The sequence below is a fragment of the Hoplias malabaricus genome, chromosome 14, assembly GCF_029633855.1.
Source record: "Hoplias malabaricus isolate fHopMal1 chromosome 14, fHopMal1.hap1, whole genome shotgun sequence".
Taxonomy (NCBI): domain Eukaryota; kingdom Metazoa; phylum Chordata; class Actinopteri; order Characiformes; family Erythrinidae; genus Hoplias; species Hoplias malabaricus.
Window position 1 is genome coordinate 7,514,423 of NC_089813.1, and position 215,000 is coordinate 7,729,422.

General features: G+C 43.3%; 5 protein-coding genes and 2 long non-coding RNA genes across 11 annotated transcripts in view; 2 read left to right on the forward strand and 5 right to left on the reverse strand.

Annotated features, from left to right (window-relative positions):
• The window catches only part of bin3 (bridging integrator 3), a 54,362-nt gene extending 23,730 nt beyond the window's left edge, over positions 1 to 30,632 (reverse strand). The window contains exons 1-5 of the mRNA XM_066644854.1: positions 30,489 to 30,632; positions 18,729 to 18,777; positions 15,253 to 15,293; positions 8,930 to 8,991; positions 6,258 to 6,394 (exon numbers count right to left, since the gene is read on the reverse strand). Coding sequence (XP_066500951.1) covers positions 6,258 to 6,394; positions 8,930 to 8,991; positions 15,253 to 15,293; positions 18,729 to 18,777; positions 30,489 to 30,496 — 297 coding nt within the window. The 5' untranslated portion in view covers positions 30,497 to 30,632. The remainder of the gene's footprint in view (positions 1 to 6,257; positions 6,395 to 8,929; positions 8,992 to 15,252; positions 15,294 to 18,728; positions 18,778 to 30,488) is intronic.
• LOC136666579 (uncharacterized) lies at positions 30,557 to 35,037 on the forward strand. Its single transcript, XR_010795389.1, has 4 exons — positions 30,557 to 30,657; positions 31,533 to 31,688; positions 34,480 to 34,571; positions 34,772 to 35,037. It is a non-coding gene; the product is annotated as an uncharacterized lncRNA (long non-coding RNA).
• A 1,786-nt stretch (positions 35,038 to 36,823) lies between these two features.
• Positions 36,824 to 44,762, reverse strand: egr3 (early growth response 3). Of its 3 annotated transcripts, none has more exons than XM_066644799.1 (2): positions 44,356 to 44,762; positions 36,824 to 40,451 (listed from the first exon to the last, which is right to left on the reverse strand). In XM_066644799.1, the coding sequence occupies exons 1-2, from the start codon at positions 44,510 to 44,512 to the stop codon at positions 39,325 to 39,327; spliced, it is 1,284 nt and encodes a 427-aa protein (XP_066500896.1). In that variant the 5' UTR covers positions 44,513 to 44,762; the 3' UTR covers positions 36,824 to 39,324. The 3 variants fall into 3 exon arrangements, with proteins under 3 accessions (XP_066500896.1, XP_066500897.1, XP_066500898.1); XM_066644800.1 differs by lacking the exon at positions 44,356 to 44,762 and adding an exon at positions 43,504 to 43,532 and having other exon boundaries at positions 36,825 to 40,451; XM_066644801.1 differs by lacking the exon at positions 44,356 to 44,762 and adding an exon at positions 42,663 to 42,712 and having other exon boundaries at positions 36,825 to 40,451.
• A 14,413-nt stretch (positions 44,763 to 59,175) lies between these two features.
• On the reverse strand, positions 59,176 to 165,929 carry LOC136666284 (phosphatidylethanolamine-binding protein 4). Of its 2 annotated transcripts, none has more exons than XM_066644383.1 (7): positions 165,895 to 165,929; positions 165,246 to 165,345; positions 163,848 to 163,974; positions 122,406 to 122,504; positions 78,405 to 78,450; positions 77,828 to 77,944; positions 59,176 to 59,716 (listed from the first exon to the last, which is right to left on the reverse strand). In XM_066644383.1, exons 2-7 carry the CDS (start codon positions 165,335 to 165,337, stop codon positions 59,625 to 59,627), a joined length of 573 nt encoding a protein of 190 aa, XP_066500480.1. In that variant the 5' UTR covers positions 165,338 to 165,345; positions 165,895 to 165,929; the 3' UTR covers positions 59,176 to 59,624. The 2 variants fall into 2 exon arrangements, with proteins under 2 accessions (XP_066500480.1, XP_066500479.1); XM_066644382.1 differs by lacking the exon at positions 165,895 to 165,929 and adding an exon at positions 165,623 to 165,738 and having other exon boundaries at positions 59,177 to 59,716.
• A 1,289-nt stretch (positions 165,930 to 167,218) lies between these two features.
• Positions 167,219 to 192,022, reverse strand: LOC136665872 (rho-related BTB domain-containing protein 2-like). 2 transcript variants are annotated; one of them, XM_066643696.1, is made up of 10 exons: positions 191,730 to 192,022; positions 184,300 to 184,501; positions 184,070 to 184,173; positions 181,806 to 181,991; positions 180,620 to 181,563; positions 177,235 to 177,353; positions 175,975 to 176,125; positions 174,304 to 174,392; positions 174,046 to 174,151; positions 167,219 to 173,923 (listed from the first exon to the last, which is right to left on the reverse strand). In XM_066643696.1, exons 1-10 carry the CDS (start codon positions 191,732 to 191,734, stop codon positions 173,715 to 173,717), a joined length of 2,115 nt encoding a protein of 704 aa, XP_066499793.1. In that variant the 5' UTR covers positions 191,735 to 192,022; the 3' UTR covers positions 167,219 to 173,714. The 2 variants fall into 2 exon arrangements, with proteins under 2 accessions (XP_066499793.1, XP_066499794.1); XM_066643697.1 differs by lacking the exon at positions 191,730 to 192,022 and adding an exon at positions 188,204 to 188,670.
• Positions 192,023 to 198,215: 6,193 nt separating this feature from the next.
• On the forward strand, positions 198,216 to 209,537 carry ido1 (indoleamine 2,3-dioxygenase 1). Its single transcript, XM_066644494.1, has 10 exons — positions 198,216 to 198,775; positions 202,032 to 202,127; positions 202,410 to 202,529; positions 202,702 to 202,820; positions 204,100 to 204,114; positions 204,454 to 204,553; positions 204,906 to 205,023; positions 205,156 to 205,207; positions 205,710 to 205,858; positions 208,837 to 209,537. The coding sequence occupies exons 1-10, from the start codon at positions 198,683 to 198,685 to the stop codon at positions 209,229 to 209,231; spliced, it is 1,257 nt and encodes a 418-aa protein (XP_066500591.1). The 5' UTR covers positions 198,216 to 198,682; the 3' UTR covers positions 209,232 to 209,537.
• LOC136666364 (uncharacterized) lies at positions 202,009 to 208,352 on the reverse strand. Its single transcript, XR_010795359.1, has 3 exons — positions 208,225 to 208,352; positions 205,278 to 205,827; positions 202,009 to 202,142 (listed from the first exon to the last, which is right to left on the reverse strand). It is a non-coding gene; the product is annotated as an uncharacterized lncRNA (long non-coding RNA).
• Positions 209,538 to 215,000: the final 5,463 nt, after the last annotated feature.

Below are 215,000 nucleotides of genomic sequence, written 5' to 3' on the forward strand. Positions count from 1 at the left end.
GCGTGGAGAAGTTAGGAAAGCCAGACTCGGGCTGACAGGCCCGTCAGAAGATCGTAAGCGCCAGAACTTAATGGAGGACTCACTTGCTATTGAGATCTCAGTCAGTCAGAGAAGCCAAACAATGCAAAAAATAATAGACATTATCAATGCTTTTCAATCAAAAAATGTAGCATTTCCACGAATCGTAAGCGATATATTTATTATTAACTTGCAACAGTGCAATAATGGTATTTCCCTGATAGCAATGTACAATAAAAATAATCATATTTAATCTCCAGAACAGACAGAAACACTAAGGCCATGGAGAGGCGCTGTTGCGTTTTATCTCCCAACATAAAAACTCAGACATAAATGGCAGGCACGCTGCTGAATATTGGAGCACTATCTAGTCATTTTATTTAACTTTATAGTAAATTTTTGAACTGTGGCCTGTTCATACCAGTTATACATCGCTGTACCCAGCTCCTGGTCTCTTCAGCTGTGCTCACGTTTCATAACGTATTAAACTGCAGCAGCTTCACCAACAAAGAAATAAGTAAGGGCACTGTTTTCACAGGTCTTCTTTTCACAGCTGGTGCTTTGTGTTTTTTAGCTGTTGTTGAAAGAGTAACCCAGTCCAGTTAAGACACCAGGAACACAAATCAAATCTACCCAAAAATATTATCTGGATGATATCAGTACCCACTGATATATCTCCATTAATTATGACGACAAGTTTAATAAATACAGGTAAATCCAGGTACATTTCCGATGTAGTTTTAATAGTCATTCTTACCATTTGCTACACTGCGCACAGGTCATTTTAAAAGTAAATTTGACTTCTCTTTGTTATCATCTAACAGAAAGAGGGTTCATGGAGCATAGATGGCACAAGCTACTGGCTCTAACAACTCCACAGGCCTGAGTTTCAAGCCAAAGTCTAAAATTTATTATGAACGTAAAGTACAGGTTGAGTCAAAGGTCGCAGGACACTCTTTCATTTCTTAGATATGCCACATGACCACCTTCCTGTTGGAAAAACTTGCCCTTGGTCCAATATGGTGGCTTTCAAAATGGCGGCCATGTTCCGTACATAGCCTAAAAGATATTGTCCGCTCACCCATTATTTGCTGGGGTTTTCAGATAAACACTCTATGGCCTTCAAGATCTAAACAGCTACTGCTGCTGACGCTGCTGCAGTCCACTACGGCATTGAAATGTCAGGGTTTGTGGTATATTTATGACCTATATGATCACATCAGGAAGTAGTAGGAGCCATCAGAAGCTGGGAAGACTCCTATTATCAAAATGTGGAAACTATAACGTGAGAATGTTCTCTGAGAAAACGAGAGGGAACACAAAGAGTAGTCCTGAGGACAAGACAACAAGATGACATCCAAGACATGGTCCAGTCACTCGAACTGAGCACCATGCCCGTGGACTGTTCACTCTGGAGACACTGGGTCTGAGCTGGACTTGCTTGTTTTGGCACCAACTCCAACATTTTTCTCCAATGTACGTAGTTAATACAACACTTGCTGGGAGTTAAAGATTGCTTAAACAATATGGAATACTTCGACTTGTAACGGAAAACCTTGGCATGCTATTAAGCCCTATTCAGACGGGATTAGTTTTACCAGTGGACAAGGTCTAATGTAATTATTACCTGAGGACCTCAGTAATTTTAATCCTGTCTGAATACACCATTTCAGTCATTTCTCCGGAGTGCACGCTCCCGATTTAGGAAAGATTCCTGAGCCTTTTACCTACTGTAAGATGAGCAGTAAAAATAACCCCAGGTTATATTAATCCAGTGTGAATTGACATGTGGGGGAATATTCTGTCACATCCCGTGGAGATTTTGCAGGTTGTCTCAAGAACGGAGGCGCTGGAGGAGGCATTTAGAGATGTACGGCACAAATCAGAGGCGGTTGAGTATGAGGCTGCTCAGGTGTTGAATGACACCTGGCTTGCTCTTTGCTGCTCCTTAGGAACTTAAGTTCTCTCAGTTTGAATGTGTACGCTACTCGTCAAGCTACTACCGTTAAACATCCATCACAAACATGACCTACGACCTGTGGTGAAATGAACGACCCCATCTCCCCACGGAAAACTAATAAGGCTTTATTTACTAAAAGGACCAAGGGTAACGAAATGAATTTGAAATTCCTTTGTCGGCCGCTCCTTCCAGGTCCTATGGCAGCTTGCAACCACACTGACCCCATTGGGCGGCAGGTCTGCTTAACTACAACATCATTTTACTCAATGTATTAACAGTCCACTACAACCTGTATTATTTCCTACTGATGCTAAAAGTAGATACTCTACAGAGGCTCTATATTTAAGACATGGGGCAGGACAAGGCAAGGAGAACAAGTGAATACAGCAAAAAAAAAAAAAAAAAGAGTCAAGTAGAGACGGATGGCAGAGTAGGAGAAAGCTACAGTGGTGGATGTGGAAAGCTGGTGGAGGGGTGTAGCGAGTATTCCATAAGGTAAGAACGAAGCCCGAGGGCGTCGCTGAAGCACTAGCATCCGTGTGAATCAGAGGGCAGAGATCAGCCTGACTCTCTCACTCTCTCTCTCTCTATCCCTCACACACACACAGCCCAAAAAACCCACAAACACACAAACCCTGAAAAATCGATACCCCCTCCCCGCCGTCATGGCCGCTAGTCGTTAACCGCTAACCGCTCAGCTTTGCGGGCCTTAAAGCTTTTTTAAACACTGACTTTAAAATATACACAATGTAGAGCTTGGGTTGGAGCTGCCTTCATTACCATAACACGTTGTCTTCTCCCGCACCCTCTTCCCTCTCTCTTTCAATCTGCCCCTGAGCGATTCATCTTTTCCAGAAACAGAAAGCAGCAGAGGGTTGGGAGGCTTCATTGTCTTTATTTAACGCAAGCATGATTTGGTTTGCCACCGCAGCAGGACTAGATCACGAGCAGAAAAGAAGAGGGGGTAGGTGGTGGTGGTGGTGGTAGTAGTAGTGGTAGTGGTGGTGGTAGAGGGAGGGAGGGGGGTTCGGCGCAGGTTTGGCGTCTGATTCATGGAAGTCTCATTAACCATTCAGGCATCCCGGGGTGGTATTTCACACAGGCACACCGAGGAACGCCGAGCCGGAAAAATCAGCTGTGCTAACATCTCTTTTTCGCCCACGGCTAGCGCAGCGCTCGCCTGCCAAGTGCCCATATACCGGAATAGCAGGCCACAGAGCTCAGCGCGAGAGAGGAAAGCTGTAGAAAGCGTTTGCTTTAGTGAAACTGACAGAGGGGTCAGTGCAGAGAGAGCACATTTGCATCAAATCTGTTGTCGGAGAGATCCGCGACGCAGCAGCCTGCATTAAATCTAGCGGCACTTATAGAACGCTTCGGAGAGGGTGGTGTATGTATGCATGCAGATATTTTCCCGATACAATTCATTCAGCCGCAAAATCAAGGCTGGAACTAACAGGTGGCTGTGTTCTCCCTGGAAATGACGGAAATCCTTTGATGCGCAATGCAGACGAGAAGTTCGCCTCCTACGTGGGCGGCCAGGCATAGGAGCCTCTGCATAGGAGCCTCACGCAAAACGGAAAGGGACGAGTAACAAGGACTCTGGGGTCACGAGGAATAAGGCAAAACATTCATCAATCATTTTATACAGTTTGCACCAAGTTATACAATATTTAAGAAAAGTGGAAGTGTGAAAGTTTCTCCTCCAAAGGGATGACCCCGCGCTGTCCTCCCGATCAGACTTGACCGATTCCGACTGGACGGCGAGAAGCCTCCTAAGAGTACCGCCTCCAGACCGGTCCAGGAGAAGGGGGCACGGGGTCCGAATACCATCGCGTGAAGGTATGGAAGAACCGAGTGCAAAAAAACAGCCTTCCACACCCACACATGACTACGTGAACACCTCACACCTTCAGCGCTGAACCGAGAGAACGAGAAGAACAACTACAATGGCCTTGACCAAGGCAGAGTGTCTGACCTTATGCTTAGATTATTTTTAAGTCATTAAAATTGACGCAAAATGCACCGAACATCGAGTCTGAACAGAGCAATGCTAACGGTCTCGGTACCGCAGCAGGTGGCCTCTTACCCCCTGTCTTTTCCTTTCCGAACGGGCAGGGTTGCCAGGGTGAAAGGGGTTATAAGGTTGTAGGCAACCAACAACAGCAAAGCAGCACCGCTCCACCGAGGCCTCGTCAGTGCTCTACGAATCGCTTCAGGGTTCCGACCAAGTTTACGACTCAAACGAGCATTAAGGAATATAATAACGGTTTTAATCAGCAGCAGTGGGGAACAGATAGAGGACAGAGCCACTGAGGCTGGATTCTTCCAAAACTAAAGAGCGCAGATTTTTTCGGTTAAGACGCCTGAGGAGTGTTGCAGGGTGGAAGGAGGGGGGGGGTTTGTTGTGAGAAAACCTTACTCATACCCAATCTGCTAGAGGGTAACGGAGTTTATTTCAGCCAAAGTGAAAAACAAAATTCATATAAACTGTTTTCCCCTGCCAAAAAAAATGAAGCAAACATGGGTTAGAGGATGTTGAGAGGCAGAGTAGTAGTTTGTCCTCAGCAAGTTTAAACAGGTGAAAAATACTTAGTAAGGAGGCTAGAAGACTAAACGACCTCGCTGATTATGCAACAATCTGGACTGAAATGATGTGTATCTCCTGCTCTTGCAAATCAAGCAAATCTCAATTATTGCTCTCCAAATGGATACATTAATGTTTATATTTCTACAGTTTTTTTAATACGCTGAATTTTACGCTAAATTTTGCTGAATCTCCGAATTTAGCAATTAGCTAAATGGCGCCAGCACTTGGAGAGAGAGGACAAGCACATGTTTCTTCACCACCACTTCTTTTCGCACTGCTGCTGATGCAACATCACTCGACAGCTCAACGCTCCGGAGGAGAGTGCCATCTACCCAGATCCATCACCTCAGCTCAAAGACGACAGTGCCGACTCAAACCACGTTGTGCGATGAGAGGAGGGAAGCATCCACCCGTTCAGAGAGAGTGAGGCCAACTCAGCGCTTCCTGAGGCCACACTCACACACCACACTCCTCACAGACAGTCACCTGGAGGAAACCCACGCAGACACAGGGAGAACACACCACACTCCTCACAGACAGTCACCCGGAGGAAACCCACACAGACACAGGGAGAACACACCACACTCCTCACAGACAGTCACCCGGAGGAAACCCACGCAGACACAGAGAGAACACACCACACTCCTCACAGACAGTCACCCGGAGGAAACCCACGCAGACACTGAGAGAACACACCACACTCCTCACAGACAGTCACCCGGAGGAAACCCATGCAGACACAGAGAGAACACACCACACTCCTCACAGACAGTCGCCTGGAGGAAACCCACACAGACACAGAGAGAACACACCACACTCCTCACAGACAGTCACCCGGAGGAAACCCACGCAGACACTGAGAGAACACACCACACTCCTCACAGACAGTCACCCGGAGGAAACCCATGCAGACACAGGAAGAACACACCACACTCCTCACAGACAGTCACCCGGAGGAAACCCACACAGACACAGAGAACACACCACACTCCTCACAGACAGTCACCCGGAGGAAACCCACGCTGACACAGGGAGAACACACCACACTTCCTGAGGCCTCGCCGGTGATTGAACTCTTGATCTTCTGATAGTAGGGCCAACATTTAGATCACTAGGGTGCGCAAGAGCCCCTCATATGAATATATAATCACAAATAAGCACAAATGCAAGTAAAGTCATGACACTGTAAAGCCCAATGTGAGCTGACCTATGAATAATGTTCTTAACAAGACAATTTATAAGCATTAATGCTTCTTTTACAGTACAGCACATGCACGGGAGGTCTTTCCAAAGTGAAGACAACATGAGTGAAGAGACTACAGTCGGAAGCAAAAATAGAATATCCCAGAGTAGCAGCTCTCGTTCCAGAGTGAGAAACACAATGCCCTGCAGATACTCTCAAAACTCAACGCTAATACAACCATTCCCATAGCAATTACCTTTAGTCATAATTTTAATCAAATACGCCAAGTAAACACTTCAGGAAAAGCAAGAATGTGTGTTTGAGACTATACTTTGAAAAACTATCACTCAAGAAAGAGAAAATATAACATCTGTCATAAAATAAGCACAACCTCACGCCTGAGTAGAACATTCTTCTACTGAATAACGTGAGGGATAAACACACTGTTCTTTGGAAATTTTGCTTAATAGGATGTTGAAATGATAAGGAGCGGTGTTAAACCTTCTCACCTTCTCCTGGTTGAACGCGTCCATTCTCTTCATGGCCGTATCCAGAGCCATCATGGACTCCAGGAAAGCTTGGTCCTGCTCACACAACGGGTTACTCAACAAGTCTCCAGAGATCTTCACTGCTGCTTTAGACATGGCTAATGAGACACAAAGAAAAGAGCAAACAATCGTTAGACCAAGAAATACAGGAGGAGGAGATCAGGGGTGAACTTGGAATGTCATGTTCAGCTTGATTCGTAAGTATCTACTGATAATTTGGACAATTCATTCATCTATCTTCTGTGGGCAAGTTCACACACTCACTCAATCACTCCACTTGTTTTTGGACAGCGGAAGGACAATGAAGCACCCAGAGGAAACCCTCTAAGAAACTGAGAGAACACTCCACACTGTTCACAGTGGTGGAACCCCAGGACCCTGAGACCCTGGAGCACACTGCGGTGAGGAGAGGCTCTGGTTCTCTTTGTTCTTAATCCTGGTTTTCTCTGCACTTGTGTTTGTTTTGCTCCATTTAAACTCATCTTTGCACTCTCACATAAACATGGTTCCAGTGATTGGCTGTGAGACTCAGATGTCTGAAGGTGATGTCACGTTTCTTGTTTGTCCTTGGCATTTTTTTGTGGCTTTTATATTGTTTGCATTGATACTGGGATAATATCATTCATTCATTATCTGTAAGCGCTTATCCAGTTCAGGGTCACGTTGGGTCCGGAGCCTACCCGGAATCATTGGGCGCAAGGCAGGAACACACCCTGGAGAGGGCGCCAGGCACACATAATCACACATTCACTCACACACACACATAACTACGGATGCTTTTGAGTCACCAGTCCACCTACCGACATGTGTTTTTGGACGGTGGGAGGAAACCAGAGCACCCGGAGGAAACCCACGCAGTCAAAGGGAGAACACACCACACTCCTCACAGACAGTCACCCGGAGGAAACCCACGCAGACACGGGCAGAACACACCACGCTCCTCACAGACAGTCACCCAGAGGAAACCCACGCAGACACAGGGAGAACACACCACACTCCTCACAGACAGTCACCCGTAGGAAACCAACGCAGACACAGGGAGAACACACCACACTCCTCACAGACAGTCACCCGGAGGAAACCCACGCAGACACAGGGAGAACACACCACACTCCTCACAGACAGCCACCCGGAGCAGGACTCGAACCCACAACCTGCAGGTCCCTGGAGCTGTGTGAAAGCAACACTACCTGCTGTGCCCGAAATTAAGAAATATATCATGATATAAATTGAGCATATTGTCCAGTCCCATTTTATCCTATGTTTTCTAAATTAGGCAGCCCACAAAAAAATTTATGTGCACATGCACTGAACAAGTTATTTTCTTCATATGTGCCCTTATTTCTTTCTATTTTCGAGAAACCAAGGCCATCAAAGAGCCATGTTCCCGCCATCAAATGACTGCTCACACAAGGCGCCAAAATCAAGAAAGTTTTTCATCTCTCCAAAGTCTGCACCCATTTGCATAATAAAGCAGCATAATAAAATGGGTCTTTACCCCATTCGGGGTGGTGGGTGAGATCAGGCTTCTGATGAGGGTGGATGTTTCATCTGGCTTCCTGCCTCCCCTGAATCTGATTTGGGTTGACGCTGACACTCGCATCTGATCAGCAGCAGGAGTTAAAACAACCGTGGCAGCAAAGTCCATGGACCATAATTGGCCCTGGCACTAAAGAGGCATCAGAGCGCTTTAGTGAATATTCATCGTCTCCATCAACGCTCCTGCTCATGGCTTTCGACAGATGCACCAACTTGTGGAGCTGCCTTATGGCAAATCCTTCTACTTACAGTTTACCAACTAGCGGAGACGGGATAGCATGTACTCTCGACAACTTTGCTTCTCAAGGCTATGGCCACTTAACGCTGAGACACTTCGGCCTGCTTTGCTGGTGGTCGATGTTGTAGTTTTTAACCCTTTCAAGCTTTGACTCATTTCGTTTGGTGTGAACTCTAGGCACATTTCCTGGCTCACGTGTGCTCCAATGCTGTGGAACACAAAAGCTCCCCGCTGTGAGCGCTGTAACTGGTGCGGTTCCATTGAACGATGCCCATAAATCCAAAGAGGAGGAAGGGGAACCTGTTTGGCAGATGGACTCTATTAATTATCATGACACAACTGACAGCACCATCTCTTTAATGGGCTTCCCCTTACTGCACAGCATGAAGTGAGGACGAATATTGGAGGAGAGTAAGGGTGACCCTCACTCTACCCTCTTGCCCTTCGGTCTTTATCACTCAACCCTGTTCTTGCTTCTTTCATTCTTTTATCCCAACACCGAAGGAGTAATTCACAGAGTAAGGTCATGACCCTAAGCAGACTCAACTGCTTCCATTCTGTGTAACTGCGATTGAGAAGACTTATAGGGAACGATTCTCATGATCGGTGACATGTGGGTTCAGGTCTTGAGAAATCAGGAGAGTGACACAAGGTAGCACCAATATGTGTTTCCACTGGACCATGCAGTTTTCACACTGTGTAAATACTGGCTGGTTCCACATGTTTGGTTTTTCATTTTTCAAGTTCATTTTTTTAAACTGATAAATATACTGCTTTAAATGATAAATGGATTTTTTTTTCCAACATAAATCAACAGTGAGGGTTCTAAATGGATCATTTTACACCGTTTACACACCTACGTCCGCCTCTGTGCTTTTCTTCATGTCCTTATGTAGCTTCTTTGTCTGGTCTTCCAACCTGGAACATGGAAAGAGCAACAAAGAAATGATCAGGTTTTCAGGTGGAGGAAGAGGACAAAAATAGGCTTCCTTTGTTACTAGCAAACAAGGGCTAACTAGAAATCATGTATCTAGAACTGGAATCATGTATCACAGTAATAGAGTGGAGAGTTTGCATTAAAAAAAATTAAATAAAGATATTGTCTTATTTATCACAATCTCATTTAGCAACGTTGGTTTATTTTATTTTTATAATAAACTGTGAAAATAGAGGGCGGCACGGTGGTGCAGCAGGTAGGTGTCGCAGTCACACAGCTCCAGGGACCTGGAGGTTGTGGGTTCGATTCCCGCCCCGGGTGACCGTCTGTGAGGAGTTGGTGTGTTCTCTCTGTGTCTGTATGGGTTTCCTCCGGGTGCTCCGGTTTCCTCCCACAGTCCAAAAACACACGTTGGTAGGCGGATTGGCGACTCAAAAGTGTCCGTGTGTGTGAGTGAATGTGTGTGTGTCTGTGTTGCCCTGTGAAGGACTGGCGCCCCCTCCAGGGTGTATTCCCGCCTTGCGCCCAATGATTCCAGGTAGGCTCTGGACCCACCGCGACCCTGAACTGGATAAGGGTTACAGATAATGAATGAATGAATGAATGTGAAAATAGAGCATCATGGGATTGGGACTGACTATGGACCCGTGGATGAGGAACAGGAGCATGTGTATGATTCATACGCACAAAAAGAGTGCAGGCTCCTATCATCGTGGGTTGCTTTTAAAGTATTTTATTTTACAAGAACGTTAATAAAACACAATAAAAGTTAGGCTTTTTACCCTCACGTTTGTGCTCTCACCCAAAATGTGGGTGCAGTGCAGTGGGAGGCGATGGTACAAACGTCTCCACACTTGACATAGGAAGCAGCTTCAAATCCGCACAGTTCATTTTATCTCGTTTTTTTTTTTTTTTTGTCCTGACTTAGGCGGCCCACAAAAAACAAACTGGGTGGTCTTGTTTCACTGTGTGTGGGTTGGCAGGCTCCAGATACATTAACGTGCACATCCACGGAGCAGGTGATTTTTTTTTTTTTTCACAATATATGTCCAAGTAAATATTATTTTCAGTAGTTTTCCATCCCAATTCTTCATGACAGTAACATTTTCTCACACGAGGAAAGGCAGAGGGAGCATTTCACAGGGTTGTTAACTACACTGACCCATTCACACACATGCAGGGCGCTAACATCTGCAATTATGACACTAGCACGTCTGTCTGGTGCGCGTGAGAGAGAGAGAGAGAGAGAGAGAGAGAGAGAGAGAGATGGGGGAGCAGTTCATTATATCAATTAGGAGGGAAATGAGACACAGGTTGGGAAACTCCCATGAGGCACCAATCAGTGTGAGTGAGAAAGCTGTGATTAGGCAGAGTGCAGAAAAGGAGGGGGGGGGGGGTCTACTGTTGGGTTATGTGCATGATGGAGAGAACTAATGAGGTAAACGAAGGAGGAGAGTAAGAGCAGGCTTTAATATATTTCTTCGATTATAAATCCTTAGATTACATCTTCTACACTATGTAAATATGACTGTATTAATAAGCTCTCATCATGTTCACTCCATCACTTTAAAGCATTTGACCCCTTATATATATTCCATGGTTCCAGGATAAAGCCCAATACTGTTTTATTTCTACTCCATTGTGAACATAGCCCTCTCTTTCAAATACAGCTTTTAAATTTGGCACTGAAATAACAAACACAGCAATTTATCCAATTCTTATGTCCCCTTCCACATTCCTCCTCATTTCTGCAGCCAGACAACCCTTCAGTTCAAATCTTGTGACGAGCAGCCGATCGAATCAATCAGACCGGTGCCGTCTTTACCTGCCGTGTGAGACTTAGCCTACGTTACACTGTGAGATCCTACAGATTAAACACAGCCTGATTATAAAGTGATGTTGAATTTTCTTGAATTTTTGTCATATTTCACAGATTGGAACCAATCAGACAAACGCTGTTAAATTACACAAATGTAAATAGCTATTAACTATAATTAAAAACGTTATTCTCATCAATCGACAGTAAGATATTACCACATTCTATGTTTTATTTTGGGAATTATTACATTGTATTTACAGTCAGTTTTAGTTCCTTCTATTACAATGTTTGCACTATTGTTTACACTGCCTTGTATATCCATTGTCCTACCTCCAAATCAGGTTATTGTCTTCAGTCAGTGTCCCATTGTCTCATGTGTGTCTATCAGTGAGCTGCTGGTATCGTACGTCCTGCATGTTCACTTTCATATATTTATATACTTAGCTAAGTTGAATTTAGTCTATTTTTTGTTAAATGTTACTGTATCTCGGAGAGGAGAGTAACGTAATTTCAATCCTTGTATGTCCTGTACATATGCAGAATTGACAATAAAACTCTCTTGACTTAAATATAAATTACGTATTAACTTCTTTATCGGTAGAAATAAAAACGTAAAGCATGATTTTATTTTAGCAAAACAAGAATGTGCACACAACAGAGACACAACAGTCTCTTCAAATCTGAAGTATTAAAACAGCTCGTCCACTTTAAAATGTTTAGAACGGAAACTTTAGACCGAATTTACACTTTCGATTTGCTCAAAAATAAATAAATAAATAAATAAACAAAACGAATATGGCATTACACATTTTATTCTTTTGTGATCATCAGTGAAAATGAAACTGCTTAGTGTTAAAGAAAAAAACACAAAAAAGACGTGACAAGGCGGGGGGCAAAAGACGAGAAGTCGTAAACCTGAAAAATTTCTACGTATAAAATCTGAACCGAGGTGCGATGTGGAGAGGAGCCAGATGAGAAAACGGGACCCTTACACAAGGTGCTAATCGAGCCCCAGCGTGCCAGCTGCTCCATTCTGTGCACTAGCATGCCAACACCAGGCCTTATTCCAACATGTGAATGGCATGTAGTGTTACCACAGGTCACAGACTAGCATATTAGCTTTACATACTCGTATTCTGGGTTTGGAGTGGAAGGCGATCTTCTGATGGCTTGCGCTTCTTATGGGGAGAGGGAGCCGGACACAGATTAGCCAGGTCCTTAGCCTCGTTCTTAAAAAAACCTCTGGAACTGAGCATTATTGACCAAGCACAAAGAACTTTATTCATAAAAATAGGGTGATTACCAGCGGGAGAACAGATGTTTAAAATATATGGCATTGACTTGATTCATTCTCACTTCTCTGCACTTGGCATCGCAGCAGCTACGTTTGGTGATTTTCCTCTTGATAGTATTTGAATTCAGGTTTAACCTGCTAGGGCTGTAACAAAGGTCTTGTGACCATTGTGTACCGTGGTGTCTCGTGTTTAGATATTTATGCTTGATATAAATAAAAGGAAGTGACTTTAGGATTGAACAGGATTATATCCTTCACTTATTCATCTGTGGTGTGTATATCAGTGAAAAACAACGGCGCTGACTCAGAGAATTCTGCAGTTTACACAAATACCCAATCAGGGACTGGACGGCTGAAGCTGGTAATGTTTGTAGGGTTCATGTAAAAGTCAAACTGGCCCCAGGGACTAAACCTCAGACATTTTTAAATACAAAATAAAGGAAATATAATAATTAACATTACGTTAATTTACAGCCAAATTCTTGAATCCTAACAAAATGCCAAAAAAGACTTGTTTTTGTCGACTTGACATTCAGATCAGTATCAGATTCCTGGGTAGAAATTGCAGCTACTCGTTCAGTTTTTACCTGTCCACACCCAACCTGTGTGTGTGTGTGTGTGTGAGAGAGAGAGAGAGAAATCCCTTCCATGAGGGTTCCCCATGCGTCTTACTCATCAGCGATAACAGTTTTTAGCCCTCCTACTCGAAACAACCTGCAGCACTCAGGTGTGGTGCTCTGATGAAAGACCAAAGATGAAACCAAAATCACAGACAATATTTTCCAAAGAAAACGGTTAAATTTTTAGTGTTTTTTTTTTCCAAATCCAGTACATTTTCTTTGGATCCCTGCCACCACCCCCCACCCCTTTCTACAAACTCATGAATTTCAAGAGAAAAACTGTATTTCACCAATCTTTTAACAGACATGCACCTGCAAGTCTACAGCAGCACTTAACACTCACCTGTCAACGTAGGAGTTTAATATAAAAAATAAAAGTCTTTTTTTTTCTTTAAATTTTGTGTCTTAGACACAGTTTTGTGCCTGAAATCATGTATGTTTTTGGTAAGAAACACAGACAAAAAATGTAATGTACCTAATCACTAATAATATGTAATTTACACTGTGGGAGGAAACAGGGGCACCCGGAGGAAACCCACACATACACAGGGAGAACACACCACACTCCTCACAGACAGTCACCCGGAGGAAACCCACACATAGACAGGGAGAACACACCACACTCCTCACAGACAGTCACCCGGAGGAAACCCACGCAGACACAGGGAGAACACACCACACTCCTCACAGACAGTCACCCGGAGGAAACCCACACATACACAGGGAGAACACACCACACTCCTCACAGACAGTCACCCGGAGGAAACCCACACATAGACAGGGAGAACACACCACACTCCTCACAGACAGTCACCCGGAGGAAACCCACGCAGACACAGGGAGAACACATCACACTCCTCACAGACAGTCACCCAGAGGAAACCCACACATACACAGGGAGAACACACCACACTCCTCACAGACAGTCACCCGGAGGAAACCCACGCAGACACAGGGAGAACACACCACACTCCTCACAGACAGTCACCCGGAGGAAACCCACACAGACACAGGGAGAACACACCACACTCCTCACAGACAGTCACCCGGAGGAAACCCACACATAGACAGGGAGAACACACCACACTCCTCACAGACAGTCACCCAGAGGAAACCCACGCAGACACAGGGAGAACACATCACACTCCTCACAGACAGTCACCCAGAGGAAACCCACACATACACAGGGAGAACACACCACACTCCTCACAGACAGTCACCCGGAGGAAACCCACACATACACAGGGAGAACACATCACACTCCTCACAGACAGTCACCCAGAGGAAACCCACACATACACAGGGAGAACACACCACACTCCTCACAGACAGTCACCCGAAGGAAACCCACGCAGACACAGGGAGAACACACCACACTCCTCACAGACAGTCACCCGGAGGAAACCCACACAGACACAGGGAGAACACACCACACTCCTCACAGACAGTAACCCGGAGGAAATCCACGCTCCTCAAAGGTCCCTGGAGCTGTGAGACTGCGACACTAACCTGCTGCACCACTGTGCCACCCATATGTAATTTAAATTATATTAAATTTGTTATTTTTGCCACTCTTCTAAAAACAAATTAATACATGTTTTATGCTTAGTGTTGTATAAGCCGTTTATTTCTAATTTACAACTACATTTTGTAATGCTATATATCAGTGTATTTTGTGTTTCTTCTCCGTTTATTTTATTTACTTATTTATGTTTTTAATTTTAACATGGCGTGTTTATTTGTTTTTTTGGTGATTTTATATTGTATATTTTATTAATAATTTAAGCACATTTTATTGTGTTTTTAGAGTTCATTCGGGCAGATAAGAGAAAAATGTTTCAACTGAATAAGAAAAGTTTATCACAAGGGATGTTTTGTTACTAAATAAGAGCAGAATTTTTCAGACCATATGAGAATAATAAAAATATTTATTACTAAATTTGACCTCTTCGCAACCAAATATTCAGTTGAGTCATTGTTGTTTTAGTATTTGATGAGGTCAGTAATAAATCCCAGAAAAGCAAGCTAACAAGCTACGAGCTATTCATCGTCCAATTTCTTTATTTTTTTTGACAAACTTCCTGCGAATACCACAAACTTAAGGTCTATTTTACCTCAAATGAACCAAGGCCAACTTTTTACATAAAGATGGGCCGCGATACCTTGGATCAGAACTAGTTTTTCGAACATCTTCCCAAACACGGTAGGACTTTGATCAAATATAACAAGATTTGAGACTGGATAAAAGACCTATTTTTGAAATCGCTACCCTTCTATCGTTCTGCTTGTTCCTGTCAAGACAAAAAGGAAAAAAAAAAAAAAAAACAGGAACATGTGGCGGGACTTCTTTTCAAGTGAGATCTTCCAGTGAGCAGTTTCAGGTGAGCTAATGATACGCAAGGACAATAACGCTGAGGGGAAGCAAAGGGAAGCAGCAAAAAAAAAAAAAAGCCAAACAAGCCAAAACACATAGACTTAAAGCACGGCACTGAACCACATGTCAACTTACTTCTGGAGCTTCTCATATTCCCGCTCAAAGTCCCTTTCAACCTGTGGAGAGAAGAGAACAGACACATGTAGAGAGAGAGAGATAAGAGGACAGAGCAAGAGGAATGGAAGAAACCATCTGTATAAAGAGCTGTGTGGGCAAAGCGCTCTAGTTTTTCATGCCGTGTCTTAGACCTGCATTAAAAAAAAAAAAGGTACAGGATCCATAAGGCTGTGCATCAAGGGTAAAATAACAAGGCGAGCTGGGGTTGTTTGTTTGTTTGTTTGTTTGTTTTTTTGGTCAAAAACAGAAGAAGAAAGTCTGAAGTCATAAAAGAGCTTGCGTCATGGGATTTGAGGTTGACCTGAGCATGAGGTGGAGGATAAAAATCTATCCAGAAACCTCCTGGAGATGCACAAAAGTCCCAAACAAATCAGAAGAACAATGACTGCTCTTCCTTCGGTAATGAGCGTGGTCACTGACATTCTTAAGCGCTGTTCTGGCTCTGGTTGCCCGTGCCACCGTGCCAGTGTGAGTGTGTTTGGATTGCCTGTGTGAAGTGGTGATTTTGCTGGAACTGCAGCAGCAGGGGTTCCTGTCCTGTGGTTCTGTGGGCAAGTCCTGTAAGTAAACAGTTTTGGCCGACGGGACGGCGACTGGTACCTTGCGGTAGCGTGCAGACTTCAACAGTTGCGTACCCATCCTCTGAACTGCCCACTCAGAAGGATCCAGTGCGCTGGGATATAACAGGAAGGAGACCAAGGGAGGGAAGGAGGCGGATAGAGGAAGAGGGTGATGAGAGGGGGAAGTGGTTTTCTTTCCCCCCGTGAACAGACGGAGAGAGGAAGGCACCCACTCACAGACGCGGATGCAGCCTTTACCCGTGGCTTTGGCACCGCCGGCACAGAGCTGTGAAGGTCACTGGTAGTTTATTACAAATCAGGATCTGGTTCATTTGGAGAGAAGCTGGTTTAATGATCTTAATAACCAACTGTTCATGGTTTAGTGGTTTTCAGACCACTCTTCTTTACAGAAACGCTACAACGTAACAAACCCTTGAACGACAATCCTGACCTGTAAAAGGGCAAGTTCCTTATGGAGCTACAGCTCTTGACATTACATAAGGGTGATGACTTTTCACGAGACAGACATCTTTCTTAGCATTTTCCTCCTGGAACGACGGCAAGAATGCTCAGACAAACAGTAATTACAGACACTCCTCTTGGCAGACGTCTGTCAAGGATTTGCGAGCGGCGGGACAGCCGCCGTCCAGCCGATTCTGGAAAGGCTTGTGCGGTGGACGCACTGGGTAGCATTTACAAAGCCATCTCCAAGGCCACACAGAGGTCCGCCTGTAGGTCCCGTTTCACTCCAAAAGATGACTGTGGCATAATTCTAGTTATGGCTGTTTTCTGGGCTGACATGACAGGGTTTTTTTTTTAAAGGGGAGTTTCCTTCATGCTGAATATGGTCCTTTAAGTGCAATTTAAATGCACTTCGACTCAAGAAAGGAAAGCAGGTCAGCCCATATCTTCTTCTCCAGAGTCAGCCACAGTAATCAGGGATGTCCCCATCTGGTCTGAAAGACTGGAATTTTGAGTACACAGTGTGAGTACTGGCTCCTCAGGACCCAATACGGTCCATCTGTTTTTTTAATAAAGTATATATTTTTAAATCATTATCTGTAACCCTTATCCAGCTCAGGGTCACGGTGGGTCTGGACCCTACCTGGAATCACTGGGTGCAAGGCGGGAACACACCCTGGAGGGGGCGCCAGTGCTTCACAGGACGACACAAACTCACACATTCACACCTATGGACACTTTTGAGTCGCCAATCCACCTATCAACATGTGTTTTTTCGGACTGTGGGAGGAAACTATGAGCACCCAGAGGAAACCCATGTTGACACAGGGAGAACACACCAAACAGTCACCCAGAGCAGGGCTCAAACCCACAACCCCAGGACCCTGGAGCACCACCGGCTGCACCACTGTGCCGCCCCAAATACAGTTATGAGATGTACAATATATAAATGTAATTCAGAATCCAAACATTGTCCCGCTCTGTTGTCGTTTTATGGCAACTGTTGCATAGTATTTCTCATATATTTAATATGTCATATTTCATTTTCATATCATAATATTCATGCTATGAACAAAATAATAACCTAAAAATTAAGTAGACAATTTTAAAGATGGAGATTTTTAATGTTAGAGATGAATACTTTATTTTTTATTTAGTATTTTTTTTTTTATTAAATGACCATTGTCATTCTTATTACTACTCAACAAACAAAAGAGAATGTTTGAACTATGAATTATATTTATACATATAATTATATTGGCACAACACCACCAGCGTTTTAATATTTTGCCAATAGACCAGTCAACCAGAGTATGGACTTTCCAAAAGTGTAGGTCTCTTAAGTGAGAACCCAGATGAGAGCCGTGACATAGGGGAAAAAAAGGCTGAAGCAAGTAACCAGCTCTGGATATGGTCATTTTCCGGACAAACCCAGTGCTGGGCGAGCGCCTCGGGGCTTTACGTAGAAAAGGAACTCAGTGCCAAGGGGCAGTTGTAGCATGAGTGTATTCTGAGTGAAGTGGCCAGAGCTTGACAGCCTGCCACTACGGAGTCTGAGGAGTTTTAGCGTCTGGCTAGACGCAGCGTAAAATACCAAGTCTGGGTTTCTGAGCTCTGGAATAGCAGCTCGACGGGTGGCTGCGTCTCAGTGTGAACTGGTGCAGACGGGACGCTATCCATTTTTGTCCTTCCACAGATATAGGAGGGACGTGTGGGGGGAAAAAACAAAGGCTTGTTCATGAAGCGGCAGTGTGAGATGCTAACACCATTTCAGGCCAAAGCACAACGTGGAGCGGAAGAGCACTCGCTGACCCCAGAAGAGTTATAACTTTCAGACTTCACAAAGATAACAAAAAAACATAAGAGAAACTGAAGTAACACTTCAGAAACGACTCCAGCTCCACGGTCCCTAAACTGGGCTGAAAATCCAACTCATCACAGAGCCTGAGCCTGTAGCACAAACACACGCCTGGTGTTGGATTTCAATACATTACTGAAGAGGTGTTAGTTTCGGTTGTATGTCGTAATATTCAGTTGGACTGACAGGTTGTCACAATTACAGCTGGAGAACTTCCCAACACCGAGTGGCTATAGACAGGTCCGATATCTTCTTTCCACCAATGAAGCAACACATTGATCTTTCATATGAAAGATGATTCATAAACACAGACCTTTGCTTGAATCGATCCCCAGGACACCCCTGGAATACCGGGGTGACTGAACCGTCCTTGAGCAAGGCACCTAAACCCCAACTGCTACCCCAGGCGCTGAGGTGGCTGCCTACCACTCTGGTTGTGTGTCTAATTACTTAAAGGCTGTGCAATGAGGATTACGGCACGTGTCAACTTTCACATCTGGAACGCACAGAGCCAGTAACATTAACAGCATTCAGCTGTAAATACGAGAACTTACCGTTTTTGAAACAATCTGTTTCTTCGGTTGTCCGATCTTAAAGGGAATCCTGAAAAAAGCAGAGAAAGAGTTTACTAACCCTGAAGAAAACTGCAGAGTCACAGTAGCACTCATACCACACAAAAACACAGTGGCTTTCCCCATCACACTTTCAACACACTGTGGTTCGGCATTGGAAATTAAATCTGGATTTTAGGAGAGATTTACAGAAGCTGTAGATGACAAGGAAATAACAAGTGAAAAACACAGAAATGCAAACAACACAGTGCAGTTTAATTCTTCTCAAATTACATTTTCATATTCATTTCATACTTTTGTACAGTGTTGCTCCTTGACATTAAAGGAGCACTACGTAATTTACCTTAAACTTACAGCTTCAAAATCATTGTGATGCACCACTAATCTGTAATAGGGAGCATAGAGCTTCGGTCACTGTCACTCTGGGCTCAGCACTGCAGAAACTGCACTATGTATGTACCATTCCCTCCACCACAGTACAAGAGCAAAAACCCAAATCTTTTGTAGTGTTCCTTTAATCTGTATATTGCCTGTGAATGAATACCAAACCCAAATTTTGAAAATGGAAACCGCAAACACACCATAAAATAAAATAAAATCAAATATTTCAGACGGTTTCTCTGGAATGGTACACTTCACCCCTAAGCCCCATGATGTGTAAGAGGTAACTGAACATATATGAGTTCCATACATGACAGTCACATCAGTAGATTCCTCACTAACAGAGGTATGATGTAGGTTACTGTCAATGAATTATGTCCAAGAGCTGCAGTAATCACAGTATTACACTCTAGAGCCCTGGATAGAAGTGAGAGTGTTACAACAGCAGCACAGTGTATCATTCTAATAACTTTAATAGAGATATTTTGAATGTGAACGCAGGGAAGTTATATATATAATATATTACCAATACAAATAAATATGATGTAGTCTGATACACTGAACAAGTTAAGCACCGAAAAGACAGACATCTCTAGATCAGCTCTGATTGGCTGATGATTTGCATACCCGTATAAAGCCCCCATTTTTCCCACAGAATAAGAGTGAGATGCCAGTTCCCCTCTCTTATGACTTATGATCCTCAAAGGCATATGCCACAACTGGGACTTCAACCCTGGACACAATATTTGGGGAAAGAAGGAGCCACTAGGGTGTTTTTAGCCTTAACGTTATGTTGCAGCTAGCTGTTTTTGAACTGTGTACCAAGTTTAAACCCAGCTGCACACATTCCAACAGTTCACTTATTACATAACGGTCTGGTCACAGTTATTTAAAATGGACGTATTATGAAAAGATCACTAGTTCGGTGCAATAGCACATTATTTTGGGGATCTAGAGCCTACCAAGCCACACAGTGTGAAATAAAGACCCCCAACTCACCAGGCTATGTATATGTGAACACATGGGATAATACGAACTGTTCAATGCAAACACGCCTTCCTTTACTGAGTCTCTCCGATCGCAAAAAGACGAGGTTAGGCGGCGCAAAACAGACACAGGAAGCGCAAGGTCACTTTGAAAAGAAACAGCTTAAAACAAGGTCAGAAAAGAAAGAGAACCGAGCGAAAACGGCTAAATACCAGAGCTTCTGCTCCTCGCCCCTCACTGCTGTGCGCTCAGGGTCGGGGTGAACAGCGAGCGGCTCATTATCATTTAAAGGAACAGGTGCCAAAGCTGGACATTCTGAACAGGGGCTGTTTACACAGGGGGAGAACACTGCTACAGAGTATGATCCCTGTGGTATTTTGACCAAAGCAGGCCACGGATGTTTCATTAAGATCAAGAACGGTGTTCCCTTGTAGAAAAGAAGTAGAATATGTCCATTTTAAGCATCATTTTCAACAATTATATGTTTACAACACAACAAACTGAATTTGTGAGCCAAATGCAAGTAAACCAACATATTATGACAAATAAAACTTATGACTAGTGCTAACACAACTTTAGAGGGCAGCAGTGAGTAGTGTTTGTTTATTAGAGTTAGTCTTGCATCTGTGGTCAGTTTGAGAAGACGAGGGTAGATCAGAGGATTATAAAAAAAATTCACAATTTTAAAATATATTAAATCTCTTGCTTCAAGAAGAGTCTGACATTAAGATATTTTAAAGAGTGTGATACTTTTCAGTGTATCGTCTGCCACGAGAGGCATACACTTGTGGACAGCGCCATGACAGATCCGTTAGACCTGTGTACCCCAAGGTTTGAACAGCTAAGTACAAAGGATTAGCCCAATATTATTTAGACTCAAGAGGAGCTCTGAGGTTCTGTCATTATCCAGTCAGCTCTAACTGCTCTAACAACGTCCATATGGAGGCCATCAAATATGGACCCTGCAAATTAGAAGCGACTGTCCCCACTGTCACTTCAGCTTCCTGTGGTTTGTATGCACACAAACACACACAAGGCACTTGCGTATACAAACCATCCTCTGCTTTGCTACCATCACACACACACACTCGTACTATTTCGCTAGGCATGGAGCCACACACACAATCAGCAGAATCACCCACATTAGTGCATCTGCACAGTCCACAGCTGCAGATGACTGCTAGCCACAGGTCAACATGAAGAATGAACCGCAGTAATGAGCTCTTGGATCTTATCATCTTGAAACCAGCCCCAGATCAAGCCTTCCTTCTTTAACCTGCACCAACTTCTGTTGGGCCTCAGTCTTCATCTCAAACAACTCCCTGTTCCCTAAACCATCACGGTGTAAGGATGCTTTGATTTTGCAGATATTTTAAACCGATAATTGAAGAAGACTGGGAATTCTTGTTCCAAAAATGTATTTTTTAATTTAAAAGTAAGTTTAAAGCTGGGCCCAGTCTCTGTAAGGACCAGTCTGCTCACTAAATGTGGCTAACCATTTTCTGTACAGTTGAAAGTTAGTGTTGATGCGGGGAAGCTTATCCTTCATTATTTTATGAATGTACATGTATAATATCAGATCTCGGCATTAGCCTGTATTAGTCCCTTATCGGTGTATCTCTAGGTTTCACTTACAGGAGCCTGGTTCACACATGTAAGGGAAACCTGAAATGTTCCGGAGTTTACCCGGAGGAGCGTGTGAAAGGTACTACTACGGGACATCTCCGGAGCTCATATGTGAAAGGTGCTACAAAACACATGAAATGTCCACAATGATTCCATGTTTCCTCCACCACATCCCTCAAAGGTCTTGCAAGTCTTGCCTAGTTGTTATAACTCCCTGTTTTCTCTAGTTTGCAAAACTCTTTGATCCATGTATTGTTCATCGACTCAAAGTGAAACAAAAGAAATTCGGACACTGTCTAAAGCACGAGGTAATTCCAGCACCGTTTTTTTGATGATGTAAACATGTACTCATGCTGTAAATGTAGCTCTAACATCACAGTCGTCTATAAAAAGGTAACAATGAGGAATCCTGGGACTTCTTCACAGAATCAATCCGCAGCAATTCTCACGCCAAGTCGCTTCTTAATTATAGTTCAGGGAGACTGCAAGAAAAACCTTGCGAGACTTTTTTTTTTCTGCTGTTGGATGCTATAAAGTACACATGCGCACACACACACACACACACACAGAGAGAGAGAGAGAGTTCCAGATGTGACAGTAATAATGTCCCTGCGGAATGATGGACGGCTGGTGATGACAGCCACTCAGATCTGGCAGCTGCGTCAAAGCAAAGGTGTGTGAGCTAATGAGATGGAAACAGAGGGGTGTGAGGAGGATGCACAACTGCAAGGGTGTGTGTGCGCATGCCTTTGTGTGGCAGGTATGGTGTGTAGTCATATCGCTGGGGGCTGTGTGTTTGCTCTCTGTGATGGTGGCTCAAAGACTTTGGAATTTTTAATTTAATGTGTGTGTGAGTGTTTAAGTGTAGAATCATGCGCTCATGTTACACCGAGCACTACGAATGTGGGCGTGTCTCTGTGCACGAGTCGTCCTCTAATATTTAACACACTGACGCTGTTTTGCTATTAAAACTATAGTTATTTCAAATCTGTAAATCTCAAATTCTTTAGAAAAATGTTTTAAAAAGTGTAGCCTTTTGACAGAAACGGAAAACAGCACGAAATAAACAACACAAACACAAAAAAACAAAACACTTTACTTGTTCTGACTGGTTTAAGGTCAATTCTTTGGATAAGTGTGAGACTTGAGAACACTTGGACCAATTTAAAGTGTCACAGCCTGGTATGGGTTCCCAAAAGGAAGCTCACTCAGGATCAAACTGATTTGTAGATGTGGAATTTATCGTTTCTGATTTTTAAGACCACCTGTGAAACCCAGCAAATGCCACAATGCTGTGAGGTTTTATTTAATTTTTTAAATCGCCCCAAGAGAAATCAATGTTATTATGTGATAATTTTAGTAGAGTACATCACCCAGCCCAGAAAGATCAAATCAGGAGAACCCGGAGGAAGTCTCCCTTCACCACTGCCACATTGCTGGGGCTCCGATATCATGGAAAAGTTCAGAACATCACCCACTGAAATTCCTCACGTCCAAAGTGACTCACCCTACAAACGTAACGCAACAGCAGATAGCTATAGCCAATATTATCTAAACACCGATCACACCCGTCTCGCACAGACAAACAGAGAGAGACAGACATGAGTGAATGAAAGAGAGTGAGAAAAAGTGAGTAATACAAGAATACAGACAGAGAGAACAAGAAAGGATAAATGAAAGAGTGAGAGCACGAGAGAGCAAGAGAGAGAGAGACAGAGAGAGAGAGAGACACACAATAATGAGATGTAGTCCGTTTTTTTTAAAGTGATGACGTAATAGGTTACATAAACAACGGACAATTTTTCACTCATTTCTTTTTTTTTTTTTTTTGGGAAGGGTGAGTTCATCAGAGTTGAAAAGACACGTTAGGCTATTGCGCAATTTCTCAAATTGCTCAATTGCTCAAATTCTCAAACAAAAGGTAATTAAAGATTACAACACCAACGAAATACCAAACCAGAAAAGGGTCAAGAGTAAAATGTAGTTATCCTGAATTACTCATGAGCGTTTGCGGAAGAAATCTAAATTACAGGTAACAGCCCTAAACTACAGTGGATTGGCAAGCACCAGAGCTAGTAACACAAATAAATACCTAGAGCACATTGACTCTTAATCAACGAAATGGCTTCCTATCAACTGTAAATTCACTCCCTGGCTCCAACAGAACACCAGTCCACGTTAGATTTAAACTGAGGTGAACAGTTTATAACTATTTTTAAGATGTTAAATTAAAAAGGTGCCATGAAGTGTAAGATTGAGAAGGGACCTAATACCTGCAACGAAATACAGCACAGAAACTTTCATAAGTTTTCATAGTTTTCAAAGTTTTCATAACTGTATAATCACCCCAAACCCCGAATAAGCCCTTCATACCAACAAGGACAACCATTGTACACTGTTTCTACCGTAGCCCAGAACACACAAATATTTACCCTTTAAATATAACATAATGACAGCCAATGTTTTCATGTGAGAAGGATTTAAACCAAGGACATACATTACTTTTGCGTTTATTGTTTATCCGTTGTTAAGAGTTAATACGAAGGCTACGCTGAGGAGGAATGTTAAGTCTATTAAAGCACTATAATTAACAAGGCTAAGCTACTCTTAGAGGCTAGCTTTCTATTAATTATGTCTTGAAATAGAAAACCAATAAAAATGTCACACATGGCTAATTTCCATTGCATAAATTACGTTAATTGTAGTAAAATATAATGACATTAACACGAAAGCTGATTGGCATATGAGTCCAGTATGTGACCACACTGCGACATCTTCAGTAATAGCCCGAAGCGCCTCTGTTTAATTTCTTTTTCGACCTGACAGCTTTAGATGGTGTTTCCAGTGTAGACTACATGTTGTCCAAATACTACATCAGTCAGCTCCTATATGGAGACACCACCATATGGAGGATTGTACTGAACAGAACAAGTGGGTTTTATTCTGTGGGAATCGTCCCGGCTGGGGCTTCGCATGGCAGGCCATTTTTACAGACGCCCGCACACATTGGAAGAGCGGTCAGGCCAAAGACCAAGGGCTACTGGTCCCATGCCCTCACAGAGGGGACAGAGAGAAGGAGAGAGATGGGAAAAATGTCAACAGGGTTTTTTAGGTACAGCAGTGAAGGGCTTTACCACAGGAACTGAAGAACTCCCAACACTGACCCTGGTGCCCACTGAACAGGGTACAGACGTCTGTACTGGAACACCATGAGCCGAAGACCGAAGGGATAAGCAAACGGTGGAAGGCAGGGAGAGAGAAAGAGAGGGAGGCAGAGAAATGTCATGAAGAGGTTACCGTCAGGAAACGAATGAACATGGCTACTGAATGAATGGGAAAAAAACGAGAAAAAAAAACTACAGACCAACCAGCCCCCTCAAACCGAAAGGCTGTGAATTACAGCAGATTCAGTCATGGAGCAGAGATGAATGAAACACACAAATCTGTGAACAAAGCATTAAACTCCGTTAACCAGTTCCTAATGCCAAAGGCTGAATCTGACTCATTTTCCTCTATTATCCCCCCAATACGGCCTCAACAAGCCACACAAATTCGTAAAGCAAACAATAGTGGCTCAGTTTCTACTCAGGTCAATCGCTATAGCAACTGATCCTCCACCTAACCTGTATTTAGTCAGGTTAAATATGGCTTTAGTACAAGCAAAATTGAGCATTCCAAGTAGCTATCAAGCTTTTCAATGATGGTTAAGCTGAGGGTGTGGATATGGGTGGATGATGTAGGCTGATACTGTACACTTTAAAAATTAAAAGCCCGGACAATTTTAATTATACGCTTCCAAACTTCACAGCTTTTCCGAGTTAACATAAGCGTCTTAGGATCTGACTTTTATTCTTTTAAAGTGTACGCAGCAGCACTGGCACGACTTAACACATGAACGGACATTCAGAAAAATAACATGAAAGCAGAGGCTGTAATATGGGAACCTTAAAGGAATTATATATCGCCATTTTTCAAAAACAGGGCTCAGTAAACAAGCCTATTTTTGGCAGATCGCCTTCAGCTGCATAGATTTTGTCATATAGGTGTCCTCTGGTATTTCAACTATAGGTTCAGTGTACATACCTTCCATATCAGAGGTTCTTGAGAAGCTGTGGTGCTTCATACCAATGTCTTTGCTTACACACCTTTGCCACTAAAATATAGCTCCTTTAGCCACATGCTACGTTAACAACCCGAGCTTTGGTTCACGGCTCAGACAAGCGCTAATGGTTGGACCTAACGGAGTCTCTGTTTTTGGTCTGTCCCTCAATCAGTCACTCAGTAAGTGAAAATGCCTCTTCTATGAAAATCACTCAGTTCCTGAATGTGGAAATATTTGTTTATTAAAATAGGTGGTTAGTCACAGTTTTACTGTGTTTTACCGCACCTTTTTTCACTTGTTGTACAGAGGTAATAAGACGCGAGTGCTAATTTCGGGTGAAGTCTATTCAGAGGTAACAGGTGCATATGTATGGAAACTAGCCAACCAGGAGCTGCGTGGGCTGAGATTTGCTTTCTATGATATATTACACATAACCGGCTATAGAGGAGAGTGCTACAAATACCTTCGCTTAGCTAAGTATAGCAGCTAAAATACAGTGTTATTCTATCTTGGGCTAAAAAAAACAACAACAAAAAGACACATAGGAAAAAATATCCCAAACACACACATACAAAGACTCAATGTAGCAGTTCAAAGACAAACATAAAAAGTTTCTTCACAACTAAAATAAAACTAATAAAAAAGGTCCTGTGTGTCCTCAAATGAATATTTCTGCTGTTCACATATTGCTGCTGTCTAAAGACAATTATGTATCTCCATTTTTGTTGGATTTTATTTAATACAGACTAACAGAAGTGGACATTAAGTATTCTCCTCCAAGTGTGTTAAACTGTTGAGTGAGCACTGGTGACTCCACGAAAACTTCCTCCTGTATCCAGTCAATTAAAAAAAAAAAAAAATATTACCATCAATCAAGTGGCGTAAAGTTCAGTGACACGGCCTCAGTGACAAAGCGCTCCTTCAGCCTAGTCGTGGTAATTACATAGAGATGAGTTTGACTCACGCTACAGTATTAAGCCGTATCAGTAGGAATGGAGAGGCTGGCGAATGGAGGCACTTGCTCTTGCCCGTGCTCCAGATCTTTATAGTGTAGGGATCTTATCAATGAGCGACACACACAGGCCTGGTTGATGGTGAGTGTTGTTGCGGTGACCCTGGTGTCATTGTTATCACGTCACGCTGTCGAACTAGTTGGCTTGCGTGGAATGCGAGGGTCAGATCAGGCCATAAAGGATCCTTTCACTGCAAGTTTACGCCAGCCAGATCCCCAACACTGGCTGTGTGTGTGTGCCAGGGAAGGGATGCTTCTTCTGCCAGTTACTGATCTTGTCATGACATCAGTTTTTGCTTCCACTTTTGTTTCCATCTACACCCTTACCATGCAAAACTGGTTCTTAAATGCATAATTTAAAAAGCCAGAGTACACTAACACTAAAATTTCCTTTTACTCCTAGCAACGTTTTAGACCTTTACACCCAAAGATGACATCACAATGCCCCTACATCTATGACGCTGATATGCCCAGTTTGTGTCAAGACACATCACCCCAAAGAGCAAAATAGAGGGTCCATTTGTAATGTTTGAGTCCAGCTTGGCCACAGTAACTGACAGTATATTATATGCAGGTTTAATGTAATTTTGTTCCAGAATTGAAGACAATCTTGTCATTACCCCAATCCTGGAAGAAAGTTCTAACTTAACTCCAGTGCATTACCAAAAAACTGTGAAACTACATCTAATGGGATAAACAATGATCAACTTATAATCACAGCAAATCATTGCTTCTGCAGGTAGGGATATCCTCATCTGACCCAAGGTTTTCCATCCATCCATCCATTATCTGTAACCGCTTATCCAATTTAGGGTCGCGGGGGTCCAGAGCCTACCTGGAATCATTGGGCGCAAGGCGGGAATACACCCTGGAGGGGGCGCCAGTCCTTCACAGGGCAACACAGACACACACACACATTCACTCACACCTACGGACACTTTCGAGTCGCCAATCCACCTGCAACGTGTGTTTTTGGACTGTGGGAGGAAACCGGAGCACCCGGAGGAAACTCACGCGGACACGGGGAGAACACACCAACTCCTCACAGACAGTCACCCGGAGCGGGAATCGAACCCACAACCTCCAGGCCCCTGGAGCTGTGTGACTGCGACACTACCTGCTGCGCCACCGTGCCGCCCGACCCAAGGTTTTAACTACGCCCATTCAGAAGCAATTTAATGAACATGGTTTCTGTGATTTTGGTATTAAATTAGTGTTAGCAGAAACCGCTCTTTCAAAAGCAAAAGAAAGGAACAGGCCGCAGCATGCCCATTAGAGACATGTGAAATCCGAGTGTATTTGTAATGTTATTAACTGATGACTTCATATAGCTACAGTATTCTCACAATTCACCAAATCTACCAGTTCATAGTATATGTGACTACACACATATCAAAATTAATTGAGTTTATTGCCGTAAAATAAAGGACCTTGTAGCAATTCATCAGTGTATTCAGTCATAACAAACACTAAAACATTATTCATTTGCAAAAAAAGCACATCCGTCTAAATACTAAATATTTCCCATTAAGATCACATTAAAAATAAATCCATAACTTCTAGCAGGTCCAGTGTTTTAGCTCTAAAACAAACACACAAACACTCTAATGGAATCAGACTGTGCTTGAGGATCTAAATGTGACTTGGGGCAAACAGAACTAAATCAAGATATCGCTATCACAAATGAGTCTTTTTATGGGCATAAATGAAGTTACACTGTTCTAATTTTAAAATCACCAGCACATTAGCTGCCGTTACTGATGTTCTTACTGGTATCTGGGCCTAAAGGCAGATATAAACTAGGCTAAGCCTCTGTGATGTCCTGTCATTACTTTCCCAAGCTTACTTTAGATAATTTGACAGATTGACTTGTACAATAATGCACACAGACTGGTCTTAAGCTATGTAGGATGTAACAAAAGAAGCTGAACCAGTGGGGTTTGGAAGTTGGTTACAGATGAGAAGAAGTGAACAATCTCAACCGATTAAATCACGCTTGAGTAAAATACTAAGAGTAACTGAAAACTAGGTCAAAGAATTTTTGGTATAGGTCACAGAAGAAAGGCTCAAACTGACTAATCTGTACTGAAGATGGAAATGAGACAATTGTAAATTCTTTAAACTGTGACTAGCCCTGGTAAGGGAACAGATTGGATCTGAGTTTTGTGTCTGGGCTACCTTTATGATTATGAAATCGAGAATGAAAGATTTTTAACACCAAAATATGTGGTCAACCTCAGTAACTATTAAGAGTTATTACAGTACTTTATAAATATAATAATGTATTTACATGTTAAATGGCTATTCTGAGTATCATCTATTTAGCAAATTTTAGTCAATTTTAGGCTAATTTAATTTTTACTCCAGAAATGAATATCTTACGGAGACTGAAAATATGTGTAAAATTAAAAACAAACAACCCATGCCCTTTTGAATCTTATAACACAAATATGAAGCAAAGAGAATTCCCAAGAGAATTTTGTAATGGAACTGAACGATGTGTAACTGAATTGAGTAGGCCTCCATAAACATCAAGTTAGTTAATGACACTTTGGCAAAGTAACAGGAAAAAGCTTATACTGAATTTGCCTACAAACAGCCTTAATCCCTGACAAACCATTAACCAATATCTCTCTTTTCTTGTGGAATCAGTAAACGAAGACACTTCAAAACTATAAAGGCTAACAGTGGTAAGAACCAGTGACAGGACTGATCTGAAGAGTTTAATGGCCTTAAAAGCTAGGCCTAGGTCTGAAAAAGTGTTCATATGTAACAGATCTATGTATGCTCTCTGATTCCTGAGACTTGTTTTACAACACTGTTGCCTTTTTCTTTTTAAAGCGATGTGTTCATAAAATGTTTATAACTGTGTTGAAGACATCAGGTCTTCCAGTCACCAAAACTAAATATTGAATTGGTATGTTTCTCTGTATTTAACCGTATTACATTAATCCTCAATCATTTTATATGCCTCTCAACAAGAGAAAAAGACAGAAATTTACAAATATAGGTGGACCTCCCCTTTAACATGAGGACAGCTTTATTTCCGTCTCAATTTTGTTATTTTTCCAAATGTTTGCGACAAAAGTGACGACCAATGGCTTGATCGGACAAGAAAATCGACCAACAGAGAAATAAACTTTAAAATAAAACTTAAACTTAAGTTTTTAGCGACACAGCTAACACTAATCATAACGTTATAGGCGCAAGTCAAATCTATAAACATTTTGAAATACACGAGACAAAATAAGATCAAAATCAAATGTGATGGCTGAGGAAATACTGAAATTTTAGACAAAGTTATAGGGGAAAAAAACCCTGTAATTTACGTGTTGGTCAATAGCTTTAGCTTAGCTCAGAGGTTACAGCTAAGTTAAGTTTAGAGCCGAACTGTCGTTAAAGGGTCGTCTTTTACTAACGCCATTGTCTCCTGGCAATGTAAGAAACGTAAAAACCGTTAAAACCATTTTGGATATTTAAATTTGAAAGCCATAACGGTTTTTTTGCCGAAGCGCGAGCCGGCTAGCATAACTTCGTGTGCTTTCAAGCTCATGTTTTACCCCCCAAAAGAACTCTAAAGCGCTCGAAAAACTCAGTAAAATGGTCGCATATATGGCTTAGTTGCGATACATACCAGCTCATGGTGTCGTGTTTAATCCAGTTTAACCGACAGACAACACTTTATTCTCAAAAACATCGCCCTTTTAAGCTAACGTTAGCTGGCTAACAACAACAACAACTAGGCTAAAACTGTGAGGGTAAACCTGAGGGAGGTTAGAGGTGGAGATACAGAGAGGATTAAAGTAAGAAAAACTACGAGCTGGAGGACCACTTGGTGTTTTCAACTGCTTTTTACAGATGTTCCTCAAAATTTTACTTAGAATATTAAACATTATATAATTATTATTTCACATATAAACATTTATTAACACCGAGTTAGGGGTGAGCGATATGAACTCACATTTATATCACGATATTTTATTTTGCCCGGACCATAACGAGATATAAATAAATAAAACCTATATACGATTTTATTAATAACAGTATTAAAAATAAAAGTAATAACTAATTAAAAGACATGATAATTATTATTGTTGCGATTCAGTTAGCTTAAATAGAAGCATTTACAAGACCATTTACAAAAACATCTTCCGTCTACAAACATTTTAGTTTTGTAGTTTGTCAATTTGTTCTTTCTTACAAAGGAAGATTGTGTGGAAGACCATTTATGTCACATAAAAAATAGCCATTTACTAAACATAACAACAAAAAAAGGTTTTCTTTATTATGACATATATATTATGTCTCATGGTTTGTCATTTCGTAATTATGACTTATTTCATAATGAGAAAGGTAAGTCCCATTATTATGATAAACTGAGTAATGTCTTGTAATTATGATTTTGAATCTTTTAATTATGTAATAGCAAGTCATAATAGAGATTACTAAATCATAATTTTGAGAAACTTTGTCATTGTTATGACAGTAATTATGTCTTGAGAAAGTGTCATGCTGTTGTTCACCATTCATATTCATATACCTCTTGGTTTGCTTGTTCATAGAAAACATGATTTGTAGAAGAGAATCTTAAACTTGAACATCTCTTTTTTGTCATAGGCTTACTCTGACAGATTAGAGGCTTTATTTTCTGAAAGAAACTTTTATCAAACTCTTTCAGACACACCTTTTGGATTTTTTAATAACAAATATGCAACAGTCAAGTGCACATGCCTGTGTTGGGTATGTAGGAGTAGAACCGGTCCCACGAACAAGAACATGGCACATTTCCATAAACAAAAGCATGAAGGGATAAAGAAACTGCAATGGGAGGAGGGTGAGTATAAAAGTATGTGGAGTTTATGAATGCAAATGCATGATTTTCTTTAACTGAGGTCTGTATTCAGTTGGCAGTCATGTATATTACATTACACATAATTATAATGAACTCTGTCACATCACAAAACAGGCAGCGTTTTGTCATTTACATTATAGTGTCCTAGTGAAAAGAATGTTTTCAAGTAGGGAAGCTCATATTTAATGAAAATATTACATTATGACACACATATAAGAATAACTTAATACACATATTTATTAATAAGTCAGTAATGATGCACTTAAATGATTTCACTTACATAGTGCTTTTCTAGACTGCAAAAACATGGAGAACAGTTTGCTTGATCTTGGCTCACAGCAGTCCCAGTACTAGCTGGAACGTCTAAACCTGTAACAATCATGAAATTGTAGCTACTGATTGCTATATAAATCGTTTTCTGCTCAGCCTCGCTGAAGTAAATTTTAAGACCAATGCTTTGTATCGGTAATGCATTTTCTGTTTTCTTTTACTGCGGTTTATTTGCTCTAAGCCACCAGTTAAAAAACATAATTCATCATTCTATCGTTCACATATCGTCCTATCCCTGGCCCCTAGTCACTGCTGACTGTTTGTGTTTGGTTTTTAATGACTGGCCTCAGCGATGGCCTGAGAGGGAGTAAATGAATGAAGTAAACACAGACTCGAGCAGAGAGTAGGTCCCAGTGGGCCACAGACTGGGCCTTCATTTACATTGTGGCGGCGCCCTCAGTGCATATTGTTCTTGAGCAGCTGAGCCTGTGACCCACTTTGGCACAAACGAGGCTTTTCAGTTTGGCAAAGCTCCAGAGACAGACAGAGAACAGTCATGTTGAGACAAAACCGAGAGGGAGCTGCGATCACCATTTCCATTGCCCTCCACCTCTGACGTCACTAATAATAAATAGTCTACTGAACATTGCAGCATAGCTTATTGTATGTGTCTTAAATAAAAGCTTTCACTCTCTTTACATTTCAGCACTGTCTGGATATGACCTTTTATCATCAAAAAAAAAGAGTTTTGAAGATTTAGACAAAAAAAACGTATTCAATTTTAATGTTAATTTTACCAGATAGAATTTTAAGTAAACTCTGGTGATCAATTTGTTTGGAAATATAATCCCAGTGTAAATTAATAAGACAAAATAATTGAAAGTGATAAGACAAAATCCTCAGGAAAAAAACACACCCCCCCACCACACACACACACTCAAGTTAACATAATGTAACTTCAATAAAATAAAGATTCAAGCCCAAGTATAAGTATTCTATCAAGAACGTATGAGTAGGAGTTATAGTGTCAGGTCAACAATCTCCCCAAGTCCCTCTAGAATTGCATAGGAACTTGTTAATACATCCAGCATGTATCAGCATAGGAGATTTAGTGTGTACAGCTCTGGTCTTCTATTTTTGCTTTCTTATGGTCTAAACTAAAATGCAAAAGCATAAAGGTTGAGAGATGGGAGCAACCAGAATGCAGAACAGAAGTTGAACCTACAGTACCTCTGTGTGAATGGCTGCAGTGTCTGGTAGAAAAGAAGATACTATACCAGAATTACATATTTGTCATGTGAAATCATTTTGGAATACAGCATCATTGGTATCGTTACTAATTACTGTAAAAAAATACAAACCCGTTCCCAGAAAAGTTGGTACATTTCCTAAAAAAGCAATACAAACTAAAGGCAATAATTTGTTATAAAAATTTGTTTTACAACCCTAATTTTATTTTGTAAATATAATAAAACAATAAAAAGTGGTGCCTGCAACACCCTCAAATAAAAAAAAGTTGGGACAGAAGCAAAAGACTGAAAAGTTTACACTAGTAACACTGTTCTTGAAGACTCCATCATTAGCAGTTTAAATCATAACAGGTGAGGTAGTTGAGATTGAGTATAAAACAAGCATGTGCCAAAATATCTTTGAAAACAAGGATGATTCATGGTTCATGACTTTGTCCCAAACTTTGTGAGAGAAGTCAGTTCAAACACAGTGTTACTGTGAAAATGAAAAGTGCAAAAACAAGTATTTGTGATGGCACGGGGTGCATCAGTGTCCATGGCATGGGTGATCTGTATATATGTGAGATTACTATTGATGCAAACTGATGCTTATATTGGTATTTTGGAGAGACGTATGCTGCCATCAAACAACATCTTTTCCTAGGACTTCCATGTCTATTTTAGCAGGACTCATTCTGCATGAGTTACAACAGCTTAGCTTTGTAGACACAAAGTCCAGAACTCGGAGCATCATGAAGAGGAGAATCAGACATCAGCGACCACAGACTGTTGAGAACGTCAGGTCTCATATAAAACTGCAACAACTACAAAGATTAGAAATTATTACAAAGTAAAATTAACAGAAAATGTGATGTGATCCTGTGGTAAACACCAGTCTGTCTCAGCTTTTTTCGAGTGTGTCTCATGGATCAGTTAAAAATATATTTGTATTTAAAAAATAGGATTAAGATTCTCATTGAAAACCTGAATTTTTTGGGCCTTTTGTCTGTAACATAAATTTATATTTAATTAATAAATTACATATTTTATTGCAGTTTTAGATGTTAAGACAGATGTTTATATTAGTCTGAGAGTTCAAGTGTCTAATTGATGACTTATTTACTGTACTCCAGAAGAGCAGATTATTCTAAAAATATCTGTTTTTTTTTATTTCACTACAAAATTAAAGCCAATATTTTATTTATATGTAATGCTTTTAATAAAAAAAGGTAAATATTAATTCATTCATTCATTGTCTGTAACCACTTATCCAGTTCAGGGTCGTGGTGGTTCTGGAGCCAACCTGGAATCACTGGGCGCAAGGCAGGAACACAACACAGGAACACACCCTGCAAAAGGCTAAATGGTAAGTATAGAATCATTAAAAAAAGTATCACAGATACAGAGAAGTATTTTTGGCCCCTATCTGTCCACTCATTCTGAAAAAATGTATTTTAGACCAACTGATCTTAAAATAAATATGAGAAAATGGAAATTACAGTTTAAAATTGAAATGTAGTTAGTTAGTTTTGATTTGAGAGCTACTAAATATTTTCTTGCTTTCAGGATTTCAGCTGTTGCTCCACAAGCTCCAAAAGCCTACACACACACACACACACACACACACACACACACACACACACACAAACCCGAAGGGTCTGCTCCTATCTGATCTTTGAGAAGAGCCTATGTTTTGCTCGAATAGTTTGGCCCTGTGTTCTCGTAGATCTTGGCAGTCAAAGAAAGTGAAAAATAAAACATAAATACATTAATATATGTTTGAAAATATAGAAATATTTAAATAATTAACAGTGAAATAAAACAGAAACCTATGCCAGAAGCTATTCTTTGTGTTAACAAAGAAAAAATAAATAAATATATATATATATAATAAATATAAGTGTCAATAGATATAAATAAAGCACTGAGAAACTACGCCTCAGAAATAAAGACATCACTCCACAGCAAGAGAGACTGAGTAGGGAACGGAAAAATGAGGCGAATCGGCAAAAAGATGATAGCAGCGCTAATGCTAGTGCCATTCAGCATTTGCCTCTTCCATCAGCAAGTGTAACCTGTTCACACTGTGATTCTGCTCTGTTTCAGCCAAGGCTTCAGACTACGAGAACACACAAGCACACAGACCAATCTAAGAGCCATACCAGTGTATAAATCTAACAGAGTCGCACCTACTTATACATTCAGAAATGAGCTTTAGCTTCAGACAGTAGCCAGCAGGGATGGAGCTGCTTTCCCAGACACCGTTAGATTGTCCATGTCTCAACAGCAAGGAGACTGACTTCTAAAAGATAAAAGCTGAATTACAATTAAATTCTCAGTTTGTAGGCTATACTTCATTCTGAAAAGCACAATTTAAAGGATAGATTCTGTCATATTTTCATTACATTAACCCTTTACGAGAGCCATTTTTGGCTCCATAAAAATCTCATGATGGACCGAACCCTTTATGTGAAGTTTGTTATGGTTCTGAAATTTTAAAGAGTGTGCACATTCTTCCAAAAAGTGGCACAAAAATGACAGAAATTAATACTAATTTAAAAAAAGAGTACCCACACTCTGATAACCCACAGCTCTCATATTTATTTACGGTTTCAACTTCTATCATCTTCACCAGGCAAACTGCCTAGATGTTTTCAACAGGCAAAATACCTTCAGTTGCCTGACAAAAGCCATAGAAGCTGAAAAAGTGCTGTAAACAAAGAGATCTTTAGTTGAACTGTGTGTGAACATGCTCCTGTATGTTTCATAGCTCCACAGAATATAGTTCTTACACCAATGAGTGTTTTCAAAGAACCATACATCCAAGGCCAGGCCATTTAGCAACCTTTATATTCACGAGAGAACGGTTTACAGATCCACTCCTAGGCGATACTAACTCACGCTGATAAACTCTAAGATTGGCCAAAGCCTGTCTACGTAGGCCAGGCTGATTTTCCGAAACAACTCCTACAGTTTGAGCCACCCATTCATTCAGGAAAACCAACAAAAGACATTCTGGAGCCATCGGGGGCCTTGTTAATTAGAGAACTCTTGGAGGCCTGCCAAGACACACAAGACCTACAGTGGGACAATTTTGTGCAGGATGGCAGCGTGTGGACGAGCCTCAACGTTTAGACTGGCGAGATTATTAGAAACGTGACGTGTAGAGAGGGCATATGGCGAGGTCAAGACTTTCTGACACAGACGAGGCGGATTTTCACTGGGAAAAAAAAAAGGCTGAGCGTATGCAAGCGACAGGAAATGCTAATTATTACTGTGAAAAGCTAATACTGATAAGTCTGGTCTTTTGAGAAATATCTGAAACAATACGTATGGTATTTGATTGCAGTCATAATGGATTAAAAAGCGACAATATTGGAATTATGAGCCAAAGGCAGTGTATGATATTTTTATGCGGACATCTGCTGGTGCCAATTCATAAACATTTATATGAAGTAGAAAAGGGGACCACGTGGATTCGTTTTATAGGAAAAAATCGTGTAAAAATACGGAATAAAATGAAATAAAGCTTAGTCTAAACGCTCTGTGCTTATAGAGTACAATAAATACATTAATATATGGATCCGTTCTTAACAACATTATCACAGACTCTCTCACATTATCAGGATAATCCCGATACATCCATGACCCACGCCTCCTCCTCCTCCAAGTTCGCTCAGTGTAAAAATATCAAGGTAGACAAAGACCTGTTTTTCAAATAACCTTATTGTTTATTTATTTAATAAACACATCATTCAGTGTGTCTCCATCTCATTCTCTGTATATTATGCACAGAAACAAACAACATTTTGAGACTGCAGGAGTGACAAGAGGGAATGCAACGGGGGTTGACACTGGGGACGACTCTTCTCTTTCTTACAGATAGAAAAAAAGGGAAATATTTCTAAACTATATACACAGTCACTTTCTCCAGAAATGTACGTTGGAACACGCCCTCTGCGTCCACATTCAGTCAATGTAAAATCTGAGTGCGCATGCACGTGTTTATGTATTAATGTACACGCGCATGCACACACACACACACACACACACACACATATATACATACACACACACACACAGTAATACTGAAGCACATTGCTTTTTATGTCCTGTACATTCTTAGTAGAAAACATGTAGTAATATGTTTTATATACGCAACTGTACAAAAAAAAGGAAACAACAACAACAAAATAACCACCCCTCTTGATCTTAAGAATCAATCTCTCAGTGTGATCCGAATACGAGTAACCGTGGAGAAAAACCACATTACTGGTGCTGCCCCTCAGAGCTGTAAAAAAAAAAAAATATTCAGAACTGTTTTCATCCAAAAACATTTTGAATGGCATGCATATAGCTGGCAGACTTCAGTCAGTGAAAACACAGAACAATGGCATCCCAGATCAACCGTGCTTGTGCCCAGCGGCAATGCTCTAACGGCAGTTTATTTCCATAATTTTGTCTGGCAAGTACCTTGTGTTGAAAACCGTGCTATGTGTACTCGGAACGTGTGGTGAATATACAGTGTGCATGGAAAAAGGGAAGGAAGAAATCTCAGGAGATTAAAAGGATGGGAGCCACATCAAACGGCCAATAAAATAAAAAAAATGTAAAAAAACGGTGATAAGAAAACAACACAGATAACAGCAAACAATGACGCAAACAGAAATACCGACATCATTTACACGTGAAACATGGTGGCGTCTCATATTTCACATTTCACATCATTTCTTTCCTCAGCTCTCTATATATCAAGGTGTTGAGATGGGACACATATTGCTGTGAGATTCCCAGAAATGACCACTGCAGCCTGTATTTCCGTGCTAACCAAGACATACTACTGATACTAGACGCATGCAGGCATACAGACAACGTAAACAAAAACAGATCTCAATAAAATAATTTTTAAAAAAGAAAGGCGGAGATGCCTTTAATCTCTGATTTTATGTTTTATGGACAAGTTAAGAAAAGGTAGATATTTTATTATTTGTTTGGCCCATCTATACGCCAGATTAAGTGTTTGAGGTAAAGGTTCACTAATCTCTTCTCTTAATTTCACACTAATAAGTGAACTGCACTTAGTGAACCTGGATACCAAAACGCAGGCTGCTTTTTTTTCTTTTTTTTTTTTTCTTTTCTTTTTTTTTCTTTTTTTTTGGTATTGTACAGGCAATCTGTTGCTGTTTACAAAAGGCATCCAGATCCCTTAATTGTACTGAAGGGATTTTGAGATATTAAGATAATGTGGTCTAATTACGCAAGAAACACCCACTTGAAGCATGAACTCACTGAGCCTTTCAGTACTGTTAGATTCTAGGCTTAGAGATTTTCCCTTCAGATCGATGTCTCTGAAACAGATCGTTCCAGTAGCTTCACCAGACTCCCTGATATTCAAGCAAGAAGAAGAAGAAGAAGAAAAACAACAACAACAAAAATTGGCTGTAGTATGTCAACAGATTTGCCACATTCTTAAGAAAAAAATATTGTCAATTAAATATTTAACAAGCAGTATTTTAGAACAAACAACAGCAACCAAAGTGCAGCGCAAACAAGGATTTAACAACATTGAGTAAATTAAATTGCACTTTTAAAAAAAAAAAATATTGGACAAGCCAATGACAAACCAGAATACACTGTTTAAAAAAATATGAAACAAAAGTCAGACGCCAAGTGTATCTCACCTTAAATTTTATATCATACTGTAAAAAAAATTGATTTGGCCCGGACTGAAATATCAGGGGATCATGTAGGTCCCCGGAGCCGGAAGTAGGACTCTCTGAGCCTGTAATGCTTTTCCAAAAGAAGTGCCTCTATTTCGTCCTGGAATGACCTTAACTGTCCTTGTCCCTCCAGCTGCTGCCCCGATGCACCATTCTCCCTGCCATAAAACGCCGGCACGTCTTCCTCACCGAAGATCCGCCGGCTTGACCTAAAGCATAAAGGCGAAGGGGCAACATGACTACACCATCTGACAACAAACATTGAAGACCGTAACAAACGAACTGATACATGGAGAGTGGGGAGACAGTGTGAGAGTCAGTGGCGAGGCCTTTCGTTTGAAAGGAACGAGCTCAGTGTCCTCCTCCCCAGCCCCATTGTATCTAACAGCAAAAAGTCCCCTAGGCGCACGTGGTAACAGTCAGGATGTTGGCATTGCTGGGCCCAGCGGTCCCACAGGAGCTCGGCGGGGAGGTGTGGCTGCCCGCAGCACCGCCAGCCTTGTCTGCTGGCTTTTTGTCCTTCTGCTTGAGGTGCACCTTGGCGTGCCGTTTGCGTTCATCGCTGCGGGCAAACTTGCGTCCGCAGAACTCGCAGGAGAAAGGCTTCTCCCCAGTGTGCGTGCGGATATGCGTGGTCAGGTGGTCGCTGCGGCTGAAGGAGCGCATGCAGATGCGACACTGGAAAGGCTTGTGGCCCGTGTGGATGCGTAGGTGCCGCGTGAGCTCATCGGAGCGTGAAAAACGCCGGTCACAGTTCTCGGCTGGGCAGGCATGAGGTCGCTCATGGACCGGAGTCTTGCTCGGCCTGTTGGGGTACTTGCGAGGACGGATGGGCTTAAGGGCGAGGGTCTGTGGGGGTTGGTGGTGATGATGGTGTTGGGACACGTGTTGCTGCTGACCGCTCAGGAAGCTTGGGTGGATCTGCTGCTTGTCCTTGAAAGCCCGGATGGTCTCCAAGGGCGTTATGGGTGGCGGATTTACCCGGATGGGGTCCATGGCCTGGAAGGGTTTGTGCTCCATCACCCCGACCTCGCCCTGGTGGTGGAAGAGGTTGTAGTCGGGGATCATGGAGAAGAGGCTGCCGTCCATGCTGGGCTTGGAGGAAGAGGTACTGTGGTAGTCAGAGGCCGGGTAGGGCAGGGAGGATGAGGTGGCCGGGCTGTGATGGAAGGACACAGGCTCCTGGTACATTTCGCCGCAGGTAGAGTAGGCGGGAAGGGGCGGGGCATACACTTGCTCAATGTCCGACGATTGGCCGCCCATGGTGCCACCTGACGAGGACGTCTGAGTGGTGATGTTGCCAGGTGATGGCGAGACGCCCAAGATGCCAGCACTCACCAGGCTGATGATGTTGTTGTCAGGGCACCAGCCCGAGCCGCTGATGCCACCCGAAGGAGGAGTGTCAAAGGCAAACTTGCCCAAGTAAGTCACGGTCTGTCCACTCCGACTTGACTGAAAACTATTGGAACCGTACTGGATCTCGCCACTGCTCTTCTCACCTCCCATCCCCAAGTCCATGATATTATCTGCAAAAACAGATTACAAGGGTCAGGAAGGAAGGAAAGTAACACAGAAAAACACTTACACAGTGAATCACCCTCAAAGACACTACTAAGAAAGCAGTTAAACTCTTTGGGTGGAACTACGGATCTGCAAAGAAGCTGCTCTACAGACATTAACTACCCCAGCTATGAGTTCCTTGACTGAAATGTGGCCCATATCTTGGTTAAAGAAGACTCAGCATACCTCTGTGAACTTGCGTTTCCAAAAAAGGGCAGAGAAAAAGTCATATCAGTCCAAATGAGGAAAACTGACAGGAAAATAATTAGATTTTTGACAGAGGGGGAAAAAAAGTTTGTCGAGTGACTCGAGACTGAAGAGAATATCTCCTCCTCCTCTGGCTTTTCCTCTCTCTCTCTCTCTCTCCTCAGGTTGTAAACTATAATGTTTCCCTCAGAATTCAAGCAACTCTTGTTAACTGTGAAGACTCTCTGTGTGCCATCTCCATGTTGTTCGCAAGCATCAGGTTCAGCAGTGGATCTTACATTCCTCCACCAGAGAGTCCTCATAAACTTCACACGTGGAGAACGGTGCAGATATTCTGTCTCGATCGTCAGGTTTATCGTATTTCAACACACAAACCCCATGAACCCTTGATCTTGTGTAATGCTGCAAAGACCATTTACAGGACGTCCGAAAAACAACAACCACATGACGTCCTGCCGGGTTTGTCTTGCTCCTTAAACACGTACTTACAGTAATCACAGCGTATATACCAAATCATGATTTATGGTGGGAACAAACAAAACCAAAATTATAGCCGGTGCTCACATCTATTCAGCACAGTTGCACATACTGTATGTGAGCGTAAAAAAGGACCACTTAAGTGTGCTGTCTCTACAGGGAAAGGAATTCAACTTGGGCAAGCCAAGGAGAAAAGAAAGAGAGGCACAGGAGTTTCTCCTCAGATGTGAAGAAGCAAAAATGTGGTTCCTCTGAATTTTGACATTTTGCTGTTGGTGTGTCATCTGTGTGAATGTGGAGGTCTGGGCCATTTTGAATCAAGAATTGAGCAGGAGCTTCTCCAACACTGTTTAAGAAAGCAACAGAACTGATCTGTGAGATGCATCTGTTTAACAGCATCAGTAAACACAGGGATTGAAACACTAGCAGGAAATGATGCAATATTGTACTTAAATGTTTTGCTTCATTCGTTCATCCACAAGTGATGCACGAGCTGGATGTGATTTGTATGAATTACAGCAGTTCATTTGGAGAATCAGATGCTTTTTTTTTTCTTCTAATGATGGTATTTTGAAATTGTTGTCTGATGCTGTGCTGGTATTTTGAAATTTTGTCTGATATCCCTGGCTTTTTTTTTTTGTTTTAAATATATTTATTTTATTTATTTGTTTATTTATTTATTTATATTTTTGCGTGGGCTTTCTGTGATTCAGCCCAGAAAAGGCTCTCTCTGTGTGTGTGTGTGTGTGTGTGTGTGTGTGTGTGCACGCTTGGTTGAGTGTGTCTGTATGTGCTTGAGCAGAAAACAGCAAGCTCGCGCACATGGACGAAAAGAAAAGTATTAAACCTTTACATCTTTAGCGTAGGATCCATTTCGATGTTGTCACCTGTTGACGCGCTCGTGGGCGATTGTCGTTGGTCAAGATTTGCTACAAATTTCAGTTTGTTTACTTGTTTATATTTGTGTTAAATTTTATTTATTTATTTATTTTTGGCTGTGAATTTAGTCCTTGCTCGAGGAGAATCTGTTGTTGTTTTTTCACCCGCTCCGAGGCTGTGGAGTTGGTTTTCGTTTCTGACAGAATCTCAGACACGGGCTAAAATCAGCAGCTGATGAGGAGCTGATAAAAACTCTCGCGTGACACGGAATTAACCCTGTTTCATTCACTCGCCTATTATTTTTTTTTAAATCCAATTTATTTTATTCTACGACCAATTCATATTGGATCTTTTTTTTCCAACAGAACCGTTAACCGAAATTAACCAATCACCTCTCCGTAAATTCCAAACAATTTAAACAATTATTTGTGCGCGTGAATCAACGGAATTTTCTGGCTTGTATTTTTTTTAAACGTTTAAAAACGTCGTCACTGCGAGGTAAAGGAAAATCATCTGTGACCACACACACACACACACACTTACATAATAAATAAAATCTATAATATCGAGCTGCGCGTGTTTTGTTATTTTTTCTTTAATCCGTTTATTTTTACCTCCACGTGTGAAACGCGTTTAAAGCGCACCGCACAGTCACCTGCTCGACCTCGCGCACAAGACTGAGGAGCCAAGTTGACACTCTCAAAAAAATGTTTGTGCGCGCGCGAGGGGTGTGGTGTGTGTGTGTGGGGGGGTCTCTAGTTCGAAAAGTAATATACCTTTACTAAAAAACATCCTTGAACAGCCGCGTTTTAAAGACGTTTTACAGCCTTCTCGATACGTACAATAATATGCGTAAGGTATATATTTTAATATATTTTTTTACCCATATATACTATTTATTTTGTTCTATTGTATATGTGTATATTACTGTAAATATGTATAGTGTATACAATATGTATATTTACACTGTAGTATAAAACGTAATGTTATTATTTTTGTGTTGTTTACACACACACACGCGCGCGTCTATATATATGTGGATACACATGATACATTTATTTGTTCTACTACTCTTTTCCGTGGCTAACACTAGCCTTAAATACGTGCTTTATCGTTAATTAAATTAAATTTTATTATGACATTATATTAGACGTGGACCAGCGCGCGCTCCTAAACGAGGCTGCGTCACCTGTCCGTCACGTGATCGCAGCACTTCCAGCACCTGAGCGTCAGCGAAGCGCCAAACACTGACCCTTTCAGGACAGGAGTAACGACCCTCACTTTTCTGACAGCACTCCGCCTTGACTGCACCACACACACGGTACAGACAGAGCCGCCAAATAGGGAGACTGACGTGTTTATGACATAAAATAAAGCGTATATATAACAATTTATTAAAACCTAGTGTTGTGTTAGGTATAGAACAGCTGTGTGGATAAGGGTAAGTTCACTTACACCGCTGACATCACTGATTCCCATTACCCCACTCTCTTAAAGCTCAGGTTCATCCAGAACTACAGCTCGTCCCATCAGTGACATAAGACCTTACACAGCGCTGTAACTTCACACGAGTTTACACTCCACACTCTGCGTTAAATCCGTGTTAATCCTGCGCTCTTTCCTATACCAGGGCTTTAGGGCCGGTTTGAGTGTAGTTTCTTTAACCTTATACGCTGCTACGACAAATCAAATGAAGCCTAAAGTAAAAGGCCAGCAGTGACCTGTTGCTTGCCAAATAGTGAGCCCACATTCAGTTCCACGGCTTTCTGACTCTGTCTTCTCCATCTGTCAGCAGCAGCGTGCCTGTCAGGATCATCAGCTCTGACTGAACTCAGCCTTTTTTCCTATTCATTCGTTGAAGGTGTTTATTGCTCTATGGCTGTTGTTTATTACAAATAACAACAAATAGCTCCCCATTGTTTCACATGCCGCTTAGACCCATTTGTTTCGTACGTGTTTTGAAAAGAAGCCTTAAACAGTTGCTACGTCTTATAGACGCTAAGAAGGGCAACAGTTGGTTGTTATGTCTGGTGAGGTCAGAGAGCCTTCGTAAGGGTGGTCTAACTGCACACCGGTGGCTGTTGTTTCAGCAGGTTGTCGGTGGGCTTCTTACTGTACGCTAATCAGCCTTGATTACAGTCTGAACAAAGGCTGGGTGTCGTTACGCACAAAAGACTGGGTTCTGTACCCCGGTCCGTTACCACCGACGACCCCAAACAGACAGCAAAACAACCCCCAAAACGAAGCCCAAACACCCATCACCCCGAAACGCCCCCCCACACTCCCCCGCCTCCCCCCCGCGCTCACCTGTGTTCATGTGTGTGTAGTGCGCCGCGGGCTCCGCGCTGGTGAACACGTTCATAGAGGTGGGGATGGAGTCTTCCTCGGGATAAAGGCTTTCAGGGATGGAGTTCATTAAACTGCTCATGGTAAGCGGGAGCTTCTCGGCCAGTTTGCCGGTCATAGCACACGGCTGCCTTCACTTTCTACAGGCATCCACAGCCCCCCGCGGGCGCGCGACAGGCTTTATCCACGCAGCCTGGGCGAGGAGCGGGCGCGAGCAAGGAGGAACCGTTTGCCAGCACGCGAAGGAAGAAGTGGAGCGCCAACGGCAAAAAACACGTGCAACAAACACAGCGAGAAGATCCTGCGGTATCCAAGCGGACTTCACGCGCTCTGCCGCTCAACGTGAGGCGCCAAGTTCTGCACTGGGCTCCGCGTGCTGACGGTCATGATGATGATGAAGATGATGATGATGACGATGAAGAAGAAGATGATGAAGGTGGTGGTGGTGGTGAAGATGGTTCTGTTGTTGGTGATTGCACAAGTGCAGCGCTGCTGCTTTCTGTCTCTCTCTCGCGCGCGCGTTTGAGTGAGTGAGCGTGTGTGTGAGAGAGAGAGAGAGAATGAGAGAGGGAGGGAGATAGAGAGAGGGAGTGTGTGTGTGTGTGTGTTGTGAGCGTGTGTATGTGTGTATTGCTCTGTTGCTCGAGCGGGAACTCCAACGCGCTTTTGGCCTCGTTAAATACGGGGGCTGGAGCAAAGTGGTGACGCACATGCCCATTTATGGAGAGGCAGCGCGAGACACGGAAAGCTCCTCACACACACACACACACACACACTCACAGAGAGAGAGAAGTAGAAACAGAAATAATGAGAGAGAGAGAGAGATTGTATTGCACAAGTGCACGTGCGTTAAGCCAAGTTTTATTATTATTATTTTACAATTTCTATGTTTAAAAATAAATAAATAAACAACAACAATAATAATAAAAAATAAAATAAAGTTTATTAAAATTGTCCCGCGCGGTGGAGATGAAAGCAGCTCGCGCCACTCACTCACTTCGTTGCTTCACACGTTTTCGCGTTTCCGCTATTTTAGATTTTCCGTGTCGTAATTAATAACAGAAGTGTGGAAAAAAAGCCTTCCCGGAAAATAATATTGCTTATTAATATTAATAATAATAATAACAATGCTCAATTATTAGTGGCACGTGTAAATTCCATTATCCGTCAAAATGATTCAAATAGTTCTATTGGCGCTACACAGTTTCTATAGGCTGTTACCCCCTATTAGAATGACTGTGGGATACAGGCCACTGGGAGACCTGCAGAAACCGACCTCCTCAGTCTATCTGATCCTATAGAAATCTACATGAGGAACCTATGGTGTATAATTACAGTGGCCTCAAACGTCTCAGTAGCTTCACAGTAGGTGTGTGTTCATAAGGCCCCATGACACCTACACAAGCCTTTCATCACCGACTCACACAACTCCACATTAATACACTCCCTCATTCCAAAGTGTCAGCTGCCATTAAACCTGCGGCGGAGCATGAACACAGGCTGGAATAAGCCTTTATAGATGTTTATGTAGGGTTATGTCTATTGTCATACAAAGCTTATGTAGATGTCTTTGTTCACAGTGTGAAACACCTGCTGTAGGTCATTCCTCTTGATTCCCGCATAAGCCTTTGATGACAACTGACGGAAACTTATATTACGCTTTTTAAAAGCTGATTTATTAGTCATTTTCATCCATGAAAACAGGATGAGAACGGCCACTTGCTGGAATGAGGCATTCTGGATGAGCACATCGACCTTTCAGGACACGGCACATAAACCAATACAAACATCTACAGACACTCGTTCCACTAACGTCTGTTTTTGTAAACGTTGATTTATTCATTTCACTCTAGAATGTGTTTAATAAACGTTTGTTGGAATAAGAGTCAGGAGATGTTTATTTGGAATTATGCCCCAAAGGCTTATGAAGGTCGTGTAAAAGGAAGTAAGTATTACCTGTGTCTAAAAGCAAATCTGATATTATTTTAGCGGTCCTTTTTTTTTATACCTACATTAGCAACAGTAATGTACTCTGGAAATGCAGCTGGTGGACGCTGAGTGTGTGGGTTGTTACAGTTTTATTCATTGAGTCTGTAGCAGTGCTTAGGCCTAACAAAGCCCACCTGTTACCCCCCCCCCCTAAAAAAAAAAAACTCCCCTCATAGGTCTCCAGCAGGAGATCCAATTCATTTACACTGCGGCCCAGAGGCTGGGGGGGGGGGGGGGGGGGGGGGGAGAGAAAGAGAGGCAGAGAGAGAGAGAGAGAGAGAGAGAGAGAGAGAGAGAGAGAGAGAGAGAGAGATGAATGCCTGTAAATAGTGTAAGGTCCACAGTCGTTTGGGCTTCTTGCCTTTGGGGCCTTTTTACCTTGGTTGTTTCTCTTGGCTTTTGGCTTTTGCTCTCGCCTTTGGCTCTGAGCGCCGAGTGGAAGCTCCATATAAGGCGCTTTTCCGGCCCCGCCCCTCGCTGCCTTTATTTGGTTCGCAAACTTCCGAGCGAACAAAACTAGTGGAAAAGCCATTAAAGCAACCGCAGAAGGCCAAAACGTCATGGGTTACATTTCATCTGCTCAGAAAGCGGAGAGAAGAGAAAATATCTTATCACTCACTTCTCCTTTTTTCACCAAACTTTGCAACTAATATCCCTCCAAGTCTGAAAGGGCTGCGTTTGATTTCAGTCAACTTTAAAGAGAAGAAAACACACGGAAGAAGAAAACAGACACCAGCAGTTCGCCAAACGCCAGAAGAAGCGCTGGACTAGAGCCAGACTCACCAGCCGACACCGGAGAACTGGGAGGAATGCACAATCACAGATCTATAACTACAATATCATTTAAAAATCGTTTGAACATACACACACTTACATAAGGGAAGGACATTATTATTATTTTTTACTGTTCAGTGTAAGGCATTACTTTCTGAATTTCTCATCCTGATTACATCGAATAAAGTCTGAGATTGACTTTTCAAATGTTTTAAAAAGGAAAAAAATCCATTTAAATTCATTTTCATTTTATTTTTTTTAATTAATTAAAAAATGGCAGTTACATTTTTTGTTGTTTTTTTAATTGAACATGCCAAAATAAAATTAAGAGACCAACAAAAATGGTCCAAATTTACCAAGAAATAACCTTGATTAAAAAAAAAAAGTTAGTTCATTTTCTTCAACTGCTCTAACTTCTGTAACACCCAGTCACTCACACCTGTGGACACTTTGACAGAGTCAATCCACGTACCAGTGTGTTGTTGGTTGTTGTCGTTGAGAACACACCACACTCCTCACAGACAGTCACCCGGAGGAAACCCACGCAGACACAGGGAGAACACACCACATTCCTCACAGACAGTCACCCGGAGGAAACACACGCAGACACAGGGAGAACACACCACAGTCCTCACAGACAGTCACCCGGAGGAAACCCACGCAGACACAGTGAGAACACACCACATTCCTCACAGACAGTCACCCGGAGGAAACCCACGCAGACACAGGGAGAACACACCACATTCCTCACAGACAGTCACCCGGAGGAAACACACGCAGACACAGGGAGAACACACCACAGTCCTCACAGACAGTCACCCGGAGGAAACCCACGCAGACACAGTGAGAACACACCACATTCCTCACAGACAGTCACCCGGAGGAAACCCACGCAGACACAGGGAGAACACACCACATTCCTCACAGACAGTCACCCGGAGGAAACCCACGCAGACACAGGGAGAACACACCACACTCCTCACAGACAGTCACCCGGAGGAAACCCACGCAGACACAGGGAGAACACACCACATTCCTCACAGACAGTCACCCGGAGGAAACCCACGCAGACACAGGGAGAACACACCACATTCCTCACAGACAGTCACCCGGAGGAAACCCACGCAGACACAGGGAGAACACACCACACTCCTCACAGACAGTCACCCGGAGGAAACCCACGCAGACACAGAGGGAACACACCACATTCCTCACAGACAGTCACCCGGAGGAAACCCACGCAGACACAGGGAGAACACACCACATTCCTCACAGACAGTCACCCGGAGGAAACCCACGCAGACACAGGGAGAACACACCACATTCCTCACAGACAGTCACCCGGAGGAAACCCACGCAGACACAGGGAGAACACACCACACTCCTCACAGACAGTCACCCGGAGGAAACCCACGCAGACACAGAGGGAACACACCACATTCCTCACAGACAGTCACCCGGAGGAAACCCACGCAGACACAGGGAGAACACACCACATTCCTCACAGACAGTCACCCGGAGGAAACCCACGCAGACACAGGGAGAACACACCACATTCCTCACAGACAGTCACCCGGAGGAAACCCACGCAGACACAGGGAGAACACACCACACTCCTCACAGACAGTCACCTGGGGTGGGTTTAAAACACACAACACCGGGACCTTGGAGCTGTATGACAACAGCCCTATGTGTAGCACTACTGTGCTGCCCTTTAAATTAAACTGAAATAAAATAATTTTAATTTAAGACTCTGAGGGGGTAATTCCTGCCTCCTGTGAGCGCTGCTGGTACCGCAGTGGCAGGAAAAACCCAGAGCATGAGGGGAAACAAGACTCAGAAGGGAATCCATCCTGATTTGGTCAACACTGGAGCAAAACAACAAAGAGCAGTGTATAAACAAAGAGTATTTTATATAAATACATTTATGTGTGTGTTTGTGTTAATTTATGCCAAAGATTTTGCTGGTTGTCTATAAAAAGCTGTAAATACAGCTGGACACTCCAGATTATAAAGTCCAGGATGAGCAAAGCTCACAACAGTAAAGAGCACAAAAACACACAGGAAAAATACACATTGAAAAAAAATAGGAGGCCAAAAATGCACCTCCTCCCTCCCTCCCCCTAAAAACAAAAAAATAAGTGGTAAAAAAATATGGTAGCCAAAATCAAAAGGCATCATGATGCTAATAATCATTATTATTATATATAACAGTGTGTAGGATGACATACTTGACTGTACACAGTCCAATTAGGAGACCGGAGAGTATCCCCAGAGATTTCTCATGTGTCCAGCTAAAATTCTCCCCTCCTTCTCCAGGCCAATCATGGAGCAGACTCTTATTAGGCTCTGAGTGGAAGTGCAGGCTGCCATGCATGTGCTGATGCAATACAGAGAGAGAGAGAGAGAGAGAGAGAGAGAGAGAGAGTGCAGGAGAAAGAAAGATAAAGTTACAATTTGAGCTGCAAATCAGGTTGACATCTGCATGCTGGCTACAAGCCTGTCAACTCATAGAGCAAAAAGAAAAAAAAGAAAAGGCACAGAAGAATAATAAGTTCCTACTTTTTTGTCCCCTAGAGGCCACCAATATTTCAGCATGGCTTCAACATGCTCTGGTGATGCCACAAACTAGCAGCTAACACTGTAACAGTGGGATAAAACTCAAACTCTCCACCAGTCCCTACAATCCTTGGTGGATCCATGTCAATAAAGTTTAGCTCCCTGACTTTTTACAGACACAACCAATACACATTAATCTGGAAGCTCGCTAACCTAGATAAAGCTAGCAAACTAGCAAAAACTAGCAAACAGGCTTAAACTAGCATTTTTGGGCTTCATTTCATTTCCACCTTAAGTTTGCAGTTTTACAAATGGTGACTCACACAGATCTCGGCTAAACCCCAACACTAAGAAAAGAATAAACGCCATAGAACAACACACAAGCAAAAGTTAAACAAAAAAATACATATTTTGTCAGTTTTCAAACATCCTGGACACCACAGAACATCTTCTAAACCATTCATTCATTCATTATCTGTAACCCCTTATCCAATTCAGGGTCTTGGTGAGTCCAGAGCCTACCTGGAATCATTGGGCGCAAGGTGGGGAATACATCCTTGAGGGGGCGCCAGTCCTTCACAGGGCAACACAAACACATTCACTCACACCTACGGACACTTTGGAGTCACCAATCCACCTACCAACGTGTGTTTTTGGACCGTGGGAGGAAACTGGAGCACCCGGAGGAAACCCACGCAGACACAGGGAGAACACACCACACTCCTCACAGAGAGTCACCCGGAGAAAACCCACGCAGACACAGGGAGAACACACCACAGTCCTCACAGACAGTCACCCGGAGGAAACCCACTCAGACACAGGGAGAACACACCACACTCCTCACAGACAGTCACCCGGAGGAAACCCACGCAGACACAGGGAGAACACACCACACTCCTCAGAGACAGTCACCCGGAGGAAACCCACGCAGACACAGGGAGAACACACCACACTCCTCACAGACAGTCACCCCGACCGGGAATCAAAACCACAACCTCCAGGCCCCTGGAGCTGTGTGACTGCGACGCCTACCTGCTGCACCACCGTGCTGCCCTCTTCTAAACCAGTTTTTATATTTGAATGTTCTCTGTGTCCTTGCAGATTTCACTGTGACTAAGGATTTTGAACAAAAAGTTGGATTTCTTTTACTCCTGTTTCTTCCACTGCCATTTCCACAAGTGGAACACCGCTCTGGGGTCATAAGGAAACATCTGCGAACTGCTTTGGTCAAAACACAACAAAGATCCAGCCCCACAGCAGCGTTCTCCCCCCGTCTAAACAGCCCTGTTCCTTTAAATCACAACGAGCCGCTCACTGTTCACCCCGACCCTGAGCCCACAGCAGAGGAGCAGAAGCTCTGTTTTTTACTCGGTTCTCTTTCTTCTCCATTTTTACCCAGTGCTCTTATTTCTGCGAGCTCTTTGTATCTGTTTAACCTTGTTTTTCGCGCTCTTACGTTAATGCAGCTCCAGCGCTGTGATCGGACAGAATCAGATGAGGGGGCCGCACAAATCATGACGTCAGAAAGTGAGTCAAATCCGACGATTTGTTGAAATCCCATGTTGTCTGATTTCTGATTACAAATAAAAAAAACTGACTTGGTAATACTGCTTCACGGTGTGTGGGTTGGTGGGCTCCACATCCCCAAATGAATAAGCACAAGCATCGAAAATGTGATTCATAATGTTCCCTTTAGTAGAGTTGTTTCATTCAGTGATAAATATATATCAGCGTTTTTCTCCATTTCAGATTCTTCTAAAAAGATCTGTGAAGGAAAAAGAACTTCTATAAAGAGTTTATTGTGATTCTGTACATGTCCAACGCTGCCCACCATTAGCCGAACTTTTGTTGTTGCTGCGGTGGTGGTCTAATTAACCGGCTTCTCCTTTGCCACTGACTGTTTGTATATTTTCGATAGACTATTGTCTCAAAACTCTCCATGTTCCCCATTCCATTCAGTGGTACAGTCCCTACACTCAGACGACCCCGACCTTCATCTGACCCACATAATCCCTGGATGAGGTGTTGCCAAAGCAGCTACAGGGTCTGAACTCTGAAATTAGTGCCTTGGCAGTTGACACTAGAGCGGTGTAGTAGTGTAATAGCTGACAGGCTTGGTCCTAATGAAGCAGAAATAGAGCGAGTGGGAGAGGGGTCTGAATCATGAGTGTATCAGGGGCCGCAGTAAACATAGAGACAAACAGACACACACATACACAAACTGAAACGGGGGAATCCAATGGCTCCCTGCCACAGTATGGGCGGGCTGTAACGTGTGTAGGTGAAGTGATAGTGTGACGCTGTGGGATTTGTCATCAGGGGATTCCTATGGGTTCTCCCTGTCCTCTCGTTTGCAAATATCACACGATCCGATCTGGAAACAGATAGAGGTCACACTCCATGGAGACTGGAATCGTAACGGACCGTTAAAAGAACATTTAAGACTAGTTTTTTTTGACTCATCATGATAAACTATTAGAAAATGTTTAAGTCACAGCTGAGGAACCGTAGCCAGGACTCGCCAAAAAACATAAATACAAACAATAATAATTCCATGACAGTGAGAGGTAAGAGATGGGTAGTATCTAGTTACAGTTCTTCAAGCACACATCCTTCAGTACAATTCTTACTGATCTGTACTTCGTGCTTTCAGACTGTATTCCGTTTACACGTACTCAGGTCTGTCAGTGAGTACAGTGCTTTGCTCGAGGAGAAGCTACATCCACGACAGCATGTGCTCTACTCTGTGATTGGACACACCACGGGAAAAGAGAATAAAATGTCCCAATAAACTCTTCTTCCTGCGCTTAGAGCTGCAGTTGTGGAAGATGGTCAGAACTTAAGTTGTTTTTTGAGCTGTTACTTTTGCATTTCTACTCAAGTCGTTTTTGCGGAAGGTATTTTAACTCACATTTGTCCGGTAATAATAACACTCTTCCTGGAGTGTAGTGGACAATAAAAACCGCCCAGTTACCTGTGTCTCAGCAGACACTTCCAAGGCCATTCATTTGTCTGCAACCCTTATCCAGTTCAGGGTTGCGATGGGTCCACAGCCTTCCTGGAATCAATGGCCGCAATGCGGGGAACACACCCTGGATTGGGCAGACAGTCACCCGGAGGAAACCCACGCAGACACAGAGAGAACACACCACACTCCTCACAGACAGTCACCCGGAGGAAACCCACGCAGACACAGAGAGAACAAACCACACTCCTCACAGTCACCCGGAGGAAACCCACGCAGACACAGGGAGAACACACCAAACTCCTCAGTCACCCAGAACGGGAATCAAACCCACGACCTCCCTGGAGCTGTGTGACTATGACACTACCTGCTGCGCCACAGTGCCACCACTTCCAAGGCAATGCCTTTAATGTTTAATCTCAGGCTTTAATTATAATTCCCATAATAATTTTTGGGAATTACATTTGCTGTAATCCTCCTCTCCAGAGTGGATCAGATGACGTGTGCCCATTCTGAGTCTCCTTTCCCATCGTGTCGTCCATTTAGGGGTTGTAATCTGTTAGTGTTTCTTTTTGTCGATTAATTTTTTTTTTGTGTTTCTATTACCCTTACAGGCCTCGGTACTCTTTCCCCAGTGAGACTTCAGGATCTTGCAACATTTCAGTGGAAAACTTGCTGTGAACTTCTAAAGTAATAAACCGAAACTGAAAAGTTTTTTTGTTGTTGTTGTTGTTGATTTTTATTCCCAAACGCTATGATATCTTCAAACATATTTTCCAGGAAATACTCTGTTAGGAGTTGGGCTTTATCAGGACCAGCTCAAACATGTTTAATAACATTTTATAATGAAATGTTTAAGAGGGAATTATATTGTCTTTTACAGCACTGTCCTTTCTGGGAGAGGGCACTCTTGAGACAAACGTTCTAAACCAAGATTTACACCACAAACATTTCCAAAAAGTCTGGAACATTGCACTGAAGCTCTACTGAGCTATTGTCCCTCAGAGGCTCTGTTTCGTCTGTCTCAGGCAACATTTGTTTACTCTGGAGTTGTCCCTCTTTATTTAAGGGAAGAATCTGATAGCAGGGTTGTAGCTGAGGTCCTATGATCTGCAGGAACCTGTTGTTTACGAAAGTTCACAATGCTTGGCCTGCATGGGCTTGTATACCTCTTTTTTTATTCTGTGAAACAGTCCTGTCATTCAAATTAATGAGGAGGCCCAGGAGCAGCTTTGGCAGGACGGCAGTTAGACCAGCTTGGCAACAAATACTGAAAGCGAGAATGAAGACTCCATTATTTGAATAAAACTTTTTATAGAAAAAAAAAAACAGAGGAAACATAGCTTTTTTTTTTCTTCCACCGCCTGATACTGTGACGTGTGCAGCCGGGTGATCGTGCTGTAATGTTCACTCATGCTCGCTTTACACATGTCCTAAAGGGGGTAGATCCCTTTTATAATGAGTGGGTTATGCACAAAGAGCTTCTACTGCCCAATGACAAGTGTCATCTAGAGGGGTATAAAGCTCCCTAGCATTGGGCTGTGGGACTTTGTTCTCTGAAGTGATGGGCACTGAACCTTTGGGATGGGTTTGAATGGTGTTTATGATCCCGAATTAATCAGCAGGTGACATCATTAACGTCCTTACAGTCAGTGGCAGCAATCACCCAATTAAACTTGCAAAGCTTTCCTAGTAAAATGAGAAGAAACAGCCTCCTGAGCTTTGATTTTAGAAGAAACTTTGGGCAAACAAACGTCTACCTTGTTGTATCTCCAACCTCTTCTCGCAATGCAGCCAAATCTTGGACTTTTTTCAATGACATTTGGTAAAACAACCCAAACCTGTAATTGATTTATTAATTTATTTAACCCTCTTGTGACCGACTGCTGCTCCGGTTTTTCTTATCCTTCTGGAATTGAAATCTTGTTCGTATCTGTGGACATTAGTCGAGTCTGTGATGTTCCTCAGCATTCCTCAAGCGTACATTTTCCCAAGCGATTCAGAAGAGTCAGTCTTGGGCTTGTAGGGGTGATCTGAACACTAGCGCTTACGACCGAGGTTTATTAGGAGTTTGCAGAAGTCGTTGAAAGTGTTAAGGGTTTCTAAGATGAGCTTGTTGCTGAAGGGACAATTCTGAGAAATACAGCACTTACAGTGCAAGTTATTCATTTCCTAGAGGTGTACTTCTGCAGGGACATGTTTCCACATCTCCAAAGTTCAGTCTTAAAAGTTGGTTTGGTTGTATTTTCTGCTTCTTTCAATTCAAGTCAAGGTCACGACCCAAACCAACTCTGTGTGAGCTCTGGGGTGGCCCTCAGTGTCTTTGTATGACATGCGGATGTTGTTTGCTCTATTTTAATTTGCTACTAACAAAGTCTGTACATGCAGCTTCTTGTCTGACTGAATGTTGTGGTTAGAACTGTAATCAACTTCAACAACTGCTCTGACGTGGGCTGACATACGTGTCTGGGACATTAACTTGGGAAATAGTTGTCCACTGCAGAGCTCTGAGTGAATGATTGACGATTTTGGAGGCTGTTTTCTAAACGGCTGCACGTTTCATTTGTTACATCACTGTGCCTATAGGGTTCCCCAGGCTTGCTTTGCATGAAGGGATTCCATGGAAGCACAAGACTGTCACAGATCTAGCGCAGGCTTATTTAACTACATGGCGGAAAAATTCAGAGCCACTGTGGGTATATAATCAAATTAGTTGTGTTTCTTTCCAGGTCCCATTCAGGCCAATTCAAATGACTGTTCCTCGTTCTTCCCTAGGGCGCTGCTTATTCCTAAATGGAAGGTTGATTAACCGCTGGCAAGGGTAATAAAGCGGCTGACCTAGAACACACAACGTCCTGTAACTGATCGTTAATTCATCCCACAAATAAACCCTCCAAAAACAACCTTTATTCACATTACGTTCACAATTATAACATTTGGAAATACAAACGCTATGTTACAAAAGTAGGCGACTGTAGGGTTAGGTGTATTGCCCAAGGACTCTTGGTCCACTCTTGGTGTAGCAGGATATACTTACCAAAGAACAAAGCCTGCAGAGAGGGCTGTACTGTACTATACCCGCCACTGTTGTTGGTCAATCTGCAGTGTTGGATAAAGAGCTAATTGAAAGCTTGGGGAAAAACACAATGGAAATGCTGGCAATTTCAGTAAACAGAAAGTCAAGAAATTCCCTCGTTGTTTCAGTAATAGCTACTGTGCTGAGTACCTTACTGACGCAAGGTGTTCATTTGTGCACACAGCGCACATCCTCTGGACGGATGGAGCCCTTTGAATGAGATTGAGCAGCGTTTGTGAAGCAGATCTAATCATCCATTATCAGTACCTGACTTTCTTAGTATGGAATGCAATCAGATATTCACATCAATGTTTGAGAATCTGGTATAAAGCCTTCTCAGAAGAGCAGAGAATATCTTGGATAAAACGTATGCGAGTCGCCGCTAAGATATATTACATTTCCGTCAGCAAAACAAGCAGTTTTGGAAGCTTTGATAAACGTAATCACAAAAGTGTTACAGAGGCCTTTGGAACGACTGATTTACTAATGACAATAAAAATAAAATCAGGCATGTACACATCACACGTATTAATATCTGTCTATTCTTATCAGAACAGGTCTTCCACTGGAAGAAAATCAAATCAAATGCAAAGTGATCATAGGTCAGTGTTAAGAGATGTCAATGTAGTAAGCCAGTTGGCCTGCAGTTCCACTCATTTGAATAGCCACACACACAAACACACACATGTGTTATTTAACCACGGATCCAACTGTCCACTTTCCATTCCCAAGTTCCTGGTGCCATGATTTCTCCTTTGAGCTTTTCGAGGCACAGTTAATGCAAATGAATCTATAGGATTTTCCAATACCACTGTTCAGATACAAAGACAATGGCAGTTAACAACAATCCACGAGCAGGTAGATCACTTTTAGATAAACAGCATTTTCAAGTTTGGGAATGAAGTGAAAATCAAGTTCCAGTCTTTCTTCAGCACTGGAAAATCTACAAAAGAATAATATATGAAAATCATACTGCCCAGTAAACATTTAGCCGTTGATTCTACGTTGAAATAACGTAATGACTGCCGTCTAATCAACGTTCTCTTAAGGTTGAAAATGAAAGTTGAAAAGACGTCCAAACACAGACATTGAAAAGACGACTATTAGACGTATTTTGGACGTCCATTGACGTTATTAATTGGACCCGAAATAAATTACTTGTATAAAACGCATTTTGGACGTCCACTGACGTAAGACTCTGCTGTTCTCAGAACAACACACAGACCCCTGGTGATCATGAGAGGTGGAAAAAAAACACAAGAAACTTGTACTACCTACCCTTCAGAGGTGTGTAAAACAGCCCCTGCATATATATGAAACCCTGAACCCAAGTCTTTAGAAAAGACTGAGCTGTAATAAACACAGTACACAGTAAGTGCTGAACTCACACTGATAAAACAACGAATTACTGAGGCTTCTGTGTCATTTATACCACTGGAAAAACGAATTAAATAAATGTAGTTTGGTCTCTGATTTTTGCACAGTACTGTGGAGTGTTCGTAGAGCTATCTAACCCATGTTAGATCGTAACGTCCAGTTTCAGAACGGCCTGAGACTCATAAAACATTCTCTTCACTCTGGCGGTAACTCAACTCCTGGATGGTTTGGTGACCCACGGTTGACTCTGAAGTGAGCCAATAGGTCTGATCATAGGATCATTGAGGAGCCTGAGAACAAAGATGGAGAAAGCCAAGTTTGTTTTTGTTGTGTAGCGTTGTTGTGTGAGAGGGAGACGGCTCGAGTCTGAGAACCAAACAAAATGTGAGCCCAGGACAAACTGATCAATTCTCAGAGTTCACAGAGGGGCCACAGAAAGGCTCGCTGAAGACTGGCTTAACCACTAGAGGAACAAAGATCTACTCTACCTTTTCCCCTCTGCTGCGAGAGTGTGGACGGGAGGTGTGTGTGTGATGTATACACCTGTGAGAAATACAGTTTTCTGTAAATATATTTGTGCGTGCATCTGGGGAAGAGGTGGGTCGTGTCTCCAAGACACCGCTCCCATGTCAATCACAAATACTAACCTACATTGATCATAGGCACATCAAAGTTGCTCTTCTGAAGCCAGGCCTGTTTTCAAACATTGTGAGTATTGATACCAAATGCTCCACTGAGACAGAAGAGAAGAATGGAAACCAATAGTTGGTTTCCAACAAAACACTGGCGTGTCCCACTTCCTTAAGTATGGAGAAAAAAACAGGCTTATCTGAGGAGAGAGTGATAACAGAGTTACAGTTCACGAACCCTTCTGATTCTGGTTTCTTTAGTTTTACTATTAAATAAGAATGTTAAAGTACACACTCACTCTGAAAAACAACAGTTCCTTCATCATTAAAGGAAGCTACAAGCACTTTATCTCTAACACAAGTGACTGATTTCTCACACTGAACACTGTAAAGATAAACGGGCCGTTGTTGAAGCATCAGTCTTTGTCTTTTTTGATGTTCTTCACCATTTGGTTTCCTCTCAATGTGGAACATCTGCAAGAACAATGACATAAATGAAAGCGTTTATACAAAATGATGCAATGGCATTTTGTGCTTCATTTCAGTTGTAAAAATAGATGGTCCAGACCCATACCAATCCCTAAACAAAATCTTCCGATATGAAATAGCAGCATACTATCATCTCGCCTGAAAATAGTGCTTCATGCAAATCTGCTGCCTAATAATACACACAGAAGTTGCTGGGGCATGTGAAGACCACAACTGCAGTGGAAACATGGCTGTCACATTCACAAACACAATGCTCCTCTCAGCCATGAAAAACAAAACCCTAGAGTTTAAAAAAAAGTCAAAGCCGTGAACCTGTGCCCCCTCCCCTCCCCCCGAATCGTCACTCGCTCCAGGAGCGTCTGGCCGAAAGTAGCTGTGAGAGTATTTTAGTCGTAGTTCCACTGTGGCTTCCGGCTGTGTTTGTGGTGTTGGTTTCACCCCCTGCTTCCTCTATTGGCCCTGACGTATTTCCTCTCCTGTAAAAACTCTTTCCACACACTCTCTCCATAAGCGTGATAACACACAAGCCACCCTTCATCTTTCTCACCCCCTTTTTTCCCCTCTCCGTCGCTCTGTCCAGCCCGGCTGAAACCCCCAGAACGGACAAAGCCATCTCTTCTGTAGCAGGGTCGACCTCAGGGCAGCAGTGTTTCTGAGTGTGTGCTGCCAGAGGAGCAGGAATGCGATGCTGCAGTGGTAAATGTGAGAGGTGGATTATGTAAGGGCGGCAGAGTAGATTTTAAAACGAGTAGTGGACAGAGCGTGCAATGAATTTAGTCACTGGCAGTGTGTGTGTGTGTGTGTAAGTGTGTGTGCGCATGTGGGACCAGTTTGTAAGCAGGCCAGCCTCAACTACTCACCTCTTACATCATTAATGCATGCAAACAAAACGATAAATATACCACCTCAGACTTCATTATAAATACAGCTTGAGGTTTGGTAGTTTCCTCATTTTATTATTATTTTCCCCAACATGGCTAATAACATTTTAGAGCTGTATTACTCACTCTCAAAGGAAGTGATGAAACCAAAGGCCAAGTTTTGCCAGTGTGCTTTAAATATAGGGCAGGGTAACGTTCTTAAAATCCTTCAACTACACAAATATTTAGTCATAGCCGGAAGCTTGAAATACTCCCTGCTCAAACTGGTGGACAGGATGTACAAGAATATTAACCACTGAGGTAAAACTAATAACATATAACAACGCCAATATACACTTTCGGGCCCTTAGTAGTTCGAAAACACTCTTCTTAATTTAAAGGGTGCAGCATGTAGTTTGAAGTACAGTTACGAAACCAAAACAGAGTCCAGCACTGGAGCAGAAACAAAGGTGGTCAGAGGTGAAAGCTGAAAGCCAGATCGGAGAGGTCATCTAGTCTTTATGGTTTTGAGTAAGGAATTGGAGGGAAGCCACTGGGCCCTCAAGCCCAAACCGCTGCACAAACGCTTGTGGATCCCAGTTCCCTAAAAAGACAAACACAAAGAAATGGGTATTAAATAACTTTAAATAACTGAAATCATTAATGTGAACACCATGGTTTACACAAGGATTAAGATGAAGATATAGAGATATGAAGGGTGTAAAGTGGAGGATTTCAGTACGTCGTAGTGCAGCCTCCACTACAGGACACGAGTATCACACTGATCACCTCTTCATGATTATTTTTTTTAATTATTATTATATTTTCTAATGCTGTCATTTAATTTATTATCATTTTTTTACATATTTGATTAATCTTTGGGCGGCACGGTGGAGCAGCAGGTAGGTGTCGCAGTCACACAGCTCCAGGAGTGTGGTGTGTTCTCTCTGTGTCTGCGTGGGTTTCCTCCGGGTGACTGTCTGTGAGGAGTGTGGTGTGTTCTCCCTGTGTCTGTGTGGGTTTCCTCCGGGTGACTATCTGTGAGGAGTGTGGTGTGTTCTCCCTGTGTCTGTGTGGGTTTCCTCCGGGTGACTGTCTGTGAGGAGTGTGGTGTGTTCTCCTTGTGTCTGCGTGGGATTCCTCCGGGTGCTCTGGTCCAAGCTGTGTGCTGCTCAATTTTCTTTTAAAAGAAAATTCTCATTTAAAGCTGACATTTTAGTCAAAGTTTACACCAGAGACATATTCAAATATCATAAAAATACTCTGAAATGTTATAATAAAGAAAGTTAGTTTTCCTCAAACCTACACATTTATCTCCTTTCCAAAAACCAAGGGAATACTAACATTTTAACTTGTGAGTAATCATCATTAATCACAGAATGTCATTATGATTAATGTTTTTAATCGATTGACTCCACTTGTTCCATTCATTCATCTTTTTTAACCTCTTTATCCTAATTAGTGTTCTGGTTAGTCACAGCCTACTCAGAGTCATTGGGCACAAACCATAGACAGCCACCAAAGAGCAACACACACTCGCCTAGTCCTCAGATCGTTTACTTCATAAAAATAAATGGAAAATTTTAAATATTCCAGTGCAAGTTCTTTAAGTCGACTGATATCTGGATGACAGACGATTAACAGAGTAATACTACATCCAAGTTATTTACATTACCAAAGAGGTGAAGGAGTAGAATACATTTTCATATTTGGGCACAACTGAAAGTGCCATATGTTTTTGAAACCACTCTGACGTCTGTCAGATGGTGTAGATTCCTCAAGAGAGCAGTGATCTACTTCGTATATCATTGACCGGGCCCTGGTCCTTATAGAGAGAAACCACTTGAAGGCTACTGTTATTATGCATACAGTGACCAATACCAAACATTACGAAGATTTCTTTGCATGCTATGGACCATCACAGCCACATTTGAAAACCAGTGTTACCCTATTTATAGTATTAGAAGACCTGTAAGTTTGGACTGGCCTCTAGTCATTGTTGACCATTAAATATTTTATTGTCATTTTCAAAATGTGTTGCTTCCTGATGATGGAATCTTTTGATTTCATGTGTATTGCTGGGCTTCTCTGGACTACAAAACACTGTGATCACATCGTGTCTAAATAAAACACACAGGCTGTTGCAGTGCTGGAGGTGGCAACAGGAGAACGAGGGCTTTTTTGGCAAGACAAGCGGGTAAATACCAGTCACAGCACCGGCTGCTATGACAATATCTGATTCCCATCAACCCGCTCTATTGTGGCTCCCTGCGTTAACACAGAACTACGCTTGGAACCAAGAAGCTCAGTGGCACATACAGGGACATGTAAATAACCCAATATTAACTTCTAGGCGAGTTATGTTTAATGTGACAATCCCCAGCCTTACCCTACATGGCTTTTATTATTCACAGAGAGTTATATTCTGTCCTAAATGTTATCAACAAGTCTGCGTGACCTTCACAAAGCCCTGCATGTGGTTTGAGTGGGCGAAGGGAAGTTCTGGGAAAGTTTTTATGGTAAAGATTTTGGGTTTGTATTGACTTCTAGTGATTGTTAAACCTAGTGGTTTCTAAGAGTACGTCTTCTTCGCTTTAGAAACCAAGCTTTCAACAAACATAAATATTTCTATCAATATCAGACGCACAGTTGGGGGGAAAAACAAGCATCATGTGTTAAAACTATGTAGCGGAAGTGTCACTGTCCTGGAAAAACGATAAAGACGTATTTAAGCTTTTCCATGGTTAGTATTAAATGAATTTTGCCCTTAAAGAAAGCAAAACACATTATTAAGAAGAGGAGTGGTTTAAAAGTGAAATCTCTACTGCCAGTTCACTCACTGTATCTCAAACACACACACACACTCAATTTTAAACATCACATCGGAGACGGAAATGCAACAGTGGTGAAAAGGGAAACCCCGTCAGCTCAAACACAGCACAACCCACCACATCCTGGAATGAACAAGGGTGTCTGTGTGTGTATGTGTGGTTGTCTGTGTATGTTTGCATGCAAATAGGTGTGGGAGAGTGTATAAGTGTGAATTTAAAAGTAGAAATGTCATAGAAACCATTAGTGATAGGCCATTTATGAATAGCACAATTAAGCCACCAGTACAGTTATCACGTCTTTACGAACCTACTACAGAAACACGAGCGGTGAGATACAGAGTGAAGTCCACAGCTGGGGTTTTATGAGAAAAATAAATCAAAAACTAGAGTCTGATTGGTTGAGTTAGAACTCTCTGAATATTACATAAACATGAGTGGACAAAATAATCATGATAAATTACATCAGAACGCGCTCTTCTTATAATAAAAGTACGTAAATACATTACCGAAACTGTACCATTACCGTAAACCACAAAATATATAAATTAAATATAAACTAAAAAAAATAAAAGATATATTAAAGACATTAAATAACGTTATAGTGTTGAGTAACCGAACAGCATCAAGTGACGTAAGTTCATGTCAATATTAGAGATATCCCAGTAAACAAGGAATGTCCCTGGACGTTCAAAATAGGTCTAAAAGTAGTCTGTCTGTCAAGGACATATTTTAAACGTCAATGGACGTCCAAAATCCATCTTAATAAGTTAGTTAAGTGGTGACCAATCGATAACGTCAGTGGACGTCCAAAATGCGTTTTATACAAGTAATTTATTTCGGGACCAATTAATAACGTCAATGGACGTCCAAAATACGTCTAATAGTCGTCTTTTCAATGTCTGTGTTTGGACGTCTTTTCAACTTTCATTTTCAACCTTAAGAGAACGTTGATTAGACGGCAATCATTACCTTATTTCAACGTTGAATCAACGGCTAAATGTTTACTGGGATATCTTTATCTGTAAGGTATTTGAGAAATGTTTTGTAAACTACTGGCAAATGAAAACCAAAGGAACACAAATATTGTAGTTTTGAAACTGACATAAGATTAATTACGTACTCTTTGCAAAACACTGAATATTGCCCCTTAGAGCATTTTTTTTATTAAACTGTGAGTGAATGGGGACCAGTTCTATGTGATGCTCTGCATCTAAAATCTTCACGTACTAAAAATAACGGAAGCAGTACAACTTTAAAAAAATAACACAAAACCCCCGCCCCTCCCCCACAACAAAACAATTAAGAATGTGTCAAAGAGCAAAGAGCCTCTTCAAAAAAAACGAATAAGTACATGTTTTTATTTTTTTAACCAAGCAAGAACAAGCTCTTATTTACAGTGACACTTTACTTGTGCCGTGTTTCAATGGCCGAGCCTTTATCGTCCTCAAATAATTCTAAATTAGAAGTATTTTAACGTGGCGCTAGTGCTTTCCTGGTTCATTTATCTTGTTCCTTTAAGAAAAAGTAACACATTATGATACACATCGCGATGTTATATATTTTGCCTTGTTGCTCACCTTTGTGTGAGAAGTCCTCCAGTGATTAAGTGTGTGAGATGGAGTACAGGGACCTGGCATTACGAGGTCATGTGACCTTTAGGCCTCCAGGGCCGAGAACAGAAGGAGATAATGTCCCGCCTCTGCACATCCCGAACCACACCTGACCCTGCTACAGACAGGGCTCCACACACACACACACCTGGCATATAACTGGTATTCACAATTGCCACCAGATATAAAACAAGCCCAATATATATATATTTCTCTTTGATGCCGAATTTATTAATCAACTACCAGATGAGCTACTATTCAATCCTTTAGCTGTACTTCTGAATCATGATCAATGTGTAAGAACTAAGCTATGCCTCAGTATGTGATGTCAGTTACACACACAGCTAACTCCTTTCAAGCTATTCACATGCCTGATGTTATAGATCTATATTTATAACTCACCCCTGAACTGAATAAAGCGGTTACAGACAATGAACCTGACCTTGGTACTATTTCTTTAAAATGTTAGGAATTAAACCATTTAAACGTGGGCGATATTTAGAGTAATTTGACATTTGTATGTATGTACCAGAGGGTTAAATTTAGCCACTGATGTATGTATAGATGCCTATGAATAAGTACATGAGGACACAGAGGTCAGGAGTCAATGACTGAGGATTCAAAAATGCCCTCGTAGGAAAGCCCCAGTGGTTTGATATGGAAATCATTCATTAGATTTAACCTTGACTCCGGCATCTGATTTGTAGGGGTCTGGTGACACTCACTTGTCACTGACCACAATAACAATTTCATCATGGAGTTTGAGGGGCGGAGTGGCAGCTCACGCCCAGATTTACACACAGCTCTAAAAATAGCGTTGATAGTTTGTGTTTTTGCTAATTTGAGCACGGAGAGACACACTTTCCACTTCCCCGATCTGTCTAGTCATGGAACACAGAGAGATAGGAAGTGGCCAGTGATGTAGCGCTTTCTTCCTCTCTTTGCCACCACTCCGCCCTCCCTTTCTCTCTCTCTTTGTGCAATGCAGGAAATGACATACTTGCCTAGATGACACTATTGCTTTCATGGTACGAGAGGGTTGAGTGAGGTCACAAGCCTCTGAATGTATACGTACATCACAGGGAAAGAGCTTTAATCTAAATGCTTACAATTCAAAGGTCTGATATGTTTTTATTTTTCAAATATAAAAGCAGTTTTGTTAAAGACCACATGCTATTGTGCTTCTTGTGGCCTACAACTTGAAAGCTTCCAATATTCTGTAGAAAACCCAGATTCAATTTCTTTGTTTAGAAATGTCAAAGAACATTTAAGCAGAATAAAACTGAGTGGAGCAGACTTTCTCTTGACTTGCATAAATATTTGAAGTTGAACTGACCATTTCATTTTTTCGTATAGATGTACAACACTATACAACATCAAGGATAATGTTGTGTCATATCAAATCAAATACCTGAATTTATTTTAAACTCCTCCGGGTGACTGTCTGTGAGGAGATTGGTGTGTTCTCCCTGTGTCAGCGTGGGTTTCCTCTGGGTGACTGTCTGTGAGGAGTGTGGTGTGTTCTCCCTGTGTCAGCGTGGGTTTCCTCCGGGTGACTGTCTGTGAGGAGTGTGGTGTGTTCTCCCTGTGTCGGCGTGGGTTTCCTCCGGGTGACTGTCTGTGAGGAGATTGGTGTGTTCTCCCTGTGTCTGCGTGGGTTTCCTCCGGGTGACTGTCTGTGAGGAGTGTGGTGTGTTCTCCCTGTGTCAGCGTGGGTTTCCTCCGGGTGCTCCGGTTTCCTCCCACGGTCCAAAAACACACGTTGGTAGGTGGATTGGTGACTCAAGTGTCCGTAGGTGTGAGTGAATGTGTGTGTGTCGCCCTGTGAAGGACTGGCGCCTCCTCCAGGGTGTATTCCCGCCTTGCGCCCAATGATTCCAGGTAGGCTCTGGACCCACCGGTTACGGTTAATGAATGAATGAATGAATGTAATGATGAAAAAATGAAATACAGATTATTCTGGTTCATTATATTTCAATGTACAATTAAAAATTATTTTAATTCTACATCTAGTGAACAAAACAAATGAATCAATAAAGCAAATGATTTCAAACATTTGATTAAATGTCTGTAAAGGCTGTGTGTGTGTGTGACACTGGAGTGTGGCTCTGTCCACTGTAAATGTGTACATATGCTGTGTAAGTGGGAGTGGGAGTATATGCCAGATCACCTGTTGAATCCTGAAGCACTGCTCTCTCATCCATCTTGTGTGAACATGACCCAGTTTGCACTATCTATGGTAAAGTAACCTTTGTAGGAGGTAGGTGTGTGTGTGTGTGTGTGTTTGTGTGAGAGAAAGCATTCAGGGGTTTTTCAGATGCTAATATAGACCCAGTATGACTCATCAAAACATGGCCGACCAGAGTGGCATGCTGCTCTTGCTGCCTACACTCAGCTCCCATTCACTTCAGTGAACAGCTTCAATGCGATCACAGCTGCCAAAGCAACCAGTGTATATCTACCATATCTATCATATGCATTCATTTAGCAATGATATGGAGAAGAAGTCTGGAGGTAGGCCTTGCATGAGGAGCTTAAAGGGCCAGTATCATTCATTGTCTGTAAGTGCTTATCCAGTTCAGGGTCGCGGTGGGTCCGGCTTTCCCTAGAATCATTGGGCGCAAGGCGGGAACACACCCTGGAGGGGGCTTTTCAACATTCTTTTCAGTCACAAACATATACAGTCCATGTGTGTATACCAGTGGCGGATGCTGGTCTTTCAAGGAGGTGAGGCTCAGTTTCGGCCTACATCATAAAATGTGTCAGTTTATTTATGCGTAAATTCTACCCTCCGTTCCTTTTTAAGAAAATGATCTGTGACCCTGTCGTACCAACAAGGCGTCTTTTCCAGGGACTTGACTAGTGTCCTCTCAATGGCCAGCAGAGCTAGGCTGCTTAAACGGCCTTGGCCCATGTGAAGTGTGTCCGCCTGTGCTCCCACGGATCTTTACACCAAAGGATCGCTGATTGGTTCATTTCGCTGTCAATCAAAAAGGGATTCAGCCTCAGACAGATCATCCAATCATCATGCAGAAGCTGAGCGTCCGGGCCAGCCGAGGCCAGCCCACTGCCCCGTAGACCCCCAGAGACGCTGAGCGTCCGATGGGCGGGACAAAGCCCAGCATTTATCCAATGACTCGTCTCGTTTTGCTGCGCTTCGCTATTGAACTCTGTGGACGCTGTTTAAAGCACCGTGAAGCTGCGGGAACGATTGAGAGGAAAGCCGCGTCTTTACCAGTGATAAGAAGCTGATTCTGAACAAAAGTTGAGCGCGTTGTAGTGCATATTTATTCAATGACATGTACACACAACAGTATATATTTGATCACTTATTTTTTGACATTTTAGGGGAAGCTGAGCTCCCCTTGCAGTCTTAGAGCAATCGCCTCTGGTGTATACTGCTCAAAGCATTATAACTGTAATGTCACAAAAACAAACACATTTGTGTATCATCACAGGTTTAGCCAAAAGACAACTGGGACTGGGGCTGTAGAAAAAAATTGGGAACCACTGCTATGTTGAGTCTGTAGCAGAGTTATTTACTCTGACTATAAGAGGAAAAAGCAAACATATAATTGCAGGCAAAGAATTCATAAAGTGGAAGTAATTTGGCTGAACTTGACTAGTTAATCCCCATTTTATCCCTGACTGCTTTTAGAATGAGTCACATTACAGAGAAGCTAATCAGAACAGAGGACTTTTATGTATGTCAGTCTTAAAGACACAATCATAAAAGCAGCCCATTACATTTCTCAGAGATGCAGAGAGCGTGGGAACCCATCCTGTAAACAGTGTAACTCATTTAGGTACAACAATCTCACACAAACATTAGATGTGGACCCCAAGGAAGCAAAGAAATCCAAGGTCTATGTCGACTCGAACCCTATACATTTCCCACTGCTGATACGCTGTTTTATCCATAGATTTTAAGTAAGTTGAAATGCAACCACAGTTATCTGAACAACAAACAGCCCCAGTAAATCCCCACCTTACGTTCCTCGGCCTCTCACAGAGCTTTCAACCAGGCGGGAGTCTCCGGAACTCTCCCCTTCCCCGACGTACGACAATTAGTCGACAAGAACACAGAAGGAGCGAAGCCACTGAGCACAAGAGCCCCTGGTGGAATATTGGGACGGGGCCGCTGGACCGCGCAGTCGAGCTGGGTTTGGCCCTGGCCAGAGCGCTTTTGATTAATGGCTGAATCAGTGGGTGGGAGGGAGGCTCCGATCTGCCCATTACCACACTGCACTGCTGCTAATGGCTTCAATTACAGCATAGTCCCTGCTGCTGAGCTCGCAGGATCACTTTGCTGTGGATGTGGAGCGGTGCAGGAGTACAAACGGCAAGAACTCAGAGAGAAACTACTGGAACTCGGATGAATTGGAGACAAATTAGCTGCTAGCAAGTTTTTTGGGCAACTGTGTCTTCTAAAGAAGCTGTCCTCAAACTGGGTGGGGGCTTGGGTCTCTTCTAAGAAAACTGTACTGGTTTGAGAAAGATAGATGCTGTACATTTTGAAGTTTGCAGCCATCCAGTGCCTACTCAAGCAGCTGTCTGTAACACCATACAGAGCCGTGCCAGGTCAGCAACAGCTGTGGTAATGCTAGTTTGTTAAGATGATCTAATGGCCTGAGTTTTATTATGACATGATTGAATGTGTTTTGTAAAGACAGGGAGTTTTACGGCTAAATCTTCATGACATACCAACAGAGAAAAGAACCGTGAATCATAAACATTAGCTAAACTGCACTATTCAATATGCTCTATTTCGAGCATTTCATATCCATCTGATATTTGCACAGCTGAAATATCTTTCTCTGTGAATTGCCTTCACTAAGGAATGACTCATTCTGAACTAACAGTAGCTCCCGAACTAATGACGTCTCTGGGTTTGTGTGCTCCTAAAGCGGAAAACTGCTGACTTTGAGATGTGCATGCCTGATTATGGGCTAAACGCGTTCTTTTGAAGTGCTTACACTTCAAAGACCCGCATTATTCCAACACTTGACTCTGACAGCGTCTAACAGCAGCTCAGAGATGCCGTGGGTTCACAAAGTCAATGTACACACTGAGGTATCGCTGCACCCACAGACCAGTATTCTGAATGTGTGTGTTTTAATACGCACAGTTTGTTTTTAACCAAAAACTTTTAGGTGTTTCACTTCCGTCATGAAAGGCATATTCACTTCAGCTCACAGTAGCTTAATTTGAAGGATATCTATGGAGAGAGCACAGACATTTTCATATATATTTTGGATGGATATGATTGATATGGGGCGGCACAGTGGAGCAGCAGGTGGTGTCGCAGTCACACAGCTCCAGTGACCTGGAGGTTGTGGGTTCGATTCCCGCTCCGGGTGACTGTCTGTGAAGAGTGTGGTGTGTTCTCCCTGTGTCTGCATGGGTTTCCTCCGGGTGACTGTCTGTGAGGAGTGTGGTGTGTTCTCCCTGTGTCTGCGTGGGTTTCCTCGGGTGACTGTCTGTGAGGAGTGTGGTGTGTTCTCCCTGTGTCTGCGTGGGTTTCCTCAGGGTGACTGTCTGTGAGGAGTGTGGTGTGTTCTCCCTGTGTCTGCGTGGGTTTCCTCAGGGTGACTGTCTGTGAGGAGTGTGGTGTGTTCTCCCTGTGTCTGCGTGGGTTTCCTCAGGGTGACTGTCTGTGAGGAGTGTGGTGTGTTCTCCCTGTGTCTGCGTGGGTTTCCTCAGGGTGACTGTCTGTGAGGAGTGTGGTGTGTTCTCCCTGTGTCTGCGTGGGTTTCCTCAGGGTGACTGTCTGTGAGGAGTGTGGTGTGTTCTCCCTGTGTCTGTGTGGGTTTCCTCCAGGTGACTGTCTGTGAGGAGTGTGTTGTGTTCTCCCTGTGTCTGCGTGGGTTTCCTCCGGGTGACTGACTGTGAGGAGTGTGGTGTGTTCTTCCTGTGTCTGCGTGGGTTTCCTCCGGGTGACTGACTGTGAGGAGTGTGGTGTGTTCTCCCTGTGTCTGCGTGGGTTTCCTCCGGGTGACTGTCTGTGAGGAGTGTGGTGTGTTCTCCCTGTGTCTGCGTGGGTTTCCTCAGGGTGACTGTCTGTGAGGAGTGTGGTGTGTTCTCCCTGTGTCTGCGTGGGTTTCCTCCGGGTGACTGTCTGTGAGGAGTGTGGTGTGTTCTCCGTGTCTGCGTGGGTTTCCTCCGGGTGACTGTCTGTGAGGAGTGTGGTGTGTTCTCCCTGTGTCTGCGTGGGTTTCCTCAGGGTGACTGTCTGTGAGGAGTGTGGTGTGTTCTCCCTGTGTCTGCGTGGGTTTCCTCCGGGTGCTCTGGTTTCCTCCCACAGTCCAAAAAACACACGTTGGTAGGTGGATTGGCGACTCAAAAGTGTCCGTAGGTGTGTGTGAGTGAATGTGTCTGTGTTGTCCTGTGAAGGACTGGCGCCCCCTCCAGGGTGTATTCCCACATTGCGCCCAATGATTCCAGGTAGGCTCTGGACCCACCGCAACCCTGAACTGGATAAGGGTTACAGATAATGAATGAATGCATGAAATGAATGGCTGTATTCCCATACACCACTACATTACTGGGTGTGAATATACTCAAAGCAACACTAGGCCGTATTTTTTCCTTAAAATTACAGCTAGAAAAATCATTGTGAGGCTCCACTGGGCTGTAATATGGATAATAGGGCCTCCTCTGTAGTTGCTGCTCCAGGCTCAGCACCGCAGAAGCTGCACTATGTAACCTTTGAGGAAAAGTAAATAAACCTTACACCCCCCCCCCACTCCCTGTCGATTTCAGGACAGCACTGTAAAAGTGAATTTTAACTCAAAATACCTAATATTACCTAGTGTTCCTTTAACTATTAAAATGTAAAAACAGTTGGCTCTGGCTGGATTCTATACAGTATATCACCACACCTAGATCATTCTTATACTGAGACGAATCCAGAAACCTTGGTTCTGTGCTTGTAGAGGCCTGTGCAAAACAAAGTAGTTGTGCTCTTGGTTGGCCATGCACATCCGCATGTCAGTTTGCCAAAGTCGAACTTGAATAAATATTATTGCTACCACAATTCTACAGTGTGGAACACTTGATTATGATTTACACTGAAATCTAATTTCACTTGATAAACACATGACTGGGTAATTCTCTGGTCAGTGGGCCATTTCCTCATTCTGTGTATGTATGAATTTTAGCTAAAGGCTTAAATTTGGGGTTTCACATCCTGTGTTTGTTTCTTCTTCAGCCACTAACTGTGTATGGGTGTGTGAGTGTGTACGAGAGAGAGAGAGAGATACAGTGAGAAACAGAGACAGAGGGAGAAAGAGACAAGTTCCAGCTGGCTTTGAAGGGGACGTCAGGACTTCATGCTCATTTCGCCACCTCCGCTCGCCCATGCCCACGGCCTGTGGAACCCCTGGCACTGTGACAGACGCTAACGCACTCGTTATAGAGACAGTATGGAGGAGTGGGGATTCCCCACCAACACGTTCGCTCATGCCCACTGCACACGGCCCGCCTCCATGCCCCCCACTGCCACTTATGTAACCACCAGCTGTCACTGTCCATCCACTGACCCACATTTCACTTCCTACACACACACACACACACACACACACACACACACACTGCCCTGAAGTCTGGGCGCCAGGACTTTACTTCACCTTTCGGCGTCTGTGTGGACGGTGGAAGATCAAAGCTCAGAGAGCGTCAGCGCTGGAGCTGAAATTGAGTTGAGGGGGAAATGAAAATTGACTATTAGGTCCAAACAGACATTATATATACACACGCACACGGACCAGGACATAGACGGAGTGTGTGTTGAACCGAGTGTCAGGGAAGTGGAACATGATCATTAGACGACTCCACACCCACAACTTAGGGCTCCAAACGCTTCAATCAGATCAATTAAACAATTAATGTCAGAGCAACATGAGAGATGCGTGGTTACAGACCACACGCAGATGACACACACCAATCACCATAAATACTCATTATACAGTGACAGGACTTCCACTACTGTGTATGCATTAGCAAAAGCCTGGAAACACTAAACCAATTCTATCATCCTCAATGACAATTCACCTGAAAAAACAAATGCAAGGACGAGGGTGTGCACTTTTACTTGGCGTCCACATAATACTGTACACTCTGTTTATATATATAATATATGTTCTGTATAACACTTACATCAGAAAGTATAAGGCACTCATTCATTCATTATCTGTAACCCTTATCCAGTTCAGGGTCGCGGTGGGTCATGAGTCTACCTGGAATCATTGGGCGCAAGGCGGGAATACACCCTGGAGGGGGCGCCAGTCCTTCACAGGGCAACACACACTCACATATTCACTCACACACTCACACCTACGGACAGTTTTGAGTCGCCAATCCACCTACCAACGTGTGTTTTTGGACTGTGGGAGGAAACCGGAGCACCCGGAGGAAACCCACGCAGACACAGGGAGAACACACCACACTCCTCACAGACAGTCACCCGGAGGAAACCCACACAGACACAGGGAGAACACACCACACTCCTCACAGACAGTCACCGGGAGGAAACTAACGCAGACGCAGGGAGAACACACCACAGTCCTCACAGACAGTCACCCGGAGGAAACCCACGCAGACACAGGGAGAACACACCACACTCCTCAGACAGTCACCCGGAGGAAACCCACACAGACACAGGGAGAACACACCACACTCCTCACAGACAGTCACCCGGAGGAAACCCACACAGACACAGGGAGAACACAGCACACTCCTCACAGACAGTCACCCGGAGGAAACCCACGCAGACAAAGGGAGAACACATCACACTCCTCACAGACAGTCACCCGGAGGAAACCCACGCAGACACAGGGAGAACACATCACACTCCTCACAGACAGTCACCCAGAGGAAACCCACACAGACACAGGGAGAACACACCACAGTCCTCACAGACAGTCACCCGGAGGAAACCCACACAGACACAGGGAGAACACACCACACTCCTCACAGACAGTCACCCGGAGGAAACCCACGCAGACAAAGGGAGAACACACCACACTCCTCACAGACAGTCACCCGGAGGAAACCCACGCAGACAAAGGGAGAACACACCACACTCCTCACAGACAGTCACCTGGAGGAAACCCACACAGACACAGGGAGAACACACCAACTCCTCACAGACAGTCACCCGGAGCAGGAATCGAACCCACAACCTCCAGGTCCCTGGAGACGTGCAACTGCGACACTAACCTGCTGCGAGTATAAGGCACTCTTTTATTGTAAAGATTATCACCTTTTGGACACAGTCTGAAAGGCTTATCTCGTCATATACACTCTATGTAAAATACAAAGAAACAGTGATGTGTCTATATGTGTTTTGGGAATGTCCTACTATGAATAGCTTGTGGTCAAATGTGGCAACTGCAGATTCTACTGCCACGGGCGGTTGACTCGACGCCTCCCCCACCCTGTTCTCCGGAACGATGACTCTCCGCTTTGCTCCACAACATCCCTCTGGCCATGTTTGGAGAAGTAAAGAAAATCAGATACCACATGCCTTCTATATTACTGAACTGACAATCAGTGTTTCCTTCCATTTGTTTAATATCATTTCCAAGGGAACATGGTGCAGCTGACAGTTTCAAAATGTAGGGTACGATGCACATAGACTGTTCAAAAACGATTGTCTTAGTAGTAAACCCTTCTTATGTAGACAGTGGGTATTTTTTTTTTACTTTTTTAAACGATTTAAGAGTGTGTTTTCACATTTATCCAATGATTTATGTCCTTGCTAATTCTTCAGAATAACGTTTTTCAAAGCGTGCGGGAGGCATTCCCTTTCCCGTTTAGTTTGGGATGTGTCTGGTGGGATATCACAGACATCAAATCATTTCCTTCTTTTCAACAATTGAAAAAAATGATCAAATTAAGAATGATTATCTCAGTGGATTAAAAAAAAAGAGTTTAATTGAATTTCCTGGCCAAGTGAGTGAGTGAGGAAGAGGAAGAGTTTGGCATTAGATCTGGGTGTTCACCGTAAAGTCTTAGGTCACCGGTGGGAGGAGGGGGTATTATGGGTTGTTTTTGGAGAAATAAACAAGAAATACATGTTATTTTAGATTTTATAACAATACACAGATTAACCCATTAATGATTACAGAATTAACATATTGTTGTGGACTGAGCTTCATTTTTACAGACGATGGTGGGAATTTTATTTTTGGTGCAAGTGTTCGTATTGGCAATATTTGAACTGGCAAAAATGTTTCAGTGCATGACATGAGAAGCACTTGGAAATCTGCATCTTCACTTTGACAGCACTTTCCCAAAAGGCTCACTAATCTTCAGCTCCCCCTCCCAAAGCAGGAAAACACTAAACAAAAACTTCTGCATCCGCATCTAAAGCCTTCACGATAATTTTGTGGGATTGGCTGCTGACAAATCTGTCAAAACTTCAAACCGAGTGTGAAGTGAGTCTTACTTCAGTGAGTTACAGACTCGACAACATATCTGAACCAGTCACTGGAAGCTGTGCTGAGGAGAGAAGACAGAAGGACACTCCCCTGCCCCGGGCTGAGCCACAGACATCATCCACAAAAGAGGGGGTTTCAGGAGGAGGTAGCGGAGAGCAAATTTAGTCTGGAATCTGCTCTGAGTATACACTATATGATTAGTTTTTATGGGTGGCACGGTGGTGCAGCAGGTTAGTGTCGCAGTCACACAGCTCCAGGGACCTGGAGGTTGTGGGTTTGATTCCCGCTCCGGGTGACTGTCTGTGAAGAGTGTGGTGTGTTCTCCCTGTGTCTGTGTGGGTTTCCTCCGGGTGACTGTCTGTGAGCAGTGTGGTGTGTTCTCCCTGTGTCTGCGTCCCACAGTCCATAAACACACGTTGGTGGGTTGATTGGCGACTCAAAAGTGTCCATAGGTGTGTGTGTTGCCCTGTGTAGCACGGGCGCCCCCTCCAGGGTGTATTCCCGCCTTGCGCCCAATGATTCCAGGTAGGCTCAGGACCCACTGTGACCCTGAATTGGTTTTTACCCCCCACCCCTCCCTCAAATGTAGTCATTGCCAATTTCACCCAGCAGGACTCATACAATCACATGACACTTGGAATGTAAAGGCTACTACAATAGTATGTTAAACCAGCCACTGTTTCTTTTCGAACTGCCATTAACTGGAGCTCAGCAGGACACTAACAGTCTAAATATCTTTTGTGGCAACTAACACATACCTGAATGTCACCTGACACAGAATCAAATCATATTTTTAATATACACCTGTGCAAGTCAGGGAAGAACATGGAAGGTTTTATAAGATGGTTATAATAAAGAAAAGGTTTCATAGGTTTCTCCACAGTGCCGTTTAAATACCATGACTGCGTTAACGCCTCAAAATTTAAATTCTACACTTATTTAATGAAGTATATGTCTTCATTTTGCTCTGAGACTGAAGCACATCAATGTAGTAACTGGTCTAACGCTCATGAGGTAAACCCATTAAAAACAGCAGACAGCGATGTTGCTAAAGTTAATCTTAAAGTAGTTACAACCACTAATAACACTGAATGTCACTAATTCCATTTTTTCATCATCTACTTTTTTCCTGTGGTCCAATACTTTGTGAGTGTTTGTACATATAGTATAACGCACATTAGTCTATCGCTGGAGACTTTTGTTAGATTTCAACTCTGTGTTTATTTCAGTGTGATCAATCAATCAGGTATAAATGCTAAATTATAGTGCAATTATTTATAATAAGTGCTTGGGGGAAATGGCAGTGTCTAGCTCTGTGGTAGTTGGCATTGCATGTTGCATAGTTAATTACATGTTATGTTGAAAAGATATTTTCAGGTCAATTTCAAATAGGTAGCCATGCATGTGTGTGAGCAATGTGCAAATGTGTGACTGTATCATGCTGACGGCAATTTATGTATCTTCAACAGATTAAAATGTCCTCACTCTGTAGGAAAACAAGAGATAAGAGTGCCACCTGATAATATTTGTAGAAGATGTTTTTTTTTTTATTTCAAAACCAGTTCTTCTTGGATATGAGTAGAAGGTTTATTCAGATGTTTTATTTTTAGTAAAACACTAGTTTTAAATGTGTTATTTAGCAATAATATATACGTAAACTTAACATAAACGTACTTTCCATCTATAGTTAAGGTAAGATTTGTATTTGGAATTGTAATATTACATTTTAGTAATTATATTTTTAAAAAATGGGGCGGCACGGTGGTGCAGCAGGTAGGTGTCGCAGTCACACAGCTCAAGGGACCTGGAGGTTGTGGGTTTGATTCCCACTCCGGGTGACTGTCTGTGAGGAGTGTGTTGTGTTCTCCCTGTATCTGCGTGGGTTTCCTCCGAGTGACTGTCTGTGAGGAGTGTGGTATGTTCTCCCTGTGTCCGTGTGGGTTTCCTCCGGGTGAATGTCTGTGAGGAGTGTGGTGTGTTCTCCCTGTGTCTGTGTGGGTTTCCTCTGGGTGACTGTCTGTGAGTAGTGTGGTGTGTTCTCCCTGTGTCCGCATGGGTTTCCTCTGGGTGACTGTCTGCGAGGAGTGTGGTGTGTTCTCTCTGTGTCTGCGTGGGTTTCCTCCAAGTGACTGTCGGTGAGGAGCGTGGTGTGTTCTCCCTGTGTCTGCGTGGGTTTCCTCCGGGTGACTGTCTGTGAGTAGTGTGGTGTATTCTCCCTGTGTCCGCATGGGTTTCCTCTGGGTGACTGTCTGTGAGGAGTGTGGTGTGTTCTCTCTGTGTCTGCGTGGGTTTCCTCCGAGTGACTGTCTGTGAGGAGTGTGGTGTGTTCTCCCTGTGTCTACGTGGGTTTCCTCCGGGTGACTGTCTGTGAGGAGTGTGGTATGTTCTCCCTGTGTCCGCATGGGTTTGCTCCGGGTGACTGTCTGTGAGGAGTGTGGTGTGTTCTCCCTGTGTCTGCGTGGGTTTCCTCCGGGTGACTGTCTGTGAGGAGTGTGTTGTGTTCTCCCTGTATCAGCGTGGGTTTCCTCCGAGTGACTGTCTGTGAGAAGTGTGGTGTGTTCTCACTTTGTCTGTGTGGGTTTCCTCCGGGTGACTGTCTGTGAGGAGTGTGGTATGTTCTCCCTGTGTCCGTGTGGGTTTCCTCCGGGTGAATGTCTGTGAGGAGTGTGGTGTGTTCTCCCTGTGTCTGCGTGGGTTTCCTCTGGGTGACTGTCTGTGAGTAGTGTGGTGTGTTCTCCCTGTGTCCGCATGGGTTTCCTCTGGGTGACTGTCTGCGAGGAGTGTGGTGTGTTCTCTCTGTGTCTGCGTGGGTTTCCTCCGAGTGACTGTCGGTGAGGAGCGTGGTGTGTTCTCCGTGTGTCTGCGTGGGTTTCCTCCGGGTGACTGTCTGTGAGTAGTGTGGTGTGTTCTCCCTGTGTCCGCATGGGTTTCCTCTGGGTGACTGTCTGTGAGGAGTGTGGTGTGTTCTCTCTGTGTCTGCGTGGGTTTCCTCCGAGTGACTGTCGGTGAGGAGTGTGGTGTGTTCTCACTTTGTCTGTGTGGGTTTCCTCCGGGTGACTGTCTGTGAGGAGTGTGGTGTGTTCTTCCTGTGTCCGCGTGGGTTTCCTCCGTGTGAATGTTTGTGAAAAGTGTGGTGTGTTCTACCTGTGTCTGCGTGGGTTTCCTCCGGGTGACTGTCTGTGAGTAGTGTGGTGTGTTCTTCCTGTGTCCGCGTGGGTTTCCTCCGTGTGAATGTTTGTGAAAAGTGTGGTGTGTTCTACCTGTGTCTGCGTGGGTTTCCTCCGGGTGACTGTCTGTGAGTAGTGTGGTGTGTTCTTCCTGTGTCTGTGTGGGTTTCCTCCGGGTGCTCCGGTTTCCTCCCACGGTCCAAAAACACACGTTGGTAGGTGGATTGGCGACTCAAAAAGTGTCCGTAGGTGTGAATGTGTATGTGTCTGTGTTGCTCTGTGAAGGACTGGCGCCCCCTCCAGGGTGTATTCCTGCCTTGCGCCCAGTGATTCCAGGTAGGCTCTGGACCCACTGCGACCCTGAATTGGATAAGCGCTTACAGATAATTAATGAATGAATTTTTAAAAATGTACAATACAAAGTAAATGACAGCATCTCTTTAATTATTTCCAGTTGAATCTGCTGGAGAATACACTAACAACTTTTAAGATTGAATTTCGCAAGTTTGGAAGAATATTCCTCCAGATTTCTATAAATATATGAAAGATACTGTCTCTAAAAGAATGAAAGTTTCAGGGTAATTTTCAGTACAAATGAATCTTATATTATACACTGCTCGTATGAATCTGTATTAAATCAAACCTCTGTGTGTCTGTCTTTTTCTTACCCAGTGAGCTCTTTTCTTGTTCACTAAGTGAGAGGACCTGGTCTGTGGGCTGTTCATACAGAAGGAACTGGTACCGGTGAAACCCAGAGTGCTGAGGCGGCGTGGGACGAACGTACTCTACAAACACGAGAGAAAAAGAAACAGGTTGCTGACTTACAGCTGTGTCACATAACGTTTAGCACAAGAAATGGAAATCTCTTTGTATGGTTTATGCCTCCAAAAATATATAGTGGGATATAGACAACATTAAGCTTATTAAAGGACATTTAAATTTGAATGATCTGTAATAATATAGAACAGATTCTAATATTTCAAACAAACGATACACAGGCGACAGATGTGCTGGGTCTGAGTGCTTCTTTATTTCTTTCTCGCTGTCTATCCATCCGTGCAAAATATTAAGAACAAATAATTACACTCACATCTGTACAAGAGGGATACAGGGATTAAAAATAATATAAAAACAAGTAAATAAACAAATAATAATAATAAAAAAGTTCCAAAGACATGTTCTATAATAAGAGTCCCATGAAACAACCAAGTGAGAAGAGCCTTAACTCCATCCAGTGTCACTCACCAGACAACACAGTGCCTTTAATGTCTCCTGCCCTCAGCTCACTCCCCTGCAGAGAGAGAGAGAGAGAGAGAGAGAGGGAGGGAAAGAGAGCGAGAGAAAGAGAGAGACAGAGAGAGAGAGAGACAGAGAAAGACAGAGAGAGAGAGACAGAGAGAGAAAGAGAAAGAGACAGAGAGAAAGAGACAGAGAGAGAAAGAAAGAGAGACAGAGAGAGAGAAAGAAAGAGAGAGCGACAGAGAGAGAAAGAGCGAGAGAGAGAGAGAAAGAGAGAGCGAGAAAGAGAGAGACAGAGAGCGAGAAAAAGAAACAGAGAGAGACAGACAGACAGAGAGTGAATATTCAGACAGCTATTCTACACAGTTCATTGTGCATAGGGCTCATGTTCTACGGCACTGAATTACAACAATGAGGGCCAGGGGAGCCATTGAAGCGCTCTCTCGCTCTCATTCGTCACTCCAAGGGGCTCAAAAGCTCGGCTTTACAGGAGCTCAGCCTCAGGCTCAAAGTCAGCTCCGTTCTCGCTTCTCCACCAAGCCAGGCTTAAACGTGTCAGCCTGGGCCCGGGCTGGTATCTGCAATATTTAATATCCTGAGACAAAGCCAATTCCCAGGCAAATTAAGTCAGTGATTGGATTTCAGAATGGCAAATTCCCATATTATTAATTGTATATTAACTTCCTGTTGCCTAGGAACAGGGATTTGTGCGGTGCTAAGAGTTGAACATCATTTTTTTTTTACAGTCTCCCCAAAGGGCACTCCTATATTTGTCATGGTTAAACCCATATTCTCTGCAGCTCCTGCACACCAGTGCCTCACTGTAAATAGCCCAGTGGATGTTTGCTTAATGAAACTGATTTCTCAACACGTGGCGTGTAGTAGGCTCAAACCTTTAAGACAAATGCGGTCGGGTGGTTGTTCTCAAAACCCAGTTAAAGCACGAGCTCAAAACCCAGGAACAGAGGGAAGTCCCCTGTGTTAAATACCCTTCGCATGAGTTTTGAAAGTGTCAGTGCTCCATTACGTTCATCAAGCGGGACACTTTCCTGCGGTCCTGGGCTCAGAGCTCAGCAGCACCTCCTACAGGATGAAAGCAACACTGACAACAGATGAGGGGGGGGAAAAGAAAGCATCTGTGGGTGCAGTGTAGCACAACTATCCCTAGCTAAAATCTACCAAAAACATAACAAACAACTGTAAATATTGGGCAACATTGGGCTGTAATTACAATCTATTACCAAACAAAGAATAAAGCTGCCACTTTTCAAAGCACAAGAGCTGATCAATTCACTTGCAAATGTCTCCTAAAAAATCTGATCTTTCAAGAAGAACCACTCTAACGTTCAAATCTGCACTAATTTGATTCACTGAAACAAAAATGACAGCAACTCAGTGTACAGCCTTTTTGTTTTGAAAACACTGCACGTGACTTGCCCTGTGAAGGACTGGCGCCCCCTCCAGGGTGTGTTCCTGCCTTGCGCCCAATGATTCCAGGTAGGCTCTGGACCCACCGCGACCCTGACCTGGATAAGAGTTACAGATAATGAATGAATGAATGAATGAATGCACGTGACTTCAGTGTGATCGGTGTGCACAGTGGACTGCGCTAAAACAATAGCATTGTGATTGCTACTTTAAGGGAAGCTGCAAGTGCAGACAAAAGAGCAGTCGTGTTAAATCCCAGCTGTGGACAGAAGGGAAGGAACAGCTCGCTAAAAAGGGAGTTTAACATCTGGCGAGTGCATAAATATGTATAGACGCCGATGCCTGTCAATGACTTCATTACTTTGCAGGAGTCAGATGTGCTGTAAAGTGGCCTTGAGGCAGACAGCCACGGTGCACAGCCTCTGTCAAAGTTGACGAGCAGCGAAGCATCCGCGCCGCTTCATTTGCAACAATTACACTCCAAAGTACGAGGAAGCTTTATTTAGAAAAGCCGAAGAGTTGCATAGCCTGCGGATTCCGGAGCTGCGTTGCCATGACAACACGTAGTCAACAGTATTTGGAGAGCGAAATGTGCTCTTCGCTTTCCCACTTGGTCTAGCTGCGTTATTCTTACTCACCCCCTTTCACAGAACCATCCGCGCCCTTTTGCACTCGCGTATTTTAACGCTGCACAGCGCAGCAGCGAAAGGGCAGAGCCGAAAGGGTTTGGACAGCGCAGCGCAGGGAAAGAATCACAGTGTAAGGGCAGGAAGCGGTGCAGGTCAGAACGATGGTAATGTGGCTGTGGATACAGGAAAGACGGTAAAAGGTGGTGCATGTCTCGGATGCTGGGTTCTGCTTCTTTAAAGCAGTGGTATGCACAAACATCAAATTACACGACTTTCCCAATCAATTCCTTAAATGTAATTGATCAGGTAAAATGTGAAGTAAAAACAGGAAGACGACTTGAGTAGTCCGCTACATTCATTCATTCATTATCTGTAACCCTTATCCAGTTCAGGGTCGCGGTGGGTCCAGAGCCTACCTGGAATCACTGGGCACAAGGTGGGAATACACCCTGGAGGGGGCGCCAGTCCTTCACAGGGCAACACAGACACACAGAGTCGCCAATCCACCTACCAATGTGTGTTTTTGAATTGTGGGACGAACCCGGAGGAAATCCACGCGGACACAGGGAGAACACACCAAACTCCTCACAGACAGTCACCCGGAGGAAACCCACGCAGACACAGGGAGAACACACCACACTCTTCACAAACAGTCACCCAGAGGAAACCCACACGGACACAGGGAGAACACACCAGCTCCTCACAGACAGTCACCCGGAGGAAACCCACGCAGACACAGGGAGAACACACAGAGGAAACCCACACAGACACAGGGAGAACACACCAAACTCCTCACAGACAGTCACCCGGAGGAAACCCACGCAGACACAGGGAGAACACACCACACTCCTCACAGACAGTCACCCGGAGGAAACCCACACAGACACAGGGAGAACACACCAAACTCCTCACAGACAGTCACCCGGAGGAAACCCACGCAGACACAGGGAGAACACACCACACTCCTCACAGACAGTCATCTGGAGCAGGAATTGACCTACCTGCTGCGCCACCGTGCCGCCCTAGTCCGCAACATTGTTTATCTAAACGTCTATAGACACCTCTTAAAAAGACTTTCTTCCAGGTGCACCCCTAGTGGACACAGCAGTCTGCAGTGCAAAGACAGCTTGTATAATCGCAACAGAAAAGCATGAAATGAAACGGGATTCTGTGGATCAGCCATAAAAGAGCCTAAGCTCAAAGTCAAACTCAAAGCAAACACCAGCTACAGAGTGGAGCTCACTCCAGTCCTGTTCAGAAGAGTTGGAGTGGTGTTTGTGATCCAAATTTAACGTTCCAACATTAGTGCCCGACCTTGCTTATGTTTTTGTGGATAAATGCATGCGCAAGAGCACAGCCATGTTCTGAAATCTTATCTAACGCTAAATCAGAAGAGTCAAGACTGCTGCTGCATAAAAAGGGCGCACACTACCTAATTATACCCTTCTTTTTTTTTCTTACTTCTTACTTGAGCACAACCCTTTGGCCAAACAGGGTACACATGTTGTGAGGGGACATTTTGGGATGAGGTTTTTGACTGTATTAATGCGACAAAGAAGAAAAAAAAAAGATAAAACCTGCTGCTCAGACTAAAGTTTATAAAAAAACCTGGAGGAAAGGTATCCTCCAATCCCTCACCACACAAAACCCATCAGTGATGTGCTTTCAGGTTAACAGATCCTAGGGTGGCCCCCTGGGGAAGAAGTAGCACCTATTTTTCAATGATATTTACACCTAACGGACCGTTGTGATCTGGGGATGGGGGCCTGTGGGTGTCACTCTGAGTGTGAACCAATTGAGTGGCTTAACAGGCCATGGATGAATTCTCCTAAGGATTCATCTAAACTACGCTGTCAACTATTATTTTAAACTCCAACAGTTCAGGCCTATCAACAGATGGGCACTGTGGAATTGAGTCAAGGAAGAGAACACAACTGTTTCTCAAGAGACACTTAGAAGTGGACATGGTGTGCAAAATGATGCATTTGGCATAAGATATGTTTGTCAGAGCACCTGTTACATTATATAGGAACGTGGCATAAGGTCAGGAACACAAATAGAACTGAAATGTCTAGCTTGTTCAAGCTTGTTCATGCCTTGTGTTAGAGACAAACTATTAGACTATAAGAGGGGGGAAAAAAGCATTAGGGATGCACTGATATGGGAGCTGTGGGCCAATCCTGATCTCACATATTCTTCATGTATTTATCTGCAAATGTCAGTACATAAGCATTTGTAAAAACGAGAAACGAGGACGATGTCAACGAGTGAACGAGTTACAATCACATGATTTTATGTTGTAAAATTAACAGTGCAGACTGTTATTGTGATTTTGTTGCTACAAAGTGAGTTTGTGAAATAAAATAAAAAAATACATAAAATATTTTAAAAAATAAATATTAACACAGCTCACCCAAAAAAGTGTAAACTGATTAAAGATTAGCCTAAATTACACTGACCAAAATTATTTTTGAATACCTGGTTTATCAAACACAAATCTGCCAAACTGACCAGCCACGGCGCTTACAGTAAGAAACACTCTTTTCAGCAAATGGCGACGCGGTGGCACAGCAGGGAGTGCGGCTATCACACAGCTCCAGGGTCCAGGGGTTGTGGGTTCGAGACATGCTCTGTGTGACTGTCGGTGAGGAGTTTGATGTGTTCTCCTGGTGTCCATGTGGGTATCCTCCAGGTGGTCTGGTTTCCACTCACGGATCCAAAAACACACGTTGGTAGGTGGACTGGCTGCTCAAATGTCCCTAGTTGTAAGTGTGCGAGTGAATGAGTGAGTGTGTGTCACCAGGTGAAGGACTGGCGCCCCCTACAGGGCGTGTTCCCGACTTGTTCCCAGTGATTCCGGGTAGGCTCTGGGTCCACCGCGACCCTGAATTGGATAAGCGGCTACAGATAATGGATGGATGGGTATTGTAAGGTCCCTAGTTGTAATTATTTCAAAAAAGCGAATACGGTATATTCACAAATTTTGACTAAACTCACTCATTTAGAGCCATTCACATCACGGGCCAAACACAATGACTTAGCAGCTGAATAACAGTGCGGCGTTTCAGAGTTTATTCAGTCCTTTGAGGGTTATTCTGATAAGCCACGTGCTTGTGTTTCGAGTGCTCTTAAAATACTCCACAGTCCACATTGATGCAACACAAAAAAAAAGAAAACAAACAGCTTGGGAAACACATAGCCACCCCCATGCAAACGCTCGCACACACACAAATACACAAATATACACACAAACACCCACACTGAGCGGACTCAGAAATCTTTCAGCTTAAAGTCGTACCCTCTTAAACCTTCATAAAGAGTTTGTCCACGTGGAATAACTGTTATAAGGGCAAATCACTCTGTGTACAGCACGAGAGCACCACGATCCAAAACACTGCCCATGAGCTTGACACCGGATAATTATGGAGCTTCTATTAGCGCTGGTGAAGTTGAAATTCTAGCAGCAGAGCACCTACTCACTTCTCGTGGGCCTCTAACTGTGTTGTGTAAGAGACATGTTTAATCAGAACCCCCTCACTCTCTCTATATGCTAATAAAGCTTTGCCTTGTGTCTGCATGTGGACTGGAATCCTTCAGCAGACCTGAACAGGTGGGCGGACTGGGCTGTGGGAGGCTATCAGGGATGCCGGCGATGCCCACCCACCCCCAGTTCTTCTTTCTCCTTTCTCTTCTCGTGTGGGAGACAGAGAGAGCATCCCTCTCTCAGCCTGCCTTACTCATTCATGCCTCCCTCTTTCATCCTTCTCCTCTTTCCGGTCCTCCACTCATTCCTGCTGTTCTTGCTTGAGCATGTCTTCTTCTGCCTCCTCTTTTCTGTACACGTGTCTCTCGGCTAACTCTCGAGCAGATCTTTCTTTAAAACTCATGCTCCAGGATTTTAGTCTCGTCTTTGTTCTCTTCAAAAGAGAGGGTCCTTGATAATTTCTGATTGTAACTTATGACACTGGGGGGTTTCAATGCTTTAAAGAAGCTGTTAAAACCATTAAACGAAAAAGTGCTTTGTTCCTTACACTGATAACAGTCGCTGTTGGTGTCTTTATTTTAAACAATCTGTCTGCCGTATCTGTACAGTATGGTCAATTACCATGAATCATCTTTGATGCATTTTCCTAAAAGCAGAGGACTCATGTAACAGAAGCCACTGAACATACTGTGTTTCTTCAGTAAATATTTAGCATGTATTTTTTGTTAAAAGCTGGCACAACAGAAACCAATCAGGTTGAATTTAGGGCTGGACGATACGGCCGAAATGTATATCACGATATATTTCTTCATTTTGGTCAATACAATATGATTCACACTCCTCACAGACAGTCACCCGGAGGAAACCCACACAGACACAGGGAGAACACACCACAGTCCTCACAGACAGTCACCCGGAGGAAACCCACACAGACACAGGGAGAACACACCACACTCCTCACAGACAGTCACCCGGAGGAAACCCACGCAAACAGAGAGAACACACCACACTCCTCACAGACAGTCACCCGGAGGAAACCCACACGGACACAGGGAGAACACACCACACTCCTCACAGACAGTCACCCGCAGGAAACCCACGCAGACACAGGGAGAACACGCCACACTCCTCACAGACAGTCACCCGGAGCGGGAATCGAACCCACAACCTCCAGGTCCCTGGAGCTGTGTGACTGCGACACCTACCTGCTGCACCACTGTGCCGCCTGGCTTTGTCAATAGTCATATTTTTAAACTAAGCGCTCTGAACTGACAGTAGTTCCCTGTAATTACCATCAGCCAGTGATGGATATTGTAAATAATGTGAATTGAAATATTGAAAATGTGTTTAAAAATCGTATCACTGCTACTAAAACATTTTATATTGTGATATATATTGACATTGAAGTATTGTCCAGCCGTAGCTGAAGTGTAGAATTATACCAACAGAATGATCCGCCACCCAAGTACCTCCTCAGTGGGGGTCCTGAGCCTTGAAGAGATGAGGTTAATAAAAGGCCAACAATTTACACAGTGAAATAGACGGATTACAATCTGTTACAATAGAACTACAATGTGCACCTCTATGGGAAAGAACCTGATAAATCACACATTGTAGATCATTTCTCATAAATAATTACGTGAAAAAGCACCAAAACCCCAGCCTCTGTTTTAAACCGTACAACACACTCATGTTGAGTATCTCTTTAAGAAACTTCCTCTTGACCAAAATGTTCACACTCTTCTTCATCCCATGACACGACCCTTCCTCTGCTCCTCTCCTCACTGAGGCTGCTGTGTCTTCTCCTCGTTCCTCCAGCAGAGGGAAGAGAGGGGTCCTGCTTGAGCGACACCACAACAGACGGGCAGAGAGAGAGAGCGTGCGAGAGAGAGAGAGAGAGACAGAGAGAGAGATAAAGATAGAGGGGGGGGGGTATGGAGAGAACAAGAACGACAGATGGTGTTCACAGCTCTATTTCTGAGGCTGGACCTACACCATGAGCCCGGTCCACCCCCCCCACCCCTTTTCCTCTCTTACACTTGCTCGCTCCTTCCATCTAAACCCTTCCTCTTCCTAAATGAACTGTTAACTGCTTCCACTCGTGCCCTTTCTCCATCTCTCTTCACATCTCCTCACTCACTCTGTGCTCCAAACATTTTAAATTGTACCACACCATCTCATTCAAAACCCACAGAGCGCTGCTCTTTCCAACTCTCACACGGCTCCCTCTCTAAACTACCCGTTCCAGCGAGCTCTCTGTGTGTGTCGTTCGTCTCCGGATCGCCGCGCGCCTCGCTCGTCTGTGCTACAAAGTTTGTCATGTGATTAAATTACATAACCCAAAGCACATGCCAATTAGAATACCATCATTGGCAAGTCCTTGATTCTCATCTTAATGAGATTAGAAGCAACATGGCACGGCGTTAGCATGCCATCTTCTAACATTTCTTCTGTGATCTCTAATGGGTTTATTTGAGGATTAACTAGCTGGTAGTGCAAGACAACATTCGCAAACTGACACATTTCCAAAACGCGTCAACGCGCTCTAGCAAACAAAATTCTTTCAAATATCATATTCACATTTAAACCGTACAGTGATTTGAATTGCCAACAGGATTAGGTGCCATCTTATAATCTGGCATCAGGTGCAGGGCTGTGTTAAAGTGATTGGGTGAGAAAATTTATTCCTGCTCAAATGTTGCTGACCAGAAAGACAAGTCTTAAGACTTAGGTCTGCTTTATTATCTTTAATAATCACCATTTAGTTTGCATCGTTCTTTCATTGCCTGTAACCGCTTATCAAGTTCAGGGTCGCGGTGGGTCCGGAGCCCACCCGGAATCATGAGCGCAAGGCAGGAACACACTGTGGAAGGGGCACCAGTCCTTCACAGGGCGACACACACTTCTGAGTCGCTAATCCACCTACCAACGACGCCACCGTGCCGCCCAACACTTCGTTTGCGCAAAACTAATTGTTGAAATACAAGCTTCCACAACCTGGCACAGGGAGAACACACCACACTCCTCACAGACAGTCACCCAGAGGAAACCCATGCAGACACAGGAAGAACACACCACACTCCTCACAGACAGTCACCCGGAGGAAACCCACACAGACACAGGGAGAACACACCACACTCCTCACAGACAGTCACCCAGAGGAAACCCATGCAGACACAGGAAGAACACACCACACTCCTCACAGACAGTCACCCAGAGGAAACCCACGCAGACACAGAGAGAACACACCACACTCCTCACAGACAGTCACCCGGAGAAAACCCACACAGACACAGGAAGAACACACCACACTCCTCACAGACAGTCAACCGGAGAAAACCCACACAGACACAGGAAGAACACACCACACTCCTCACAGACAGTCACCCCGAGGAAACCCACGCAGACACAGGAAGAACACACCACACTCACAGACAGTCACCCGGAGGAAACCCACGCAGACACAGGAAGAACACACCACACAGACAGTCACCCGGAGAAAACTCACACAGACACAGGAAGAACACACCACACTCCTCACAGACAGTCACCCGGAGGAAACCCACGCAGACACAGGAAGAACACACCACACAGACAGTCACCCGGAGAAAACCCACACAGACACAGGAAGAACACACCACACTCCTCACAGACAGTCACCCAGAGGAAACCCACGCAGACACAGGAAGAACACACCACACTCCTCACAGACAGTCACCCGGAAAAAACCCACACAGACACAGGAAGAACACACCACACTCCTCACAGACAGTCACCCGGAGGAAACCCATACAGACACAGGAAGAACACACCACACTCCTCACAGACAGTCACCCGGAGAAAACCCACACAGACACAGGAAGAACACACCACACTCCTCACAGACAGTCACCCGGAGAAAACCCACACAGACACAGGAAGAACACACCACACTCCTCACTGACAGTCACCCGGAGGAAACCCATACAGACACAGGAAGAACACACCACACTCCTCACAGACAGTCACCCGGAGGAAACCCACACAGACACAGGAAGAACACACCACACTCCTCACAGACAGTCACCCGGAGAAAACCCACACAGACACAGGAAGAACACACCACACTCCTCACAGACAGTCACCCGGAGCGGGAATCGAACCCACAACCTCCAGGTCCCTGGAGCTGTGTGACTGCGACACTAACCTGCTGCACCAATATTTGTCAATATTAATATTTTCAAACTAAATTTTAAACTAAGCGCTCTATAGTAGTTCCCTGTAATTACTGTCAGTCAGTGATAGATAATTGTTGAAATACAAGCTTCCACAACCTGGCCTTTGGAAAATCTGGACATCAGACAGGTCTTGGCTGAGGGCCTACGTTTGTTGTAAAGGGGGAAAAATGTAAAAGGTGTAAATTTGATTTTTTTTTATTCCTTTAAGCGCTCAGAATGACCTTTAGTTCCAATACAGCTGTGACTCTTTAAATAACTCACAGCAAGACAAACAACCGACTATTAATCTGACCGTGTAACCTCGAGAACCGATACGCAGACACTGCAACAGTTGCCATAGAGATCTTCATTTCCACAATTACCTTATTACTCATATCAGTGGCTTCGGAAAATTACTCTAAAATCATCAAACTGCGTACAGCAGGGGAAGTCTGAGGAGTGCTCGGGGGCTCTCTTCTGAACAATTATATTCAGACATCATGTAGGGGGACAGCGGGGGTGTCCACTCTTTGCTCCACTGACTCCTCACCTAAATGAACTCACTTAACAAGTACTCCAGTAGGCTAATAATTTGGCTAGAGGAAGGCAATTAGCCCAGGTAATAGTCAGAGTTTGGTAGCACAAACAGCAACGTTCACAAGGTGAAGGGCTCCGGGAAGACCACTTAATGCCTTTCTGGCCCACATGTCGCCCTGGAAGCCCACACACATACGCGCTATCATCACAGGCTTGGGTGAGTCTTGTTATTAACTGTCTGGCTACTTTATTACTCACACCACTGACTGGAGAAATTAGCACCCAATACACATCAGGGCAGTATTCAGTTTAATGTAAATGGTGAAGAATTAACTAGGTAAAGAAAGTGGACACTGGGTCTATTACAGCAAGAGTGAGAGCGCAACTGGAGGAGGAGGCTAATAGGGAGTGGGGGAGGGGCTGCCAGTAGGAAAATTCAATAAATGGTAATTAGGCCCTTGTGTTCCCTAATTATACTGATAGGCCTTGATTTGTCTCTTTGCTATCACATCCTTACATGAACACACACACACACACACACACACACACACGTGTGATCACGCACTATTGAAATATTTTCATTTACATTTTAGTTTAGTGCATTTAATTACACCATATCCTGTATACTGAAGTAGTCTAGTAGGTCTATCAACATTTTATACAGCTTACAACACATCAAATAACAATATTTCAGTTACATTCCTATACATTTCTACAATGTGCTTCAGCTTTCACATCAAACTGGACAAATTATAAATAAATTACACTGTAAATAAAATGTTCTTTTATCATTCATTCATTGTCTGTAACGCTTATCCACTTCAGGGTCACTGTGGGTCCAGAGCCTACCTGGAATCATTGGGCACAAGGTGGGAACACACCCTGGAGGGGGCGCCAGTCCTTCACAGGGCAACATACACACTCACACATTCACACCTATGGACACCCCTGAGTTGCCAATCCACCTACCAACGTGTGTTTTTGGACCATGGGAGGAAACTGGAGTACCCGGAGGAAACCCACACAGACACAGAGAGAACACACCACACTCCTCACAGACAGTCACCCGGAGGAAACCCACGCAGACAGAGAGAACACACCACACTCCTCACAGACAGTCACCCGGAGGAAACCCACGCAGAGACAGGGAGAACACACCACACTCCTCACAGACAGTCACCCGGAGGAAACCCACGCAGACACAGGGAGAACACACCACACTCCTCACAGACAGTCACCCGGAGGAAACCCACACAGACACAGGGAGAACACACCACACTCCTCACAGACAGTCACCCGGAGGAAACCCACGCAGACACAGGGAGAACACACCACACTCCTCACAGACAGTCACCTGGAGCGGGAATCGAACGCACAACCTCCAGGACCCTGGATTCTTGTTGCTACTTGAGGGAAAAAAAAAAAGTGCCACTGTTAAATTCTGGAGTTGTTTTTCCTCACAGTGGAACGATAAGAAACACCTGTGGATTCTTTTAGATCTGAAGGAAGAGTGGAGGATATTCTCCTGTCTCTAAAAGCTGAAAGCTTTTGGTGGTCTACCAGGTTGGCACAGGTGTTAGGAGTCTCATTTTCTTTATAATATTCTTTTCAGTTTTGGAAACTCCTGTTTTACATTAAAGGCTAAGCACCACTTAATGGACCTCCATGAATATTCCACATTATTGTAGTTACTGACAGATATAAGTATGAATTAAAATGAAAATAGCAGCTTAATTTGCTTTAAAACTGACAATTTTATTAAATTGACGGAAAAACCCGAGCTCGCTACGGAAATTCTTGAACGCGACCGTGACGTCACTGGTGGACAACAGCTGAACAACGCCGCGGTAAAACACCGTTATGACTGACTGTTATGACAGTATCTAGCTAAATAACCAACATTATTCATGACAATAGCCTAGCAATAAGCTAAACTCAAATTTAGAGGTACTGTTATTCTTGTAAATGTGATCGAAGTCGAACTCGAATTCATCCGACACTATAAACCTCCGTAATGCAGCTACGTAGCCGAGTATAATCTGAGCCACCGAGTTTAGCGAGTCAAGCTAACGTTAACTAACACCAACTAAAACAGGCGAAGTGAGTGTCCTTACCCTGTTTACCTCCATGTTACAGAGGCTCTTGAACACCTTTCGTTGGTGTCCTTACATGCCCATATTGTTGGAAAAGGGCCAGTGAAATGAGCTACAGATAACGGAGTGAGCGGATGGTCCTTTCCAAAGTGTCCGTTTATAGTTGACAAATTTAGTCCATTTTCTGGATATTTTGGGATCTTTGGGCCATTTGTTCACAGATGTCCCACTGTACATTGAATGATTGCAGCCAAAAACAACACACCTTTTCCTCATTTTGCATTAAATTAAGTGCAGCTTCTAGAGTTGTTGTCCACCATCTACGTCACAGGCAAGACGCCTATTAGAGTTTCACAACACCGCTGTGGGGGGGGGGACCAACGGTCTTTTAAACCTTATTCCTTGAATTAGTAAGAAATAAAATGTTTTCTGACAATCAATAAACACAAGTTAGGAACTCAAACTCCACTGTATTTATTTGTTTGACACTTTCACAGAGCTGCTGCTTAGCCTTTAAATAGAAAAAATTCTTATCACATAAATAAATCAGGATAATTCACAATACATTTCACAAAATAATGCACGTCATCAAATATCTAAATGCTGACCCCTTAGTGGTTGAGACTTCAGAACTGATTCCCACCTACATCAAAGATAGCAGAGAACATGACTAAACTTGCTCTGTCTGGATAGGTATGAAGGTATGAATGCTAAGGCCAGTTAGCATTTTCCTCCAAGCCTGTTGAGGTGTGCATTAGCAGCAGTTCACACACATGCAGTGCTTGGCTACACTGGTGTCTGAGATGGAATGACTAAGTTCTTGAATTCTTGAATCTCAACTTGGTTCTTGAACTTTCAAGAACCAAAGTTACTTTTTGATCTTCGTCATATTGTCTCACTCTTTTGGAAGTGCGCTGGTTGTATCTCTTTATCAACTACCTCTCCCGTATCCGTGTGAGAATAACAGCTCCGGCTGTATGAGCATCAAAGCTTAGGGAAGCCCCCGGTCTGAGTAACCTAGGTAACCCTGGCGAGAGTGGGCTGGAGAAGGGGGCCGAGTGCCTCTCTGATTCATTTGGAGGGAATCCTGAAACATGACTACTGCCCACTTCAAAACACCCCTGGCGTCATCCGCAAATAAACACACACATACACATACATACATATATAGATACACATACACAGAACTGTAAAGAGAATCAAACACATGGGTTTAATCCAGGCGCAGCAGAACACTCTCCTACACAGACATTTATTGGCTTTTCATCCCCTAGGTAGCAGCAGGGGAAGCCCTGTTGTATAAGAGGGTGTACATGTGTATGTGTATGTCTGAGTCATACCTGCACAGCTGATTACAGAGATTGAGTGAAGCTGAGAGTGCAGAGGAGTGGCACTGATAAGCTTTGGCTGAGTAACAGGCAGCATGAGCTGCAGATGGCTTTGCAGTGTGTGATGACTTGACTGCTTTATGAGGCATTGACAAACGTGGGATTTTATTTGAATGGCACAATGAAGAGATTAAGGCGGATGGTCATCCGTCCACAGGCCCGAAAACGAAGCCACCGCATCGATTCCTGCTCGTGCCGCCTTTACATTCACGTTACGCAACACGTAATCCACGTTAATCAGTCTTTAAATACCTATAATAGGTCACGATAATGCTATTATTTGTAATTACAAACAAATAAATGGAACATTTAATAGCGGCTAATCTAAGCGAGAGTATTCAACATTAGTTCCCATGAACTGATGGCTTTTTTTTTTTTTTTTTTTTTTTTTTTTGTGGGGGAGGATGAAGTTGTGTTGGGGAAAAAAAAAATTATTTGGCGGTCCAGTTCAGCCAATTAAAACGAACAGCAATTAAAAGACCATTACGAGGACTCAACAGGCATGTAATGAACCGTAATTAGTTCAAGGTCAATCAACTTCTTAGGGAGTGAGAAAGGGCATGAGGGGCAAACTCGACAAACGAGGTCTTGGGGTAAACTGAAGCCTGTAACCATGGAGATGACCTCTAGGCACAGCCTAGAGTGACCAGTTTGTAATGAGTACAATATCAAAATAAGGCTCTTGATCTAATAATAACATCTTTTTTTTCCTGATTAAAGTATTAATGTTCCAGATGATTCTGGTGGGATTATGAAGTGGAAGGTTGGGAAAACAATTGCTGTCAGCATCATAGAAAAAGCCTTGTAGCATTACATTTTTATATATATATAATTATTATATTTTTAAGTGAGGTGTTAAGAACGTAGGCGACACGGTGGCGCAGCAGGTAGTGTCGCAGTCACACAGCTCCAGGGGCCTGGAGGTTGTGGGTTCGATTCCGGGTGACTGTCTGTGAGGAGTGTGGTGTGTTCTCCCTGTGTCTGCGTGGGTTTCCTCCGGGTGACTGTCCGTGAGGAGTGTGGTGTGTTCTCCCTGTGTCTGTGTGGGTTTCCTCCGGGTGACTGTCTGTGAGGAGTGTGGTGTGTTCTCCCTGTGTCTGTGTGGGTTTCCTCCGGGTGCTCCAGTTTCCTCCCACATTCCAAAAACACACGTTGGTAGGTGGATTGGCGACTCAAAAGTGTCCGTAGGTGTGAGTGTGTGAGTGAATGTGTGTGAGTGTGTGTTGCCCTGTGAAGGACTGGCGCTCCCTCCAGGGTGTATTCCCGCCTTGCGCCCAATGATTCCAGGTAGGCTCTGGACCCTCCGCAACCCTGAATTGGATAAGGGTTACAGATAATGAATGAATGAATGAATGAATCAATGTTAAGAATGTTTGCTCCTTCTCCTACAAACTTACGAGACTTCCTTACGTCAGCGATGTTCCCTTAGTCCATTACAACAGGCTACTATGTCACTGCGACTATTTAATCGTGCCTTTACAAGGCATTATCCGCGTGACTTCTCATTTGAAACAAAAACCCTGCTGTACTGCAGGCACGAATCTGCACCGTGGCGGTGAGTTTTACTCGGTGTCTCTCTGGCTGAAGAGGCACGGAGAGCCACTACTGCCACGTTGCTACAGTCGCTGTTTAATTCTTCTATTATAATTGAGATGGAAGCAGCTCAGAGGTTATGGAAACTGTTGGGGAACCGGGCCCACTTCACAGAAAGGTTAACGAACCCCACGGCCCTCTGGGAGATGGAGTATGCTATTAATTTGACGAACGTGGGAAATGAATGCTTTTATGCTTTTATTGACGGTGACCAGAAAACGGCCTTTGCAGGAATGAAAGGTTTTTAGTCTTGCCGGCTTTCTGCTCGCCGCGGCAAAACAATGACGCCGAATGCATTTGTTGGAAGAAAACTAAGTACATAATTGTTTGAACGGTAATTACGAGGGCAAAATGTTTCTTCATTAATTCCCCTTTTTTCATGGAAATCACACAATGAAAACACACACAAGTATGAGTGGCACAGGCGGTGTGTTTGATTTCCATGTTTTATGCAGTGAATGGGACGTTTTTTACTTTGGATGGTAGTGCCGCAGATGTAAATCTAGCTGGGTTATCAGAGGTCAACGTATTTCAGTCCTGTAGGGGCAGATGGGTGAAATAGATTCCAGAGACCTGAGGAAGCGGCGTCTGTCAGAGTCGTGGCGGTACCATACCGCAAGTCCACTGGACCTGGAAGTAGCGTGAATAAAACTTCCTGCATATTTTAGAGATTTAATTCAATTAATGCCCTACTGTGCTCCAGAGCCAGAGGTGTGTTTACCTGGTAACACCTCCTGAATTTAATTACACCGTTTTACTCAATTTGGTATCAGCTCCAGTCTATCGGCTTTAAACTACGGACCTCTGGGACCTGATACTTTTTTTTTTATGTTTTAAAGGACTTTAAAAAAAGGTCAAGGTCGGCATGTTGTTGTAAAAACTTTCATACTTTTAGTTATTTTGAAGTGTATATAACTATGGACTAATCACCGAGCCACTCTGTAGAAACTGCATTTACAAACACTTTATTCATTCATTCATTCATTATCTGTAACCCTTATCCAGTTCAGGGTCACGGTGGGTCCAGAGCCTACCTGGAATCCTACAAAGACTTTATTATTATTATTATTGTTATCATTATTAATATTATAGCAATCATTTCTATGCACATATCCAATCCTCCCAGTCCAGTATGGTGGGTTATAACAGCCCATTTTTGTCCCAAACTGTATAAAACACATCTTTTAAAGGCATGTTTCATAATCCTGAGTAGCTTTCAGGTTCCTAATCCAAAACGTTGATGCGTGCAGCGGTAACCCGCATCATCGCCGTGGTAACAATCTCACCATGACGACGCTTTTGTTTCCATTTAGCACTGTGTGAACAGCTCTGTTGTGTTTCTTTTTTTTCCACTTTGGATCAATGCTGTCCCTGGAGGATCCTATCTCTTCCATCTCCAGCTCCGTGCAGGCCCTTTAACCTTTGGCTCTGCAGGTTATTCTTACCTGAGAGTTATCCTGCATCAAGTGAACAAACGGTGTTTTTATAAATGAGTAACATCCTCTTTGCTTAGCCTTGAAAGCTGGTTTGTGATTTTCAGCTGCACTGATCAGAGGAGGGGGCAATGAGGGATATAGAGAGGGAGGTTTGTGTGTGTGAGGAGTGTTAGCAAAAGAGGGAAGTGATTTAATCCCCCCCAAAGGAACTCCCCTCTGAACCCCGTATCATGAACTCGCAGGCAAAACTCGTCGCCGTAGGCAACACCACACACAATGTGCTGTCTTTTTAATTTCATCAGCTGTGAGAAATCTATACAGCACCCCAGAATTTCAGCATAGCATCACCCAGCCGAGAGAGAGAGAGAGAGAGAGAGAGAGAGAGAGAGAGAGGAGGGAAGCAGAGGAGACAAAAATAAACACAAGCTGAGAGAATAAGAAAGTAATCTCTGAGCTGAGCTGGTGATAGCTGAGTTCTAAGAGGTTGGACTAAATATGTTTTAACTGCGAGAAGTTTAGTAAAACATTGCTTAATAACTAGGTTTCAGTTGACATTTGAACTCTAGATTTATCTATTTATTAACTACTACAAATCATTTAATACTAGGGCAGGACAATAATTCAATATCAATATATATCGCAATATAAATGTTTCAATAACAATGATACGATTTTTATACACATTTTCAATATTTCAGTGATTATTCACAGGATCTGTCACTGACTGACGGTCATTACAGGGCATTTATTTCACTTATTCTTTAAGTTAGTTTAAAAATATTAATATTGACACAGCCAGGCGGCACGGTGGTGCAGCAGGTTAGTGTCGCAGTCACACAGCTCCAGGGACCTGGAGGTTGTGGGTTTGAATCCCACTCCGGGTGACTGTCTGTGAGGAGTGTGGTGTGTTCTCCCTGTCTCTGTGGGGGTTTCCTCCGGGTGCTCCGGTTTCCTCCCACAGTCCAAAAACACATGTTGGTAGGTGGATTGGCGACTCAAAAGTGTCCGTAGGTGTGAGTTTGTGAGTAAATGTGTGTGTGTGTGTTGCCCTGTGAAGGACTGGCGCCCCCTCCAGGATGTATTCCCGCCTTGCGCCCAATGATTCCAGGTAGGCTCTGGACCCACCGCGACCCTGAACTGGATAAGGGTTACAGATAATGAATGGATGAATGAATATTGACAAAGCCAAGAGGTTGTTTGATGGTGGTGTCGTGTTGCTGTCAGTTCTTGGATGTTTTTCGGTGGCTTTTTTTAATTGTTCATATAGATGTCGGAATTGTATCGTAACGGCAGAAATGAGGAAATATATTGTGATTTTTCATTGCATAGTCCAGCTCTAGTTGATATTTTCTATAAAACTAATATACAACTTATATTTGTACGTTTGTGAAGCTCGTGAAGTGGTTCTTGTCTTTGAAACGAATGGTATTAATAGGCTATTTGTTTATCTTTATCTTCCAGGCAGACGTTAGACTAGATACTGCAACATTGTCGAGAAGATTTGATAGCATTCAGCCATGTGAACTTTAACGATGGAAGACGCTGATGTATTCTGATTAGCTCTGGATCACACACATCCTGCTCAAACTCATCACAAAGGTATTAGATGAATCTCCAGGATGTTAACATTAGACTCATGTGCAGTTGCTCCAGACTGCCCCAATCTATTGACAACGCTTTACTGAAGTTATACAATGTTTGTGCGCACAATTAACCCATCAGCTCATCGCCAGTTCTTACTTAACTCTATTAGCTACAGTTGCAATATAAAACTAGTATTTGCATTGCCTGGCCAAGCTGGCCCTTACATTCTTACACACTGTGGCCTTGCACAGCTGCCTATTTAAAAAACATGAATCAAATAAAGTGGTACACTGAAAGTAAGAGGGTATTTAGCAATATGAGTCATGCATAATTATGCTATGACATTTGGTAGAGGCAGGATTCAAATCCAGTAAGAGTGCTCTTACCTTGCTCACATTATTTATGTTATAAAACTGTAACACATATGGGCAAAAATAATCCAAAATAATAAAATAATAAAAGAAATAAATAAAAACAAGTAGACTGCCATTTGTGCATTTGCAGGAAACAGCAGCTGGACCAGAACAGACACATGAATACGGAACACCAGCAAGTACAGTGCTGTGAAATAAACGCTTTCCTGATCACCGTACAGCAAGTTAGTGAAATCTGCATTCCACCCGTTCATTCCCGTCTTTATTAACTGCATCTCATGTTCATTTGTCATGCTCACTTGAACACGAGCATCTGAAGAGAATCTTCTCCTGTGGTGTTTTGCGTGTTGTAAAGTAGCGCAGACACAACCATTACACAGACGTTAGGGACAATGGCCTGTTCTCGCAGGTTCAGGTTAAAGCGTGCTTGCCCTCAGCAGTGAAACAGCAGAGGCCACGACTGGTGCCAGAAAAGCAGGTTCCTCTGTTGGCACCCGTTCAAAAGTGCCAGAATATCCTGGATAAGTCAGACAGCTAAAAGAGCACGGCTAAACAAACTTAACCTCTGCGTTTGCTTTAAGTCAGAATTCATTTGCCAATGCATTGATTCATTTTTGACACTCGCGTACGTAGAAAAGCATTGCTCCTTGAGTGTAATTATTTACATATCAACAGTGAAAGGGGGCTATTAGTGCGCGTTCATGTCGCCACATTCCCAAATGGAAAGCAAGACTCTGTTCGTATATGTCAGACACCGGCTTTGTTTCATGCACTGAGCCAGCTGCAATGGCAATGTCTGCACATGTACACTGCCTGTCACTGGTGTGGGAAGGACCATCTTTCAGAACCTTAATAATTAAGAATATTGTCCTTATTGATTTAGAGTAACATATTAAACACAAAGCTTTTAGAGCATGCCATTTCATTATAATCACTCATTCATTCTTTATCTGTAACCCTTATCCAGTTCAGGGTCGCGGTGGGTCTAGAGCCTACCTGGAATCATTGGGCGCAAGGCGGGAATACACCCTGGAGGGGGCGCCAGTCCTTCACAGGGCAACACACACACTCATTTGCACCTACAGACACTTTTGAGTCGCCAATCCACCTACCAACGTGTGTTTTTGGACTGTGGGAGGAAACCTGAGCCCCCGGAGGAAACCCACACAGACACAGGGAGAACAAACCAAACTCCTCACAGACAGTCACCCGGAGGAAACCCACGCAGACACAGAGAGAACAAACCAAACTCCTCACAGACAGTCACCCGGAGGAAACCCACGCAGTCACAGGAAGAACACACCACACTCCTCACAGACAGTCACCCGGAGGAAACCCACGCAGACACAGGGAGAACACACCACACTCCTTACAGACAGTCACCCGGAGGAAACCCACGCAGACACAGGGAGAACACACCACACTCCTCACAGACAGTCACCCGGAGGAAACCCATGCAGACACGGAGAACAAACCAAACTCCTCACAGTCAGTCACCCGGAGGAAACCCACGCACACACAGAGAGAACACACCACACTCCTCACAGACAGTCACCCGGAGGAAACCCACACAGACACACAGACACAGGGAGAACACACCACACTCCTCACAGACAGTCACCCGGAGGAAACCCATGCAGACACAGGGAGAACACACCACACTCCTCCCAGACAGTCACCCGGAGGAAACCCATGCAGACACAGGGAGAACACACCACACTCCTCACAGACAGTCACCCGGAGGAAACCCACACACACAGAGAGAACACACCACACTCCTCACAGACAGTCACCCGGAGGAAACCCATGCAGACACACCCATTTCATTATAATGTTACTCCAAAATATATTTTATAAATATGGTGGCTTGGGCATGTAAATGTGACAATCGGTACGTGAGCGAACGTGAGTGTTGCCCGGTGATGAACTGGCGCCCCCTCCAGGTTCTATTTCCACCTTGCGCCTGATGATTCTGGCTAGGCTCCGGACCCATCGCGGCCCTGAACTGGACAACGAATGAACGAGTGATTTAATATAAATGTGCTTTAAGAGTGTGAGCTATTCTTTAAATAGTTTAGAAAGGTCACCGGTCAAGTCGTACTCAAGAGAAAACCAGAACCTCATACCACAGACATCAACTTTGTTTTAATCTTGATGGTTTCACAGATGGCTGCCACTGATGTGCATCCACCTCAATTACTGATAACTGACTTGTTACAGACCATGAAAACTTGCCACATGACAAAAAAATGAGCCAGATTATGACCTGCTTTATTTGTTTTTCTTTCCAGTTGCTATCTCAACCACCACCACAACAAAAAAAAAAATTGGAACCGTGAACTATTGTTTGAACTCGCCCACTTCTGTGGTGGACTCATGGGTGGACTCGAAGGAACGGACAGACTGAAGTAAGTCTTTTGTTTCTCTAGCAACTCGTTACATCGACTTTAAGTTTCTGAGTTAGTGATTCTGTCATTGATCTTTCTGTGGTATAATCAGAGTAAAATAAACTTGAGTAAAAGTCTTCAAAAATGCACAGCTGCTTAAAATAAAGAATCAAACACTGAAAGACCCAATTCTTCTGAAGATTAAGAGTTTGTGGCTACAAACTGACTTGGTCCAGTTCAGAGAGGGACACACTACCTTTGTTCTAGATTTAGAAATCGTCCACTACACACTGGTTAGTTTTCCATGAGGAATTTAGTGTTTTGTGGTGAGATGCCTCCTTAATCACGAGCAGATACATAGAGAAGTCACCAATCTGCACTTCTTCTACTTCCAATATAACAACACAGGAACTTAACATTGGCAAACTACATACTGCATTAACCCTCTGAGGTCCACTGATGCATCAATGCAGCAAAATCCAATGTCTATTGATGTCTTTATGAATATCCTAGCAATAACGCTTAGGAATACAGTTCGAGTGTTTACTTAATCTGCAGAGTCTGCGCTTTCCATACCATCGTGTCTCATCGTGTCCGGAGATATGAGACCATCAAGAGAAGCTACGATAAAAGAGATGCATGTCATCTTTGCCTGGGCTGTGTAATCAGTGGGTTTATGTGTTCGTCTACATTTTGTGTGAAGCGCTCTAATGAGAAAAGGTATGTTTTCACTAGACTTCTCTTTTCAAAGTGCACTAGGTTAAATGAGGGCGGCACGGTGGCGCAGCAGTTTAGTGTCGCAGTGACACAGCTCCCGGGACCTGGAGGTTGTGGCTTTGATTCCCGCTCCGAGTGACTGTCTGTGAGGAGTTGGGCGTGTTCTCCCTGTGTCTGTGTGGGTTTCCTCCGAGTGACTGTCTGTGAGGAGTTGGGCGTGTTCTCCCTGTGTCTGCGTGGGTTTCCTCCGGGTGACTGTCTGTGAGGAGTTGGGCGTGTTCTCCCTGTGTCTGCGTGGGTTTCCTCCGGGTGACTGTCTGTGAGGAGTTGGTGTGTTCTCCCTGTGTCTGTGTGGGTTTCCTCCGGGTGCTCCGGTTTCCTCCCGCAGTCCAAATACACACATTGGTAGGTGGATTGGCGACTCCAAAGTGTCCGTAGGTGTGAGTGAATGTGTGTGTGTGTCGCCCTGTGAAGGACTGGCGCCCCCTCCAGGGTGTATCCCCCGTTGTGCCCAATGATTCCAGGTAGGCTCTGGACCCACCGCGACCCTGAACTGGATATGGGTTACAGACAATGAATGAATGAACTAGGTCAAATGGGGCCTCATTATACAGAGAGATGAGGTGATTTAATGTGTACGATTTGATACTTTAAGCTGAATTTAAGATGTGATCACTGTCAAAACAAACAAACAAAAAAGAAAAAACACATATTTCCAAAACAGTGACTTTACCGGAGAAGGAAGGTGATTGTGGGTAAATACAGTTCTCCCTGGTTGTTTACATTCAGAAGCTAAGTGTCTTTTAAGGTGGAACGATGTGTTTGAGAGGAAAATATCAACTGTTCGTTTTGTAGCGCTTTCGCTAATGCAGTTAGCCGTCTCCTGAGTTCTGAGACATTTCCACCTTAAGTGATCCCACAAAAAGCAGAAACGAGCCAATGTTACCCACCCCTGGAGCAGGAATAGAGCAATATCCTCACCTCACTTCATGCTTTTCAATGTTTGGAGTTCTCTCCATTTTTTCTTAGACAGCAACAAAACACAAAAATGCACTCAGACCCACAGTGTCAGTCCGATCTACTGTTTTACTTGAGCAAGCCTTGGAGAAAACTAACTAGTCCACTGAGTATCATGAGAACGTCATGCATTATGATGCCCACCCCTAGAGCAAGTGCCCCCCAATGTCTTCAGGCCTGTCTGTAGAGGGAAGGTGAGAAGACGAGGGGCACTGACTAATCTGCGAACAGACAGACTGTGTGTGTGTGTGCGCTCTTTTAGCGACTAATATCTACAGTACAAGCAGGCCAACCTGCTGCGAGTTCTGCTACACCTCTGACTCAGAAGGCCATGTGATGTAAGCCCAGCATATCACTGCTGAACAGATCCTACAGTATGCACAGACATGTCTTTTGCAGAACCCTCAAACTCAAACTAACAAGGGTGCACACATCCCATGTACTAATTTGATGCCCGCTTGATTTAGACATTCAGTTCAATGACAGCCACGGAACATAAATCAGTTAGGGCTGTCCTCCCCCTCCATTCTTCAGTATAACTAGGGTTCCTCCGCTCCCCCACAGTGGATGGTATTCCTCGACGGCCCTCGCACCTCTCTTTCTCTCTCTCTCTCTCTCTCTCCTCCATGCTCACCACATCCCTCCCTCCTCCAAAGTCAGCAGTCTGTTCATCCCTGCCAGGAATGACCAGCTTATGCAAGAGCAGGTAGGCAGCACCAGCCCACACCAGGCTCCTACTGAGAATCTCTCACTTTTGCTCCCCCTCTCCGGCTTTCTCTTCTTGCGTTTATTTTTTTTTTATCTTACAGTTGATCGTCTTCGACCTGAATTTACGCTCCCTGCTTTTTTACCACACACTGTCCACCATTTATCTCTCTCTCTCTCTGGCCATGCGCTCCTCATCCACATCTGAGGACTGGCTCTTTCCTCTCGGTTTATCCCGGCATTCTCTGCACAATCTTCCTTATGTACAGAGATCATCCAGCTTTAGAGACTTTTGTGTGTGACAGAGCACAAGCGAGAGAGAGAGAGAGAGCGAGAGAGGGAGAGAGAGAACAGACAAAAAGGATAGCGTGTGAGGGGGTTACATTGTCTTCAGCAGCGTCTCAGAAATCTACTCGGGGCAGAACGGGATTTGGAGCACAATGGACTGTGGGGGTACTGGAAGAGGGCACATTTTAGAGATGGGTCTTAGCGTTTGAGGCTGCGCTATAAACATGGATGGGCTCCAGTTAGCGGCTCTTCTAGCACCGCCTGAGTTACTGGAGAAACATATTATCCCTCTGATGTTCCAGGAGAGGGGTATATCGAGGATAATGAATGCTGTAATAGATGCTACTTATGTTAAAGTACCACAGAGATTATGAGCATTAGGAATTTTAAGATTAGCTGGCTCCAGTAATCTTGTTATAAATGACTTTAGGGGCAACAAGTCCACAGGCTGCTGCCTATAGGAAAAGTACATGGACAAAATAATAAAAACCTTGAACCCCACTTCACTCATATTAATTACACACTTACTGTTGCATAAAAATATTATTTACTTTGAAAAATGTACACAGCAACTGAGAGAAGGGAAAGAAAAAGTGTAGCTACATATGAACAGAGTTAGAGAAATGACTCACCACCCGAATAATAGGCTGTGTTCAGTTATATGTGGAGGTTGCCTGTTATCTGGGAATATAATATTAATTTATTCATTCAGGGCGGCACGGTGGCCAGTCACACAGCTCCAGGGGCTTGGAGGTTGTGGGATCGATTCCCGCTCCGGGTGACTGTCTGTGAGGAGTGTGGTGTGTTCTCTCTGTGTCTGCGTGGGTTTCCTCTGGGTGACTGTCTGTGAGGAGTGTGGTGTGTTCTCCCTGTGTCTGCGTGGGTTTCCTCCGGGTGACTGTCTGTGAGGAGTGTGGTGTGTTCTCCCTGTGTCTGCGTGGGTTTCCTCCAGGTGACTGTCTGTGAGGAGTGTGGTGTGTTCTCCCTGTGTCTGCGTGGGTTTCCTCCGGGTGACTGTCTGTGACAAGTGTGTTGTGTTCTCTCTGTGTCTGCGTGGGTTTCCTCCAGGTGACTGTCTGTGAGGAGTGTGTTGTGATCTCCCTGTGTCTGCATGGGTTTCCTCCCACAGTCCAAAAATACACGTTGGTAGATGGATTGGCGACTCAAAAGTGTCCGTAGGTGTGAGTGTGTGAGTGAATGATTTATTCATTCATTCATCTTCCACAACCACTTCATCCTGCTCACACCTATGGATACGTTTCCACAACAAATCAACTGTATTTTAGCATGTATTTTTGGACTGTGGGAGGAAACCAGAGCACCAAGAGGACACCCATGCAGACACAGAAAGAGGGATTGGACCCACATCCCCAGCACCCTGGAGACTACCTGCAAATATAACATTCAATGTGTTCAGATTAAATGATTTTAAACCAATCGTACAGTGCCACACAATTAAAGTACTCTGATCTCTCTCTTTTTCCGAGCTGACATTGTGGGGAGAGGGTGGGGGGGGAGGGAGGCAGACGTGCCTCGCCGAACCTTCTCCCATTACCTCTCTGTGGCAACTGAATCGGAGCTCGCAGCGAGAGAAGCAGTTGTTATAGCGATGGCACAGGGTTGGTAGGCTAAGTGAGGCGAGAGGATGGTGGATGCGTGGATGGAAGATGGAGAGGAGGATTATTATATAACACAGGGAGTGAGAGATAAAACACAGTAACTAAAGCAGCCCACATTACAAAGGGAGAACACGGTGACAAGGGCAAGCAACACGTTGTAACCATCACAAGCTCGCTGCCTCACCACACTCCATACACAAACACACAGAGCACAAACACACATGCACGTACGCCCACATAGACAAAGCTGCACCTACGGAAATATATTAATGTTTATTAAAGGAACAGCTCGGTCAAACCACACATTAATACAATTCGCCAAACGTGGATGAGCCGAGAAGTTTGCTTCTTTTGATTTGCACTAAACACTAAAGTGCTAACGTAGCTAAAAGTAATGGGAGTTCATGTACAAAACTCCTTGCTTGCAAAATCATGACTATTAAAATATGCAAAACTATGACTTAATTCATTCATTATCTGTAACCCTTATCCAGTTCAGGGCCGCGGTGGGTCCAGAGTCTACCTGGAATCATTGGGCGCAAGGTGGGAATACACCCTGGAGGGGGCGCCAGTCCTTCACAGGGCAACACACACTCACACATCTAACTACCTACCAACGTGTGTTTTTGGACAGTGGGAGGAAACCGGAGCACCCGGAAGAAACCCATGCAGACACAGGGAGAACACACCACACTCCTCACAGACAGTCACCCGGAGGAAACCCATGCAGACACAGAGAGAACACACCACACTCCTCACAGACAGTCACCCGGAGGAAACCCACGCAGACACAGGGAGAACACACTATGAATTTATTGTTTATTAATTGTTAACTTGGAGCATTAGTACTATACAAATCTAAAGGTGTACTCCATACTTCCTACTTCAGCCTGTACCTCCCCAACTCCATCCTGGGCTGACTTCAGAAATTCACGTGAAGATCTACGAAGGAACTTTATTTAATAGTAACTCAAATAAGGAAGCCCACTCCTACACTCCTTTGTATCGATTGTATCACTGATGATAATAATGTAATACAGTGTGCAAATTTTACTAGTACAAATTAATTGTGTGGCTAGATGTTGCCATGGGCAGCTGCTCATGCCGCTCTCACCTACATCCACCTCTGTGCCTCCAGCACAGTGCATCATATTACATGTGAATCCACGACTCTAGTGTAAAACCAATGAAGCAAACTGTAGAGCCATCAAACGTGTGTCGGGTGATTGATTACTTTTTGTGGCAAAACATTCAATTTCTGGCCAAACTCACTTTAAATAGACAGAGCAAACAACTGCATCGTTTGTGAGCCTACAGCAGAGATAACTGCGCACATAGCAGATGGCAAGACAGACAGACACAAGACACACACACACACACACACAGAGACACCCTCAGTTTGCCTGTATGTATTCCTCCTGGTTCTCCTTGTTGGTCAGGGCCTGTGCACGGCTGACCCTGGTGTGTGTGTGTGCGCGTGCGTGTGTGTGTGTGTGTGTGCGTGCGAGTGGGCGTGCATATGGAAGGAGTGGCAGGTCAATGAACTGTATACAGCAGCATCTCTGCAGCACTGCAGCTGAGTGAGACTGAGAGAAACCCCCCTCAGACTGCTCAAGAGCTCCAGATGGCCTTCCATGTTAAAGGCCTATTGTCAGCCGTGCTGGGCCAGCCATCAGGGACGAACCTAAATAGAGACAGCACGGAGAGAGAGAGAGAGAGTGTGTGTGTGTGTGTGTATTCAAGCACAAGTACTCCCTCTCCCTGTTTAACTCCACTTACACAAACATACAAAAATGTTCCGCTCCAGGTTAAACTCATTCACAAGCAAAGGAGTGGCCACAGGCTCTGAATGAGATTACCACATGCGTATCATTATGATACACACAGCACAGACATAAATACTAGAGTCGGAGTGATACTGCATTACACAAGTCCCTTTAACCTTCTGCACTTTCCCCAGACCTGGGTTTCCTCCGGGTGACTGTCTGTGAAGAGTGTGGTGTGTTCTCTCTGTGTCTGCGTGGGTTTCCTCTGGGTGACTGTCTATGAGGAGTGTGGTGTGTTCTCCCTGTGTCTGCGTGGGTTTCCTCCGGGTGACTGTCTGTAAGGAGTGTGGTGTGTTCTCCCTGGGTTTGCGTGGGTTTCCTCCGGGTGACTGTCTGTGAGGAGTGTGGTGTGTTCTCCCTGTGTCTGCGTGGGTTTCCTCCGGGTTCCTCCCACCGTCCAAAAACACACGCTGATAGGTGAATTGGTGACACAAAAGTGTCCGTAGGTGTGGGTGAATGTATGTGTTGCCCTGTGAGGCACTGGTGCCCCCTCCAGGGTGAAACAAACTTTAAAAAAAAAAACTTTATATATATATATATATATATATATATATATATTATATACACACACAGCTAAAATCTAACAGCTTTTCCTTGTGCACACATAGACACATTAAAACTCTCACAATCTGACCAACAATATGTGTGTTCTACTAACATGTAAGTGTGTGTGTGTGTGTGTGTCACTCAGCCTAGTTTTCTGTCTTTGTATTTAAAGTTTTCGCTTCATTTGATCCGTGTTATTACTGCCCTGGAGCTACGTGCGGGGTATAATTTCCTCAAGAGTAGCTCTTTTCCTCCTGTTTGATGGACACTTTCCCCTCAGGAAGGCCACACTCACCTCCATATTTACTCTCTACAGGAGAGGTGGGAAAAATAAACTAGTTTTCAGACTCGCTCTTCAAGCGCACACTTCAACAACTGTTCTTTTTGTTTCCCTCGTATTGTGCATGTGGCATGCCCCCACCCACCCCACCCCCCCTCTCTTCTCAGCCACGCAAACGCACCTCGCTGGGGGAACATCTGTGTGTCTACGGAGCGGCAGGTGCATATGGGCTGGAGGTAGAGGAGTGTGCTTTCAGGCCCGTTAATGATGAGCGCCACTGCCCTCTGTATTTCCTCTCTCTCTCAGACGCAAGATGCTGCAACCCTTTTCCATTCACTTCTTCCTGATAATGTGCCATCGCCCGACAGATTTACCGACATATGCAAAGATGTTGTTTTTGTTTATGGGGGGGGGGGAAGAAAAATCCAGCGGAGCCGTGCTAACCTCGAGAGCCACCTGTATCTTCAGCGCGAGAGGGTGGGCGCCGCACACGAGCGCCGCAAAGTCTGTTTCCTTGCTTTTTTTTTTTTTTTTTTTAATCTAATGCCGTTTTAATTCTGTATTTAGGGGATCCGCAGACGTGCGTCAGGTCACGCTGTGTTTGCGAGTTTTTCCGCGCAGCTTTGAAAGGGAAGCATTTGTCTGAGCGTCTACACCCATCACTACCCCCCCCCCCCCCCCCCACACACACACACACTTAGCATACTTTCTTAATTACAAATTCACAGTTAGTTCAGTTCCATTCAGGATCTTTATAATGAAAATATCCATCTGATTAAGGCCTCCTCCGAGGTGGAGCAGCTACCTACAAAAAAGTATCAGTCTGGAGTATTTAGTACGGAGTTACGCGTTTATTTCTGCCGTTTAACTTGCAGCACAGATGCAGTTGTGTGACTATAATATCGTAAAAATCAGGGACTGCTCTGCATTTATTAATTCATTCATTCATTATCTGTAACCCTTATCCAGTTCAGGGTCACGGTGGATCCAGAGCCTACCTGGAATCATTAGGCGCAAGGCGGGAATACACCCTGGAGGGGGCGCCAGTCCTTCACAGGGCAACACAGACACACACACACATTCACTCACACACTCACACCTACGGACACTTTTGAGTCGCCAATCCACCTACCAACGTGTGTTTTTGGATTGTGGGAGGAAACCGGAGCACCCAGAGGAAACCCACACAGACACAGGGAGAACACACCACACTCCTCACAGACAGTCACCCGGAGGAAACCCACGCAGACAAAGGGAGAACACACCACACTCCTCACAGTCACCCGGAGGACACCCACGCAGACACACGGAGAACACACCACACTCCTCACAGACAGTCACCTGGAGGAAACCCACGCAGACACAGGGAGAACACACCACACTCCTCACAGACAGTCACCCGGAGGAAACCCACGCAGACACAGGGAGAACACACCACACTCCTCACAGACAGTCACCCGGAGGACACCCACGCAGACACAGGGAGAACACACCACACTCCTCACAGACAGTCACCCGGAGGAAACCCACGCAGACACACGGAGAACACACCACACTCCTCACAGACAGTCACCCGGAGGAAACCCACGCAGACACAGGGAGAACACACCACACTCCTCACAGACAGTCACCCGGAGGACACCCACGCAGACACAGGGAGAACACACCACACTCCTCACAGACAGTCACCCGGATGAAACCCACGCAGACACAGGGAGAACACACCAAACTCCTCACAGACAGTCACCCAGAGCGGGAATCGAACCCACGACCTCCAGGTCCCTGGAGCTGTGTGACTGCGACACTAAGTGCTGTGCCACCATGCCGCACATTTATTAATTCTGAGTCAAAATAGAAATCAAGCATCTGGAGAAACCAGAACATATTCAAAATGTAACAGTTAAATATAACATTAGTGTTTATCTGTATTTAACCAGTTGATTTTATTAAAATAAACACGCAAGTCTATTTTCTTCTGCTATACTCATATATAACAAATAGCACATTTTCATATCAGAACCAGTGTTGCTACCACCACAAGGGCATTTTGTGTCATTTATACAAAGTATTCAATGGGTTGTGAGAGACTAGAAGACTGCAATCACTGTAAACAGCACCTTGATGTTGATTTTTTTTTTAATAAGCAACACTAACAGTTCCCCAGTAAGACTTGGCATAACAAACTCCTACAGATTCTCTCCCTGTCAGTGACCTTACAGAGCAGGCCAGGAGTCACTTACAAGGCTTAACAGCTTTTCAACACACACACACACACACACACACACACACACACACACACACACACACACAGAAGAAGAGAAGCACTTTGTTTGACATGCATTTTCCAGAGAAGCACAGCCCTCAGAGAAAGAAAAACATAATCCAATCAGCAGTCAAAGGACAAGCAGCCGAGCTACAGCGGGGTATCCCTATAGGCACTCTTCAGAATGTACTCAGAGACACAAAGAGGCGCGCAGAAATAAGCAAAAAAAACAACAACAAACATACGCACTCAGACGCACAGATCTGTGACCTAGAGCCCGACCAATGTTTCATTCTGATACAATCGGCCATTATTCAATTTTCTCTTTAAATCCTGCTTCTACAGCAACATTAATGCTCTGACAAATATTACAAGCAAAGAATATTCAATACGAGCGGCACGGTGGCGCAGCAGGTTAGCGTCGCAGTCACACAGCTCCAGGGTCCTAGAGGTTGTGGGTTTGAGTCCTGCTCCGGGTGACTGTGAGGAGTGTGGTGTGTTCTCCCAGTGTCGGCGTGGGTTTCCTCCGGCTGACTGTCTGTGGGGAGTGTGGTGTGTTCTTCCTGTGTCGGCGTGGGTTTCCTCCGGGTGCTCTGGTTTCCTCCCACGGTCCAAAAACACACGTTGGTAGGTGGATTGGCTACTCAAAAGTTTCCGTAGGTGTGAGTGTGCGAGTGAATGTGTGTGTGTTGCCCTGTGAAGGACTGGCGCCCCCTCCAGGGTGTATTCCCGCCTTTCGCCCAATGGTAGGCTCTGGACTCACCGCGACCATGAACTGGATAATGGTTACAGATAATGAATAAAAGAATATTTAATACTGAGAAATGATGAACTGATAATCTGTACAGCCCCAGAATGTAACTGCTGTACCATCGAAAGGCAAACTCCAATAAGCAGCCAACTTCAGCCTCATCCTAGTTTCAGCTGAAACGACCTAAAGCCCTGTGGCATGTATTCGGTAAAACTGTGTTCTCTGTGAAATACAGCTTTTTAACTGTGAGATTTATTGATGAAAGCTTTGATAAAGATATTCCCAGCTGAATTTATCATCACAGAGGGCTGCTGACTCCACGCGTTATTCGCAGGCCAAGAACAGTTAATAAAAATATCAGTGATATCAGTAAAAATAGCAGCAGACGACACGTGCTCCAAAGAGAGTTATAGTTAAATCCAGGCAACAGTAAAGAAATCTGCAGATGTAACACAGCAGCATGAAATCCAGAGAGACTCTGATCATGGAACAGTTAAAACATACAGCCGCTGTCACTCTGACAGTGACGGTTATTAGAAACTCATTCCCATGACTGTGATTCATTAATGTAAATGTTCTTAAGAACTTCATCATTAAATTCATCTATAATTTAATGCACCATTTTAAAAAGGAGAAGTGGATATTTTACGGTTAAATCAGAGCAAATTGGACAAATGAATGGAGGCAAATATGCACACACACACACACACCCTCTGAATCCTGTGTGGGTCTTGCTCCAGACACTCAGACCTACGACCCAAGACAAACTCTCTCCTTTACATATTATTTCAGTCCTCCTCTCTCTCTCTCTTGCAAACACACACACACACTCATTCGGAAGGACTCTCCTCACAGATCGCTCATTGACAGGAGGGTGTGTGAGTGCATGGCTGTTTGTCAGTTCCTCTTTTGGGTCACTGTGGAGCGTTTTGTCAGTGGGTTAATCACTAATCACTAACAGACAGAAATGCTATGATACTCTTGAGGAGGGAAGGAGAAAGTGAGGGTGTGTGTGTGTTCATACATGAAAACATTCCACACACACACTCACACACCACAGGGACAGTGTCCATCCGTTTACTGTTGCTTGGCTCACAGGACAGAGCAATCTGCAAGACACTCAATCACACACAGAGGAAGTATTGTGTCTGGTGTTAAAGCAGCTGTCTGTGTGCGCGTGTGTGTGTGTGCGCGCATGCATTTGTCTCCATACACTGTTAGTATTCTTATTCTGTACTAAAAAAACATTGCAAATCGGAGTAAACAATTCAAAGAAACAGATTTATGGACAGCAGAAGTTCATTTGGAGATCTTTAAAATGATCAAAATGTAATGTGCACCACAACAAAACCTCATGAGATACACTCTGGAGAATTTACGATTAGAATGAACTTAAATCTGGTGTAAGACAGTGACGGCTAGAACACTTTGGAGATCACCAAGACTTGTGTGAAGCAAAGAAGTTGCCTGTGTTGCGAAGAAGAAGAAGCAGAGTTCCACAGTTTAGGGGCAGCAGGACTGAAAGACCTGCCACCCAGGGTAGAACATTTCAGTGAGGGGACAGTAAGGAGACCAGAGATGGAGGAGCGGAGGCAGTGGGAAGGACATTCATTCATTCATTATCAGTAACCCTTATCTAGTTTAGGTCGCAGTGGGTCCAGAGCCTACCTGGAATCATTGAGCGCAAGGCGGGAATACACCCTGGAGGGGGCACCAGTCCTTCACAGGGCAACACAGACACTCAATCACACCTAGGGACACTTTTGTGTCGCCAATCCACCTACCAACGAGTGTTTTGGGACCGTGGGAGGAAACTGCACCAGGAGTAAACCCACGCAGACACAGGGAGAACACACCACACTCCTCACAGACAGTCACCCGGAGGAAACCCACGCAGACACAGGGAGAACACACCACACTCCTCACAGACAGTCACCCGGAGGAAACCCACGCAGACACAGGGAGAACACACCACACTCCTCACAGACAGTCGCCCGGAGGAAACCCACGCAGACACAGAGAGAACACACCACACTCCTCACAGACAGTCACCCGGAGAAAACCCACGCAGACACAGGGAGAACACACCACACTCCTCACAGACAGTCGCCCGGAGGAAACCCACGCAGACACAGAGAGAACACACCACACTCCTCACAGACAGTCACCTGGAGGAAACCCACGCAGACACAGGAAGAACACACCACACTCCTCACAGACAGTCACCCGGAGGAAACCAACACAGACACAGGGAGAACACACCACACTCCTCACAGACAGTCACCCGGAGGAAACCCACGCAGACACAGAGCGGGACTCGAACCCACAACCTCCAGGTTCCAGGAGCTACCTGCAGTCCCACCGTGCCTCAGCGATTAAGCCTCAACAACTCTCAAAGTGCTTGGGAATAATTATTAGAGGCAGATAGTAACTTTTAATTATTATTACGAAGACTCTGTTTTCAAAATTTTCATGGGAAGCATGCTAATAGTTCCCTGTATCGTTCCCCCCAGTCTCCCGAATGAATTAAAGCTGTGATCAGTGTAAATAAAGAACACTACGTGATATATTCATTTTTCATATTTCAACTGCACAACGATCAGCAGCGAAAGGCATCGTTATTTATCCATTAGATTTTTCTCAACAAAAGTTAATCTGAAGTCAGTCAATTACTTTTAGAGGCTCGACTGATCAAACGGCGGGAAAAGTAACCGAAAGTCAGCTTAATGACTCTGTTCCCCAGAAACACTCTCAGGGATTCGCAGACGTAAGTCATAACGTACAATTCCTGCACAAGACTGCTGTAAACGATCGTCTAATTTAGGCCCGTCTGCTCTTGAATGATACAATATTGTGATCTGTGGGTGGACCATTAGGGTGAAGAAGTAAATAAGAAATTTTTTCACCTGGCGGTTTATTTACATAAGTAAATTCCATTGCTAATGACTCTTCCTCTTCATTACTGTCAACACGGAAAACAAGAACATCTGCATTCAGGGGGAGAGAGAGAGAGAGAGAGAAAGAGAAGGTATTTTTCAGCAAGATGGAGAACAAGAGAGCAAGACAAAAAAGGAAGAGAGAGAGAGAGAGAGAGAGAGAGAGTGAGAGAGAGAGACAGGAGCACCGGGAGGGAGGGGGAGGAGGAAGACAATCTGGAGGGAAAGTTAGTTAGAGGCAGAACAAGCTGTTTGGGGAGCGTTTTTGGTAATGGTCCATGATTGAAGTGAGAGAGTGTGAGAGCAAGAGGGAATTCTGAGCCTGAGCAGGTCAGGCACGCCGGGCGTTAAACTAGGAGGGCATCTCAGCTCCTAAAGCCTCCTCTTTTCATCACCATCTGCTCCACTGGAATTAATAACTTCATTATCAATTCCTGTTTCACTAAATAAAGAATCAACACGCAGGAGTTGTGCAAACATTGCGGACACTGAAGAAGGGATTTTTCAACCTTACTGAGGGGTCTGAGAGGAGGAAAAAACAACAACAACTAAAAAAAATCTTTTTTGGCCAGAGTTATGTGGGTTTGGTGTCTTTAATGTTAATATTCTTCATGGAGTATTAAATTAAGAGTAGATTCAATTAAATTAATAGAATAACTGAAAGACACAAGGAGGAAACAGTCCCGACACCTCTCTAGGCGCTAAATAAAGACTCAGCACAAAGAAGCTATGCTAACGTTATGGACACGGAGGAGATTTTCAAGACTTTGACATTAAATATATTACAATCTTCTTCTTCTTTTGGCTTCCCCCTCCCATCAGGGGTCGCCACAGCGGTTCCGCACCATCGATCTGGCACAGTTTTTTACACGGGATGCCTTTCCTGACAGGCACCCAAACACAGTGGCTAATTATTAAATTCATTCATTCATTCATTATCTGTAAACCTTATCCAGTTCAGGGTCGCGGTGGGTCCAGAGCCTACCTGGAATCATTGGGCGCAAGGTGGGAATACACCCTGGAGGGGGCGCCACAGGGCAACGCACACACTCACACCTACGGACACTTTTTAAGTCGCCAATCCACCTACCGACGTGTGTTTTTGGACTGTGGGAGGAAACCCACGCGGACACAAGGAGAACACACCACACTCCTCACAGACAGTCACCCGGAGGAAACCCACACAGACACAGGGAGAACACACCAAACTCCTCACAGACAGGTCCCTGGAGCTGTGTGACTGCGACACCTACCTGCTGCACCTCTGTGCCCCCCTATTTATTAAATGTATTACAATAATACGATAAATTAAACTTTAAATAAGAAAAGAAAACAGAGCTGAAAATGTCTGAGGGCAGAGTTTACTTACAGAAAGCATAGTAATTATACATGCTGTACATTTTAGTGTGTGTGTGTGTGTGTGTGGGGAGAGGGGGTCCTTTTTCGTAACATTTAAAGGAACACTGGGTTTCCTCCGGGTGACTGTCTGTGAGGAGTGTGGTGTGTTCTCCCTGTGTCTGCATGGGTTTCCTCTGGGTGACTGTCTGTGAGGAGTGTGGTGTGTTCTCCCTGTGTCTGTGTGGGTTTCCTCCGGGTGACTGTCTGTGAGGAGTGTGGTGTGTTCTCCCTGTGTCTGTGTGGGTTTCCTCCGGGTGACTGTCTGTGAGGAGTGTGGTGTGTTCTCCCTGTGTCTGCGTGGGTTCCTCCCATGGTCCAAAATCACACGTCGGTGGGTGGATTGCTGACTTAAGTGTTCGTGTGAGTGAGTGTTGCCCTGTGAAGGACTGGCGCCCCCTCCAGGGTGTGTTTGTGCCTTGCGCCCAGTGTTTCTGGGTAGGCTCCAGGCACACCGTGCCCCTTAACTGGATAAGCAGTTACAGACATTGAATGAATTTTAGGGTAAAATACTACCTAGTGTTCCTTTAAAAGTGTGCTTCAAATGGATCATGAAGTTACATTATTGACTGGGATTTTCAGTTAAAAAACCCACTTTGAGCTGTTTGGACATTTCCAAAGTAAAGAAAATAGCTACAGACAACTTCAAATAAGTACTTTATTCTATATTTTATTAAACCGTTTACTCCCTCAATACTGTGTACCTTTGAAGTGAAGGAATTTACAAACTGGTTCAATGCACAACAATATAGTGCTAAGCTAAAGCAGCAACTTATTTGTATTTATACCTGAAAGCGCCGCTGACCTGTAAATGAGGAGAACAGCACCTCTGGGTAAGAAACCCTTCCCTTGCTTCACCCTTAGTTTTCAGGACAGTCGTCTAAAAGTGAGTTACACTCTACAACTCTAGGGGTCCGCCCAGGAGCGAAAATATTCAAATCTTACGCAGTGTTCCTTTAATTAAAATAAATAAATGAATCTTTAATGCTACTTGAAGCATGAACAAGTGTCGCTCTAGGAGTCAATGCATAAAAAAACATAGTGTGAATAAACAAACAAGCCAAAAAAAAAAAACCCCAAACACAAAACATATGCCGGTATCTCCATGTAATACATTTCTCCCAAGACATGAACAGCAGTGTCTCGGAGCTAAGCACCTTTAAGTGAGAGAAAAAGGCACAACAAGGTTATAAAGGGTATCAGCGACAGAAACAACAAAAAGAACCGCAGCAACCTCAGACTCCTCCGAGTGGGAGCTCAAGCACCTGTTTGAGAGGTGGCTGCGAGGAAACTGTTCCAGACGCCGAACGGACAAAGAGCTGAAGAGCATTGGAGTGATCCGTCAGCGAGGAAAAACACGCCACGAAACAATGACACGAAAAACGTTTGGAGTGGGTTTTTCTGATCGGCGACGGGTGCCAGAAATCTTGAGTGGTAGCTCGGGGTGGGAGCCGATTGTGAGTGGCGAGTTGGCAGGAAAGTGAAAGAAAGGGTCCATCTGCACGAGAGCTGCCAAGCAGAGGAAATCGCTGAATATGGTGTAAATACAGTGATGAAAACACCTCCAACAGGAGAAGAGGTCAGCAGTGATACAAAGAGACAACAGCTGAATGGAAGAGCAAGTGAGTAATAAATACGGAGCTGGAGACGCATAAACGAATGAATGAACGGGCCTCGATAGGTAAAGTAGTGAAGAATGGAAGTCTTTTGGAAGCACATTTCACGTAAGAATAAAAACGCCTCAACAGACCACATGGAGAAAAATGAAAAACTAAAACGCCCAGCATTTCTATGTCCAATTAGAGCTCCAACCAGAATCGCAAACAGCTGCATAGTCACCCTGCAACTTAGCCTAGAGTTTTCTAACAGAGAGGTTACTGAAGAAGGGAAAAAAACCAGCCAACTTACTTATGTCATCAACAAATATAGTATCCCTAGCAGCAACAAAGTAAACACCTACGCACGCATTGTTGCTCGCCATTAATTACTTAGACGCGAGCGCTTGTCCTTTACCGAAAGACCACAATCAAACAAGAGAAAAGAAACAGACCAAATGTTACAGTGAATAAACATCGCCTTGCTAGGCAAGTGCTCAAGGTGTGAGGAAGCGGCGAGGTGAAAGGGAAAAGATAACTGGCTGACTTGTCTACAGATATAGCTGTGTTTATGCAGCGTTCCCGTTCCAAGGCCTCTGTTACTGCCGAGCCAAACACAGCCCCGCCAGATGCAACCATTCGCGATCAGGGATGTCAGCCAGGAGTTTGGTTAAGAATAAACAGAAAAATTCAGTGTCATTGTGATTTTTTGTTGTTGGCAGAAAATAACAAAAGTATGTTGTTGTTTTACATTACTTTTCTCTCACTTAAACAGAGGTGTTTTATTATGGACTTTGTTTGATTGATGGTTGGCCTTGTGTTTGTAGAAAGAAATAAAGAAAAAACGTATTTAATTTTGGTAATAGTTACATAGGCGGCACGGTGGTGCAGCAGGTCGCAGTGTGGTGTGTTCTCGCTGTGTCTGTGTGGGTTTCCTCCGGGTGACTAACTGTGAGGAGTGTGGTGTGTTCGCCCTGTGTCTGCGTGGGTTTCCTCCGGGTGACTGACTGTGAGGAGTGTGGTGTGTTCTCCCTGTGTCTGCGTGGGTTTCCTCCGGGTGACTGACTGTGAGGAGTGTGGTGTGTTCGCCCTGTGTCTGCGTGGGTTTACTCCGGGTGACTGTCTGTGAGGAGTGTGGTGTGTTCTCTCTGTGTCTGCGTGGGTTTCCTCCGGGTGACTGTCTGTGAGGAGTGTGGTGTGTTCTCTCTGTGTCTGCGTGGGTTTCCTCCGGGTGCTTTGGTTTCTTCCCACAGTCCAAAAACACACGTTGGTAGGTGGATTGGTGACTTAAAAAAAGTGTCCGTAGGTGTGAGTGTGTCTGTGTTGCCCTGTGAAGGACTGGCGCCCCCTCCAGGGTGTATCCCCGCCATGTGCCCAATGATTCCAGGTAGGCTCTGGACCCACTGCAACCCTGACTTGGAAAAGGGTTACAGATAATGAATGAATTAATTTATATTTACATAATCAGACATTAAAAAGGTTGAAGATTAGAGGATTACTACATACCAAAGTTTCCACTGACGTCATCAGCTATATAATCACCAGGACATTTAACATGCTGCTTTCCTGGTGTGGCTCATTGAACTGACAGACAGTGTGTCATAGGATGATTTGACTCTGAAGTAGCCACACATTTGTAGCCACAGAGAAGGCAATGATATTGTTGCGCATCTTCAAAAAAACCCTACTGTGATGCAACGGTTTATTTAGCTGCTGAAATTGGGCGGACGAAGACTTGTGGCTGAAACTGTTTGTGGATCTGTGACGTATATTTGACAAAGGACAACTATTTGATAAATCAATTTTATTTTTAAAAATGAATGATAGCTGTTCTCATTTAAGTACAATATATATAAACTAAAAAAAAGCAACAGTGCCTCTACCACAGGGCACGGTTAAATGTGGGCCATGAGAGAGGATGTGGTCTGTTGGTTTAGTAAACACTTTAGCAGCTTCATGCTCTCGCCTCAGCCCAGAGTGGAGTGGAAGTGAGTGACTGCATTCAGACACATGTGGATCAATTATTAAATTTGATTAAAATACACATCCCTAATAAAAAAACATTCATTCATTCATTATCTGTAACCCTTATCCAGTTCAGGGTCATGGGAGGTCCAGAGCCTACCAGGAATCATTGGGTGCAAGGAGGGAACACACCCTGGAGTCGCCAATCCACCTACCAACGTGTGTTTTTGGACTGCGGGCGAAAACCGGAGCACCCGGAGGAAACCAACGTGGACACAGGGAGAACACACCACACTCCTCACAGACAGTCACCCGGAAGAAACCCACGCAGACACAGGGAGAACACACCACACTCCTCACAGACAGTCACCTGGAGGAAACCCACGCAGACACAGGGAGAACACACCACACTCCTCATAGACAGTCACCCGGAGGAAACCCACGCAGACACAGGGAGAACACACCACACTGCTCACAGACAGTCACCTGGAGGAAACCCACACGAACACAGGGAGGACACACCACACTGCTCACAGACAGTCACCTGGAGGAAACCCACACGAACACAGGGAGGACACACCACACTCCTCACAGACAGTCACCCGGAGGAAACCCACGCAGACACAGGGAGAACACACCACACTCCTCACAGACAGTCACCCAGAGGAAACCCACTCAGACACAGGGAGAACACACCACACTCCTCACAGACAGTCACCCGGAGGAAACCCACGCAGACACAGGGAGAACACACCACACTCCTCACAGACAGTCACCCGGAGGAAACCCACGCAGACACAGGGAGAACACACCACACTCCTCACAGACAGTCACCCGGAGGAAACCCACGCAGACACAGGGAGAACACACCACACTCCTCACAGTCACCCGGAGCGGGACTCGAACCCACAACCTCCAGGCCCCTGGAGCTGTGCGACTGCGACTACCTGCTGCACCACCGTGCCTCCCTAATAAAAAAAACAATTCTTAAAAAAATAACCAGGTAAACAGGCTTTGTCACATTTGACCAAAAAAAAGTCTAAGAGAAATACACAAGCTCTAAGAGTAGGCTGTAGTCCGGTGATGTGAAATGACGGAACTGGACTTTCGACTCCTACATGCATTTCAGACAGTCAGATGGCGTTTGTGATGTACCCTAACCCTAGATCCACGGTACGACCACCACAGCAACTCCAGCGTTCATTTTAAAAGCAAAGATTACAGTGCATTAGTGAAAGGTCTCTGAAAGTGTGTGTCAGTTACAGTTGCTCATGGCACAAATAAAAACAAGAACAAAAAAACCCAGCCCAGGTTCAGTATGTTTTTTTTTTTTGGCAATCCTAAATACAGCAGCCCTTAATCTTAAGGGTAAAAGATTACATCATTCAGAAAAGACTGCACTAGTGGTGACACCTAGTCACCACCTAAGTCCATTTTTAGCAGCCCAAATTTTGGTTAAGGCCATATTTAAAAACAGAAAACAATGCATTATTAAGCGTCTAAGTTGAGTAAGATGACACAAATGTGTCCAGCAGAAAGAAAACACATTGTGTATCTTTTATATCAGACTGCTGTATATATGACCTGAAATATAGAGACCGCAAATGCCACATACTGTTCTTATCTGTATGTAATGCAGTATTATTTTTGTAGTCAGGTTTGCTGTTTTTGCTGTTAATGGCGGATATAACAGTTTGAATGGGGTTAAGTTGTGCGCCAGGCCTCGGTTAATCGCCCTGAAGCTAGTTCAAATATCCACTGCTGTATCAGAGGTTCACCAATATTGTGAATGTCTTATACACTGATAGTTTCATTACGAAAACAAATATCTCTCTGTTTTTTGGTACAACACAAAGACAAAGCATCCACCTTTTTCCTACACGGCCAGTGTAATCAAATTCGTCATTGTACTGTGTAAAAGTACAAGTCATTATTGACTACAAAGCTCACTAAACAAAACAGAGCAAACTAAAAGAAGCCAACATTAACAACAATAAGTTTTAGTATCACATGCAATACGCAGCAGACATTACATTCGCTCGTACGGGGGTGTAACAAGTCAAATCATAGTTGTAATTTAATTTCTAAAAAAAGGAATTACAGGGTAGATTTCTAAATAAGGTGTATGAGTGAGAGGGGAAGCGTTCATTTGTGTGGCACCTGAAGCCCAAGAGTATTCCAGGACAGCTAATTCCACACATTCACACGGGACGTTATTATAACTTCAGCGAGGTCAGAGGAAGTCACCGTAGCAATTACTCACCTCCCACCAGCCTCATTAAACCTCTGACCAACCACGGCCACTCATCACACACACACAGCACAACCGGCCGGCCAATCAGGGAGGCGACAGGCAGCATGCCGCCGCCCACACAGTGACAGGGTATTGAGAGGTTGTCTGTCTGAGCACCTGAAATACATTTGTTTATTCACAATGTGTCGCCTGGCCAGACGGGGAGGAGACTCGTCTGTGTACGAGAGAGGGAGAGAGAGAGAGAGAGAGAGAGAGAGAGAGAGAGAGAGAGGGAAAGAGAGAAAAGCAACACTGGGAAGATGAGCTTAGAGCTGGAGATGGCCACCTTGATGATGTAGAGTCAGACGCTACATTTAGACAAGCTATTTGTATGTTACACAATTGAGAAAGAACAGAAAGAAGACTATTGTCCTTCGTAAAAAATGATCTGAAGGCTTAAGGAATCATGTTTTTATTTATTCTTTCACATATGTAAACAGGAAATGTTTACACGTGCTACGAACGCGTTGATACGTTGTATAAACACGGACAAACGGACCAACAGGCTCTAGGATTGCCCTGGACTGAAATTAACGTTAAATTAAGGCAAATTCGAGATGACGTATTATGAATTAAATTCATCGCAAAGTTAAAGTAAGTTCGAATAAAAGCAGTGATGTTGCTTTGGGAGTTTACGTCGCAAAAGAAGAAAATAAGTAATTAACCAAATGTAAAAAAACCCCCACAGAACTCAGATGAACCCCCTGCATCCCCAAGGTTTTCAAGCGATCGTTTTTATTCATCAATATTGGGTTCACCTGAAACTAACAGGAAATGGAGGGAACGAGTCATGTGAGGCCACACAGGCCTCGCGCTCGTCTTTTCTTCTGCTGTGCCGTCTCGCTCACTCGCTCCAGATTTTCCCAGCGCTTGGCTCCCGAGAGTCGACGTGCAATTGTTGCTGTCATGAGGGAGAGACGTTCGCCCACTCGTTTGTCACGAACGCTTATCATAAAAAATACTCAAGCGTTACGAGAGGGGAAACGTTCCTCAAACTTCATTTTCTTCCCCTTCCTTCGTGAAACCGATAAGCGTTGCTTTTTTAGGAGGGTCTTATTTATTTATTTATCTATCTATCTGTGGTAAAACATATGAAGGAGGACATTAGGTTCTCACGTGAATGAGTGAGTGGTGCCTTATAAAGCCCCATAAAATGTGAGAGAGGGAAGGAAAGAGTGAGCCTCGTTCTCGGCAGTTTGAACAGCAGCGTCCCAAACGCACACAGCCTGCTGAATCTGACTCTACATCCCGGCACAGCGAAGCGTTGATGACTAACATGATATTTTTATTCAATCATTATGTAACGCATCGGAAACGCAGCACAAGTGTGAAGCACATGGAAGGTGCAGATACAGTCCGCACGATCCAGGAATTGTTTGCCCACCAAAGTGTTTTTGACACCTTTTCCTTTGCACATTATGTCCAGGACTGTACGTGCCAAGTCCACGCTTTAAACTGAATCTTTGTCTTTCAGAAATGTAAGGTTTATTTATTATTTTTTATTGTTCATTGTAAGTGTGATCACTGCTGGTTCTATACCACAGTTTCCTCTTGTCACTGGTAATTAACCGTTCCAAACTAAAACCACTGGTGGTCAATTCGCTCAAAGTATTTCGGGGTGATCCTTGATTGAAACTACACTTAGCACTTTCTAGGAGGTGTTGGGGAGGATGAACGATGGCAGAAACAGCCACATTTTTAGCACTGCCCTGAAATGGTTAAAGCTCTGAAGAAGCATTAGAGGAATCCTGGGGTGGAGCCAACACTAGCCCAAGACAAAGGTGTCTTCCCAAAGTAACGTACCGTTCCTTCTGATTAGTAACGATGCAAAGAGAGTAACATCCATCGTGTCACCGTTCAACTAAATATCTATTTAATTCAGCACAACTGTTCTCTAGAGGGGGCGGCACGGTGGCGCAGCAGGTAGTGTCGCAGTCACATAGCTTCAGGGACCTGGAGGTTGTGGGTTCGATTCCCGCTCCGGGTGACTGTCTGTGAGGAGTGTGGTGTGTTCTCTCTGTGTCTGCGTGGGTTTCCTCCGGGTGACTGTCTGTGAGGAGTGTGGTGTGTTCTCTCTGTGTCTGCGTGGGTTTCCTCCAGGTGACTGTCTGTGAGGAGTGTGGTGTGTTCTCCCTGTGTCTGCGTGAGTTTACTCCGGGTGACTGTCTGTGAGTAGTGTGGTGTGTTCTCTCTGTGTCTGCGTGGGTTTCCTCCAGGTGACTGTCTGTGAGGAGTGTGGTGTGTTCTCCCTGTGTCTGCAAGGGCTTCCTCCGGGTGACTGTCTGTGAGGAGTGTGGTGTGTTCTCTCTGTGTCTGCGTGGGTTTCCTCCAGGTGCTCCGGTTTCCTCCCACAGTCCAAAAACACACGTTGGTAGGTGGATTGGCGACTCAAACGTGACCGTAGGTGTGAGTGAATGTGTGAGTGTGATTGGCGTCCCCTCCAGGGTGTATTCCCGCCTTGTGCCCAATGCTTCCAGGTAGGCTCTGGACCCACTGTGACCCTGAATTGAATAAGTGGTTACAGATAATGAATGAATGAATGTTTTCTAGAGCGACACCTAACATTTAACCCTAGCCCTGGTCCTATGGACACACCAGAGAGTGTGTTAACCCTCTGTAGCAGTACCTAGCAATGTATTGCCACATGGCGCTCAGGGTTCTACACAGAAAAAGGTGACTTACCCCAATGTTAACCACCAACCAATGCCTCCAGCAGGATCTTGTAGGGTTAGCGCGGCTTGGGGCATCAGGATCAACCATCAACAGTGTGTGTTTGTTCTTCTGCAGAGAGAGAGAGAGCTTGTGTATTAAGTGTGAATGAGGTAAGCAATGTGGACTATAAAGCACAAGAGGTACCTGAACTTAGAATAATGGTAATTTAAATGTTTTCATTACATGGCACTAGTTACACCTGTTTCACATCACCAGAAAACCCGCTTACGTCTTCTCTTTGTTTCTAAGACGGTAATTTGCTTTGACCACCTGTTACAGAACCTGCGCGAGTTACATTTGCATCGCACCCTCTTCCAGGTCAGTCTTTATCTTCCACTTATTGAAACAAGTGGAGAAAAGAATAGCAAAAGTAAAAAATGCACCTGAAACGTCTCTTTCCGGAGAGGTTCACTGAGTTTTATCGGAGCTAAATCACATCAGCCTAGCCCATCGCGGCAGTGACAGATCACCGGCTCAAGTACAGCTTCCAGCGTCCCCGAGAAACTCATCTAAAATGTGTGATGAAAAAAAGAAAAAGCCTTAATTAGCTGCTGATATTTTCAGACCATCTTCCACTCCTCTCACATTCACTACATCTCAATCTGTCTGCAAGTTTGGTTTTTTTCCTCTTCCTCTCCTCCTTTCTGTCTTTTTACAACAACACTTTCCCGTAAACAACCTGGCAGACATTTTGGGCGCTATACCACAACAACGACTGACCGGCTTAATTGCTCCAACTACTCAGCGTTTGCATGTCCCCTTAAAGTTGGAGAATTGTGGGAGCAGATTGAATTATTGCGTGAGCACATTTGTCATCCCTGGTGCCGAGCCCAAAATCTGCCAGACCATATGATGGCGTTATTATTATACGCCTCTCTCAGGCAAACAGGCCTGTCAATCACAGCCGTTACCGTGCAACAAGAGCCCCTCCCCACAGCGAAGAGACGAACATGACAATCATGAGCACAGCACAATGCACCGCTATGGAGTGGGGCTGGAGACTCGGGAAACTCGAGCTTTTTGGAGAGGAAGTGGCTCTCATTTCTATGAATTTGATACAACAACCTTTAAACTGGGCTATAATCAACTTGAAGAATGGCTTCCAGCTTAAACCATCCTAAAGATAGCGACAAAAATATAATGCCTTCTCCTGAGGAGGCTACCTTGCTAAACCATTTTTGTTACTCTATCTTAGGCTGCTGAAATAACCCCAAGACTGCTTACGATGAATCATAATCAGGCGAATTAAAGCCACTAAAACACGAAAATAAAAAATCCCTTATTTCCCCTCGTCTCCAGAGCCCAAATCCTCTGCTCACCTGACACAAAGCAATAAACCGAAACAACCCTAAGCCTAATAATCGGATGATGTTTTAAGTTTTAGCGATAGTGCCTGCAGGTAATACCCAAACACACGACAACAATGGAGCCTCCTCCACAGCCTGTCACTGGAAACCTTGACTGGAACGTGCTGAGCTGCCACCCCCCATGGGCAGATTAAAGACTGTTCTCAGACCTGTTGCCGTAGAGACAGCTACAGCCCTCTGTTTTGAACCGCAGTCTGTTTTGAACCACAGTGCCCTATGTTTATAATTATACGTACATTAATCATACGCAGCCGGACACTGGACAAATGATACGCGTCTGGGATTTGCAAAAACACATTCCACACAGAGAACTTTCTTATTGAGCACAGGAACCTCGAATAAGGACAGAATTAATTCAAATTTAATTTGTGAATTAACAGCAAATAAGCGAAATATCATCATGTGTGTGTGTGTTTGTACCTAGAATGCAACATGTATATATGTGTATAATTAATGTGCATTTAGACAGATGGAGGAAACAAATGTAAGAGAGGGAGAGATGGGAGGGGGAGTGTGAAACCTCTCTCTCTCTCTCAGAGCACTATAGGCTCATTTCACAAAGGTGTGTGACAGAAAGGAGCTTGTGAAAATAACTAGCCTTGAATAAATGTAGCCTTGGTCGTTAAATCCAAAATCTGTACCAAGGTGGAGAACAATTTGTTTTATTTGATTTATAATTGCAGTCATATATAGTTAGGATTATTTACATATCATTTCTATAAAGGCATTCAGGCTGAGACTGACACCTCGCATTACTGGGATTTCACACCTGACGTCTCAAGCTTGTGTCTTTCAGAAACTAATGGGAGTTCATATGTTCATGAGTTTGGTTCAGTCTTCTAAAAGAACGTGGACGGCTGAACATATGCGCACACGTATTGAAAATGCAAAAATATGCATCCACTTATAGATATAAATATGAGAACTATACATATATATATATATATAACCATCTGAACAAGGCACCGATCCATCACACTCACACCTGTGGACAATTTTACACACTCACCCAGTCACTCACACCTGTGGACTATTTCACACTCACTCAAACACACACCTGTGGACAGCTTCACACACTCACCCAGTCACTTACTCACACTCACACCTGTGGACAGCTTCACACACTCACCCAGTCACTTACTCACACTCACACCTGTGGACAGCTTCACACACTCACCCAGTCACTCACTCACACGCACACCTGTGGACAGCTTCACACTCTCACCCAGTCACCTACTCACACTCACCCAGTCACTCACTCACACTCACACCTGTGGACAATTTCACACTCTCACCCAGTCACTCACTCACACTCACACCTGTGGACAATTTCACACACTCACCCAGTCACTCACTCACACTCACACCTGTGGACAACTTCACACACTCACCCAGTCACTCACTCACACTCACACATGTGGACAACTTCACACACTCACCCAGTCACTCACTCACACTTGTGGAAAACTTCACACACTCACCCAGTCACTCACACCTGTGGACAATTTCACACTCTCACCCAGTCACTCACACACTCACACCTGTGGACAATTTCACACTCTCACCCAGTCACTCACACACTCACACCTGTGGACAATTTCCCACACTCACCCAGTCACTCTCACACTCGTGGACAACTTCAAACACTCACCCAGTCACTCACTCACACTCACACCTGTGGACAATTTCACACACTCACCCAGTCACTCACTCACACTCACACCTGTGGACAATTTCACACACTCACCCAGTCACTCACACACTCACACCTGTGGACAAATTCACACACTCATCCAGTCACTCACACATTCACCCAGTCACTCACACACACCTGTGGACAATTTCACACACTCACCCAGTCACTCACAAATCAAACTCCTGCAGCTAGGTGGCAGTGAGACTCCCTGTGGTAACACTGTGCTAAGTGACAATGGGTTACCTAAGTACTCCCATGTCCACGTGGCTATACGCCTCACTGCAGTCGGATGGTGTCTAACGTGATGACGTCTGAGGGCTCGAATGTCACACAATCACCAGTGGTTTCTGGACTGAGATTTCTCCACATTTTACTGAATCTGTTCACAACTTTATAGAAATTATGGTGAAAGACCTACATCCTTGGAAATCTTGTTTTGAGAAAGGTTCTTTCACAACTGTTTTACAATCTCCTCATGAAGTCTGGCACAACACGGTCAACCACCACCATCTTTGCTTCCAAAGCCTTCACAGAGTCTGTGCTGGATGCTTCATTAAAAACTTTTATATACAACTGTTTATTGTGAATTGTTTCAAAACACTGCCATCAGAATGTTCTAGAAATCTCTCTCTCTGTTGTTTTGTCTCCAGTGTTTGGAGTGTGTTGCAGGCATCAGATTTTAAATTTGCTGATTTTTTTTTTTTAAATAGCATCAGTGCGGCCTGGAATTTATTTTTTTCCATAATTTTATAAACATATAACATTTGTCAGTTAAATACATTTTCAAGAGAATTAACAAATCAGAGATTCTTACTTTTTAAAAATAATATTTTTCTAAGAGAATGTCTATTTGTTTATATTAATTACATCCAGATAAATTACTAATTCACTAATAATTAACCAATAATATAAATTAATAATAATAATAATAATTATAATAATAATAATAATAAAGCACCAGGTTTTGTTTTTTTTAGCCCCCGTCCGTCCCAATAAATATGAGTCCATAATATAAAAGATATTGTATACTATTAAATGGGCTGCAATTTATCAACTTCAATTCCACGTCAGGGGTTTACGTTCCCGGCCTCAAGGGCTCTCACAAAGTTAAGCACCAGAAGCACATTGTGGTGAGTGTGTGCCAGAAGCTCAGCGGTGTGATTTATCAACGTACCGAGGACTTTGTAGAACAAAGGAGGTGATGTTCGCATTTAACTTAATCATTCTGAATCTTACTCCTTTCCAGTTAACGGCAAGTAGAAAGAAAAAGAAAAGAATAGAGGAGCAAAGTCAGCCCATTAAAGAACAAGAAAAATACATCAGAAGGAGAAACGGAGCGAGCGAAGAGGAAGGAAGAGTGAGACGGAGACGAACGAGGAACAGCAGACCAAGTCCGGACGGGGAGAGAGATGTACAAGAGATAACAAAAGAGGGGGAGGAGATGGAGAGAGAAAAAGAGACAGAGAGAGAGACTAAAAAGAGAGCGAGGCCCCTTTGTGAGTTTATAAGTTCATGGTTTATCCCTGACCCGATACCAAACTGTGTCGTCCGTTCAGAAGCCTATAAATATCTCTCTCCTGCTTTATCCTCTCTCCTTCTTCACACACACACACACACACACACACAACCTGGTGGTAATGGTACGCAATCAATCCCAAATCCCTCTTTAAGCAGTGAAAAGACTTGAACTGGTTGGGTAATTAACAGGTATCTGTGTTGTGATTAAGATACAGAGTCGGCTTTAGAGCCATCGACTGTAGCTTAGCGCAAGGTTAGCCAATCGATGAGTAAATACCGAGGAAATCTCTCTGTTAAAAACACCGGAATACTGAGTGGAATACTGATTTCAAGAGGCAATGAATTCCAGAGCGATGGGTGCATTCCCAAAAGCGAAGTATCCAAAAGATGTTGCACATGAATCCGAACAAATATAACTCGCTAACTCCCTAAACTTTAGGGGTGGGCCACAATTAAGTCGTTCGTTTAACGATAAAACTCGTAGGAACGTATGAAATCACGTTTTTTTATTTTTTCTGTTTCTATATTTTTTTCCTACACACTTTCGGATTTTCAGGTTTTTACGAGTTTTTTTGTTTGTTTATTTTTTAAAGAAAATAAATTAAACAAACATTAGCAAATGGCAACTTAGTATTTATTGAAGCTGTTGCAATTACATTAAAATTAGCGAAAAATAAATGAAAGTTAAAAATAAATAAATACATTTTAATGAAATTAAATTTGGCAAAAAAAAAGCAAACTCATGCCTTGCGTCCGACGACTTTGCTGTTTCCTCGGTACTAACTTGGACGCACATATTTTGTCGGTATCCTTTCGTGTCTATTGTATGCTGACAAACTTGAAAAAAAGTCATTAGGATACTGCTGTGCCTGAATTTTACAGTTAAGGCTGTTTTTTTTAGTCATTTTGATGCTTTCGGCACACTCAAAGCTAGTCTTTTGGACATTCCCACACTAGCTAGCCAGCTATATGCACACCCCATGACATATGTGCATGAAAACAGGAGCATTTTGTGATTTGTAGAAAGAACAGATGCTAAAAGAACAAATTCACAGTTTCCGGAGAGCAGAATTTTTTATTTTTAATTCCGTACATATTCCATGTTTTTAACTGAACACCACTGTAATCCTGCAATTCCGTGACTCCATCTGCGTTCTCCAAATCGCGGAAATCATAGGGCGCTAATCTATTTAACATATTAGTTTCATCATAATTAGAGAAACAATTCATACTAGCGCCTCAACTCTTAAGGCTAATAACAGAATAATAAACCCAGGTTTCAGGGGGTTACAGTACATGCACCGTACCACGGGAGTAAGAAAGCAGGATTAAAGGAGGAAAAACACGAGATCAGTTACACGGTTTGCAATGAAACGCAAATCTGACGACACACCCATAGGAGCGCACCCAGGCTTAAAGAGCGCAAAACCACGGGGGTGAAAGAGAGGAGAGAAGGATGGAGGTGGAGGAGGACAGCTGAAAAGAAATGAAAGAGAGAAACAGACAGTGGAGGGAAGTGGAGGACACAGTTAACTCCAGAAATTCCGGATTTTTTTATTCGCTAAATTTTATGAATTTAACACTTGATCAAATATCATGGATTTAACCCTTTGAGTTCCAAGCTGTTTATTTAATTTGCACTTCACTCAAAAAGATCGTACCCTTAATAAAGCATTTCTTTCTTTCTTTACGCTTCAAAATCAATTCCTAAAAACTAAGTACAGACTCAAAGTTAGGAATCACAACTTACTCATTGCGGAAAACTGCAGCTTCTACGTGTCTAAGTGTCGTACTTATGAGTGGCGAACTGATACAGACCCTTAGTGTTTAAGGCTTTTATTTTTACACACCACCGAGGTTTAACTGTGTCCCCACAAACAGACCCTGCTTCAGTTAAGTGTGTGACGATGAGAACTCCAGAGACAGGAAAGTGAAAGAAAAGTGAGAGAAATAAGGGAGTAAAAAAAAAAAAAAAAAAAAAAACAAGCAGAAAGCGGGGAGAAATGAAACGGTGAGAAGAGCTACAGACAGGACATGACAGCGGTAGAGGAGAGTTAGAGGTGGCTGCTATCAAAGGGCATACAATGGGGTCAGTCCTGGGGGTCGGCAGGGTCAGAGGTCAAAGCAGGGGCAGTAATTGAATCCTGAGTGCGGAGGAAAAAAAAAAGAACAGTGCAGAGATTAGAACAGTCTCTCTCTCTCACACACACACAGAAAGAGAGAGAGATATAGAGAGAGAAAGAGAGAGAGAGACCGAGACTGTCTTATTTCCCTCTCTATTTCCCCAAAATCATTACTGTACACACTACATCACCCGGTCAGTATCTTCTCTCTTCTGCAGCTGAAAAACACGTAGATCACACACACAACCACACAAAACTATTTAAAATGTACACACACACACACACACCTATCAAGCCTATCATTTTAGACAGAGACATTCACCAAGTTCAGTGAGGGGTAATGGGCCACATTTGGCAGTGTAGTATCTGGGGTAAACAGAAAGTGCAATCCACTTTGAAGAACAAAAAAGACAAGCCTTCTGACAGATCAGACGTGTTTTATGATGATCACTTCAGTATGTGGGGTTTCTATGGCTTTGCTCGGTAGTTAAAGGCTCAGAAAAACACACCACATTCAATTTATGGCAATCACAACCACTGGAAGAGAGAGAGAGAGAAAGAGAGAGAGAGAGAGAGAGAGAGAGAGAGAGAGAGAGAGAGAGAGAGAGAGAGAGAGAGAGAGAGAACGCTAGCTGATGTGTGGGACTACACATAACCATACCCTCATGACTGGAGTTCCCACAGTGCAGCTTCCCATTGTTGTAACCTGAACTTAATCTCATCTCATAACAGCCGCACTTCAGCCCATAGAGAGTTGATTACAGTTATTATGGGATGGCTGAGGCTGGCGCTCGTGCTGTTCACTAACGGTCAGCGACACTGTGAGCAGGGTACCTCGAGTCATGCTCCTGCTGTTTACGGACATGTCCCCTGCCTCTCGTGTCTCGCTAACACAAGCGTGCCGCTGCTTAAGGACGAAGGAACACTTCATTACGGACATTAGGATAAAAAGTTAATGCCATGAAGGTCTTTTGGGGGGCGCTGGGGGTGGGGAGCCTTAGGAAAGAGATAAAAGCTGACATTTACTCCCTAAAACAACAAAAACCTGTCAGTAGGTCCACAGTGTCTGTCTATAACAGACGTTTTACACATGCTTTGGCTGATGCAGACGCAACTGTTCCTCTTCACGACAACGTTGACCTTGCTGTTCATGAAAAGGCATTAGTGGAGGCTAAAGCATGCAGTGGCTTTAATTGCCTTTGAATGTCTGAATCAAAGAGCTGTTCGTCCACTGCGTCAGAGGCAATTCCTTGACGTGGAAGACGAGAACACACTCAATCAAGGCTGGAATACATAGACTAACATGAAGAAAATTAGCTCTTTCGATTGTATTGCTTTTTTCTGTGTTTATTTTTTTTTTTTGAGGAAATCTGTGGTGACTATTCAGTTAAGTCATGAATTTATCGGATTATAATATGATTTGAACTACAATCATTTTTGGAGACAAATGTACTACATTGAAAACTGCCTGAGATACACACACACAAGCACACATTATCACTCTACAAATGTTTAGAAATGAAGAAATGTGAAAAAACCCTTTATATTTCACCACATACACAGTACTATTTAATTACTTTCCTGTAATTCTTGGTAATAACAGGTAAATAAGCATTATAAATCAAATATTGTTTAAAAAACCTATTACAGTGGAAGCTATGCTAACGAACGCCTATACTAATGAACGCCTATGCTAACGAACGCCTATGCTAACGAACGCCTATACAAACGAACGCCTATACAAACGAACGCCTACACTAACGAACTTTCCAAGATACGAATCGGGCATTTGAATTGTGTTGCCTCCACCAACGAACCATGGCTCTAGAATCAAACCCAAGCCGGCGGCTGGAAATGTCCACTGACCCCAATAGGCGAGTCTCCCAGCGCCCAGACTTGAGGGAGCTTTTAAGATTAGCAAATTGTAGCTTTAGCAATTTAGCATTAGTGTAAATAGCAGACATCGAAATTCGTGCTAAGTTAAGCCGTATCTACGCTTCGTCTCCCCACATTCACCCGCCTACTCTCCGTTATTCCACCCACCCTCCACCTCCTGTCATACAGCCAGTGCCTGTGTTACTCCTCCAGCCAGTCGTCACGTCTTCAAGGTAGCGATGTGTAACCACTTACAACTTTATTATTTTATTACTGTTACCACTGTATTTCTTTTTTATTTTTAGTAATGCTACATGTATTTTTTTTTACTAATTTGAGAGTGTTGTAAACATATATCAGTGCAAAAAGCGTGACTTTCGTGGTGGGGGCTGGAATGTATTAATTGCTTTTCCATTATTTTAAATGAGGAAAATTGACTCGAGAAACGAACTTTTCCACTTACGAACCGGGTCACGGAACGGATCAAGTTCGTAGGTAGAGGTTCCACTGTATTTCAGAATATATATATTATAAATCAGAAGTGGAAGGAATTTTAAAAACACCAAACTAAATGCAAAGAATCATGACAATGGAAAGGAAAGGAAAGTCAATTTACAAACCACAGTGCAATAGACATTTGCACATTCTGCAATAGACCAGACACCATCTGGACCAAAATAACATATTCAACAGTAAAAGAAATACAGACCTTTCTGGAATGTCTTTTTTTTTCTATTATGCAAGCACATTAGCACCACTCTCTTTTCTTTGTGTGCACGAGATCATGAGAGCTGATGATAATCAGCTGACTACAGTGAGAGATCGACATTTCCACGAACATGAAACACACTATTCACATTATATCAGCGGGTTATATCATATATCAGTGGGTTATAGATTTGGTGTAAGGTCAACAGTTACTTTTTTATTTCCAGCGCCTTTAAGGTCTCAGACAAACTCTAGCAAAGTGAAACATTATTTTTGTCGCCATGCAACACCTGTCTGGGATATTATTTATTTCTCTACTATGTGGCTCTACTTCTTTGTATCTATCTATCTATCTTTACACTTATATAGCGCCTTTCTAGACAATCCACACTGCTCAGAACACTCTATCCACACACACACACACTGGTGAGAAGCAGGAGCCAAACGCACACAACGTACTCTCGACCAGGAACCACCGTCCACCTGGAGGACTGCATCGGGCACTAGGGTTTCACCCAGGACAGAGCGCCGATCCATATCTGGGCATATACACATACAGACATTCATTCACATACACACTCATTCACTCACACACCAGGACAGTTATTAGAGAAGCCAATTCACCTAACCTCCAAGTTTTTGGACTGTGGGAGGAGGAAACCGGAAATCGGAGCCCCCGGAGGAAACCCACGCAGACACAGGGAGAACATGGAAACTCCACCCAGACGGGACTTGAACCCAAGATCCCAGCGCTGAGAGGTGAACGTGCTCACCACTAATCCACCGTGCCGCTGTACTTCTTTAAATTCAAGGCAGTGGGTCCCTAAAAATAGAGTTGACAACTTCTGATGTGAAAAGCAAAAAATTATTTTCCCACCATCTTTCATCAAACTATAATGACTTTGACCATTTCTGATAGGTCAGAAAAAACACTTAACCAATTATATCATGTAATCTCTCACCTCTAGCATCCACAACTATAATCAAGTCACTCAGAATAAGGTCTTTTGGCATCTGTATTATAACCATTGTCCTTGACTGTCTCTACGTGGAGGGCCTCAGATGAAAGTTAGCCTAGGGATTATGCAAACGTCCGAGACCACCCCACATTTACTTAACTTCCTGTCCGTTGAGTGCATTTTTTACATTTAATTTCATTGGTTTCCTTTGACTTTGACTAATTATTTATGTGAAATCTCCTCAGAAATGAATAAAAATTAAATAAATTAAAGCTGATTTCTGATTTTCAGTGCTATATGTACTACACTATGCTGATTTACCAGATAAAATATGTAATGAAAATGCTTTACTATTTTTTCACCTGTTGGCAATGTTGACACCACACACACACACACACACAAAACTATACAACATATTCTATTAAGAGGTGGTTCAAAGACCGCGGAAGAATAAGACAAATTCTCCAAGGTACCATAAACAGGAATCCAGTTAATATGTCTATGATTTGCTTGAGATAAAACCACTTGAATAGCGTGATGGGATAAATCTGGCATTCTAAAGTGTGTTACAAAAAGGCGCATGGCACAGATGGAGTGCTTTTCAGTGGTAGATTGAGATGCGACAACTTGGATAAGCTGAATGATCGGCACAGGCAGATAATATATGTAAGAGAACAGAGACTCCCCGATAAGCATGCTAATCCGCAACCCTGCCAAACACTCAGCGCATGGACACTGCCAAGTATCTGTGATGAAGTGCATGCGCACACACACACAAAGAAAGACGGAGAGAGCACGCACACACTTACTTTTGCACAAAAACACACTGAAAGGCAACCACACATTAACAGAAACACACTCAGCTACAGTGAACCATTAAAGCAGTGCATTTCTCAGCCACTTCCCAAAAGTAAAATTACATTTCAAAGCATTTCGAAAGGAAAATGAATAAATAAATAAATAAATAAATAAATATTGCCTGAGGACAATTAAACCAGGTCTATGAAATGCATCTGAAATGCAGCCCCCTTCGAGAGGGGTATTCTAAATATAAACACATATTGGAAACGGGGTTTTGTTTGACTTCAGGCAGCTATATGCGGTTTCCATGGCAACTCTTTTTGTTTTTGACAAGGGGGAGGGGCATATGAGGTAGAAAATAGTTGAGAAAGAGTATGTACACGTTCACTATGCTGGACAATTACAGGAACGATCATTAATAGTAAAATGACCTCCATCTTTCCTCTGTATTCTTACGTTTTCCAGAGCCGGTTGTAGCATTTTTCGATGCTAATATTCAAGTACGCGCCTTTGGATTTATTATATTAGTTTCTCAGTGTTAAGGCGGTAAACAACAACATTTGGCAGTGTATCTCCTGAGGTTTGAAAAGTGGTGCCAAAAAAAAGTTGATGAACTATGCACAGGTCCCCACTAAAGGAAGGGAATGAGCAAACCCTTAGTTGGTATTAGCAACAACAACAACAACAACAATGGCAGATGCAGAGGCATAAGACCAATTCCCCAGTTAATCATCAACCACATGGTTGATATAATACCTTTTAATAACCTTTTACTCTTTTAATTCAAACTCAAGCTCCTCCAGCTTCCATTGGTAAGAATTCCTTTAAGACTTACATATGTTTATGTGGATGGGAGCTGTGTCTGTGGCTTTTGGATTTTATCTTGTTAGTGTTTAACTAGATAATTAAGTATTTCATACAAATCACTCAGCTCAACGTCACCGCGCCCTGTCAGATCAGAGTATTTCTGTACTATATCCAAGCTCAGATATAATTGACACTTTTCATTATATGGAAATCATGCCTTTACCACAGATGTCTGTGATTAAATATATTTCCAATTAAAACAAGATAACCTGCTTTTCTGCTAAGTGACTTGGAATCATATTTATTATTCAGTTTCATTTTATCCATCTGAGCCCTGCTCTGTGACGAGTGTGGTGTGTTCTCCCTGTGTCCACGTGGGTTTCCTCCGGGTGCTCCGGGTTCCTCCAACAGTCCAATGCCTTCACTGAGAGGACAGAGCATCTGGGTTCCCAATCCCTGGAAGTGTGTACTAGTAAATATTATGTGTTCATTTGACTTTGAGGACGTAAGGGTGGATAATGTGATGTCTATTAATGGCTATTAACCCCAATCTTATGTTCCTTATTCAATTTAATTTAATTACATTTTATCAAGAATTGAATTTTAGGAAAATTGTTTATTGCTTTATTTATCCTGCATTTAATTCTTTATTTTTTAAATCCTGCCACTTTTTCTCATGGTTAAGTAGAAATCTTAAAGGCTAATCACCAAATAATGGACCTCCATGAATATTTCACATTATTGTAGTTACTGACAGATATAAGTACGAATTAAAATGAAAATAGCATCTTAATTTGCTTTAAAACTGACAATTTTATTAAATTGACGGAAAAACCCGAGCTCGCTACGGAAATTCTTGAACACGACCGTGACGTCACTGGTGAAAAGCAGCTGAACAACGCCGCGGTAAAACACCGTTATGACCGACTGTTATGACAGTATCTAGCTAAATAACCAACATTATTCATGACAATAGCCTAGCAATAAGCTAAACTCAAATTTAGAGGTACCGTTATTCTTGTAAATGTGATCGAAGTCAAACTCGAATTCATCCGACACTATAAACCTCCGTAATGCAGCTACGTAGCCGAGTATAATCTGAGCCACCGAGTTTAGCAAGTCAAGCTAACGTTAACTAACACCAACTAAAACAGGCGAAGTGAGTGTCCTTACCCTGTTTACCTCCATGTTACAGAGGCTCTTGAACACCTTTCGTTGGTGTCCTTACATGCCCATATTGTTGGAAAAGCGCCAGTGAAATGAGCTACAGATAACGGAGTGAGCGGATGGTCCTTTCCAAAGTGTCCGTTTAAAGTTGACAAATGTAGTCCATTTTCTGGATATTTTGGGATCTTTGGGCCATTTGTGCACAGATGTCCCACTGTACATTGAATGATTGCAGCCAAAAACAACACACCTTTTCATCATTTTGCATTAAATTAAGTGCAGCTTCTAGAGTTGTTGTCCACCATCTACGTCACAGGCAAGACGCCTATTAGAGTTTCCGAACACCGTTGGGGGGGGGAAGACCAACGGTCTTTTAAACCTTATTCCTTGAATTAGTAAGAAATAACATGTTTTCTGACTATCAATAAACACAAGTTAGGAACTCAAACTCCACTGTATTTATTTGTTTGACACTTTCATAGAGCTGCTGCTTAGCCTTTAAGAGTTTCCTCATCTTTTGAAGTGTATTAGGATATAAGGTGGTGTTTATAAATATTTGGGAAGAATGATGAGAAACCCAATCATACGGTCACCGTCCGTAACCACTTCATGCTGGTCACAGTTGAGGTGGGTCCAGGTATTGATTCCTACCTCGAATAACAAGGTGCAAGTCAGGAACACACCTTGGACAGGGAGCCAGTACATCTCACACACTAAATACAACAGTCACATTTAAATTGGTGTTTCACGCACACTTGAAGCACCTCAACGTCATAATTAAACACTGAGATTATCAAGGCTAGATCTAACCTTGTTAAACACAGTGAAAACAATACCAACCCGACAGGTCAAAAGGGAGGGATACAAAGGAAGAATCGCTGCTTAATTCCACGTATCTGATAGCATGTGTTGAGCACACAGATTGCAGAGTGGAGAAAGAAAGTCTCCCAAACTGATTCTGACACCTCTCCTGCTAGCCCATCAGAGCCGCTAAAGCTAACGCTAGAATTCACAGGCACTGCATGTATCAGCGCGGAGCACATAGCTTCCACTTACTCCTCTCCAGCACGATTAATTATGGCTACTGATGGATGGCGTGTGAGAGAGCGAGTGTCATAAAAAAGAATTTGTCACTCATGGCTATGTCCTCTTTGCGCTCCTCTCTGTGTGGGAAGATGACATTGACGCCATGCGTGGACACAAAACAAAAATGCCCTGTCATTGACACGTTGGCCAAATTAAAATCTTAGTGAATAGTTTCGCAATGAAAAGTGATGGACAAACAATGGTTAGTTCACTACATCTTTACAATGGATAAGGCTTTAATGAACAGTTGTATCATCAAAAAGGATGCATTCTGATCCCGGGTTGGGTTCACTGGATGTTTCCTCCTTTGTAGATGAAAGTATTAGTTCAGCACTTAATTTAATAGTAACTAAAATCATTTTGGGAGGCCCGGTGGCGCAGCAGGTTAGTGTCGCATTCACACAGCTGCAGGGACCTGGAGGCTTGGGTTCGATTCCCGCTCCGGGTGACTGTCTGTGAGGAGTGTGGTGTGTTCTCCCTGTGTCTGCGTGGGTTTCCTCCGGGTGACTGTCTGTGAGGAGTGTGGTGTGTTCTCCCTGTGTCTTCGTGGGTTTCCTCCGGGTGACTGTCTGTGAGGAGTGTGGTGTGTTCTCTCTGTGTCTGCGTGGGTTTCCTCCGGGTGACTGTCTGTGAGGAGTGTGGTGTGTTCTCCCTGTGTCTGTGTGGGTTTCCTCCAGGAGCTCCAGTTTGAGTGTAAGAGCATTAATATGTAGTGTGCCCTACGTTTTCCTCTACTCTTCTCTGAAGGATTTAAACATGAGCTGATACAGGATGGTTAGGTCTAGATCACTCCAACTCATTCCAGTCAAAGTAGATGGAGCTCCATCACTCCAGAAAAAGCAACTCCTTAATTCCACAGCATAGTTTTGTGGGCTTTATACCCCTGTAGCTCACACTAGACATCGGGCACCTGGTGACCATAGGATTACGTGTTTCTGCTCAAGAGTATCCCATTGGGAGAAGAACATAAAATGAGGCCTCTGCATACTTTGTTTTACGTTATAACTCAGCAGAAATATAAGAATGTAATGAGTGCTGTAAAAACGAAGATGCCTTTTTTAAAAGTGGTTCCTCTAGAAGAAACGTTGGCAGGTTTTGCTTAAAATATCAATAAAATGTACCGTTTGACGGTAAATAAAGCTCCAAATCCTTGTGATATGGAAAATCTAAGGTTTGCTGTACATTTCTGTCATGGCACAATCGTTTGCCACCCTTGGGTGTTGGATCACAACACGCCTGGTCCAACTGTGTGTGACAGAGGTTCGGTGGAGGCTCTCTCGGCAGGCTTGCTTTGACGTATCTGTCGAGCAGATGAGTGCCGTCTGTGTGCCGCTTGCACCAGCCCACCCGTCTGACAAACGGCACCTCACTGATCAGATCAGCGAGAGCTAGCGTCAGGGAGCCCTCACGTCTCACCGAGAGCCAGAGAGCCCGCCTGAGTCAAGACGTCAGAAACACCGGCACCGGCACCATCATTCACAGTTCAGCTCCGCCAAGACCGAAGAGAACAGATGGAGACTCACAGAACATATAATGCATACATTTATCCCAGCCTGTGAAACGTCTTACTGAGAGAAGGAAAAGAAAGCACACTATTTCGAGGAACATGATGTACGCTGTGTCGCATTTACCAGTTTTAATTTGGTGTGCCATTACAGCGTTACAACAGTCATCGAATCATTGTGTATACACTCTCCGCCAAAATGCTTCTATACAGTAATGAAAAGGTTTATTTAATTTACAACTGAGAACACTTTTTTCCATTAACCAGCGTTTCCTAAACCTTTTCTGCAGTGCCCCACTTTTGTAGATATTTTCAAAGTATCCCCAAAAACCAACGTACATATCTCTCGCTTACAAACTTGATTTAACTTTGTGTAAAACCACAGACAAAACAAAAAGTGACACGGTACGGTACAATTACTACAAGTGACATGCACTATATATACACATCTCAGTCATTTGCCTTGCTGAGCCCCACTGCAATAGATCTGCACCTGAACCACTGCTTTAAAGAATAAAGATTGTTCACTGTTCTATATTCAACCATTGCTTTACAGTAGGGCGACCAGACGTCCTCTTTTACCCGGACATGTCCTCTTTTTGACTTAAAAAAATGTCCGGGCGGAATTTCACAAACGTCCGGGATTTTGTTTTTCTAGAGCTTACATAGAACTTCGAGAAGTTTCGTTCACAAACAAGTCCCGCCCTCCCCTACTCCACTTGAGTGAGAAGGGGGCGTGGTGAAGTAGCCTAAAATCTTCTGATTGGACGGTCTGACTGTAGAGCTACCGTTATTGGTCGATAACCTTCTCTGTAAACATTTAATTGGTCAGTCTGCACGTCAGTAGTCCTTGTTTACCTCAGGCAAAGCTCATGTACCCACCCTCATCTCGAGCAGCTATGCCGAAACGTAAATGTAAGTTCTCAGATGAATTAAAAAAGAAATTCCCATGTTTTGTGTAGTAAATAAAGGACTTAAAAGCACACATAGGTTCAGCTAAGCATACAACGGCAGTCTTAGATCTGGTCACCCTATTTATAGTGTATAGTTGTATAAAATATTGGACAATATGGCAATATGTTTATGCTCTTGTTCAATTTAGTGGTCATCACAGAGTATGCTTTTTGTGGATATTGTGGGTATTGTAAGCAGTTAAAGGCAACGTTGACAACTCTGGAAAACTACTTTCTTCACATCAAAACAAACTGTCGCTCGTGTTTGTTTTGTTTAGAAGCTGCGCATCTTCTGATGGAACGGTGTGTCCGAGTAAGAAGCTGACTGTACCTTGTTTATGGCAGAAGTTTTTATGGTTTGTAAGTTTTTATTCACTCTTTGCATTACCACAGAAACTCATCTCTAACACCAGCTGTTTAGTTTTGTAGCACTTTTCGGGTTTCCGATGCTTTTCTATATCTAGAGGTTTACTCTGTTGTCAAAATACCTCCTGATGCCATTTCTCAGTCAGCGACACAGTAAGAAATTACACAGTAACAAAACCTTTTTCACATTTACTGAACCAGGGCTGTATTTTATTTTATTTTTTTAATTTAAATAATGAACATTACCTTTAAAATACACCAACCAAGTCCATGTTTCATATTTTAAATGAGGCAGACATGCTCTTCACTTGAGAAAGATGCCACAAATAATGCTGAATCTCAGTCACACCCTGAACCTTAACTCACTCAAGAGATCTCACTCAAACAAAATACACGTCAGTCTTTTTCCATACGTCCACATCCGAGGTTTCTCCCATTCCTCCCACTCAGTCTTCTTTGGATTTCAAGATATACTTTTATTTATTTATTTTTTAAGATCTTAAAAGTACTTCTGAATGTGTCTGTGTTGCCCTGTGAAGGACTGGCGCCCCCTCCAGGGTGTATTCCCGCCTTGCGCCCAATGATTCCAGGTAGGCTCTGGACCCACCGCGACCCTGAACTGGATAAGGGTTACAGATAATGAATGAATGAATGAATGACTTCTTAAACACATTACAATTCAAATATTTCCAAGGTGTTTGGTTCATTCCAAGACGACCAAGACCATTTAGTACAATTAAAATCACAAGGGACACAATAAACCTGACATGTGTCACATTGCTCCTGGCATTATCCTCATCCATTACCCGACCCGTTCAAATTGCTGTGCCCATGGGGACCTTAAGGCCGAAGGCAGATAGCGGCTTAAGCAGGATTTACATAGACAAAAAAGGGCCGTTACTCAAAAGGATGTCTGTCTCTGGGAGTCCGTACCTGTTGACTATACATTACAGAGGATTAAGATGCGACTGTCTTGAAACTGTTTGGTTTTTATCATTGCCTTATATTTCCTAAGGTTTCTGCTGACGCTGGGAGGTCAATCAAATGGACACAATGACAACCAACGAGCATCTATTTTATCAGAGCCACCATTTTTCCATCCTATCTCATAGATGTCTTGTATATCTCTCACGTCTCACTTTCCTTCTTAAGGTCTCAACCAATGCCTGAGGTCCATAAACTCACTGTATTCTGTGGAACATCTGGGATCTGCTTCTCTGTAAAGGCAAGTTACGGGACAATAACCCCAGCCGTTTTTCTCAAGCTAGGGGAAAAAAAAATAGTGTTTTTAAAAGCAGAGATTGAATATGTTCCGCACAAAAACAGCAGAGAGCCTGGGATCAGCCTAGCGGCAAACACAAGCACTCTGCGTCTCGTACTGTGAAAGGGTTACATCCGCATCTCGGGCTGAAAGAAAAAACGCTCAACATACACACGGAGAAGCACAAATCCTGTTGAGCTGAGCTGAGCTGAGATACCCTACATACTAGCAGCCCTTCAAGGCACAATTAGGATTTTACGGAAGAAATCCACATTCCTGCACACACAGAAAGTCTTCTTTTTATTCTTCCTCACCACCACTGTCAACTCGCGCTCTCGCTCGCTCTCTCGCTCGCTCTCTCAAGGAGGGACCTGAAGCAGCTCTAGATAGGCTTTGGACAAAGAAACAAAAACAAAGCCAAAAAAATTATAAATCAAACTGAGCTCCTGTTTTTGGCAGGAAAACGATGACTGAGGGTTAAGTGGGGGGAAAAAGGAAAGGTATTTCTCATACGTTTAGCAGCAATCAGTTTATTCATTTCAAAGTGGTGTGAAAACCAAGCATCAGCGCTGGGCGATGGAGTTTGTTTCATCGCTTGACGCACTCAAAACAGAGCGAGATTAAGAAACAGAACTGCAGTTAAGATGTTCTTGGCTGAGAGCTGTCTTCTACTACTTTAGTGCAAAATGTGTGCCATTCGATCATAAGACCAAAGAAAGCTTCAGGGATCAAGAAAAAAAAAAAAAAACACTTACCAATAAGCTTCTGCCGTCACATTTAGGGCAAACTTTTAAGAACTTTGCAAAATAACTATTCAATTTCTGTAAGTGTTAACAAAGATAGAAGGACAGAAATATATCTCAGTTTGCACTAGAGGCAGCGGGGACTGAAATTACCTTCAGCGGCTGAGAGTTTCATTGGGATTGATATAAGAACATACTTTATTATGATATAAGAACACTAATAAATTACCTGGCACACTTCAACAAACTCAAACAAGCACTGATCACTGCACCACATCATGAAGCCAATCTATAAATACTGATATCACAGAAGGGGAACCTAGTGTCAATATATTTCTGAGAGGTCTAGATCACATACTAATTATTGGACTGAAATTAACAGAGCAACCAAATATACCCAGAAATATCCATTTGTGAGAAACAGTTACGGAGAAGCAAAGAAACCCCAATAAAGAGTTAAAGCAGTCTGATATTTGATCTGTAATTTTAGGACGTGGTAGATTTCAGACTGTTGGACTTTGCGTAAGTTCAGGTGTAACCTCTAGCATCTGATCACTGGTCGGTTTCTGACCAACAGACCATTGCTAGGTGGATATTTGGTATTTGTAAGTGGTAGAAAATTTTGAATTAATTGCTGATTACACTTTTTAACCCTTTAGTCTTTAGTCACGACCAGTACGTTTTCAGTGCCTCTCACTGGAAGTAAATCTGAAAAATGAGAGATTGTAATATATTAGGATTTCTTAAGGAACTGGGGGCAACATGCTGCCGAAAGCGGATTTTACTTGTAAATGTAAACCCAGGAAACCCATTTTTACGAGTTGAAATTAATTAACGCAGGTAGAAATACGCTTCCACCTTAAAATCCAAATTCAAAGATAATTTCTAATGGCTTTGATGTCCATCACAGTGAACACTGGGTATAACGAATGTGCCAATGTGCCGTGATAAGACTGGGATTTTGCATTCTATAATTGAATAATTCAAGCAGGTGGCAAAACCATCTGAGCACAGACATGACTTTAGATCTAACGGCTGTGATCTTCAGAATAACCTTGTTTCAAATGTATATAAATAATTAGAAAAAAAAACAAAACAACCACAACAAGGAAAGAAAACCAACTTTAGAATGTACTGAAATTACCTCACACTACTGCCCCTTAAAATGAAAGGAAGTCCCAAGTGCAGTAAAATGAGAATAATGAAAAAAGAAAAGAACAATGCGTTCAGCTCACAAACACACACACACACACACAGCAAAGCACAAAAGAATGATAAAATATTGCAGCTACAGACGTTAAGTTGAAATAACGTATTGGAACAGTAGACGTGTTTAACAGTTTCTAAATTTGACAGCGCCGGCGCCACACGCCCTGAGGAGCTCATCACCATATTTCTCCTGCCTCTGTCCATTTTATCACTCGGCTACTCTGGGTTCGATGGAAAAGGTTAAAACCATGCACGTCAACTAAAATGGCCGTCCATGTTGTTAAAGACACGACACTGAAGTTAACGTTAATGTGTGGAGGTTACACAACTACAAATACTTAATATGTAACAAATATACTGGTAATGACCAACACTATCAGCGCACTACGTAATAAATTTAATAACTTAATTTCAATATGTGGATGTATTGAAATGACTATATATATATATATATATATATATATATATATATATATATATATATATATATATATATATATATATATATATATATATATATATATAGCTTTTCATTATCATTCATCCATTGTCTGTAACACTTATCCCGTTCAGGGTCACGGTGGGTCCAGAGCCTACCTGGAATCATTGGGTGCAAGGAGGGAATACACCCTGGAGGGGGCGCCAGTCCTTCACAGGGTAACACACACACACACATTCACACCTACAGACACTTTTGAGTCGCCAATCCACCTACCAACGTGTGTTTTTGGACTGTGGGAGGAAACCGGAGCACCCGGCACAGACAGTCATCCAGAGGAAACCCACGCAGACACAGAGAGAACACACCACACTCCTCACAGACAGTCACCCGGAGGAAACCCACGCAGACACAGGGAGAACACACCACACTCCTCACAGACAGTCACCCGGAGCGGGAATCGAACCCACAACCTCCAGGCCCCTGGAGCTGTGTGACTGGGACACTACTTTTCTGTAGTTTGATTGTGGTTTTTATTTATTTAAAAAAAGTAATTCATCCCTGAACCCAAAGACATGAACATACGAATTATTGAATAATATATTGTGTTATGTGTAATTTTTCAGTGAATATGTTAATTACCTTTTAAGGGCTTGTTAAGCAGTGTCTTATTTAACCGAAGTCAACATCACCGTGAACGTTTTTGGGTCGTTTTACACAGAGCAACCCGAGAGAAAGACAATCAAGGGGAAACCAAAAGAGCAACAGTTGGAGCGCAGCTTCAAAGACAATAAAAAAAAGACGGAAAAGAAAGAAAGAAAGAAAAAAGGAACTCAGCAGGGTACGGCAAAAGCTGTGCATGGGTAAGTGAGCTGACTTCTGCCCACTTGTCTTCTTTACGCAGACACAAAATGTCCACATGGCGTTCCAAGTCCTTGTGTATTGTGGGGGAAGAGAAACAGAAAAGCACCTCAGTCACTTCAGGGTAATGCAAATGACTTTAATATGTTAAGAAGATTAAACTGGATAAATGTCTAGATACATTTTTTTGAAAAGCCACATAAACCTCTAGTGTTTTTATTTTGGCGAAGGGAGGGGTGGATATACGTGAGTCAGTTCGGGATGATCAACACAAAACCCACTGAAACGCTTCGCCATTGGCTGAGAGAAATTGGGCTTATTCGAGATTTTGCATTTTAAGCTTCTTGGATGTAAGACCATCCCACTTCTTTCTTATTTGTTTTTTTTTTAAACACCAACCCTTAGGACAACAAAAAAGCTACCGGTAAACACAGGTCACAATCTGCTATCTCCACACTTCCTTTTGGAATTAGGCTTGGTTGTCTTCCTCAAAGTAGTCTTAAAGATGATGAGCTCTGAAATACTTTAGCCGTTCTCTTTCCCAAAGTGGCAGAGTGTGGACTGAAACCTTCAGGAAATGGGTTACACTTTCGTAGTCTATTAAACAGACCTGATTTAATTTAGTTCTGATTTATTCAGCCAAAGCCCCGTATTACTAACTGTTGATGGTGTGTTTGAAGAGGGTAAAACTCTCTGTAAATCTGTGTGGCGATGGTGGATCATCACTAAAAGATGCACAGATGCCACGGTGGAAATCTGCAAGTGTGAAAAATGGAAGAGAGAAATGGAACAAAATAACGTAAAGGGATTAACAAATGATTTGCATAACATTTCCAATGCTTCCAAAGCACAGGATCAGAGGAATGACAAGGACACGATGACTGCTCAGTCTTATCGTGAACCACATTCTCTCTGAGGAACAAAGCCAGTCAAGATCAATCACAGTTAGTTACGAAATGAAACGTAGCCATGTGCATATCTCAACCACACGAAGAGAAAACTGATGAGTTTAGCAATGTGTCTTCCATCTCCAATCTTCAGTTAACTTGTTGACTACGGACTAGAGATAAACAACCTGTTGTCTCACTCGGTAACTATCAAAAGGACACTGCTTGTTTTTACGTGATTTAAAAGATCAATACGGATCTCGCGGCATTTTCTTCATTAGCGTTAGCATTAAGGCATACCCTGAAAAACACAGCACATTAAAATTTCTGACTTCAGCACAGTTTAACTGATTGAAATCTATCCTAATTGGATGGAGAAAAATAATGTGCCCTAGCAATATGATTACACATGGCTAATTAAAACATATTGTCCTGTCAAAAAAAAAAAAAAAAAAACACACTGCACCCACAAACTATTGCTCTGCCAAATCTCTCTTTGTGATCATATCCCACTGCCCCCCCCTCCCCTTACTCTCTTCATTTACTCAAAATAACAATATCACTGCCAAAGCCAGGGAAATGAGGACAGTACTGTGATCCAGAGAGGCTGAAAGAGGAAGAAAAGCCTCTGGGCTCATTTCAAAGCCAGGTGAATCAGATGGACCAGGAGGAGGCGAGAGATTATAGCCTCAGTCAAACTCCCATCTGCTTAAAAGACTCCATCTTGAATCTGAATAAGAAAGTTGCCATCACTCTTTGAATCCAGTGCTATGAAAATTTCAGGGTAAAAATTCAGGACAGTCGTCTACAGGTTTTCTTTAGATTCTGAAACTGTTAGCAAACATCCGCTAATATACTTTTTATATTTTTGTTCTTTGTGCAATTTATATTTTGATAAAGGAAAGTATTAAACTATTAATTGTATCAAAGGTGTTTGACAGTTTTTCTGAGTGTGTTTCTACCGTCTGTACTGTGGTGGTACCCTCAAGGGTTAGTAGTCGGTACTTTTAGAAAGGGAACTCAATTCATTCATCCATTGTCTGTAACCCTTATCCAGTTCAGGGTCACAGTGGGTCCAGAGCCTACCTGGAATCATTGGGCGCAAGGCAGGAATACACCCTGGAGGGGGCGCCAGTCCTTCACAGGGAGAACACACACTCACACATTCACTCACACACTCTGACACTGAGTCACAAATCCACCTACCAACGTGTGTTTTTGGACTGTGGGAGGAAACCGGAGCACCCGGAGGAAACCCACACAGACACAGGGAGAACACACCACACTCCTCACAGACAGTCACCCGGAGGAAACCCACACAGACACAGGGAGAACACACCACACTCCCCACAGACAGTCACCCGGAGGAAACCCACGCAGACACAGGGAGAACACACCACACTCCTCACAGACAGTCACCCGGAGGAAACCCACGCAGACACAGGGAGAACACACCACACTCCTCACAGACAGTCACCCGGAGGAAACCCACGCAGACACAGGGAGAACACACCACCATTTACACTGTTTGTAATTTTACTAACGATAATAACGTACCTGTACCGAACCTTTTCTTTTTGCCTGAGAGTGTAGTATATTTACACTCTCTCTCTCTGATGTGCACAAGGCTGTCAGGATTTGTACATTTTGATCATTAGTTCTATTCCAAAGTACATAATCAAACCCAGTTTCACCCCTGGTTACTAATGCTCTGTTCATATTTGTGTTCTCGGTGTAAAACATGGAGGATATTTTCATGTTGAATCTGTCCTAAACTCTGTGACTGGGAGATATGCAAAGCATCGAAATGTGAGTGAATCAAGTGTCAGTCTCCAGAGAACGAAAGCATCCACTCAGACAAAAAAATTTGGAACATCAGCACACTCCGATATCAGCACCCAATTCACGATAGAGGCAGCAGCACGTTTAAGACACCCTTGCCTATACAGACAAGAAAACTCTTTGAAACAGGATTGGGCAGATCCCCCTAAACAGCTTGAAGCCGAGTGACATTTTGTCCTCATTTCAGCAACAGTTCTGCCAGATATGATCCATCATCTCCAGTTAACGCAAGTGTTAATTACTTAGGCTGCTTGAGCCTGGCTCCTGATGCTCTGTGCTGAAGCAATTCTCCAGCAAATGCTCGACAGTTTCCAGGCTTCATATAAATAGAAATTTAATTTCTGTATGTTTATCCTCACATCCACAGTAGCAAAGGCATATTCCTGAGCGAATTGATTATTGCCTCTCTGAACTTCAAAATATCCCCCACTCTCAATGTGCAAGAGCACGCGAGAGTCTCTACTTTGATGAGATTTATGCTGTTGTTGATAAAGATTATCAAATATTATTGTGTGTATATATAGGAAATTCAGTATTTTCTCATTCTCATTTTTCTCATTTGTGCATTACACATTAAAACATTCTTTTGAACAACTCAGCTCTTCCAAAGGAATGCATATCAATATATTTTTAATTAAATCAATACCAGAATAATGAAACTTTATCCACATTTTTTGAATATATAATTAAGTATACAGTGGAACCTCTACTAACGAACTTTCCAAGGTACGAATCAGGCATTTGAATATTTTTTGCCTCCACCAACGACCCACGACTCTAGAAACGAACCCGAGCCTCCACCGAGCCGACGGCTGGAAATGGCCACTGACCCCAATAGGCGAGTCTCCCAGCGCCCAGACTTGAGTGAGCTTTTAAGATTAGCAGATTGTAGCTTTAGCAATTTAGCATTAGTGTAAATAGCAGACAACGAAATTCGTGCTAAGTTAAGCCGTATCTACACTTCGTCTCCCCACATTCACCGCCTACTCTCCGTTATTCCACCCACCCCCCACCTCCCGTCATACAGCCTGTGCCTGTGTTACTCCTCCAGCCAGTCGTCACGTCTTCAAGGTAGCGATGTGTAACCACTTACAACTTTATTTCTTTTTTATTACTGTTACCACTGTATTTCTCTTTTATTTTTAGTAACGCTACGTGTATTTTTTTTACTAATTTGAGAGTGTTGTAAACATATATCAGTGCAAAAAAAGCGTGACTTTCGGGGTGAGGGCTGGAACCCATTAATTACTTTTCCATTGTTTTAAATGGGGAAAATTGACTTGAGGAACGAACTTTCCCACTTACGAACCGGGTCACAAAACGGATCAAGTTCGTAAGTAGAGGTTCCACTGTAGTTTTAATAGTTTTATTTGTTGGTTTAAAATAGAGTATCACAGTGTATTTTCATGCAATTGAACTCTGAATGTGTATATTGTGATGTAAGACAATGTTTCCTGGTTTTCCATGCAATAGATTCTCTCTGGCAAAAGAGCCAAAAAAAAAAGTGGGAAGCCATAATTAAATACAAAATTCCAGTACAGTTTTATATACAACTAACTACAATAATGAAACACAATAGATTTACTATGGCCTTTTCTGTTACGTGACTTGGAGATAAGCTACACTTCAATTCCAGTTCAACCATTCCAAAAAAACACTCAACAGGTCTACCTCCCACAAATCCATGCATTTTATTTATTTAATTAGTCCATGAAATGTGGTAATGTGTACCGGATACACTGGCCCCGAGCCCTTCATAGATTGGCATTCATAATGAAGCTGGAATTCGCCAAAAAGTGGGGGTGGCAGTGGGGGGGGGGACTCCCCAAAAACTCCCCTAAACTGGCTGCACAGTCTTACAGTGTCAGAGTCTTCCACTAAATGGCTCCCCCTCTGGCAAAACAAAACATGGCTCTAGTTTTGACAGGCATCACAGACATAGTAAATGCACACATATACGTTAGACAGCATTCGAGGGTTTTAATCAAAACAGGAAGCAAGCAACAAGAACAAAACCAATTAAATATTCCAGAATTACACAGAAAATGTTATTCCAGATGTTTCTGTGTTGACAAACTTTAAATAACAGTGTCATTACATGTTCTAAGTGGCTTGTACTTAAGAGGAAGGTTAAATTAAACTGAAGCAGCTTGCAGCAAAACCAAGCCTTGCTGTTTTGTAGGTCTTCTTCCCACTTGGCTAACTACTGTCCTCCTGTCTTTTACAAAAATAGCACAAGTGCTGTTCCTGTGGTATTTTTAGACACGGAAGTTAAGTAAACTGTTTTTTTTTCTTCATTCCAGCACTTGGCAGGGATTATCAGTGTATTGTTCATTAGTTAGTATCGTAGCAATGGTCTCTGCCACAGTGAGTCAATCATAAATGAGTTCTAAGCATATGTCTGAAATTATAGACCTCTTAATACATAATGAAAGTCAATCTATACTCATGTTTACACACACAAAGTGTGTATTAAATGTCAGCATTAAGCTGTCACTACTTTATTATAACCAGACAAGGATAAAACAAAACAAAAAAACAGGATTTTAAAGATATAAAACATTCATTCATTCATTATCTGTAACCCTTATCCAGTTCAGGGTCGCGGTGGGTCCAGAGCCTACCTGGAATCATTGGGCGCAAGGCAGGAATACACCCTGGAGGGGGCGCCAGTCCTTCACAGGGCAACACAGACACACACACATTCACTCACACCTACGGACACTTTTGAGTTTCCAATCCACCTACCAACATGTGTTTTTGGACTGTGAGAGGAAACTGGAGCACCCGGAGGAAACACACCACACTCCTCACAGACAGTCACCCGGAGGAAACCCATGCGGACACTGGGAGAACACACCACACTCCTCACAGACAGTCACCCAGAGGAAACCCACGCGGACACAGGGAGAACACACCACACTCCTCACAGACAGTCACCCAGAGGAAACCCACACAGACACAGGGAGAACACACCAACTCCTCACAGACAGTCACCCGGAGTGGGAATCGAACCCACAACCTCCAGGTCCCTGGAGCTGTGCGACTGCGACAACTACCTGCTGCACCACCGTTCCGCCCCCAGATATAAAACACTTGACCTGAAAACAATGAACTAGGAACAATTCAAAAATCCTTTAAACACCATGCAGCTAAATAATATTCACAGGGCTGTGTCACTTACTGTAAGAGAGTTTAAAATACACATCATTGACACGCAAATTGCCACAGGTGATTTATCAGAGTGAACAGCAAGAAGATAAATAAAACGAACAACATAGTTCTGTTCTACAGGAACCAAAATGTGAGAAGCCACTGTTTCGGAGAAAGACGGAAAAAAGGGGAGGAACGCAAAAGAAAGGGATAAGGATAAAGGGCAGGAGTCAAATGAAGCAGGCAAAAACGAGCCCACGGAAGAGGTCAGAGCTACAGGGAAGGCGAGATGGAAAAGGGGAATCCATGATAGAGGTCAGAGTTCAAGTATTGCCGGCGCAAGGAGCATCAGTGCGGTTCATGCTTCCCTGATGACCGCACTAGAAGGGTCCATTTGACCGTGGACAAACTTCAGCAGAACCTTCAGCATTCAAGCTTGAGGAGCTCCGGCACTTCAAAAAAGCTGAGCATCGTCGAGTTCCTTACACAACATGTAAATCATCTTTGTGTGTGTGTAACTCGGGATTATGTGGGTTATTGCTTGTTTCCATTCAAGCGAATATGCATAATCAATCGCGCGCCTCTAGCAAGTGTCTGAGTGAGACTTGGCAGTTTCAAATCCATGGTGTGATTCAGTGATGGGGTTGAGGGGAGGTGGAGGCAATGATGGCTGAATAAATGGGGTCAAGGGTCAACATTATGTAGTTATTATGACAAACAGGGACATTAGCTGAAGAAAGACAAAATCTCGGAATCTCTCCAAAATGAGCTCCAGTAATCCTGCAGGCAGGAAACACCCACCGGCTCAGAGTCATTATCAGACAGACATATATAAAGGAGCATAGCTTACGTTACCCGCAGTTCATACATAAACACCACTACACCACAGGCTGCTAGAGTAACAAAGTGCCGTTGGGTTTATTCGTGCCGATATTTATGCATTTACATAGTCACTGGGGATGAACGGTCAGATTCCACCAGGATCAGAATTGTTTATTATTTACAAATGCGTTCATAGTAATTTTGCTGTTTGTAATTATATTCTGTAAATAACGTAGAGCGGATAAGTCCCAGTTTAAATGGCACCTCCAATTCTAGACCCAATTTTATTAGTTTGATTTTGCTATAAAACCAGCTGTGTCTTATCTTTTATGTAGATTTTTATATTGCTAAATGAAAAAACATGTAACTGTTTAGTTAAGTTCATTCATTCGTTCATTCATTCATTCATTATCTGTAACCCTTATCCAGTTCAGTCCAGAGCCTACCTGGAATCATTGGGCGCAAGATGGGAATACACCCTGGAGGGGGCGCCAGTCCTTCACAGGGCAACACACACACTCGCACATTCACTCACACCTACGGACACTTTTGAGTCTCCAATTCACCTACCAACGTGTGTTTTTGGACTGTGGGAGGACACCGGAGCACCCGGAGGAAACCCACACAGACACAAGGAGAACACACCACACTCCTCATAGACAGTCACCCGGAGGAAACCCACGCAGACACAGGGAGAACACACCACACTCCTCACAGACAGTCACCTGAAGGAAACCTACGCAGACACAGAGAGAACACACCACACTCCTCACAGACAGTCACCCGGAGCGAGAATCGAACCCACAACCTCCAGGCCCCTGGAGCTGTGTGACGGCGACACTACCTGCTGCACACAATAGATACATATAATTAATGGCAAGTATGTTCAGAAAAACACTCATCTCAATTCACTTCTTGACATTCTTGAAAAACAGAACTGGCTCGAGTCTCGAGCTGCTTTTCTTTACTTTCCGTTGGGGTGTCACTGTCAATACTGGCACAAGACAGCCCTATATCATCAGAATAACCTATATATAAAGTGTAACCTATAACAGAAGGTGTGCCTATGATGTAGAATAAAATGAAGAGACATCTCCCTCTGTAATGTTTAATGTGGTAGTTTCCCATGTGCTGTTCATGCCATTCACCAGCACTCTCAGTCTTCTCCATACTGTAAATTCATGAATCAAAAGAAAAAGCAGCCAAAGGCTTGGATTTCATGAAGCCTACTGCTGTTGGCATCACATTCTTGAGCACAGACCTGTCCTGGACCTTTCCTAGACATGAGGTTAAGCAGTCTGGCCTGTTGTCACTTATCTCTGCTTGATTTAATACCTTTGAGAGAGGACACATTTTGCCAGCCTTCCACAAGGTAGAAACAGCACTAACAGTTTGTTCATTTTCCTTCCTGTTTTTAGACCCAACAAAACATGTAAATAGATGTGATCACTTGAGAAGTGTAAGGATTAATAAATAATTAAATAAATAGTCACAAGTCTTGTCCAAAGTGACTTAAACTTCATGGGTTCTACAGCATTGATGAGATTGCTTTACGTTTCCTTTTCACTGGCCTTTGCTCAATGACACATCAGTCTATGGACCCTTGCGGCCTATCAGCACGCGGCTGAAGCCACAAACATTCCATGTGATCGTTCTCAAGGTCCAGCAGTCTCTTTGCATTAATCATAGTTTTTATTGCCACATCTCCACCTTTCAGGTTTAAGCTAGCATTCCTGACTTCCTGAACATCTGAAAGTCCTCAGCAGAAATGGTCTCATCTGGAATATCATCATCTGGAAAATATATTCATAACACATCCAGTTTCAGACCTGGTCGACCTTAACATGATCTCAAATTCTTTTTTTTTTCCAAGTATCTCAACTTGCACTGAAGGAGAGTAGTTTCATATTTTCTTTTGTTGTTATTTTGTTCAAAGCTTTCTGTCTGAAGGATGTTGTCAGGCATATTCTGATCTTTACAGTTCTAAGGCATCAAAGCCTATAGTTTTGTGAATGGGTGAGATCCAGATGAATATTTAAGATTCCTTCCATCCTTGCATGGTCCACTATTCAATCCTTTCTCATTCATTCATTCATTATCTGAAGCCCTTATCCAGTTCATGGTCGCGGTGGGTCCAGAGCCTACCTGGAATCATTGGGCGCAAGGAGGGAATACACCCTGGAGGGGGCGCCAGTCCTTCACAGGGCAACACACACATTCACTCACACCTACGGACACTTTTGAGTCGCCAATTCACCTACCAACGTGTGTTTTTGCATCCGGAGGAAACCCACAGGGACACGGTGAGAACACACCAACTCCTCACAGACAGTCACCCGGAGGAAACCCACGCAGACACAGGGAGAACACACCACACTCCTCACAGACAGTCACCTGGAGCGGGAAACGAATCCACAACCTCCAGGTCCCTGGAGCTGTGTGACTGCGACACCTACCTGCTGCCCCACCGTGCCTCCCTCCACTATCGAATCCCAAGGCTTAATCAGGATTTACAATAATTATCAAAGAAAAATAAATAGATAAATAAATAAATAAACAAACAAACTGAAAAAAGAAAATACCACAAATCTAACAAAAATATACACAACAAATGAAACTAATGTATTTCTTAAAAAAATATATGACCTAAATTTTGAAACGATGTAGTGTTACAATTAAAGACAGACACAAGGAGCATTGACCCCTTCAGATTGGTCTGTCAGTCAATCAGACGGTAAAATAGTTCAGTTACCAAAATAATAATAATTACTTACCAAGATATAAAAAAATAATACTAAGCTAATAAATATCATCCTGCTGACAGTTTGGGAATAAATACAGACCTAAAAATAGACTAGTTAGCCAAATGACTACTACATACAAACACCAAGGTTCTCGACTTTAACGCAAGTTACCCACTTTTCCCGAACGAATCAGTACTTCTCCAACGTTCATAAAATCGTCACAGTCGACAAGGAGCGTGTTATTTCAAAGCATGTAAATAAATAGAAACTACAAAATGATTGAGGATTATATGAGGATTTGATACAACAGCCACCATATGCCTGCCTCTTACTTTAAAATCACATTTCTACCCTTCAATCCGCCTTATACCCATGACCACAAGGATATATATATATATATCGAGGACAGTCGCCCACAACTTAATAAATAAAGAAACAATATATTTAAACAAAAAAAGAGCAACCTTAAGTCCCCATCTTTTTTCTTCCTCCGTTGTTTCAGGAGGCCCAGCAGTAAAAGACCCTTCAGGAATCCTGCATGGGTGGACGTGTGGGTTTTCCCTGGGAAAGACACACAGGGTCTTCCGGAAAGGAACCCCACCCTCGGATGGCAGATAGCACGCCGCTATGCCGGTGCCAAGGCTAGTGTGGGTGAGTGGGCAGCGCGGCACAGAGACGACTAGCAGCCGTGGGCACTGCCAGGCTTAGCGATGAAGAAGCCGCCCCTGTCGTCATCACAGGCAGAGCAGGGGAAAAAAAATGAAATGCAGAGATTCACCAAAACAGTAAAGAAGAGAAGACTGGGGGGGGCTCACACTCAAATCCTCTCTCCCTACGCCCCCACACAGGTTTAAGCAAAGCGTATAAAATCATTCGCAGAGAGAGAGAGAGACAGACACAGAAAATGGAGAAGGAGCTTGAGTGAGAAAAGGCAGTGAGGGAGCAGTTATTACCAGAGCAGTATAAGCTTGCTCAGGCACTTCTAATCACTGTAATGGTTTAAAAACCTCATGCTCATCTTCTCAGCATCAAATAAAACAAGAGCAAGACCCTGCATGAACCTCACAGCTTTTTCAAGACACTCACGAGCAAAAAAAACAAACTTTATTCAGACCCTGAGGGACCAGCACCCTAAACTTAACATGATTTTACTGAAAGGCGACGTCATGTTAGAGAACAGAACCCAGTAAAACTTTGGGAAGGATGAGAGATTAAGAGAAAAAGAGCTCAAAGCTCTGAAGTTCTGAGACTTCTAAATCAAATCAAATCATCAAATCAAATTTATTTATATAGCGCTTTTCACAACTGATGTTGTCACAAAGCAGCTTCACAGAATTCCAGTAAGACAAGATTTGACATGAAATGTAAAGACAAATGTAAAACCCTCAAGTGAGCAAGCCAGGGGCGACAGTGGCAAGGAAAAACTCCCCCAGCTGAGGAAGAAACCTTGGGAGGAACCAAGGCTCACAAGGGGTGACCCATCCTCCTCTGGTCAATCTACTGGTGATGATAGTAGTCCATGAGAACTTCTAAACACTGTCATGTTGAAGGGATGCTTTCAAAATAAACTCATTTGTGCTAGCAATGAAACGTCCATATGATACAAATTACAAGTGTGTGTGCGCAAGTTAAAATAAATATTTAGGTCACCAACTACACTGCCGGCAGTTGCTAGAAATTCGTTTACTTTAACCCCAACGTAACCTGTGTGCACTTTAGGTTTGCCAGCTTTAAAATGTGTTAGGAGTCCAACTGTCCGTCGCTGCTTTCAGGTCGCTGTAGGAAAAGCCACATGACAAGGCTTTCACACTGATTTAAAAATCTATTTCAATTTCTATGCATTACTATGTGTTAAAGAGGTTCGCTTTTTTCTATATTTCTCTTTCCATGTCATGTAGGCGAAAAGAAACGTAATTAAGTAACATATTGTTCATAATTCAAAGAGCTTTTATTAAATGAATCTTTATTCAAAACATTCAATAGGTTAAGGGTAGGTATTCACTTTCTGGAAATATCTCTGAGGAGATTAGTAATGATAAGATAATCCACTTGTAACGAAAGGGAAGAGTTAAAGGCTAAGCAGCAGCTCTATGAAAGTGTCAAACAAATAAATACAGTGGAGTTTGAGTTCCTGACTTGTGTTTATTGATAGTCAGAAAACATGTTATTTCTTACTAATTCAAGGAATAAGGTTTAAAAGACCGTTGGTCCCCCCCCCCCCAACGGTGTTGGGCAACTCTAATAGGCGTCTTGCCTGTGACGTAGATGGTGGACAACAACTCTAGAAGCTGCACTTAATTTAATGCAAAATGACGAAAAGGTGTGTTGTTTTTGGCTGCAATCATTCAATGTACAGTGGGACATCTGTGCACCAATGGCCCAAAGATAAATTTGTCAACTTTAAACGGGCACTTTGGAAAGGACCATCCGCTCACTCCGTTATCTGTAGCTCATTTCACTGGCGCTTTTCCAACAATATGGGCATGTAAGGACACCAACGAAAGGTGTTCAAGAGCCTCTGTAACATGGAGGTAAACAGGGTGAGGACACTCACTTCGCCTGTTTTAGTTGGTGTTAGTTAACGTTAGCTTGACTCGCTAAACTCTGTGTCTCAGATTATACTCGGCTACGTAGCTGCATTACGGAGGTTTATAGTGTCGGATGAATTCGAGTTCGACTTCGATCACATTTACAAGAATAACGGTACCTCTACATTTGAGTTTAGCTTATTGCTAGGCTATTGTCATGAATAATGTTGGTTATTTAGCTAGATACTGTCATAACAGTCAGTCATAACGGTGTTTTACCGCGGCGTTGTTCAGCTGTTGTCCACCAGTGACGTCACGGTCACGTTCAAGAATTTCCGTAGTGAGCTCGGGTTTTTCCGTCAATTTAATAAAATTGTCAGTTTTAAAGCAAATTAAGCAGCTATTTTCATTTTAATTCATACTTATATCTGTCAGTAACTACAATAATGTGAAATATTCATGGAGGTCCATTAAGTGGTGCTTAGCCTTTAAAGTAAAACAGGAGTTTCCAAAACTGAAAAGAATATTTTAAAGAAAATGAGACTCCTAACACCTGTGCCAACCTGGTAGACCACCAAAAGCTTTCAGCTTTTAGAGACAGGAGAATATCCTCCACTCTTCCTTCAGATCTAAAAGAATCCACAGGTGTTTCTTATCGTTCCACTGTGAGGAAAAACAACTCCAGAATTTAACAGTGGCACTTTTTTTTTTCCTCAAGCAGCAACAAGAATCAGTGATTCTCCTTTCTGCTGCTGGCCTCAACACTAACAACCGGGGGCGACGTTCCTAAGTCTTCAAGATCGTAATTTAAAAAGCTTTCTGTCTGTCAAGAAATACTCAATGGATGAGTACAAGTTTGTTAGTGTATAAGTACGGTAAACTAGCCCAAACACAACAAACTCTACGTAGCTGCCCTACTGACTCTAACTGTATTACAATGTTTTACATATGTTGCATATGTCGCATTGTTTAAGAAAATAACAAAACTAAGTAGAATGAACTCTGTGACCAGCTTTACATATGTTGCATATGTCATGCTATTTTAAAAAAAACAAAGAACAATAGAGTGGGGGAGTGATATAAATTCTACAGACTAATCGGCAATGTCAGATTTGCTCATTCACCCAGAAAAACAGCCAACTGACAAAAGTCATTTTTATTATCTTCATGCGTCAAAGATATTTGAGGATCTGAAACATGGCACAAGCGGAACACCACAAGTGTTGGTACACAGTATGCTGCCAATTATCTGTTCTCCAAACTGAGAACATGTGGTATCATTGCAAGAGACAAACCAAGGGATTTTAACAAGGATTTAATGCATTACCCAGTCTGTTCAGCGTTCCACACACTTCATTTACTATTGTTTTTCTGGCATACAACAAACCTGTAATTGCTCACCCTACTCACTGGAAGAGAAACAGAGTTTATCCCAGTTTAGCAGTGCTTTTCGGAAGTTAGGGTTCAGAGGCTAGATGCTGAGAATGAGCTGAAGGAACGATAAACCCTTAAGTCATCTGAATCAGAAAAATCACAAAAAAAAAAAAAAAAAAAAAACATATGACATTTGAAATGAAACAGACCTCTCTCAACAAAACCAATGTACTTCTATAAACCATTCAAAATGCATTGATAATTCAGAGATGAACCCTACATTGGTGTAGTCTGGAAGACAATTTCAGCCACAGTGTCTTTGATGCGAAGCTTTTAATAACAGTTTATGGAGCAGTTCCTTGACCTGATTCCTTGAGTTGAATGAATCTTTGAGGAACAGCAGCCCTTGTGCTGTATCTTCTAAATGTGTTTATTCATCCATCCATCCATCCATTATCTGTAAGCGCTTATCCAGTTCAGGGTCACGGTGGGTCCGAAGCCTACCTGGAATCATTGGGCGAAAGGCGGGAATACACCCTGGAGGGGGCGCCAGTCCTTCACAGGGCAACACACACATTCATTCAAGCACCCAGAGGAAACCCACACAGACACAGAGAGAACACACCACACTCCTCACAGACAGTCACCCGGAGGAAACCCACGCAGACACAGGGAGAACACACCACACTCCTCACAGACAGTCACCTGGAGGAAACCCACGCAGACACAGGGAGAACACACCACACTCCTCACAGACAGTCACCCGGAGGAAACCCACGCAGACACAGGGAGAGAACACACCACACTCCTCACAGACAGTCACCCGGAGGAAACCCACGCAGACACGGAGAACACGCCACACTCCTCACAGACAGTCACCCGGAGGAAACCCACGCAGACACAGGGAGAACACACCACACTCCTCACAGACAGTCACCTGGAGGAAACCCACGCAGACACAGGGAGAACACACCACACTCCTCACAGACAGTCACCCGGAGGAAACCCACGCAGACACAGGGAGAGAACACACCACACTCCTCACAGACAGTCACCCGGAGGAAACCCACGCAGACACGGAGAACACGCCACACTCCTCACAGACAGTCACCCGGAGGAAACCCACGCAGACACAGGGAGAACACGCCACACTCCTCACAGACAGTCACCCGGAGGAAACCCACTCAGACACAGGGAGAACACACCACACTCCTCACAGACAGTCACCCGGAGGAAACCCACGCAGACACAGGGAGGACACACCACACTCCTCACAGACAGTCACCCGGAGGAAACCCACGCAGACACAGGGAGAACACACCACACTCCTCACAGACAGTCACCCAGAGGAAACCCATGCAGACACAGGGAGAACACAGCACACTCCTCACAGACAGTCACCCAGAGGAAACCCATGCAGACACAGGGAGAACACACCACACTCCTCACAGACAGTCACCCGGAGCGGGAATCGAACCCAAAACCTGTGTGACTGCGACACTACCTGCTGCGCCACCGTCCTAAATGTGTTGATGTATGTGTGTAATACAGTAAATTACAAACCAGTTCCCTGAGTTACTCTGCATCTATAAATCTCATGCTTTTCTGTAAACGCATTTGAGACTGAACGCTTTCAGAAAATTGTGATTGATTTTTTATAAACATACACTTAATATGAAACTAACAGCACCAGTTAGTAAGAAAGAGGGCTCCTGTAATTACATAAGCTTGAAACAGATGACTGAACGAGCTTATTCTAATCCTTTTTGGATTCTTATCTTTTTATACTTATGTTTAAAGTGACCAGCGAATCTCAGAATCCAGAATTACAGTAAAAATATTACTAAAAGCTCCTAAAAGGTATATGCTTTCAGTTACTTTAGAAACTGTTCAGAAAACGAGACCTTTGCTTTGTGACCAGACTGCACTAAAGCTATTGCAATGCCTGGGCAAGCTTTTCTTATAGTGACGTCATTGGGCTTGTGTTTCTTTATGGGACCATGAACCCAGGAGCGTATAAAGACATTCTGGATTCACATCTGCTCAAACAATAACAATCTGAAACTTACCAGCCAAATCTTGTAAGAACGATTTGCCAAAGAAGTACTGTCTGGGAATTTTTATTTAATATAAACGTCAGTTAATTTAGCTTTTTCTTTCTTAAGGAAAATATATTTATTTTAATTTTGGCACAAAGATCCTAATACATCAGAGCCAAAGTTACTCGACTGACAATGTGGTAGCAACTCTATTTAACCTTTTTCCAGAACTTCTTTAAAGGGCAAACTACACTCGCTTACTACCAGAGCACTTCTTTCCAGAAACTCACGTTTGTTTCATCATCAATCGCATTTGAATTTCAGTTATAAGAAGTGTGAGTATCAGTCAGCTCTTTGCTGCTGGTGTGAGAAATCATTCATCACTGTTAATCGTATGACTCGTAGCCTACCACAACGATCAAACATGTCGCACCTTTTCTGAAACGTTTCTAAATGTGTTTATCAGGGTTTCAGTTCAGCTGATGATCACAAATCTAAAGACAATTGTAAGTCAAAAGGAGTCTGCTGTTACACATCATTCAATGAGTCTGCTAAGCATTCCTTAAACTTTCTAATGCCGATTTAACTATAAATCCCACCCTACTTTGTTCAAAATCGGAAAATACACGTGCACTTACATCTATCCCTCCCTCCTGGGCTACAATACACAAGAATTGGTACACTAATAAAAGTTAAATCTAGCAGTAAATTGGGTTCCCAGTAAACATTTAGCCGTCTAATCAACGTTGAAATAACGTAATGACTGCCGTCTAATCAACGTTCTCTTAAGGTTGAAAATGAAAGTTGAAAAGACGTCCAAACACAGACATTGAAAAGACGACTATTAGACGTATTTTGGACGTCCATTAACGTTATTAATTGGTCCCGAAATAAATTACTTGTATAAAACGCAAGTTTTTTTTTGGACGTCCACTGACGTTATTGATTGGTCACCACTTAACTAACTTATTAAGATGGATTTTGGACGTCCATTGACGTTTAAAATATGTCCTTGACGGACAGACTACTTTGCGACCTATTTTGAACGTCCAGGGACGTTCCTTGTTTACTGGGTTATGATTATGTTATGACGAGTGTTTTATGTGCTTAGTCCAAAGCAGCTATAGAAAGACGTACTGCAGCTGGGTAAAGGGTACCGTAGTGTTTCTAAGAATGTGTTGGAATGATTGTTTTGTGCTCTCCGGTGTCAGAGTAGGATGGGCTCCACATTGAGTCTTATTTCCTCTCAAACTTCCTTTCCTCTTGCTCTGAGGGAGTCTGCCCTCGCAACCGTTGTCTGCTGTTTGCTCAAAGGAGGCTTGCATCTGGACCTCTGTAAAGCTGCTTTGTGATGACGTATTTTGAAAGCACTATATAAATTAAACTTAACTTAATTGCAATGTTAAAAATATAACAGTTAATGGGACAGAACATCCTCGTCTTGGATGGAGTGACGGTATTGTGACTGTCGACCGTCTTCGGTCACTCTCCTGGCACGATTGGTATGACCTCCTTTCCACTCTCCATTTTTTAAAAGGCGGGGGACTACACGGATATTTTTCAAATAAAGCCGAATACAAACATCCTTAATCTCTATCCCTCCTTATCCATCCCCACACAACTCCACTAAAGAACTACATTAAAACGTAGGGGAAATGGTAATACCTCATGTAGTCAACACATTAATGCAAAAGTGGCTAGATGAATGTATGCAGTGCCTAAGATGCCAGATTTTAGCATGTGTGGGCTCCAAAAGCTTGTGAAGACATCAACAAAATTAATGTAATTCCATCCTGTTGCCATCATAAAATATCATACAAATTACAGCCAATACAGGGTAATGAAAAAGGATATAAAATGTACAGTGCAAGTCATTACTTTGATGGCACTATTACGATTTCCGAATGCACTCCAAAAGCATATGAGTGCTCCAAGTGGAAAAGTGGAAAACCAAGTTCATGTCATGCAGAGGGTTCAGTCATTACTTTGAGGGTTGCGAGGGAAATCTGTTGTTTAGCATGGCCCTTTGCTTTTGTTTTGGGTAATGAAAGCCCATTGAGAGGCGGACATGCTGGACCACTGCCCATTCTGCTCAGTTTCAATTACCCAGCATGCTTTCAGCGGGGTAATGAGGTGGGTGTCACTGCAGGGGCAAAGCGACAGCCAGTGACCGCTGCACTGCCACTTGGCCTCTCGTTTCCGCAGTGATCAAGTGCCAATTGGAAGGGTCGAGAGGGCGGAGGAGTGAAAAAGACAAGGAACAACAGGAAGGAAAAAAGAAAAGGGAAGAGACCTACCACAGACCGACGACTGGCACTCACACACACACACACTCCAAGTCTTACTCGCATTCTCACAGCGGACCTACAGCTACCGTATGTTTTCATAAGAGTCAGATACACAGAAGCAGGAAAAGTGGGGGGGGGGGGTGTAGAGATTGCGTTTCAAAGCCCAGTAAATAAAGTTGGTATTGATTTAATCTCAGCAGTAATCCGTTTTGCTGTCTGACACCAAGTCCAGCAATAAAAGAGAATCATGTAGGACAGCATAACAGATAATACGACCATACATCAATTGGGGTTTGGGAGACGTTAGGGCGATAGATCACCTTCAAGCCAGACTGCTTAGCTATGGAATTTATAAACTAGCTCCTAAAACTGAAGCGGCTTTCAATTTTGGTTTTCAATTTATAGATACTGTAAGGTATTTCACTGCTGGGTGTTGATTCCGTTTTATTTTTAGTTCACTACAGTTATTCCACGATGACAGCACTGTGTAGCTGAGCCTCAGACTGAACCGAACTGTTCTAACAAAAGCAAAGTGCCATCGGTGATTCATCTGATATACATTATCCGTACCATTGTGGCGTGTCATGGTTATTGCGTGACATTTCCGCCTCCGTTCATCTGAGGTGCCTGACTCATGTTAAACTGCTTATTTTGTCTGAAACTATATTAATAGTTCAGCTGAGTTTGATGTCGAATGCATGATGACATCTGAACCACATTGTGATCCGCAAATATTTGATTTTATTCGTATAATTGCAGGAAAATAAATGTAGTACCAATACACATATATATAGTATTTTTACTTAAGCCTAATCCAAGTGGCAATCTCATTACAGCTACGATATTGATACAATGCCTACATATCAGCCTCAGCGGTGTCATATATGCAAAATAGCAGATATTGGCATTGGTGCAACATTCACATATCTGTGCATGCCCAGTGACTGTAATTGTTTCCAAGGAAAGCACACATAAGCTGTTGTCACTTGGACACAAGGTGTTTGGACACATTATATAAATTATTTTGCTATTTTTCCCTATGAATTTTTGCTTTGTGCTATAGAAACTAATTAGATCACAGGCTAGTGTTATCCTACCTTTTTTATTTATTATGAATTCACAAGTATATGCTAAAACAAGACTGTAAACTCTAATTAAAACCTTTATACATGTTTTTACTGTTTCTTTTTGTTCTTTAAAGTAAGGACCTCAAGTTCAGCTGGTGCACAACTGACCAAACTGACTTTAGAAAATTAGTCAATAAGCAAAAATCCATAGTTCCCACTTGAAATTCTGTAAAAAGCCTAAAATGTATCTGCATATACATAGAGTCTCAAATAACTGTACTCCAAAAGCTCAGCTCTAAAATTCAGCAAAGATTTTGTGCTCAAGGGGGTTGAGTTTTAAGGGGCGACATTATTTCACAATAGGTTTGATTAGTTTGGACAGACAATCTGTGCTGCAGTTCTATTTAAGTTACTAAAAATGCATACGATACGTTTCTCAATATTTAAGATCGTACGCTGCTTTGGAATCAAGTACGTATTCTATTTAACGAAACATTCAGAACTGATGATACTGACTAAACATACTTGAAAGCAAAACTCTGTCAGTTGCAATCCTAATGAACGTGACTATTAATATAAATGGATATATCCTCTTGTAAATGAGATTAAAATTACAGTTAAGGTTTGGTAGGGTATAACCTGTGTTATTGTGATACAAACAGAATCTTGAGTCTTGGCTTGAGTCTTCCAGTCTCTAAATATATAAGGTTTATTTGCCTAAGTGTAATGGAGTACTTGTGCCACCTTCTGGAGACATTGTGAAATAACACCATTGGCCAAGACAAAAGATCCTATGAACGTAGACTTGACAAATTATGGCATACAAGTTTATAAAAGGTGAAACAAAAAATGTATATAACTTTTTGAGGTTCATTCATAATAACAACTTCCTTGACTAAAAGGCTACAATTTGAAACATGCTGTGAAGAGCTAGTTATGAAAGCAGTTGTTTTAAAAGGGATAGTTCAGACAATCCCTCAAAATGCTAATGTTGCTAATATCAAATGCAATCAAATGGCCTTCAGTTAGCATTATGACTATGACATAATGCTGACTGGGGGCTACCGGCTTCCATTTGCTGTAAGCTTTCATAGCATGTTTGGCTGAGCTACCTGAATGTTCAGTGCCAAACAGTAAAACTTTCATTTTTACAAGCAGGAATGTAGTTTTGAATGTAAACACAAAAACCCCACACCACTGAAAATGTGGAGCTAACTTTTCTTACCTTGTCAGCAGTGGCTAGCTGCACCTGTGGGGGTCCCCACTCCCTGCTGATATTCTCTCTGACATCTTCAGGGACCACCATGCAGTCTTTTACGTCCAGGTCTGGATAACTTAACCCTAATCCTCCTCTGAAAAACGGACCACAAACCAAAGAATCACCCTTTTGTCACTGTAATGCTTATCGTCCGTCTCCATACACTTCTGCCAAAGATTCTACCTTTCGGACTCGACCGACTCTAATGGCACACACTTGAAAGCACTTGGTGACTGTCATTTTTATACGACTTATGAAAGGCTATAAAAGCAAACATGTACGCCAGGAGTAGCAGAGGATTGTGTGGTACAAGCTGCTTATTGGAAAGTTAAGCTATTGAGCTTGGGAGATGGTCAGTGTGTTGAGTAGGTTTTCTGAGTGGGAAATGCCAGTTAAGCTGCTTTGCATTCATGACTCAGTACTTTGAGGGAATCCTACACATTCAACAAGATACGAGGTGGTTCTTAGTAGCCTACAAGCTCGAAGCACCAACTTCGCCCCCTCACTGGCAGATCTGTGTGGGCATCTGAGAGACGTCTGTGAAAGCTTTCAGTCATCCAAGTCATCACTTCACCACCAATTTGCAACATAGGCCTATCTATATTCAGTATCATAAATGTTCTATATATCAATGAAAGATTACACCGGTGTGGTCTAAGAATGAATCATTACTGACCAATTTTTAAAGACAGTATTCTCAAATTAGCAAAGCGTATTATCTTAATGGTATCAGTACATGCAGGTAATGGGCAAAAATACATGAATCAATACAATTGGGTGTTTATATTTGACCAAAATTTCAAAGAATGTTCTGAAATAGTACAAAAAAAAATGTTAAGAGATTCTATTGTGCTTTAATTACAGCATTTGTAACAGAAACATCTATATTTGTAACTAAATATGTTCTAATTATGAATATGAGTTATTAATAGAAATTAGTGGAAAGCTATTTTTTGAGACACGTGACATAATCTTAAAAAAAATAAAGGCGTGAGAACTACTTAATAATACATGGGAATTAGATACTTAATGTGTGGGAACAACAGAATATTGCAGCAATGAGTATTTCAATATGTTTTAGTCATTGTGTTTTAAGTTGTCCCCACACATTAAGTAATTCCCTCACATTATGCCTTTTACTCACTAAGGCTGCGTGGAGAACAAACAACCGAGTAAATGTTCTGAGTCAGAAAATAATTAGCTTAAAAGCTAACCAACCCCAAGTTGAACCTAATTTCATTTGAATTTTATTCATTTCAGGTTATTACCTAACAAAGGCTATGACGTGGGCACATGGGGGGATTCGTTGTGATCGTTTTTTGTGGCCTTTCTTTGTGTGCTGAGTATTTATTTGACAGAACTTACTGGCAAAACTCTCCATCTTCTCCACTCAGACCTGTTTCTCCAGAGCTGAGGACGCTCGCGACCAAAAAGAGGCAAAAGCCCGCGAAAATCATCCTAACGGCTTTCACCAAAGAGGGGGAAATAAAATCAACATTTATAAACTGCTATCCGTTATTCGCTGCAGATTTCATTCAGATTTGTGGTTATATATATATATTTTTTCCACAATTTATCTATAATGTCTACCACAGCTTTCACATTCTAGTCAACTTTATGAATGTTTACTTCAGTAGTCTAATGATAGCCTAATCCCAGCAAAAACCTGACAAGGCACATCTGACAGTGTAAGACAAAGCTGAGAATTGCTCAAAATTGCGTATTTTCCTCGTGAAGCTTACCTGAGCGTTCAACCTGAGGAAGAGTCAAGTACAAACAAACTTCTCAGTCGAGTGACAGGTTATCTAAAAGACTACAGCTCAAATAACACAGGCCTTATCTCAAATAGCGCCCTACTCCCTATTTAGTGCATTATCCACCTTATTAAACTATCTTTTGTTAAATGTGATTAAGAAAGAAACATATTGCAGTAAGATTATGACTTAAATAAATGCCTTTCCATTCAATATATGATACAATATTTGGATAATGACCACACAATTTGTTGACTTACATAGTGCACTTCAAAGTGATGACTGTGCTATTTGAGATTCTGCCCAGGTTAATTTGGGAAACTAGGTCTTCCATTAAAACCTATAACCCCACACTTTCATTGGTCAGGCTTGGTGTAGCCTCACCGGATTGGTCATAATCAGTGTCAATCACTAATCCAAGGCCAACGCTGCTGTTTGCTGATGACATGGCAGAGTGAGATGTGTCTGTTGCGCTTTCATTTGGTAGTTTATGGGTTCAGCGCAGGCAGGTTTTCTAATTTGCATTCTTTACCCAGGGATCCTTCACAGGTGTGTTGTTTGTCCTGTGTGTGTGTCTTGGCTGAGCCTGTAGCTTAGCAAGGAATTAAAAAGCAGGCACAATGCATAGAAAGTTCTTTGAAGGAGACCATCTCCATTCAAAACTAGACCTTAATTTCAACTCCTGAGGGTATATCCATAAAGATAATAGTGGACATAGTGCCTACACATTATCTACACAAACTGCACTGGTAGTCAACACACAAGGCCATTCATGATATTATATATAATAAATATATAATTGTACTGCAAGTTACAATTGCAGATGTAGAGCATATTCAGTCGGCTCATAAAATGACGCAAGCTAGTGCTGAGGAGAATAAGAATACTGCAAGGCAGCGTTGAAGAACATGATAGCTTTGGGGAAGAAGCTGTTCCTCCTCCTGGCAGTGTGTGCATCCAGAGTTCAATAAGGTTTCGCAAAATGGCAGGAGGGTGAAAGTGCTTATGCCAGGTTGGGCTGGTTTTTGCAGATGTTAGAAGCTCTCCTGGTGCAGTGAGTGTTGTAAATTTCTTCCAAATGCAGAAGCTGAGCTCCAGGGTATGGATGGGGTGTTTTGATGCTGCGTTGTAGTACCTCACTGTTATACATAGTGCAAATCTGGATGCACCGTTAATGCACCATTACACGTTTTGACTCAGGAATTACAGTTGGTAAGGTATATAATTTACATCGAAACGCAGTTTTAATTTGTAACTCTGCATAAATAAAGAGCTACATTTCCCTTGAGATACGAAGGTTAAGTCCAGGCTCTTCTATGTGGAATGTATAGTATCTTATTGACTGTAAGGGACAATAACTCGGCAGTGGTCTTTTTCATTTAAAAAAAAAACACTGTAATTTAAACGTAATGTACACAAGCAAGGCATTCGGAAATGTATTTGTATGCATCCTATAAATATTTACACATTTGAAGACATCTATGGTTTGTCACTGGAATCATTAACCGGTTATATGAACATAATTGTTCTTGTAACAAGCTCCAATACATTAAAGAAACACATTTGGCATCTGCTAATTGAGATTTATTAAATAAACACTATTTACACATTTCAAGAAACACATGCTACAATTTCAGATTTTCATTTCCTGATGGTACAAAGATTTTTTTATTTATTTTTTTTCCCAACCAAACCAAGAAGAAATGTTGCCCGATGACAAAAATGTCAACACCAGGCTTGAAATACTGAGAAAACATTCAAGTTTTGTATTTGACTGTTTGACTCCAAGGACTCCTTGATAGACTGACTGTAGTGTAGTTGTGATTGTGCAGCAAAGGTACATCTCTTGGCGGTGCTAATTCTCCCTTTGGTTTTGTGCTTCTTCGCAGCGATGGTACTTTAGCACCGAAAACACTTGAAAGGACTCCAAAGGTTTCTGAGAGGTCAGCCCACGTTTCGTTTGTATTTTTTATTTACTTTATGTTTTTATATTTTTAAACATATGGAGGGTTTTTTTTTTTGCAGTCCTAACCTAATACAAAACATAGTCTTAGCGTGCTTTAAGATTTAAAACTGCATTGAAGTGCATGGTTGCTTTGGAGAGCCTGGTATACCTCAGCCTGCTTATATTATGCTGCATAGTGCTGAATTGTCGGCGAGAATTTATCTTTAACTAGTTATTTAAAACAAAATAAAAAAAAATAGAAAGCAAAGCAGCATTAGATAACATCCCTAAACAACTAGGAGCATGACTCAAGAAGTCTACAACATGCACCTAATTGGATGTCCTCATTACCCACTGGTCTCACATACAGCATCTACGGAGTGTTAAATAGCTTTTTGAATGAAATAGAGTCAATAATAATAATAAAAACACAAATTGGAAGTGGAATTCCCTGCATTGATTTGATGGGCCGTGGGCTGCCATGGGGGTGGATGAAGTAGCAAATTTGTTCATTTCTAAGGTCTGAAAGGCAATTAGTAAATGGTACATTCAGATGGCACACACAGTTCTCACTAATTCTAATATGCTTTGTTTCAGAACGAAATAAAAGGCAAATTTTGAAAGCAATCAAAACACACACCAACTACGCCACATGTACAGCATGAATACGGTCAGTATATAATGAACACATACACAGTGTACGACATGTCTGATAATTCTCCATGTTTCAGTACAAACACACGGTAGAGTTACTGTCTCTTAACTATTTTACATTAAGGCATGGGGTGTCTTCTCTGCAGCAGCAGATTAGGGTTTGATTTGCTGAGAAATTCGTACATACGTCATATTCCAAATTACTGACCAAAGGAAACGTTACGCTGAGTTCGGCTTGAACTGAAATCGTTTTCTCGATATTTTACAACTCTTGGAGGTCAGAAAACAAAAAATCTCAAAACATCCCTGAACCCTTAATTTGTTATTCAGCTCAAAACGTGTTGATGTTCTGGAAATAACAGCAACAGCAGCAAAATACATCTCTAGATAAATGTAGCGTTGGTAGTTTTGGAAAAAGACATCCTAGACCTCTTCTAGAAAGGGTTTAGGAACATTTGTATGTGCACGGTGATGTTAACGTATTTACAGTTTTAGCTCACGTGTGCTGTAAAGACTTGTAGCAAAGCCACCTTCAAAACGAATCACATTTGAAACTACAGTAACTTTCGTCTCATTAAAAAAATCATCATCAACATCATCGTAAAATCCCATTGTGTTTTTAGTAGCACGTTCGCTGCGTCACGTTAAGTATTTCTCATAAAGAGAGCAGCCGAGGTCTAACGCAGGGTTTCTCAAACCAGTCCTGAGCCCCAAAACCCAACCCCTAAATCGTCTATGTTTCGCTCATCCCAATACACACAAAAAAGACATGGATCTTCTCGGGGGCCTGAGGACCAGTTTGAGGACCACTGTAGTGTGGTAGTCTCAGATTTGCACAGATGCACTCATGTCTGATTATATCCACTCAGTGCTGTCTGCAATATCCTCTACTTAGACGTATTACTCTCATCTCCACCAAGTGCACCGCGACTAAAACATAACACCTCTGTTAATCACAGTTTAGAATCATTGTCACAAATACATCAAAGTAACAGCAGTAACATTTTCTACAATAATCACAGATCTCTAACAAATAATACAGTTATAAAGCTGTGATGGTTTAAACATGTTGCCGAATGCATACGGGTTAAAACAGACACACCAGGGATTGTACACCAATGTGAGAAGATGCTCCTAAGAGGTTACAACATCTTTCAAAAAGGAAAAGAAGCGACATTGAGTTCCTGTTTCACTTCTGGTTCAAGCCTGATACGAATGAATGATCTACAACAAGATGGTATCATAAACACCAGCAGAACGTCATTTTACTTCATTGACTACATGTACTTCGGTCACCCATGTCAAATTAATCCCCAAATACATTCTGTTCAGTGTTCAATAATTCTGTACGAGGATTGGATGTCAAAATTCTATAAATGTTATGGTATTGTAGAAACTACTTTTCAGTTTTACGGAGTGCCGAAATTTGTATTTTTCATTTCCAACATTGCCTTTGAGTCGATAAGGACCCCTGTTCCCAAATCTAGACTGGTGTTTGGCTGTTAAAGCATGTTCCTCACAATAGCATTCGTTGAACCAATACAAGCTTAACCACAACGAGTCGTCTTTGAAATCCAGCACTGATCGGCTCCAAATTATGGTGGGAATTTTTTGGGATTAATTTAAATATAACAGCAAAAAGAGTAGATAACGTTTTTTTTTTTCCTCTTTCTTTTTTAAACTATTCACACAGAACTGTAAGTGCTTTATATATTTGCATTAAAAAGGAATGGAAAAAATGGAAGCAACTGTAATTGAGGTCGCGATAGAGGTTTCAGTCAAATCTTTGTATGATACTCTGCCGTTCAACTGATCGCTGTGGGCTGTGCCTTACCAATGAGTTTAATACCAGCAATAAAAATAATACCCATTATTATAACAGTTATAGACAAAACCTGCCGTTCCAGGTCATGGTTTAACTTGAAGCTCGCACCCACTCGTGTTACGTTAGCAACACACTTCTACTGTTTCATGTTTTAAGGTAGTATTTTCTTTGTTAAATTAATTAATTAAGCCCAACATTTCTAATGGTTTTCCCAGACATTACTAGATCATGTCTGGCCATGTGTGCATAAAAAGAGGAGGTAGTCCTAAAAACCCTAACAGCTAGGGCATGCAAACCTGAATCTATGGCATGCCCTGAAAAGGTGTGTTTGGGGAAACGGGATTTTAGATAGATTTCAGACACAAGCCACTTCAACTACTGGATGGAAACTAGAAAGATGTGCAGCACCTGAAACTACGGATACTGGAAGCCTGTGCTAGCATTTCTCCTGCGGTGTTGCTATCAGTGTGTGAAGAGTGGGAGAAGAGGGTTGCATTGACAATCCAACACAATGTGCAGCACTTTAAACACATTTTATAAGTGGTCAGAAACTTGTAAATAACTCATGAAAGAATAAAGTTACGTTAAAACCAAGCACACCATTGTTTTTCTTGTGAAATTCCCAATAAGTTTGATGTGTCACATGACCCTCTTCCCATTGTAAAAACAAAAGTTGGTTCCAATATGGCCGACTTCAAAATGGCCGCCATGGACACCACCCATCTTGAAAAGTTTCCCCCCCTCCCATACACTAATGTGCCACAAACAGGAAGTTAATATCACCAACCATTCCCATTTTATTAAGGTGTATCCATATGAACGGCCCACCCTGTACATTAACAACTGTTGTTTTGCAAAAACCCTTTTCATCTGGCTCACAGGTGTAAACAAACTGCCCTGTGACATTGACTTTGTGCTGGTATTTACCCTTTTTGATTCATTCAGTAGCCATTCTATTTCCAATCTCCAAACCCAACTGCATTTGTCAGTGCACACATACTACGGATAGGTCTGAATGTTTTGGCACATGCCGTTAAGGAGTTCTCGCCGTAGCCCCAGGCCATACATGCCTCGTAGGAACAGAGCACACACCATTCATGCTTTTGCAGCTGTCAAAAACAACCCGGCATCTCTGCAAGGTTCACTTTTTTCTGCAGGCTTTCTCTGATTATTAAAACCAGAAAAGCAAACAGACATTCTCTGTGTTCATCTGAAAAGTCAAGGTGAAATGTGTGTGCAAATGCCACCTGGCTACATGCAGGAAAGAAAGATCTGTTCTGTGCATTAGCTAAGAGAATGGGAACTATGTTATGATTATTGTAGAATGAAAGGTATGTTCCACTCTGAAGTGCAGCAACATGGATGGACCTGCTGCTTTTGTAGATGCTTTATCGTCTTCTGGTTTAACTAGAGGTCATTCCTACAAATCAGTACAATAACAAAGATCACAGCCCATGTGCAATCAGAAATCAGCTGAATTAGAAGATGCATATGCAAAGCTGTTCAGTTCTATACTACTCCATACACACCATGCTTGCAATATACCCATCTCACAGGGGTTCAGACCGAGCAGTGTAAACACATTCGCTTTAAAGCATTTTTGCTTAGTGGTATTTCATTACTACGTTTGATATACGGGTTTATCGGCGTTTAAGCACTACCTCATTCAGAGTGTAATATTTCTTCTGTGTTTGCATGGAGTTCTACATTTTACAGCTCAAACTAAAGTCTTATAGAAGCTAGTCTTAAGCTTTTAGCTTTTTAGCTTTTAGCTTAAACTTTTGCTTTCTACATTGATAAGAATACTGTTTGCAAATGACAGCAAACATCTACATAAGAGCTAGTCACAGGCCTGCCCGTGAGCCTACGTATGAATCTCCAGTGTTAGAATTCATGCAGCGTTCACCAAGTAAAACAAGGGTGTGCAGCCCTGCTCTTGGAGATCAGCGCTTCTGTAGACCTTCGTTTCTTTTCTTTTAAGACTTTCCTACTACCTGAGATTCTCAAACATGTTTTAATATTAGTGCCAGGACTGGTGTAGTTAACAAACTGCTCCAAAATGGTCTACTTTTATATGATGAATTCATTATTTAACAGCATGCTCTGTACTGTTTTTGGAGCGGTAACAACTAGATACTCAGTTACTGCTAAGTGTAATATCCATATATTAACAGAAAGTGGTGGCTAGGCTGTTTTAATTTCAAGACTAAAATCACTCACACGAGTTGTTAATAAATATTTTTTGTCACAGCTTCAGTGGAATAAATAGAAAGTATAAAACAGCACTGAGAAAAGTTTCGAATTCACGTTTGATGCGGCCAATACTGTTATATTTCAATCGTCCTAGATTGATCAATTCTAGCCTTAAAGCTGCATAGCAGGTCTCTAAGAGCAGGGTTAGGTACCCGTGAAGCAAAGCATTTAAGAGTTTACTTTGGTAAAAACTGCAGCAAGTGCTACACAGGATCTCTGAGCATAAAGCCGTTGATTACGTGTCATCCCAGTAAACAAGGAACGTCCCTGGACGTTCAAAATAGGTCTAAAAGTAGTCTGTCCGTCAAGGACATATTTTTAACGTCAATGGACGTCCAAAATCCATCTTAATAAGTTAGTTAAGTGGTGACCAATCGATAGCGTCAGTGGACGTCCAAAATACGTCTAATAGTCGTCTTTTCAATGTCTGTGTTTGGACGTCTTTTTAACTTTCATTTTCAACCTTAAGAGAACGTTGATTAGACGGCAGTCACTACGTTATTTCAACGTTGAATCAACGGCTAAATGTTTACTGGGATGTTAAAATTCCAAACTGTGTGACCATTCACTTAGGGCATTGGGCAACTTAAAGTTATTTTGGGATTAGATCCATTTGGTCGTAAGGGTGCTCATCTGCACTTGAATATTCCTGCTGAATCATTTTTAATAGTGGTTTAGTTGGTTCTGCCACTATCCACATCCAATTTACACCTTGACCACGTTGTCGAGGGAACATGTAAATGCAGGTCCAATTACAATGAGAAAATAGGAGCATTAAGGTCATCACAAAAAAAAAAAAAAAAAAAGAACACAGTGAGCAGCATAAACAATTCACTGTCAAAGTCACGGTCAGGGCCAGCTGGGCAAGATTAACAGTAAACATCATGGTTCCACAACAACAGAATGAAAAAAATAGCAACACGTTATTTGATTTCAGTGTCATTGGATAGTTTGGGTTGAATAAGTCTAATATACCATTCTGTTGATGACCGTTGTTGTACTGGTGGAACAAACATTAGCTCATAAATCTTAGCACTCCTCTCTCTGAAAACAATGATTGTAAATGGAAGAGGAGTCAAAACTGAGATGTCCTTCTTATTGTAGCTGAAATGTGCTTTCTTAGCAGTTATTAGTAGCGTTATTTAGCACTTTTCACCAGCTGGTTCCATTCCAAATGAAAAGCTTCAAATACATTTCAGCCTTTGTACTGCTGAGCGGGTGTCTTATGTCGGTAGATACTCTTAACCAACTGAAACGAAGAAAAGCCCTCAGTGCCTGATCCTGTGTGATCTGGTGATTCCTGCTCAGCGGCCGGACGATGGACAGATGAGCTTGTGTGTCGCTGCCGAGGTGTGCATTCACGTCCCATCTCACACCAGCACGACAAGACCTTTGAGGATCAATCACATGATGGCAGAAGACCCAGGAGAAGAGGGGGAGTTGGAGGAAGGTGAAGATGGAAGGTTCCAGAACAACCACTTGCGTTTACATTGACGTTTCTGGTACAAGTAGTCCTCTTTCTCCCTCTCCTTACGGGCCCTCTGGTAATGGTCGTCTTCTTTTAGGTACCACACGGGGGGCCATCGATGCTTTTCGAAGTATTCCTGGTTTTCTGGAGGACGTAAGAAAGAATAAGACAGGATCCTGTGAAACTACAGGACTACAGTCAAAATTCCCAAAGTCACCTCTTACAGCGACTGTTTTAGACACAAGTTTAAGGGGTGTATTAAGTACCTGTAGACTTGGCCTTCATGTCTCTAGGGAACTTGCGGCAGACACTGTTGTAGTTGGTGCAGATGTGGTGGAGGCACCATCCCGCCAACTGATGCGCACCATGAAACTGAGAAAACATCACATGCAAAATACACCAAGACCCTAATAACTGTATTCCTACATTAATGAGGCAGACTGGGCTTCCAGTGTTTCACTTGAAACAGCCTCTATTAGCCAAGTTAACTGTAATGCTACTGCCCATTTAGAACCAGTGTTTACCTGAGTCATTTCCAGATAAATCAGCACATCTCCATCTATATCAGCTCCCATCATGGCCGCCTCCATAAGCACAGTCACAGTGTATAACTCTGAAACACAATGAAGTTCATCACACAGAAGGAAATGCAGTGACTTTACAGTTACATTGATTCAACAGGCGATACACTTATTATGATATTTATTAATAATGTCTCACAGCAGATTGCAGTTTTCCCTCCTATAATATTTAACTGACCATTTTGCTGAAATATTCTAAAGGATATAAAGGTTCAATGAGGGGAAAAAGTTAATTCATTATCAGTAACCCTTATCCAGTTCAGGGTCGTGGTGGGTCCAGAGCCTACCTGGAATCATTGGGCGCAATGCGGGAAAACACCCTGGAGGGGGCGCCAGTCCTTCACAGGGCAACACAGACACACACGCACATTCACTCACACCTACGGACACTTTTGAGTCGCCAATCCACCTACCAACATGTGTTTTTGGACTGTGGGAGGAAACCGGAGCACCCGGAGGAAACCCACACAGACACAGGGAGAACACACCACACTCCTCACAGACAGTCACCCGGAGGAAACCCACACAGACACTGGGAGAACACACCACACTCCTCACAAACAGTCACCAGGAGGAAACGCACACAGACACGGGGAGAACATACCACACTCCTCACAGACAGTCACCCGGAGGAAACCCACGCAGACACAGGGAGAACACACCACACTCCCCACAGACAGTCACCAGGAGGAAACCCACATAGACACGGGGAGAACACACCACACTCCTCACAGACAGTCACCCGGAGGAAACCCACGCAGACACAGAGAGAACACACCACGCTCCTCACAGACAGTCACCAGGAGGAAACCCACACAGACACAGGGAGAACACACCACACTCCTCACAGACAGTCAACCGGAGGAAACCCACGCAGACACAGGGAGAACACACCACACTCCTCACAGACAGTCACCCGGAGGAAACCCACGCAGACACAGGGAGAACACACCACACTCCTCACAGACAGTCACCCGGAGGAAACCCACGCAGACACAGGGAGAACACACCACACTCCTCACAGACAGTCACCCGGAGCGGGAATTGAACCCACAACCTCCAGGCCCCTGGAGCTGTGTGACTGCGACAACTACCTGCTGTGCCACCGTGCCGCCCATGAGGGGAAAAAGTGGGGGAGAAGAAAAAAAAAAAAAAAAAAAAAAAACAATAAATAAATAAATAAGCCAATTTAAATATGTTAAAACAATCATGTTTAAAGCAGGATGTGTTTAAAACGACAGCTCCTGCAATTTGTAATTTAGATGTAAAAACTATGATGTTAAGCCCTATTTTCATGTCATGGAAAACATCTTATTGATTACATTTTAAAGAATAAAAACATCAGCAGTCCTTTATCAGCCCTCTCGGGACTTACATCCATCTTCCTGTAAAAGAAACATCCTGCCTATTAGCAGCCCCTATCTCATCCTGTCTCCTCTGTCATTGTGGACGGAGAGTCTAACTTTACTGAGCGCAGATTTGAGCGTCTGCAGCTGATAAGACTCAGGCACTGAAATGCATTACTGGCTCAGGAAAGCTCACAGCAGCTAAGTCGCTTACTAGTGATTTGATGTTCCTGTTTGTATCTGTGTGTGTGTGTGTGTGTGTGTGTACCTGTCAGTGCAACCAGGTGAGGCAAACAGAGACGGTTTGCGAGAACAATGAGCTCCATGGCATCCAGATCAGGGCGAGAGCAGAAGCGGCCTGTATAGAGATACTCCAGCACCGCGCGCATACAGCTGCGGGTAGTGTTTGGAAACAACACCTGGGAAACAAAACATTCACGGTATTGAGGTTTCGAATTAATTTTCCACTAACAAACACAATAACATGACAACAATATTTAAATATCCTACAACAAACCACTAAGATTGCTGTGGCCACGATAAATCCACACTGGTTTCTTTTGTGACCTAAGGCTGTACCAAGCCCCACTGGCACCGTTAATGCATGCTCAGTGCCAGCAGAGTTTAATGTGATAACTCACCTGGCCTGTCCTACACAAAAGAAGGTCACAAAAGAAGCCAGTGTGGATTTATGGTGGCCACAGCAACCTTAGGATACTAAAATATTCAACAGTAGATGATAGCAGGAATGTGGTGGTTGCTGGTTGACAGAGAGTAAGCTGTGCCCTATGTGAAGCTCTAATGGACTGGCAATGAAGTGGCTCCAGCAGGAATTCATGAATGCTTGATAGTTTCAGTGGCTTTGTGTGTGTGTTCTAATGTAGCTGTCATATTTGCAGAAAAAACATCTATTTCAAGTCTTCCAAATAGATGCACAGCATTATTTTCTTTTAAATGTTTCAACAGCAGCATATAAAGTACATTCCAGACACCTGTGTTGATGGGTTTGTGATGCTGCTGTCATTACAGTATGGTACTGAATGTTTACTTCAATTGGAAACGTTCACACAGTCACTGAAAGCTAATTCTGACAGAGAACCTCCAGGGCTTTGATTTTAATACAATTTAGGTCCCACCCAGAGTCAAATGATTCTTTCACTTCCTACGGCGTGTGACTGCTGGAAACCACTGGTCAACCACAGCTAACTAACTTCACACAATGAACCAATTCTTCTCAGAAAAAAAAAGTGACTACCTCCCAGGAGCACAAACAACTGCAAACACTTGGATTCAATCTCTCCCACAGGGTGCATCACAGCTTTTAATGCAGCAACTTCACTGGTCTTAGGAGTCCATACTGATCATTACTTCTCACTTCACGACAGTAAACACATTCTAAACTGGAAACTTTGTTCATAAGCAGAAGTTGAAATGTGTATTAATACAGAAAAGAAAAAAAAGAAAACAACAGCAGACATCTGAATATGAAAAATAAATAAATAAATAGAAAAACTGAGCCAAGGTATACCTCTTTTGTACAGCTCTCTACAAAGGGTCCTCCAAACATGGCCGCCATCCAGTCGCAGCTTGAGATGAGCAGAGGCTTATGGGCCATTATTGTACCATCGTCCAGCTTGAACACCACATCTGCCACACATTGGAATAATATGAAGATAGATAACCGTTAATGGCAATAGGATGACGCATTTATCCATGTTAAAACAATAAACACGTGCCTCTAACTTAAGGGCTCCAACAGGGCGAGGATGACAAGGTCATGTAGCGTCTCTCTTAGTATAGTATCGGTCACTGAGACACTGGTGAGGATTTGATTAAAATGTCATTATCTTGGCAGTCTACAAATCCCTCCGTCAATATTCTTTAAAAGCTGATGGAGGAGTGAAGTGAAGAATAAATAAATACGAAATTTCTGTGCTTATGCAAGGACTGCAAGAAAGCCAAGTCAGCATTGGAGGAGCAGCTTGATATCCCCTCAAACCCTGAACATGCTGAAAAACATCACTGGCTCTCCCGAAAGGCTTCTGATTAAATAAGCTTAAAAAGCCAGCTGGCAAAATACGAAGACCGGTCGGGCGCTGTGGGGGTGGATGACTGAGTTGCTCAATTTCATGATGAGGTAGAGGGGGAAAAAAATGAGCTTGATACGGGAACATTGAGTTTGCTTGTGTCTCAGATGATGTTGACTTCTGCTGAAAGATGTGGATAAAAAAAAAAAATTCCCATAGCAACTCTGCTGTACAAACCAAAAATGTACTGTGTGGACGTTTTAAAAAAAATGCATTTAAGCGTTACAAAGTAATCCAACACTGCAAAAAGTGAGACACAATAAAGAGACACAGAAGGAAAATTCAGTGACATAGGGATAGTACAAACAGAGCATTAATATACACTGCCCACTAAACAATTAGCCGTTGATTCAACGTTGAAATAACGTAATGACTGCCGTCTAATCAACGCTCTCTTAAGGTTGAAAATGAAAGTTGAAAAGACGTCCAAACACAGACATTGAAAAGACGACTATTCCCGAAATAAATTACTTGTATAAAACGCATTTTGGACGTCCACTGACGTTATCGATTGGTCACCACTTAACTAACTTATTAAGATGGATTTTGGACGTCCATTGACGTTTAAAATATGTCCTTGACAGACAGACTACTTTTAGACCTATTTTGAATGTCCAGGGACGTTCCTTGTTTACTGGGTGCTGATTACATTAAATCAAGAAATAGCACGTCAAAAATTAGAATAGTGGTTTTTGAAACAGTAAATTAATAATTTAATTATTGCAGCAAGAAAAAGAATAATATAAAACAGCTCATTATACCAATAATCAAAAGTTTAAGTCCCTTAAGATAACTACAGTGATCCCTCGTTTTTCGCGGGTGGTCTTGAAACGCACGTAATTCCCGCGAAGTAAAGGAAAGATATTTTTTATGTATTTAACGAGTATTTGGACTTTTAAAAGCCTCCCTGTGCTGTTAAAAACCTACCCTTAGCATTAAATAGTCATTCTATAATGTTTTTCAGCTGGAACTACATGTGATATCCTACCAGTTTCTTTAATAGAGTCATTCCTGTGTGACTGTCTGTGAAGAGTGTGGTGTGTTCTCCCTGTGTCTGTGTGGGTTTCCTCCGGGTGACTGTCTGTGAGGAGTGTGGTGTGTTCTCCCTGTGTCTGCGTGGGTTTCCTCCGGGTGACTGTCTGTGAGGAGTGTGGTGTGTTCTCCCTGTGTCTGCGTGGGTTTCCTCCGGGTGACTGTCTGTGAGGAGTGTGGTGTGTTCTCTCTGTGTCTGCGTGGGTTTACTCTGGGTGACTGTCTGTGAGGAGTGTGGTGTGTTCTCTCTGTGTCTGCGTGGGTTTACTCTGGGTGACTGTCTGTGAGGAGTGTGGTGTGTTCTCCCTGTGTCTGCGTGGGTTTACTCTGGGTGACTGTCTGTGAGGAGTGTGGTGTGTTCTCCCTGTGTCTGCGTGGGTTTACTCTGGGTGACTGTCTGTGAGGAGTGTGGTGTGTTCTCCCTGTGTCTGCGTGGGTTTACTCTGGGTGACTGTCTGTGAGGAGTTTGGTGTGTTCTCCCTGTGTCTGCGTGGGTTTACTCTGGTTGACTGTCTGTGAGGAGTGTGGTGTTTTCTCCCTGTGTCTGAGTGGGTTTCCTCCGGGTGACTGTCTGTGAGGAGTGTGGTGTGTTCTCCCTGTGTCTGTGTGGGTTTCCTCCGGGTGACTGTCTGTGAGGAGTGTGGTGTGTTCTCCCTGTGTCTGCGTGGGTTTCCTCCGGGTGACTGTCTGTGAGGAGTGTGGTGTGTTCTCCCTGTGTCTGTGTGGGTTTCCTCCGGGTGACTGTCTGTGAGGAATGTGGTGTGTTCTCTCTGTGTCTGAGTGGGTTTCCTTCGGGTGACTGTCTGTGAGGAGTGTGGTGTGTTCTCCTTTTTAAAACAGTAAATACATAAATTATTGTAGCAAGAAAAAGAATAATATATAACAGCTTATATTACCAATAATCAAAAACAAAAAAGCTGTGATTTAGTAAGTAAATTTCACTCGGATATGGACATGAACAATACATGTACTGTACGTAAGAAATACTTGTAAATAATATATTTTGTCACCTACAGGCCCAGTCTAATACATGTAAATAATAAAAAAAAATACTATTGGCTATTCATCTTTCACGGTTTTCCTAGATTTTCCCTCAATATCCGCAATATAGTGGCCGTAAGCCCCTTTGAAAAAACCCGCTAAGTAGCGAATCCGCGAAAAATGAACTGCGAAGTAGCGAGGGATTACTGTATTGGCACTAATCACTGATTTTTCATTTCAGTCAAGCCTTAATGCAACTTATATAAAATAAGTAAATTCAGAAATAATTGCCAAATAAAAATTAATCTACTTTACCCACACAATTCCAAATATTGTTCCATACATATCTGTAAATAACACCAGTGCTGATACAAATCCTTTATAAAATATAAACATGGACTAGATCCACATTAAAATAACACTACAGAGAGTGGGTACAACGAATAAAACAAATAACAAGCGTGGAAAAATAAGAGCACTTGTTAAACATGGTGAAAACAGGAATAGACAAAATAGACAACTGAGCAAAATCTGCTAAAATCTAGATCTTCTGCTCCTCGCTCTTGACCTCTCGCACTGAACTGAGCTGTGAGTTTAAAGGAAAAGGAGCTGAAACCAAATGTTTGGTACAGGGCTGTAGGGCTGTTTAGAGAGGGGAGACCACTGATGTGGTGTTTGATCCTTGTGGTATTTTGACCAAAGCATGTCACAGGCGTGTCAAATGACTCTGATACTTGATGCACTCCTTTTCTTAATATGGCGGCTGATACCTAGCAAATTTTAAACAGTATTTCACCATTCATTGCCGCTCACCTGAGAAGGTCCCTTTTGCCAGACACTCTTTAACCCGGTTGGTGCGTCTCACGTGGAAGGCCTTGGTGATCTCCTGGTTCATGAAGGCCTCATCGTTTAAGATGTTGGCCACCATCATGCGCAGGTCGAACACCTCCAACAGCTCAGCGATGTGAGCAACCTGCATTAGCTCCTTCTCGTGTTCATCCAGCTTCCCTGTGTACAGGTAGCGAAGCACGGCTCTGAACGGCCCCGGCTGCATTGAGGCGTCCATGTGGATAACAGTCATCTGCCTGGAGCTGAACGTCACTGGGTCATCCACCATTTCCTCTTGGACACTGACAAAAGCCCGGCTGAATGCAGGCAGCAGACGGGCTCCTTCGCCTCCTTTGAGGGTTCCGTCGCTGGTGCAAGCGCGAAGGTTGGCCCGGTCTCTTTCGTCTACACTCTCGCAAACGTCAAAACTGGCGGCCCTCATGAGCAGCTCCCGACCGGAAAGTGGAGGCCGTGGCCGGTCCCTCTCTTTCTTATTGTCCTCAGGAGCACGGCGTTCAGCCAGGAAGAGGTCATAGAACTTGGACGAGGCTGTGGCCAGGTAGATGCGGTGAGCAAAGATCCGCTGGCGCTCCTGAAGAACCAGGATCACGTCGGCGCATAGAGGATCCTCCAGAAGTCGGCCCGGGTGCTCCTCGATGCTACTAGGGGGAGCAGGGACTGTGATGATGGGAGGAGGCGGTTTAGGAGGGAGGAAAGGGGCCTGGAGGAGAGGCCGCTGCACATTGCGCAAGTGCGACTTCCAGAACTGCAGGTGGCGCCGCGAGATGAGAGCGGCACGAATGGCGTTGTCAAAAACGTCTTTAACTCCAAACTGGGCGACGACACTGGTCTCATAATACGGGACCCCGAGCTCTTTGGCCACCTCACGGCCCTTTTCTGGAGGCAGGATCTCGTTGGATTTTATGGGTCTGAAATACACAAAGATAAAGGAACTTAACCAACTGAACATGAAAATTTAAACAAGTTTTTGAACATCACAAGGCTGCTCCAGACGTAGTCTATCAGCAGGTCCAATGTCTTTTTTAAATATAACCGTACTAGGGAATGAGCATAACTACGTATTCTTCTACTCGTAATAGTAATGAGAAATGCAGTAGCTGTTGCTGGCATGCATACCAGAACCTGCCATTGTAAAAGGAGATGGTCTCACCTGGCCAGCGGGCGGCGAGCCCTGTTGACCGCCTCCAGGTCAGCGTACCTCAGGTCCAGCTGGCAGCCCACCAGAATGACTGGAGCTCTGGGACAGAAGTGCTTGATTTCAGGGTACCACATGGTCCTCACGTGGTGCAGGGAGTTTGGGTTAGCGATGGAGAAGCACAGCACTACTACATCAGACCTGCCAGGAATAGTCACATGACATTACATTACGTGACACTCTGCAAATGTAATGGCAGCTTAAAGCAAAACCACTCCATGTTAATCTAAGGAATGTACTCATTAACACTTTATATTGCAGATTTATCATTCATTCATTGTCTGTAACCCTTATCCAGTTCAGGGTCACGGTGGGTCCAGAGCCTACCTGGAATCATTGGGCGCAAGGCAGGAATACATCCTGGAGGGGGCGCCAGTCCTTCACAGTGCAACACACACATTCATACATTCACTCACACACTTACACCTACACTTACATTCTGAGTCGCCAATCCACCTACCAACGTGTGTTTTTGGACTGTAGGAGGAAACCCACGCAGACACAGGGAGAACACACCACACTCCTCACAGACAGTCACCCGGAGGAAACCCACGCAGACACAGAGAGAACACACCACACTCCTCACAGACAGTCACCCGGAGGAAACCCACACAGACACTAAGAGAACACAGCACACTCCTCACAGACAGTCCCCCGGAGGAAACCCACGCAGACACAAAGAGAACACAGCACACTCCTCACAGACAGTCCCCCGGAGGAAACCCACGCAGACACAGGGAGAACACATGACGTGTCTGTGAGGAAACCCACACAGACACATGGAAAACACACCACACTCCTCACAGACAGTCACCCGGAGGAAACCCACGCAGACACAGGGAGAACACACCACACTCCTCACAGACAGTCACCCGGAGGAAACCCACACAGACACAAAGAGAACACAGCACACTCCTCACAGACAGTCCCCCGGAGGAAACCCACGCAGACACAGGGAGAACACATGACGTGTCTGTGAGGAAACCCACACAGACACATGGAAAACACACCACACTCCTCACAGACAGTCACCCGGAGGAAACCCACGCAGACACAGGGAGAACACACCACACTCCTCACAGACAGTCACCCGGAGGAAACCCACGCAGACACAGAGAGAACACACCACACTCCTCACAGACAGTCACCCGGAGGAAACCCACACAGACACTAAGAGAACACAGCACACTCCTCACAGACAGTCCCCCGGAGGAAACCCACGCAGACACAAAGAGAACACAGCACACTCCTCACAGACAGTCCCCCGGAGGAAACCCACGCAGACACAGGGAGAACACATGACGTGTCTGTGAGGAAACCCACACAGACACATGGAGAACACACCACTCTCCTCACAGACAGTCACCCGGAGGAAACCCACACAGACACATGGAGAACACACCACTCTCCTCACAGACAGTCACCAGGAGGAAACCCACACAGACACATGGAGAACACACCACACTCCTCACAGACAGTCACCCGGAGAAAACCCACGCAGACACAGGGAGAACACACCACACTCCTCACAGACAGTCACCCGGAGGAAACCCACGCAGACACAGAGAGAACACACCACACTCCTCACAGACAGTCACCCGGAGGAAACCCACACAGACACTAAGAGAACACAGCACATTCCTCACAGACAGTCCCCCGGAGGAAACCCACGCAGACACATGGAGAACACACCACTCTCCTCACAGACAGTCACCCGGAGGAAACGCACGCAGACACATGGAGAACACACCACTCTCCTCACAGACAGTCACCCGGAGAAAACCCACACAGACACAGGGAGAACACACCACTCTCCTCACAGTCACCCGGAGGAAACCCACGCAGACACAGGGAGAACACACCACTCTCCTCACAGACAGTCACCCGGAGGAAACGCACGCAGACACAGGGAGAACACATCACTCTCCTCACAGTCACCCGGAGGAAACCCACGCAGACACAGGGAGAACACACCACTCTCCTCACAGACAGTCACCCGGAGGAAACCCACACAGACACAGGGAGAACACACCACACTCCCCACAGACAGTCACCCGGAGCGGGACTCGAACCCACAACCCCCAGGTCCCTGGAGCTGTGTGACTGCGACACCTACCTGCTGCACCACCGTGCCGCCCAGATTTATTATTCAGTCACTACAAAAAAATAAAAATATTCAGGAACTACACCAACACTGATCTGCAAGAGCTGTAGCTTACCTGCCATAAGCAAAGCGACGGTCCTTGTGATGGTCTCCGAAAGTGTCCCAGAGCCGTAAGGATACACTGACATCATCCACCACATCCCTAGAACGCTCTAGAACCTGTTTGGACGAACACACCAATGGACAGGGATTTACAAGAGTAACTGTATTAAAGCTGAATATAATTTCTAATGGATAAAGTCTTTTCCTTCAACTGAGAAAAACAGAAACGCAGACGCTCCTCACCTCTTGGCACACTCTGTACTGGTCTATGGCCCAGACAGTAGGCACATGTGTGGCCAGCAGCTGATACTGGGTCAGGGTGGCATTGCAGGCCCGGGCACAGATGAGCCGGGTCTTTCCAACTGCATTGTCCCCCACAACCACACACTTGATGGTCTCAACATTTGGCCTCTCATAGTCCATATCAGAATCCATAAAACGGGGACTGGAAAGAGAAAAGACACATAAGAGTGTGTGTGTGTGTGTGTGTGTGTGTGGGGGGGGGGGGGGGCACCCATTAACCATTTACTTACTGTAAAGGAAATACACTGCAATATAATGAGCAATCAAGTGAAGATAATGGGATTCGAGGGATATGGATATCACCCAAAAAAATCAATAAGATCAAAGGGCCAGCTGGCCGTGGTCACATTCCCACCGTCCTTCAGGACCCCTTCTATAATTGATCTCTATAATAACCTGGCACTAACCCTCTAAACCAACACAGCTTATGGAGAAACAGCAGTATAGAGGATCAATTGTAATTACCCTCCGCTCCTTCTGCATTCCACACATTCTGCGGAGAAATCACTGCAGCTCATATAGTTTTAAGAATCTTAAACAGAGCTTGGAGCATGTGGAGAGCTGTTTGAAGTCTTTCAGCAGAAACCCTCAGGTCCCTGAAGAGGACTCTGTTTCAGAGGAAATAAATCACTGGCTCTAATCTGATACGCTGACTTCTAATAAACAACTTTCTGAGGGCAGCTCACCAGGCAAATCAACCAAATTAATTTAGACATAACACGAGCTACAAAACACTCAAAAACACTATTGTTTACTTTGATAACTGGCACTACAATTATGGCAAGAATACATTAATGAAAGTATCTATTCGGTTAAGTATCAAGTGCTTTTCTAGACACATTCTTCTGGGGCATTAAGAAATCACCTGAACCACCAGTGTCCAGAATCCAACTGGAAGATGTGATGGCAGCTGATCGAGGCCAGTACACTCACCATACATCAGCTATTAATTAATTCATTCATTCATTATCTGTAACCCTTATCCAGTTCAGGGTCGCGGTGGGTCCAGAGCCTACCTGGAATCATTGGGCGCAAGGCGGGAATACACCCTGGAGGGGGGGCCAGTCCTTCACAGGGCAACACAGACACACACACACGGACACTTTTGAGTCGCCAATCCACCTACCAACGTGTGTTTTTGGACTGTGGGAGGAAACCAGAGAACCCGGAGGAAACCCACGCAGACACAGGGAGAACACACCACACTCCTCACAGACAGTCACTCGGAGAAAACCCACACGGACACAGGGAGAACACACCACACTCCTCACAGACAGTCACCCGCAGGAAACCCATGCAGACACAGAGAGAACACACCACACTCCTCACAGACAGTCACCCGGAGGAAACCCACGCGAACACAGGGAGAACACACCACACTCCTCACAGACAGTCACCCGGAGGAAACCCACGCAGACACAGGGAGAACACACCACACTCCTCACAGACAGTCACCTGGAGCGGGAATCGAACCCACAACCTCCAGGCCCCTGGAGCTGTGCGCCACCGTGCCGCCCACCAGCTATTAAACGGACCGTAAATGAGAGGTACTGACTGAGCCAGTTCAATTCAAGCTGGGTATGATTAGGAGGCCAGAAGTGACCAGAAACTGTGGTCACACCCTGACTTTGATTTTTTGGAGAAAATGATCCAGGACCATTTATGACCTAAGAGAGTTAGGACATTGGTTTCATGCGAAGGTCGGTGCCATTTGTTCAGTCCAGCGTTCCCTAAACTCAAGCACTTGGATCCACACAGACTCAAGGGGGTACGAGGAGAGCGCCCCCTATTGGCTCCATCAACACCGCCTTCCGCAGCCACCAAAGCTTTCCCATCCAATCATGTCATGCCCTGCTGTTCAGGTGCTATGGCTGCTGGCACTTTCTAGCACAGTCGATACCTTAAACTAAATGTTTTAAAGCAACAGAGCCTGGATCAAACACACCGGACGGGTCATGCAATGTCAGAAGGATACAATGCTAATGGACGGATCCCGATAACACAGTTATGTCAGTGTACCATTTTAAACAGCTTGGATAATGGCTTTATGTATTATATAAGGACTATTTTACTTTACAGTGTTCTGCGCATATACCTCATCACTGTGGATCTATCGGTGTATAACCTTTACTCGTTAGTCCTTTCTACGCTACATTCGGTAGAGTTCAGTGTAATGGAATAAATCTTTTTTTGCCTCTGGAAATTTACTAAAAAAAAAATGCTTCAAAGCCATTCAGCTCTTTTAACATTAAGGCAATTAAAGTCTTTATATCGCGCTGAAAGTGAGCACTTAAATCATACAGTGTTACCTCACTGGCACGGCTTAAATTAGCCTTCATTCAGGTTTCTTTCATGGCACAAAAGCCCTTTTTAAAAGGTCTACACTGGAAGGAGTCTCGGTTTCAGCGGCAGATTCAGTTTCTGTAATAACGGTAGATGCAATTTCAGAGCAGAATGCGCTCTGATTGATCCTCTGCATCTCGCTCGGACGTCTGCTTCATCGAACTGCACTCTAGTGCTCGGCTGCTGTGTTTTAAGTTACTCCTGAATGGTCATATGAGGCTTTGGAACTTACGTTAATAACAACCTCTGTCTTCCCTTAAAGGACCAAACGAACACAGTGGAGCGGCAAACAATTAAAAACCTTTATCTCACAAGATATCAACTTTACAGGAGAAGGGAAGGACCTTATGAACAGTGTAAAAAGACAATGGCAAGTCATTTTGGAGCATTTCTATTGGGTCATTCGTCTTTGGGGTTTTACCATAATGTGAAGGGCAGAGGCTCTGTTTCAAAATGGAGATGCACGTTTTTTATTGGACAGCGACGATACGTGGAGCGGAAAGAGAGAGAGAGCTGACAACACAGTACGGAATAATGTGTGGTGCAGTAACAGTGATGACTGCACACTGTAGGAAACAGATTCTCATCTCAGACAGAAATCCTTTAGCAGTAAACATCTTCATCTTCAATTACAGCCCCTTCCCATTCATATCATCAAACCCAGCACGATGACTCACGCCCAGATGAAACAGTACCTCAGTGATGAGTGAGAATAGGAATATATCTGTTTCACTCCAACAATCTTTGAAGCCAGAACTTCACTCACTGGGGAAGAGAAACAGAGAAGAGAGGACGTACCTAGTGCATCATTCTGATTGGTTTAAATATTACAAATCAATGGTCAGAGCGACCAATCAGCTTTGAAGTGTCTTTTCCAAAGGCGGGGCTTTTCCACTTTCTGAAATATGTGTGAATTAAACTTGAGAATAATTCAGAAATATTCCAGTCACCTGTCACTTGGCCATGATCAGTAGGTTCACACGAGACATCTCACACCTACAGCTACTTTTCCTGATTAGCATATGCTAGCTGCGACTGGGACTCTGATTAACATGTGATCTCCTCTTCTCGGGTTCAGATCTTCTGTCTAATCTACGCCTCTAGCCAAGCAATTAGCCACAACTAATCTCCACACCATTAACCCTTCCACTCAGACCTTCGCTATACACACTACTCCATCTTCGTTGAGGAGACTCAGAGAGAGATGCGAGTGTTAATATAAGATGTGTAATGCAACTTAACCATGACCATATATGGAAAAAAGGCCAGTCATATTTTATACGTGATTATATTTATGTAAATCACACCATATAGTAAATAAGTTCTACGTTAAATGTACGACCGCAACAACGTCAAAACTTCAGACACTGCTAATATACAATATACCTAACGTTACGAACCCGATATCAAATAAACAGTGTGTGTCATATTATAATCCTATTACAAATACTGTCCAAAGTTATTACAAATAAGCAATAATCCGGTCCTGCTGGCGTTTTACCTTCATGCAACTAATCTTGGAGATGTCTTCCCCCAGCTCCAAAGCGAGAACCGTCTCCTTACCTCGTGCCTTATGAAAATGGAGGCTGCTGGTGTTGCAGCCCAGTCTGTGGTTACCAAGGAGACGGACGGATTTTACTCCCGTCTACTACCAGCAGCTTGTCTCCCGCATCCAATCAGCGTCCCTAACCTCGTCTCATTTGGGCCCCCCCCCCACCCCCAAGACCGCGGGGTCAGGAACATCTGTCTTCTGCCTTTTATTCTCACTCGGCTGCGTAACAGCTGGGCAATGCGCACTCTGCTCTGTGGAGAGAGCCATGTGCAAAACAAGAAAACAACGTGGCCACTACCAGCTCAGCTCCGCCTCCTCCTCATCTCTCTGCTTAAAAGCCATAGATAAACAACGCCGCACAAGCGCTCCGTCTGAATAGACGACACAGCCCACGTGGGATTTTAAAAAGGGAGCTAAGAAGCCACGTTCCCTCCCTGCTCATCTGAAATAAGGGATGCAACGCTCAAAACTCTGCTAAGTCATCAGTGGGAGGATCTGAAGGTGACTCGGGCCGACTGAGGAGCAACAGGTCCTCGGCAGCGTCTGTGCGGACAGTATCACGTTGCCTCTGTGGGTTATTTTTGTCAAGTATGGGCACTAAAGGTGCGGCTATTATTAGAGCACCACTCACAAGAGCATCCTTCACACAAGATCCGAGCTTTCCTATCGCTTATGTTGAGACTTGGGCCATTTTATGGACAATCTGTAATAGTGCTGGCATTTTCAATAAAGCACGGCAGTAACGTTTATGGTTATGACAGTGTTACGCTAAGTGTTGCCGTTATTTGAGACAGGGACTTTTCTAATTACAGTATAAAAGTAATCAGTTAAACGACCTGTTTCAGGAGTTTGTAACACTTCCAATAAATAACAGTGTGAAACGTTGTGGTGTCACAATTTGTGCACCATGGAGATGAATTAAGGGAAATGAGCAGCTCATTAGTTATGATAGTCAATGCTATAGATGACCAATCTGCATCCAAGCCCAGTACATGCATATCACAAACCACCCCCATCCAGTAGAGTCTCATTAGTGAATTAAACACTGTGAGAAAATGGAATTATAAACCCTGTAATGTCAACGGTATGAATTCGTGGACTGAATGTATCATTCGTTTTCCGTACAGTCAGTCCATCTACCAACGTGTTTTTGGACTGCAATAGGAAACGGGAGCACCAGGAGGAAACCCACGCAGACACTGGGAGAACACACCAAATATTTAGTTTCTATAAAACAGATTCAGGCCCATCAGAGGCAACTAAGCTCTTTGCTATGTACACAACAACCACAGCACAGTCTGGCACTGTACACTCTACAATGTAGGAGCCTGATCTCCTTAGTTATAAACATAGGCCTGAAATCAATCTCAATTTAAATCGGAATCATCATTACATTTTGCGCTCAAACTGTTCGGCCCCATATTACATCAACACATTCATTCATTCATTCATTCATTCATTATCTGAAACCCTTATCCAGTTCAGGGTCACGGTGGGTCCAGAGCCTACCTGGAATCATTGGTCGCCAGTCCTTCACAGGGCAACACACACACATTCACTCACACACACACACACCTACAGACACTTTTGAGTCGCCAATCCACCTACCAACGTGTGTTTTTGGACTGTGGGAGGAAACCGGAGCACCCGGAGGAAACCGGAGCACCCGGAGGAAACCCACGCAGACACAGGGAGAACACACCACACTCCTCACAGACAGTCACCCGGAGCGGGAATCGAACCCACAACCTCCAGGCCCCTGGAGCTGTGTGACTGCGACACCTACCTGCTGCACCACCAACCTTTCAGTTAACAGCCGAATGCGCCACAGAGATGCAGTTACATCAACACAATTAGTGTCAAAAGTCCAAACAATACTCAATACAATTCAACAAGAACAGGTGTAGCCCAGAGGCCAAAGAGGAGGTGTATTTGTGCAGCTATGACCTGAGCTGTGTGAACAATCATTTCAACATTGTCTTCATTTCCAAATGTGATGTGTACGCTGACAACACAGAGCTGGTGAATTCAGCAATTAAATCTCAATGCAGAAATATACACCACTTTAATTCAATTCAGTTTAATTTGATTGAATTCATTTAAAACACAACTGAAACATTAGTCTCAGAAAAATAACAATTAGATGTTTCCCCAAAGTTGTTTAGTGCTAATACATAGTAAATCAAACCCTTATTTAGAAGTAATCAAAGGGAAATTCTGTTTTCCATAAAATGTGCCCCCTCCGGAGGTTGAACTAATGGCTGCAGAGGAAGGGAAAGTCTAAACTCTGCTTGGAGAAGTGCAGGAATGAGAAAACAACACAGAGCAAATCTCCCAGAGCTGAGAAACACCCGCAGTGTTGAACCGACTCTTGCAGAGTTTGATTTGGACGTACACGAACACCGCTGGGGCTTCGCATTGTACAGTTCAGCACTCCCAGGACTACAACGCTATACATTCAGCAAAAAACCGCTGTCATTGATTAGCAGAGAGAGTCTGACGCAAGCACTTCTCCCCCCTCTCTCACATCCCTCCATTTGGGTAAAAGCAAACCTGCACTAATGTAACCTTGAGCTCCCTCTTTCATGGGTGTCTTATTGTTATCATCATGATTATTATTGTGTTAAATTGTGTTTAGCTGTCTCTCTACACAGAGGTCTTACAGAGAAAGCCTGAGTGCTGTAACACATGAAAAATCAAGGGAAAAGAAGCAAGGAGAAGTGCTGCAACTTTCAATAATAATCATTTAAAGCCTTTCAAATGACTTCATAATTTCTGGCGTGGCTCGCTGTAATACTTCATGGATGTAATTATATATGAATTAACGTCTACGTTAAAAGTGACAGTTGTTGTTAATGTTACATAAGTTCATGGTGGAGACGAAGTTAACATTAACTCATTGTCTGTAAGGAGTGGGTGTGGAACTGGAACACACCCTGAAGGGGGCGCCAGTCCTTCACCGGGCGACACACACTCACACATTCACAATTGATATCACAGTTGATGTGGATGTTAATGTGAATGTTAGAGATTATACTGACCTTTAATGTTAATGTTAACATTACTATTGATAATGATGTTACAGTTGAGTATCTCATTAATATGTTTGTTGATATAGATGTTACAGTTATGTTACATGTGTGAAATTACAATAGATTTTAATGTTACTGTGTGTAGTTACTGTTTACACTGTTGTTACAGTTGACATTAAAGTCACTGTGGATTTTACAGTTGATGTTGGCATGGTTACCTTTGATGATAACGTTACGCTATGCAGTGACAGTTGACGTTAATGTTACTGTTAACGTTACAGTGAGAAGTTACGTAACGCCCAGGAAAATAACACACAAACGTCGCCTAAATGTGAATCCTTCAAAAAAGAAAGAAAGCAGCCTCTCTCCTAACTGGAGTCTAACAGGAATCATAATGACGGACTAGTCCCGAGTTTATCCCGTTAATCCCGAGCTTGGCTCACCGCATCGAGGGGAAGAGTTCCAGCGGCGAGGCTGCAGTACGGAGGCGGGAGGGGGGAGCGAGGTCCGTGGGCTGATTTCGCCCCGAAACGCGGAGCAGAGTCGCGGTAGAGCGTCATCTTCGGCGGCGGGAGAACGGAGCTCAGACGCGGTCTCTCTCCGGTTTCACGGGCTGCTCTCTCGTTCACACGAACGCGGACTCGAGAGAAGCCGCTCCTCCGCCGAGGCCGGACCTCTCTCTGCTCGGCTGTGCTCTCAACGCCGAGCTAATGCTAAACACAGTTAGCCAAACACACCAGCCCTCAGCCCTCATTCATTACACACCCGCACATCACGGGGGGGTTCATTACGCACCCGTTTTCAGGCAGGACACGCCCCCCGGCCTGGGATTGGACGCAAAGTTACTGCCAGCCAATCAGAGCACAGGAACCGATCCCGGGTTCTATAGTTCCACAATTTCTGTGAAAACCTACCCTGTAGACATTTAGCCGTTGATTCAACGTTGAAATAACGTAATGATTGCCGTCTAATCAACGTTCTCTTAAAGTTGAAAATGAAAGTTGAAAAGACGTCCAAACACAGACATTGAAAAGACGACTATTAGACGTATTTTGAACGTCCACTGACGTTATTAATTGGTCCCGAAATAAATTACTTGTATAAAACGCATTTTGGACGTCCACTGACGTTATTGATTGGTCACCACTTAACTAACTTATTAAGATGGAATTTGGACGTCCATTGACGTTTAAAATATGTCCTTGACGGACAGACTACTTTTAGACCTATTTTGAACGTCCAGGGACGTTCCTTGTTTACTGGGTAGAATTGTAAAATAGTTTTTCAGTCCTGGAATGTAACGAAATGTTCAATCGTCTTTTACAGTTATTGAAAACAACAAATGTTAAATGGAGCCAAATGTTCTGGAGATATTAGTGATCAAATATAAAATAGTTTTAAATCATAACATATAGCTAAGAAATTAAGGACATTTTTGGAAGTCTAGGGAATATTACTGATGAATTGGAAAATTCTTGAAAGTTATCAGCTATTTCCAAGTCACATGAAACACAAAATAAGACGTTTGATCAAGTCTCTTGAAAATACTAGTGGTGACCTGGAAAACTTGAGACTGTATAGAGATTTTCTGGGTCCTGGAGTCCCTGTACGTACATAAGCAGCTAATTATCCCATTGTTACCTCATATTAGTATCCTAACGGCCAATGGAAAGAAACAGTTTTACAATCTATTTGTCTATGTGGGCGGCACAGTGGTGCAGCAGGTAGTGTCGTAGTCACACAGCTCCAGGGGATTGTGGGTTCGATTCCTGCTCTGGCTGACTGTCTAACAGTAATCATTCCCGCTCTGGGTGACAGTCTGTGAGGAGTGTGGTGTGTTCTCCCTGTGTCTGTGTGGGTTTCTTCCGGGTGACTGTCTGTGAGGAGTGTGGTGTGTTCTCCCTGTGTCTGCGTGGGTTTCCTCCGGGTGACTGACTGTGAGGAGTGTGGTGTGTTCTCCCTGTGTCTGCGTGGGTTTCCCCCGGGTGACTGTCTGTGAGGAGTTTGGTGTGTTCTCCCTGTGTCTGCGTGGGTTTCCTCCGGGTGACTGACTGTGAGGAGTGTGATGTGTTCTCCCTGTGTCTGCGTGGGTTTCCTCCGGGTGACTGTCTGTGAGGAGTGTGGTGTGTTCTCCCCGTGTCTGTGTGGGTTTCCTCCAGGTGACTTTGTGTGAGGAGTGTGGTGTGTTCTCCCTGTGTCTGTGTGGGTTTCCTCCGGGTGCTCCGGTTTCCTCCCACGGTCCAAAAACACACGTTGGTAGGTGGATTGGCAACTCAAAAGTGTCCGTAGGGGTGAGTGTGTGTGTGTTGCCCTGTGAAGGACTGGCGCCCCCTCCAGGGTGTATTCCCGCTTTGCGCCCAATGATTCCAGGTATCAAATCAAATCAAATCAAATTTATTTATATAGCGCTTTTCACAACTGATGTTGTCACAAAGCAGCTTCACAGAATTCCAGTAAGACAAGATTTGACATGAAATGTAAAGACAAATGTAAAACCCTCAAGTGAGCAAGCCAGGGGCGACAGTGGCAAGGAAAAACTCCCCCAGCTGAGGAAGAAACCTTGGGAGGAACCAAGGCTCACAAGGGGTGACCCATCCTCCTCTGGTCAATCTACTGGTGATGATAGTTAGTAGTCCATGAGAACTTCAGTGTAGGGACAGCTTCAAGGCACTTGGTGGTTGCTGGAGCGTGGGCAGCTGATCTGAAGCGTGGAGGAGGATCTCGACAGTCATCCATCAGTGTCCAGACAGACAGGTGGGCAGTCGTTTACTCGGAAAGATGTAAAGGGATGGAATTAGTTTTGAACTGTTTTGTGTTTGTAAAGTAGAAAATATAAAAATTTCCAGAGTGTGGCTAATGACTCCGGCAGATCTGACTATGACAGCATTAACTAAAAGGAGAGAACCAGGAGGACACACAGACACGGGAGCATCCTGAAACACTGGCATCCCTCCGCTCCACCGTCAGCAAACCTGAGTGATCGCGAGAAGCGGCGGGACGACAGCACCAGCGTCTCAGTTTACTATAATTCCCTGTGTCCATGGACCCCCCGGATCTGCCGCCTTTATCTATGGGGGAGCATTAGCTACCAAATGATAAACTAAACAAATGAGTTTTTAGCCTACATTTGAAGATTGCGACTGTGTCTGAGTCCCGAACATTTTTTGGAAGATCATTCCAGAGTTGGGGGGCTTTATAAGAAAAGGCTCTTCCCCCAGCTGAGGCCTTCTGAATTCTGGGAACATTTAAAAATCCAGTATTCTGTGATCTGAGTGAACGTGGAGGCTCATAATAGGAAATTGTATCTTGAAGATATTCAGGAGCAAGCCCATGTAGAGCTTTATATGTTAATAACAAAATTTTGTAGTCAATGCGGAATTTAACAGGCAGCCAATGAAGTGATGATAAAACTGGGCTGATATGTTCAAATTTTCTAGTTTTAGTGAGGACCCTAGCTGCAGCATTTTGAACTAGTTGAAGTTTTCTTAAATTGCTGCTGGTGCATCCTGACAGTAGTGCGTTACAGTAGTCAAGCCTTGAAGTAATAAAGGCATGTACTAATGTTTCTGCGTCCTGGAGGGATAAGGCATTTCTAATCTTAGCAATATTGCGAAGATGTAAAAAAGCTGTCCTAGTGATACTACCTATGTGTTGATCAAATGATAAATCCGGGTCAATTATGACACCAAGATTTTTTGCTGCTGAACCAGGTTTAACTGGAAAGTCAGTGAGATTTAAAATTAAATCTGATAATTTATTTCTTGTCACTTTTGGACCCAAAAGCAGGACCTCTGTTTTGTTGCTGTTTAGAAGGAGGAAGTTACGCAACATCCAGCCTTTCACGTCTTTTACACAGTCCTCTATTTTCTTTAATCTGTGTTTGTCATCGGGCTTGGCTGAAATATACAATTTGTCACGCCTTCGTCCTGTCAGTCTGTTGTCCCCGCCATGTGCTTTATTTGCACATGGCTCTGTTTTGTTTATGTTCTAGTCTCCGCCTTTGTCCCGCCTCCTCGTCTGTCATCTGTTAACCCGTCCTTCTCGTTATCTGTCTCAGGTGCGTCTCGTCAGTGTCTTGTATTTAAGTCCCCTTCCTACACTTCCTGTTTGTTGGTCATTGTTCTATAGTTCTCATGTTCTCTCGTTCTTTGTCATGTCAGTCGTGTTATCCGGTCTGTCTCTGTAAGTTTCCACGTTGTCGTTTCATTTCCTGTCGTCTCGTTCTTTAGTCTGTCTGTCCCGTTTGCCCTGATTTGCTCCTCGTGTCCCGTTTAACCTGTTTGGCTCCCTGTTTGTTTTCGTTATGTTAAAGTCTCTTTGTTTTGTTATTATTCTTCTTTATTAAATATACTGTGCTTTAGCGAATGCGTCCGCCTCAGTCAGTCCGCTCCGTGATTCCTGACACAATTGTGTGTCGTCTGCGTAACAGTGAAAGTTAATGTCATGGTTTCTTATAACTGTGCCTAGCGGTAACATGTATAACGTAAATAATAATGGTCCTAAAATAGAGCCTTGTGGAATTCCAAATCTTACTTTAGAATAATTTGAAGTTAGATTGTTTACTTTTACGAATTGATAACGTTCCGTTAAGTAAGATTTGAACCATAATAGGGCTGTCCCTGTGATTCCAACCATGTTTTTCTAACCTTTCTATGAGAATATTGTGGTCTATTGTATCGAAGGCTGCGCTTAGGTCAAGAAGCACCAACAGGGATACGTGGCCTTGATCAGAGGCAAGAAGAAGATCATTTGTTATCTTGACTAGAGCTGTCTCTGTACTATGATGTTGCCTGAATCCAGATTGGAATTTTTCATATATATGATTCTTATGTAGATATGAACTAAGTTGTTGGGCCACAGCTCTTTCTAAGATCTTAGACAGAAATGGCAAATTAGAAATAGGCCTGTAATTAGACAGTGTACTAGCATCAAGATTTGGTTTCTTGATCATAGGTTTAATAACTGCTAGTTTAAAAGCTTTGGGTACATGGCCCAGACTAAGCGATGAGTTTACTATAGTTAAAAGAGGATCAATAATAGCTGGTAGTACTTCTTTGAGCAACTTTGTGGGAATTGCGTCAAGTGTGCAAGTTGTACAGTTTGCGGAGGTGATAATCTTCTCTAGTTCTAATTGTGGGAGTGGGTAAAAGGTTTCAAGTCTTTCTTTTACAGTTATATTATGTTTTATTTCATTCACATCGGGTGGCAGCCAGGATGGATTTGATCCTGTGGCTAGAGTTTGTTGTCTAATATTCTCAATTTTATTATTAAAAAAGTCCATAAAATCTTTACTGGTGAGAGTTGCTGGAATTAGTTGTTCAGAACCTGCTTGATTTTTTGTAATTCTAGAAAACACACTAAACAGTGCTCTCGGATTATTTTTATTATGGGAGATCAGTGAGGCCAGATATGCTGAGCGAGCTTTAGTGAGGGCATTTCTATACTCTATAAGGCTGTCCTTCCAGGCAGAATGAAACACTTCAAGCTTGGTTGATCGCCATTTCCGCTCTAGTTTTCGTAATGTTCGTTTTAAAGTACGGGTCTTATCGTTATACCATGGTGCGAGCTTTTTCTGTCTTATACTTTTAGGCTCTGGACCCACCACGACCCTGAACTGGATAAGGGTTACAGATAATGAATGAATGAATGTCTGACTATATGCTCCTTGTGGAGACTTGGAGGCGGGTCACTGTCAGTCACGGCTGGAGGAAGGACCATAAAAACGGAAAACGGGTGGGAAAATAAAACAGGCCCTGCTCCACCTGAGCTCTACTTCACGTTTTAGCTCTTAATACAGAATACCAGAGTGTGTGCTAATATTCCCTGTAAAATTAATTCTAATGCAGTGCAGAGCTCTTTAAAGGAAACATATTATGCAAAACTCACTTTTTCTATTTTGTGCTTTTGTATTTCCACTTGTGTCTCTACTGCTCCTATAAACACTCCAAGCATGAAAAAAAAAAACATCAGTTTTCTGAGAGTCAGCTGAAAGCCATTGGGATGGCTCCCTTACTGTGACATCACAATAAGGAAATTTGCATAAAACAAATTATTTACAGAAGTATACTGTTATCTCGAAGCCAATGCCCTTTAGTGGAAAACACACACACGTGTTGTACGTGTTTCAGTCCAGGTTGTTGTTGTAGGACATTAACCTCTCAGCAGGGTCAGTACAGGGGCAGACAAAACTGAGGAGTGTTTACAAAAGCTGCAGACAGAATGTGACCAACAACTTTGCCTACAGTTATTTCTATTAAATGATGGGTGTCAGTAGGAAGTTTGAACTTATCAACTTCTGCTTCTACAGTTCTGTAAAGGCTTCAGAGTCTCTGTGTGTGTGTGTGACATTCCGCCTCATAAACTAACCCTAACCCTAACTGGCCTCTGTCTAGTGTTTGGTACTGGACACGGTGATCTTAGGCTCATGTGCTGCTGCTCCAGACAGCTGACCCTATTACTTTCTGAACTTTTTTGATGTAATGTCTCATGAAGCTTAAAATATGTTCCACTGCATGGCATTTGCAGCATTCCTTTCTTGATGCTTGCTTTTACAGCTTGGAGCGACAATGCTAAAGCAATGACTCACTGAAACTGAAAATATAACTGAATAATAATACCATAATAAACATTAAAAAATAGAAATGGAATAGCAGTTCATTCTGAGATCACAAGAAATGAATTCCACGTGTCAAGAAATGTTTAATACATTTACTCTTCAAAGAGTTCAAAAAATGATTCAAAATGACATCACAATTAACAAAAAAAAAAGCTCTTGATGTCACATGGTACAGTTTTGTTAATAATTATATACAGAAAGCCTCTGAAAAGTGTTGGTGACTGGTGAAAGGTCCTTGGTCAAGGCCCATGAGGATGGACCAGTGGTAAAGATTAATGATTAAGGGGCTAACTAAGCTTTCCCCATGGGGGTCCTGGGGGTTACTGCCTCATTGCAGCAAATGTCTTTGACGTGGTTCAGATTAAGCAAAGCCACAAGGAACTGCTGCATTTACAAAAAAAATGCAGCAACATTTTAAAAGGGCTACAGCCCCCATAAAAGGAGAAGGGCAGCTCCGCAGACTGGAGGCACCTCCAAGTGGGAGGTACAACCCAACACTAAACCTATTCCCAACCCTAACATTGACCTCCCACTTGCTGGTACCTACCTACTTACTGATGTCCGGCCTCTATGCCCTTCCCACTAGATGCTCTCTGTCCTGCAGAGGTATACATTAAAACAGGTCTAACGACGTTCACGCTGGCGAACAGAAAGAGGAGAGGGATAGAAACAGAAAACACAGAACGACTAGGAACAAGGAGCATAAAGAATTAGTTGTGTATTTAGTCTGGAGCCAGTGGTGCATGCTTCACTCAGGTTCATATTCAGTCACTGTTTAAGATGGAAGCTGAAGGTGTGGACGCCAAGACACGACTGTCTCTGAGGAATTATCACATATCTGAGGAATATGGGTTTGCTCTGCCTCGGCCTCTGGTAGGTACCTGCTGTTTACGGTAGTGAGCCTCTTAAAGCAAGGGACTGGCCAGGAATCAAAAATACAATTGTTGCAGTAATTAATTTTGCACTGGAGCAACGAGGCTAATGTCACTAACAAGTGTCAATAACAATTATTGTTATTATTTTTGAGCATTCTCATTGGTTGCTTTATTATAATTCCTTGACATTTCATCACATTTGAAGGCAGGTATGTGAAGATACGGTATGTCGTCCATGGGGTATCTATATGACATTTACACTCATCTGTAAAAGTTATGCTAATGACATTGTTTGGTTAATGTTCTGAGACGGGGGGGTCAAACTCATGTTCACAGAGGGCCACATCAGCACAATGGTTGCCCTCAAGGGGCCAGATGTAACTGTCAGACCGTATAAATGTAACTAAATGTAATCAAGTATAATGTAGAATAAATGTAAGGGTTCTTCTTAATAATTAATAACTCTGAATTTATTACTTATTCAACTTATAAATATTTGCATATATGTAAATATGTTTGTTTGTTGCTCTGTTAACAACATAAATCCTGTTCATTTGTGAGGTTAAGAAACTCATATTACTCCATCAATCAACGATCAAACTCTCCAAGTGAACAAAGAAAAATATCATCAAACACAAGTTATGACCTTCAGCAAACACTGCTTCAAAAATAGACGCGCAAGCGATTTCTTCAGCTACAATAAAGCTAGCTTTCACAGCTGCGTCGTTTTGGACCGTAGCCAAACATTCCACTGCGATCGCAGTTTGCCTTTTCGTTCTTGTACAATATGTTGCTTTTCTTGAAGGCTAACTTTGGCGTACTCAGCTCCGTGTTTGGTGTCAAAGTGCAGACGTAAATTGTACTCCTTGACAAATGCCACCGCCTCATAACGCAAAAGTCATACCGGTTTTTCTCCTTGAAGCACAAACATGTATTCGCCTTCCCATCTCTCTTCAAACTGTCTACCATCGTCATTAATTTTTCTTTTCCAGGACATTTTGGGATCAATGTTTGTAGCTATTTCTTAATTCCACTTGTTGAAAAAATCACATTGAAGAGTAATCTAGCTCTGGTTTCCTCCCACGGTCCAAAAACACACGTTGGTAGGTTGATTGGCGACTCTAAAGTGACCGTAGGTGTTAGTGAATGTGTGTGTGTGTGTCGCCCTGTGAAGGACTGGTGCCCCCTCCAGGGTGTATTCCTGCCTTGCGCCCAATAATTCCAGGTAGGCTCTGGACCCACCGTGACCCTGAACTGGATAAGGGTTACAGACAATTAATGAATGAATGGATGGATGGAGTAATCTAGTGGTGGAATGCCGTCACTTGGTGGGCAACATAATTGGGGAATGCATTGTGGGAAATGTAGTTTAAGGTCAACACACGCTTTAGAATTAGTGACGAAATAATTATTAATTAAGTCTAAAAGCGTGCATTGACCATAAACTCCATTTCCCACAGTTCATGCCGATTGTTACCCGTGAAGCGACGGCATTAAGCCACTAGATTGCAGTCAGTCAGATCGCTTAAGCTCTTGCGGGCCACATCAAATGACACGGCGGGCCACATTTGGCCCACTGGCCTTGAGTTTGACAGAGAACACACTTCTGTCTATTTTAATGCACAATTACTATTTATTTGCACAGTTTTAACACATTTATGTGGAAAAACAACAGGAATTGTTGCCTGTGCAAAGATCTATGACATGTTTAATGTTTCCCCAATATTTATCATTGCAGCAAATGTCAGAAAAGAACATAAACATCAATTCAGTCTGTGTTAAATACTGCAGTGTTTAATGCATGAACATTCTAACTGGCTTTTTCAGCAGCGTACTTTATGTTCATCAATAATCAGGTTTCCTCTGCTGCAAAATGCTATTTCAACTAGTGCATCAGTGGTGTTTCAATTTGTCAACAGACATTCAATTATTTCTTTTCTTTATTTTTGGTCTTGAAATGACACTCACCGACATTTTAAAAGGGCTACAACCCAACACTAAACCTATTCCTAACCCTAACCTTGACCTCCCACTTGCTGATATCCACTTACTTACTGATGTCCGGCCTCTATGCCCCTCCCACTAGATGCTCTCTGGCCTACAGAGATATACATTAGATTAAAACAGGCCTGGCGAACAGAAAGAGAAGAGGAATAGAAACAGAAAACACAGAACGACTAGGAACAAAGATAACAAAGAAATACTTCAGCTGTGTATTTAGTCTGGAGCCAGTGGTGCATGCTTCACTCAGGTTTATATTCAGTCACTATTTAAGATGGAAGCTGAAGGTGTGGACGCCAAGAGACGACTATCTCTGAGGAATTATCACATATCTGAGGAATATGGGTTTGTTCTGCCTCGGCCTCTGGTAGGTACCTGTTGTTTACGGTAGTGAGCCTCTTAAAGCAAGGGACTGGCCACTGGAGCAACGAGGCTAATGTCACTAACAAGTAATGGAGCTTCATTTTGAGATCAGTGCACACTCACTCCTGTGGTATAACATTCTGTTATCTATTATCTGTTATGCTAATGACATTTGGGTTGATATTCTGAGAGAACACACTTCTGTCTATTTTAAAGCACAATTACGATTTATTTGCACAGTTTTAACACATTTATGTGGAAAAACAACAGGAATTGTTGCCTGTGCAAAAATCTATGACATGTTTAATGTTTATCTCACCCAAACATATAAATATCGTGGAATAAAATGAATCAAATCTAACATTGTTTCCTGTTGAGGGTGTGTTCCTTTGTTTTCTGTGAGAAAATCAACAGTAAAATGGTACTTTCTTTATGAATGACTCAAACAAACCGTATTAAAGAACAGTGGAGAAATCCCCCCACGCTGCAGTGGCGTTGCTTAATGTTAGAGTCACATGTTACTGTCGTCCCAGAGGGAAGCCAAATTTACAGGAAAGTTTGATTAAAAAATGGAGGCGTTTCCCACCAGAATGATTCAAACTGGACGTATCATGTGTACATCATGAGACACTGCGATACGAATATTAGTCATTGATCATAAGGTTAGGGATCGCCTACATAAACCCATCCATGACAACAGATACACACACACACACACACACGTCAACGTCTGTAGAGGCTTATTCCAAGCAGTGACATGTGTTATAACACCAGTGAGCATGTTTGAATATGCTTTTATAGATGTTATAGATGTCAAATATAAAAATAATGCAGCTACACTGTAATTAATCATAACAAATGAGTCTTTAAATCTTTTTTTTTTTTTTAAGGTAAAATTACCACCATACTTCCAGCCCTGGATGGACATTGCTGGACGGGTCAGTGACCTCATCTCTACACACTCCCTCCGCTCCAGTGTTCATCAGGTAGGCATCTGTATTCTGGAACACATTTTGAACACAGTTACTATAGAGTGCTGCTCTTATTGCCGTAATTAACACGACACACGCCTTTCATAACGAACGACACAGATACTCCTCTTCATATTCCAACACCAGAGAGCTGTTATAAAGACTGTTTTGTCCATTTCCTTTGTATACATCTTATATTCAGTCACGTTCAAACTTGTCACTTCACAATGAAAGCGAATCATTTTATTGTCAGCGGTCATGAGTGGCTCTAGTTTAAAGTGTGTCACCTATGTGCAGCTGCCTCTGTTGGACACGGACTCCCTGCAGAGTCATGGCGAGTTGCGGCTGGCTCACCTGGCTCTGAGCGTCATAACCATGGGCTACGTGTGGCAGGAAGGAGAACAAGAACCCGTCAAGGTACTGCATCAGCATCAAAGGGACACTTAGCATTAAGTAAATCAGATCAAACCAAATCAAAAGATCAAGTTGTTTAGGAGTCTCTGAATGTTCCGGTTATTGCTCTTTAGAGTGGCGACATGCGAGCAGCGATGTGTAATAATCCAACATCTTTGAATCGTGTGTGTGTTAGGTTCTCCCTCAGAATCTGGCAGTCCCATACTGGAATGTTTCTCAGAAACTGGGATTGCCCCCCATTCTCACTCATGCTGATGCGGTTTTGGCGAACTGGAGAAAAAGAGACCCAGATGGGTATGAAGCTCATCAAAAATACATTTCAATTTCTTGGAATTTAAGTATATAACGCCATTAACCAAAACTACTGTAGTTACTGAATAAATTATATAAGTAAGAAGTGAATAATTCGATGGGTAAAGTTCTTGAAGACCTTGGAGACGGCCGGCTTGGCTTTTGTTTTTGAGAAAGGTTTCTAAGAGGTGTCTTTACCACTGCCGTAACTTTTAATGTGCTTTTTAACTGTTGTTGATGGTTGATATGGTGTCCCATGAGGTTGTTAAAGTGTTGCGATAATCGTTGCTATGGTATCCCAGCTTGTTGGTAAGTTGCAATCATATTCAAAGAGGTTGCTAAGGTGTTGCTTGGCTGTAGCTATGGTAACCCTGGTGGTAGCTAAGGTGTGGTTTTGTTATCCCAGGTGGTTGTTAAAGTGTTACTAGATTGTAGATATGGTTTCCCAGGTGGTTGTTAATGTGTTGTTTTTCCATTGCTCTTATGACATCACAGGTTATTGTTTAAGTGTTGCTAAGCATTTGCAATGGTATTCGAAGTGGTTGTTAAAATGTTGCTCAGCTGTAGCTATGGTATCCAAAGTGGTTGTTAAGGTGTTACATGAGGTTGTTAAAGTGTTGCGATAATCGTTGCTATGGTATCCCAGCTTGTTGGTAATGTGTTGCTAGGCAGTTGCAATCATATTCAAAGAGGTTGCTAAGGTATTGCTTGGCTGTAGCTATGGTAACCTTGGTGGTAGTTAAGGTGTGGTTTTGTTATCCCAGGTGGTTGTTAAAGTGTTACTAGATGGTAGATATGGTTTCCCAGGTGGTTGTTAATGTGTTGTTTTTCTATTGTTTAAGTGTTGCTAAGCATTTGCAGTGGTATTCAAAGTGGTTGTTAAAATGTTGCTCAGCTGTAGCTATGGTATCCAAAATGGTTGTTAAGGTGTTGCATAAATAATACAGGTCACGAATTAATAATTAGTCAAGTTAAGAAATGAACAAACCTACTATGTGTAGCACTCACCTGTCCCTGGTCTATAAATTCATTAATTGACCGGTGAGTGCCACACATAGATTTATTCAGTCCTTAACTTTAAATTTGCATACTGTAGGAAACCGGAGCACACGGGGGAAACCCACGCGTACACAGGGAGAATACACCACACTCCTCACAATCCTCAGTGAAACAAAGGGGGTTTCTAATAAATGTGCAGTTAGTGTTAGAATGCTAATGCTTATACAATGCTAATAACATTTATTTATGTTTGTTTTCATGTGTGGACCCCTTCTGTTTCCAGTCCAATGGACATCGAGTAAGTATCCCCTTTAAATAATAATAAAAAAATCCTTAGAGGCTGTAACTAACAGTGGCCAGCAGAGGGAGACACACTAATACCATAACACAAGAGTGGAGCCGGTGTCTTTGGTGGTGAAAGACGTCTCACAGGTTTGTTAATAAACTGATAAGCCACCTCCATGTTCCTTCATTGTCTAATTTAACAGCCCCACTGACCATCTTGAGATGTAGTCTATCTGTTGCACTGCATACTTCATTAGCCCCATTTCCCCCTGGTCTTCCATGGTCAGGACCCACACAGGACCCCTGTAATGCCTGTAGATCTCACTGGTAGCCATGTTTTGTGTCCTGTCAGGAACCTGGAGCTGGTGTATAGTATTCCTGGTGGGGACAGTGCAAGAGGCTTTTTCCTGGTCACTCTGATGGTGGAACTGGCTGCTGTTCCTGGATTGAAGGTCCAGCACCTTTAAATGTTTATAGAATAACAATAGATTTCTGTACAATTACTGTGTTTCCTTTTGTGACGTCAGGAAAACCAACACTACTACAGTTAATCTTACGTCCACATGTTCATAGACATCACTTATCAGTGAATACAGCTACCGTAAAGTATTCAGTTGTACACCTACAGCTGTGAAATATCTATAAATACGCATGAAATTAAAGAGGTCACGCTGAAGTAGCTGCAAATGAGCTGCACCACGCCCGTTACCAAGTGTTGGCTGGAAGGTCAAAAGCCCCTAGCTCTGGGCTGTGGGCTTGCAGTGAAGTTACACACACTGAAGCAGATGGTGTTTCTTGTTGCAGGCTATTCCTGAAGTGATAAGAGGTGTTGTTGCTGGTGATGTTGCCGTAGTAACCAGAGCTTTGGAAGTGGTCAGTCAAGCCATAGACAGCATGAAGGAGGCCCTCAAACTAATGCACAGTAACGTAGCGCTCATTATATTGTGCCATATCAATCACTGGGCATACTGTTTTTGTTTTTTTTCTTTGACAATACATATAATATTTACTGACACATTAGAGCAAACACTGGCCAATAATCTCTATATTTCAGGTTATGTGGATCCTTTGGTGTTCTATGGCATTATGAGGATCTTCCTGTCAGGGTGAGTATGATTTTAAATTGACCTGTTTCTTTTAAACATCTGTATTATTGTGGAATGAATGTGCACGTACTTGTATTGCGGAGCTGATCCTGTAGAGGGCGCTGTTACTTAAGTTCATGTAATTATTTACATGGTGAGTTCTGTAGAGAGAGAAATACAGCAGAAAAGAAAGCCATAGACAGATGGAGATAATGCATGGCTTCACCACTGCTTGTGTAACTTGAACTTGGCATTTCTGAGATGTTTGACTCAGAACCCAGGAACGTCAGTAGAGATGGGTGCAAGGGTTTGGATGCTCCTGGTCCAATGTAAAATACAAGGGGACTATGGGGTGGCACAGTGGCACCACAAGTAGTGTCCATACCACAGAGGTCTCAGCGTCCTGGGTTGGAAGCCACAGTTGTGTCTGAATGAATTTCCTTCAGGTGCTCCTCCCACAGTCAGGAGGTGGATCACCTGGCTTGTGGTCTTCACCAGATGTTTCTTCCCGTGCATATTTAAGGTGGAAGGACAACCCAACTCTGGCGGAGGGGCTGGTGTACGAGGGGGTAAAGGATGAGCCTCTGGAGTTTTCTGGAGGGAGTGCTGCTCAGAGCAGTCTGTTACACTGCCTCGATGAGCTGTTGGGAATCAAACACAAGGAGAAGAGTGGTAAGAGATGGTCCTCTGATTCGCTATTCAATGCAGATTTAAACCTTTTTAAACAGTTGTAAGCATTCTGATCAGTTTTCAAAACTCTAAATGCAATTTACAAGTATTAGTGAATTGGGGGCGGCACGGTGGTACAGCAGGTAGTGTCACAGACATACAGCTCCAGGGACCTGGAGGTTGTAGGTTCGAGTCCCGCTCCGGGTGACAGTCTGTGAGGAGTTTGGTGTGTTCTCCCTGTGTCTGCGTGGGTTTCCTCCAGGGTGACTGTCAGTGAGGAGTGTGGTGTGTTCTCTCTGTGTCTGTGTGGGTTTCCTCCGGGTGACTGTCTGTGAGGAGTGCGGTGTGTTCTCTCTGTGTCTGCGTGGGTTTCCTCCGGGTGACTGTCTGTGAGGAGTGTGGTGTGTTCTCCCTGTGTCTGCGTGGGTTTCCTCTGAGTGTTCTTTTGGGTGCTGCAGGTTTTCAGTGTTTCTGTTGCTGTGGCTGTTTCAGTCTGGTTCTGTGTCTTCTACTTGTACTAGCATCACGATGGAGGAAAGTTTTGAAGAAGGCTGTGTCAGAGCCAAGTCTGCAATTACCTGCATCTTTCTCTGGTCTGCCCTCTAGTGGAAGTATGTGAAAAGTTACGTTCACAACGCAGACAGTTGTCTACATATAAACGCATGGCCAAACAGCTAGTATATCTCTATCCATTCACATATCACAGTTGTATCTAAACATGTACAAATTTGGTTACTTCACCATCATGCCTGATTTGTTTATAATGTAAAGTATGAATTGTCATATCCACTTCTTAAGATCTAGAGTTAGGTTATTCATCACAGAATTGGTTTCTCTTCCTAATTACCTTGGTGCTTACTCTAACACGGAAGGCCTTCAGTCAATGTCCTGAAACCCCGCCCCACCACTCTTGGGCTTTTCAGAATCTTAACCATTTCCCATTCCTGTTTGTAACCAATAAATAACAAGGTACTACTGCTGAGCTTAAATGTAACAGGTGTGAAAATGCTATTATATAAAAAGAAACCACATTACAGACATGCATTATTGGTTCCTCAGAATTAGTTGCTCCATCTCTGGTAGTATACAATGTTCTCAGGGCCCCCACTGTTAAAGTTTGAAAAGGCAGAACTGAGCAGCAGTTTTAGGATCAATGGGATGAAGGGCAGTAAAGAAAATGATGAAAGAATGTCATGCTGATTAACATGGTGTAATTCTAGGGAACATAAAACCCATATAAAGTTCACTAAACCGCTGTGTCAGTCTTCACAGAAGTTGAACATGTGTCGTACAGATGTAGAACTGCCCAACACTTCAAACTGTCAAATGAGACACCCGCTGTAATTACTGTGTCACAGCACGGTTCAACTGCAGTCTCACTTTGTACCACGTTTAATTGCAAAACAGCAGAGAGTCAGCAATGACAACTGCAGCATCTGTAACGCTGTATTTTAAGGGAACGTCTACGATTGGGTTAAACGGCGCCAAGCTCCGCGTCTTTTAAGGTGGAGCGGTGTTGTTGAGGGAAAATAACCCTATAAACATTTAGCCGTTGATTCAACGTTGAAATAAGGTGATGACTGCCGTCTAATCAACGTTCTCTTAAGGTTGAAAACGAAAGTTGAAAAGACGTCCAAACACAGACATTGAAAACACGACTATTAGACGTATTTTGGGCGTCCATTGACGTTATTAATTGGTCCCGAAATAAATTACTTGTATAAAACGCGTTTTGGACGTCCACTGACGTTTAAAATATGTCCTTGACGGACAGACTACTTTTAGACCTATTTTGAACGTCCAGGGACGTTCCTTGTTTACTGGGAACGACCGTTGCTTGTACGAGGCTGAAGTTGAACTTGTCTATACGTTTTTACTCACTGTTTGAATTACCACAGAAACTCATTTGAAACTCGAGTTGTTTAGTTTTGTAGCACTTTGGCTAATGCTGTTAGCCGTCTCCCGAGTTTGGAAACATTTCCACCTTAAGTGGTCGGAAACAGCAAAAATAAGACAACATTACCCACATATGGAGCGAAATAGAGCAAGTTACTCAGTTCGGTTCCGGTCCGTTAGCCATTAGCAAAGAGAGAAGAAAACACTAGCATACCGGACCGAGCCAGTTTGTTTTTTCATTCATTTACAGACACTGGGGCTTCATAAAAAACACATTAGACCAGTTTTGAGCACAAAACAGACTGGAGAGTAGAAAATGGTGAAAAAACATCGGCTGAATTTCATAAAAGTGTTTTTTTGATAACAGTCGTGAACTAGCTCTATATGACACTTCAATAAACACAGATAAGCCGTAACATTAAGATCACCACCTTGTTTCTACACTCAGTGTCCATTTTACCAGTTTTACTCACCTTACAAGTGCGGTTTGTAGTTCTACAATGACAGATGTTAGACCCTCTGTTGCTCTGCATACTTTGAGCCCACTTACACTCTGTTAGTCGATGGTCAGGGCCATCTATCAGGGTTATAGATCATTCTCAGCCCTGCAGTGACACTGGATCACACACAGAAGCGTATTCCCAGTAAACAAGGAACGTCCCTGGACGTTCAAAATTGGTCTAAAAGTAGTCTGTCCGTCAAGGACATATTTTTAAACGTCAATGGACGTCCAAAATTCATCTTAATAAGTTAGTTAAGTGGTGACCAATCGATAACGTCAGTGGACGTCCAAAATGCGTTTTATACAAGTAATTTATTTCGGGACCAATTAATAACGTCAATGGACGTCCAAAATACGTCTAAAAGTCGTCTTTTCAATGTCTGTGTTTGGACGTCTTTTCAACTTTCATTTTCAACCTTAAGAGAACGTTAACTACGTTATTTCAACAATGAATCAACAGCTAATTGTTTACTGGGATGTTTGTGTGAACTTTAATGTAGCTTCAGGGTACTGTATCAGAAAAGCAATTTTGAGACATCTAGTTTCAAGCACTAATATCTCATGGACGTTTCTCTCCACCCAGGTGCTTTCCTCATCCGAATGAGAAGCTACATGCCTCCGTCTCACAGACACTTCATCGAGGACATCTCCACATCCCCCTCACTGCGGGACTTTGTGCTAAAACAAGCAGATGGGTCTCTAACGCAAGCTTATGACCACTGTGTGGATCGTCTGGTGGCTCTGAGGAGCTACCACATTAATATAGTTTCGTGTTTCATCTCTGTCCCAGCGGCTCGGGCCAAGCGACTCCGCTGCGGCGGCTCAGCACCACCTCAGGACCAGGATCTGGTGAAGAGAGCTCCAACAGCTCTGGAGGAAAGAGGGACTGGAGGGTCAGAAATCATGAGCTTCCTTAAAGAAGTAAGGGACAAATCCAAGAAAGTTATAATATCATCGTTTGAGATAAACAAACCTTAAGAGACTCACAGATGTAGACAGCGACCTGTGAGGCCTAAAGGACACTATGGACAGGGAATGAAGCTACTAACATGACACTGCTATAACACTTTATATGATAACTCTTCTACCATTTCTTTCTGTCCTGATAATAGACCTTCAGGACCAGGGTTTCCAGTGAGTGTCCCATAACAGAAGTGCCAAGCAAGCAGATTAATATAAGCCTCTATAACTTTACCCACTTTCACAAAGTAGATTAGCCTGATATTAAAATGTTTCACTTAATACATGCATTAGATTCTCCCTGGTGCTTATAGTGGAAAAGAAACTCGCACTGTAGCCATCGCTTTGTGTTTAAAATGCCATGATTTGAGTCCAAACCATAATTTGAACCATCAACATTAGTTTCCATTAAATGTAACCACTAATCTTTTTATGTAAAAGCCATTCAAATGCAAAATATGCTTCCCCTTGACGCATTGTGGGCAATTTGACTCAAACCACAGGCCTCAATTCCTGGATGATATTTGGCCGCATTGACACAAATCTCATTTTAGAAAGTGCTTGTGATGTCGCCCTTCATTTTCGGCTTTACTGAAGGAAAACCAGTAAACAGCGTGTGTTCTGCCGTTCAGCTACAGCTGGGCACATATAAATACACAAACTTAACATTTCCTCCAAACAACACATTTATCAGACTGCAACACAACACACATTTGAACTACGCTGTCAGTGGACACTGCACCTGAACACCAGGACAAATCCACTGAATTTCTGCAGGTTTTGGGAGACCTCTAAAGAACGGCTGGATGCCTGCTGGAAATGGTGTTGCTTGGTCCAACAGGGGGCACTGTCCTTGTGGTTTTTATGGACCCCAATGCCAGGGTGCTGTGACAGGGTTCGTGTACTTTTCATTTATTAGTTTTCCATTTCTAATCCTGCAACAGATAAACGGAGACCGACCCATTTCCCTATTTTGTATGTTATCAACAGCACCAGAGAATGTAGATTTTATTGGGGTTTTTTCATTTCTTCTAACGCATCAAAAAACAAATCTGCAGCCCAACCCATAATTAGCCACAAGCAGGAATGAAAAAACGTGTTATTTTAATATATATTTTTTCATATTCATTTTTGGGCGGCAGGGTGGAGCAGCGGGTTCGAGTCCCGCTCCGGGTGACTGTCTGTGAGGAGTGTGGTGTGTTCTCCCTGTGTCTGCGTGGGTTTCCTCCGGGTGACTGTCTGTGAGGAGTGTGGTGTGTTCTCCCTGTGTCTGCGTGGGTTTCCTCCGGGTGACTGTCTGTGAGGAGTGTGGTGTGTTCTCCCTGTGTCTGCGTGGGTTTCCTCCGGGTGACTGTCTGTGAGGAGTGTGGTGTGTTCTCCCTGTGTCTGCGTGGGTTTCCTCCGGGTGACTGTCTGTGAGGAGTGTGGTGTGTTCTCCCTGTGTCTGCGTGGGTTTCCTCCGGGTGACTGTCTGTGAGGAGTGTGGTGTGTTCTCCCTGTGTCTGCGTGGGTTTCCTCCGGGTGACTGTCTGTGAGGAGTGTGGTGTGTTCTCCCTGTGTCTGCGTGGGTTTCCTCCGGGTGACTGTCTGTGAGGAGTGTGGTGTGTTCTCCCTGTGTCTGCGTGGGTTTCCTCCGGGTGACTGTCTGTGAGGAGTGTGGTGTGTTCTCCCTGTGTCTGCGTGGGTTTCCTCCGGGTGACTGTCTGTGAGGAGTGTGGTGTGTTCTCCCTGTGTCTGCGTGGGTTTCCTCCGGGTGACTGTCTGTGAGGAGTGTGGTGTGTTCTCCCTGTGTCTGCGTGGGTTTCCTCCAGGTGACTGTCTGTGAGGAGTGTGGTGTGTTCTCCCTGTGTCTGCGTGGGTTTCCTCCGGGTGACTGTCTGTGAGGAGTGTGGTGTGTTCTCCCTGTGTCTGCGTGGGTTTCCTCCAGGTGACTGTCTGTGAGGAGTGTGGTGTGTTCTCTCTGTATCTGCATGGGTTTCCTCCGGGTGACTGTCTGTGAGGAGTGTGGTGTGTTCACCCTGTGTCTGCGTGGGTTTCCTCCGGGTGACTGTCTGTGAGGAGTGTGGTGTGTTCACCCTGTGTCTGCGTGGGTTTCCTCCGGGTGACTGTCTGTGAGGAGTGTGGTGTGTTCTCTCTGTGTCTGCATGGGTTTCCTCCGGGTGACTGTCTGTGAGGAGTGTGGTGTGTTCTCTCTGTGTCTGCATGGGTTTCCTCCGGGTGACTGTCTGTGAGGAGTGTGGTGTGTTTTCCCTGTGTCTGCGTGGGTTTCCTCCGGGTGACTGTCTGTGAGGAGTGTGTGTGTTCTCCCTGTGTCTGCGTGGGTTTCCTCTGGGTGCTCCGGTTTCCTCCCACGGTCCAAAAACACACGTTGGTAGGTGGTTTGGCGACTCAGAAGTGTCCGTAGGTGTGAGTAAGTGTGTGGGTTGCCCTGTGAAGGACTGGCGCCCCCTCCAGGGTGTATTCCCGCCTTGCGCCCAATGATTCCAGGTAGGCTCTGGACCCACCGCGACCCTGAACAGGATAAGGGTTACAGATAATGAATGAATGAATATCCATTTTTGTATTTTGTTGTATTTAGTTGGATTATGTAGTAGAAAACGGGTTGTTTTCCTTAAATCAATGATATGTATCTTTCAAAATATGGAAATGAGTAGTTCTCCGTTTTTCTATCTCTGGATAAGAAATGGAAAACCAGTTAGCGAAAGGTACACGGACTGTGACAGAGACACTACTGAGCAAATGGTGCCATCCTTCAGATGAGACGCAAAACTCTCACCCACAGACGTCCACACTTTCTCAGGTCGAAAAAAAAAATCCTGGGGCATTTACTTTTCAGAAAATACAAACACAAATCCATTCTGCACTTCTGCATTCAGCAGGACATTTACCACAATGTGTCCAAACGTGCAGACACCCCTAGGATTACTGAGTTTTCCTCATTTTACTGATATAAACATTCTGTTAACATTTGCTAATAGGTTGAGAACATCTATAAATATCCCAGGGGCTCCTGAATACAAATCTCAAAAATGACACGTGTCCAATATCACACAAATCCAAACAATAGCTCAGTGATGCGAGTTAAGGTTTAACTACTTGGGACACATCAGTCCTGTTGTGCACATAGTTTGCGTAACCTCTATGGAAGAGCATGATGGACACTGTAGAGCAGCTGCACATCAGACAAAGTATATACTAGAGCCTCCCACCCCAAGACTCCAGGGTCTGCTAATGCACGTCTTCTCATGCGAGTCAGTGCAGTATCAACAGTCTCCACTAGAGCTCGCTGTATTACATATTTTAAGAGGAGGAAAAAGATAGTGATGAAGCCCTTTAATCACTTGCACCCCTGGCTTAATATTGTTATCAATTTAAATAATTCATATACATTTTTTGAACAGCTATTATGATATTATCACGATGCTGTGACATCAAAACCCGACGCCCTTTGTATCCTCTAAATGTTTTATAGCTAAAGGACAGACAGCAAGTAGTTAATAATTAATTGGGATAATTTAGGAATGTTTATAAGGATTTTTAAAAAATAATTTTTAAGACTTTTTAAGCAGTGAAACAGCAGTTTGAAAAGTTTGAAAGCACTTTGAGACTTAGGGAATATATCTCTATCTATCTATCTATCTATCTATCTATCTATATCCATCCATCCATCTATCCATCTATCCATCTATCCATCCATCTATCCATCTATCCATCCATCTATCTATCCATCCATCTATCCATCCATCTATCTATCCATCCATCTATCCATCTATCCATCCATCCATCTATCTATCCATCCATCTATCCATCTATCCATCCATCCATCTATCCATCCATCCATCCATATATCCATCCATTCATCCATCCATCCATCCATCCATCTATCCATCCATCCATCCATCTATATATCTATATCTATCTATCTATGGCATGTAAAATGAAGAGGAAATATTCCGGATTCCCGGATTCTGGGTTATTTTCTGGGTCACTAAGTAAATGTTTACATATTTACAACGCTGGGCTTTTTGACCCCAGTGTTGACATATAACACTTTTGCACATCTTATGACTCACAAAACTGTTTCTATGTTGAATTAAAGACATTTGGAGCAAAAGATAAAAATAAACTGGTCTTTTTGTGTTTAAATAAATAGAAACTGTGCATATTAACCGTATTTTGAATGCCAAATTTGCCAGCTCTCAGTGTTACAGGGTTAACCTCAATCCTACCGTCCTCTGGACTGAATCTACTGATCCCAGTTCAAATGCTCTGTCATTACACCAATACTATGCTTGGCCCAGTCTCAGCGGTCAGTGGGCTGACGTATCAGAGGCAGGACGTGCGACACGGGGTCCTCGATGCCGTCATTACCTCACCTGACGTTTGACGGGCCTCGCTGTGAAGTGTGATGTGGTTGTGATTAATGGAGAGCGGAGGGTGTTGGTTTCCATCACTGAGTTGAGTTATAGTTTCCCATGCGGAAGATGGATTAAAAACAACACAAAGGAGGAGCAGGTTACACCCCTCTGGACAACACTCATCAATCCCACAGCCATCTCTGGAATAGGAATAAAGAGCAGAGGGTGTTTAGGAACGTGACAGGATCACAAAGCATCATGTTAAACCAGGCCCTGGAAAAGCACACACTGATTGTGCAGTGTTTGCAGGAAAAGCTACATCATAGGACCCCATACTGAATATTCAGCCAATATCATTACACACGGCTAAAGAGGAATTCTGGTCATTTGTTAAATATAACACACAGTTAAGCTGATAATAGGTAGGTCACAGAGTGTGGTGGGATGTGAAATGCACCATTTCGAGAGTCATACTTTTTCACTGTGGTGGTGATAGGAACCAAACATCGTAAGGGAATGACTTAAAAAGGATTCTGGCACAATTTCAGTATAATTCAGTGCTTTACAACAAGGTACATCACTGCCATGAATGGGTTTTATGGAACTGAACAGCTCAACACACTTGGAGGAGAACAATAACTCCCAACCACAGATACATTAGCTAAATTAGATACTATTATTCATTCATTATCTGTAACCCTTATCCAGTTCAGGGTCACGGTGGGTCCAGAGCCTACCTGGAATCATTAGGTGCAATGCGGGAATACACCCTGGAGGGGGCGCCAGTCCTTCACAGGGCTATACACACACACATTCACTCACACACTCACACCTACGGACACTTTTGAGTCGCCAATCCACCTACCAACATGTGTTTTTAGGCTGTGGGAAGAAAACCGGAGCACCCGAAGGAAACCCACACTGACACTGGGAGAACACACCACACTCCTCACAGACAGTCACCCGGAGGAAACCCACACAGACACAGGGAGAACACACCACACACCTCACAGACAGTCACCCGGAGGAAACCCACGCAGACACAAGGAGAACACACCACACTCCTCACAGACAGTCCCCCGGAGGAAACCCACGCAGACACAGGGAGAACACACCACACTCCTCACAGACAGTCACCTGGAGAAAACCCACGCAGACACAGGGAGAACACACCACACTCCTCACAGACAGTCACCCGGAGGAAACCCAAACAGACACAGGGAGAACACACCACACTCCTTACAGACAGTCACCCGGAGGAAACCCACGCAGACACAAGGAGAACACACCACACTCCTCACAGACAGTCACCCGGAGGAAACCCACGCAGACACAGGGAGAACACACCACACTCCTCACAGACAGTCACCCGGAGGAAACCCACGCAGACACAGGGAGAACACACCACACTCCTCACAGACAGTCACCT

Coding starts and splice junctions, on each gene's coding strand:
- egr3 (XM_066644799.1), bottom strand. CDS start 44,512: ATGACCGGCAAACTGGCCGAGAAGCTCCCGCTTACCATGAGCAGTTTA. Junction 40,452..44,355: donor CTACACACACATGAACACAG/GTGAGCGCGGGG, acceptor CTGTTTTTGCAG/ATAATATCATGGACTTGGGG.
- LOC136666284 (XM_066644383.1), bottom strand. CDS start 165,337: ATGATTTTCGCGGGCTTTTGCCTCTTTTTGGTCGCGAGCGTCCTCAGC. Junction 163,975..165,245: donor GAAGATGGAGAGTTTTGCCA/GTAAGTTCTGTC, acceptor TCCGTTTTTCAG/AGGAGGATTAGGGTTAAGTT. Junction 77,945..78,404: donor TAAAGGCACTGTGTTGTCTG/GTGAGTGACACT, acceptor TCGTGTTTGTAG/AGTACGTTCGTCCCACGCCG.
- LOC136665872 (XM_066643696.1), bottom strand. Junction 181,992..184,069: donor CGTCGCTTTGCTTATGGCAG/GTAAGCTACAGC, acceptor TATTCCTGGCAG/GTCTGATGTAGTAGTGCTGT. Junction 173,924..174,045: donor CATGAAGGCCAAGTCTACAG/GTACTTAATACA, acceptor TACGTCCTCCAG/AAAACCAGGAATACTTCGAA.
- ido1 (XM_066644494.1), top strand. CDS start 198,683: ATGGAAGCTGAAGGTGTGGACGCCAAGACACGACTGTCTCTGAGGAAT. Junction 202,530..202,701: donor GAGAACAAGAACCCGTCAAG/GTACTGCATCAG, acceptor TGTGTGTGTTAG/GTTCTCCCTCAGAATCTGGC. Junction 204,554..204,905: donor CTGCTGTTCCTGGATTGAAG/GTCCAGCACCTT, acceptor TTCTTGTTGCAG/GCTATTCCTGAAGTGATAAG.